Source organism: Pieris napi, chromosome 9 (assembly GCF_905475465.1).
Source record: "Pieris napi chromosome 9, ilPieNapi1.2, whole genome shotgun sequence".
In the NCBI taxonomy this organism is placed as follows: Eukaryota; Metazoa; Arthropoda; class Insecta; order Lepidoptera; family Pieridae; genus Pieris; species Pieris napi.
The window spans coordinates 5396650-5638524 of record NC_062242.1 but is presented as its reverse complement, the minus strand read 5'-3'; the positions used below and the strand labels follow the sequence as shown (position 1 = coordinate 5638524).

At 33.4% G+C, this 241875-nt stretch overlaps 17 protein-coding genes and 1 pseudogene across 28 annotated transcripts; 7 read left to right on the top strand and 11 right to left on the bottom strand.

Annotated features, from left to right (window-relative positions):
• Nucleotides 1–88356: 88356 nt before the first annotated feature.
• On the bottom strand, nt 88357–91020 carry LOC125052510 (leucine-rich repeat-containing protein 24). The gene has a single exon (XM_047653402.1). It carries the CDS (start codon nt 90806–90808, stop codon nt 88874–88876), a length of 1935 nt encoding a protein of 644 aa, XP_047509358.1. The 5' UTR covers nt 90809–91020; the 3' UTR covers nt 88357–88873.
• Nucleotides 91021–125444: 34424 nt separating this feature from the next.
• On the top strand, nt 125445–132779 carry LOC125052773 (E3 ubiquitin-protein ligase rnf8-like). Of its 2 annotated transcripts, XM_047653794.1 has the most exons (11): nt 125445–125654; nt 126110–126697; nt 127336–127587; nt 127871–128020; nt 128212–128277; nt 129304–129521; nt 129715–129833; nt 130156–130201; nt 131074–131175; nt 131247–131344; nt 132087–132779. In XM_047653794.1, exons 1-11 carry the CDS (start codon nt 125562–125564, stop codon nt 132224–132226), a joined length of 1872 nt encoding a protein of 623 aa, XP_047509750.1. In that variant the 5' UTR covers nt 125445–125561; the 3' UTR covers nt 132227–132779. The 2 variants fall into 2 exon arrangements, with proteins under 2 accessions (XP_047509750.1, XP_047509751.1); XM_047653795.1 differs by lacking the exon at nt 130156–130201 and having other exon boundaries at nt 125446–125654.
• Nucleotides 132780–133479: 700 nt separating this feature from the next.
• LOC125052772 (cleft lip and palate transmembrane protein 1 homolog) lies at nt 133480–137078 on the bottom strand. Its single transcript, XM_047653793.1, has 3 exons — nt 136801–137078; nt 135018–136638; nt 133480–134941 (listed from the first exon to the last, which is right to left on the bottom strand). Exons 1-3 carry the CDS (start codon nt 136900–136902, stop codon nt 134787–134789), a joined length of 1878 nt encoding a protein of 625 aa, XP_047509749.1. The 5' UTR covers nt 136903–137078; the 3' UTR covers nt 133480–134786.
• A 3295-nt stretch (nt 137079–140373) lies between these two features.
• LOC125052774 (uncharacterized protein KIAA1143 homolog) lies at nt 140374–141473 on the bottom strand. The gene has a single exon (XM_047653796.1). It carries the CDS (start codon nt 141213–141215, stop codon nt 140829–140831), a length of 387 nt encoding a protein of 128 aa, XP_047509752.1. The 5' UTR covers nt 141216–141473; the 3' UTR covers nt 140374–140828.
• Nucleotides 141474–143421: 1948 nt separating this feature from the next.
• On the bottom strand, nt 143422–149844 carry LOC125052540 (F-box/WD repeat-containing protein 4). Of its 6 annotated transcripts, XM_047653453.1 has the most exons (9): nt 149577–149844; nt 149141–149210; nt 148721–148950; nt 148146–148357; nt 146410–146539; nt 146157–146301; nt 145554–145861; nt 145191–145517; nt 144804–144925 (listed from the first exon to the last, which is right to left on the bottom strand). In XM_047653453.1, exons 1-7 carry the CDS (start codon nt 149756–149758, stop codon nt 145856–145858), a joined length of 975 nt encoding a protein of 324 aa, XP_047509409.1. In that variant the 5' UTR covers nt 149759–149844; the 3' UTR covers nt 144804–144925; nt 145191–145517; nt 145554–145855. The 6 variants fall into 6 exon arrangements, with proteins under 6 accessions (XP_047509405.1, XP_047509406.1, XP_047509407.1 ...); XM_047653449.1 differs by lacking the exons at nt 145191–145517; nt 145554–145861 and adding an exon at nt 143422–143615 and having other exon boundaries at nt 144791–144925; nt 149577–149843; XM_047653450.1 differs by lacking the exons at nt 145191–145517; nt 145554–145861 and adding an exon at nt 143422–143615 and having other exon boundaries at nt 144791–144925; nt 149146–149210; nt 149577–149628.
• Nucleotides 149845–151372: 1528 nt separating this feature from the next.
• Nucleotides 151373–156673, top strand: LOC125052217 (exportin-1). The gene is made up of 4 exons (XM_047652897.1): nt 151373–151495; nt 151851–154833; nt 155096–155239; nt 155663–156673. Exons 2-4 carry the CDS (start codon nt 151939–151941, stop codon nt 155807–155809), a joined length of 3186 nt encoding a protein of 1061 aa, XP_047508853.1. The 5' UTR covers nt 151373–151495; nt 151851–151938; the 3' UTR covers nt 155810–156673.
• A 3640-nt stretch (nt 156674–160313) lies between these two features.
• LOC125052215 (UDP-N-acetylglucosamine--dolichyl-phosphate N-acetylglucosaminephosphotransferase) lies at nt 160314–162610 on the top strand. The gene is made up of 5 exons (XM_047652896.1): nt 160314–160672; nt 160753–160867; nt 160983–161196; nt 161405–161636; nt 162053–162610. The coding sequence occupies exons 1-5, from the start codon at nt 160533–160535 to the stop codon at nt 162537–162539; spliced, it is 1188 nt and encodes a 395-aa protein (XP_047508852.1). The 5' UTR covers nt 160314–160532; the 3' UTR covers nt 162540–162610.
• Nucleotides 162611–162928: 318 nt separating this feature from the next.
• LOC125052214 (vacuolar protein sorting-associated protein 54) lies at nt 162929–166101 on the bottom strand. The gene is made up of 2 exons (XM_047652895.1): nt 165819–166101; nt 162929–165536 (listed from the first exon to the last, which is right to left on the bottom strand). Exons 1-2 carry the CDS (start codon nt 165914–165916, stop codon nt 162965–162967), a joined length of 2670 nt encoding a protein of 889 aa, XP_047508851.1. The 5' UTR covers nt 165917–166101; the 3' UTR covers nt 162929–162964.
• Nucleotides 166102–167169: 1068 nt separating this feature from the next.
• On the top strand, nt 167170–169412 carry LOC125052511 (annotated as a pseudogene).
• A 3918-nt stretch (nt 169413–173330) lies between these two features.
• On the bottom strand, nt 173331–175260 carry LOC125052497 (thyrostimulin alpha-2 subunit). Its single transcript, XM_047653386.1, has 3 exons — nt 175024–175260; nt 174630–174796; nt 173331–173934 (listed from the first exon to the last, which is right to left on the bottom strand). The coding sequence occupies exons 1-3, from the start codon at nt 175109–175111 to the stop codon at nt 173842–173844; spliced, it is 348 nt and encodes a 115-aa protein (XP_047509342.1). The 5' UTR covers nt 175112–175260; the 3' UTR covers nt 173331–173841.
• Nucleotides 175261–175938: 678 nt separating this feature from the next.
• On the top strand, nt 175939–180311 carry LOC125052787 (tetratricopeptide repeat protein 8). The gene is made up of 5 exons (XM_047653815.1): nt 175939–176460; nt 176856–177104; nt 177376–177800; nt 179055–179229; nt 180180–180311. Exons 1-5 carry the CDS (start codon nt 176191–176193, stop codon nt 180309–180311), a joined length of 1251 nt encoding a protein of 416 aa, XP_047509771.1. The 5' UTR covers nt 175939–176190.
• An 11-nt stretch (nt 180312–180322) lies between these two features.
• On the bottom strand, nt 180323–182494 carry LOC125052788 (cytoplasmic dynein 2 light intermediate chain 1). The gene is made up of 4 exons (XM_047653816.1): nt 182201–182494; nt 181770–182121; nt 181380–181630; nt 180323–180511 (listed from the first exon to the last, which is right to left on the bottom strand). Exons 1-4 carry the CDS (start codon nt 182303–182305, stop codon nt 180323–180325), a joined length of 897 nt encoding a protein of 298 aa, XP_047509772.1. The 5' UTR covers nt 182306–182494.
• A 2717-nt stretch (nt 182495–185211) lies between these two features.
• LOC125052604 (menin) lies at nt 185212–188240 on the bottom strand. Of its 2 annotated transcripts, none has more exons than XM_047653546.1 (5): nt 187511–188240; nt 187081–187306; nt 186613–186910; nt 186292–186441; nt 185212–185878 (listed from the first exon to the last, which is right to left on the bottom strand). In XM_047653546.1, the coding sequence occupies exons 1-5, from the start codon at nt 188063–188065 to the stop codon at nt 185407–185409; spliced, it is 1701 nt and encodes a 566-aa protein (XP_047509502.1). In that variant the 5' UTR covers nt 188066–188240; the 3' UTR covers nt 185212–185406. The 2 variants fall into 2 exon arrangements, with proteins under 2 accessions (XP_047509502.1, XP_047509503.1); XM_047653547.1 differs by having other exon boundaries at nt 185213–185878; nt 187499–187624.
• A 9492-nt stretch (nt 188241–197732) lies between these two features.
• LOC125052525 (putative ankyrin repeat protein RF_0381) lies at nt 197733–200296 on the bottom strand. The gene is made up of 2 exons (XM_047653421.1): nt 200279–200296; nt 197733–199897 (listed from the first exon to the last, which is right to left on the bottom strand). The coding sequence occupies exon 2, from the start codon at nt 199825–199827 to the stop codon at nt 198142–198144; it is 1686 nt and encodes a 561-aa protein (XP_047509377.1). The 5' UTR covers nt 199828–199897; nt 200279–200296; the 3' UTR covers nt 197733–198141.
• Nucleotides 200297–201922: 1626 nt separating this feature from the next.
• LOC125052228 (exocyst complex component 3) lies at nt 201923–210181 on the top strand. Of its 3 annotated transcripts, XM_047652913.1 has the most exons (12): nt 201923–201941; nt 202175–202282; nt 202394–202542; nt 202618–202813; nt 202926–203180; nt 204733–205014; nt 205280–205462; nt 205859–206017; nt 206824–206931; nt 207697–207876; nt 208395–208802; nt 209551–210181. In XM_047652913.1, exons 2-12 carry the CDS (start codon nt 202190–202192, stop codon nt 209797–209799), a joined length of 2262 nt encoding a protein of 753 aa, XP_047508869.1. In that variant the 5' UTR covers nt 201923–201941; nt 202175–202189; the 3' UTR covers nt 209800–210181. The 3 variants fall into 3 exon arrangements, with proteins under 3 accessions (XP_047508869.1, XP_047508870.1, XP_047508867.1); XM_047652914.1 differs by lacking the exon at nt 201923–201941 and having other exon boundaries at nt 202104–202282; nt 204736–205014; XM_047652911.1 differs by lacking the exon at nt 201923–201941 and having other exon boundaries at nt 202104–202282.
• A 385-nt stretch (nt 210182–210566) lies between these two features.
• Nucleotides 210567–221493, top strand: LOC125052231. Of its 2 annotated transcripts, XM_047652917.1 has the most exons (7): nt 210567–210815; nt 215324–215545; nt 215832–215954; nt 217309–217444; nt 218237–218415; nt 220556–220621; nt 221346–221493. In XM_047652917.1, exons 1-7 carry the CDS (start codon nt 210779–210781, stop codon nt 221420–221422), a joined length of 840 nt encoding a protein of 279 aa, XP_047508873.1. In that variant the 5' UTR covers nt 210567–210778; the 3' UTR covers nt 221423–221493. The 2 variants fall into 2 exon arrangements, with proteins under 2 accessions (XP_047508873.1, XP_047508874.1); XM_047652918.1 differs by lacking the exon at nt 220556–220621.
• Nucleotides 221494–224082: 2589 nt separating this feature from the next.
• LOC125052230 (fibroblast growth factor receptor substrate 2) lies at nt 224083–227172 on the bottom strand. The gene is made up of 2 exons (XM_047652916.1): nt 226697–227172; nt 224083–226601 (listed from the first exon to the last, which is right to left on the bottom strand). The coding sequence occupies exons 1-2, from the start codon at nt 226914–226916 to the stop codon at nt 225307–225309; spliced, it is 1515 nt and encodes a 504-aa protein (XP_047508872.1). The 5' UTR covers nt 226917–227172; the 3' UTR covers nt 224083–225306.
• A 2059-nt stretch (nt 227173–229231) lies between these two features.
• LOC125052227 (rab3 GTPase-activating protein regulatory subunit) lies at nt 229232–237496 on the bottom strand. Of its 2 annotated transcripts, none has more exons than XM_047652909.1 (9): nt 237285–237496; nt 236821–237032; nt 236484–236733; nt 236000–236171; nt 235596–235745; nt 233886–234135; nt 231096–233597; nt 229722–229919; nt 229232–229426 (listed from the first exon to the last, which is right to left on the bottom strand). In XM_047652909.1, the coding sequence occupies exons 1-9, from the start codon at nt 237361–237363 to the stop codon at nt 229253–229255; spliced, it is 3987 nt and encodes a 1328-aa protein (XP_047508865.1). In that variant the 5' UTR covers nt 237364–237496; the 3' UTR covers nt 229232–229252. The 2 variants fall into 2 exon arrangements, with proteins under 2 accessions (XP_047508865.1, XP_047508866.1); XM_047652910.1 differs by having other exon boundaries at nt 236000–236162.
• Between the last annotated feature and the right edge of the window lie 4379 nt (nt 237497–241875).

Sequence of the window (241875 nt, the reverse complement as noted above, 5' to 3'; positions counted from 1 at the left end):
TTTCATGGGATACTGAACCACTTGGTGTCGCAGGCTGCAAAACTATTTCATTTTTATTTCTAACTTGAGGTTTCTGAACTATCCGTTCGCATAGATTCTTCAGGTACATTCTGTGTTCGGGGTGTGTCATTAACTGGAGAAATGCAGCTTTTGTCTGACGGTTGTTTCCTGCTATAGTTCGTACTTGGACATTGCAGCAGCATGTGCAGCGATGCTTGTTCAGTGTTGTTATAGCAGCAGCACTACATACCTACTAGTTTTTTCTACAAAATTGTGATTAGTCATTATTTAGCCTTTTAAGTTATGTAAGAGTAATGTTAACAAAGTGTTTCCATCTGTGATCCTCAACCGTTTGAATTCCGATTGTTCGAATAGATTTATCAACAATTAATAAAATGAAAACGTCCTCGTACGGTAAAGGAAAACATCGCGAGCAACACATATAGGCTGATCACCTACTTGCCCTAAACAAAATTAATGAAATAGAGGCATAAAATATGTCACTGCTTCATGATCTATTGGGTAGCTACCAGTATTTTTACGGCATTTGATTGTACTTTTTTGTGTATCATATCTGCCAGTATATTGGGAGGCTGTCTAAATACAGGATATAACTTTTTGTGCAATTGTGTTGGTATTGTAGGTGAGTTTTATGTTTCACTGCATATACTCCAGCTATAGTTTTGATCGCTAAAAAACGCCTGGAGTCTAAAACAACGACTGAGGTCAGGTATTGAAAAAACAGTGTCGATATCACAACAAACCCCGGGGCTTTAGCGTCGTTCCGTTGTTACCCGCACGTGACCCGAATATCCACAACCCAATGTTCGTGGATACTTCAAAATGTTTCCGTTCCGCGATCTTTTCCTAACCGAATCAGATCTGCGCAAGTAAATAGCTATACGATCACCTTTATTATCCTTTCCATATACTTAGGATTCGGATAAGGGTACCTTTATCGTTTATAGTTTGATTTAAGAATTTGAACTTATCGTAATTCTGAACGATAATGATCTAGAACGTCCTACGGCCTGATTAGTTAATACGCAGTAGCCCTAAGCTGAAAATAGTTAAGTCGTATATATTTTAGAGTATTATTAGGAATACCCATAATTCCAAACCTAATAAGAGGTAGCAAATGTACCGTACCAGGTTGATATTTCTCTACTACAGTATTAGAGAAATATCATACATTATTGTGCTATTTTTCATATTTTCTTACTTGAGGGTAAATACACTTCATGGCACAGAACACGAAACCAGTCATGATTACTTGAGTGATATGGGATGGCCGCAAAATCTGGTATTATGAAGAGCTTGTTTACTTACTTTAAATGTGATTAAGAATATAAAAAAATAAGTATCTTCATTCTTCGTATATTATTTTCTTTTGAATAACCTACATTTAAGTAAATACATTTAAGTACAAGACTGAATAATAAATATCTAAGCAGAACAACAAAATAATTTCAAAGGTAGTATTTAACTTTGCAATACCTTAATTCTTTGTTACAAGGGAATTGTAAATTAGCGAACGATGACAAAAGCGTAGCTGAATTTGAAAGTCAATTTCAAGTTCAAGTTCAATTAGAATATACATTTTTAATATTACTTGTTTGTTTTCATCGGTGTCTGTACGAGGTAAATAAAGAAATAGTTAATAAGTTAAAAGTAAATTTACGAGTATAGCGCGTGGATAAGAAAAATTTATATTGAAGATTTTTAAACAATATTTGTGTTAATTTTATAAGATGTCGCATAGTTTGTTTTATGCCTTGGTGTTAACCGTCTAATATTTTGCATATTGCGATATGTTTTTCGTGTTTATGTGATCACGGTCCAGTACATTCTTTTTATTATTCAATATTGATACAATATGTGTGCAATGTTGTTAATTACAACATTAATACAATTTATTTACTACAGGGTGAAATGCCTAATGTTGATACATAAAATCTGTTTGGCCATTATTATTTGAATGGTTTAGGCTATTAAATCTGGAGCGTCAAGTCATAACTTTCGGGTTTTAAAGAGCAGAAAAATGCAATATATAAAAGCAACAATCTACAAACTGGGGTCTTTATTGCCAGTCACCGGAGTCGTGCGGCGCGTGACGTCAATATTGACCACCCTTTCACTGAAAATGTAATGGGTCGAAAGCGGTCGCTTCTGTTTTGAAAACACTCTAATACTTCTATGCTAAAATAAATTAATAGCCATTACACATTTCGTATTCTTTGTATTGACGTCAATATGCATTTCTCTTATGCCGTAATTACAATGACTCCGACAAAAGGTAGCGGTGATGATCCTTACCTCGCAAATACGCAATACGCACCTTTACATTAAGTAATTTTGAATTAGAATATTTTAATTAAAACACTAACTTACCTAACCTGCAATCGTGTAATCAATTCACAATGAAAAGTTTTTTTGTATATTTGCTAAGTAAGTTATTTAAACGTAAATTATTGAACAAAATACAACACCAAAAATATGTCGCCGTAACTTTAAAATTAGTATTTAAGTACGAAAAATGAAATTACAAAATGCATCATGGTAGTTTCATCTCGCTTATTATAAAAGACGTTTCATAGCAGCATAAAATATAGTAATAAAATGCGGGCTTGGAGAAAGTTTAATAAAAAATATTCACAATAAAGTCTCCGTCGAATGACACAAGTGAATAATAAAAGTAGTGGTCCCATTACTGTATTTTTCGCTGGTTGCGTTATTTTTAAAGGCCAACAGAGATATTGGTCGGGCGGAACCGAGATATTGCATGTAGCTGTCAACGACAGAGGTTTCAACTCGCTTATGTAACCTGTTTTATCTCGCTCAAGTACTAACAATACCTTATCTTTGTATTGTGGTTTTCTTATGCCACGGACAAGCGAAGAATACTGCTAGTATCAGGTATATCGCATCTGAGGAATATTGTTATTCCAATTTACTATGCTGTACTTATTCTTACGACCATGACATAATCAGATGATTACTTACTTAAATTATTTTTATTATTGATTTTAAGAGCCTCTCTTTGAACGACTTAAAAAGACAACGTGTCATACAAATAAATGGACGTAAGTATTTGTAGTCTAACAATAATTATTTGTGCACTATTATTTTTGGTTATCTATATATAAAAAAATGAAACCCCTTTTTTTATCTTACTAGTTAGACCAGTGTCCCGAATAGCAGAATAAGAATTTAAAAAAAAAGAATCGACTGTTAGGCGGTACGATGTTCGCCAGGCCAGCTAGTTTATTATATAAGTCTTTGTCTTAGCTATTTTCATCGTAATGCCATTATTGTGTTTATAATTTATGTACAAACTGGTTACTTTTTCATAAATTTACTAGGAGTATATGAAAAAAAATTATGCAGGCGTCACGCGTCTTTATACGGACATTAAAACTACCTTTTAAAAACCAAATAATGGTATTGTAAGCAGAACATGCTTGATATGATTTTGATGGATCCCATTAAAAACAAAATGGCACCCAGGTGCGAGGCTATAAAAGAGTTATTTTCACAAATTTACCCAACTAGTGATAGCCCGCCGCGCTACGTGTCCGGTGAATCAACGACCGCTTCGCTCGGTCGGACAAAAACGGAAAACCATTTTACGGTCCATTGTGAAAGAGGATTGGCAATTTCGTGCTGAGCTTACTCGACCGTCGGCTAAAGTTTTACAATGTCTCTGATGTATCGAGAACTTTCTGATGAACTTTAATAAATCGTATAGCATTATCTTATAAACGTATTGAACGTTCAAGAAAACTCAAGATCCATTATAATGAAAACAAAAATTTCTAGCACATACATGTGTGTATAACTCGCACAATCCATTAAAACTGAATGACCAAAGTTGATGCTTATCAAATTCGATAGCGGGTTAATTGCACGAGGCTCTAGGGCTCGTATCCACGATGACCACTCGACGTCAGTACAGTGGTGTACGCTATTGTGGTAATTACTGCGTCGCGTATGACACATCATGTCGACCCAACTCGGATTGCGTCGGTTTCAATTAAATCCTGACATGCGGCCTCCGTTTACAACAGCTTTTATTCATTGAACGCTCGGGTATAACAAAGCAATCCGATTCCTATTTTAATTTATATTTTATTGAAAGGACACGTTATCAAATAAATGTTGTCAAGTTGGTTATTTTCGGTACATTCAACAATTTTAACAGACTCGATATTGTTTGCTGTTTATATGATAGTACCTTTATGCGAGAAGCACCTTTAAATCAAAGAGTTTATATGTAAAATTTGGTAACAAGTCGTGAAATCAGAATTACTATTAATAGTAAAAAGTGTTAAATTTGTTTAACAAAGAACAAAAGTTACATCTTATCTACATATAGATTTCAATATCAACATTTATCAATATATGAAACACAAACAAAAAGTCGATAAGCTTTGTTTAAATAGTGTAATTTGAATACTAATTAACTAACTAGCTAGACTGCCTTTAGCGATGTTAATTAATATTGTAAAGAGAATTTGAATGTAATGAATGAATTGTAATTATTATTGATATATCACTGTATCTATAATAATTACAATTCATTTGGATTATATAGATATAGTGAGCTCTCATATCTCGTGGAGTTAGGTAATTGAAAGTGGATTTGAAAGTTTACAGGCGTCGTTGAAAACAAATGAGTGTTATTTTACAATTACCACTTGCGAATATCGCGAAGAGGATTCCATTTGTCTTGAGCTCTCCAAGTGTTTCCCAGTGGGGTTCTCAAAGTGAGTCAACTGGCGCTGAGATAAGATACAGTAATCCTTTCGCTTTCGTATTTCTCGCCTTCTTCCGGATATCAAAGCTTATGCACTTGTTTGTGATTATTTTGAGAACGCTATAAGTTTATTTGTACGAATATATTACTTGTAAGGGCGTTAATTAATCTTTATTGATCATTGGAGTTTTACACCCAATTTTTTTTATTTCTTTATATTTGGTATATTTAATATGCTCGAGGTCCTGGGTCCTTTAAAACAAGAATATACGTCATTCAGATTAGAAGGTACAAGAGGCTGATTATAAGGTAAAAGGACCAGTAGAGCAGACACAGATACAAAACCCACCATGCCCCATTAAGGCTTTATGGAATTATGACCTTATTATTAAATATATTTCCATTATTTTTTTAATAATCATATTGACTATAAACGTTGAATTTTAACTAAAGCTTTTAAGCTTATAAGATTTTTGGCATTAGCGATGGCTTCAGCAAAACTTCCAAAGTATATCAAGGATATTCAGACAATAAATCAAGCCGCTAGGGGATTTTATATCGTGGTAATATTAGCCCCGTCATCGTATACTAAAACCTGTTGAACAAGTGCCCTACTTTGTCAGAGGTATCACCTGAATTCATAATATATGCTCTCTAACATATTTTGCAAAACGTGTTGATAATACGATTAAATTTGGTGTATATTTTGTCTTTGGTCATCTTTTGCCGGGTAAGAAATGTAAGAATAATTATTTCGGTAATTAATAAATTTGAAGAACGTGCCGTGATATAACACCGCTTATGACACACATCTTGAAGAGCGAACACACGGCACAACGGCACAACGTAATTTTATACCACCTTCCTATTGAGAGTAGAATATACGTATTAGTATAATACGATTCCATCTTTTAGTATGCACACAATGAACTATATATTGCATCGCATTATCGGATAAGTCAGCTGGGGTCTCATACGCTTTAAGTTTCGTAAGTATAAAAACATCAAAGACGTAATATATGATTGGAACTTGTTAGAGAAAAATGATTCTTTTAAAATAATCTGACGTTCACACCTGCTGTCGCCAGTTTCAGAAAATTTGGAAAAATGGGGGTAATTTTTCAAATGTAAGTGCCTGAAATGATGGGTTTTCGTAATTTATTAATGTTCCCACTTGTTAGACGCGTCTTTTCAGGTATACTTTCAAGAAAATTTAACCAGCAAGTACGTTTGAATAAAGGTATAATATAGATGTTAGTACTAAAGTGCGATTAAGCCATACATAACCACTCTTTAGATTGAATGCTATTATATGTTCAAAACCCCAGACTAATCGAGCAATAAATTTCGTAGCTGTGGTGTTACATTATTTAGATGTTAACACAATCAGAATTATTATATACCATTAGCGATCATTTAATTGACGAATCTGTCTACTAAGTTAGGTATTCCAAAGACTCATCCACCAGTACGTGCGGCATTAATTTTTGTACGTAAGTTAAAATGTAATATGTCCGACATACATACTTAACGTCCATCGAATAAATCTTAAAAGTTACACTTCGTCAAACAATTTATAAATTTGATCGCGTACCAAGCCCACAATTTTCAAGCTTTTCGATCGCTAGAGTGTACATAAAATAAAATTTATGGCCCGTAACGGCCCTACGAAAAGCCGCCACAAACGTGCTCAACCGTCATTCCGTATACCGCAAATTCGACGAAACATCTTCAAAGTTAGGATTTGTGTGAGACAAAAGAAAATTAAGATAATTTAATCTGGCGGAATTCCCTCGTATTGTTACTAAATCTGTTTAGTTATTAAAGATTTCCCTTTTTCTTTTATTATTGTACTCGTAGTAATGAGTTCGATGTATGCGAAACGTGTCTTCAAATACTATAATACTATTGTACATCTCTTTTATTACGGGGTCGTAATAATGACCTATATATTTCAGGGTTTAGCAGTTGGATCAAAAGCTCTTACCTCGGAACTTTTAAATGTTTCTTCTAGTATTTTCAAACTAATACTGAACGTATAAAATATAAAATTGCTATAGATTTCCATAAATAACTCATTGGTTTTTAATCGATTAAATTCGCTTGATCCATTTAATATCAATCTACATTACAGAGCAAACAAACCGAGCGCAAGCAAAATAGACTAGACGAGATCTATAACAATTATGTAATGTTGATTCAACCAAATATTGTTTGACGAAATTCGTTCCACGTTCTATTCCAAATCTCAGCAAGTTTAACAGTAAGTTAAATTGAATGTCAGAGAGCTCAGTGTAGTGGATTCAGTAAATGTCTTTCGTACAGGAACTGAGTAAAGTCTAAGACAATCCACTGGTTTCTGTCGGCTGTAATTTTAGTTTAGCTCGTTCTAGAATGAAGCCATTCCGCCGTAATCGATTTATTTGTGTAATACGAGTAGATTGTGTGAAACAATAGAAAAATATTTTTGCTACTTTCAATTATAATTTATCCGCTCGTTCTGCTTTTGTTAAAATTCAGGTCGTACTTTCTAGTCATTATTCCGGGTCTCGTTTGCTGCTTTGTCAACAATCAGTTCCGGTCTCTACCTTCCTGTCCTTAGACGACAATATTCATATTGTTATTCGTTAGTTATTCACATTTGACTTTCTACCTTCCTTTCTCCAGTGTAATCCTTGACCTTCCTGCGCCATTATTCAGGTGCTGCTATGTCCTCGTCTCTAATCTATTGTACTTCTCCGTCATATATATTATTTGTAATATTACTATAGTAGTAAAGATAGTACTCTATACACGAAAAATATGGCACAGAGCGCCCCACGCTTTTTCACAATAATACCAGTATTTTTTGTTTATTACCATTTTCCGCCTAAATTGGGAATTATTTTTCACTTTTTAGTTTGATGTGCTTTAAAAGCGTGTCATTTAGTTTTTTTAAACTATTATTTATTTTTTAGTTAAATTTTTTTTATATTTTTTTTCGTATTATTGCATTGTCATCGATCTTTGACAGGTGCGCAAAATTTGAATAAAATCTGTCCGTTTAAAGTGGGTCAAAATCGAGTCCGAAGGAGTCGGTTATATACATACATACATACATGCATACATACATACAGGTGAAGCTAATATAAAGCGTATAAAATACATGAATTGCATATTTCTTTGATTACATCATGTTTAAGAGGGGCTATATTACTAATTTGTAACGTTTGTAGCAACGTAAACATCATTTATCTTCTAGTGTACATGAACTTCTATGAGCGGATGTTTAGAAATCTCGTCTCACGCAAATTTTCTGAAAGCGAGTTCGATTAAAAATCTCTGGTTTTCATGACGATAAACTAAGAAAACGATGTCCCTTTTGAATCATGATAATATAAAAGTAAAAAAACCTAGGCAAATTTTGTACAAGATACTATTTTTTAGGTTTCTGACGCAAAATGTCTAATTTCCGATATCATCTAAATTTAGTCTCCTCAATCTGTATTAATTGGTATTGAAATAGTTTTTTTTTTGGAAAAACTAGACGAAGGACAAAAAATCATAACATTTACTATACTATACAAAATAAATGTCACTTTACCATAAATTAAGTGAATTAGTTGCCTATTGTTTTTGTTTCATAATTTAACATATGACGTTGTAAATATCTTTAATACACTAAACTTGTGAAATGAGTTGAAAGTAAATTCCTTTAAAACCCAGCTACAAAAGCTTATTAAAAATTCATTATTTTGCCTCAGACCATCTACCATTATATTACTTAATTGAACTCTATACATGCAGTGTGTATTTGTGTTTTAATATGTTCTATTTTAACTTAATTAAGAGCTTACCTTAAACCACATTTCATTGAGTGGACCCTCCGTGACCCCACATACTTCTGACGGGTAGCGTGAAAGTAAAATGGCACGGGTTAACCAATTACTTACAAAATTCCGAAGTTTACTGATTTTATTTTCAGGAATGTATGTTTGATTTGGTCATTATTGAATGTAGTTCAATTCAAAATCATTTATTCATATAGGTAACACAAAGTACAGTTATGAACGTCAAAAAAGAAATATACTTATATTAAATGCTTCTGATTTTACATTACCAGTTCTCAAATCAAGGGCGTAGAACGGAAGAGAAGAACTGGCAATAAACACTCCGCCACTCATTTTTATCTCCAAGTTTTGATTTATTTTGATTATTATATAGTTATGTATAATATTCGTAATTTATTTGTTAGTGTCAATATTCTACAAAATTATCTTATGTTGTTTTTTTACAAATGCCGCCGACCGTAGACATTGCTAAAAGTCTCTGCACTCAGTGGCGGATTTACCAGCAGGATGAGTAGGCTGGAGCCTAGGGCGGCAGATTTTAAGGGGCGGCAAATTTAGTTCATAATTTTTTTATTTCGGTTTACAAATTAAAAAAAAATATATTATACACACACATAATACGAATTTCGAAAATTGGAGAGAAATTAAAATATTTAACAAAAATCGAAATATTCTCATATACAGTGCTAATTAATAAATATTTCAACATCTCTGCATGAACAATTCCTAAACGCTTTACTAATTATACATTAATGATTATGAACTTTTAGAATATCGCGATTCGATATTATAATCGAAATTTAGTAATTTTTACATATATTCTTCACTGATAACTGCTATAATTTTTTCTCCGTGTACCTAATCATTATGAGATCTGCTTAATCAATTCAATCGATATAATATCGATGGTCTAATAAAAATACTGACCAAAATTGACTAATTTTTATTAAATAAAAAACTGAATCCTAATGATTTAGAAACAGACTTAGTTCAGGAATTACTACACTTTCAAAGCTACCTTTCGTCTGAAAGAATTTCAATAAAACCAATTTCTGGATCATTAATAAGTCTGTCTTCATTCCTGCAAGTACATAATCTAGGAAACATTTATCCAAACTTGGATATAGCACTTCGTATGGCTCTTTGTACACCAGCGGCAAATTGTTCAGGTGAAAGAAGCTTCTCTTGCTTGAAGAGAGTAAAGAACTACCTACGATCGACTAAGTCAAGAAAAGCTAAACGCTTTAGCTCTCTTGTGCATAGAGTCAGAGCTAATGAACAAGATTTCGTACGACGATATTATAATAAATGATTTTGCGAATTCAAAGTCTCGCAAAAAAGTATTGTAATGCATTTATAATTTAACTTAAATCATAATGCTAACAAATAATAAAGAAAAGATATATTTATTGTATTGTTTTTAAACTGCGAGAGTAATAATAAATGTTAATCAACGTTCGCCAAATGTATGTTTTTTACGTAAGCTTAATTCATATTTTGTAAGTATTGTATAGTTTTAAGACATACCTTACCTTACTTTAAAAGTGGTATACGATTGAGAAATTTTTTCTTAAAATAATGTTTTTTGATAATTCTTTGCTGTAAAAATAATCAAGGATCTAACACGGTACCATAGTTCTCAATAATGATGATGTAATATCAATAGGATGATGGAGCACAAATTATAAAGTTGGAATTTTATTGATAGAGAATTGATATGATTGTGGACTAAGATATGAAAATTTAGAGGCGGCAAAAATTGAATAGCCTACGGGCGGCCAATCTATAAATCCGCCACTGTCTGCACTGCCAGGTGGTTAAGAACTTGTGTACTGTTTTATTAAAAAAATATCAGTGGCGCTACAACCTAAAGAGGTCTTGGCCTCAGATTTCTCAAACTGTTTCATGATCAATATTCAATCTAATGATAGGCAAGAAGGTAGTGCCTGATACACGCCTAATTAAAACCACAATTTAACATCAATCGCATCAAATTTGGTTCAATGTTTCATACAAGTACAAACAAATTTCGTAAGATATACTGGTTTCATTACTTCAAAGGCAAAATTGTGAAATGTGTAAATACATTTGCTACAATAAAATTTATATGAAATCGTGCTTTTTGGTTGTTTGCCTTTTTTTTCAATTTTTTTTTTCTGGCGACTGTTTGACTTAGGTGGATTTAAAAACACAGGAAACAAATTGATGAACACCAACAGCAACTTGCCTAAAAACGAAAATTATTAGCGAAACAAAAATAATCTCTGGATTTTGTACAATATGGATAACAGTTTTTCACTTAATTATATTATATTTATAATTAAGAGGCAGTCTAATGTCATAAATCTACCTCATTAGTTAAATTTAGCGCTATAATATATAGCTAGGATAGCGTATAACTCACACATTGACAGAAACGCGCTTTACTAAAAATATCTATTAAGTAATATTATTAAAATATTTATATAAGTTATGTTTCAATCTAAATAAATAATTTAAATATTTAATTGAGTGTCATACTTGTGATTTATATAACAAAATATCTACATTTTCATAAGAAAATTATCCAAAGAAAACTCAAGATATCCCAAGGAGTTTATTAATGTGATAGAGCAAAGCGCCTTGGCTCGCTGTGACTGTTGACTAGACCATAACGAGCAATATTCTGACCGATATTGTCGACCTCGTTTGAACAGCGGCTACGGTACCAGCTTGATTACTTTCAGTCTCTCTGTCAAGACAAAAGTTACACCCACAGTTAACATCCGTTATTCTGAAATATTCTCTTCGCTTCCGTAATTTTTATTCCGACCGCTCTCTATTGAGACATAATCGGATACAACGTTTTTGTAAGAATGATTTTGAATTTCCCAACATAAGCGAACGATAGATTTTCTAGTTATTTTTAAAATTATATAGGTACTAACTACTACTACTTATAGGATTTTATTACTTCTAAATTAGGATTATTTTACTACAACTGTTTTTACTATAAGAAAAAATTATTAAGCATAATAATTAGCTGAACATTTATAGGAGTAAATTGGTAATTTGGGACTAATACCATCCTGCTGTTCACTTGATGAAAATATCTAGATCACAGCAGTACTTAAGTCTATTATTTATTTATACGCAGCCTAAAATGGTCAAATGAAGAGGAAAATCATAAAACACTAAAGACAAGTGTTACATCAAGGTATAAGTATATAATATACAGCGGGAAAACAGTTTTGGCAAATAACAAATTCCTCGTCGTATCCTCGCTCGTTTGTCAAGGCAACGAAAAGATGCGAGGGAAGGGGGACTGGCAATCTATTTGTCCAGCTGCCACCTTTCTACTTTTAACAAGAGCTTTGCTTGATATTCACGAATTTATTCTTACCATAATTTCTTGTTATGACAGTACCTACGTCGTTTTTAAATTTAATTTTAACCACAAATATCTGTCTAGACTTCAGATATGGTGAAATAATTTAAGCGTTTTCAGTTAATATATTTATCATTAATGCACACGTCCACTTATAAATATTTAACAAAAACATTTCCAGACTGGACTCTGAAGCTTGCTGTATTATTTTATAAATATAATTTACTAAGAGATAAGTTTTTGTATACTCCATGTATACAAAAAATTCTCTACTGAACATTGTGCTTGACTAAGAGCCATACTCGTAATTGATAATTTATGAGTTAACGATTACATTAGCCATTAAATATTGACGTGACGTCTTTCACCTATTCTCAAAACGTTCAACTTATATGGCATTAAGGCTATGTTCAGATGGCAAAAACTTGACGCGCGTTTCCAAATCGCGCGACTAGACATTGTGGTATTTTCATACAACTGTTCACATGAGCGCGCGTTAACGCGCGTCAACGCGGCGCTCAGAGAAAAAGTCTCTAGACGCAGGTGATCGCGCGTTGACGCGCGCTTTGATATTAATGTAATGTCCGTTTGCTGTTCAGATGAGCGCGCGCTTTCATTGCGATCGCATGTAATTTTGTTAATTTTCGTAATTATATTTTGTTCTCGCATTTAAAATGAGTGAAATTGAAGATACATCGACTTACTAATCGATGAAGTAGAAAAAAGGCCAGCAAGTTGGAATATAGCAAATTTGTATAAAAAATATAATATAATTTGTATTTTTTTTCAAAATTGGATGAACCCAATGTGTACGTTTTCTTTTTCTATATTTTTCTTTATAATATAACCACAAAATAATAGCCTCTTCCACGTCCATTTTCTACGTTCTACCGAACTAGACTGATGAGTACTCTCGCAACGCGCGTTAGCGCTCATCATCTGAACGCTCTTCAAATTTGATCGCGCGTTGACGCGCGTTAACGCGCGTTACATGTGAACATAGCCTAAATCGAAGCTATACTAATAAGTTAATTAGCATTAGAGTACAGCTGTTAGACTCAAACTCTAGATAACCCTTTATAATTAATCCAATAATTCAAAATGAGTATGTAGGTTGTTTTATAATGAAGCTGCTAAAAGCGGCAAGATTATAATTTATTTTTGAACGGTTTTGTTAATGTATGAGGTACCTACAAGCTAATGACAATATCTCGAGGAAGGAATGTAAATCGCTGTTCAAAGTCAGCGTCATTAGTCACCAGTCACCTGGCACCGTAACAGGTGCAGCTGATGTCTTGCTGCAGGCATATTGAAGAATTTGACACGAAGCCTTCAGACAAGATTGTCTTGAATATTTCTTAGTTAAAATGATAGAAACTAGTTGTTGAATATATAAGTTTAGTATAAGACTTCTCGTAATAAATACTAGAAGTATTTTCTTAAACAAGATTATCAGTAGAAGAAGCCATTGATGTGCTGAGTTTATCCGTACACTAGATCAGGCTTTCAAGTTTGCTTTCTGCGTATTTGAATAATATTTAGATTATACTCTACTTAGTCTTGTCTTATAAAATTATTTTATTTTAGTTCGAATGTTGTATTAGGCCGTTGATCAGCATCTCTTTTAATAAGAAATATGAGAATAGGTTTCATTTCTTCCTTCACTTGCATCGTCTGCGAATTCGTTTTTAAAAAATATACATGAAGATATGTAGTAGAGATCTCTGCATTTTCTACCGTATTTACCACGGAGAGTGTTCAGAGGAGTTGTTCGACCTCCAGCTGAGTTTCATTATGGGACGTCGAGGCTGAATATGAAATTCCACCCATATCACCTCGACTTCCGTCGTTCCATAACTGAGCGTTTTATTAAGGAAGGTGAGGTTTTTTAAAGGAATTCTTTGCCGCGCACCGCCGCTATGTGAAACCAGCTGCCCGTCGAGGTATTTCCGAACACGGCTTACGTCTTTCGTCCATCAAGAGAGCCTACCAATTTTTAAAAAGCCGGCAACCCACTCGCGAGCTCTCTGGCATTGAGAGTGTTCATGGGCAGCGGCATCACTTACCATCAGTTAAGCCCCCTGTTGTATAAAAAAGAATATATATGCGAACTCTGTTGAAGTAAAGGCGGTCTTTATATGACGAGATGGGGTCTTTGGTGCTGCAGGAATTATGCTATTTAATTAAAAATCACCAACAACAGTATTTTCAAGGTGATTCTCTACATATACATATATAGATATAAATGATATTTGATTAATAAACATTTATTATTATTTGGTTATGGTGTAGCCAACGGGATCGGAGTAAATCATTCAGATACATACTTATATTTGCGACGAAAGAGAGCATTGTACAGAAATCAATATCTCCCAGTATACCAACAGTATATCACGCATCAATAAACTCGAATAATTTTCCTTTCATCGTATTCATCCACGCCCACATGGAAACCCTACGAATGAACCTTTTTAAATTAATTTCTCAGGAATTATAACTAATAGTCAATCTTGAAATTATATTTTGGAATAGAAGAGATATATTTACAATAGAAAGAATTATCGTATATACAGAGTCTGATATGTTGGGTTGTATTGTTATTTCTTTCTTTGTCCGAGAAAACGCCTACACAAAACCACTAGACGACGCGGATTTTTCAATTCATAACAGTAGTAAACAAATTATATAAGGTGAAGATTTTACTTCTCTTTATAATTTGAAAGACGACGTAGAAAGAACTATTAAATGTTGGTTCTTGAAATACAAAACACCGATGAACATGAATATCTTTAATAATATAGAACTCGGGGAAACTTCACGAGCGGACGAATCATTATCTTATTGTTCTAAGGAACTCGACTCACGTCGTTCACGAAGCCCCTTTGTTCGCCAAAATTATGATCGTCCCCCGGTTATCCAGAACCATTAGTAACATCATGTCCCAGTTACTGCGATTACAGCCTTGATAATTCCCTTGCTAAATTTGCTAGCTCAACTTGTGTTTTACGATATTTCTATATTACCTGAAGAAAATTATATTTGCAAGAAAAATCTGGAATTTGAATTTAAAAGGAATGAAAAAATCAAATAGGTATCAACGATGACAAAGCGTTTAAAAATTGCGATAGAATGCACACTTACGTATATATTTAACACTTTTACCCAACAAACTGAATTTTATTTTATACATTAAATTTTCATATATTTTATATCAAAGGGAAACTTGTGTAATAGACCAGTGCCGATAATTTTTGAAACCAAATAAAATTACAGTAGGATGAAACCCATTAGGAAAGGAGGGGAATATGATCAAAATGAAAGGAAAAATAAATTACGGTCGATCTGAGCTCGGGAAGGGGTGGGGGGGGGAGTTTTAAGGGTAAAGAACGGTTTATCTCGATTTCCGGCAAAACTAAAAGTCCTATCGAAGAAAGTTAAATGGCAAAGTTTGAGGTAATAAAAAGATCTAGAACTTTTGTATTCACCAGTTTTTCACATAACCTCAAAATTTATGTGAAAAATTCAAAAAACCAAGTTTTTGGTTTTTTATTTTTATCTTTAACAAAAATATTTTTTTTTTAACGAAATTTGGTAAACACTTACCTTTCTATGTCCCAAATACACTGTAATTTATTTGATTAAAAATATTTAATTGTTCACCTTATTTTGAATTAATATCGAAAAAACATCCTAATTTTCAATCGAAAATTCTGACGTCAAAATTTCAGCTTTTTTCAAAAAGTTGGTGTGCTTTCAGTTCGTTGAAATCTCTACTTTCCTATGGTAAAAAAAAATATATATATTACCATAGTAAATCTTCTCAGAAAACGCAAAAAATCGTATGCAGTAACGCCCAGACCTGTCATCCCCTTCCTTACTTCTCTATGAAATACGAAAATTTTAGCACATCTAAAGGTTAAATTTTTTTTTTAGGTCACTCAGGTATATATAAGTTATCTTAAAATAGTAATAAATAGGCATCTGATTATAATTTAAAGAAGATTCATAGAGAAGTAGGGAAGGGGATGACGGCTCTGGGCGTTACTGCATACGATTTTTTGCGTTTTATGAGAAGATTTACTATGGTAATATATATATATTTTTTTACCATAGGAAAGTAGAGATTTCAACGAACTGAAAGCACACCAACTTTTTGAAAAAAGCTGAAATTTTAACGTCAGAATTTTCGATTGAAAATTAGGATGTTTTTTCGATATTAATTCAAAATAAGGTGAACAAATAAGTATTTTTAATCAAATAAATTACAGTGTATTTGGGACATAGAAAGGTAAGTTTTCACCAAATTTTGTTAAAAAAAAAATATTTTTGTTAAAGATAAAAATAAAAAACCAAAAACTCGGTTTTTTGAATTTTTCACATAAATTTTGAGGTTATGTGAAAAATGTGTGAATACAAAAGTTTTAGATCTTTTTATTACCTCCAACTTTGCCATTTAACTTTCTTCGATAGGACTTTTAGTTTTGCCGGAAATCGAGATAAACCGTTTTTTACCCTTAAAACTCCCCCCCTACCCCTTCCCGACCTCAGATCGACCGTAATTTATTTTTCCTTTCATTTTGATCATATTCCCCTCCTTTTCTAATGGGTTTCATCCTACTGTGATTTTTTTCACTTTTTATTTATTTTAAAGGCTATCTGCACTGGTCTATAATGTGTAGTTTAGTAAATGATTCACGTCTTCCTTGGCATTAAACCACATTTATCCTTTTCATGTGTTTTTTAATAAATTATAATTCAACTATAAAGTATTTAATAGCAAATAAACATAATAATGCACTCTGCATTATTATGTTTTTATTTATAGTTTACAATCACAATAAAACTATCATTAATTTACTGTTTATTATTACCAAGTTCATATTGAAATAATACTGATTAGAAATACGTTTATAATGTTCATTAGATTATGTTTTACAACGTTTGTTTAATTTTTTTAAGGCACTTTTGCGTTTCGGTGTGTCTTGGACCTAAGAAAAATTATAATATTTGGAAGATCTACCAAGTATACATCTTATACATGATGAATGGACCCATTGGTCTACGACATCCTTTCATGTATCATTTGACATTAACGACGTCTCTCTCCAGCACCATCCCCCAGATAAAGAGGCGAAAGAAAAGTGGAATTGGTATTAAAACCAAAATCAGATTGATACGGGCTCTAGTATGGAGTAGAATCGTGGAGGATTATAGCTCGAGAAAGGTATAGGATTGATGCCTTTAAGATGGGGTGCTGGAGGCAAATTTTAAGAAAACCGTGGACGAATATTATTAATCTAGACCCAACTCCGCATACGGCCTGCCTACCATATGCCGACAACGAATTATCTCATATTTCGGCCATACAATGCGCAGAGGATCGCCTCTGTTTTCATCTGAAAACTTAGAGAAACTGATATTGGTTGGTAACACAGAAAGCAAAAGATCACGTGGCCGTTCATCATCCAGATGGACCGATTAAGTGAAATCGTCCTCAAAACTTGGACACTTTAATAAGAGAGGTGCTGGATAGAAACCGATGAAAACAGACAGTCCGCTCAATCTAGGCCGGTCCTTTTATTTTAGATTGAAAATTTTCGATATTTCTCTTTTATGAAAAAACTATGCTTTATTTGGGGATTACCCAATCCCCAAATAAAGCATAGTTTTATAAGAATAATATTTAATGCGAAATAATATAAACCTTTTATAATATATGTCATTACATGAAATGCTTGACATTATCGTTCACATGATTAACGATATTTCAATTAACATGGAATCTGAAAACCAATCCACGAATCAATAGTAATTAAACTGTAAAGTAGCAATAATGTCAGCTATATTTTATTGACTCACTTTGGTGGCACAGATTACACTGACCAGTAAAGGCTTAGGAGTTATTACTATTAATATTACAAAATCGAATCCTCAACTAATGAATTTTGACAAAAATATCTGGTTATTTCAAAATGACTAAATATCAAACGCATATCAGGTTCCATATTAACGAAGCGAAACGCTGATTGATATATCGTGTATCGTTGATGATTGAAACATTTTATGGAATGATTCATTCTACAATTGGGCCACGCCACACGTATTTAAATTAAAAATAAATTAGTGGCGCTACAACCCTTTTACGTCTGGGCCTCAGATTTCTATATCTGTGTCATGATCATGTGTCAATCTAATAGGCAAGTAGGTGATCAGCCTCCTGTGCCTGACACACGCTGACCAACGCAAGCCGGTTTCCTCACGATGTTTTCCTTCATCGTTCGAGCGAATGTTAAATGCGCACATAGAAAGAAACTCCATTGCTGCACAGCCGGGGATCGAACCTACGATCTCAAGCCACTAGGCAAACACTGCTCTACGCTATACTCTTCAGTATACCTACCGATCGAATCTATGGAGAATACCTCTGTGATATGAATAATATTGGCAATATTGCAAATAATATCATGTTAGGTTGCTATGCAGAGTTATTACAGAGAGCGGTTGTCCGACAGCACGCGGCACTGATAATCCCTCAGTGCATCCATCATGCCGGCATTACGAGCCCTAGTTCACCTCTACTCAAAATAGCTTAGTCCAGATTACAGGGATTACATACCCCGGACATATATTATTACGCTATAGATTGTTTGTTAATCCGGTAATTTAAATAAGCGGTTACGCTAGAAACTATGCTACATGATATTTTTAATATTACAAGCGTATGCCAATTTACTTACTATCAACATACATTATTATGTTTTAAATACAATATTATAGAATGATACAAATAATTTTGCTTGTATTTACGTACGTTACAAACCGGATATCATAGAGTAATATAGAAAACATTTTTTTTTACTCGTACACAGATAAAATTGTTGAGTTTATTTTTTAATACAGATTTTAAGAGGTCTTTATTTAAAATAGATATGTTTCGCAATGATACGATTTATTAAATGTTGTCTATCGAGAGCTGTTTATTCAGTTTAATGTATTCACGGCTTCCTATTTATTTTTAGTCGTTCTAAGACAAACACTGGTCTTTTTATATTCTCTCAAAATATGTATACAGGTAAGCATTTTTAATTCACGATTTTTAACAACGTTTTGTACAACCATCAGGGCCTATATTTTTATAAAAGACCGTTGTTCTTTGACACCCTCTGAGTTCTTATAGTAAAGTATTTTTTAATTGGACAAGACCGATTACTCCCGAAAGACCGAGTTTCAGAGCCGTGCAAAAATTATGTTATTAGGTCGTTACGAGTTTAGTTTTACTAATTACGATTCTGCCTGTATCTTTAAGTCAAGACTAAACTGTTTGCTATGCTGCTCACGTAGAGCTTAACCCGAGGGTATTTCCCGACGGATCTACTTGTTTTTGACGCTTTATGCTTAAGCAAACTTACTTCAATTATAAATCCAATGGTTGGTAAAGAGACTGTTTGCGCTAAATCCGTAAGCTTAGGTTTCCTAGAAAAGCGGTGCCGTTAACTAACGGCCGTCATTTTACGTTTGAAATGCTTAGGTTTCCTAGAAAAGCGGTGCCTATGACGGCCGTCATGCAAATGACAGCACCACTATTTGACGTTACGGTGGCACTCAACGTTCTGTAGGAAACCTACTCCAATGTTATTTATAGACAACATAATATGGGTGACGTCACCCAACGCTACATTACGGCCGTTAGATAACGGCACCGCTTTTCTAGGAAACCTAAGCTGTATCAGTCAAAGAAGGATGACAATTGTCGATTTTGACTTTGACACACGAACCGGAGATGGTAGGTGGCGTTCCGGCATAATGGCGCCAGGATATACTTATAAATTTTAACCGCCGTCGGGTGCGCACTTAATATAGACCGCAAACCGTACCACATTTACTTTTATTCATCATTTTAAGTATCCAGTGCTTGGAGTGGGACACACCACAGTTGATGGTAATTGATAGTCTTAGTCTGATCGATTATTGGATTCCTTTTTTTATTATACTGACACGCAACAGCTGAACCAGCGCATATTAACTATTTTACCGAGGGAAGGGATTTGATTTGATTTATCAATCTTTTTATTTTCGCTTCAAGAATGTTGGTAGCAAGTAACTATATCAAACGGCATTTGCGTATTGCGTCCTAACTTTTACAACTAGATAATATTAATTTAACTATCGGGTTACCGTAACTTAAACAACGTTGGATATTAAACCATTCCAATGAAATATTATTATACGTGGATGATGATTTTTGATTAAACGCGTGTCAATAGTTAAGGGTGCTGTTGTTAAGTGATATCACCGCCCATGGACACTTACACTGCCGGCTCTCGAGTGCACTGCCAGCCTTAAATATGTACACTGTTTTGTTGTGAACGCTAAGTCGAATTGGTAAAATAGCACCTTGGAGTTTGGAAACACCTCGCAGCCATATAATCAAAGGTTCGCGCACAAGTGCATTAAAACGCTCGATTCATAATCGAGGGATATTAAGGTTTCTATTATATAAATTCTATGATATGTACCAATAATTGTTATAGATGAAAATAAAAATAGCTCTTATTTGGGCCTCATATGAAATACTGCCTTAGAATACAAATAGTATTTCAGAAATCAAAGCATTAAGGTAAATTAATTTGTGCTGTAATTGAATTGACGGTGAAGGAAGCCCCTATCGATCGCAATTAGCTCGAAGCCAATACACTTCTATGCTCGGGCTCAGTACATTGCATATACTGAACAACAAACCGAACTTTTCAGCTGCAAGATAGACACCAGATAACAATTAAAGTACATGAATATAAAGGTTGATTGCATATATGGATAGTTTGATAAAAGTTATTAATAAAAACTAAAAAATAACTATAAGTATCTTATATGAAGTCGGATTTAGATTATTAGTCTTTTGTTGAACCTAAAACAAAAAAATACCAATTAATATTATGTATTTACTGTAAGAATATAATATATAAGAAATAGTTTACTAAGTGTATATAACATATATTTATTAATTTTGGGATCATTTACTTTTGCCCTTCAAGCTATAAAGATTAGACGTTTTATAAATTCACCTATGACCTTCACATCCAATTCTCATTAAGTTTAATATTTAATTTTGGTCGGAGGCGAAATGCCAACTATTTAATATTTTTATGGATGATACTTATTTCTATAAATCGATATGAAGAATATGTTAAGATAAGCTTTGTATGTGCATTATTTGTACTCGATGCTTTACTGCTAATCTATGTAAATCGGGACGTAATTTATTTAAGCAAAGAATAACTTTATCATCATGTGATATTTAATATCGTATTAATACTAAGGTCTTAATATTCACCTGTAAGCTCCTTCAACTATGGTACTATTTATAGGTATTAAAACCAATCTACATTATCTATATACAGATCAATAAACCATCCATTTGGCCGTTATGTGTGAGTAAAAATACGGTAACGTTTCGTTTAATTGAGTTTAGTGTGTGTAAATAACCTAAAGCAATATAAGGGCGGCAAAATTGCATTGCGACTTCTGCAAACGATTTTCATTAAAATGAACCGGCGCGTTACTTAATACAACGTAACATATTAAATGTGTACTTAAGGTAAACATAACGCATTCATTTTCGTTCTATTTCGAACAAACTCAAAGCAAAACTTGTATTTGTTTCCCTACAAATAAATGTGGCATAAGTATACGCCGAAGCGAAACGTAAAGTAAACAAGGGTATTGTGCTAACAAATTCAATTTAGTTTGAAACTACTAAATTTTTAACTACGGTTAGGTTGAGCTAGTAGTAGTCTAGTAGTAGTAGTCATATTCACTATATGACCCTCCCCACCGCAGATGTCCAGCTTGCGGGGTCCGAGCCAGGTCGTATGTGGTGTGCCCATTGAGGAAACCCCACTTTAAAGTATCTCGGGCTTGTCCTCGATTCTCGATGGACATTTAAGGATCACTTCACGGCACTTACCCCGAAGCTCGCTACCACGGCTATGACACTCTGCCGGTTAAATCTTGGTGGGCCAAGTGCGGGGTGTCACCGGTTATTTGCAGGTGTGGTCCGGGCGAAGGTCCTCTACGGATGCCCTATTTGGTCTATTCCCTCAAAACAAGGCGACTCGGAGACAGTCGCAACGGGTAATGGCTATAAAGGTGGCAAGGGCATACCGCACCGTCTCTTGCGAGGCAGCGTGTTGCAGGAACTCCCCCCCTGGCACCTCGAAGCGGCTGCCCTAGCCAGGATCTATTGGCATAGGTCAGATAGTAGAAGTAGGGGTTTTGACCCCCTTCCTGAGCACATAAACAGTTGGAGACGGGAAGCCCAAGTGACCATCCTTCAGAAATGGATGGATGGTCGTTACACTTAAAGAGAATGCTGAGAGGGTTCGGGAGTGTAACCCAGACGCCGACGCTCAACGCAAAAAAAGGCCTGTAAGAAGACGACGTGATTACGCTCGTACTCCACTGTGACCTTCTCACCGAATTGGGCAACTCAGAAGTTAGGCTCACACAGCAGAGGCTCATGACGGAGGCAAGGATTAAGGGAAACTGTTACCGCACCTTCCATCCATAGTGAACAGATGGGGCTGTTGGGTTTTAGTGGGTAGGTGTCCATTGCACCATACGGACTGACTTTCACACTCCCTGCGTCACTTTTAAATCATTGACTCGACGCGGGGGTCAGTATATTGATTTCTCAACAATAAAAAATTAAGTAAGTGAATAAGAAACTTTGCTGTTATAGAACAATATAAATTAATAACTTTTCAACAATTAAATATATACATATTCGTTCTTTTCCTACAGCAATTCTTAATCGTCGACTAGTATCGTGTGTTTACAAAATAACGAAAATTGTTCCCACTGCAAATGAGGCCATACGGAAATGTGTATTTTTTACGCTTTTTGTTTAAAAAATAGGGTATCAATTATTAGCGGTTCCAATATTAAAATAAACATTTTAGATAGTAAATATTGCTGTATTAAACGTCGCATATATAATCAATTAAATTATCAGTCTTATCTGCTGCACTGCGCTGATTTGAGAATCAGCGGCGCTTGAGTGCTTCCCTGGGTGGCAGATGGAAGTGTAAGTATGTAAGACAATGGTGTTTCGTTAAGACCAAAACTTAATTTGGGTGGAGTAAGTAATCAATATGTAAAGTTATTTATAAATGTTTAACATTTTGAAAATTCATGTTCTATCTTTAAATATTTAACTGTTTAACTTTGGAATACAAAATATCAAGTAAAAAATGTAACGTATTTCCCTGTAAAGTTTCACTATAAAGGTATCACTTAATCTTACGTTAGTTCCATATCCTTACAATATCATAACATTAAGATTTGTATGTAATTAATCAAAGCCAAGCTCAAGTAAAGATTTAATAATACCGAATAAGCTTATAAAATATTAAAGAACAGACTCAAGATCTCTAGGGCTCCTATCTTCCGTAAAAGTTGCGAATCACATTATCAATATTGATTATATTGAAAATAAGGACAAGAAGAGAAAATAAAAAACCTTAGTTCGAAAAAGATTTTATGGTGACCTTTGTCTGCGGTACATTCAATGGTAAACATAATGATAGTGGCCTATTCATAAATATGTTATCTTCTGTGCGTGTGTTTGTAATTGAACTCCTCCCAAACGAAATCGATGAATTTCTTTGTGTTCAAGTAGATTCGAGAATTTTTAGGTTTAGATATACAATTTAGATGTCTTTTTTGTATTTTGGTCGCGTGGAAAGGATAACGTCTGTCACCCGCAAGAAATATTCTATTCCATTACATACGCTATTATTAATGTCCAACTGCTGAATTACTCGTTAAAGTCACGCTTTTATACTTTATAATTACATATAAAATTGACTGAACGACGAACGATGCCGAAGGTTGGTACACGTATACCTAACGTCGATCTACACAAAGCTTTGGAATCTTCTGAAAAGGCATAACTATCTAGAAACTTCTAGTGAAGATGTCATGGTATTGATAGCGTCGTTTGAAAGTGTACATGATGTGTAAATATTAAAGAAAAAATGTAAAGAACGATGTGGCAACGACATTAATTGTTGAAATAGTATTAAAAGAAAAGAGGCAAATTGCTATATTAGATTTTATTCAGATAAATCACGCCCTATGTTATAAGCGATAGCTATAAAGGTGACCATTGACAAAATGGACATAATGAAGTAAGGATTTTTTAACTACCAACACTATAACTAGATGGCGATACTTACGCAATTCTTCTAAATAATAAGAATTGATACGATTATAAATTAAATGTCATGAAATCACATCGCGTTGCGCTTTTATAAGTTGTGTGTACTGTGTAGGTTGGTAGGCGACGCATCGGAGTGACGCGCGATGGAATTGCGGATGACGTGCAGATGATTTTGGGATTTTTGATGGTGATAAAAAAACTTGGAGAGAGATAGATAAAAGGAGATAATTGAGGAGGCGATAAGAGTGTCTTTGTATGTTACAGAGAACGAATTTGTGGTTTATTTTTAAAATACTCAATAATATATCTTATATAAATATAGCTGAAATACAATATTAATAAATGTTTAATAAAAACAAACTCATTAAATTTATTACTACCTATAAGTATAATTCTACATACTGTACAAAGTTATATATTAGTCTCTAATTCTGAAATTTTTTGTATCAATTGTTCTATTTATAATTCAGGTACCTAAGTCGTGGGTGTAGGGAGTTTCGGTTCTCCCTTCCTAATGGCCCTTTCGCAAGTCAACAAGGCGACGTGCTTCGCGTTCAAATTAACACGTCCTGAAATAAATAAACATGTTCCGATTGACTTTTTGATTTGATATATTTAACCTCCAACCTCGATTTGTTTAGATCCATTTCACCTATAAATCTTATTATAGTTTGTAGCAATCTGGTTACATGCTTCGTGACACCTTGTGAAATTGTACAAAAGTCAAATAAATATATATAATTTATTAAAATAAATACTTTATACTGAATTTTGTTGAGGTTTAGTGTGACTTCCATAAAAGTTATTTCTATTACAAAATTCGTAGATGCCTAAGTAATACATACATAAATAAATGCTTTTTAGTAGAAATGGTATTTGACTAGAATGGTATGGTATTTGACTAGAATGTCGAGCTTATAAAACCTTTGAACTCTATTGATAAAAACTCCTGTGGTTAACACGACGATAGATTCGAGAGAGCCACGCCACAGGATATCAATCAATTACGCGGCGGCAGTACAATCTGTATTTTACTTTTACCCACAGACAAAAATACCCCCGACTATGTACTGAAGGCAAACTGTCAACGCTCAAAAATTTTAACTTTTAGGTCTAAAGCAGTAGGTACTTCCCATATAAGTATGTAATTAAATTATATTATCACAACAATTAGGAAAACTACATTTTAATATTTCATGACTGTATTTGGTCAGTATTTAAAAACACATACAAAGTATTTCGGAAACACCAAATTTGTTTTTCCACAGTGTCAAAATAAGTAATTATGTAAAATTGTTCCGTTACGGCGCTACGATGTTATAAATTTTTGTTAAAACGCATGCTTCTAGGGATAAAAATTTAAATATGGACCACTTTTCACGCCACTTCTTAATAATGTAAACACAACGTTAAATAATAAATTCATTCATTTTACGTTGAATTACCGTTTTTATTAAAATTGTCGCTTAAAACATTGGTCTGTTTGGAGATATATCGAAGAACGCGCTGTTGTACGAAGAAAGAAAAATACCAATATAATTGTTTTTTTTTCCATAATTCTGAGCCTGGACTATAAAAAAATTAATAATACGTTGAAATTAAAACTTTATTATTCAAAAAAATTAAGTATTTACAACAACTTATAAAATTACTGTAACTGTATAAGTGAGAGGATTCCATAAAATTAGGAATAAAAACCTAATTGAAGGCAGTAAAATTACAATTTTCGCTCTCCAATCGTACACCTAACCTCAAGTTCTTTGAAGAGTTACGACGGAGAAAATATTAAAATTTATATTGTAGGCCCGCCTACAAAGGGGGAATTCAGTTAGCCTATTATAATACATATTTAATAATTAATATTTATTTAAATGTATCTTCAGTGATAAATATAAATTGTATGTAACAGTTATTTAATACATACCTTACCTCAAATATTTAGCTGAACATATATGGAACAGTAAGTTTTTTTAAACTGCTCTGAACTCATCTAATGTCTCTATATATCCCTTTCCATTTTGAAACATGTATGATATAAATATGTATATATATGTAAGATTTGGGTAGGACATTTTAATAAATTAAATGCCACTTAATTTTCAAATAGTAATTCTATTTTAATCACTCCTAATTTACATAGAGTAATTAGAGTAATATGAGTCAGGGATAAGCTCGCAAGATACAACTAGTGCACCGAGCCACGCCAGAGCCGAGCCTGCCTGCGTAAGGCCCGCTCCGCCATTTATAACGACAGACTCAGTAGTGGGGAGAGTGGGGAGACTTGAAGAACCGGCTGTGACGTGCGCGATGCAGGTGTTGTTTGCTATAGGCGCGTACGGCGGTACAGGCGCCGACACGGCCATACTGACATGCGTGCGTCCTCGCACGCGCCTCATCCCATATCTCTGTTACATCAGTTACATAAATTAAGGCGCATAATTTTGGTCTGGTTCAAAGCCCTGCAAAACCATAACAGTTAGTCATTTCTGCTAGTCCGGAATTTACATTCCCTGTAGCCATAGCCATTGCATAATTTTGGTCTAGCTCAAAGCTCTGCAAAAATAAAACAATTAGTCATTTCTGCTAGTCCGGAATTTACATTCCCTGTAGCCATAGCCACTGCATAATTTTGGTCTAGCTCAAAGCCCTGCAAAATTAAAACAATCCGTATTTTTTTTTTTAACATGTGCCCTGCAACATTATTGGACCGGCATTAGCCCTTCAATAATATTGGACTGGCAACCCCTTTTTTTTTATCATGTGCCCTGCAACACTATTGGACCGGCCTTAAGCCCTTCAATAACGTTGGGCTGGCAACCTCTTCTTTTCTTTTTTTTTTTACTTGTGCCCTGCAACATTATTGGACCGGCCTTAATAAGAAGCCCTTCAACAATGCTGGACTAGCAACCTATTTTTAACATGTGCCCTGCAACATCATTGGACTGGCCTAAGCCCTTCAACAATGTTGGACTGGTAACTTTTTTTTTCCATAAACATAACAAGCGCCTCTAAAAGGACGGAACTTTTTCCGTTCTACTTCAGTCATTGATTTTGCAAAGTTCGAAATTAATATTTCCCGAATGCTCTGCCAGGTCATTTGATTAGGCTGTATAATTGTGAGGCATGTCGCGGCGCGACCTTTACAACAGTGAATACCAGCAATAATCAAATCAACGTCTTCTAAATTCTTCTTGTCAATAATTATGTCATTTAAAGTGCACCAATTGGTTATGTTTGAATCGGTTTCATCCGGGTCAAATGGCACCAACTTGATAGGTATTGATGAATCCACAGTTGAGAATTTAAACTATCTGCAATTTTCTTAAAAGTGGCTTCCATGCCAGTAGAGAAAAGATACAGTTTGCGGTGGTCGGCCACCACCTCTCCACCCACTCTCGAACCGTACGCAGACCTGACTCAAACGCCATCTCTTAAAGAGACAGCTAATAACGACATCTATGATTGCATAAACGTAACCTCGCCGTCACGGTCACCCTGCCGCATCACACATCCTCGTGTGCTCTCGAAAAGAAAATCCACAGGTCATCAATTCTCAGACTCGGTCATTCTGACCAAATAAAACGAATCATTAGAAATGTTAATGACACAAATCATCAATCACTAAAGGTCAGTACTTTCACACGGTAGTTTTACTCGAAGTCGAGCAAAAAACAACGTCTGGACCGCAAAACTCACAGCTCGAAGGCTCGCACCGAGCCAGCTCGATGGAATTAATTGAAAGTAATTTCCTTCTACCCTACTCGAAGCGAGCCGTCAATCTTGACTCGAACGAGTGTACGTGACTGCGTGTGGCGCGAGACGAGCGTCAGTCTGGTATTGTTTATTGTAATTCTTCATATAGCTCTGGAGGCATCCTTAAATAATTGTTATAACCTTCAGGACATACTCGTAGCTCTTCAATCAAATTCACGTGGCTGTAATCAGAACGGCGATCTAAATAATGTAATAATTATAGAAACAAAACCACCCGATTTTTACAGATAAAGCTAATTTCTTCAATAGTAGTCTGTAACAGTTGTCAAATCTGAAATAATATCCGTATAATGGTAAAACATGTGGCCAGTATAAAATAATTTTATTGAGTAAACAAGGATACGGTTTAATATACATATATTCGGCATTCTGTATTTATTAAATACGACGTTTTCTGATTTCTATTGTAACGATAGAGAAGATTCTGTATATTTGAATATTGATATATATTTAAATTTTCAGTTTTATCTTAACGTGTCTATCGGTTTTAAAACTTTGTAATATTAATGTTTACCATCTAAAAGCCTCATATCTTTAATAGAATCATCAATATGCACAAACAACATGATATTTTGGTAAAGAAAGAGGTTTAGAAATCTAAAGCTGTACAACAAGAATATACTACTTAAATACTTACCTAAATCAGTAAGATGTTTCGTAAACGGATGTAGGTAAAGCGTTGGATGGCGGACAGAAGCTAAGTGGTCCATCCGGGCTCACTTACGAGTGATGGATAGCAAGGCAGTTTCTATAACGCCATCCCATTAACTCCACTTGTGATTGTCGACATTGCAATGCACACACAGGCTGTTAGCTCCATCAAGCCGGAACCCGCTACACTAGATGCATAGTTAAATAACATTTTACTAGTGCGCGAGAGATGATAGAAGATACATGTTACTACCCAAATGCCTCTCGCTGAGAACGATTTCTGATAAGTACTCGTATCGCCGAGTTATATTAATATATAGTTATATTAATATATTGTATGGTTATAATAACATTTTGTACTAGCAAGAATAAATGAATAATATAAATAAATGTAGCTAAACAGTTACTACACATCGTGATGAAGTAGCTATTAGAACAAGATATTTCAATATTTATAAAAGTAAAATTATACTTTACTTTTTGTCAAAGGAAATTACTTTTTTGGCAAACATCATAAATACCTACACCTGAACACAAATATCAAACATTATTTATCCTCGTAACATGTAAGGAAAAATATAGATTACAAGATTTTGTCTCAAATTCTATAAATGTAAATAGTTGAAGTCTCTTCATCTAGCGTAGCAATTGGTCGATAACGCATCTACGACCAATCGCAGGATTAACTGAAGTGAATAGGAGCCGACATACATTCTAGGTAAGTTACATAATACCAATTAGTCTAACGTCTTAATAAAAAAGAGTCCTGTTACGAGAAGAGAAGAACAAAACCTTGTAAGGTTCTCGAATCGTATATAAAAAATTCATTCAAAATGTAAATTATCCACTTGTATACTTTTTTATCCGTGATTAACTTAATAAAATAAATTATTTGTTAAATATTTTCTTCGTAACTGTATCAGTATATATTCTGCATAGTGCGTAACATTATTATAAACGATTAATAAACAAGCTCGGTGTTGCATTTTATTAAATATTTCATTCTTCATAATATCTATCCAAATATTATAAACAAGAGTTTATTTGGTTGCACGCTTCTTTTTTTTTTTTTTGTTATATAGATAGTCTATAGGCTATAACGGAAATAACGCAGGTGATACCACGAGGTACAGCTAGAAATATATAAAGACTTTACCAAACCTAAAGTGTACTACACTAATGTTTTGTATAGTCGCTATCTTAATTAGGGTCTAACGTCGCTAATTTAGAGATCTGTAGTCTATTCCCATGACACCTAAGTTCAAATTGTTTGTTGTATGAAGTTAATTGTCTGCTTTGCATTCTAACATTCCGTGTTGAATATTCTTTTGTTTTCTACATTAAAATGTTTGGACTTTCATAAATTTGACTATTAATTTATGAGAATTTATATACATTGTTTTATATTATCCTGTCCTATTTTTTTTAATTAAAAAAAATATTATTTGCTATACATGTTCATCATTTGGTTTTTTTGTAGAATTTGATCCCAATAATTATCAAAAAGTGTGCTCAAACTATTACAGAACCACTGTACATAATACTGAACTTATCCGTGAACACATTTGGCATTTATCCTGATGTATGGAAGATAGCTAAAATAATACCGATTCATAAGAGTGGCTCGCGGTTGAGTATTGAAAATTACCGCCCAATATCGATACTTAATACTTTCAGTAAAGTCTTTGAAAAGATAATTTATAAAGCCATCCACAATATAATAAGTAATTCACTTCCCGATGAACAGCATGGTTTTATCAATAAACGTTCTACGATAACCAACTTAACCGTGTTTACGAACTATGTACTGCAAAGTATGGATGGTGGTGCACAGGTTGATGTAATTTACACAGACTTTGAGAAGGCTTTCGACAGAGTGGATCACACCATCCTATTACATAAGCTCCAACTTCTAGGGATACGTGGTGATCTTCATCGCTGGTTTTGTTTATATATAACAAATCGTAGACAGGCGCTTGCGGTTGGCAGTGCTAGAAGTGACTTTGTTCGTATAAGTTCTGGAGTTCCTCAAGGATCTATATTGGGTCCCCTGTTATACAATGCATATCTTTATGACATAAATAGTAGCATTAAAGATTCAAATTACCTTATGTTCGCTGATGATAAAAAGATATATTTAAAAATAAACAAAGAAGGAGACTGTCACAAAATTCAGGCCGACTTAAATAACCTTTCCAATTATTATAGACAAAATCGAATATCGGTTAATACTTCTAAATGTGTCAAAATAACATTCACCAGAAAAAAAACAAAATTAACTTTAGCTATCATATTAATAACAAATCCGTAAAAGAAGTAGATTGTGTTCGAGACTTAGGTATATGGTTAGACTATAAAATGACGTATAATAACCATATTGACACAATAGTTGACAAGGCCTATAAGCAGCTTGGTTTTGTAAGACGTGAACATTTTCATGATGTCGACTGTATGAAAGTGCTTTACTATACATACGTAAGAAGTATTCTCGAATATGGTTGCTCGGTTTGGTCACCTAGTTACACTGTACACAAAGAAAAAATTGAAAAGATCCAAAAAGACTTCATAAAATTTATCTCCTATAAGACCTACAATAAGTTTAATACATATAATGACGTGTGTGAACATTTTAAAATTAATACTTTAGACTCTCGACGAAAACAATATGATTTATTGCTACTACATGACATCATCTCAAATAAAATTAATTGCAGCTCCCTTCTAGAAAAATTGCCCTTCCTTGTTTCTGCCTACCAGACTCGTAATCGTGCTTTGTTTCATGTTCCTCACATTAACACTAACTATGCAAAAAACTCATTTTGTATCGCGCAGCCCGGACATACAACGACCAATATTTAAGCCTTGACTTGTTTAAGCTGTCGCGGAATATGATTAAAAGGAGTATTAAGAATATCCATAGCGCAAAATCACCTGCATCATGAGCATACCCCACATACACACCTTCACGTACTTACCCTCACTTTCACACCATCACACAACACAGCCAAATTAGGTAATATTTAGTTGAATGTATTGAATAATTTTGTTTTTTGTTTGTTTGATTTTGTACATTTTTGAACCTTTTTGTAGTAAAATGTATTATGTATTCCATCTCTGGCTATATTTTCAGTGTAACTGTTTATTATTATATATAATTTATGTTAGCTGTAGGATTACGAAATAAATAATTAAATGTATAAGGCTTAATTCATGGGCATGGCCAAACTACAGTTAGGTCTTACCGTTAGGATAGATTCCGGGAAAATACCCCAGAAAGACACGCTTCAAAAAATTATCACAAAAAGGAACGCTTCATTGCAGCTGTCCTGTTCGCTACATTACTATTCTGCGGAAACAGCAAGTTTTCGTTTAGAAAAAATAAACCAATGTGTGAATTATAAATTCACATCATGAAATACAAATTAATCATATACACTGTGATAAAAAACCTTGCGTAAAATAATTAGTAATAAACGTTTTGTGACAGAGATATATTAGTCTAGTCGACAAGTTGAAAATGGAACAAAATAGTGATACTGCTCTTAAAATTATGTGCGATAGCTCATTGGATCCGGAATGACGTCTAGAAAAATGTGCTAAAAGCGTGTATTAGCACATAACAAATTGCAAAAGTTATAGACAATTAAAGATGAAAAAAAAATGGCATTTAGTTTTTTGCCAATATTTAATAAACTATTAATATTTAGAAAAAAAAAATAATTTTAAATAAAAGTAATATTCATGATAATCAAAAATTTTACAAAAAAATGTTTTCTATACTTTGTTATATATGGTTGTTTTTGTTAATTTTAGAAGTTTTAGAAAAAAAATAAAAAAAAGTTGAATATTTGTTTATAACAAATTGGTAAGTTAATAAACAATTTTGTTTTAATTGTTTTTATTGGAAATTTCCTCCACTTTCAGAATCTTTATTTGAAATTTCTTAAATATATCTTAATATACGCTTTTAGCACATTTTTCTAGACGTCATTCCGGATCCAATGAGCTATCGCACATAATTTTAAGAGTAGTATCACTATTTTGTTCCATTTTCAACTTGTCGACTAGACTATATAGGGTGGCGATGCTTGGTGGACAAGACAATTTTCGTTACCTCGAGTGGTTCTCTAATCACGGCGTCACTTAAAGCCTTTCCACGCCCAAAGTAATGCAAATGGGGAAACTTTGGGGTCGCAAACGGCTTTGACTCGATTCGTTGTCTTTGATCGATACTTCAAAGTCAGAAGTTGGTTTACTTTTCGAAGTAAACAGACGCGAGAGGTGCAAACAGCAAGCGTTCATGAAGCAATTTCTATGCAAAATATCAATGGTAGTAAAAACTTTGTATGTAACAACTTTTGACTCGTACTTTTCATATTTAATGAAATGTGATTAATCTTTAAAATTTGGAGTCTTCATAGAATTATATCAGTACCTAATATCTTTAATGTACAAATTAGTATTTTTAAATATATTATTCCGTATCCGTTTTACAACTTAAATCAAATTGCATACGTCTTGAGCCGAGAGAAGCATAACAATAAATTACTGTCAACAAATGGAAAATAAAGCAAAAGCAATTTCATTATTCTTTGTCCCAAAATTCTTCAAAGCGTTTCTTGCGAGAGCTTATTGTTATTGTGTTGAAACAGTTCTTAAAACAACGATTATTCTTCGTAAATAGCATTATTAAGTTTCAATAAAAAGCACTTTTCATTTTTGGGCAGTCAGTTTACTCAATGCTGAATAAATAATGTATAAAGTTATTATTATTTTAACTTAACTTTTCAGTAACGACGTGCCTAAATACTTTAACTTCACTTTATTGACTCACAGAATTGTAGGTAACTAGCTCATATAAACGTAAGACTTGAATTAATGAGCATCTTCGCATCCCACTCTTGTCTTGAGCGCTTTTTCTTTAGAAGTCTTTTATAATGCGCCTAGAATACGTGATGAAGCCAAGGAAAAAAATTCATTATAATGTTAATCCCCGACTGTACGAAATCTGTAATGAAATTCGCAGCAGTCGGGAACGAATTTACTTGATTAATGTCAGCTCTTCGAGTCCTAGCGGAAATTAAGCTTTCTAAGCGAAGTTTATTGCACTTTTTGTTAACTTGTTTCCTTATTAATTTACAGCAACAAGTGCTCCATAAATATTTTTGCTTTAATATGAAGGGCTGGACTCATTTTGAATATTAATTACTTCGAATTTTCTTCTTCGAGGCTTTAAATGTTTACACGTTAGGCAAAAATATGAATAAGCACACAGTTTTATCCTAGGTTCAAAATACAAATTTCATAGAAAATCGATTTGATAATAATTGATGCATAAAAACCGAACAATCTCTTAATTGTAATATAAATGTTTACCAACTGATTATGAATACTACATGGTAAACCATAACAGCAATATCATTTTTGACAGGTTATACTTAACGTAAATGTCACGATGTTTTAGAAAGCTAAATGGTTAATGGTTATATTAAAACTAGATGATCTGGCGAACTTCATACCACCTAACAGTCAATGAACGTCGGGTTACAGATTAGTTGAACTTTGTAATTTATGATTTTATTAAAGTTATATAATTATTACAAAATACATATTAAGTTCAGTTACGAAATTGCAATACTCAACATTACGAGTACAATAGATTGTAATTATTGATTTATTGTATATTTAAATAGCTAGAATTTTTTTTTTCTTAGTTCAATGTGGTTATCATAATATTAATTGGAATAGGAAAAGCTATTGTTAATATAGATAATCAGTAATTTTATACAATGTCTAATGCTTGAACGTAAGCCGAGTAACTAAATTTTGCTAATTGATTTATACAATTAGAAGCTGGCTGGATGAAGTATATACAGATATTACCTAATATCCAGGTCTCAGGAGTGCAGCCACGTATTAAGGTTAATTGTTATTCAGGACTAGTCACTGGGGTATACAAAATAATCTTGTTAACTTTATTTTAAATTTATTATTTATTTAAAGTTAATGTTGTAAAGGTGGTCGCTGTCAAAGCAGTGAGTAGGTTCTGGATGACGGTTACTACTGACGGTAATATTGGCTGTTCGGTTTACTGATTTTTTTAATTGTAAATATTTCATTTATCGAGTGTGTGTAACGATTGGTATAAAAGTAAAAATATATTTGCGGATTATCACGACTTAGTATATTGAATTCAATAATATAGTAATTTTTACTATTAGATCATAAAACTGGACTTTAATAAACAACACTTTATTTAACAAAATGTTAACTGAACGATAACTACGTACAAACTAAAAAAACATAAAACTAACTTCCAACTCTGTGTTAACTTTTAGTTATTAATCGTCTTCTCGTAGAAAAATGAAACATCAGTGTAAAATACGGCGTGTTTAACACATTTAGTTGCATATATATAAGAGGATAAATACTATAATAAAACTTGTCGTATCGTAAAAGTAAAAAAAAACAAATATTTCAAATCTGAAAAAAAAATTTATACACGGTAAGAAATAAAAGAGATCTTATTATCCAAACAGAGTCATAACTGATTTCTTTATACAAAAGTAAGACGCCTTCAAGAATTAGTAGGATATTATACTATCACTAAATTAATTGTGACATCAATACAACACGTATTTAAATGAGTCCATAGACCTTTCGTAAACTTCCTTTCAGCTAGATTGAGCCACCAATCATTTCTACCCTATGATGCCTTCCTTAAATCCTGCTATTATTCTATATGCCATATACATATATATAGCTTAAGTGATATTCGCATCAAAGAAATGGATTGTGGCGAAGATTCAGTATCAAATAAAAGCCATACAATATTTTGCGCCTGGGTCATTAATCACCTTTTACACGGTAACGATATTGCCTTTTCACGACAGCGTTTCACTTGAAAACCCAATAACGACTAACAATACTTAAATTAAAATCTGGTAAACACCCTAGTAATAAACCATTTAATTGGTTTGTTTGTTCAATAAATTACTGTCTAATTGTGTTAATGTAATACAACCGTTGTATTGTGAGCCACTAGTTAACTAATAATATAATTTGTAATTACGGGTAAACAGCACAAGCTCTCGCACAAGTTTCAATAGTTAGAAATATATTTTAATAGAATATTTTTTTTCATAGTTACACTATACATACACACATAGTTATACTAACATGATCATGGGTTGACCGAGTCGTTTTGTTTCTGTGTTATTGTGGTATTCGCATAAATAAAATTACATATAACAATCATATTATAAAACCAAATTATTTGTAATACAAAATTGAATTTGAAAGCCAGATATAAAGTATTATGGAGTTCTTCTTTAAAATAGTATTCAATTTTGGAAGTTTCCACAAGAAGGTATCTAGAGAAAATCGTCGGGTAACTAATCGTTCGTGTGACTCGTACATTGAAAAGCGAGCTCCAAGAGCCAGGCAGACCCTTCAAACGGTCTTTATCGAGCCATAAAACTTTTTTATGTGTCAGAAGTTTTTGTACGAAGCCTGTACGATGGTCACTTTTGAAAATAATTTTCCTAGTCCACTTCAAACTTTCTCGAACCCGTAGGCGCCAACGATAAAATATACTCTTTATGTATTGAATAAATTCTGTTATGATCCCTTTTTTCTTTTGCCGAGAGTTTTCAGAGTAATAATAGGATAATCCACGGATGAATGCCTTCAATAAGTCGACCCTTTTCAATTTTTTTCCAATTCTGCAGCATTTGGTGCTTAATTCCCAATTTGACTTTGGTTAATGTAAACAATTTTATTTTTTTATCCAACTTGTGTTGCCGTTCACATAGTAGATTCTAAACTTTATAGTTTTGAAAACTTATTACCACCACAAATTTTTAAAAAGAAAATATCGTAACTTTAGTCTAAGAGTATTTAAAAATAGTATTAAATGTATAATGTTTAATTTAAAGAGAAACATTGTGTTTGACAGTAGTACCTACCATTTGTAAATATATTGAAATAATTATCGAATCAAAGTATTTCTCAAGGACAAAGTTATAACAAAGTGAATTTGTCGAGTTTACGAAGTCGAGATTAGCTTGGAAAATGGCACACAAGTAAACTTAACCGCCCTATTTTCAGTTTAATAACTACCGACGACATTTCACATTTAATAGCTCTCAGCTGACTTATTTTACGATAATGACTTCAATTATACAGAATTTCGACTATTAATTTAACAAAATAAGGCACTACAATCGAAAAAAATTGCACATTGTATAAAACTTACTTATACGTGCCTTGGTAATTTCTGAATAATTTTTATTTTTACCCGCGAAAATGTCAGGGCCTAAAAAATACATGTGTCAATAAAAACTTAATTATTAATTAGTCAAATTTAAGTGATTTTTTAGGAAAACATGGTTTTGTTTCAAATTATATTCCAGGAAATCGATTCATATGAAATCCACTAGGTGTACGTAAATAAAACAGAACACACTAAACAGTTATGGATTGAAATTCAACATCATTCGGGCGAAATAACAAAGTATTAGTTCTAACGATGATACTCAATGTGTACTTTCATCATAAATGAATTAAGAATAGCATAAATATTTAAGCCGTACCGTAGCATCGAGATAAATGTAATTTTTATCTACATAACAAAAATTCCAAACGTTAAATAGTGTTTTATCCAAAAAAGCACACGATGTAATTTCTAGTTATAGATTTGAAATTTGATTTATAGCTTTAGATTAATTGGGAAAATTCCTCAATGTTTGTATCTACGCTACAAAGCAAAGGTTAGATAAAAGTCAAAATATTTAAAACTATATTATAGTATAAGTTGTCAATAATATACAAAATAAATGTTAAGAAAGAAATATCTGCCGTCCAATTTATGCCTGTAATTGATCAGCTCTCTGTATAAACAAATATTGTTTCCTCGAAAATTGATTACTAGCTAAATGAAGACAAGAATAAGGTTATATAAGCTATGAAATTTCTTTGTTTTTGCTTACATATAGCTGTGGTTGAGGTGAGGATATACTTACATAATACGTATAATCCTCGGTCTATCGCCAATATTACACATGTAATACTGTTTTCATCATATGTTTTCCATGCTAATATTATTGGGCCGTATTTTAATGTAGTTTAATCAATATCTGACGTAGTTTCAGAACGAGCACAAAATTGTGGATGACTGAATGTAAATAATAAGTGCATATAGTCATATAAATAAAAATAGGAGTAGTTTAGAGTTTATTGCCCATGGAAAGGTATTGAAGAACGAGAAGGTCTCTTCGTATGATTTACATTTTAAGCATTATAATTTAATAAAGCTAAGTATTTTATTAAATTAGGGGAAGGGAAAATATGTAATTACCTCTTGAAAAATTTAATATAAGGCAATATGATTTACTTTACCCAATTATGAGGTAAATTAATTTTAATATGTTATAAAGTTAACATAAAATAAAATTGAATTAACTATAGCAAATGCTCCAAAGACGGCAGCTAAGCTATGTTATAGCAACGATATGGGCTCAAGGCAAAAGTGACAGCATTCGTGACAGCAGAGAATGTAAGAAGTGCCATGCTGAGCCACCTGCCAATCCTCAAAATTTTACATATTTTAGATAGACTAATATCTAGGGTGAACTGTATCATAAGATTTTAACGTCATGAAATTAAGAGTTTTATTTAACGATTTCGTACACAATTTTTATATTTAGTAAATATGCAAAGTTTCCTTTAACATCCAGAAAATGTACTCGAAGTTCCTCTATCCAACACTACTTACAACTTGCTACGTTCCCATTCAAAATAAGTTCGAGCAACTATATCAAAGTAGAACTGAAATCTCATTTTCAAACCAAAGCAGGTATATCTGCGGCGAGCCGAATCACTGTGGTAAACTATGTTATGATAACAGACTGAATTTAGTACTGGCATAAAAAGTATAATTATGAAGAATGTTATTTCATATCATTTTCAGATCTAATGTTTTAGTAATTTTATAGTGACATAAATTTCTGATCGTCATACATTAATTATTATATTTTAATAGTGTTATAGTACATTGTTTAAGAGTGTTTTTGTACTATCTACCGGCTTTGCGATTTAGCTTAGCTCAGCTTTGGACAAATTGAATAATACTTTCTTACAGCTAATGAGTTATTGCAGACTCACGTCTTCAGGAAACCGTTACGAATTTTACGTCAAACTTTGTAACATACACGACATAACTCATAATCTTAAGCTACGATTGAAGCCAAAATAATAATGGACTTATGGAACGTGAACTAAAGCTAATAGCGTGTTTGTTACAATGGTTACGATGGCTTTCCGTGAATAAGGGTCGATTCGACCAAACTTCAATTTATACACGAGTAACTATACCAAGAATAATCTATTCCATGATTTTAATCTCGAGTAAATCCATAGTCGTTTGTCCACGTAATCGATAGTATAATTGTGCTAGGAATAACAATACGCGAATAGCAAGAGAATGGTGAACGAAAATAAAACTCGGCAAATAAATGTTGTTCTACAACGGGACAGTGTAAGTAAGAGCATACATCATGTCAACTCGATTTTGCCGTATTATAGTGTGAAAAAGTAGCTTTTAACAGGTGTCAAACGACAACAAAAAGTTTTTATTTCTTGTTTGTTTGAGGCTTTCGTCTAAAAAGGAACTTCTGTTGAGCCCAGTTGAATTTCATTCTAATATTATAGAAAATAAAAAATCTAAAAACAAATAAATAAATAATAAATTGTTTAAACGTTTCATTATAAAATGCTAGACTATTAATTTAGTGCGTTGCGTTGACTTGAAATTAAAATACAGAATACATATTTGTGAAATGACAGAAATCAGCTGATTGGACTGACTGACGCCATTAAATTATTCTAGGAATAGCTGTTATTCCGTGCGAAACGGCGGTATAGTAGCAATTCACGAATAAGCCCACTATTCTTAGAATTTGTAGTTGGTAAAACGTAAAATTGATTTACTCTCGATTAACTGACGATTTATTCTAAGATTAAGATTTACTCTTGTTTGGTCGAATCGACTCTAAGGATGGTTACCATGGTGGAGTTATTGTCTCGCGTTAAAATGAGCCTGCCCTTGTTCAATTGGGGCGCAACGGACCTTTATAGACACGACTTTACGCGTCTTATTTGATCCCAAACAATTACTATTTATTTAAGTAAAATAGCCTTATGGATGTTTTGTGGGATATTAAAACCTTTATTATACCTTTACAATAATTTGATCTCTTTAAAGTTTGAATATGTCTTGCGACGTGTGCAGTTGTTAATGAGAGCCATTTTGTTGAACCCTGGCTGTGAACCAATAACACTTGCTTATACGGTGAAGGAAAAACCTACCTACGTAACCGGTATTTCTTGGACCAAAAAATGGCGACGTACGGGTCGTGTGCGGAAAAACCAGTGACACAGATATTACCAATTCTATAGATGCAGAAATGCTATTGTCTTATATCGTTTTGTTCTCACTGTAATATGGATAGGGGCGTTTTTATATTATTTAATTAAAAGAAATCTAAAACAGTGCCTGCGAATTTCTAGCCAGATCTCGTCTCGATCTCGCTTTGAGAACTGGCAGTTAGAGCAGATTACATTTATGTAAATTCTAAAGAATGAGTCACTAGATTTAATGATTTTTTGACATTTATAAGTGCAAAACAAGTCACCTAGATAAATAAATGTATCTCAACTTTGACATTAGGTTAAGTTAGCACCACGAATCATTTAAATTTATTATGGAGTATACGTTAAGTCGGCATTGTTTTTCATAAGCATGTCAAGCTGGAGCTTAGGATATCTACGATTTGTTGTTAACAACGTGCCCGTGACTTCTTTTACGGGAAATACTTTATACAATTTAGATTTGCCAAATCTCTGAGCCTTCTAATAATGTTTACCACACTTTTTAAACGTTAATTATATTGAATTGCCGGTAACATTTTCCCTAAATATTGCTCCGAGTTAAGTATAAAGTATTTGTAATAACAGAGAAAGATATTTATCTGTTTTAGAGATGGACAATGAACGTGACTTACGTATGAATTGATATTAAATATATATTCATTGTTGTATGTAAAGAATGAAGGAATATTTTAAATATCGTCATTTAATAGTAATCAGAAGAAAAGTAGTCGGTTGACTTAATTGCATGTCATTAATATGTTTTTGGAATCTAAGCATGAACACTGTCTGTATATATTACCACAATTCATGTAGGGCCTATCCTAAATCAAATTTATGTTTTCGGTATTTTATACTCATGTTCCGGATTGAATTTAAGATCAGATTAAAATCATCTTATGCCAACAGCAATAATAAAAACAAACTAAAAAATTTACATATAATCCTAACAACTAAAAACTTATATTTAACAATAGAAAGTCCCCTAGAGTTTGACAGCACTAATACTCATCCAGTCTAAAAGTGTATAGTGTCTAGAAATGTTAAACGTATTGGGTCATTTTTAAAAAATGTTGATTGTGACCGCATTTCAAGATACCGAATTAGTTGCACTATACAGTTTCAAGTACATTCTGTTTAAGTTTTGTAATAGGTAGGTATTATTTGATGGAAATCGATATTGTTGAAAACATGCTGGATCATTTTTCATTGGAGACAAAAACTGTGTTCCGATCTGATTACCGGTTAGTTGCGTTGTTTTTGGTCGGTTAATGATCTTTTTCGAGAAAAATCTTTTAATAAATTATCTTTTCCCATAGTTAAGGAATGTAGTTCTTTATGAGAATATAATGTTGTGTAAGTGAAAACATTTCAGAGCAGGTCCTTCCATAAGTATATGTAATAATAAAAAAGGTTTTTTGCGACAGACGTGACATAGTATCGTCAGAAGCGTGATATTATGTGATATATTAGACTATAACTAGTTATGACAGATTACAGCACAAGATGATAAATATCGACATTACAGGAGACCGAAGAGCTGGCAACCTCGGACAAAGAATTAGTCTAGCTATTCAAAGGGGGAACGGTGCCAGTATCTTCGGAACCTTGTCTAAAGGGACTCCTTTTAATAATATATTTTAGTTTTTACAAACACAACAAACCCTTTTGTTTGCTTGTATGCCAATTTTCATAATAACAGTGGTAAACGTGAACAAGCATACGTATCTTAATCTTATGGTTTTTAATTTTTACGTTGACTAAGAACAAATTAAATCAAAGTTTCAATTGATTTGATCCTATGCAGAATTTACAGGTTTAAAAAAATAATTGAAAAATCGGTAATGTCTTAGTATTTGTATTAATTTGTTTTTCTCCTAACTAGTTTTAATTGATCAAAAAGGCGACTTGTTTCAACATTCTCGATGATGTAATTATACTATATATCGAATTAAATTCTCTCCTTCCTAAAATTTGACTTACTGTTTCGAGTTAATCAATGAAACAGGTTTCAATCATATTGTTAAACACATTATCTGTTTTATTCATAAAAAGCTGCAACACTCAAAATAACGACTATCTATTAATGATATTATCAAAGTATAAAAACCAGCAAAAGGAGTTGAAATAATTCTTAGAATAGTTCATATAGACGAGAAGATAAAATAATATCGGCGCATGTTGGCCGCCCTTTTCCCTGCCTTTATTACTCTTATGGAATACAAATTCATACATTTAATAATCTCATGAATATTCATTAGTGTTCTATTTCACTTTTCTCAATCTCCCTCGAGCGTATCTTTTACTCGCAACTTATTACTAATTGCATTAATCCTAATCTTTCTTTATTTTATCTGTTGTTTTGATTTTATGGCACACATAAGCTCCATCAAGCCGGAACCCGCTTTAGAAATAACTTGATTTTTCTAAATTGACTTTTATCTACAAACGATGCTAGTAAATGTAGTAAACTTTATTTTTTTGTAGTATCATTAATTGCGCCGAAAAAATAATTAATACCGCGCAAAGCACGAAATATTACTAATAATTCAATAAAAAACTTTGAAACGGGTGCTAAATTGTTTGTAGTTTATTGTAGTGACAAAAAAAATTTTTTTTACCCCACTTTATTAAAAACTACGGAATAAATGCTAAAATAACGGAACTATGCAAAAAAAAAGACACCGACTCAAAAACTATAAACTATGCTCATAAATGTAGTATACTTTATTTTTTTGTAGTATCATTAATTGCGCCGAAAAAATAATTAATACCGCGCAAAGCAGGAAATATTACAAATAATTCGATAAAAAACTTCGAAACAGGTGCTAAATTGATTGTAGTTTATTGTAGTGACAAAAAAAATTTTTTTTACCCCACTTTATTTAAGGACTACGGGATAAATTCTAAAATAACAGAGTTGGAGGATGGAGCTACACATATCTTATCAAAAGGCTAGTACGTATGTATGTCGGAGAGTGATTCAAAAACTAGCAAATATACTACTGCGTTTGCAGTTAGTGTTTATGGACTATGGTAATCCGTAGACTTAAAATAACATTTAAAACAACTAAACAAACTAACATTAAACATAATAATTAAAAAATCGATTGATAGCCACTTATCATATTTTGTTACCAAATCTTATTAAAATAAAATTGACTCAATTAAACAACAAATTATAAAAAACTAAAGCAACTCGCCAAAGTCCTATTTTATATAACGGTATTTTTAAAATCCAAGTAATGAGATTTAAAATATCCCCTGAGGCTGTGCATCTGGTCAGACCAAAGCGGTGTCCTGAAAGTTTACGTAGCTATTTGTAAATGTATGTGGCGATCTCAAACGAAGATATTAGGCTATTTTACAAAATAACCTGTTTTATTGTTGATTTGAACAGGAACAAAATCTTTTCGATTACCAAAATTTCATTGTTATCATCTAGATTTCAATCGCTTGTAACAGCTTCACGTTTTCATTAATTACAGAAGATTACTTCAAATGATTAGTACATGTGTAGGCCAAAGACAATATTGGATAATATGTATGTTTTGGAACTTATTCGAGACTCTAGATATAACTTTAATTGTTTTTGGTATCAGCATATTATAACCATACCAGCGTTAGCATATTGCTCTCAAAATAAATCTGAAATGCAAGTAGTAGTGCGCTGTTGGGAGCGATTTCGTGGTTGGATGGCCGACACACACCGCTGACCACCGACAATGACGCCGGAGCACTGCCCTCGAAATGCGTCTCCAAACGCCAGCTCCACGACTTTTTTACTCACTGATGGGCACGATTCGTTCATTGACGGCAATGATATGAAACAACAATAAATATGACAGTAGCCTCTGTAGCGTAGTTCTGATTATTTGTTTATACCATTAGTCAACGCTTTTCTTTACCTTTGGATAAATTAAAAACATTTAAAAAAAATTACGAAGAAGTAATGAAATAACACAATTGGTTTTAAATGAAAAGACTCACACCAATCCTTAAAAAATTAAGCATATACTTTCTAACTTTAAATGCGTGGTGCAGAAAGTTATCAACATAATTTGTACGGGTCCGAACGCCTATTAAAAATTGCATAGCAAATATTTGTAAGATGCCTACTAATATCTACTTACACATGGTATTACTATTTTGCACCAAGTCATAGACATTTTTGACTGGCATAGAAATAATTAAATTATTATACTACGAGTCAGCAAAATATTTACTATTAATATTCCTAAATTGTAACACGAAATTTCAGCGCTTCAACATTGGAAATAATATAAACATGTACGAATATGTTATACTTTTTGTAATTATAAAACACGTACTATGAGAACAGATGTTCTTTGTGGTTGAAATAGAGATGTTAAAAAAACAAACCGCTTTTCTTTTGCAATGTTGCTCTTTGATCGCTCTGTACGCCGCAACTACGAGCGGGTCACGAATGTACATTATACATATCTAAAAGTATAAAGCTTAGGTTTAAAAGTGTTGAAAAATATTCCTTAAGAATAATCTCAACGACCTTTATTACTTACTTTTAATTATGCATCAGGTAACGTTTATTTATCATTAGAAAGCCACCTCGAGTGGCCTATTAACTTCTATTAAGTGATTTATGTTGGAGTAGACTGTGCCATATCCTTTAAACTCTATACCTTTTAAGTTATGGGAGAAATTCGTTCATTCATTATTTCAGTATTAAAAGTGATACTGTGGAAAAGGAAAGGACTAGTTAGTTTAATAATGTTTTCATGGTTGATTGACAGTAAAATATATGTAACAAAGTGATTTTTTTATGCCAGTTGAACCAGCTTACAGTGGATAGCGTCAATCATCATCTAAACTTCAGTTGAGTAAAATACTTGTTTACTCAACTGAAGTTTACTACTATAAATTCGAATGAGTATTTTTAACAATTCTTATTGATTAAATTTTCAACAATTATCTTGGAACTTCGAAATTCCTAACTTAATGATGTCAATCAGAATTGATTGTCATCTATGCATTTTGTTTCCTATGCATATTATATAATGCATAAGTACGTTTAGTAAGCTCATATGTAAGGTAATAAGTTCCTTATTTGAAAAATCTAAACTGCACAGCTGGTAAACTTTCCGTAACACAGCCCGATTATGACTCGACGAAGCATAGAGAGGAGCGCCTTTAATAAGAGCTCTTCGCAAAGTTCTGCTCTGTTTCCTAGCACTGTGACTTTAAACTTAAATGCGCAATTACAGCTTACAAATAATTATATTCAATACGACTGGCTAGAATTGTAAACGAAATATTACCTAGTTAATTCGCGGAAAATTTAAAAGTTTTAGGATGTTATACTAAAACTGTTTTATTTGTCTGTGTCTAATCAATCATCTCTGCGACGTGAAAAATAACACATACCTAGGTAACACTGACAATTTTTAGAAAATGAAAAACGGCTTAATGTAGAAACTTGCAATACTTTTATTTTTTTTTCGAAGTAATCTCCGTTCCTCTCTACACATCGTCGCATTCGATGAAACCACTGAGAAAAGCAGTGGGCCCATTCTTCCTCTCTTGTATGGCATTTTCGTACGCTTTCACCGCATCTTCAAGGCTCGTAAAGCGAATACCTCCAATTTCATCTTTAGTTTTGGGTTCGTAGCGTAGTTTGGCGTCGCACAGCACTGATGTTATCTTCAGTAGTCGCTGTTATAGGACGTCCCACAAGCGGATCATCATTGAGATTGCTACGTCCACGCTTAAACTGTCATAAACTGTCATAGCTTTGTTGTTGAGTAAGGCCACAACGGAAGTCATAATAAATCATTGACCGAAAATTTTCGCGCATTAGGTTCATTTTTACATGTAACAAGAGTTTTAAATTTGCCGCCAATTCACAAAAACAAATGACAAATGAATGCAATATACTTCATTAGGTTACCAAAGAGTTCTAAAATTGATATTCAAAAAAGTTTTCATTAGCTATGTTTCTAACTGGCCAGTTCTAAACATTTTCAGTGTTACCCACGTACTAGATGCCAGACTAGATTTTATTAACGTTTCAGTTCTAAAACACGATTATATAGGAACTAGCAAAGTTTGATTTGATATTTGATTTGAGATTTGATATCATGAAGCAAATATTCGATGCCTGGGAAAATAAACAGGATGCTTTAGCTGTCTTCTGTGACCTGTCCAAGGCTTTTGACTGTGTAGAGCATAAAACATTATTGGGGAAATTACAGTATTATGGCGTCTCAGCAAACTCAATAAAAATAATAAATTCATACTTGAGTGACCGATTACAAAAAGTGGTTATAAATAAAGCAGAGTCTTTAGGAGCTCCTATTCTCATGGGTGTGCCTCAGGGGTCGATATTGGGGCCGTTGCTCTTTCTTATCTACATAAATGACCTGCCATTTTATATAAATAACTTATGTGAAACGGTATTATTTGCAGATGATACATCTCTTATTTTTAAAATCAGTAGGAACGCAATAAATTTTGACGAGGTAAATGATGCCCTTTCCCGAGTTATGTGTTGGTTTGCTTATAATAACTTGTTACTAAATTCTAATAAAACAAAATGTATTAGATTTTCTTTGCCTAACGTAAAACAGGTCAGTACAAACATTAATATTAATGAGGAAATAATTCAATGTGTTGATTCAACTGTATTTTTAGGGATCACTCTAGATTCTCGTTTGCAATGGAAGCCCCATATTACAAATCTATCGGCAAGACTTAGTTCGGCTGCTTTTGCGATAAGAAAGATTAGATGGATGTCTGATGTCGAAACGGCGAGGCTTGTATACTTCCGTTACTTCCATAGTGTTATGACATATGGTATATTGTTGTGGGGCTCAGCGGCCGATATTCAAGATATTTTTGTTTTACAAAAAAGAGCAATACGCGCTATATACAAATTAAAACCGCGTGACTCGCTAAGAGAATTATTTAAAGAGATTGGTATTTTAACAGTTGCCTCCCAATATGTGTATGAAAATATTAGGTACGTTTATAAAAACATTAATAAATTTATAAAGCGCAGTGACTGTCACAATTTAAACACAAGAAGTAGGAATAGACTTGATTTTCCAGCTTTCAGACTTCATAAAACTGCTCACTCATTTATGGGGAAATGTATACAGATATTTAACAAGATTCCGGACCGTGTAACCAAACTTCCGATACATGAGTTTAAGCTTTGCATCAAGAAAACCCTAACAAAGGGAGGATATTACACTGTTCGGGAATTTATAGACGATGACAATGTGTGGGCACTAGTGCCGCTGTAAGATTAGACCAGTCATTATAGACATTCGAAATCGAAAATTTGATAATAATTCCAAAAGTTTTCAAACTTCGGTCAAGTGAATGGTACATTGGGACGACAATAAATCTCATTTTGCAACCTTGTCCGCAGTCCGGAACATTGTTAAAATTGCAATTAAATTAATTTTTGCTGTATGGTCGTGAAAAAAATTCCAAAAGTTCTGCAAACTTGGGGAAGTTTTCGATATAATATTTCATATCACGTATAAAATTTGCAACCAACCTAAGTGTACGGAATTTTTTTTGTTATTTATTTTATTTTCGATATATCTGTCAAATTTGCAGAACTTTTGGAACGTTTTCCTTCAGTTTAATAAAGAAAAACATTAATTTTTAATAACAAAAAATGTTCCGTACACTTAAATTGGTTGCAAATTTGACACGTGATGTAAAATAATATATTTAACACCACTCCAACTTTGCAGAACTTTTGGAATTTTGGTCTCAAGAACTGAGCAAATTATCATTTATTGCATTTTTAACAATGTTCCGGACCGCAGAGCAGGTTGCAAAATTTTATAGTTTGTTTTAATACCACTCCCGACCTTACATCAAGATTTGAAAACTTTTGGAATTATAATGAATTAATTGTCTTGACTGACTGGACTAGATGGGGAGTTGACATGCATAAGAGTACAAATTGTACCTAAATGATTAAATGACTTATTATTATTATTATTAACAATTACAACAACTTAATTTTCTTTCTACGTAACTCATATGAAAATTTATTCGAATACCATTAATACTACCATGTTTTTTTTGTTTTCATGTACAAACAATATACGCTAAGGCATCGGCTGGCTGATTCTTAAATTTGTATGTATTTTCAACGAAGGCAGTGACTAAGTCACAAACGAAACTGGTAATATAAATCACCATGGGTGTCGGCCGTGAATCACGAATCGTCATGGAGTGGATTGTAATGGCATCACGACTCACTGCAGCCGTAACCGATCCCGATAATGAGCATCAATACACCGGAATTGAACTCACAATACCACAGAATACAAAATATAGTTGCTCGAACCTATCTACTACAGACTAACGACCGGTCTCAATATCCAAAAAACAAGTAGTTTTTGTAACGAATCGTAGATTTATCTAAAGACCTCTCTATTCGACAACTGTTCTTAATTTTTTCTTACCCTTAGCAGCTACTGGTCTTTTGGATATTGAAACACGGATATGCCTCGCAGATTAAATAGCATTTACGATTGTATCACAATTGAGTATAATATTTAGAGAACGACATAATTATTGAAATCGGAATTTCGTTGGCGAGGGTCGATGATTAACTTAATCACTGGAAAGCGGTATTGTTTACCGGTATAACGCATAACGTTAGATTAATGCTGAAATATTTGACTTATATTTTATTCATAAAAATCATAAAAATATAGAGCTGCGTTATTAACATAACAAAGTATTAACTCAAAATCCGTTGTTATGCTTGACAGTTTTCAGTTTTTAGAACGATGTTAAGATATCCTTTTGAAGATAGAGTATTGGTTACTCGCTTATATATATGAACGCATACAATATATGATTGACATTAATCTGACCCACATATCAACGTAAAACGATCTCAAGGACAACGTACTTGCAAACCAACAGACCGGTAAACACTAAGTGAACCGCCTGCTCGTTTGTCTCCAATAAATATGTAATCAACTCCAAAATCCAGCAGTAGCTGTCTTATAATTGTTGTTTCTGCATCTATACTTTCATGCTTTTTTGTAAGAACTGTCTTATATACACTGTAGCTCTGTTCTACTGTCGTTAATGCACGGCGACGACGCCTGAGATCATTCAACTGAAAAAATTGAGTGCACGTTTTATAGCACAGAGCTATACGGTTCTATATAATGTCTATTAAAAATACTTTAATATTGATTATGATTATTAATATTCTGAATAATAAAAATAAATAAATCAGTGGCTCTACAACCTCTTTAGGTCTTGGCCTCAGATTTCTGAATCTGTTTCATGATCATTTTTAAATCTAATAGGCAAGTAGGTGATCAGCTACCCTGATACACGCCGTCAACTTTTTGGGTCTAAGACATGTCGGTTTCCTCACGATGTTTTCCTTCACCGTTCGAGCATATGTTAAATGCGCACATAGACAGAAATTCCATTGGTGCACAGCCGGGGATCGAACCTACGACCTCAGGTATGAGAGTCGCACGCTGAAGCCAACACTGCTCTATTCTGAATAATACGCATTAAATAATTTGCGTTATCAATAAATGTTAACGAACTATGGCTTATGTACTCGTATCTTTACCGACACATATTTTGCGGGCGGATGTTGCTTAGTACGTAATAATTTTTGGCCAAATTTCGATAAAACTTTACAGTTAATCTTTTCTAAGTAAAACAACTATAGTACAGATTTAAATCGTATTTATCAAAAGTATAAAAACGATAAAAGCCCACGCGGAAACTATTATGCAAAGTAAAATATTGTGCATCGATTTTATTAAAAACATAATAAAACTTACATTTTTAAATTCGAATGCTATGTCGAAGGTATTTCTTAGTGGAAACTCAAGGGAAATTGTCTCTGTGAAAATTACAACGTAGTCTTTTTCTTATTATCTAATTTATGCAGCTATTTAATTAAATATTCAATAAGTAGTAAGGCGATGTTAAATCTTGTATTTATAAAATATACTTACTGTATTGGACTAAACGAGTGCGTGAATAGATTGTATAAACATTTATGAGATCAATTTCAAAAGCACGTTTTAAATTCAGACGTTAATTTGTTGTACAAAAATCTCTTTGTTCGTAGTTATTTGTTTTGCGTATATGCGAAATAATAGGATAGAAAGTGTGTAATAATGATTTAGGAGAAGGGTAGCAAATAAGGAATATAATTGTTTTGTCTAGAATTTATCTTTTTTTCAAGACGCCTCGCTGGTATAGCATTCTAAAAAGTAATAATAAATTACTGTTAATTTCTGAAGGCAATTGGGGTAGTCTGATTGATTGTCCTTGTTTTAGGACAACGTCATCCATCAGCTGGACCTAATCGTCCAATCGATCTCTCTACGGCTCTTAAATTGATTGCACACTCTGAGCAAATAGATCGCTTAATTTAGTTTACAGATTGTATTTAATATAAGGAATTATTAAAGACAATAAAACAATCTTGAATCAATTAAAAACGTAATTAATTGTCATGATGGTTTGGTTTGGATGAAAGATTAATGACATTAAAGTAGTTAAAAATGTAGTCATGTATTTACACGAGCCCGTAATGTAGCAAAAATAACTGAACCATTAAATACAAATTGTACATTAACCACAAAACCAATACACACAAATGTGATTTTAATAGCTCTCCAAAAAATTTAAATTTTCACTATATTTTTCAATGAAAACTTAATTGTCGTAATGGCATTGCCCGACACATTTACCATACTTTATTGATTTTGGTTTCTAATGAAAGTAAATAGTATTCAAATGTATCTTACAAGCAATGTAATACAAATCTTTGCTGGTTTTATAGCACAATAATTGGCGTTTAGAATTGAATAAAAAAGTAGAATACTCTTTGATTAAAATCACTTTGAAACTGGGTTTTTTTTCTTTTTTAGATATACTCGTAATATAACAAATCAAATTTGTTTTAGTTTTCTATTTATCAATTTTTATTTATACTATGTAGTTTAAAAACATTGTAAATACTCTATATACTACATTATATTTCATTCGTCAATACGTAGAAAAAAATATAGCGCTGCTTGAATCGACTGTATTTCTGAATATGATTTGTTAGTATAAAAACTAATACATAAAACAACTTAAAATTATTATATTATATATTTACGTTATTACAGAATGTTTTATATTAAACATAAAATTCAAGTTGATAATTTAAGCTGCTACCGCGGGCGCTCTTGAGTCGGATGTTAGCAAATGAAGATCCTATTCCTCCCGCCGTAACGGTGGCCAAAGCTTCGGAGTGGTCCAGGTCTCTTGCTATTATTCCCTAACAATAAACATTGCTTGATTTAGTAAATATTCCTACAGCTATTTATAATAGTAATATTCCTACAGCTAGTGATAATACACACTGATATAAAACAAGTTCACAGTTATTATGAAAAATTATAATAAATATTTAAAGGCCTATCATATTAAAAATTCAATATTAAAAGCAAGAATAGCTTCATGTTTATGTAATTTTCAAATAAATTTAAGTAGGGTTCTACAATAACAGTGAGGATCTTTCGTTTTAATCTAATATGTACATTTAAATAATAACTGAATTTAATTAAAAAAAACTAATTTCTAGTTTCATTTTATCTATTAAAAAACGGATTTTCTGACCTTCATGCTTATTAAAATATTGTATTAGTAAATTTTTGCTTTAAAATTATTAAATCTAGAACTCACTTTTATTATTTGTTGTCCCGGATCGGAATAGAAGATTTCTTTTACCCTCTTCTTAAACGGTATAGCCATATATTCAGCTTTCTGTTGCCACACCAGCCTTCCATTGTAGCTTGTTCCGAGTATCAAATCACCGGCAAAACATGACGATAAAGTCACTAATAGAACAAAACTTAGAAGCAATAAAAATCTCATCGTACCAATCTTGTGTCACGTACGAGATGCAAACTACTGAAGAACGTTTTGAAGACTCATATGTTTAAATAGTGATTCAGCGGTTTTCTCCCGGTTAATAACAAGAATAGATAACGTCAAGTAAAACAAGTCACACTGATAAGAGAATGATGATAAGGTATTGTCATTTTAATACTGTCGTGTTCAACGTTTTACTCGCTTGAATCGTTTTGTTTTCGTGTTACAGATCTTTTTAATTTAATCATCATTCAATCTATCATTTGTAACCAATAAATTCGTTTCCTTTATACAGATTACGTCTCTCTATAGAAATTCCTTCCCACAACTCAACTATTTCGGAAAACCTTTTAGAATCTCTATAAAGTGGAATACGCGTCCTATTTCTATTCAACTAGCTCTATGAGGTCTCTTAACTAAGCATCTATACGCTGTCCCTTTAGCTGACCCTGTAATAGCCGGATTATAATTGTGATTCTTGAGAATTCCTAGAAGTTGTGTATGACCAATTGAGCAATGGTTGTATATATTCCTACATACAAATAAAATAGAACTTGTATTTAATTGCCCGCTCGAAATATTAGAAAAACCCATATAATATAAAATATTCTGATGCTTCAATTAATGTGAATCTCCAATCATTTGCCTGCGTTAGGAAACCTGATAATGCCTGGCACTACCATCCAAGTAGGGTATATTTTGTAGTTATTTGAGCAGAGCCTATCCATTAGGTGTATAAGCAGTAACCACGCAATATTAAGATCTAATCAGACGTAACAACTGACACGCAATGCTGAAATTTGGGACGCAGAATTTTTTGGATTCCTTAAGTTTCATATAATTATGTGAATGTTAGGATTAGGATACATAATCATTGATGCGTCAATCTTAATATGAAAAACAAACAAAGGAACATCAATATACGTTAGGTATGTGTTTATTAGATTAGGTTTGATTTTCTCTGACGATTCTGTGTGTGATGTACGTACATCTTCAACGGGACAGTCAATGAAAAGTACCCTACTGTAGTATAACGTATATCACATATCTTATTTCGTATACAAGAAGATTTTAGTTATTTTCCGAACCGTAAAATAAAAAATCCTGTACCTTTTTTAATAAAAGTAAAGTAGACGTATGCCCCCGTTTTTCAAAGAACCGCATTCGTATCTTATTAAATAAAATAAAATACCAGGTCACATGCGTGAAATGAAAGCAATACGTCTCAATAAATTTAATACGAATCTTGATTCAGAGACTCAAAATCCAAAGCAATAAAGTAACACATAATAAGTATAACATATTATAAAGGAAATTACAGAACATCCAGCTGATGCGATGGCGTTTCCGGCTAATTAATATATCTACCGATGGTAATATAAGCTAGGATTAATTGTGATTCATGATTCTTAAGATTAGCTTTTATACTTGTAATTTTATTTTCGTTACTTTAGTGAAGCACTTTTTGCACTTTACCCTTAGCATTTCTTTTTTTCTTTCTCGTTACTAGGGTTGCCTGAAAGAGATGATAGCTTGTTAGCGATTAAGCCTGATTCACGCTACACCGTGTCTCGACCGGGCCGTGCCCCGGCCGGGGCACGGTCTAACATTATTGATATACTTTTGTATGAAGTAATTCATGCCTGACCGTGGCTCGGCCGGGGCACGGCCGGGGCACGGCGTTGTAATGTCGGTGGGTATTGTTTCCCGGCTCCGGCACGGTCCGGCCCCGGCACGTCGTAACATGAACGTAGGCGCCCGGGCACCCGCAGAGCAGTCAACGTCAAATCTTAGTGAGGTTGAATTTTTTCTATGTACGATAAATATGGCTTTTGAAATCTTGTAATTTTTTTGGTTAGATCTGGTTTTAATTTTTCAAGTAAATGAGTAAAGCATTCTTTAGATATTCTAAAATAACCATAAAACTTGCTCTCGTCGTATATTAATTCTTTGTAAAGTAAAGAAAATTCCCCTTCTGCTTCTCGCTTTCTCCAGGTTGGCTGTACACCCGATCTTCTTTTAGTACTTTCGCTTCGTTTTTCTAATACTTCGTCATTGATGGCAATTGCAATAGCTGCCAATTCAAATTGTGAAAATTGCATAATTACTTAAGCGTCAAGTCTATCGACAGATGAAATCACTAGCTGACAAAAACAGATATAGTGGTGCAAGCACGTACGTGCGTACACCCAAACAGCCCGGTGTAACATGAATCAATGTCCAGGACGGCGCACGGTGGCCGTGTCCCGGCCGAGGCCCGGCCCGGTCGCGACACGGTGTAGCGTGAATCAGCCTTAAAGCCGACCGTTGCTTCCTTAATAATTTATGTTACCAGCTTCTATTCGTACTATTAAGCAAAGTGTTAATAAATAAATATATAATACACATTATTACAAACGCAATAAATTTTAGTTTAGTTTACCCATTATTGTACGTAGGGCTTTTGCTTAACATAACAAATAAATCTTAACCAATCTTGTAGTATGGAATATACTTAATACTTCCGACTCTCATCCCAAAGATCGTAGGTTCAAACCAGGGCTGTGTACCAATGGACTCGAAAGGACGGAAAACGAGTCGGTATTGCAATTCTAATATACAATAATAGAATTGCCTATAAAATTGTAATATAACTAAGCATAAAAGCAATATAAAAGTAACATTTAAAGCTGCTTTCATGTTCTAAATTCAAAAGTGCTTCCTACAACTAGCGATCTAAATGTACTAGTAACGTCATATACACGAAAGCATAAGTGCACGGTCTTGTCGATATCTGGAACTTTGGCTCGTGAGCAATCTGTTTACGTAACAGCCGTTATACCGAAGAGGGTTTCCGTAGTAGACGTTAAACATATTGCCTCATAAATCGTAAGAATCCCAGCCAGCTATACATCTGTAACGGTGTCGATTTGACTACGTTTTCTTTACGATTCCACGATTGCGCTGTTTAGATTCAATATAGATGGTAATGTGTACTTGTTGATTTTATTGCGAATACCCTGATTTTGTAATTAGATAATACAAATCAAATAAGTGTTTTCCACTTACGAATAGTTTGTTATATTTCACTATGTTTAACTACTTATTACACAACACCTTCGTTTATTACAAAACAACGTTATTTTTATTTAATAAACATAAATATAAATAACCTTGTTTTTCAATACGTTCTTTGAAGAAGTTCCCGATGTCCCGGTTTCTTTAACAATCTTAAGAATATCCCATCTGCAAACGATGTTGGAAATATAAGAACTCTATATAGTTTTTGTATTGCTTCTAAAGTACCTAAACAATCATTTAATTGACGGTTATATTAAGCTAGAATAAGAAAAAGAGAGAGAGAGAGAAAAACCAACTCAAGTTTTTTCAAATGACACTACATTGCATAATACGGGTTTCCTTGTATTTAATTAAATTAATAGTATATTAAAGAAAAATCTTTCAATTGATTTGGGGAAATAACACCTACTCGCACGATAAAGGAAAACTTTTTGAGGAAATTGACATATGTGATCCAAAACCTACGACGGACACAGGGCAACCAAACGGCAATGTATCAATGAAGAACATAGAGAGATAGAGATTTATTTACTTACAGCCCATGCATGGCCAAACTTAGACTAAAAATAACATACAACTACAATAAAATACAATTAAGTTATTTACAAAATTGACAGTAAATGCTATCCTCTTATCCCCTCTAAGTATACTCTCAAATCACAGTATACTACCCCCATACGCTTCCCAAATAGGTCGCTCTCTGGAAGAGTCGAGAAACCCATTAAGCAGCGAGAGTAACCGAGGAATGGGCGCTTGTTGTCGCTGGACAATGCTAGCAAAACGCACAACAAAAAGGTTATGATTCCGGCAGCGGTAATAGTTGTCCGGAACGTACAGTCTCATGGTTTCTCCCAGCAAGTATACGCTTGCCGTTTCGTTTTTAATTACGCTTAAACCAAACCTGACCACAGAAAAATCACTACCAAGCTCTAATGAATGAATAATGAATGAATGAATGAATGAAGAGATATCATATACATGAATTAACAAGAAGAACCAAAATATAAATGGTCTAATGCCGTAAAAGTAGGTTAAATACAGTTTCATAACTTTATTGAAGATTAGATACGAATATAACGGGTGCTCATCGCACGCGTTACAAATGTTGCAAAATTGCTTTTGTTGCTCGATAAATTAGAAATACTTGAGGGGCAGCGGAGAAGTTTTCTTTTGTTCAAATTCTGGGAGATGTCTTGTTTTCACAACGTAACTTTATTTCCCATATTAAACAAAATAAATAATAGTTTAAAAAAACTAAAAAACACCCTTTTAAAGCACATCAAACTAAAAAATGGCACAGAGCGCCCCACGCTTTTTTACAATAATACCAGTATTTTTTGTTCATTACCATTTTCAGCCTAAATAAGGAATTATTTTTCACTTTTTAGTTTGATGTGCTTTAAAAGCGTGTTTTTTAGTTTTTTAAAACTATTATTTATTTTTTAGTTAAATTTTTTTTTTTTCGGATTATTGCATTATCATCGATCTTTGACAGGTGCGCAAAATTTGAATTTTGACAATTTGAATAAAATCTGTCCGTTTAAAGTGGGTCAAAATCGAGTCCGAAGGAGTCGGTTACATACATACATACATACATACATACAGGTGAAGCTAATATAAAGCGTGTAAAAATCGTATCAATTCTACAATAATCTTTGTAGATAAAAAGTGAAATGGTTCGCTTCGTTAATTCATTAAAATAATTTTCTTTATTAGTTCTGGCCCAGAGACTAGCCACCATAATGAACAAACCTGTTTTCACAAATTGTGTTACCTTAAATACTGTTTCATAACTTAATTGATGATTAGATACAAATATAACGTCCCCAAACATAACAATCCTTTCATTCTCCTTTAGACACTCCCAATATTTCTCTGACACTTTCCCAAGACCCTTCTGTCTCTTATTTATAAAGGTATAAAATGTATTTCAAGACCTACGCCGTGGAATTAGGTCCCAAGTGAAAAATAGAGGTATATTGCTTACTTGTTTACTTATATGGAATTTTAGGTTCATCCCTGAAACTTCGCTGACTGGGCTAGTTGTGACCAGAGAAAAAAAATCTCATTAAAAATTTTAATTCCTAATATTTTGATTTATACTTTTTACTAACTTTTCTCGTTTTGCTAGTATTTGCGTAGAAACACTTTTTTCCAACCATTGCTGGGGGATGCTGGCACTGAAACCTTTAAGCCGGAATTACATTACGAAATTAGTGGCATGCATGGGAAATCAGTTTCACGAAACTAGTTTCGATATATATATAACTTGTAAAAATATTAGTTTCGTGAAACCATGACCCCATTAGCATCAAAGCTATTTTTCTATATTCAATGTAGCTAAAGATGCTACTCTATAAACTTAAAATGCTGCGTTTTTTAGCAAGTGGAAATAATTTTAAGTCTTTATCATAGAAATTCAGGTATTAGCACTTTCACGACACTAGTTTCACGTCGCGTCTCTATCATGAAATTAATTGTGTGAAACTTATTTCACCAAAAAATCGCGCAGGGCACGAAACTCATTTGCATGGTGAAAATATTGAATTACACGTGAAACTGTTGGTAAAAATATTGTCACGAAATTATAATTTAAAAACGTACGTTTAATTAATTTATTTATTAATAAATTATATTAATAGACTTGACGGGACTATTTAATATATTTTTAGGTTTTTAAGTCCCAACATCATGTCCGCTATAGACACAAACTAGTCTGGCCATAAATATTATTACATAAAAACTTTTCTTTTTTTTCAACTTTTTAATTGCATATGTATTTTGAATTTGGAACACGTATATAATATCTTAGAACTTCTTTCAATCGTGCCAGAGCCATTTAAAAAAAAAATCTATCGGTTTTGGCCATTTCACATATTTTATCGTGTGCATTGTCAAATTACAATATTGGGTGGTAAATAAAATAGGATTGCAGTGATCGCCTTGCACAAAGTGTGTATGGAGCCGTCGGTCATATTCCAGACATTTCAAAAGCTTGGTATCAGCCTTACATTCGTATATCGTACTATCAACAGATACAACAACACTTCGTCTGTCGAAGACCAGAAAAGATCGGGGCTGCCGTGTGCTGTTAGAACTACAAAGGCTGTTAATGCTGTTAAAGCCAGAATTCGTCGAACCCCCATTAGGAAGCAAAAACTCTTTTCGTGAGAAATGAAGATTCCCGCTAGGACTCTGTCGTGTATTATAAAACGAGACCTGAAGCTCGGTGCTTATCGTCGACAGTCGTATAGTCGTACAAATCAATCGTTACAATTAAAGAGTGGATCCCAAGCCGCCAAAACAGCCCGAGCTGAGCTGTAAAGGCCCTTAAGGCCAACAACGAGATTCCTTACAAAAAAAAAACAAACTCGACGGCGTGTGTTAGTTAGAAAAATTAGAGTTGCCCATTAAATAAAACAAATAATCACGAAACAGATACACAAATCTCAGGCCCAGACCTAAAACGCCACTCGTAATATACAAGAAAAATAATTGTTTTGTTTTTTTTTCACAGTTTTTTCCTGTGATTCCTTCTCTTGTAGCGTTCATTATAGGAATTGCATAATATAAAAGCTATTTACAAAAGCGGTACTTAAATAACTGTAAAAAATTCGCCTATTAATGCAGTCTCAACAACTTTTCTTATTACTGCGACGGGAACGAGGCACTGAAAAACTTATTTACTGGAGACGATAAAACAATGAAACATCAATTCATTTAAGGATTTCGAGGGCTTTTATTTTCTTTGAAAAATGTTATGTGATTATTAATGTAGATATACAAACGGTTATTATACTATTTAGGGTCGATTCGACCAAACTTCAATTTATACACGAGTAACTATACCAAGAATAATCTATTCCATGATTTTAATCTCGAGTAAATCCATAGTCGTTTGTCCACGTAATCGATAGTATAATTGTGCTAGGAATAACAATACGCGAATAGCAAGAGAATGGTGAACGAAAATAAAACTCGGCAAATAAATGTTGTTCTACAACAGGACAGTGTAAGAGCATAATTCATGTCAACTTGATTTTGCCGTATTATAGTGTGTAAAAGTAGCTTTTAACAGGTGTCAAACGACAACAAAAAGTTTTTATTTCTTGTTTGTTTGAGGTTTTCGTCTAAAAAGGAACTTCTGTTGAGCCCAGTTGAATTTCATTCTAATATTATAGAAAATAAAAAATCTAAAAACAAATAAATAAATAATAAATTGTTTAAACGTTTCATTATACAATGCTAGACTATTAATTTAGTGCGTTGCGTTGACTTGAAATTAAAACACAGAATACATATTTGTGAAATGACAGAAATCAGCTGATTGGACTGACTGACGCCATTAAATTATTCTAGGAATAGCTGGTATTCCGTGCGAAACGGTGGTATAGTAGCAATTCCCGAATAAGCCCACTATTCTTAGAATTTGTAGTTGGTAAAACGTAAAATTGATTTACTCTCGATTAACTGACGATTTATTCTAAGATCAAGATTTACTCTTGTTTGGTCGAATCGACCCTGAGGCTTCTGAGTAAATAGAGTTATAAAAGCCGGATATACTAAAACTTCTATTCCTTTGACAGCACATTTCACACATGCCAACTGAATGATTTTTCAATCACGCGGCACGCTTATAAGTGCGGCACATATGTTTTTCCGTTATTACCTACGTTACCTTTCAACCTTAAAATATATGAGAATGTTAATCCTGTACTAGCTTAGAATCAAACTGTATTCGGTATTACAATTGTAATAGTAACAATCCAGTGAAGCTTCAATCGTAAATGGGTATTACTCTCACATTTGATCAATTCATTTTATATATAAATATATGAATAGCCTGGGCGTGGGCACAAGTTATCGGTTTTCATATATAAGATATACCGGTTTTTTCTCAATGGAAACCTTGGTGCTGCTTCTTCGTACCAGTATTAATTGCGTATATAGAAAAATGCATTAGGTCACAAGCGGGTATAGAACTCGCAACTTGGGTAGTAGCACGCAAGCCTATACTAATCAACTCGATAATTAAATCCTTAAAATAATACACAATGGAAAACTTTGGAAGTAATATGAATTATGAAGTGGTACTGACAGAACAAAAATAATATGTCTTTTTAATTTACAAATAATAATATTGAACATATTCTAAAATAGGAAGTGCATTTGCAGTTCTAGGATTTCTGTTGGAAACTTTCTTTAGCGTTGTTGAGTGTTTTAGTATTTACTAATTAATAGTTATGATTTTGATAATTGGAAAACAGTATTATTTTCTTTTTTTATATGCACTTGCCAATCGTGACCAACAAGTCTTATTTATACAAAGTCAGTGGCATAACTCAGACACAGAAGGATGATTACCTCTTAACAATATTATAATGTAAAAATTAAATTATACAGGATTAATTGGTCATAATTATTGTAATTCTATAAAGAAATGGGCTGTAAGCTTGTGTATCATCCCCGAGTGTTGTGTGTAACTAACATATCCTTATATTTTAGAATGCATACATATTTTATGATTTTAAGCTGTACGTAAAAATAATAATAAAAATCAATTTAACTATAAAATTTATTTACATTTTTACATCATTGTTCAAAATACGTTTTATACGTAGAAGAACCTACTCAGAGTAAAGTGTCTCATAAAAAGTATGCATTTCGTAATGATGAAAGAAACTTATTTTCATTACTAGCCCGTTTCAAAACATAGTTGAAATTTGTGATAACTGAAACGGAAAAAGAGCACCAGTGCATATAATTTTGGTACTTGTACAACTTTCCTGGAAGTTGAATACGAAATTTTCAATTTATCGCACACTATAAAATGCAGCAAGTGTCGAGGTGTAGGTTAATATTATCTCGCTTACAAACTCACAATAATGGTCACGTAGAGCGTATTCACTTTGAGTTAAGATATGTATAATATAAAGGTGGGAACTGACCAACGTTACGAGGTGTAATGTAACATGTAATGTAATGTTACACAGCGAGCATTCGTGCAGTCAGTACGTCGTGTTACGGGGAAACCAGCGAGTAACGAGCCGCTCGTTGCTCGCTTTGAGTGCTCCACCCGGCTGTCGGTTTTTTGGCGAATCCTTTGACTGTTACGCGGTTCAGTAATTACGCGACGCACGTCGCGAGTGATCATGATTATGATTTTCTATAAATTGTGTCTTTTTTAAGTACTTTTGGTCCAATTAAATTCAACAGTTCTTTAAAATCGAGACCTGCGTACAAAGTTTTTATACTGTTCAGTAATCATTTGGTTTTTAACATTGCAATCAATAACAAACCACCTCATATTTCTGTGTTTTTAAATAAGTTTTATGTCCAGTAAAATTTTTTCTTCTTCTTAATTTGGATGAAACAATAATTAAATAGTATGAAAAATATCAACATTATCAATATCACATCTCGTGAACACTGGCGGCGAAAGTGGAGCACAGAGTTTTGACAAGCATGTTACGCCGATTTTAGAACACAGCGTAACATGCTCGATGCGTAATACGCTCGATGCGAATGCTACATTACACCTCGTAACTTTGGTCAGTTCCCACCTTAACATTATTATCTTTGTTACTAGAGTAAAACAAAATTGTTAATGTTTATCACACAATCACTCTTTAATCGGCAGCTCATCTCTGAGCATCGTTGTCAGCAAGACAGCGTCTGGAGCGGACTATCTGTTTCCACCGGTTTCGGTCCAGCGCGTCTCTTAAGGTGGGAACTGACCAACGTTACGAGGTGTAATGTAACATGTAATGTAATGTTACACAGCGAGCATTCGTGCAGTCAGTACGTCGTGTTACGGGGAAACCAGCGAGCAACGAGCCGCTCGTTGCTCGCTTTGATTGCTCCACCCGGCTGTCGGTTTTTTGGCGAATCCTTTGACTGTTACGCGGTTCAGTAATTACGCGTCGCACGTCGCGAGTGATCATGATTATGATTTTCTATAAATTGTGTCTTTTTAAGTACTTTTGGTCCAATTAAATTCAACAGTTCTTCAAAATCGAGACCTGCGTACAAAGTTTTTATACTGTCCAGTAATCATTTGGTTTTTAATATTGCAATCAATAACAAACCACCTCATACGCCTGTGTTTTTAAATAAGTTTTATGTCCAGTAACATTTTTTCTTCTTCTTAATTTGGATGAAGTAATAATTAAATAGAATGAAAGATATCAACATTATCACTATCACATCTCGTGAACACTGGCGGCGAAAGTGGAGCACAGAGTTTTGACGGGCATGTTACGCCGATTTTAGAACACAGCGTAACATGCTCTATGCGTAACACGCTCGATGCGAATGCTACATTACACCTCGTAACTTTGGTCAGTTCCCACCTTTATGACACTGTTCACTGTAGGCATATGCTAGACAGGCGAGTCCGTATGCGGAGTTGAGTCAGGATCGAATATTATACCCGCGTTCCACTGCGAGCGGAACGGACCCATTAAGGTGGGAACTGACCAACGTTACGAGGTGTAATGTAACATGTAATGTAATGTTCCACAGCGAGCATTCGTGCAGTCAGTACGTCGTGTTACGGGGAAACCAGCGAGCAACGAGCCGCTCGTTGCTCGCTTTGAGTGCTCCACCTGGCTGTCGGTTTTTTGGCGAATCCTTTGACTGTTACGCGGTTCAGTAATTACGCGTCGCACGTCGCGAGTTATCATGATTATGATTTTCTATAAATTGTGTCTTTTTTAAGTACTTTTGGTCCAATAAAATTCAACAGTTCTTCAAAATCGAGACCTGCGTACAAAGTTTTTATACTGTCCAGTAATCATTTGGTTTTTAATATTGCAATCAATAACAAACCACCTCATACGCCTGTGTTTTTAAATAAATTTTATATCCAGTAACATTTTTACTTCTTAATTTGTATGAAACAATAATTAAATAGAATGAAAGATATCAACATTATCACTATCACATCTCGTGAACACTGGCGGCGAAAGTGGAGCACAGAGTTTTGACGAGCATGTTACGCCGATTTTAGAACACAGCGTAACATGCTCGATGCGTAACACGCTCGATGCGAATGCTACATTACACCTCGTAACTTTGGTCAGTTCCCACCTTTACGGACTCCGCTATACTCGTAACGATGATTTTCATACATTTTATTTTTCATTTCCGTGGGAAACTCGGTCAACTCGCTAACCTCATATGTGACTGTTTCAACTCGCTCTCTCCGCTGCGCTCGTCTCCGCTTTGGTGGAAGCACATGTATGAAAATCTTTGTTACGAGTATAGCGGAGTCCGTAATGGGTCCGCTACGCTCGCAGTGGAAGGCGGGCATTTGTGCTTGGCATTTTTCACATATAATAAAACGTCGACAATTTACCCATTTCCACAATGAAATGTAAGTCATATAACTATTCCACCAAGAAAATAGATAACAGAAAAAGAAAACATCTTTCGTCTTGGATAGTATAAATTATTAATCTTATAAAATTACGGCACATTTTTTAAATCTACCTAATATAGAAATATGTACTTGGAATACTCAATCATTATGCATACATTTCAGCTCGTTCTTAGTAGAAAATTATAATTCCAAAGCAATATCATCATAACGTTTAAGCTTCTAAATGTAAAGTAAAATCGATACAGCCACAAAGACCCCAGAGAAACTCATGCAAAGTCGGCGTCCAGACATTTAAGTAAACGGATACCGAATTGTATAAATGGGCTATTTATTGGAAATCGGTTTACGCCTGACTCGTCTGCGCGACCATTACCGGAGCTGTATGTATAAAATTGTCATGTCTCCGTCATTTTGTGGGAAAATGGCGCCACTCATATGTAAAACAATCTAGGATGGCACATAATACTTTACAGGTAAATAATTAATCGCTATAAATCATATAAACGCATCATTTGATACGTGTCTAAAATATCAGGTGCAACAAATAACATAAAGGTGGGAACTGACCAACGTTACGAGGTGTAATGTAACATGTAATGTAATGTTACACAGCGAGCATTCGTGCAGTCAGTACGTCGTGTTGCGGAGAAACACGACGTAACACGACGTACTGACTGCACGAATGCTCGCTGTGTAACATTACATTACATGTTACATTACACCTCGTAACGTTGGTCAGTTCCCACCTTAATGTTAAAATTGTATTCAGAAAATTAGCCAATGCTTTGAAGTGAAAACTTCTTTAGTGGCGTTGTACACTTTTTTGGAATGGGTAAAAATGTTAAACTCGCGTCAGGACAAATTCGTAAGACGGATGTTTTTTAAAGGATTATGAACCTACGTGCTAAATATATACGGTTTTAATTCATTTGTCTCTTCTCTCAGATACATTGATGAATGTGGAATTGGACCTTAAGTCAATATATCAAGGTATAATTTTGCGAAACGTCTAAAGCTTTATTATTAACGATTTGGTCAGACTGACGCGAATAAAAAATTACAACTTAAAAATAGTGAATTTTCCTAATTGAATTATTTAATACTAATTTTAATTATTTTGTTTAGGTTTCGTTAGACGGATGGAGAGTAGACAGCTGGCGCGGCGTATTTAATGTAATATAAATTGTCATGTTTGTGTACGATAGCGCAATAAATAAATATTGTATTCTACCACATAAATTATAGTAATTTTATACTGATAATTAAAGCAATTCGTGCAAAACTATTAACCCTAACCATTCCAAAATATCAAAAACGTTAAAACGTTAAAATTCAAGTTTTCACTTCTGCCGGCACTCCCAGAGTGCAACCCGTCGTTTTTGTTTTTTTTTCTTTCTATTCGTTGAGTGACATGGAGATTGAAATAAAATTAAATCATTATAAAGGTTAAGGAAATATGTACAAAATGCCAACCCCGAAGTGTTGAATGTTTTAAGTGTGACTCATATTAACTATGCAGTTCAATATCATTGAAGATTGCGTCAAATGCGGTTTGTGAGGACCCGAAGAAAGTAATGACTCATGTTGAGTCAACGTTGCGTTCGTCATATTGCGTAGGTTTGGAAGGATGCAAATTGCTACCATCACTGAATCATCTGTATAAATTTTTAATCTGTGTCAAATTATCTAATTAGTATAAGGTAATCGACACGAGCCTTTGTAATATTAAAAAGAAATGTATTTTCTATGTATTTGTTGATGCCTCGCAAAACTCAACTTATTTCAAGAACTACAGGCAGGTCAAATACACTTTTTATAAAATATAATAGATTTATCAGCAGTGGAAAGGCAGAGAGAACGTTATTTCCACAACGTTTTAATTTTTCATCGTTCACATTTTCACTTGATAAGAAAAAAAATCTTGTTTAAATGCAAGCGCAAACAGAAAATCTAATCACAATTAAAGTAATTGCGGACAAAATATATCCACGCGACGTTACAGCCATGCTCATCAAAACATCGTTAACCAAAAAGCAGTCACTTTACGACGCAACATAAAATCTTCTTGTTAGAATTTTTACTGGTGCCTCTGATATATTTTTAATATACACATTTTGCTTTACTTTGCTTCTATTCGTTATTTGTTATGTCGTAGTGCGTTTTGATACTCAAAAGTAGCCTGTGCCGGATCGAATGTGCACGATTACATAAAGTAATTTAGAAAAAAAACTGCACAAAGTTTAATAACATATAAATTAGATTTATGGCCATGCTTTTCATCATATATTATCACTAGAAACCCAGTGCCTGTGCCTACTATCAATAAATGTAACTTAAAATGATAATATAAGGGTTATGTAAAATTATAGTGTTTTATCTTTATCGCCAGTAATATTTTGGCAATGTTTCATAGGAATATAATGTCATATTTTTTTTAATATATTAACTATCGATCGTTTGAAAACAATGCATAGAAAATGTTATTAGTAGGCCGGTTCTAAATTAACCGGCAGAACATGAAAAAGTACTACTACTCGTATACAGGCAAATCAGGATGTAAATATCAAACATATTATATAAACCTTTATAATAAACGGAAAAAACACCAAACCAGGCTAAAAAAGCTTAACTTTTTACCCTAAAACCTTAAAACCGATTTTGATTAAATTCGGACCTCGGGGATTTTGTTTTTTACTAACAGGACTACATTATTACAAGATTTTCTGGCCATATGATATTTTTAAATAGATGCAGTTCTTTTCAAATCAGTTATTTTTAAAATGTAAAATAATTTTGATTAATTTTTATTTGCAATTTAACAAGCAAAGGTGTGAAGTTAGAGCAACTAAGTTTAAACATTATTATATTTTCGAATATATTCTAAAATATAATAATTTTGTTATCTGATTATTGCTGGCATATTTTAAATCTAAAAATTCTAGCAAGTAAATGAAGGAATGAAAAATTTTACATAATAAAAATGATGTACAGTAAAATGAGAAAGTGCACTAGCCCCCACACTAGGATTCCGTGTCGTTTACAGCTAGTCTCTTACATTTGATATACTTATGATTCGGTACCTACTTGAAGTAATAAACGAAAATATTTTGAATTCCAACACACAAATATACGCTATATTTTGCATTCTGAAAAGGTGGGAGCTAGTAGTTTATTGTTTATCAGAATGCCAAATCATAAAATGACTGCTTCACGACTGATTTGAGAGCGACCGCCGATGCGAAAACCGCTGTGTGAGTTCGAAAAGTGAGTTACAGAATCGCAGGGCTGGTAGGTAAAATCCTTAGATCTTATTCTACAAACTACGAGATTGTGGATTTAACAGACGCCAGAAATGCGTGGTTAGCATCCGACCCATTCTTTAGTTTGCCTCAACTTTCAAAGGAGCTGGAATGATCGGCTTTGTAAATTTGAATTCCAAAACTTATTAGGTCACACTTCAATTACAGACCGCGCAAGGTTGGTGACCATTGCCCAAAGGACTGAGTGCAGGTCAGTTTTCTCACCATGCCGCGCTCGATGACATCATTTGCCGCTCTTTTGCCACCGTCAACGTTCCAGCCATTTTAGATCCAACAGGCATCGCTAGAGACGATGGTGGGTAGCAGCCGGATGGGATGACGTTGATCCCTTGAATGGGACGGGTCATATGGAAAGCTTGCATAGCTAGCCATACTTATGTGGATACATTAGCAAAGCAAAAAAGCAGGCGCAGCCGCAGTGCAGGCGGAAAATAATAAACGGCTCAAATATAAGAGTCTGTCCTCCAACCTTGATTTTGTTGTGGGGTTTAAGTGCACAGGCGCTAATTAAAGATTTAAGTCGGCGCCTGTAACCCCAGAGCTGGTCCTCGCTCAAAGAATAAATATTGCAATACAGCGAGGAAATGCTGCCGGCGTTAAAGGTACAGGCCACAGGGACCAAACTTTTTCAATTTGTTTTACTTTTTTATTTTTTATTTTTAAATTTTATTATGTATCAATATTACAAGGTAGGTTAAGAAACTAAAATACACTATGTGGAACCAGCTTCCCACTTGGTATTTTTCTGGGTTACTGTATCGTAATTTCATACAGAACCCTAACGTTTTTTAAAATATTCTATAGCTCATGTTCATGACGTAGGGTTCTAATGGTGAAATATTTTTACCAATTTAAAATGATACTAATAATGATAGGGTACAGGAAGGATCTTAGAAGTTATAATCGCTCTATACGAATTTTAAGAAAGGTGCGATTTTTTTGACGCCGAGTGTATATAATTTTCTCTTAATGCTTATACATACTTATTGAATTTTTACTTTAAAACCAGTAGCGTCAGAATCTTTTAGGTCTGGGTCTCTAGATTTCTGTTCATGATCATTTGTTACTTCCTAATAGACAAGTAGGTAATCAGCCTTCTGTTTCATACACACGCCGGTAACTTTTTACAATGGCATGCCGGTTTCTTCACGATATTTTCCTGCACCGTGAGCGAGTGTTAAATGCCATTAAGTCATGATTTTTGCAAAGCTGGAAATCTACGACTTAAGGGATGAGAATCACACGCTGATGCCACTACGCCGGCACTGCTCATTGTTACGTTTACCATTCTAATTAACATTAACATATAAACATTGTTCAAACACTAAACCTGTTAAGTAGTGTAATTAACAAGAAAATCACTGATCCCGATTAACTGACACACCCAAGCAAGTTGTACATTATCTTACCTCGGATGAAATTACTATTAGATGTAGCACTTGATATACGTTACACGAGCCGGCAGAGAATAGAATAAACATGCCTGTGTTTAGCCAGTATTATTTCTTGTGTCTCAGCGAATATCATTAAAAGCGACATTCTAATACGATAATGCCTGATTAAGCTATCCATAATGTCAGTGAACTTGTTTTCGAGATTTACGAGAAAAATCCTATTTTCATAATTAATTAAAAGATACATAGTTTAGTATCTTATTATTTTCATTGTGAGCAGGTGTTGTTTTATCAGCGAGCGGAACATTGGCCTCACTTCCGCCCTTATCTTAGTTTAGTTGCGTTGCCTGGGAATCGTAGTTAGTCAGCTGTGCAACCTTTTAAACAGACGTATGCCTGCGTTTTCGTACTCGATTGCGAATTAGTATCGATTTTAAAAACAATTTTTAAATTACGATACACCAATTCTATTCATACGATGTCGTAATTAATACATAGAAATATATTAATTATTCGATTTAAATGATTAATTAGTTCTTAGTATACCTAAAATGTACTCTACTGGTTCGTCTGTTATTTTTTTTCATTTATTGTATAAAATAAGGTACAGGATAAAAAACCTAACCTAACTACACATTTTATTAACTATGAAATAATGAGGCTTTTTAGTATACAGTATACAATAATCACAGCTTAATACAGTATGCATAGTTAAAATACTATGTTTTATTGTACCTATTTCGTCTCTAATAAGCAAATAAAAACCCAATGGCATCGTTCCATAATCAATATACTCGTATAATCAAAACATTTATTCTTTCATGTTTGTGTATTTTGTATAAATGATATTTGTGGTTAATTAAAAAGTATGTAATATATATTTGCTTGGCTCAATTCCAATAAAGGCAAACAAACAGTGAAAATTGCAGTTTATCATTGCAATATTATATATACTTTTTATTAAAACGAACTGTTTATGAAAGATTGTTTATCAGAGCAAATTCAATTTTCAATTGAATTTTATTTATGCTACAGAAGAAATGCAGCGTAGCAGCTGTAGAGCGATATTATCGGATTAACAAAATTATTTTCCAAACTTTCAATACTAAATTGCAATTTGGTTTATCTCCATGCTACGGTATGTAAATATAATATAAGAACGTGGAAGTATCTTATCTTTTCTAGTTTCCTTTCTATAAGTAAGTATTTAAAATAATAAATGAATAGATATATTCATTATTGATTTTGCAATATACGGTACAATTATATTGTGTATGAATGGTATGTCAAATGTCAAATGAATTTACTATATATTTCAACTTATATAGTAAAATAATTTAATTAAAAGTCAAAATAAATAAGTAGTAGCTAACGAGTGTGTTTGGTATTTTCAATGGTATAACAAATAGAAAGCTCGAAATATATCGATTTTGAAACAAAAACGAGGGTTGCACCCCGGGTGAACGCCCCTGTCACTGCAGATTCACCCCGCCACATCGGTTGGGGTTGCTACGTCACTAATGGAGTAGTGACGGGTAAAATATGGACCCATTCTCCTTTTCATACATTGAAAAACAACCGGAACTCCAGAAATCATTCCCAAAGTTAAATCTAGCGTATGTTCTCTCATACAATAAATATGTCCCGAAATGTAGCTCGTAATGGCAGAGACACAAAGCTGAACGTTGTTTAAGAAGAATTGAATGTGTGTTGTCAGTATAAAGCTACGTAATTGAAACATGTACCGCTGCTGTAGTTAAATTGCCTAATCTACATAAAATATATCACATTGGATTTTACGCCAAGCGGCTCATGTTCATGAAACAAATAAGAACGTAGGATGCAAAGCTTAAGGAAAGTTTAAATAATGTAGAAGTTTTAATAGACAAACTTACAGAGATCGTTCTGAAAATTACATTTTGCGTAACTTTAAATCTCTGTTCCGTGACAATTAAAAGATTAGTCGTCATCACTTTCAATACTTTACCTATGTATTAAGCATTAATTAAGGATATTTTTTATAACCTTTACTTTGCCCAAATGTTATATAGAATTTTATATGTAAAAGTGGGCATTATTTGCCATAACTCTACTATAATATCGAAGGATATTTACTACTTCAGTTACATATAAACCTACAATATCCAAAAGAGATTAGAATTACAATAGCATAGTTGGACATAAAAAAACGTCAACAATCATAATATGCTTCTCTTAGAGTCGTCTAAATAATCTACATTTTATATTCTACGACCCTTTCCCATAAAATCTGAAGTAAAACCTACACTTATGAGATAAATTGTAAGATCGACAGATTTTTGAAGTACCCAGTTTCGATGTCACTCCCTCATAACTATTCGCCATTCGCATCTGATGCTTGATTCGATAAAGTTCAAACCAATTCAAGCGTTCACATTTGAAGCAATGAGACAATTTGAATACCTCGCTGAATTTATTGCAAGCTGGAGATATTTAGTGCCAAGCTTTAGAGAGAATTGTGCAAGTCAAAATATAGTTATTTCAAAACGTGACAGAAGTAGCGTTATCTAACGGTTGATTGAAGGACAAATACTGTTATGTAAGGACAAGATCTTCTTTAAAGTACAACTTTAATAATGCATTTTCCCTACATAGTCACAGGTTAAATTAAAGAAGATTTTGCTTTAAAGATTAGATTGTATGTACACTGTACAGTATATTCAAGAGAGCACTTTTCGTCTTCCATTTTATGTATACAAATACTAGTGCATGTAGTCTTTAAAACAAAAAATCCCAAGCGCACTGATTGTGCACGATCCCGATTCAAACACAAAGGTTTGAAACAAAAGAAAATTTCACATTTTCGAAGCATCCATTACATATGAATATACGAGGATTTGTTTTACATAAGAAGGATTTACTAGAATAAGTATGTTATGTTGGATAAAAGTACAAGGCTGAAGGCGTTCAGTAAAACGTTTCATATGTAAATGGTTCAGTAATCTGCAGGAGCTCTTCGACGACCAGACATCGATCGCCAATGAATCGTGGGCTCAACTCTCAAACTTTCCCTAATACCTACGAATCCTGTTAAGGGTGAGCAACAAACTGGAAACTTGCTTTCGACGATTTTTGTCCGCAACAAAATTTTTTGATTGAAAATTCAAATTTAGAAGACATTGAAAAATAAATGGATTATTTAAGTTCCATTTTTAAACAGATGTAAAGTGTTTGAATTCACTCATTTGGTCATACATATAATTTTAAAAAAATGTAAAGGGGAAAATTTAAGGAAAAAGCCCCTCTCCCTTTTTCGGGACTTTTGAGTAATTAACAGTATCAAGTAATATTTAGTTATTAGTTAGATTCACAGTTCAACAAGCATTTCGTTTTGCACCGGAAACACCAATAAAATAAGTTGATTGTACTGTAAATATATGTAATATGTATGCTTTAAAAGTTGCGCTCAATTACGATGCTTCTATTTTTACTATCTTCAAAAACAACAATTGTATTAATTACTTTGTAACCTAATTAAAAATGTTTAATACCTAAGCGTTTGGCTTATAATGTTGGGAATGAATTTTTCGTGTTCGTTCGTGAATGAAAATGTAATATTTTTGTAGCGATCCTTCGTATTTTATATAATTATTACTGACAATTATGTCTTATCAAAACAAACGCTTCCAAGAAATCAAGTTGCCCTCCTATAAAAAATTCTACTTGTTACCAGTTGAGTTTTGAATGCTCAATCTGAAAGATCTTACTAATAAAACATTATATTATTTAAGATAACTTGAACGTTTACCAATAGTTGAATTTCGAAATAAATACATAGGACACTTGATAGAAATATTTGTCCATACTAGACTAGATAGTTTCGAGAGGTCGTACGAAGACTTTGTACAGAAAATGTTGAAGGCTCTTCAGAAATACAACTATCTAGTTTTGCAATCTCTGTGACATTTAGCTTTTCAGTATGAAATAAGAAGACATTTATAGACCCTTTACTTTGCTAATAACGGTTAAGTTGTCTATGAATTAAATCACAAAATTTTTACTTAATTCAATACAAGATTTTATCCTATATTAATTAATTCGTGTTTATTTTAGTTTCTTTGTAAACATATTTGACTGCATCCATATATCGATATGATAGAACAAAGCTTTATAACAATAATTCCTTTCAAAGAATTTCATACAATGCCTCCTGTATTGTTTAACAAAATACGAACAACAAAATTAAAATTGCGAACTCCAAGCGTTTAATAAATAATATTAAATCATATCATAAACAAGCTACTCAATAAGGCCATGCACCAGTTCCAACATGTAAAATGATACTATTTCCTGCGTTTTTCTAAATCTCAAATCGAAGAAAAATTATAAATTGTTCTAACAAAAGCTTTTAGTACATTGAACAACTAAAAGTTTAAAGTAATATTTACAGAAATGTGATAATAATATATATCTTATAAAATTTATCAAAAAATATGTTTTGATAAATTTTTTATGCGTATGCGTTCTTAAACGTCGCTTTGGATCGTACCTAGCCTATAGGCATACTGCAACGAAAGATCAAGACTTTATTTAAGGCTTATATTTCGTTTATAAATAAAGAGGATATTAATACCTAGGGTAAGAATCAGAACCGAGAACTGTCAAATTGACGAGTGTGAACTATGTCACGCGTGTACAAAACTTGATGGCTTAAGGCTTTAACCCTTTAAGTTGACCTGTTTCAAAGGGTCAGTATTAATATAAAAACAACTATTGCATGTGTTGTTTAACATGAGTTAACATTTGTTTCATAAAATCAATTTGAATAAAATAATCGTGTAACTCAACTAAACACCATACGTGTAAAATGTGTGATAGATCATTTCTGATTTAATTGTTAATTTTTACGACAATATTCTTTAGATGATTCTCAAGATTGTGTTACCCTTCCATATTTTTCTTAAAACTATAAGTAAATGCGCAGACACTGTATCTGCGCAGGCCCCAACCTGTTATTTAATATCGAATTAATAAATGATTCGTAATTATAAAGAGTTACTCCTGATATTCTTTCTCAACATTACATACTTAATTGTTACAAGACTAAATAATGAATGCTACCATTCTTCCGTTATTTATTAAGCTTATTTTAAACATAGCTTATTCCTTAGATTTCTCATAAAGAGATTTACATCTTTGCCCTGCAAACATGAAAATTTTACTTATTAATACTTTGTTGTTAGTCATACCTAAACAGTAGCCTAGTATTTCAATTGGTTTATTACGTTGTTCGTGCAATTTTGATGGTTTAATGGTAAAAATGTTATATTGTATAGTATGTCACTGGCCTAAGTATGTAATAAGTTAATTATTTAAATATGTTCGACGACCTGGTGGACAGAAAAACTGTGTCCAGTTTGTGTTTCCACCACACCAACTTCTTTCTATTTAAGATCATGTATATAATAAATAAATAAATAAAATAAATAATGTGTTAATTTTACCTATTTGTATGCACTGTTAATCCAATATTTATATCCGGAGTATGATAATTTCAAAATTAGCCAACTATGCCTTTAAGTATTTGCAGTGATATAACTTACTAGGCTATCTATTAAAATGTATGTAGCATTTATATAAAGAAAATTAATTGCATTGAATGTGTCCACAGGGTTTTTTTTAATTACTAAACTTGATCAACACAAAATAAAGTGAAATTCACTATCGGTTTCACGTTGGGTCCTCAAAATTAGAATCAGATGGCTAATTACAATTTTAATTATAGTTTACGCTTCGAAAATCGAACCGAAACGGTCCTGAAACCGAAGTGAAATGCCTCCACATTGCAAATACAATTATCAAAATCAAGCTGTTATAACTTGATTTGTATTATACACGACGAGGTTGTCAAAACAATAATGAAAAATCGTATAATAATGAAACAATTATTATTAAAGTACGGATTTATGTTTTCTTCGTTCGAAATGCTACCTAAGCATCAAAAGAAAAGCAAAGCAAAGAACTGAAAGTAAAACGGTACAAGATAGAAATAGCTATAGTCTCGATCATTGTCTGGATTTTTCTCTACGGTTCTGAAACAGCGTGGGCAATGAAGAATGCGTCTTTGAGTCAATACAACGAGTTTGTCTTCCATATAAACGGCAGGATTGCTTTAATATCTCGCTTGAGTAACTGGTAACTAATTATTTCATATTGTTTAAGTAAAACGGTTTCACGATATCTACTTTCAATAAACTTAGAATACAAATATTTTTGAAATATAATTTTAATTACTTTCTTTGTTGTTAGAGCAGTTTAAGCGTAGTAGTTAAGACAAACGTGCGATTCAAAAGACTGAGACAGTGCGGTCGAAATCTGGCTTTACAATAACAGATTTTTCCTTCTAAAGGGTCGCCATAGTCTATAAAGAAAAACGTTCAACATATAATCGTTGCGAATATATTGTAATTTAATTTTCCTGCAAATTCCAGACAGCGGTGTAACGCCAATTAATTGTTATAATATGCACAGTAAACCAGAGTTATAAATAAACAATTAGATTTATATTAGCCAGAATAAGTCAAGATTTATTACATTTCTTATAAAGAAATGTATAAGATTGAACTAGCACTTCTGTTTATTTAATTTATATTTCTGTTGTGTTTCAGGTGTCATATGATATCTTGGAATTCTCAGTCGCGTCGGATCTTGTAACAGAATTAAGAGACAATAAATGAACAAACCATTTACCAAAATAATGATAGATATTGCTACTTAAGCGGTTTCTAGGAGAATGACAGTTAGGGCACTTCCGAATATCTAACATTGCGATGTAACATTGCTATGCGCTGCAGCATAACCGGCTTCAGTAATTCCCACTTCGAAAGGACCAAGCTGACGATATTTGTAATTCCATAAGCTACGGCCAGCGACAACGCTTGTTTTATAAATAAAATTATGCTATAAGGTATTTATATCTCATAATGTAATAATAATAATTCCATTTATAAATGTAAATTTAAAGTTTATGATGTTGAAATGTTGTCTTGGGTTACCTAATATACTTGTATTTTAATAACACAATTTTTTTTTTATTTTACATAATAATTCATATTAAACATAACTATATTGCCCCTCTTTAAGCTAAAATTACGTATAATAATAATTATTGTAATAGTAATTAGTTATTTACAGACACACAGAGTTCATTGTTAATAATATAAATATAAGGCTACACGATAGATTCAAAATTATCACCTTAAAGAATAAAAGTTATATAATGATTGTTAGTTATAAATGTATTATTACCTGCACTTTATCGCCATTTAAGAGCTTCTCAGTGAATGAAATTTTCAGTGGCTTCGTGGAAACTTGATACCCCGTCGTTTGTGTTCATGTTTTATAGTGAGAATTAAATTAAAATATTCACCGACTGTCACAAATGGGAAACACTTAATTTTTAGTTTATTTAAGTACTATTATTCCCTAGAATAAAAACCAATTTTAGTTGATTCTACTCTAAAACTAATTCGAAACAAACACTTTTTATGTATATACCTAGTTCAGCCATAAGTTATGTTACAAATGAAAATGCATTTTCTTTAATGAAGTAATGTAATATTATTAAAATTAACACCTACATATTTATTAAAGTCTAAGCAAAAAAATTCAAAAAAAAATTATATTCGAAATGGCCACCTTTGGCTTTTACGGGGCTTTAATTTGTTTGGCCACGAATCTATGGATTTACGCACTGTTGCCAAGGGAAATTTCGCCACTGCTTGCTCCATAGATTTTTAAGAGACTCAATATCGCCGTGTCGTTTGGAGTAGGTCAAACTCAAACTTAAACTACTACTCTATACTAGGTATTCTACTGTGGGGTGCTGCTGCAGAAGTTCAATCCATATTTGTGCTGCAGAAGCGGGCTGTTCGGGGTATTTGTTGTGTTTCTCCAAGGGAGTCGGTATGGAATAAGTTTAAGGAATTAAGTATTATGACACACACACAAAAAAATATAAACGATTTTAAAACAAATGTTGACTTTCACCAGTAATTCACTCGAAACAGAACTAATTTAAGCGTACGACCAACCAGGCTCCAGAAGATAAACCACTCCTTATATGGAAATTGTATTCGTTTTTACAACATATTCCCAAGCGAAATTAGAGAATTATCACTAAATAAATTCAAGGCTCTCGTTAAACGTGAATTAATCAATAAAGCTTTTTATGAATTTGACAAATATTTAAATGATCCTAGTCCTTGGGATTGATTTGCCCCAGTTCAAACAATTTGTATGACTCAAAACTTAGCGATTAAAAAGAGGGGCGGAAAGTTTCTTACCAGTTCTTAATGCCCGCTTTACACCCTTGACATGCGAACTGGTAGTAAATGTCAATTTAGAATTAATTTAAGTTCTTTGCTGACGTTCATAAGTGTACTTGTTTACCTATACGAATAAAGTTATTTTGACTTTGACATTAAGATTTTTTGCTTCCTAATGGGGTTTCGACGAATTCTGGCTTTAACAGCATTAACAGCCTTTGTAGTTCCAACAGCACGCGGCCGCCCAGATCTTTTCTGGTCTTCGACAGACGAAGTGTTGTTGTATCTGTTGATAGTACGATATACGAACATACGGCTGATACCAATTACCAAGCTTTTGAAAAGTCTGTAATATGACCGTCGGCTCCATACGCACTTTGTGCAAGGCGATCACTGCAATCCTATTTTCTTTAACACCCCATTCTATATCGTAATTTGATAATAAATACGAAAAAATATGTGCAGTGGCGCACAATTGAATTTTTTTTTAAATAATATACGTGTTCCAAATACAAAATAATTTAAAAGTTGAAAATGAAAAAGTTTTTATGTAACAGTATTTATGGCCAGACTAGTTAATAATCATAAGGGAATCGAAATAAAATTATGTTTTGTTTGTCCGAGAATCAGACCTATTTATTTGTACAACACTATTTTACAATTAAGTAAGACCATTGTTACCTGTTAAAAACTTCATTATTAATATAATAATTAATACATAAATCCCTTATTAATTATTTAAATCACCTCGATTATATAAAATCTATAACTTGATACAACTATTCTAACAAACTTTGAAAACCTTTAATTTCAGTTTTAAATTGTAAATATTGCGATCGTTAGATAACAAAACAAAAAACACCCTATACCTTTGAGGATTCTACAAAAAATGGGAGATGATATTTGGCAGAGTCATTGTAATAGTGCACAGTGATTTTGAAAGAGGCGCAACCATATAATATAGGCCGATTATATAGAGACTTTATTAAAATTTTAAAATGGGACTTTAAAATTTATAATTTGCCTGTTTGTCGCAAACGAAAACTTGAATACAGTTGTTCTGCTTCTATACCTCCTATACCTACACAAACATATAATAGCTACAAATAAAAAGCTGGGAAGAATCAATCACTATCAAAAATGCAAAAGTAGTTTGCTTCCCACGCTTTTTATAACCCGTTCTATGGGTTTTAAATATTGATTGGTATAGATTGGCTTGGAAAAAACAATGTCATTTTATAATATCAATTCGTGGCAAACGAAATTGGTAAAATCCTTATCGTCCGTTAGTAGTTGTGTTTTGAAACACCCCAATGGAACGTGCTAAAGCCTATTAAAACTTCAAAGTGATTTCCCAATTTTCTTTTCAATTTATACTGAAGCTTAGGTTGGAAACTTCCCTTTCGTAACCGAGTTAACAGCTCCTAGGCATTATTCTGATTAACTTTGTCGATTAAGCACCGCAAAGTTTTGTTACTGTACGTCTACAGTAAAGCAGAGTGCTTTATATAGACGTAGCTTATAATAACCAAGTAACTTAATGAATATGCAATAAGTATTTTCTTTTAAAAATTCCGCTAGAGATATTAATAATTTAACCGTGGAAGATTCTGAGGGAACAAAAAGAAAGCCAAGGTGAAAGCCAAAATAATGAAAAGGGAGCAAAAATAGCACATATATCGCTTTTGTAAGTATTTCAGTTAATTTTGTTTTGGTGTAATAAGAATACAAAGGATATATTATATAGTCTATAACTCTGCCTATATCTGTATTGATGATTTTCTTTTTTAGCTCTCTCTTCGCTAGTAAATATGACATTGCTTTTTTCACCCTAGACGGCTACGTATGGTTCAAAATTTTCATATCAAATTAAAATTATCGAAGTCTAAAGTAAAGACGAATGTTTTTAAGGTCCATACTTCGCATGTTACTGGCATGTAACATAAATCTGTAACATTATTCCTTATTCATATAAGAGTTAACGCCCGAGAGATAACAGGGGTGTTAGCAATCAATAAAAGGGGAATTTGGCAGGTACACAACGAGTCCTCATTAATCTCGCTCTGCCAGTCATCTATAAATATGGTCTTCATATTTCACAATTTAAATTTGTAATTAAATCTCCTATGCATAATTCATCAAAATTTAATAAGTATAATATCTTAATGAATGATTCTATGAATCTTTGAACTCGTAAAGAAAATATTATAATAAATACTTAATCAAAATGTTTGCTTTATATGTTTCTGACACGGCAAGTACGAGTATTTATGTAGTTATAAATGGAGTCCATAATAAATAGTTGAATACAGCGGTGTTGGCCAACTGGCTTCAGCGTAGGTCGTAGGTTCGAATCCCGGCTGACAGATGAAGTTTCTGTGTATGTGCGCATTTAAAACTTTCTCGTACGGTGAAGGAAATCATCATGACTAAACCGTTGTCAAACATAGCTGCTCACCTACTTGTCGATGATATAAATAATGAACATAGAAACCAATGCAATCCGGGGCTAAGACCCATGTAGCGCCACTAGATATTAATAAATCGTTGGGTACCTAAAATTCCAAGTGAGGAAATAATTTTATTCAACAATTATTGATATACTGTAACAGCCAAGACTATACATTTCTTCATGCAAGTTTTGCTTAGCTTGAAGCGCCACAACTAAACAAAATAGTTGAAATTATCACTCTGTCAGTCTCAGTGCACTATATTAACTACAATAGTCTTTGGTCCCTTTCCGTCAAATAGTATTTACGCTGAAACAAAAGGTGATAGATGTATTTAATTAAACGATGCAGTTAGAATGATTTTTTATGAATAACAACGTAAGTCTATAAACATGCGTGTTACTATTGTTATTTGTTACCATTCTAACAGATAAACTATATTAATAAAATAATTAACTATAAATGTTTCTTTTATTACTCTTTGTATTGTACTTAATTAAATTTATTATATAATTTAAAAAAAACCCAAATTCAATAAAAATAAAAATTGTTGCAATTGTTATACTTATTTAAAATTATATACTTAGCCTCCTATAAGGAGGCTGGCAACTGGCAAACGAGTAATTATCATGTAGCGTTGCAGATGTTCAAGAGCCCTTTGAGTGGCGGTTAGCACTTCATCAGACACGCCTCTCCTCTATTCATTTGCTATATAGCATTCATGTGATAACTACCATTTCTATCACTTTGTCACCATTTATATACATTTATATACGTTTTATATACAAACAAAAATAGCGAATTACACTAACGTCTAATTCTTATTTTTGCATGATCCTTCAAACTATTTCAGAAATTATCTGCGCCCTATATGATAAATGCAAATTATTATCACTGTACCTGCCTTCGTCAATTCATATTCCGAGGATGGTTCAGCTATGGGAATTATGTAATGTGATGACAATTGACAGAACTATAAAATGCCGAAAATGGAAGTGGGTGGACCACACGATGGGATCCAAGCCACTTTACAAAGCAAGCTCTCGACTGAAATCCGAACGACGCATCATTGCAGAGGCGAAAGAAGCTGTAATGACCTGTAGTATAGTCAAAATAGATGCCCAAGACCGATCAGACAAGTGACGCTGACTCTCCTCTTCCCCACGTGGGGGATTTTACTTTAAGTCAAGTAAGTCATACACTCGGAAAAACTAATTATATTATTTATACACAGCGAAGTGCCGTGTAATTCTTTAAATATAAAGATTCAACGTTATAGTTCTTGCAATCGTTTTGTTTTATTACGGTCTCGTAAACGTCCAAACAACAGTAGATAAAGTGACGGGGTTGCCTAATTTAACATAACCTTCATCGTATATTTTACCCTTATTTTATTTATTTTTGGTTAATATTCGTCAGTTATACATATCAATGTCGACATGAAACATGAAGGACCGTTAGCAAAACGATTGTTGTAAACGCATAATTAATAATAATTATTTATAGAAAGTAATACATAAAAAATTGGGTGATTTAATAACTCTTGCACTACCCATTATTTCTCTTGCATATGTTTAAAAATTTTTTTTAATATTTACAATGCTGATATTCCAAACAAAAACAAATCTACATGTTCGAATGTCTCGATGTTCAACTTTTAGCAGCCATAAAGAGTTAATGGAATTGTATACCATACATGGTGCTAATTGATGTTAAGGCAACTGACCGCACCGGAAGCTGGATACAGATATCCCTGGTATTAGCCCCAAGGTGCTAAGGCTTAGAGGCTCACAAAACACTACCCAAGGAAGAATTTACCCGACTTATCGGCTAAGCGAAGTAAAAGAGAACGTTATCTACCCAAACCAGATTTTATGTAGTCTTAACTTTATTCCCTGTAAGTGAATGCCAAGATTTTGATCATGATTTACGCTATATTATCTTTTAGTTTTGAACCAAACCAACCAATTATATTACTTTCAAGTACTTTTACAAAATATTTCAAATAATATTATTTATGTTTAATTCAAATAAATGTAATTCATTATTTATAATTAGTTATAAAATGGTTTAGGTTTTTAAGTTTTTACTTGTTATGGTTATATTATTTACGTTAGTTTTCTATTGTATTAGTATTAAGTTACTGTAAAAATAGGAAATAAGTAATTCGTTAACTATAAAATGTAAGCTGTTAACCTTAAATAAGTATAAGGTGTAAGTTTAAGAGCTAAAAAATTAAACCAAATCAAAACTAACTTTTAAAATATATAACCAAAAAAACTCGGCGATTAATCAACTATTCATCAAACTTAATATCCTTGACAAACGAATATTGAATTAATCGAATTACAAAGGAAATTAAAAACCAGTTTGAATACAGATTGCTCCCGAATTGTTAAAAATACAATACAGACCGAACCCAAACCGAACATACGCCCTGATTTGATCGTATTTGGCAATTACTGTGAGGCATTTCGATCCAGACAATTATCAATAAGCCACTTGAATCTTAATGCCTATATTGATATGCTGATTATAAAGGTAAATAAAAAATACATTACACACAAAATTCGCCTCAATCGTAAGGCACATATTTTGATGGTAATAAATCAGTTACTTAGCCAAAAGTTACATAAGTCTAACTAAACGAGAAATACGTAACCTAAAGCTTCTTTGCGGAAACTTTTGCAACAAACTTAGTAACATAAATATCTTTTACACCTCGATACATTTCCTTTATGGCAATTCACGTTAAAACATGCGATATAACTCGATTACAATTTATTGCAATCAACGTATATGAATTCATTCGTGAGAACATGGCTCCAATTCCGTGTTAAATCGTGCGACACACTGTGTCAATACAATTAAAACAAAAATTGACTGGTTTATTTATGTATGTTGGGTGTAACTGTAATGAATTACGTACCATTATTTCGTATTACTACCGTGTATTGCCATGATTATTTTCCAATTTAATGAGGCTAATTAGTGTTTTATAATTTAATTTGTTATTTTTTAAATGGTAACATTACTGCAGTGTTTAAATGCGTTATACAGCCTTGGCGACATAATAATAATCCGCTAGCGCTACAACTTGGCCTTCAACTTCTCTTATTGCCTATCTCACCTCAGATTAGCCTTTTGGCCCAATATGTGTCCTAAACATGCTGGTTTCCAAGCGACGTTTCTCCAAACAAAAAAGTGCGCACATAGAAATAAAATCTCTTAGTGCATAGGCGGGATGGAACGTATGATGTCAGAATTGTGAGTCGCACGCTTTTTCACCATGATAAAATTGCTCGCAGTCACGAGTAATAAGGGCAGTAAAAGTATTTGAGAACATAATGTTTACCTATACGCGTGTAATGAAATATTATCGAGACAATGGCTTCTACACACCTGTGTGATTAAACTAGTAAATTGGCCTGAAATAATATTAAAATAAAACAATTTTGCCTGGTATTTAGAGGGCTGCCTACTTAATAAGAGAATAAAAAATGACAGATGGCTCATGTGTTGGCCATAACCAAGGCATCACGGACAGCTGTCATCGCAAAAATGGCTTCGCGTTTTTATATTTACACATTTTTACACGATATGTAATATTTTTTTATTTACTATGAATGCTTTACTTGATTATATAGTAAAAATAATATCTTTATAGAGTCATCCCAATTTTATAGCTGTCTTACGTTCAAGTTCAGAATCGCTACATGTTGTAAACATATCTATAGACGAGAGCGGATGTCAAATACACTCTACTTGGATCAGACAAATTATTATTACATAATAAAAACATTAATATTTTTTTTTTTTTTTTGGAAAAATAAAGAAAAGAAGCTACTATTGAAATATTATCAGTATAGTTAACAATATTAAGGTGCGATGCCAAGTTTGTATTACCCTATCAATGACCAATCTAATAAGATTAAGCATAAAGGTTCTAAAATATGTATATTTATTCTTAAGTCCGGCAATTAAGAGGATACCTGCTGATTCTACAATTGGATAATGGAACCGGTTATAATTTTGCATACTTAATTGCTGTTAAGTAGGCATGCAAGGAATAAGAATAATTTACTTAAATACTTAGAAAGCGTCGAATAAACTTTTTAATTTACTTGGCACAAAATTGTGTCTATTGTGCCAACTATTCCAAAGGTACAATTAAAGTGAACGCTTTAAAATTGGAATAACTGTCAATGTTCTATATAATTGAGCCAACTTGTAATTAACGAAGACAAAGGCAAAAACGAGGCAACACTTTAATGATGTGAGCGATGTTTTAATGAATGTGAACCTGTGTTGCCAACTATCAACTTAATCGGTCGTTTAGTTCTTTTTAACTAAGAGACGAGTCTTGATTATACGCGGCGTGTCTAATTGAGTACCGACACTTAGTGTGGCTGATAGCATTAGTTACAGTCGGGGAAATCGTTGATCTATAGATTTTTAGACATCGCTCGGATTAAGTAAAAAGTATGTTTTTTTATGATAATAGGAATTGTATTCATACCGAAATCGTCAATAACCAAATTATTGATTCAATAAATATTTCTCATCACCTCGGTTACATTACGTAATTATATTTAATTCCTCATTATTTCTCAGACTGAAGCTAAAAGTATTCAAGCACTACAAAAGTATTAAGTGCACTGTCTTGACTGTCACTAATGACCCTGCGAGGACAGGGTTTATCAATAACAAAATTTATGAAGTCAAAAAATAAATGCGAATTAAACAATATATAAAATATATTTTAATTATAAAGCGACCGTGCCAACGCTTTGCTTTCAACCAGGTAAAACCTCAAGCTGAATACTATTAACTTTCTATGAATTTAATCGATAGAAAGCTAGAAACAACGAAAGCGTAAAATATATTGTACATATACGCTTAAACTTTTAGTATACCATTGTATTTTTATTGTGTAAAAGTAAATAAACAGCTTATGCGCAAAACGTGAAGTGAGATACCTATTTAGTTTATTTTCATAGTAATTATTGTTTATTAATTACTGTCATATTAAACCCAGGTTTATGTGATACTAAATAACATATAACGTATAAGTGTCTAAAACAATACCTTTTAGAAATTGTTCTTATGTAAAATTTTTTGTTTAGACCTCGAAGAGGTCATGGAAAATCAATGATTTTTAACGTTTTCACTTTGGGCCTTTATTATGTTAAATAGGTATGCCCAAGTGGTCGATTGGCACGAAACCAAGCTCTTGACGGGTAATAATTTAATGAATTAAATACGTTCATTCATATTCCTTAACCATTGTCCTAATAGTGCACTGCGGTAATTCTTAAATTATAATCGCACTATATTACTCAATTTGAATGCTTAGAAATAACTACGCACGCAAACAAGTATTGAAGTTAATAATTGAGAATTCTGATTACGAGAACAATGTGAACCACAACCCGTAGCAGCTTTTAATCTATTGACTCTATTTTGCCTACATGTAAATTGGAAGATTTTATCAAATTTTTAATTTACATTCTATATCATTAGTTTACTCTGATAAGGAGGTATGGTTGGTGGACTCAGTATCGGCGTTGTGCGAAGGAGGTATTAGTCTAGACACGTAACTTGGTCAGATTTTGCGTGGTGGCCGGTGGGTGAATCGGACGTTTAATGTAGTTTATGTAAAGTGTAATGTGTAAGATGCTTTTAAATCCATCGTGTAGTTTTAAAAATAACAAACTTTTCCTCAATGTAATATTATTATAAAAAGAAGTTTTGATACATAAAGAAACTTCAACGCTTTTGTTTTAGAACGAAGGGAGTTAACGGGCAGCAGACTCATTTGATTAAGTTTAGTGAAAGCGCCGCTCATGGATCACAAAGCGAGAGGGCTCGTGAGGCTCGTGAGTGCGTTGCCGATCCTTTAAGAATAGATACGCTCTTTCCTTCAAGAACCCTAAGTCATATTGGTTCGGAAATACCTCGACGGCTAGCTGATTCCACATAGCAGAGGTGTGTGGCAAAATATTCCATAAAAACGCTCAGTTGTGGAACGACGTCACAAAACCAATTCGACTGTCAACAATAGTTTGTATACAAAAGCTCAAAATCAAATTGGTAATTTGAGCCCATGTTGAGGAAGATTTATCAAAATAGATTGGATACCACTGGCTTCACTGATTAATTAATGCGGTCTAGCGCGGAAATGTCTTGATGCTTACCTATAGAATGTTGGGACCAAAACCGCAAAACCAAACAAAGTTATTGTCGAAATACACAAAAGCCGACCAAAAACTGAGCTAAAATTATATTTGTAAAGCATAATAAATATTATAAGTATTGCTAAGTACATTTCATACTTGTTTTATTTATTAACTATATAACGACGAGCGTTTGCTCCCGCGCAATGGTGGGTGATTTTTAGTAGCTGGTTTCCCTTTTTTGATTTACGGAAATATAAATTGAAAAGTTTTGTTTAAAGGTTTGGTTATTACTTTTAGTAACTCAACAACCATTGCCATTGTTTTTCTGTTTCTATGTTATATTCTTGATAATCCTAATTAAAATAGAGGATCGAAGATTTACATAGCTATCGGAGTTTCATTTGCACGCAATCACAAACCTAAGTCTGGTTCATAAATACTTTATGAAATGTTACTTTCAAGACAAGAGTCGAAGTTGCTATCATAGAGAATTAATCTTTGCTGACCCTTAAAGAGATTGTTTCTTTATATAATCCGTACATACATTTTTGTAGGCAATGATATTACTAAATTACTAATGTAGGTAATAATAAAAAATATACATTTCTATTATATTATTATAATACCACTATTATATTGCGTAAGATTTCACGTAATTGTGTAACGAATAAGATCTATACTTTTTAAATATCATCATTCATGTTTGATCGTAGATGTAATGTACTTTCATGAAAATGATGGCCTGGCATACCTTGAAAGAACAAGATGACTTGATAGAAATAGCAGAAAATGACCGGCATACTATTGGCAAAGATAGAGATATGTGGAAAGGGTTGGAGGAGGTCTTCACCCAAGCGGGGTTCATATCCACACATAGCAATAAGTATACTGGTGAAACAACTGGAACTAGAAAAATGTTCATCGGAGATGCTAGAGCTACATATAAGTTAATAAAAGAGAAGGGCTTACAGGGCACGGAGCCTTTGTAAACTTGCATAGGTTTAAAATTAAGACAAGCCCAACATGTGTACCTGCAATAATGGGCAATGTATAAGCACATGTTCGACAGAAACATGTGCTTATACATTTCCCTATATTAGCACCGTCCAGGCACGACCTGGACTAACAAACACAGATGACAGTAGACCGTAACGGCCACCAGGACATGTTAACAAAGCACAGACCGTGCCTGGAACGGTTCTGCGAAAAAAATATTAAATGGAGGAGGCAAACAAAATGAAAGAACGGGTCTCGCAAGCAATTGCGCCCCGGCTCGCCCATGATATCATATAATATTACCGATGCAGCCGGGTCGTATCTCGCGAAAAGCGTAACGCGAATGAGTATGATTTTAATTTATTATCTTTTTAGTAAAAATATAAGAGATGGAAAAAGTCCCTAGACACAATGTCCCAGACACTCTGCCATTTGCCTTTAGATCAAGAAAATACTAACAACTTTTGAAATGGAACTTAAGGATATGGAAATAAAGAAGCCTTTATTATTATTTTGATTTGAACGTGCGACTATCATAACTGGGGTCGTAGGTACGATCCCCGTCTGTGCACCAATGGACTTTCTATTTATGTGCGCACTTAACACTCGCTCATACGGTAACGTGAGGAAATCGGCACGCCTTAGACCCAAATAGCCATCGGTGTGTGTCAGGCACAGAAGGTTGATCACTTACTTGCCTATTAGAAATGATCCCGGAACAGACCTGAGGCCCAGATATAAAAGGTTGCAGCGCCATTGGTATATATATCTTGAAAAGTACTAGATTAATGAACAATAAGTTATTAACCTTAAACTACTATTGCAGCCGTAGTGATTATCTATTTTAGTTACGTTTACTGTATAGATGTCAATAAAGCTACACTTATGCCCTTAATATATGACATAAATAACCTCTTTATACATAACTAAATAAATTGTAATGTTGTGAGAGCCCATTGTGTATGTCAAAACATTTCTGGCGAAAGTTGCAGAATACAATAAGAAAGCGGAAAGCTACTGGACAATAACGGTGTAAAGTAAATTTACTCTGCAACAACAATAACACTGTAAAATATTAAATCTAATAAAGTGGCCGCAAATTCAACTGTGTAAAATGAATAAATTAATTCACTACTTCAATCTCAAAGAAAAATACTAAGATACTTTCAACTACAAAAGTTTAGCCTAAAGCCTTTTTCTCAAGCTCTGTCAAAAACATTTTTGCGTTCCTAATATTATTTTAATTTAATTTATTAACTTAGCGTTAATTATTATTACTGGTGTCCTTACGATACTTTTAACAGTAAAACTCAGCCACTCAAAAAAAAAAAGACTGATTTTTATTCAGATTCCTCGTTATTTGACCACTAACTTCAAGCTTCAAAGCCGACGCCAATGAACCCGTTTAGGGTTCGGTTCTAATAAAAAACTAAATTGAGCGGAAATGAAATAACGCTAACCGGTTTTTCTCCGGCACCGTGACCCTACTTTTTGTAAAAGAAAAAGGTAGCCAACAAAAGGTAAAATAAATTTATATTTAGAGTACAGTGCTTTATATCCTAAATTAAGAGCAATAAAGTCCAATTTTATATACTTATCTTACATTTTCGATACTTACCGTTTGATTGTCATAGTGCAGGAATGCCGGGCTGGTACTGCACACAATAGCTGTCCTCCCACTTCTTTCCCATTCAATAAATGTTGCTTATATATTATTACTAAATGTTTTGAATCATTTTTTTTTTCCTTTATTTCTAATTTGAGTTGTAGTTTTAATCAGTTAACTAAAGCCTTGAATTTAACATTGAGTCATCAGAGTTCTTTTCTTACCTATATTATTGAAACCTTTTTGTTATCTGTCTTATAAACATATTTTAATAATAATTTTGTTTCTGATCAACTAAGGCGTCCAAATAAAAATATAAACCTTACTTCTTGTACCTCAAATATGAAAAACAGACACTAGACAGAATCATTTGAGTATGTTTTAAATTAAGTTTAAATTGCTTAAAACATACTACATAACAACTTAGAAAGGAAAGGTTCTCACGATCTTCATTGACTTCCTGAACAAATAAACGATATTACTTGACTGTTAATTTAAGATTAAAACATTGACAACCAGTTTCTATGTGTACAATGTACATACACCGGACGTCTTATCTAAAGCGCTTCCGGTGTCAATGTCTTTTAAGCTATGCCTCGATTCTCCATGGAACAAGAAATAGAACCTATTTTTTAAGTTAAATCTACAGGTTTTATATTCAAGTAATTCCTATGGAAAGGAATTGCTATGAATAGGAAATGAAAATATACCACAGCAGTTAAAATTTTACAATCGCCTTTTTATTATTTCTCATAACCTATATTTTTTATAACATAAAAATATTCACATAGATTAATTACATCGATAAACATTCATCGTGCGTACATTTATAGATTATTCGTATCTTTTTACCTTTTTGTTATATTAGAGGGAATCTTTGGATACTTTTGTTTTGTGAACACCTTACCACAACATTAATTACGCATTTATGCAACATCTATTTTAATATCAACATTCAGGTTACATTTATAATACTCATTATGTATATTAGTTATTTGGCGATCATAATATTAAATACCTTCCCGTATCACATAATAATATACACTTACATCCTTCATCTAATCAGTCGTGGACCCAACACATCCGGATCCAAGTTAACTTTCCACTACCTAAATACTAAATAAATTATTATATAATACAAAATCTATGTTTATAATAACATTTACAAGTATTTACAATTTGACTCATAGTTACAAATATAAGTACCTAATATATGTTATGTAATGGTATTTTTTCTAAACATCTGTGGCACAGCCATCGTGACAACTATCCTCTGAAGGCCTAGTTATAGTTAACACTCTCTTTAAGGCCGATACGGGTGGAAGTACAGGCGGGGCACGTTGCCAAACACGTAATGTTCGCGCTGATCCAACTGGCAAGCCATAGTCAGGCGGATAAGGACCATCGCCCGGTGCTGTAGGGACAGTTGTTAAGGCATGCGAACGTGGAAACGTTCTACTTGTATAGCCTAATTCTTCTTGAGAACCATTTACGCTACTATTTTCTATTATGGGAGTCCGATCATTGTAATATGCTGGGATCGCCGAACTAACAGCGCGTGCCAAGTTATTAGCTTGGTTCATTTTAATCTGATCCCAGAGGCCCGATGGATATAAGGAGTCAGATGTCTCACGGGCATATTCGCCACTCTCAGGTCTAGTTACGCTATCTGGCCGGGTGTCGTTTATAAGATCTGGATCGATTCCCCCCGACATAGTAGGAGAGACTGCCACGGTCCCTCCGGTGGTAACTATACTGCCACGACCTTCATAATGGTTTGTTGTATATGGAATATCATTCGTTCGTGGAGGTTTTGTTATAGAATTGCATTTTCTCTCATCATAATTCGTAGATTCTTGTCGATTAGCTAAAACTGCAACATGTGGTCTATCATTAACAGTTGGATGCACTTCATTCCCAGAGACCACTCTGTCTAAAGTATTCGGTGTTTTGCTTTCCGATGCGGTCACAGGACGAAATCGTACAAATGTAATAAGAAGTCCCAAAGAAATTACAATAATAACTAAGAATAATGCCGCTCCCAAACTAGCTATTTGAGCGCTGCCTAAAGATGCCATTGGCATTTGTGTGACGTGAACTGTAAAGTTTGCTTCTGCATTTCCACCCTTATTGTCTGCGACACAGTAAAACTCCGTAGAATCTGTCTCCTGTGTATTCGTTAAAACTAACGAAGATCTCTTTTTTGCTTCGCCTGCTTCGAAAATGTATATACTTTGATGTGAATTAAAATTACTGCCGTTTTGTAAAAGCCGGCCATTCCAATACCAATGTATGTTAGCGCTTGGTACAGCTTCCGTTTTACATATTACAGTGGTATTTTCTCCAACTGAAGCTTCAACATGTCTACTCACAGGCAAGATTTCCGGCTTGCATGCAAATTCGTCAAGAGATAGTTCGGAGAAAGCTTTATCCACCAATCTAGGTGGTGCTGAGCAAGAAGGACTAGAAAATAGTTTATGATTCGCGAGCCACATCTTAAGATCTCTTAAACGACAGTCACATATCCAAGGGTTTTCTGATAGGTCAATTACTCTTAATTTCTCGAGCTTTTCTAATGAACTCAATGGTAACTCTCGGAGATTGTTACCATTAAGTTTTAAAGATTCCAAGGAATGTAGATTCCTAAATACGTCAGCAGCTATATCTCTTATCTCACACCGCGATAGGTCAAGTTTCACTAAGCTACCAAGGTTGTTAAGGGCATCAGAATGTATTTTTAAAATAGGATTATGTGCCAAAGCAAGGTCTCTAAGAAATGGAGCATCCTTAAAGCTATACGATGGTATTTGCGTAAGCAAGTTGTTCGAAAGATCTAACTCCACTAAATTCGTGAGACCTTTAAACGCACGGTCGTTAATTTGCCCGATATTGCAACTTCTTAAATACACTCTTTGTAAATTAACGAGTCCCGTCCTGGCGAAAGCCTCCTGTGGCAGTATTTGTAAATTGTTTCCTGAAAGGTCCAACACTTGAGTCGCGGGGTCCACAGGCTCGGGCACCGTGATTAAAGCCCGATCCACACACTCCACCGTCTGTTTACCACCCTTCCATTTACACACACATACGGCCGGACACGACCCAGGAGGCGCAAATGCGGCCGAAATTGCTTCGCATGTAATCACAAGAATAGCCACAATTAGCCACTTCATTTTGAATTTAAACAAATCTCACTATAGGTCATTATCCGTCTATATTCACTTCACTTTATACGCTTTTATTTGAAATCCAAAGTATCCGAATAAAAATAACTAATGTACCGATATCGAATAAAACCGTATCACATCACTACTCGAGAAAGTTGGTGAGCGCTGCATGTCGGCACGCCGCGCAGCCACGGAGGTTGTGAATCAACTGAGAGGGAGGTATCGTCGAAGTGAAAACCGCTCTACGCATGCGCGCCTAAAGCACCCCACGCCCCGCTCTGCGGCTTATCCACGGCCACCGAGTTAAGTAGCCATACTCAGCATGTTGAAAGAATTCCTAAAGGGCCTGATCGACGGACGAGTAAGACCGCGGTTTTATGGCTCGTCGGTAAAGCTCGCCGGTGTATCATTGCAAAACCACGGTTTTAAATACCGCCGAGCCTGGCTCGCGGCTCGTCGTCGTGTTATATTTTTTACTCGGCTCGCCATGCAAAACCGCGTGTCGATCACGGCCAGCGAGCCGAGCCGTCACTTTTCGGCGACAGCGCTAGAGGACGGATGTGCGCCAGAAGAGCTGTGTATATCATTTATAATAAACAATAGGGGTTGATCATAGAGGGGTGAAAATTAGGGGTTGTATGTATTTTTTAATGTTGTATCATAAAAAAATAGAAATTTAAAATTTTGTCTAAAAACTAAAAAAAAAATTTTAGGGGTGGACTACCCCTAACATTTAGGGGGATGGAAAATAAATGTTGGCCGATTCTCATAGATACCGGATAAGCACAAAAAATTTCATCAAAATCGGTCAAGCCGTTTCGGAGGAGTATGGCAACGAAAACTGTGACACGAGAATTTTATATATTAGATTTATAAATGCCTTTCGAGACTGTCCCTGTTTATGGCAAACTAAATCAAGCGAGTATAAAAACAAAGCAAATAGGCTTGCAGCATATAATAAACTCGTGGATATTGCAAAAAAATATGAAACAAACTCGGATATAACCGATATTAAGAAAAAAATTCATTAAAAATTAAAATAATAAAAATAAAAATAAAAACATAAAATTTATTTATCCTATGACGAGATAACACAAGGCTTCAGACTCGGAACAAGACATGTTTGCGACTGTTTTGCTTGCTAATCGATCAGCACCAACGAGCCGCGAGCCAGGTTCGTCGGTATTTAAAACCGCGGTCTTACTCGTCCGTCGATCAGGCCCTTAAAGTGTAATTTTCTACCTGGCTGTTACCGCGGCCGACAATCCCGCTCGCCAGACCGTCACGTTCATTCATAAATACCTGAGCTTGTGTGTTCGGCGGTGGGAGCGATAGTTTCAATAAAGAGCGAGAATGTTCCAATACCACGCTAGCCCCGTTCAGACACAAACCGATTGTTATGCTGCACACATTTTTTGTTAAGATCACGTTGAGGTAGATGTTCAGGTACAAAAGTAATTATTAATAATGGATAAGGGACAGCAGGTAACGACAAACGGCAGGATGTGACACAATGGTCACGTTAAAGCCGTTTCATTCACAATTTACTTGCAAGAAATTTATTTCGTTACCTTTAACAAGGACATGTTTAGATTTCCGAGTAAATAATTGATTCGACTTTTTGGAATTCCTTTTCGAATGTGGAAAAGCGTCATACTCGACATTTCATATGTTGCCTATTTGTATAATAATAATTTTAGTAATTATTTAACAACGAAATGACATTTCAACCACGAAAGAACTATTATAAATATCACGGCGCTTATATAAAAACTACGTCTTTATCTATGACAGGCAATTAGAACATCTGCTCCTATTTATATTATGAGTAATAATGGTATATTAGCGACTGTGTTAGAAAAAACACAGTGCCTCTTGATATGGCACGCGGCTGGCACGCTCCGCCATATGTCCTTATATTGACTGTCAGCTGTCTACGCACCTGGAATAAACTCGTGGCGAACTGCCATTCCGCAGATGCTTCTTCAGTTAGACGGCTTCCTCACCATTACTTAAAATGCACATAAGAAAATCTTAATAGATTTCGAATCTGAACAAAGACCTATGCAAGTATTTTCACATTGTATTGTTGTCAAACTGACCACATCTGAACCAAAATACATCAAATTTAATTAAGTTCTTTATGTCCTTCCTCTACGCTTTGGTGCATGCGAAGGATAAAATTACATTAACAATTTATTCATCATACACCGAACCTAAAATAGTAATTGTACTGAGATTTGTGTAAAGAAAAATTAAAACTTATTTTTAAGATGTTATAAATTAATATTAATAATGAAAACAATAAATAAAACCCTAAATATTTATTTTTATTTCACAAATAAACATAATTACACATTATCATTAATATATATCTATAGCGCGGCGGCTGCAACAAATAAGGCTGCTGCCTCGAATTTCGCGGGCAGCGGGGCGGCGGCGGCCGCGGCGCGGGAGCGGCAGGATATTATGCGTAAAATCAAATGGACCGGTTCTCGAAAACAGCGGCGTGGCAGCGGCGCGGTGGCGGGTAACGAGCGGTGCAATCCAGTCAAGCGGTGACCGCCCGCGTTACGCGTATGCATTGTAGTATAGTGCTGTACATATTTTTTGTGACGTATCAAAATGACCTCGGACGTGCAAGAGCAAATTATTTCAGCAATCTTTGAAAGGAGACCCATATGGAACTATATTTTTGCATATAACATATTTTTGCCCACAATAAATCGAGCGTTAGGAATAAATTTGAATCAAAAAGATGTTGTCGCCGTTTTTTAGACATTTCGTTCGCGAATAAAAACAAATATCTCGACTACACAACCACGAACACAACACTACACCGCTATAGTGCCGCGCGATCTGCCCGCTGGTTTGGAGAACAGGTATGCGTTGGCCGCCTCGCTCCCGCGCCGCAGCCGCTGCCGCCCCGCTGCCCGCGAAATTCGAGGCAGCAGCCTAATAGATTTTATGTATAAAAACAAACTTCATACAGTTGTTCAATCTCATAACTGTTTAGATTACCGTTATAACAACAACCATTGAAGAAACGGAAAAATAATAAACTGAGTCATTCAGTATGGTGCATAATTCTCAAACAATTGAGATAATATTGTACACGTATTAAATTTAAAATTGGAAAATTTATATTTATAATTTACGTCATGAGGTTCTCCAGACTCCACCTCATACCTGTATAAAAAAACTTTAAAGGTGACCGAGACCTTGCTATAGTACTTAAATGTGTTATAATTACTAAAATCTACCATCTGTATTGTCTTAGACTTAAACGGGTAGAGTCAACAATATAATTAACAGAGAGACGCAGGCGTCCCAATTTAATGCTTATGAGCTAGTTCCGGCGGTCACCACTACGGACAATGGCCATTATCCGAGAAACCTAATTAATTTAAAGAATTTATAATTGGGTGAGTACTACGCGTAATAAATAAAAACAAAAGGGTTTTTATTTGGCTACATTAGAAGTTAAAATGGCACACACAATGAAATAAAAAATATCGTCCCTTTAGGTATGTCCATATTGTCTGTTTAATTAATATCGATCGACAATATATATAAAATGTATCACAATTTCTATGTATAACATATAATGTTCAAAATATTATCACAAACGAAAGATTTAAAAATCGTTTAACAAACCCTTTTATTGCCACCCCTCCAGTCAATTAACTTAGAATGATTTCTAAATCAAACAAGTTCACAAGTTATATAAATTAACATACGTGATTGGAATACGAGTCGAAATCGACGCTGAAGAACGAAAATTGAATGTTATCGGTGGCCATAAATTAAGTTTAATCCCGGCCCAAATTAATTTCTTTGTTTTTAACAATGGCCGACCGATACCGATCTCGATTCTCGATGGACGAAATTGAAGCCCCATTAGTTTATTCCGCCCAAAGGTTTACCCAAAGAGAAACGTGCTATGTATAATCTGAATAGGGTCATTTAAGCTTAGATACCAAGAAGTATTTCGAAGGCGACAATTTGATAAGATCACTCACGGCGCCTCCAAGTGACGGAAATAAACCGGTCAAGTGAGTGAGATCGTCAGACGTCTTGACCCTATGTTGAGTAAAGGTATCAATAGATTGAAGTACTGTTGGCATGTCCTAATTCTTTCACAAAAAAAAACACATATTTTAAAGCTTTTTCTAATATTCTCGAATCTATAGTATTTGCACCTTACACTAAGATTGTAAACCAATTATCATGCCTTGTTTAAATTTTCTATTTTTGCTCCCTTTTTATTTAAATTATATTAGTTTTTTTAAGTGTCATAATATTATTTAAACACTTAAATTCCTGATTTTTTGAAATAAATAAAATATTACTAAATTGAAACTACGTACTTAGTTTTGAGAAAAAAATAAATAGTAGATTTGAAATGTTATTAAAGTCAGATTCCACTAAAATTTTAATACGCATTAGGATTTTATGTTTTGGGTGCATACCTACATACAATTAACAAATATGTATTTTTTATTTGAGCAATAGTTTATTATCCTAAATCGCAGTGGCTCTGTTTTATTTAAGTATATCACCTTTGCTAGTACATTTTCTTTTTTAAAATGAAATTTCCTATGAAACGGAACTGATCCATCATGCTTTTTGCTGAATATTTAAAATATCGTGATTGATAGCGGCTTCAATCTACCCTAAGACTTAAAACGTGTATTACGTTATAGTACGAGATCCCGCTGCAGGATTGGTGCGCTCATCGACTATTTGTTTAAAACCAAATTTTTATGTTTATTTATAATTAAGAGAATACATATGTACTAGGGTGCCTATCAAAATTTGGCCGCAATTATTTTTAATTAAATTATTTTTAATTGATTTTTGGTAAAAAATTTCGTTCATTTATTATTTAAATAAAATAACGTCTACATCACGGTAATTAATATGAAGATTCTAAAAAATCACGGGTGCCGTTGCGCATCTGGCCGCACCTCTTTGCAGCCAGGTGTAAACAGGTATGATTTCGATAAATTTATACGTTTATAACCTATTTTTATGAATTATATGTCAAATTGAAGCTAATTTTTTTCTATTAATTATCATATAAAGTTGCTTAATTAAATCTGGCCGCAAATAAGGGCTACTGGCTGTTAAAGATAATAAATATTTAAGGTAGAGTGAAAGAGAGTTAGCGCGTAACATCATTTGTCAGATGAGGACAGCGATTGTCGGCTAAGCGACGCGCTTTTAAGCCATTGCGCATGCGTCGAATGTCAGTGTTCTCAAACTGAATACAGTAGAAGCTCGTTAAGTCGAACCTCGATAAGTCAAAAACCCCCAAATCTCGAAAAAATGTTTTGTTCCCTTCCCTTAAAACACCAAAACCTCCATTACTTGAAATCTTGACCCTCTGTTAATCGAAATAATCACAGAGTCCCTACAAGCCATTTTGGTACATATTTTTTGGCGTCTCCCTTGATGTTCGACTTATAGAGGTTCTACTGATGATAGATGCCACATTTTTATTCTAACATAAAAAACCACGCTGTTTTGGAGTTCGTAATAAACAACGTTTTATATTTACATTGTTATTTTATTTGTGCATCTAAAAATTATTATATTAATTAATGTAAAATAAAATTGATAAAGATGAAGTCGTGTTTTTTGTGTAACGAAAAAAGCAATGTACTCGACTTTAATAATGTATCATTCCAAAAGTGCTCGCTAATGTTATTGTTTCGTCGTAAAAAAAATATAAACTTCAAAATTTATTATCATTTTAAAAAACCATTTAATATCATTAATATCTAATAGAGATATAATATTTAAGTTTGAATCATTCAAATAATTTGTAATTGGATTATTGCTTCATCAAAATGTTCAACAAATTGCTAACTAGACCGTCGATATTATATCAAATCAATATTAATTTTTTGTTGCAATTTTTAAATTTGTCATTTTGAAAAAAATTACATATTTTTTATAAGTCGTCTCTATTACTCCCCGGTGGTTGAGAACACTAACGTTCGACGCATGCGCAATGGCTTAAAAGCGTCGCTTAGCCGACAATCGCTGTCCTCGTCTGACAAATGATGTTACGCGCTAACTCTCTTTCACTCTACCTTAAATATTTATTATCTTTAACAGCCAGTAGCCCTTATTTGCGGCCAGATTTAATTAAGCAACTTTATATGATAATTAATAGAAAAAAATTAGCTTCAATTTGACATATAATTCATAAAAATAGGTTATAAACGTATAAATTTATCGAAATCATACCTGTTTACACCTGGCTGCAAAGAGGTGCGGCCAGATGCGCAACGGCACCCGTGATTTTTTAGAATCTTCATATTAATTACCGTGATGTAGACGTTATTTTATTTAAATAATAAATGAACGAAATTTTTTACCAAAAATCAATTAAAAATAATTTAATTAAAAATAATTGCGGCCAAATTTTGATAGGCACCCTAGTACATATGTATTCTCTTAATTATAAATAAACATAAAAATTTGGTTTTAAACAAATAGTCGATGAGCGCACCAATCCTGCAGCGGGATCTTAGACCATAACGTTCGACGCATGCGCAATGGCTTAAAAGCGTCGCTTAGCCGACAATCGCTGTCCTCGTCTGACAAATGATGTTACGCGCTAACTCTCTTTCACTCTACCTTAAATATTTATTATCTTTAACAGCCAGTAGCCCTTATTTGCGGCCAGATTTAATTAAGCAACTTTATATGATAATTAATAGAAAAAAATTAGCTTCAATTTGACATATAATTCATAAAAATAGGTTATAAACGTATAAATTTATCGAAATCATACCTGTTTACACCTGGCTGCAAAGAGGTGCGGCCAGATGCGCAACGGCACCCGTGATTTTTTAGAATCTTCATATTAATTACCGTGATGTAGACGTTATTTTATTTAAATAATAAATGAACGAAATTTTTTACCAAAAATCAATTAAAAATAATTTAATTAAAAATAATTGCGGCCAAATTTTGATAGGCACCCTAGTACATATGTATTCTCTTAATTATAAATAAACATAAAAATTTGGTTTTAAACAAATAGTCGATGAGCGCACCAATCCTGCAGCGGGATCTTAGACCATAACGTTCGACGCATGCGCAATGGCTTAAAAGCGTCGCTTAGCCGACAATCGCTGTCCTCGTCTGACAAATGATGTTACGCGCTAACTCTCTTTCACTCTACCTTAAATATTTATTATCTTTAACAGCCAGTAGCCCTTATTTGCGGCCAGATTTAATTAAGCAACTTTATATGATAATTAATAGAAAAAAATTAGCTTCAATTTGACATATAATTCATAAAAATAGGTTATAAACGTATAAATTTATCGAAATCATACCTGTTTACACCTGGCTGCAAAGAGGTGCGGCCAGATGCGCAACGGCACCCGTGATTTTTTAGAATCTTCATATTAATTACCGTGATGTAGACGTTATTTTATTTAAATAATAAATGAACGAAATTTTTTACCAAAAATCAATTAAAAATAATTTAATTAAAAATAATTGCGGCCAAATTTTGATAGGCACCCTAGTACATATGTATTCTCTTAATTATAAATAAACATAAAAATTTGGTTTTAAACAAATAGTCGATGAGCGCACCAATCCTGCAGCGGGATCTTAGACCATTAGCCATCGAAAAAGCCTGACGTTAAGAATATATAAGGCTAAGTGCAGCCTTTAAATCAATGAATTTAATGTTTTGGTTTATTATTTTCTATTCCATATATATGAATTCCTATAAATAATATTTACACTTTCTTTTTCTTACGTCAACTGTTTCTATCATCCATTGCTATTGTAGCCTGCGTAAACAAAAGCGCCGGTATTAGTAACGTATGTATTATTTTTACGTTTTATTATTGAAACAACGGCTACGTGGCTCGGCCAGTATTTTGGGTATTCTGTGCAATCCATCAAATACAACTACGAATTACGATGAGACTTCGATACATTTATAATCATTTTATAGTTGTTTACAGTTTAAAAACTTACAAAAAAAATCTTTACGTAATATTTTAATAAAGCTTAAATAAAGAGTTGTGCTTAGTTTATTCCTATTGATTGTATTAAATAAGTACTTCTTAATTTACTACTTCGGACTTCCTCATTCACACGAGGATAAGTTCCTTTCGGTACAATTCAGTTCAATTGTCTAAATTTTCGAATTCGAATAGCACCCATTAATTGCGTTAATGGATGAGTAACGTTTTGTAAAAATATTATTGAGTAAACCGGATGTCATCTATTAGGACTGAATGACGCTATCTGATGAGATGCTCTTAGATTATCCGTAAATGAGATGTGTATTAATTTTTTTTATTAAAAAGTCGTTACAATACGATACTGATTAAATATTAAAGTAAGTAAGTAGACATTGGTGTCTCTTAGGATTATATTCCTTATAATAACTTCATTTTCATAACGCCATAGTCATATCCCAAAAGCATATTGTAATGTATCTAAGCGATAATATTAAAAAAACAGTAAAACGTATTCTTTCTTATGTCTATGTTAACGATCAGTTTTGGTTGTCATAAAATATTTAGAAATTGTTTCTTTATATATTAAACGCAAAATCTCAAAACGTATTGAAAAAAGCTATTACACGATGAAGTGAGTTACGGCTATATGCTATGAAATATATCGTTTTAGCGTCACTTAAGAAAACATAAAGCTAATAAAGCACGTAGTACCTACCACAGACATTGAAACGAAATTTGGCAAAAGGCAATATCTTAGGTAGAGGGTGGGGAGAGAAATGTTTGCAATTCCTTGTACAAAAGGTATACAAGGTACAACAAAATCAACATCCTTCGTCCCACGTCACGTATTTATAATCCCCAACCCGCTTCCTGCTTTTTGTACGTTTCGGTTGCGGCAGTTAATAAAAGAAATTAAGCAATCCACTGTACGGTCGGCTCTATTATTTGCATCATACCAAAGCAAAAATACTATATAGGTTAATCCTGTTTTACATAAACAGTTTATAAAATTACCTAGACACAGCGATAAAACGTGTGCTAGTTCTCAGCTTGCACATTAAGCGGAAAATGAGTCGCATTTTTGGTGAACAAACGTCACTAGAGCCCATTTCGTGAATTCGCATTTCTCCCTAACCGCCTGTAAACTTTAAGCCATGCTAACAGAGAAAATGTTAGCACCGTGTTTCATGCAAATCACGCCACGTTCCATTCCCACGCGTAATTTCAGCCAACAATATGTAACCGTCATAGATTTAACCTTTATTATAATCCTATTTCTGATGATCTACTTCCCAAAAGTTGCTAATCCTAGAAAGCCAATGAAAATGAATTTATAATTCGACGGATTCTGCAGGTTCGAAGCTCAGGCTTTACATCGGCTGTTTGTGCAAATTGAAATGTAAATAAAGTCCCAATGCGGATTACTTGTTGTTATTAGATCTCGGTGCTACGTGGAAAATTATTTATTATTGATCATCCATTTTATTCCTCGTTGGCTAGTAGTTTTTACTAAATGGTAAAAGCATCTTTATTGTTTTGTATTTATATTTAATGTACACAAAGAATAAAAAAATCAATATTGCTATTACTTTGACTGATTTGATCTTGATGTCCTTCCAGGTCCAAGTCCGGACGGCTCAGAATTCGATCACAAATTTTTTTAAAGCACAACAAATCATAGAATTAACTCAAAAAACCTTAGCAGCAGCTGTGACATCACAACACCAATCAAATTTGTATTGTCATCACGTGACTAAGTGTCAGACTAGAAGTGACCCGCGGTTGCATGTGTATGCGTTGTATGGTCTTTATTGTTACATTATTTACTTTTGAAGACGACGAAGACCTAAATAAAAATAGGTAGTTCGTGGAAGAAAAACATAATATGTATTACTTTAGTGGAACAGTTAAATTTTGTATGAAGTGCCGAAATCGTGGTGTAGATTGGTGCTCCCTAGAGACACATGATACTCATGCGAACATGAAAATTGGTACAAAATAAAAATACAGAGAATATCTTTTTTTATTCATATCTAGTTAGATGTGAAAGTCCCAAACAGTTGTTCTGGACGAAATGTTATCAATATAAAAGTAAATATTTATTTTGCAATCAATTAAAAAGTTAATAAATTAACTATTCCTTCGTTCGTTTAAGAATAATTAGTCTTGGGTAATCTATGAAATAAGTATAAGCGGTATTTTTAAATAAATATATGCAAAAATCTGTGATGACTAACAATATTATTATTATTGCTAGACGTAGTATAAAATCGTATATTATACGCAAAACAAGTTTTGTTTATATAGCGCCTTTGTTGATGAGTCAACTTTATTTTTATTATCAAAAGCCCACATACTAGCGATAAACCAGAAAGCTTGAATCGACAGGTCGACACAAGTCTCAACGTGTCTTGATAATAATGTATTATTGACTACATGTTGACTCACGAATCACGATATCTTACATTTATTTGAAGTTTGCGACAGGATGTCTCGTACTTACATAGGTGTTCGTTAGTTTTCATCATGCGGTTTTTTCCTTATGTTACCTGGTATTAATATATTTAATTGGTTCCAATAACTTCTTAAAAACCTATTTGTGAATGATATAGGTTTCTTATGGTTGGAAATAAAACAAAGTTTGAATCCAAGGAGAATCTTACCATTTAAAATTAACAGTAATACATAGAGTAATATATCAACCTCACTTGAATTCAGAGAATTACAGATAAAATTCTTAAAAATAAGCATTACATCTATTATTCTCTATCTTACGTTATTTTAGGTACTGAACAGTTTAAATTATATCAAGTGTCAAGCTCTAGCAGGACGAAAACTTTAAATTAAAATTCTTTATAAAAACTCTTGGGACTATACGTATATATTATCTATTCATGAAGTAAGACCATTGAAATAAAGTTAAAAGGGAAGTTGTGTTGGAATGTCAAGTCCTTTTCAAAGCTTCGGCGTTGGCTCGCAGGAAACCGGTGCTTCCTAACTACAAAACCAGCCTTTCGTTGTAGACGTGGGAAGAAGTACCTAGCTGACTATTTGAGACTTTTGTACTTGTTGTATATAGACATTCCAGCTTTATTATATGATTTTATAATAAATACGTACATTTTCGTTTATAACTTTAATATCAATCAATATTAAATTGTAATACATAATTAAACTTTTGATTAGATGAGTAGTTAACCTTAGCTGCCATCATTGAATTTTCTGCAATCATTAAATTAATTAATGGCGTATATTTGAAAACCTTTATGCTAAAGTTTTGTGAATGGGTGTTCGTCAATAGAAACCGAAGTCTGAAGTCCGTAGTTTGATAAAAAACTTAAACAAAAGAACTTAAAAGCAGGTCCTACGTAACATCAAAGAAACGGAAACAACGTATCGGTCACGCTACAACCTTCCTTGTGTATCGAATGCCTGTGAGACGGTTACTCTCAAAGTAATAGTTATATCTTGATCTTAGATAAGATATATTTCTATGTCTTAAGTCTTTCCTGTCCTCTCAAGTATACACAATATATCCCATATGTTTTAGATAGTTTAAATATTGCCTCACATCATGAGCATTCTTAAAGATATGTACATTGTACAACGTGTTTTAAACGTAATCACGTTTCTATTTTAAGGATAGCAGTGCCAATATGCATATTAACGAAAAAGTAAGGAAAACGTTAATAATTAAGAAACCCATTTTTCCGACCATGCCTCCCTACCCATCAGAAGGATGTGGTAGGGTAGGACTGCGAACTCCCCCCCCCCCCCTACCAATTAATTTTTACTACATACAATATGTTTTTTTTTGTAAAAATGAAAAACATTATTATTCAGAACGGCTTAACAGATTTAATTCAAATTTTTAAAATCATTTAATATCGTTGAGCTTTTGTGCGTTATCTTGAAAGGTATCAGAGAAAAGCCATGAAAATGGTCAGAGCACTTTAATGTTCCAGGAATTGAGCGGCTCTATATTTTAAGTGAGAACACACATTTTAGGGGTAGTTGTTTAAAACTGAAGACACACAATATAAAAATATAAAAAAATAAATAATATAAATATAATACAAATTCCCTAAAGAACTTTCTCCCAAACCGAGTAGTGGCTGACTGGAATAGGCTTCCGGAAGGTGTAATTAATATTTAAACTCTTTTAAAAATAGGTTGTATAATTACCTACCCCAAATCCACAAATACGCGCGCATCAGCTTCTTAAGCTGTTAGTGTGTTTATCTGCATATTAACAATAATAATACGTCTGGAAACAGTTCGACTGAACTCCTGTGTAACGCTAATTGCGATGAATGAAAGATAATTGTTTCGTAAACGAAAAGATTTATAGCGATGACAACATGCCAGTAAGTTGCACGTACTCTTAATTAACTTACAGCTACCCAACGTTTCGTATTCACTTTCGAGAAATAAGCATTCCAACTGTATTTCTATTTGGATTTGGACACTCGAGTAAGTAGGTAGTGCCATTCATGCACACGGATTATTCGTTCTGAAACAGGTAATACTGCGAAGGACGCGCCCACGCACATTCCGTACGTATCGCTGCTCGACAAACTGTTACTAATGATCTGGAAATATTTTATTCATCTTCACTCGTAAATGGACTGAACGAAAATATATAATTGGGTTAACATTTTCTTTTGCTTATAAATTACTATTCTGTCGCCACTTAAATATCTGGAATTGTAATACAGGTTTAACATTATCTAAAGAAAATCTCGTAAAGATGTAAAATATACTAACTCAGGATGTTTTCTTTATATCGTGCTTTCACTTTGTACACACCTCTGACATAGAAAAGAGTAGGGCTCCAATAGGGCTTTTGGAGCTCCTCTAGTATATTCTTGCACCACATAGTAAAAAGTATTATTATATTGTTATTTTAATGAAACTAGTGACTCTAGAGTGAGTCTAGAGTCAAGACTATATATTTAATATATTATAATGTAGTATGACTATATATATACATATTATAATATAACTTTTTACTGACTTGTTTAGGCTAGCAAACAGTATTTTAAACGGTTGTTAAAAGAAAAAAACAACTTGCATATTCAGTAGTCATATGCTTTCTATATGTTTTGCAAAGAATTTAAAAGAGCCTCTTATTCAGCATCGATAAAAATAATAGAAATCTCTAAGTGAGCAATATAGTGGAGGTATGTGAATGGCGCATGGCTGGAGCGGTTGCATAATGAACCGAAGACGGTTCAGGGAAAGGGAAGGGTGACGGAGGGGAGGCAGAGGAATGAGGATGACGCGTAGTGAGCGACTCCCCCAGACTACAGAGTACTGCGTTATCGAGGCAAAGATTACAAAACGTCTATAGACATGTACAACAATTACCCCCGACAGATTTGAATTAATTGTCAAACCTATAATTTTTTATTTTATTTTAATTTATTAATGGATTCTGTGCGGAAACCATCGTGAGACTTGAGGTCGCACTACTACATACTAATATGGAACGACAGCTTCACTCGATATACAATTTAATTATATTGACAACTTAATTTTTTTCAAATGATTACGCGTCATGCGTAGCAAAAAATAATAATACTGTCACGACGCTAGTTCGCATAACCGCCACGCCGGTTCTCTTTCCGCATTGGCAATTATTTTTTTAGTTAAATATATTATTTATTAATGACATACATTTTTAAAGATGTATTCATAGTAAAAAATATACAATTAAAATATGTTTAATGACACGGATCGGTCGTGTCATGGCCTTATGGTTTTATTTACAACATAACATAAACATATATATTAGATGCGTGTAATATATATGTTTATCAGAATAAACCTTGTCAGAATATTCTGTGGAACTAAATTGGAATTCAGCAGCAACTTCGTGCCTTAAAACCCGTCAACATCTCCGCTACAGGATATTGTTTGTCGTCAAACATATTACCTACGCTTTATGAAGCCGAAATTAATTTCTTTTGGGATTCTTTTCACAAAACTGTCATATTACCGTATTTGAAGTTATTAATAAATAAGTAAATATTTAAGTGATAAAAATTAAACTATTAGGTATTCTTAAAAAATGTGTGACTTCCTAATTAAGACTTTTTATTTATCGCTTTAACAAAAATTCATACTTAATCAGTCAAAACATTAAAATACTTATTATTTTACCTATATAAAAATATGAAATGCCAATGAGAAATACTTCATATTATCTTGGAAACGAGTTTTAAACCCCATAAAATAGTTTATATTTTAACAAACAAGTTAATAATAATAGAAAATGGTTTTTATATTTAATTACGATTAATAATTACAATCTCATACACATTGCATAAACATAGCATATGATCGCAACGCAATGATCATATATGCGTTAGGGTGAACCGCATAGAAATCAATGACAATACATTCCAGTTAACGTTATAGTCTGTGGTATAGTATATGATTGCATAGTGTCACTGGCTATGATTACATTTGAATTTACACTGACAAATTCAACTGAGCTTGCTCTATTATCGGGCAGAATGAACCTAGCATATATCATGAGCCATTCATGTATATAGTCTCACTGTTAGAGTACTACTGCAGCTGTGTATGTGATTGACGAAGTTTTTTTCTTAAAACTAGATTCATTCAACGTTGTTATTATAGGCTGTCAATTACTTGGCGAACTTGTCGCGTTACCTCCAATGCATGCGTTCCGAATTATAATTATTTTTTGGCAATGCTCCCTTGAAACTATTATAATTTTTATGTTGTAAAAAAGTTATCTATTGAACATAATACTGAGCTACGCGTCCAAGATCACGAAATATTGACAATTGACATTTTCTGTCAAAATTTATTACTTTTTTACCACCATAAGTCAAGTGTGTAGTATTGAACATCTACAATATACGGGTACAATCCTAACGTTCATACGATAAAACCCGCTAACAAACTTGTATCCTAGTATAGAGGTCAAGGAGGTATTTCGTGGTTTGTTTGGCAGAGATGTAGCATCTATCGCCTACCTTAGGAGCTTCTGGTCGGCCAGTCAGTTGTAAGACTTTAGAATCCTGTGTAAATGTGATTTATAACTTATTTGTTATCATACTTACCTTAACAGATAAAGCCACTATGGCAGCAAACGCAGATAATATCTGAAACCCACGTTTTAGAATATTTTATAGATAACATCAAGTAAAATTTTAAATCACTTTAATTAGGAATAATGTTAAACATTGAATCTATTTTGAGCGTTAATATGAATAAGGCGTACGGAAATAAAATCTGCAACAATCATAATAATCTACGTTTTAGGTTGTTCTTATAATCCTTTACGACTTCTGGCGAACCAAGTTTGCAAACGACTTCATAAGTTGCACTTAAATCAAGATTAACTTCTTTTGAGACCATTATAAGTCCAACTGCAATTTCTTTGGTACTTTGTAGCTCACACAACCTCTTTGTAAAAGCAGCTGGCATCCGTGATATTTTCAAATTGATACCAATAGAAGTACATTGCACTGAAACCGTGGCAACGCACTTAAAAGCCATCTCGCATTGCAGATGTCTTTTCATTAAAGCTTTTAAGCTATTGCATAGATTTTATCGCGGGCTTTGAGCGCGGCGACCGAATCAAGAAATTCCGTAACGAAATATAACCTAACACACGATGACGTAATAACAGTAGGACAGAACGCATACTGCGCATTCCCATCTCTCTGGCGAGATCGGTGACGTAGCGTGAGCGCGGCCGGTGCAGCCGGTTCGCGTTAGAGTGAGGCAGACTTTATAGGCGTTTTAGTCTGAGTCTGGTAGAGTGGTAGATTAAAATAATATCAAAGAAAAACAAATACTGCATATATAAATAATTATAACTGCATAAGCTGATAAAAATGCTATGCAATAGCTTTACCGCGGCAGTCCCCGAGTGCCACACGTTTTTATTAAATATTACCCCAAGGTAAATATAAATAAAAAAATAAATATAATATGTAAATATTTAGGAATACTCCGCAATTAATCCTACATTATACCATTACATAATTAGCATTGAACGTTCTTTCTTGGACTGAGGACAACCTATTCCCTATTCATTATGAATTTTCAAAATGTTTACTTAAATTCTGTAATTTATCTGTCAATTACAACGAGTTCCCACTAAAAAAATTAGCTTCTCTATGAATTTTTATTTAATTTCATGATGCAGAATCTATCCGCGTGTGGATAATTTCATATTTTTAAAGAATTTAAATTAATTAGTAAAAGTTTTATTATCCGTCCAGAAACTTTGTATTATATACTGTCAAACATTTTCACAGACACGTCAACTGTTTTTATTTATTTCATAGTGTAGTAATAACATCATAGATGATACAAAAATCTCACCTCCCAATAACTATGTATAAGGACATTACATCTAGCTGACATTTCAAAGAGAACATTTGAAAGGAATCTAGCCTACACGCAAGTCCTCAAGGGACTTATTTGCAGCATCTTCAAACACGATTTAAGGCAGTATCGCGGAAAAATACGTATAAAATTATGAACATTAATATAACGATAAATCTACTCAATACATAGGAATACATTTTTAGTTTGTAACGATCGCCACGTTTTCTGTAGTTGTAATTGAAAGATTGCTGAGAATTAAGAACCCAATTTATATATACTACATTGACAAAAATAAACTTTTAGAAAAGCTTACGAATGTACTTGCTTCTAATACACATTAAACTCAGATTACCAATCTTGATAAAAGCAATTGCATACTCGCGTTATATAAAAAAACTACTAATTAAATTTCCTTATAACCTACGAAATAAGCTTTAAAGGATTTCTCTTATAATCACAAAGCGTTAAGATACTCTTGGGTATCACTTTCATTTTCACTTAGGAACTCCAACAGCTCCATAACCATTAAATCCTCTTATTTACAGCACCCGTTCAAAGAGAACCTACATTTTGCTAACCTCGTTACTAACTTATTCACAGAATTACCTTAATATCTAATAGGGTTCTGGAAATGAAACGTGAAAACAATAAATAGCTAACTGAGGTATTTAATATAATCATAGCAGTACATGAAATGGCTATGTGCCCATTATGTGCCAAACGTTATTAATCCTTTAATATGTTTAAGCTTTATGTTATATAAAAGCTTATTATTATATTACATTATGTATTACAATGATGCTTCTTTTCATTAATTAATCAATTTTAAACCCGTCATAAGTTAATGTAAAGGTGAACGAAGCGTTTGCTTAATATAGATAATGATGCTTAAAATAGGACATTAAGCCAAGGGTAAACATGAATCGCAGATTTTATGTTCGCGGAAAATTCAAAGGAAACTTTGAAAAGACTGAAAACAGCTCGTACGATCCTCATTAAATTTTGCCGCCGACAGCGCTAAATAACCCCTCATACGCCATAATCCGCAGTAGGTCACACTGAATAGGTACCCGAAAGGACGGCTTCAAAAATTCGTCTCAAATTACACGAATATTCTGTGATTTTGCCCTTTGTAAGTGGAATCAACACAATACTTCCTTCCTATCCTTTCCTTATCTTATTGCAAACATCGGACACGTTCCAAACCCGTAATTTTACAATGAATTAGTACTCGGGCAGAAACGCACCCTTGCAATCTATTTCTACAAGATTTGGAGTTTAAATAACAATAAAGAAGCTATATATCTAATATTAAATATTGAAACGCAAACTTAGCAAAAAAATATAATATTAATGAAGCTTAATTAATTATTAAAAATCGCCCAGAAATATAAAGGTTTTCATTTAACGAAAATTAAGGTTAATTTACGTAATTTTAAATAAGTTCTTAATTAAACTTGAGATAAAGTGTAGTCAGGACGGACAAAAAGGAAATTTCAGAGACCGGCACGTGTTCTTTGCGCTCCTCGATTACACTAAGCCTTTACTAATATTCAAATTAATTTTTAAAGTTATACTTCAGTGTGAATAATCCATTCTTCGAACAAGAAAATCCCTTTTTAAACAAGTGTCCACAAATTAAAACGTTCTCAAGGGTACAGTTTCAGTAAGCCGTCACGCAGTAAATAATTAACAAGATTTTAATTTAAAACAAGATTACATAAAACAAACTCTCCCGCAGGAATAAAATATAAGCTTGCCTTTTTTTAGTCCTTTTAGCTGTTATCTAGTTTTAAAGCAATGCATATATGTATTGTTTTAAACAAATTAACATTTATTTATTTTAGCAGACATTCATAAGTCAATATGGTTATTATTGTGTTACTTACAATATTGTCTTAAATATTATATTAGTATTATTAGGTTAGCATACAACTTAAAATTAATCCACACACAGTATTTATTTTATTTTTAATGGTGTACCGTTAACTCTAATAAAATTTTCACAACGCTATACTATATACTTACGTAGAACAGAACGGCGATCATATGCGCTTCTTACAGAGAAATGTATGTTTTATCATTTCGATGTGATAAACCAGAATAACCGTTAAAAAAGACCTACAGTTTCATGTGGTAAATCGATTATGTATTTGCTGAAAGGAGACTTCGTGAAAGAGAATAATGAGGACAAAATGAGTAGCGCCCTCTCAGGTACTCGCTCCCGATTGAAGCTTTTATCGCGGGACTGATTAACTGTCGAGCTCAAGATGGATTTATTGTAAAAGTTGGCCGTTCACTGAGGTTAGTGATTCAAGCCCGCACACTTTACTCGAATAATTGTCTACGTGATCGGAATAGAGGCTTCTCGCCGCTTTTAATAAGAGCAGATAAAGAGCTCAGACTCGCGTTGCGAGTTTGAAATAGTTGGGAATAGCAAATGATTTGATATTTTGCACTTTCTTCCTTCTTAGAGGGTGCCCCAAAAAAAGGTGGATAGATGAAATAGAAGCGGTAGCAGGATGCGAATGTAGAAAGGAAGCCATGGACAGAGTCAAAAAGCTGGAGGAGGCCTTTACCCGTGAAGGGGTTCCGAACGACGCGACGGTACTATTAGTACCTAGGATATAGGAATAACAAGAAAAAAATATATAAAATGTATATATCACATCTAAGCTGTATTTTATTTTTTTGTAATGATTGGAAATTAAACGGTCTTTTTTATTATTATTATATTTTAAAACTTACAAGAAAAGTACCTGTATAAATGTCAGATATGCCTTTTTAAAATCCTTTATAAAGAAACCCACGGAAATGTAAAACAAGCTTATAAAAAAATGTTTCTATGTTTTTTTATCTATAAAAGTTACCGTATATATTACACAAAATGTATACAAGATTTATATTTATATGTTAACTTAACTTAGTATAAAACCAGAAGTTATATCGAGAATAATGAATGCTTACTTACTGCTAACATACATACTTAATGGCGCACAAGCAAAACTTTTTCAGTAATTAATTTTTTTACTTATTATTTACCCACTGCTCACGACGGTTTCAAAATGCACATTTAATCGATATTTTACTAGTAAGTATTAGGTCACAGATTGATGGCCTCCAAAAATTGATGTAGCAGCAGATATATGACTTTATTATTTATAAAAACGCGATATACTGTATTATGTATACATTCCTAATGACAGAACTCCCAGCTATTACCGGGGTAATCTTACTTGGTTACAACGGATGAGACGTGATTTCGATTTCCGGCGTGTATAATATTATGTTTAAGTTATCGCTGAAGAATAACATGTAATTCTCAACATCCGGTAAGGAGATTGAAATGCTGGAAGAAAAAGGGTAATAACCTGCCAACGGTTATGATTGGATTTTTCTATTAATTTATACTCAATTATTTCCTAGTTCCACAAAGGTATTCAAAAACTGTTTTGTATAAAAAGTATACTATGCACGAGATTATAATATAGTATTAGGTGTAGCGAGCATATAAATGATTAAAAGGGTAAATAGCATAGACGCGCTAATTCGTTCGTTCGTTTTATTAATTTACACTTCGTTATCGTAAACATACATATAAAAACAATTTTCATAAATTATTAGGAAACAAGCGATTTCTCCTAGGCAACCCTAGTATGGAAAAAATAATTAAAAAGAAAATACCTACTGAAGGTATAAGAAGTGCGTAGATAAATTCACAAAAATTGTGACAGTAGAATACAAATATCTAAAAAAATATAAAAAGTAAAAGCTAATCTTAGGTTTAATGAATCATACTTAATATATGTATGTAAGTAGCTAATCACAAGGTAGAAGAGAAATGCTCAAGAAGATTTTTAAATGAATTTAAAAACTGTTTCATCTGATTTCAAGAGCTCAGGAGTTCCAAAGCAGGATACTTAGCACCGTAAAGGACAATAGAATTTTCCAATAAAAACTGCTTCTAGCTAAGAAATATTTATTTTTAGTTAGAAAAGAAGTCTTGAGTCTTTTTAAAAATAACAAATTGTCACTTGGTTGTCATATATCTTTAGTTGTTTAATAGCTGTAGTAAGAGGTTCGAGCTCTTTGATCTGTTTAAAAAAATTATTTAATTTTTCATACAAATAAATGTAGGTGATACGAAGATCACCAGGTCATCTAGTAATAATAGTAATATTTTATAACTAATAATACTTTGATAATTGATAATTCAGAACTATGACCAGTATAATATTATCCATGCTTATAATGATGTAACTTTGAGAGATCATTACACAACAACAACGTAAATCTGAAACTCATCTGGAGTATTTATTTTCCAAAGTTGGCGTATTATTTAAAAAGTTCAACGCCTACTTGGGATAAAATTACGACACCGCTTTGAAAAATTATTTTTCTTATTAAATTGCGATGACGCTTTTTTAGATGGATGTGTAGTATTTTTACAATATCTATAATATAAATGAAATCTCTGGATAATTATGCTTAGAATTTCCATACATCGTATATTTATTTACAAAACTCATAATCTTATCCCGACAGGTGACCCTAAATCAACGAGAGTGCATAATAATAAAATAAAAATTCACGCATGAAATAAAAATAATATAACAAATTAATTAGGAAAAAACAAGGTTAAGAATATTTACAGAATAAATAAAAAATTATTACAACAAATAGTAGAACTATTGTCAGTTCACTCAACGGACTATAAAAAGGTCCGTTAACCTATTTTCGTTGACTAATGTAATACAGCGAATAGTATATGCCCTTTTTAGGTTAGTTCTAATTGTGGGCACATGTTGTAACGGCGGACGATGTCACCTGACGTACCGATCAGAAAACATCATAAAACTGCCGAATTGCTGTCCTTGCCATCTTACAATTTTATTAAGTAGGTACATCGCAAGCGCGAATTCTTGGCGCACTCTGATTTCGTTGTAGCCCAAACAAATAAATACCGTACATCCGAAGATAGATGTGCCTCAAAAAATAGTGTTGTAAATGAAACAGTCTGTGGAACTAAATGTTGCCTCTCATCTATATAATTTCTTACTGCAACAGCCTCAAAACTGTTTTTTAAAATAATAAAACAGAATATGTACAAGCTTGTATATAACGACTATGACGAACCAGGACCTGCAAAAAGTGTGACGTCATACTTTTTGGTTTATGAACGATTTAAAGTTTTTCGTTTACTGGTAAGGCAATCCGCTTATATAGAATAATAACTTTTTCTATGTAAACACACATTTCGAATATATAAATGGAGTATGGTTTATGGCGAGTGTGAACATGTATCGTCCGGCTACTGAAACCCTGAAGTGACACACCCTTTATGCGCCGGAACTCGTGTGAAATACGCAAGTGTTGCATTCGGACTATTTTATCCGGAATGCCCTTAGCTTTTACTTTGACCAGAGCGTTGTATGCCCCTTTCAAGCGTTATTAATTACTAACTCTCCTCTATGCCTCGCCTCATATCTCCTATGCCTCGCTTTCGCACAATTTTATCATAAAGATTACTCGATGTAACAAGTACCACTTTGCCAAAATACGATATTTAGAGGAAGGAACTTATTTAGAAGTGAAAAAAGTACGTTTTGCATAAGTCTCATTAGCTTCTTTACGCTTTGCGTAGCAAATCGCGAAACTACAATTCATGATATTTTTGAGAAGAATAAAAACAGAATAATATTTGTCTTGTCTTCACAGATATATACAAGGAAAAAAGACGAAGGGTGCAAGTGTTTCTTTAAGAAGCGACAATAGAGAAAAAAAAGTAAGTAGTAGGGCGATCTGCATTTTTTTTTGTTTAGCGTAACAAAGGATAAATCTAAAATATAATTTATGCTACTTGTCACAAGAAACTCAACAAATGTGCTCATATGCTAAAGTGGTCCAAAGTACCTCATACGCTTAGTTTACAGAGTGCTTTTATTACTTTTATTGCCGGCCATTTGTATAAATACATATCTGTGGTGGAAAAAGTCGCCGGGATTAAGTTGCGCGTCGTATATTATGAGAACATCCGCATTATATCTCGCCGAGTACAATGAATTATGCGCTGGTCGCCGTTAGTGTAAAGTTACGCTGAATCCAGCAATGTATAATGTTTTAAAATATACTGTTTTAAGTCTTACATTGTCACAACTAATATTGTTGAACTTATTTCGTTAATTACTCGAATTAGCACTATGTTCACAATAAGTGGACTCATATTCACTTTTGTTACAAATGCGTTTTCTCGCACTGGCAACCAGCCAATTTGTCCTATTTTGCTTCGGCCTCGCTTATAAATTTGCATTTCTCCAACGATTTTCTAGGTTCAAGTACCTATTGCTAGAAAGTCTATTTCGAAAAATTTTGATTTTTTTAACTCTATATTTTCATAATGATCTATATAAGTCCATTCTAGATACACATTTTTCAAAGAATTTATTTATAAAAATTAAGTATAATTAATATATCAAGAGAGCCTGCGATTGCGACAATAAAATCAAGCTACTAATAATACGACTAATTGACGACTCATTGGTCTAGTGGTTAGTACCCCTGACTGCGAATCCATGGGTCCCGGGTTCGATCCCCGGCTGAGGCGAACATCGATGTGATGAGCATTTGGTGTTGTTCTTAGGTCTTGGGTGTTTAAATATGTATTTATATGTATATCTATTTATAATATGTATGTATATCCGTTGCCTAGTACCCATAACACAAGCTTCACCAGCTTAGCATGGGACTAGGTCAATTGGTGTGAATTGTCTTTAAAAAAAAAAAAATTATGTAGTATGTTTAATTTTGAGTTTATTCTTCGTTACAATTTATGCTAAATAATATGTAAACAATAATTTACGATAGATACTGTAAAGTTTCAGTTATTTAAATAAGTCAGTGTTAAATAAATGGTACATCGGGGTCGAGTCGTTGTTGGTTTCCGGTTTAATAAATCGTTGTAATGTGTTGAGACTGTCGCCGCCGCAGTGGGCGCCTGGCCAGCGGTTTTGTCTTACCACCCAATTGAAGCAGAAAATATTAATCAAGCTTATTGCAGACAACAATGTCTGTTAGTATATAAAGAAATGTTTTAAAACAACACCGAAATCATCATGACTATCATCATGACAATTATTATTAATCAAAATGTAATAAATGTTTGCTAATGGATTCTAATGCGATGACGAATCATTCATTTCTTTATATATTATTTATTATTCAGAAGAATATTTTCCTCTTCGAAAGATTACGGGAAAGTTGTTCGCACTTATGTATCCTCTTCATGAAGAAACTTCAATTATGCTTTGTTTAGACTTTTTATCGCGAAGAACTTTCTAACAAATGCAATTATCTATAAAGCGTTCAAGCTAAACTTTTTGTTATTCTCTTCAACATTTTTTTAAAGCATTATTAAAACTCCATCATCTAAATTATATACTATCATAAAGTATGAGATTCTATCAAAAAACCGCCATCAAATCCCCATAGTGGATGAAAGTACAACATATATTTGACTTTAGAAAATCCGTATGTTCTCGTTTTATACTAAATAAATATCCTTACATTTGTTTATTAAGCAACGCCGACGACCAAAACAAAACAAGTCCTACTGAAATTCTGAAAAACAGTTCATTATGACACGTTCGAGCGAAGATACGCTTTCTAGAAGCAGCCCTCATGTGAACAGATGAGAGACGTGATTCAATTTACATGGCGTGATGGACGGATTATCCGATCCGCGCTCCGGCCTTTTCAATCGCAAATACATTAATCTCAGCATGAGCAATACGATCTTAATGCAATTTTAACATATATAAATTGCATTAAAACCTAATTGTAACCAAAGAATATTTAAAGCACAATCTAAGAGCAGCTTCACTTAGCTATGCACACACACATACCACATCCTTGCCAACTTAGTGGCACAATAGTGGTAAAAGGAGTGGTACTACAACCTTTTAGGTCTGGACCTGGATTTCTATATCTGTTTCGTGATCATTTGTGTTTTTTTATAGGCTAGTAAGTGATCAGTGTTTTGTGACACACACCGTCGACTATTTGGGTCTAAGTTTCCTCACATAACAAACGAGTGTTTGTTATAGACAAAAAGTCCATTGGTCGTCATTGACCGGTTATCAAACCTACGACCTTAGAATGCTATCTCTCGGCATGTTAAAAGCACATTTTTTTAATTTTCATAATACATAGTTTGTTTGTGTCTTTCTCAAAATTCGATGTAAACTTTTTTATATTTATTATACTACTAAAAATAATTACAACGCTACCTGTGTGTAGGTACAACAAAACGGTTTTTTTTATTATAATAAAAAAAAAATATTCACACAAATTTATTTCATAAATACTATACTAATGGTTCCAATTATCTTTGAAGTTCATCAAATTCAAGCTGATTTAGACCATGATATTCAACTATTTGTAACAAGTGACAAAGATGGCTATGAAACTGTAGTATCGGCGTCTGATCACCTACAGTTAACTACAGTTACAATAAAAGTTTACGTAAAACCATTGACTTTGTTACTGAACCAAAAATGTTCTATAGTTAAGACTACAGCTTTACGTTGCTTCTAATGAACGGGCTACTCGATTTTAACACTTGGCTTATATGTCGCAAAGCTAACGTCTATTAATGTAAAGACCTTTATTCTCATGAACATCAATATTATTTTTTATATGAGAACTGACTTAGCTATAAGACGTCGCCATTTGACAGATATTTTAAGTTTTAAAAGTAATTTAAGAAAATTAAATCTACTTTTAATCAACTAAGAAAAATTTAACTTGGCCTGATATCTATGTTAAGTTGGAATATTTCGTATTGAAGTAAAAAAAGGACGTTTCGATGTGACTTTTGATTTCTATAAAAGATGTGGATAAACATAACAAAAGTTTAGTTTACTAAAAATATTATCCTTTTGCTCTTATCCAATACTCCAACACTCTTATTTATCAATAAATGATATTGTCGTATTGTATCTGTATTTCAAATATAATGTCATATATTTAAATGTCGAAGCACAAATTCTAGGCCATCAAAAACATAACTTGTAAAAAAAAGATGTCTCGCAACTAAGTTCTTTTACCGTAAAAAGTTTGTAAAATCCATATAATACCATGTCGGTTTTATTTTTCAGTTCCAACTTAAGCGACCTTCTGTCTTAAATTACCCAACAACTTATACACCATATCATTATTTTAAAAAAATCGCTTGTGTTTTTTTCCTTTCTGATACCGTATAAATAACAGGTGCACTGTTTCTTTCACTGCAAACGTAACTGCATTTTTTTATAATTAATCAATCTGAGGTAGGTACCACTTTATTTGAATATAAACGATTTTTTTTATTTATTTAATCTTATATATTTACACGGGATAACAAAGTTAGTTGGTGTATCTATAAAACTGAACCGAAATTGCAAAATACTTTAGTTTTTCCTTCAACTAAATGAAGCCTAAAACTAATTCTAAATTAAAAGCTATGTTTGCCAGTAAATAACAAAATTAATAAATTTTAATTTGTTATAATTATTAAACTACTGACTCAAATTTAATGAAATGTTTATATAACGCCTGCTTGGTTATACGGCTTTTTCTATCGACAACGAAGTTATAGGGGGTCCGAAAATGGCCTGAACTGTATCGAGAAAACGGATGGTACGGCCGTACCGCTTTTTTGCTTGACTTGGTGAGGTCACTGATGTGCCCCCAGATCTACATTATAGTTTTTACATCCGATTCCGAAATTTAAAATAGGAAGAGGATTTTTCATTAATAATTTTTATTTTTCATAAACTTCTACTACGACCTCATTTATCCAATCTAGGTTACGTAATATGATTACTATTCCTGTTCCTAAATATGAGTTGTAGCAACTACAAAATATGATTTCTTAAGAGCAACATGTAAGCCTTCCCGTGTTTCGGGCGCTAATGAAGCGCGCGATGAACATCGCAGTAAAGACTTTGAAGTGATCTTGGGGTGGATTTTTTTGAACGCACCTTCTTCGCTTGTTCATTAGTGTAATTAACTTATGCTATTCTCTTCCACAATTCGTTACCGCTGCCCGGCTTTATTAAATTATTCCCCGCCGTCAAACATAATATTTCAACGATTTCGGAAAACCGAATATATTTTTGATTAGAATTACCAAGTTTGTGAATACTTTTTTATTATTAAGCACGCCATGCATTGACTCTATAACAATCATTAGATAATAATTAGGGCAACTTTAAAATTTTATATGTAATATCCTATAAATTAAACCACAATGTATAATATTCTTTATGATGTTTAATATGTTAGGTACGGTAAATTCACGTACTTTATGTAAAAAGGCTGATATAAAATACATATTTCATACTTTTTAAAGGTATAAACAGATTTCAAATACATTCAGCGATGGGTCTACTGACTCCACGTTAGTATTTCATCATTAGATTTGTGCCTAGAAATAAACTCAAATAAATAAATAACAAATAACAATAATAAATAACCTCCTAGGAACTTCAAATCTCTTGATTTAAAATATAGAGCGATCTGTGACATCCTTTTTATTTAAATTTCTTACGAAATAGCTTTAAAGAAATGCGATGTCACGCATAAGAAAATAAATTATGCACTTCCGTGCACAAGAAGTCACTCAGCCTAGATTGCGAGCAAAGACAAAAGCTCGTGCTTTCCATCGACTATTTTATCATAATCATATACATAACTTACTTTAAGATAATTAGATTATAAAATTTATTTTTACGTTTTACTTTGTAAAACCTCATTATTTTTTTTAATTATTTCACTAACTCGCCATTTCAAGAGCTACAAAGAGTATAGTTGAATTTATTTTCTAATATTTATCTAGTATAACTAGCCGATTACTTTTTACAAATTTGTTGATTATAATATCAAACGAAGACAGTAAAATTACAAGAGTCTATACGTATATAATATAATACTAATGTCGTAAAATTTCACATTTTAAATGTTTTGTAAACAAACACTATTTTAATAAAATATATTTAAACATTTATCTATATAAAAAATCATTTGTTCGCACCTTTTCAAATAGATACGTATCAATAGGCCTTAAATAAATAATCACAAACAAGGGTGGGGCCTAAGTGCGGGACATTAACAAGGGTCCAGTCCAATTTTCGTCCTGTCTACGTTGATATATTGAGGGCCAAAGTGAAGGTGTTACGCACTGCGCTTGCCGGAAAGCGCCAATAGGTACAACTCTCCTCCCTTTTTTCGTACTAAATGTATAACTTTCAAAAACTTACATTAAGTTATTCTTAGGGACCTGCTGACTGTACCTAGTTAGGATACGTAGATATTCAGGCAACTGCAGCTGTTTATGTGCAAGGATATAATTTATCAGTTACTACAAAACCTGTACAAGAGTCATAGACATGTCGTGAGCAAATACGTTAAAGTGAAGGTCATGACGCAAACTTGACATTCGTAGACGGCAAGTAAGTATATGACTCGTAATGCTAGTAAAAAAAGGTATACCCAAAGAAAGTCTTACAACGGCATATATATATATATTCAATTAAAAAAAACCAGTGGTGCTACAAGTTTTAAGGTCTGGGCCTGAGATTTCAGTATATGTTTCGTGATAATTTCTCATTTCTAATAGTCAAGTAGGTGATCAGTAGGTTCTGTGCCTGACTCACACTGACTTTTTGGGTCAAAGACATCCCGGGTTCTTCACAATGTTTTCCTTCACCGTACGAGACAGAGTCAAATGCGTAGGTACATTAAGTAACAAAAAATCCCAGCCTGGGATGAAACCTACAACTCAGTTTCATGCTAAAGCCACTAGGTCAACACTACTCTATAAATTCAGTTAGGCTTGGATAAATATGTTGCAAAATGTTTAAGGGACAAAAACGTTTAACTTAGTTAATAACAATATATGTTTATATTATTAGTCTAAATAGACTTTCATCGTCAGTAATACAGTATTCTAAATACTTTAGGAAACTAGTCAAAGGGTAACGGCAAAGAGAAATAGCATAAAGTAACAAATAACTACAAAGTTTAAAACTACACACGCCGGAAAGCCGCAAACCTTGCCGTTTAAAAATTCAGCGTGTAACCAACCGCCATGCTTGCATTTTTCGAGAGTACTAAAGTCTGCTTCGTTTATATTAAAGACCTCTATCTATTCGTTTTATCCGACAAGAAGTACTTGCAGTTCCAGTGCTTTCACTCTCGCCAGCTTTTTAAAGCGTTCCTCTTAAACTAAAGAACATAAAGGTGAAACTTTATATATAACATGTCTACGCTTAATCACGTAAATATTCGAACACGAGATAAGTGACAAATAAGTTTCATCTGTATGTATGTTAATTTCTATTTCGCTGGTAACTAGTCAGATTTAGTATTTTTCGTAGTAATAACTTTAAAAAATGTAATTACAAATAATAGTATCTATAAAAATACCCAAAAAAATAATGGCAATATTTTTAATGTCTTGTCTTGGCTATGTTTTAACTTTCAAATTATGATTATTTATATGTTATTTATTCACGATACATTAGTAATTCACTAATGCAGATTTAAAATAATATAATATCAATTAATTATTACTGTGTAGGTTAAGAAAATAATTGTAATTACTGTATAATTGTTAAGTCAAAAATATATTGATTGTAAAACTGATATAATTAAAATTAAAATGTGTTTTCGTATTTATATATGTGGGAAAAAATTCAGAACATAACATTTTAAATTATTGTTGCTGTTGATGTTATAAGAGATATATGTATCTGAAACATCCAATAAATATAAATATTTTTTTTGTAATCGCGATTATATTTACCAAATAAAAATTACATTTAAAATAGAGGCTGTTAAAAACATCCCCTTATCTCCTTCATCTCGGAATAAAAGGCGATGAATTAATCAAACATAGTAAATCTCTATTGAGCTTTATATAGTTTAATTTAAAAAAAAATTCGTTTATAAATTTATCAGGAAAAAGTGCGTACGTACAAAGTACACAATATGTTAGAAGTGATACTTCTTTGGCAAACTAATGTTTAAGTCTGGTACATAGGGTAAGATCGTTACCCTTCGTACGCGGGGCACATTCATACAGTCAAAATAAAACTTGAACGAAACAAAGTACAGTCTTGCTTTTGTATGTGTGCATGAGTTGAGGTACCAACTATACATCAACGAAGTTTCGTGTAATTCGCACCGATGAGAGTGAAGTTACAGGCATGGACGTGTTTTCGCGCTCGGTAAGTAATTTTTTGATCTATGTTTTTATCTCTTGTTACCGTAGATAAACTAAGTTTTCGTGTAGAGTATTCTATCAGTAACTAGCAAAATATACTTAAGATACGTCTCCAATACTTAATTTATGACATTTTCCTATTAATATTAAAATAAGTTATATTTTGTTGTTATTCAGTTAGTGGGGTACATTCGGACAGCACTAGATGGGGCACATTTGAACGAATTTTAGAATTTGTATAAAAATTTGTCGACGCGAACTGTCTTTTTCATACAAATTAAGTTTTTTTTACATATTACACTACTGTTAAGGCATCTTGACTAAGGTTGATTTTGATGTTTGTGAACCAGATGCTGTGAATAATTTACCAATCCATCAAATAGTAGTTCCTTCGAAGTCAGTTTTGACACCAGAGGCATTTCGACCCTATCCGCATTTTGTAAGAAGTAATAAAACAAACAAAATGACGATGACGGCCAGGAAAACCACGAATTTATACTGCCAAACCCGAAAATAATAACTGCTAATCCACACCAAAGAGTAAAAAATGTGATTCTAAATTTAAGATACCTAACTAATTAAATTTTGTTTTACATAAGAAAAGTATTTTATTTTTATTTCATAGAAGTTAAATCTTTATTTTTGTGTTTAATTTCATTGCTAATAAATGAATTTTGAACTACCCCACAGCGTAAGAAGGTACCCCCAACACTGTACGAAGGTGCCCCGTTGATGGGGCAGATTCGTACGTATTCCAGATTTAGTTTAAATCAAAATTATGGTTGAAACATCGGATGAAATCATTTGTAATTTTTTTATTTGAATCTCAGATAGTTAGACTATAAATTTAAGCTATCAGGTGATTGATTCATGGAAAAAGAAAAAATTAAAAAAATAAAATGTGAAAACCGTACGAAGGGTCCCCACCTTCCCCTACATATTTATACAAATCTAAAACTTTAAATTTCCGAGAGGGAAGGAAAAAGGAAGATATGTTAGGAATTTAATGATTTGAATTGTCATTAAAATATTCAGTGTTGGAAATTAATACAAATAAAAAAATATATTTATTTCTTCGATAATAAAACACGTTGCATTTTAATTTACAATTCGTCATTTGTGATGTTAATAAATTATTTTGCATAAAATATAAAATACTAATATTTCATAAATTCTCTTTACGAAATTTTAATCTTTTAAATAGAATTTCTATAAGGTAATTCGCCCTTCTCACTCTCTCTCTCAATCGGTCTCAATCGCTCTCTCCCTTTTCTTCGACAAAAACGCTGCACATCTTCGTGACGCTAATATAATTATTATTGCGTTTCATGCGTAAAAATTGGTCCCTCATGCGCCTAAAGAAGTTTCTCTTTAAAATTGTTAAAGGCTGTCTGCGAAGAAATTACTAAAATAAAGCCTCGAATTTAGTATTTTATGTGGAAAGAAAACCATTGTGTGATTCAACATCGCAAATTATCGCCCTCTCTCCAGAAGTGCACCTTACAAATATCCGAGGTATATATAGTTTTATCTGTACTCTGGACAGCTATTGACACGGGAATTGACAAACTTATCTATGAATGTGTATACTGACCGGCCGCGGCGCGGCGATCGCACACAGTTGAACGTGAGACTAGACTTTTTGCTTATCTTAGTGATGCGGCGATATCCAACCGCTCAGTTTGTTCCTATGGGGGATTTAAATGCACACCATTCGGCGAGCCATAGCAAAGCAAGCGACTTGTGACTTCTTTTTATATCTCCCAATTGGTCAATGAAGCTACTTGATTGCCAGATATCGAAGACCATACTGGCAATTGCCTTGACCGTTTGCTGACTTCGGATTCGGTCCAGTACGTGGTGTCTGTTTCTTCCCCACTTGGAACATATGATCACTGTCTGGTGAAATTTGTGTCTTCATATTCTCCCCCTGAACATCTAACACCTAAGGGTCGGAGGAAAGTGTGGAGATACAAGTGGGCGGACTGGGATGAGATACGAAATTTCTTAGCGTCTTATCCTTGGCAGCAGGTGTGATTCTGTACCACTGACCCGTCAGCCTGCACGGACAATATCACTGATTTGATTTATCAAGGAATGGAAAATTATTTTCCTTTTTTAGTTGTGTGTGTGGATACGTAAGCCTTTAGGCTAGTCGAAAAGAGACTTTATAATGAAGCAGCTACGTCGTGCAAGAAAATCATCAGGGCAGCCCGACTTGATCAAATCAAGCGTGTCGGGGACAAACTTGCTTGCCAAAGCGATCGAATCGAACTTCTGCCGATCAAGTATGGAGCCAACTGAACTATTACCATCCATATTTTAACATTGTGTGTTCCTGTGTGTCGTCTGATTTTTATTTCTGACATGCGCATACATGTCAGAAGTAAAAATCTGACAAACTTAATACGCAATTTGGACGTGAACAAAGCTAGTGGACCTGATGGAATACTGGCTTTAGTACTTAAATGATGTGCATCTGAACTGTCTCCTATACTGACACACTTGTATCACTTATCCTTAAGTACTGTAATGGTGCCCTTGCTAACGTGCAGCCTGTGCCCGAGAACCCTGCTGACCCTGCTGACCCTTCTAACTATCGACCAATTTCAGAGACCTCTGTTCTCTGTAAGATTATGGAGCGTTTGTTGAATAGTTGCCTTCTTGCATATTTGGAAGAATGTGATCTGTTGAGCGATCGCCAAAATGAATTTCGTCGTACTCGTTCTACAGGTGACCTTCTAATACACGCATCTTACCTAATGGGGGGAGCCATGGTAAAGATACTGGAAGTATCGCTTGACACTTCTAATATCTTCGATAAAGTTTGGCACGCAAGCTTCTTAGGCAAGCTCTCGTCATTTGGGTTACCCGATAATCTCTGAAAATGGTTAGGGGATTACTTGAAGGAGCACTCCCTTAAGGTAGTTGTCGATGACGACGCCGTAGTACCACAAGGTCTGTTCTTACTGATACATATGAACGCTAAAATCAAACATTTTCGGCTATACCGATGACGGAACTATCGTTGAATGATTTTGGCCGAAGCTAGCACGTCATGAAGTGTTAATCAATCTCAAAAGGAGGCCCCGGTTGAAAGTTTAAATTCTAATTAAAAAAATTTTGCCCCAATCCAAAACCCACTTTAGAGCAAAAATTGCAAAAAGAGGGGGGCTAAGCGAATTATAGACGACGCTTTAGATCAGTTGCCTGCCTTTCTGTCTTCTAGAGATTGCACTTCGGAGAACGCTCCATCGAACTACACAATCTGATTCCGTCATCCCCTTTCAAACAACGCTCATCTAGAAGCACGCTAGAGTTTTACCTTTTCGTTGTTGATATCCCCAGAGGTGGCACCGCACGATTTGGATCGGCGTTTCTTGTAAAAAAGGAATGGAACTCCATTCTTGTTCTCTAGACAGTTTAATATGGGTTAATTTAAGCGGCGGTTAAATAGGCATGGCCACATCTCACTTAACATCAGGTGGAATTGTGGCGAAACGTCTGTCCGGTTCTGTAAAAAATAAAGACTATGTGCTCGAAAATTATTACGAATTCGGGAGACAGAGGAGGAGGAGGATACCCTCCTCCTCCTCTGTCCTCCACTAGCGGTCATCAATTCCGCTTATGGTTCCGCTACTTAAAACCGTTTCCTTAGTTCTGCAATGGAGCAAGATATATTTTTTGGATTAGGAAGATTGACAGATGAATGAAAGTTGCTTCTATTTTTGAACAAGAAATAAAATTTGTAAGATTAAGGTAAGGTAAGGACAGGAAATAGTAAAAATATCTCTAATAGTATGTCTATTCGGCACAATGGCTGTGACTTTTGCAGCAACAATCTTACTACAATATGCTTACACACCGCTAGACAAACGGAATTAGTGTTTTGTAGAATAGAATGGGTGGTCTAGGTATAATAATAATAAAGCCCGTTTTATTTCCAATCATGACAAAAACAAATTATAATACACAGCTTAGATTATTTTAATTTTTTATACATATTTTTTTCTTTTGCTTGTTATTCTATATTCTAGCTTCCTTCAGTACCATCGATCGGAACCCCTTCACGGATAAAGGCCTCCTCCAGCTTTTTCCAACTGACTCTGTCTATGGCTCTCTTTCTCCATTCGTTTCCTGCTATCGCTTCTATTTCTTCTATCCAACTTTTTTTTTGGGCGACCTCTTCTTCTTCCTCTTGGCCCTTTCCATACAGTTGTCTTTAAGGTCCACCTATTATCGGTGTAACTTGCTATATGCCCCGCCCATTGGTCTAGGTATGGATGGTGGAAAAGGTGGTAAATATTTCTAACATTTTTGTATTTTCTTTTGAACTTATGATAGTCACGTAGATAAACAACAATACTACTATTTGTGTACGTTTTTATTTTAACTAATAAATAAAATATGACGAAAAAGTCATTGTCACCGACTGGTGTCTTATCTTTTAGGTAAATAAAAAGACTGGTGTCATAGACGGTAGACCATAGTACGACTTTATAGGCATCAGGCATTCTTCAATTGATGAGTACGTGCAGATGGTTATTGTCTCTAAAATTATTTCAGAGACGGCACTTGTTCAGTAAGGGTGAGATTCACGAGAACGAAATTTTGCGCGACTAATAGCTGCTGTAGGACGTATGTCAAAATCCATCACTTAGGTCCATATTCTAATCTGTATCTCAATTCTCAATCTTGTCTTGAGTGCTGTCAAAATACATTCAGATTGTTTTTATCTCAATAGGCAAGACCCAGAAACGCAGTAAAATTAAGTATAGATAAAGTGATGACAGTCTTCATACATAAATTCATCTTCAAAAATTTAATTTAGAAATTATGTTAATAGTTATTAAGAGATAATATGTAACTATTAGTGTCACGATTATTATTAAAACGTTTTATTTAATGATTCTAGTTTGTTATCTTAAGTTGAATTTGTAGTCTATTATTCCGACTGAAAGGCTTGCATCCATAGTCGTGTAATAAATTTAAAAAAATACTGATTTGTCATTTTCAAATTCTTGAATCTTAGAAAGCCAACGATTTCATTAAAATTTATATCAGATTACTGTTTTCGATATTTATACTTTTATACGTCACCAATTAAAGAAAAATGCAAAAGAATCGTCCAGTATTGGTTTCCTGTAAACCTCTTAGAACAGAATTGAACCGATTTAAAAAAATACATATTACTTGTGATGACAGTGTAAGTACCTTATAATAATTTCAAACTTTATTGGATAACAAAATGTTTTACTGTTTGAGAGAAATACTTTCATGTTCTTATATGCTTACTGTGGAAAGTACTCTTATATAGATCGCCTACTAACAATTCTACCGGTCAAGATTGAGACAAGGAAAAATTAAACCAGAGCTTTCTTACTCCCTTAACTGTGGTTAAGATTTTCTGTCTTGATCTCTGTGAGAGATTTAGTTTTTAAGAATTTGAATAATAAATGGTCAACAAACTGTATATATAATTTAATTGGCAATATCATGAGACATGTGGTCGACAAGTTTGTGGGGAAGCAAAGAACTTTTCTTTTCCTAGCTCACTTATGAATAATTATACATATTTTAAAATTCTACACCACATGTCACCACCTCATAGTAAAGTAAACCATTTTTTTTCTCTTAAGAATAACTCAGTTTTGTTTTCAGTTTACACTTGGTAGAGGCTTACACAATACACTAGTTATACCTTCTTTAGTTATATCTAGAAGTCATTGTAAATTCAGAAAAGAAAATTGTGGTTGGTTAATAGAAGATAACAGTGCCTGTGGAATTGAAGTGAATGGTGTTAAAGTGGGAAAAGGAAATTCTAAAAACCTTTTAAATGATGATATTATTAGGTTGGATGCACTTCAGGAGTTTGTGTATAAATTTATCTGGCCTCAAAACCACATTGCATTAAAGCGGATCAAATTGGAGATAGATGAAAATTCAAGTATTCTTGATGATGTTAAAATAAAATTTGAAGAATCTCAAAACATTGAAATGCAGCATATAGAAGATAAAATACAAAAGCAAAAACAACTACAAGTTGCAAACAAATTGTTACAAGATCAACTATATGCAAAAAGGAATATAAAGGTTGAAGAACTTGAAAGAAGCTTTGGGTTGCAAATAGAAAATTTAAAAGGTGAGAAAAAGGAAGTAGAGATGCAGAAAATATTGTTGACTAAAGAACGAGATGCTCAGATATCATCTCTAAAAAAAGAAATGGATACTAAGATTAATGAATTAATGGTGAGTGTTTATAATTTGATCTAAATGCTAAGTATGTAATGTTTTATGATTGATGGACTCAGTTTCCGCAGTTAGACTCGTATTCGGTCAGTTGTGTGTAAAGTCCTGGGTAACTGAGCCAGTCTAGCTCCTTCTAGAAGCCCAGAAGTCTCCTGGACACTTCACAGGCTTCACAAAGGGACCTCACTTCTCGAAGGATTTCTGTATGTTGGTTAGCCACAGCCACGCATTCCAGGAGTATGTGGGTGACTGATTCCCCTGTCCGTTAGTGCATAGCCGGGGATCAGAGTTGTATGCTGAAATCCCTAGCCAAAATGTTGTTCAAATATGAAAAAAAAATTTGTTTTTTAATACCTTTTGGTTACCCAAATAAAAGTTATCTATTTAAAAATTCAATTTGTATTATCTTTGAATCATTTTATTCAAATACTTAGGTATTCAATTATTATTTGTGGAATATTCAAGCTTTGTGCCAAAACTTTTAATTTTTGATTCATCTATCAATCTATATTCTAATATAAACAAAACATGAACATTACTGAAAACGTTTGTAAATAATCTTAGCTTATTTTTCAATAAGATTTTTCTTAATTTAAGTATTATTTAACATTTTAAAAAATTTACTGATTTATTATTAGGATCAAATTAAGAAGCACAATAAAACAGAGACAGAGCTTGCTATTGAAAATAATTCTCTTAAAACAAAATTACTAAAAGAAAGAGAAGAATTCCTGGCAGAACTTAATAAAGAAAATACTTCTAAGCACGAACTACTTGATAGACTACATCAAAAAATAAAGGAGCAAGAAGAACAGCGTCTAAAGGAGAAACGGGAATTAGAGAAGGAGTTTAAAATTGAAACAGAGAAATTAAGATTCGCCAAGGACCAAGTAAGATTTCTTCTTAAATGTTTATTTTATTAAAAATGGATTTTGCTAATGTCCAATAAGCTTGGCTCAGTGTCAGAGTGCTTCGATTCCTTCTATTTATATATTTAAACATGTGCTTCAGTTTTTTTTATAAAACTGTTTCACCAAAATCATAAATATATTTGTATTAAGCATAGCATAGAGCACACATTTTTTACAATATCTTTTTTTTAAATTGCCTGTTTTGTTTAGATAATAAAAAGTTAACTATTTATTAAATGTTACAATTGGGTTGCCTTTAAAGGAAATGCTTGCATTGGTAGAACTAAACAAACAAAGAGAATTGGAGTTACTAGAAGAGCATAACAAGATCAAGCAGAGTCTTGAAAAGGAAATAAGTGATATGAAAAAGAAATCAAAAAAAGCAGAAATACAATTGTTACATAATGAAGAGGTAATGATTTCAAAAATTTTATACTTTTATATTGCATGCATATTAAATGCAAATGCACACACATACTTTCATGCTTATAATACAAATAGATACATTTAGTACTTAGAAGTGTATCAAAGTTAATTTTAGATTTTCTTATTAAGCATTTCAAAATGTTATTGTCTATAGAAAACTAATAATGTAAATTACAGAATGTGTCTCAGGCCCCATCAGCACAAATGAAAGTTGTTGGAATGGAAATAGAACATCAAGAAATGGTATGTACTATGCTGTTATATATATTTATGTTTCTGTATGTGTGTTTTATCATTATTAATCATAATTCTTATAAAAAAAGAAATTCTGTGTGTCACAGAAAATCGGTATCTATTAGAGCAATAATATTATCATTGTCATTTATGACATTGAGAATTCTCTTATTTCTGAAAGATAAATGAATTATTTGAAAATTCATTGAATTTCTTAGGTTAGTATGATATCTTGTCTTGATACTTCATGCAATTATTCATTTTTATTTCTATTATATATTTTTTCCGAATAGTTAACAGGTAAAATAATAACTTTGATTTATTTGATAGAATATTTCGTTTCTTTCGCAGGATTTGATTATTCCGAATAAAGTTGTGTTTTATAATAAAAATAGTTTTAGTTGTCCATGCAATGCTAGTCATTTTAAGTATCAATAGTAAAAGACTAAATACGTATGTTATTCAATTTCATAGAAATACAGTTACTATTAATTTAAAAAATAATAAAATCAAGTATCAAGCAAGTTTAATGCACAAAATATATCAACTATTAGGGATACCATACTAAAAACAATTGAATTTGCCGCGCTTTTTCGTTATCTTCTTTCATTAGCCAGGCTGTATAATGTTTTTACCTTAATAGATATTATTTTATATTACAAACAAACGTCTATTCAACCAATAAACTCATTCTAATTTCATTAAATATTCCAACAACTGCTAATAGTGATGAATTTCAATTTTATTTTCACATTTAGTAAATCATGAGATAATTATGAATTACTTTAAATTTTATCACATTATGTAGTATACGTACGATCTGTAAGTTTTAACAGAACTAACAACTACTTTCTTGATTAATTACACAAATATATAATCAACAGGATAAAATGTATTAAAGACACAAATTAAGAATCTTCTCTGATCTTTATCTGATTTGACAGACAAATAGATTTGTAATATTGAATGTATGTTGTAATGGCAAGATATAAAAACGTTTTAGAATTTCGTTACACGTTAACGTTATAATTTCAGAAGAATAGAGTGAGTGTCGAAAACCAACCTATGGCTGGTCCATCGCATGAATCGTCAAAGCCTTTAGCGCAAATCGGAAAAATGATGGAAACCGAGCTGCAGTGCAGTATCTGTGCCGAAATATTTATTTGTCCCATGATGCTTAGCTGCGGCCATACATTTTGCAAATATTGTATTAACTTATGGAAGAAAAATAAGAAAGACTGTCCAATCTGCAGGTATTTAATACATATATATACAAAAAAATATTTCGAGCAGCCAACTTGTTAGATTTTCGTTTGGTTTTCTTGACCTGCACGCACATATACTGTCCACTATAAAATCTCTGTGTAATCAAGTTTCAATTAAGATGTGTCGCCGTTGATTAGCGTAGCTGTATGTAAATTTTATACCAACGTGACATATTTTCAGGACACCAATAAAATATGAATCTAGATCTATCGTAGTGGACTCATTTCTAGAAAAAATTCTTCCTAATCTTTCTCAAGAAATGAAAAAGAAACGCGAAGAATCATTAAAAATCAGAGAAGGTAAGACAATATCCATTTGTATAGTTTATATAGTTTTCATAGTTCTTTTCACTCATTCATTCTTTTGTGGAAAAGACGGCTTCATACGGCCTTTTATCCTCATGATTATAAGAGCTGTTTTAAATTTATATATTTAATCAGTGGTATTCGCAAAAGATAGCTTTACTTACATTTAAATATCTCATATCACTTTCATACATAAACAACGTTGTTAGATATTTGTTCTACTTCTAAGTAACAGTAACTCATTTTGCTAGAAACCACTTTAAAATATTATGTGTATTTCCGATAAACGATAGTTATGAAGCTGTCTTATTCACAGAAGAGGAGACTTTACGTTCGCCGGGAGCCGGTGGGCAAAATATCCGGTACGCATTTCCCCTATTCTCTTAGCAACCTTTTTTTGAGTGGAAAGTTTGAAATTAATTTAACTTCGGATGAATATTCATGGCTTTTGCATTTCTTTACACTCTCTGGCCATTTAAGGTCATAATAATATATGTGTAAGTAATTATATCCTAGAGAAGTTATTGTTATAGTCCCACCAACTTATCTGTGTGAGTGGTAGCGCCACCGTCGCTTTAGTGTTGCAAATTAATAAAAGTTACCCATGATTGGGTATGTCAGATAAGAAACTAGGTAAACATATAAACATAATTGTGTATAGTGTAATTTTTTGAATATTGTATAGTACTTGTAAGTAGCTGTAGGAATACCATTAAGCAAATAAACAAATAAACAAACAAATAATTTTATTATTTTAAACAATACCTAACATTGTTTTATAATAATAAAATGTGACAAGAACTATAGGTAGTTGAATCACTCAGCTTTATATTTTTTAAGTTAGTTAAAAAGTAATCAATGAAAAAAATATCGGGTAATTTACAAAAAGAAAGTAGACAACACTAACCTGTAGCTGCCGAAATTCAACATGGCGGCCGTAGTTCCCATTTTCTCCATTTCACAGATAAGTTGGTGGGTCTGTATTTTTCCCCATTAACTTCTAAAGTCGTTCGCTGTTTGCTGTCCGACTGCCCACGCTTATAAATTCGCTCAGTCGGTTGATCGGTAGTTCCATCACCTACTCAACTGCCCATAGTTATGTTATTTACTTGCCATGTTACTACGTATCTTTGAAAACCCTCGTCGCAGGTAATGTCTTTTTACGGTAATTCACTGTTACTCGTTAGTCCGTGTTTTTTATTTGGCGATACATAATTACGATGTTCATCTTCAGAGGAGGAACGTCCGAAAGCGAAAGTGAATCGCAATGGGACGAAAGCGAAGGGCAAATCTCGAGTAGCGAGGGGGACGCGACGGATGTCTTCGAGGATTACTGGTAAGTGTTAATGATTTGCGATGAAGAAGATGAAAGAAATAATTAATTTAAAAAATTAACTTTTTTTTTAGTGTCTTCGGGTCTTCCATACTCGATCAGTATTACTCATCCGCAAGCGATTCCGACGGTGGATCTGACTTCAATTCCGATCCCGACACCGATGATGATGGTAAGCTTTGTTCAAATTCCTTTAAAAGATTATACTACTCAAAAGTCACTAAACATATATACTAGCTATAACGATTTAAAATAAATTACATTTTAATTATAAAAGATACTAAAATTGATCTATCTATCTATTATTAGTCTTAAATCTTACCTTACTCTTAACTTAATCAAAGTATTGTGACGAGTGCGCGTTGAAGTCTGAGATATTGGCTCTAAACTGAACTGAATCATTTTGATAATTTATTTTTCTTAAATTCCGGTGCTTAAAATTTAATAAGCCTAAATTTTGTATAATCACAGTTAATTCTTATAATTAATTTAACAGCTAATTCCTATGCGGTTTACTTAGTGAAACTTAGCTGTGATTTGATGTGCAAATCATTCCAGGGTGTCGACATTTTACATTCTGTAAAATCATTATCTCATCGACAACTCTTGCCCTAGACCCAAAAAGTCGACGGCGTTGTGTCAGGCACAGGAGGCTGATCACCTACTTGCCGATTTGATTAACAAATGATCATGAAACAGATACATAAATGTGAGGCCCAGACTTAAAAAGATTGTAGCGCCACTGATTATTATTTAACTAGCGCGTTTACCTCGTGAGAGAAGATAAAACCAATGCGTCGTCTACATATGAAAAATTGTGTATAACATATTTCATAAAAACCGTATTTATTTAATAACCGTAATGACCTTAAAATTATATTACCACGTTAACAACAGCTTGTATGTTATCGCAGTTACCGCAGGAAGTAATAGTTGTGGAAGACGAAGGCAACACGTCCCGGGCACCCCGGGCTCATACTATGGCGGCTACGGACGGTGCTACCGATGCGGCGCCACGGGTCACTGGGCACCTGGATGTCCCGACCGGCTCTAATATTCAATTTTAAAATCTGAAAGATTTTATCTTGCAGATTAAGCTATAAACTTTCCTTTACGGCCTAGCAAGGTAAAATTGAAAGTCAAGATCGATGTTACAATATACCGGGGAAGGTAGAGCCAAGAACGTATATCAGACTGATATCGCCGCTTTTTCAATCTTAATCTACAATGCTCTACATTACATTTAAGTATTACTATAATATATAAATTAATGTTTACCAATACCCTCGGTCTTGAAATGTATAGAGTTATAAAGCATTACACCAATAAGTTCCTTACACGAAATAAATAACTAGGATACTATCTATTTAACCTTACAAAATGAGCAGTTTTTGCCTTATCGCGATTATATAGATACACCGGGGACTTCATTAGAGATTTAGACTAAAACCACTGTCGGCGACGCTTTTACGCCCGGCTGTTCATTTTGTCAGGTACAAATTATGTAAATGTATAAAATACATACTCGTCATATTGTTTTGATATCGCATTATCTTAATTTAAAGTTCATCTTTATGTAAAATTGTATTAAAATTGTTTAGTTTTAATATGTGTTTGTATTACTGTGGTGAGTAACCTTTATTAAACTAAGTTCTGATTAAAAAAAGCCTGAGGTGATTTACAATTCGGCGTGATTTTGTATGTTTAGAAAGCTCCTGGATCTGGATGCTTAAGGTGCAATAGATTCCGCCGCAACGACATAATTCTATAGAAACGATTTTGTAACGTAAAAACTGATGTCTAATAAAAAATCTTAACCATTAAAATAAATCATCAATCAAGAATATAAATGTATGTATTAAATCATAACCCTTATAAGTTATACCATTAGTACCTTATATATGAGGGCCTTAACAAAACTTCTGTTCCTTTAAATATTTGTTGCAACCTTTTTCTCTTACAAAGACATCCCAGTGCAGAATAAAATAGTAATTTGCATATAAAAGTATCATTTGTGAACCTATATCATAGGATATAAGTATTATTTATAGAGATAGTACTAAATTTCAGTAGTTGTTTATATATATTAGATTGTCTGGTAAATATAAATCTTTAAAATAAGTTTTAACCAAGTATAAAAAAAAAAAACAGTTGTTAAACCTTTTTTTAAACCAACCAAGTCAGATGACTATAAAACATTAGAACAGTTATATGAGCATTCTTTGATTGGCATACAAACTTATAGTCCTAAATTCCTTAGCTGCTATAACTAAGTCATTAAGAGTATCATTAACAAAAACAAAAGAGTACATTTAATACTTTTAATTTAAGATTGGAGGCATAAGTGAATTAAACTATGTTATAATTTAAAATATATCCATAAATTCGAAATGCATAATATTTACTTGTGGGTGGCATAAATATTTCTTTAAAAACTTATTCTCATGTCATTTTATCACAACAATAATAGTTATTAGTTTACAGTTGTACTAATTTAAATCACAATTATTATTTCAGAATTTAATGGAAGTGCTTATATAAAGTACCTACAAATCAATTTATTTAAATAATTAATCTAAACACAGCTTACAATATTAATTACAAAAACCATTACAATTCCTATAACAACAATTTTACTAAATCATTAAAACATTTCTACTGGACAATACTCAAGTCATACTGCATACATTGTTCCAAAGGTACCAAGACCAAGTAATGGTAAGGTCATATAGCAAGCTATTGTCGGTTTTGGCTATTTATTTCAATTACATTGTGACATAGAGCATTCCCACAGGCATTACAAGTGCAGTACATACATTAATATTATTGTATCCATCATATTATTGTATATTATTGTAATATTATTGTATTCATGCAATGCAATAGGAAATAGCAATGGATATAACAAAAAAAATATCATATATTTATAAGATACATTTATATCCTTGAAAAACTTATCTCATAATGAGGAACACTGCTTTAACGATGAACAATCTAACATGAACAACATTGTTTATATTACTACATACAGCCATCACAAAGACGATTATATATTTATTTTGAGCTATAATTTAAATTAAGTTAATCCTTTTCAAAAATTTAGGTAAATAAATGCTGAAATTTAAACTATCAGTCAACTATGTAAAGTTAATTTTTGACATAGAGTATGCTTGAAATATTCTATTTAAATAAGAGCAATTATTTAGTTATGACAGAAGTATCAAGTAAATATTTTTTTTGTAAAAAAAATTGAAACTAATAATGTATAAAATAATATAAATATTGTATGCTATAGTTAAAAAGGGTTTTAGTTAAAGACCATAATCATTATTTACTACATTTTAAGAAACTCATGAAATGTTGTCCATAATTGTAGTTAAAAACATAATTCAGATAATTATCCTAGCAACATTAGCTATCATTAAATAATGCATGATAAGGTTGTTAAAAAACCTAAGCAGAAGACAATTTTGACATTAAGGGGTGTAAATGTCATTGTATCACTTATCAATTATGAGGAGTTACTGATCATAGAAGATTTTTGAGAAACAGGCTATAAATAAATTTATCTAATGTACCACCTCTATTTATGTATTTACACCCATCTTAGAGAATTAATCATTCTTCTTATCAGTAACTTCAGGTTGTGTTAGGGATAGATTTTGGTTTTGTTGCTGCTCCATTTCGCCAGAAAAACCAAATTCATTAACTCGCTTATGATCAACCTTGTAGATCCAGCGCTGGTACAGGAAAATGAAGAAAACAATATCTGAAAAGATATACAACAAATTATTTTATCTTATCTTCTATGACATTGAGAGGAATCAAGATTAGTTTATACATACCATCTCTAAAACATCCCAGACGGTACATTGTTGGCATTTTAATCACAAATGCAAATATATCATCAATAAAAGTATTGAGAAATTTGTATGTCATCATGCGCCATGGTAAATGAGCTACAGAATTTAGCTTGTAATTGATAAACAACTGAGGAGTCATCATAATAAAACCAAAAGTCAACAGATATCCATACATCATGTTTAGAATGAATGAGTACCATCCTTTATGCTCCAGATATAAAAGTGAGTAAATACCATATCCAATCAGCAGAGGAAAACAAGCCCAGCTTAAATATCTGAAGGCTAACATATCATATTGTTTTGTGCTTGATTCTACATAAGAACCCTTATCTGTGAAAGATATTTTGGGGAATCCAAATATCCTATCTTCCCTATTCAATTTCACATCCATAACTTTATTAATTTTCCAGATTTCAATCATTAAGCCAATAAAGCAAGAAATTCTAACCATAACATTAGTTTCATTATCTAGTACATAGAGCAATACAACTGTTGACTGAAAAACATTGAAGAAAACTGATCGCACAGAGAGTCCTTCCAAGGACTGTCTGTTGTTCCAAAACTGAATGTCATTCTTAAATGCTAAAAGTTCAAAAATTGAATGGAGGATAGAGACAGATATAGTTAAACCCAATAAATAAGGAGATGTTTCCAAAAGCAATTCTTTCACAGTATCCTGTTCTTCATCTTGCTCTTCTGCACCAAGAGCTGAAAACATGCTCAGTTTGTCTCTCATAACTTGTGCTGTGTATAACTGCCATTTGAAAAGACTCAATGGTTGAAATGTTAGTTGTAGATCAAGGCTAGTAACACTATTGTTGAGAGGTACATAGTCACGCATCATATTCCAGTAATCATTTAAGAACACAGCAGGTTTATACTCCTTACCATCAGGCAAAAAATATATAAATTCATCAAGTGGTGGCGGAACACTGCCTTGCATCCAATTTGTTTGATCTGTTACTAAATTAATAGTCAAATTAGGATGCCAATGTGACACTATCTCTTCTTTCATTGTTTCAGCTTTTTTTAATTCCTCCTCAGACTTTTCACTTTGTCCGGTCAAAAGGTTATGTGTTTTTAGATATTTTAACTTTTTGTATTTATTAACCATTTTTTTACCATATGTAACATATGGTCCTGCATAATTATTTTTATCTTTAGGATTTGGTGACTTTCCATTTGGGACTACATAAACATGAATATAAATGGAACCATTATTCTTTAAAGACTCTGAAGGCACAATACTAGTGGAATGGGTATAAGTTCCATCATTATTGGGTCCACCAAACCAGTCACCATATACAAGATTTGTTTCTTTCCAGATCAATTGACCATGTTCAAGATTATCTAGAAATTCATGCTCTGATATATATGCAAACATATCCACAACTGTTCCATTTTGAAACATGTTAACGGCTGGTACTCGAGGTACACCAGATGAGCTATTAACGTCAGTTTTTGGTGCAGAAGGTTGCCGAAACATTGATGTAATAAAATAAACTACTAACGCTCTTATGATAAGTGATTTCGTTATAGCAAAAAATGATTCCATTTTAGACGGCTGCATCCTTTGACGTTGTTCATCAATTTGAGCATTGATCTGAAAATTTAGGTTAAGGTTGTAGATTTGCATATAATGAGAATGTGTACTGGAAAAATATATTAAGGTATACGAAAGTATATCACACACACATTTCGTCTACATGAAGATTAGAATGAAATAGGTCTACAAATTATGGTACTTATGCATTATATTACTTACATCCACATTTTGGTTTTCTACAACAGAAGTTTCTTCATTGGATTCACTTGGCACTAACTTATCAGTTTCACCAGAAGAATCATCTTCTGTTAAATTTGCCATGGTTTCACAAGACAAATTTATTATTATTGATTGGAAAATATCAAATGTTAAAATGGTCCTCTACTGACGAGACTCGGATCTCAGATTACAGATATCACTTGACTTGAGTCCTTCTCTACTAAGTATGTAGTACGAAAAAGCATATTATATTAGTCTTTGGAATCTCTCTCCATGAGTCATTCCCTATATCAATATATAATGCACTCTATGGTGATGACCCTATGGTCATGTAATTAAATAGTAAACGAAAAATATTAAAATATGCTATATTTAGATGATAACTTAGGGTAAGATTTAGAAACGAAACTTAGCGCTAAGTCGGAAAATGCATTGGGAAAACGGGTCTAGTTTCTGAATTTCACCCTAAAGGAAAGTCCAGTCGCGATATACAGTATATTGAAAGCTAGATTTGACATAAAATCAGGCATCTAAAAGACATACTTGTTGTATGCTACAAGTCACAAGTACTAACTACTAGAAAAAGATACTGGGGGTCTAGCCGTAATACCTATATAAGGTTTGTAAATGTAACATTAGGTAGACATTTAATCCAGAGACAATATGACGGAATAAGGCTACGAACAGCAGCTCGATTTTACGGTCGTGTCTCGAGTAACATGTCTCTTGGCTGCGAACCAAGCGTTTTCGACAATTCGATTACGCAGAAGCGGTAGCGTATCATTCTCATTATCATTATCAAATTCATTTTCAGGTACATAATATAACACTTAAATTAATTAAAAGCTAAGACTTATTAATACTTTAGGTTGTCTTATTATCTTCTTTATCTGAAAAGAAAATATTTATTATGTTAGTTCTTTTATCTAATAGAAAACTGATGTAATAACGCTCCAAGGTTTATTTAGTAGGTAAATTTAATATTAAAACTCTTTACTTTATTCTAAACTTAAAAATAAAAAGGTCCAAAATATGACATGTTTTTAAAAGGGTAGCCATTAAAGATGGCGATAGTGTGTACTGAATTATTTGCAAACACCAGCCATTTGAGATCACGCAAAAACATGGCGGATAAACGCCGTTTTTTCTACACTGCGGAAACATTAATTGGCCGTTGACTACCGAAAAGCGTAAGCGTTAATGTGTGTCTTTTCGTAATACTGTCTTGGTGTCGCTTATTGTATCCCGACTCACGCCTTTTGGGCTTAGGCCTTAGGCCACCGACTGTAGACACGAGCTGTCATTTTCATTATTATTATTTTTTTAATATGGCTCTGGCACGATTTGTGCATAAAGGCGGAAACATACTACTAAAACGCGACACGCTTGCTAATTCAGAAGTCATTTAGCTGACAATAGTGAAGGTCAAATTAGCTTACTGTCCTATAGATTTTATGAATAACGAGTCAGATGAATATTATGAGTATTATTAATATAAGAGTATGGTTCTTGTATTGAGGTAATCTCATGTCATATAAAACAGAATATTGTTTCACCAACTCAATTATTTATTTGTCGTTCATTTGCCAAATAAATCCAAAAATATCTAAGTATATAAATTGACATTCGTGTCAAAAACTCGAAAGAATGACGCATGGCGTCATCATCACAACATCCACAACACGCCGATCCAAATCGATTGGATGTTACCGCGTGTGATCACATGGCGTGTTGTCTATGTGCATCTGACCATATTAAATATATGGGATTGATAAATACTGACATGCGTCGGATGGCGTGGTGTAGCGTCGCGTTATGGTAGTATGTTTCCACCTTTAGCCAGCGTCAAGTATAGGATTTTTTTATAATTCGTGCTTGTCTTTAGAAATTCGACCGTGTCCTCCATGTACGGATTTAAATTAAAACTTGCCCTCGAACCCGGTACCCCTCATCTAGCTGCCACTAAATAAGACCGCTATACTATGAGGCCCCCATCATTTTCATATAAATTTAGTTTTCAACTTTCTACTGTATACTCTACTGTTAAGTCGTCTAACGTCTTGCCTATTAGCCCCCTATAATATTGTTATGTATCATGGTTGTCTTCTGTCAACTAATTTACAAATTGTCAATTCCATACAAGTTTTAAGCTACATTAATACATTTGTATTTTGTATGATTCATATAAAATATTATAGATTGAAATGCGATTTATTGCGATATTTGGCAAAATTTTCATAGCAAATTAGCTAATTTTGTATTAGTCCTGTTGGCAATACTAAGAGGGGTCTAGTTGCTCGTTCGTAATTATTATCATTTTGCTATAATATTTTTCAGCCGAAAAAACGAGTAATAATTTATAAGATAAAGAGTAAAATAAAGTTGAGTTTAACCTGGCCGCAAAACAAATATTTAGTCCAAAACAGTTTTAATACATAATAAAAAAGTTTACCTAGATATTCCTTGGAAATTTGAATATTATGTTATAAGTGGTTTAAACCTACGTTACATAGATGACCATGAGTATAATAAAAACAGGAAATAATAACACACGTTATAGGAAAAAGTATAAACACATGAAAATGAAAGTTAAAAGCTTAATCATTGTAAGTATTAATTATAGCACAATATGTAATCCCTATTTTTACGTCTTTAATTGAATTATATATGACCTAATTCACATGTACATACTTATGACTACTGCAATAGTAATCTAACAATTAATTTGAATTGTTTCCTGATTGCAACAGGTCTAACTAGATGTTTTACTGTTTATCTAGGAAAATGCAGCATTATGTGATGAAGTTGCTAGAGTACAAGAAAATATTCAAATAGTTAAAGATGAAAGAAAATTCTTATTATGCAAATTGCTTGAACATGAAAATGACACTGATAGTGCACAGGTATATTATAGAACTGATGTCACATCAATTTCTAATGGAGCTAAAACAAAACCTAAAAAGAGAAAAAGTCAGGAAGACTCTGGAAAAACATAAATTATTTGATCAAATTAGTTGTCAATAAAGCATGAATTTTAGAGACAAATATGCCTTAGTTTTATTTATAGAAAATTTATTTTAAATTTAAAAATAGTTAATACTATCTTCTTAACTAATATAGACCATGTCCAGGGAAATTTTGAGGTGTGATATTAAATATTAGTATTAGTAGAAACATACTTGCTACTCAGAATAACACTTAGTAACCGAACCATAAATTTAAATATACCCTACCTTACCTATTTAGCCAACATTTATAAACAAAAGATAAAGGCCTCCAGATTTGTTGACCATTATGTGTTTGTATACAACAGATAAGATAAGAAAGAATTCTGTCTTTGTTGCCAGTTGCAATATCTGCATAAGACTTATGGGAATTTGTTATAAATTAAAAACAGTATACTCAAACATTACATCCGAGGTTGTTATAGTCTTATACATGTTGTACCATTTTTGTACAACATCCCCTTGGTTCCAACAACCATTAAACTATAGCGATGGTAAGTCCGTTGAATTTAAAACATACATAAGTACAAAATTCATGACCTTTGGTAATAATAAAAATCAACAGTAATATTTTTAAAACATTTTTTTTACATGGCCGAAACAAAGTCATAACCCATAATATAAAGGCACCTTGCCTTAAAAATTTAATCACCTTCCTATTGAAAGCATTACACGGCAGATCTGTAACTTCTGGGAAGGTGATTTAACTGTTTGATAGACATAGCATAGCAATTTTAAAATACATTGTGTTGCAACATGCAAGCACCCACAGCCATGGATCCCTCTGCACATACAGGCAAGTTTCTTTAAATGTTTTGAATAACTTCAGTTACTTTTTTACAGTCATTACTGCTTCTAGGATATATTATATAAACTTGGTACAGTCAAAATGCTGTATAATTGTGTGGAAATTTTGAACACCATATCAGTAAGTGCTGCTATAATGTCAAGCTATAATACAATAAGATTCTATATTCTAATTTAATTAAACCAGTAAAAACACACATCACAAGCTTTTTTTATTTAGTCATCATCCTCTTCATTAGCAAATGATAATAATTGTATTTTACTTTTGTGCTTTTTTATTTCTAATGACTTTTTTTTCATTTTTTCGTCTTTCTTTTTTTTAGTTTTAAATATAACCCTTTCATTTAAATCAGCTTTTGTTTCACTTTCAATTTTTTGTAACTTTTCTTTTTCCAACTCTGCTTCTTCAGCTGTCAGGTCTCCTTGTTTCAAAACAACAACTTGGGGTAATTCACTATCCTCATCACTTACAAAGTCCTCTTCATTTCTTTCAAGTTGATCAAACTTATGGTTAGTGTCGTCATAACCAGCTTGTTTTTTTAATACTTTTAAGAAAGGTGGATCTTCGGGTTTAATAAAATTAACATTTCGTTTCCTGTTCATGTTTAATTAATTACTTGTACATATTATAATGGTTTTGTAAATATAGTACGTTATTTTATTTGTGGCACAAATGGAAAATAAACCGTTATGAATCAGAAAAAATATATTAACACTCAACAAAAAGTTGTGGTCTTTTTCGATAAACAATAACTTTAGACTACGAAGTATGAATCATGTAATTAAATTATTAAAATCATTTACAAGAACAACTCCAAGTCCAAAATCACACATTTAACATTACATGATTATAATGCATTGACATATGACAATTGACATACAGCTGTCAATGTTAAGGAAAAGTTTTAGTTTTATCCAGGGGACGATGGCGTTCCATATTCCTTTCTGGCTAAACAAAATGACAAAGCTAAACTTTACTACCTAAAAATAATCAACAAATGTTTTGAAACTGGTATTATACTGACATGTTGGACATCTCAAATAGTCATTCCCATTCTCAAACCTGGAAAAAACCCTTCAGATTCAAATTCATATCGATAATCGACCCATAGCATTGTCATCTACTTTAGCTAAAGTAACAGAACACCTTCTTAAAAACCGACTGGAATGGTTAATGAGAAGTAAAATATTCTCCCCTCCTCCCAATTTGTGTTCCGGAAGGGTATGAGGACCACAGACAGCCTCAGTATACTAACAACAGACATTCGCCTAGCCTTTACAAAAGGAGAGTACCTTGTGGGTGTGTATCTTAATATTGCTTCTGCATACAATAATGTCTTACTTCCGGCGCAGGCAGAAACTGCGTAAGCTGAATGTACCTTCGAGGATGGTACATCTCATATGTTATCTGCTACTTTGCAGATCTATTCTGATAAAGCATCAGAATACCTCACTTCCCCCAGACTAGTCTGGAAAGGTCTACCTCAAGGTTCAGTTCTCAGCCCTCTGCTCTATACCATTTATACCCCTGACCTCGAACTGTCTGTTACCAGTTTTTGTAACATATTACAATATGCTCGGGCAGTATAGGGGAAATATCCTGTCGTATCAATTCTGCTTTGTATTATTTAGGCCAGTGGATGTCTGAACACGGCTTGTCCCTGTCAGTGGGCAAATCTCAGGCAGTGGTGTTTACAAGGAAGAGATACATTCCCACTCCCACATTCCAGTCATTTCATTTGAAAATCAAACAAACCTGATAGATTAAAAGTAAAATTTTTAGGTATTTATTTAGACAACCGGCTGAACGGAATTGCCCATTCTGAACACATTATCAAAAAATGTGAAAAAGGTATTAACGTACTGAGAGCTCTTCTCTTCCTCCAGCTAGTTTTCACGATTTTTTTTTGCGCACTTTAAATAAATGATCATATGAGCTGAGTTAAAATAATTCCGAAGCCGCGATCACCTCGGTATCCATTTTTGATAGACATCACAACGGTAGACAGTCAGTAAATTAATGGTTTTCAAAAAACAAATATACGAGTAAATATGTAGCTGTAAAAAAAATTGGATGTGGAATTCCTAACCAAGGAGGAGATATTTAAGGTCAAGGTGGCCAGTACGACAAAACGTCAATTTCATATCACTCAATTCTCGCGCGCCGCCCGCGTGCTGATCGCGTACGGCGCTTAGGTTGCGTGCGAACTGTGCGCGAGCGGCGTAGGAGCGGCGCGCTGCACATTCGCCAGATGTGGAAGCACCTTTAGGACCTAATATTTATATTATAAAGTAACGAGCTGACCCGGCAAATGTTGTTTTGCCATTTATATAAAATAGGGGTTGATCGTAGACTCGTAGAGGTGGGACCACCCTCAACATTTAGGGGGATGAAAAATACACGTTGTCCGATTCTCAGACTTACTGAATATGCATAAATTTTTTTATAAAAATCAGTCAGGCCGTTTCGGAGGAGTATGGGAACGAACATTGAGATACGAGAATTTTATATATTAGACTAGCTGCCCCCGCGAACGTTCGTTTCTCCTTAATGTGATTGTACTTAGCCTACCATTTTAGTACATACCAACATGGATCATTTTGCTTTGCTACCCCAGAGACTGTTTAGTTTTCTGAAATAAAAACTTTTAGGTTTTTCTGTGAATTTTTCTCTATACAAACCTCAGAGTTCAATTCATAAGATTTTAATTAACAAATAAAAAATAGAGGTGTGAAATTAAGGGTGGTATGTATTTTTGTATGTTGTATAATAAAAAAATAAAAATTTTCACTAAAAAATATAACAACATTAGCTTTAAAGTATTTTAATTACCTACGTGAAGATACAAATTGAAAAATGTAAGAATAATTTTTCGCTTTGGTAGTACTTGAATTAACATTAAAATTGATGACTGCTACTCGTTGATCTCCCGCAGCTATTAATTTTTTTGCATCAAACTCTAAACTGTAAATTGGTGTGGACCTCTTTTGTGTGAAATACATCTGAAACAAAAAGAAACTGTTAATCATAAGCTTAAGCTCTGTTAAATATAAGCTTGATGAGTGATCATTCCATTCACATGCTCATCATAATATCAATAATTTTGTTTAGTGTTCTATTACTTAATATATTTTGTATTTGTATATTATATAAAAAACGCGAATACAAATATTTTTAAGTGAGTTACGTACCCTAACATTACTTAATTTACATGTCTATATATATAAAACTCTCATCTAATATATAAAATTCTCGTGTCACAATGTTCGTTCCTATACTCCTCCGAAACGACTCGACCGATTCTTATGCTTTTTTATGCATATTCAGTAAGACTGAGTGTCGGCTACTATCTATCTTTTAAACTCCTAAGTGATAAGGGGCATCCAGCACAAAATTTTATTTTTATTTTTTAGCCAACATTTTTTATGATACAGCTTAGAAAAATACATACAACCCTTAAGGTTTATATAGAGCAAAATCACAGAAAACCTAAAGTTTCCATTCCAGAGACTTGGTATGTACTAAAAAGGTAGGCTAAGTAAAATCACATAAAAGAGAAACGAAGTTCGCGGGGGCAGCTAGAAATATAAATATAATTATATATTTATATTTATATATATATATATATATATAAGTTAATAATTAGAAGCGCAAACAAAATGTTTGTTTGCAATCATCGCTCACTTGAAGCCTTAACTAAACCCTTAAATAAGTGAAGTTAGTTTTTTGTTGATCCAGATTCGCAACCCCTAATCTTATGTTAGTTATCAGCTCATGTTTTAAAGGCAGGTGACACTCAGCTTCAAACAAAGAGTTTCATTTAACATGTATTTGAACATCCCTATAACAACCGCCACCGAACTTAACATGCAACTGTATATTTTTTTTGAGAGAATATGAGATTTATATTGTGTTGTATCATATGCACTTGTTATTAATGCATATACCTTGGAATCTTCAGCCTAGTAGCGTAGGGTAGAAGGACTCCTTTCTCCGCAATTAGACTCGTGGTTGGTCCGTTGTGCGTAAATAGTAGCGTATGTTAATCCTATCTTTTCATGCCTCAATTATTAATTCATTAATTAATAATTTTACTGATTTTTTGCTTGTTGTGATTTTATGCACATTCACTCTCATTCTTTGGTCTATATCATATGATCATTAATAACAACAATACCTGTACATGATGAGTTGAACGCATATCATAAAGCACACAACGGGAATATTCTGAAGAGCCGGTGACAACAGCTTTATCACCGTCTGATTTTAGGCAATAAAGAGATGAATCAAATGGATCTCTAGTTTCATAAGTCTGAAATCAATATACATGTAAAATATATAAGTATTTTTTTATAAGAAGCAGAACGATAGATAAATATATGAAAAAATAATAAAAGCCGTGTGTTGCCGGCTTTTAGAATAGAGCCTCCCCATCTCTAGCCGTGGATGTCGTGAAAGGCGACTAAGACTATTAAGGCGTAGGGAAGTGAGTGGTCGGGATTCGTCACAACGTCTACACGAATACCAGATCCATCTTAGCGTAACCTTCGCTATTAGATCTCATGTTGACTTCTCACCCAGACTTCTACGAGTTCACTGCGCATGCTCCACTTGCGTACTTCAACCATTGCCTGGTCTGGCATGCCGTCGAGTCTGCCAATACAAATCGGCTAATTGGGATGACTTGCATAATTTCTTTGCAGCATACCCATGGTCACAAGTATGCTTCAAGGACAGTAATCTTAGCCTATGCTAAGTCTATCGGTGATGCGGTGCTGCAATGGAACTCTTTATCTCATACTATGTGGTTCCTTGGTCATTCTTGCAAAGATGCTTCCCGTTTTATGCAAGAGCTATATAAGACCTGAGCTCACGTAACGGCTATATAAGATCCCGATATAGGTCTTCATAAAATAAAACTTTACGCGGCGTCCCGAAACCTTAAAGCGAGAAATTGTGAGAACAAAATCGGAACATATCGTCAGAATTAGTGAGAATCTCGCGAATATGCCTTCTAAAGGTCTATTGGTCATTAGCAAAAGCAAAATGGTGTGCGGAAGGTTTTCCTTGATACCCACAATACATGTGCTTATGAGTTGACTCCGGTGCTTACGCGGCCTATCGACTATCGTTTTCCTCGACAATAGTTCCAAAAAAGACGACCGTCTCCAGCCATAGACCTATCGCAATCACTTCTTTATTTTCTAGGCTGATGGAATCTATCATAAATATTCAGCTTCTGCTATGTCTGGAGAGGAATCCAGCTAATTAGTGAAGGTCAGTATGGCTTACGCTGAGATCGTCTGTTGACCGAACTAGCTTTTGATAGAGTTTGGCATGAGGCACTTCTCACACATATACGTATATGTGTTAAGCATTTAAATTTTATCATTTGAATATCAGAAGGTACCTAAAGTATTTTGGACACATTATAAATAACCCTATACAATCTTATCCAATTAAAATTATTAGTAATAAAAAAATAACGAGCAAAGAAATATATTATCTTTTACCACTCAAAAGTAAATACATATTATTCTTACCAAGCCCCCTGTCCTTACGTCAATGTATTGCAACTTTCCAGAATGTGTCACATATACAACACCAGATTCATTATGCCACTTTATGTCTCTGACAACATGATTCAAAGTCCTTGTTCCTGACTTTGGGGCTATTAAATACTGACCACTAAAAATATTTATATATAAATAAATTACTATATTTGAAATCATGTTTAATAAACAAAAAAAGGCTATTTATATGAAGGGATTAATGCAAAGCTTTTTAGTTACCTACGTATTGAGATCTATGAATACAGGCATAATATTTCCATTCAGACCAACGGCCATTTTTGTTTCTGTTGAATCGGTTGTTAATGATCGACATCCAATACATTCAGGAATCTTAAGCTTTTTAAAAATCACATCTGAAAAATATGATAGTTTAGAATTATACCTCTATGTTTTCTGAATTATATTAATAGTAGAAACACCTTTTATTAATTGTTGAGTAAACAACATTTACTGTTATGCACAGTGGTTTAACAATTTTATGAAATTTTTGTGATAAATTACAAAAGTCATTCTTAATGTACCACTCTACCTTTAAGTCTCAAAAACACACAGAAAAAGTTGTACTGAAAAAATGATCACCCTCAGAAAGAGAATCCTTTATAGCAAATGTGTTGGTTACACTTATTGGCAAGAAAAGCTAATCAAAACATGTCTTTTGTTTTTTAGAACTTGAAACAAAAACATTCATGTGAACCCCTGCTGAGAATACCTATATTTGCACATACTGAATGTTTTAAATTCATTAATTATATACCATACTAGCCGTTTCGCGCCCGCTTTGCTGGACGAATTAAAATAAATTTTATGTTTAATTATTTTATTTTTTTTCATATTTTTATTATTCTTCTTTTTAACTTCCCGCTAAGAAAATTGAAATATGTCGAAAATCGAGTTTTTAACAGATGTTGACGTTTTGCGGTTCTAGGAAGCCTCTTTTGTTTTTATTAGCGGGAAAAATTTTCATAAAAGTAAAACAGAAATAAAAAAATGAAGGAACGTTGGAATTAAAATAAATAGCCATAAACCATCTAGGAAAAATTTCGCATCGAATGGTGGTAGTTTCATGTCGATACGATCAGTGGTTTAAGCGTGAAAGAGCCTCAAACGAACACCATTTTCTTTTTATATACATATATAGATTAGTAATTAATATGTGGTCATAGTTTGCAAAATCTTTTTACTAATTTATTTACCTGAATATTATTTAATTATACTAGCGGTCCCGACAGACGTTGTCCTGCATGATATATCAAGTAATTAGGATATTAAACAAAGTATGCCAGTACCGACTTCAGAGCTATCTGCCGCGCGTATTTGTGAATCTAAACCATCCAGGGCTCCACAATAACGCAACGTTTAAAGAGAGTTCAGTGACATACATACTTACAGTGGAATAATATATATATGTAAGCTATCCTATCTTTTAAGTTAGATCAAACTGCAAACAGTGTGCAAATTTGATTGAAATTGGTTTAGTAGTTTAGGAGTCCATAGCGGATAAACAACGTGACGCGTAATTTATACATATTAAGACTAGCCGTTTCCCGCCCGCTTCGCTGGGCGAATTTAAATAGGAAAGAAATAAAATTTTATGTTTTATTATTATTATTTTTTTCATATTTTTAATATTATTTTTTCGGTTTATCGGTTTTTAACTTCCCGCTAAAATTGAAAATTATCGAAAATCGAGTTTTTAACAGATGTTGACGTTTTGAAGTTCTAGGAAGTCTCCCCGAATGTTTCCGCGGTGATGTCAGTATGTATATATTTTCATAAAAGTAAAACAGCAATAAAAAAATGAAGGAACATTGGAATTTAAAAAATAAACCTAGGAAAAATTTCGCATCGAATGGCAGTAAGCCGTGGCGTGAAGGAGCCTATCAAACGAAGACCATTTTTCTTATATATATATATATATAGGATTTATCCCTTACATCAATGAATAAATCAAGTTCTTACTTTCATTTGGAGAGGTGTCACTACAACCAATGTTACTCATCCTCCAGAAATGTAAATCAGGACTGATATATGAAGCTGTGACAATGCAGTTTTTCCATTTTTCAACTGCTGTTACCTCTTCTAGCCCAAAGTTATGACAATTTTGTATGTAATTTAGTAAAACAGGTTTTATTTTTATATCATGGAATTCATACATAGCACAACTGCCATCTCTGGAAATATAAAAATCTGTTGTTGACAAAATATACATATGTATGTCAAATTGTAAACATTCTTCTCAAATTTTAGGTTTCTTTTCCATTAATAAAGTAGGAGCCAATTTTGAACTTAAATACAGTTATTAATAAACTGATATAAATTGAGTAACTTTTATTTACACACTGCAATACTATAGCAACAAAATAAGCATTTTTATTCAAACACAAAATGTGTCAATATTAATTATTAAGTTTACACTAACCTGACTTTTAAGAGTTTTGCTCTCTATTAATAATTTTCATCATTTTGAAACCTTAATTAAACAATTGAGTAATAGTGTAAGTTACAGTAGTATATTTATGCTATAAATATCATACCTATTTCCACATACAATCATATTGTCCTTCACTATGAACCTTGAAATATCATTTGTACGAACATCAAACCTTTCCATAGTTGGTACAGTTAATTTCCATAATAATTTTCTGTTGAAACCACTGTGCTCAAGTAAAAAGCATACAAGATCAGAACCAAAAGATACCAAAAGAATATTTGGAGATAACAGTTGCATCCAAGGCATATAATTAATTTTATGTTGAATAATAACCTAAAATAATTTAGTTATTTTAACTTCTAGCCATATTTTGAAGTTTGGATCATATGTAAAAAAAAAAAATAGTTACTTTAAGGTGAATTTAATTTTACTAAAAAGAAAAGGAAAATATTTTTTTTACCACTAAAATGGAGTTTCAATTATAAAAACAATAAGTTTATTCTATAGGATGAAAAACATTTACTTTACTCTTGAATATTCCTTTGCACCAATTATATGATATTCTACAGCTATGGTACCAGCTTAAGGTGGGTCTGGAAAAAGAATTTCATAAGTTGTAAGGGTATCATGGAATTGAAATCATAATATGGCTATTTAAATGCACACACTTCTTTAAAACTAACATGCAAATTTAGTAATTTTTGAAAACAAAATTTCAATAACCAACCAACCAACTGGTTTCAATTGAATCCTCTTTTTACAATTATTGATAAGATATTTTATGCGAAGTATGCTATTTTTTTCTGATCAAGCTGAAGCATGCAGAAGTAATTACTTTCATAAGGGAAAAATGCAATAGATGCAAAAATTATAAGTAAGTTCTACAATGAATGTGAATGTACTTATAAATAAAATAGAATGTACTTAGAATGATATTAAAGCGTTTATATAACACTTACATGTTTCTACTTATTATGAGTCTATCTTGGCTTATTAATTTCCATAAATAAGATTCATTAATTATAAATGCTTTTATGTATTTTGAAGTTAATATTAAATTTCCTATGTCCGATAGGTTAAGGCGTTTCACAATATTTAACAATATTTCTGGAGGAAGCTTTTCTAAACTTAATTCACTCATTTTGCTAAAATATATTTATTATGTATTATTTATCTTAATCAAGGTTTTCGGTGATAAGTTATATGGAAAAAATATATGATTTATTACAATTTACACACCAAACATCAAAATATATGTGCGTTTTCCAATTACAGCACTAGAGCGCATTATGCGGCATAATGCTCAACGTTGAATGTTCCAACTACAGCAACGCTTCGCACAATTGAGCACTCTCATTTCTCAAAACTTATGCTCTCGCGTGCTTCTCGCAATTAATACCAACACAGTGACAGAAAATTTACCAGTGTTTTTCTTTAAGTTGGCATTTATCGAAATTTTCGTTAGTAAATATTATTTATTGTTGAAAAATTTGTAAGGCTTTCGTTTCCTCGTAGATTTTGAAAATAATTAAAGTTATTTCAAACTGCTAAAAAATAAATATAAGTAAGTATGGATGAAGGTATAAATAGTTACTTTTTTATATTCCACATTTAAAATATGAATACAATTTTATTTTAAAATTCGGATCTGTAAACAAATTTAATTTACAGGATTATACTTTTGTAAACATTGCAATGGTTTTGAAAAAGTATATAATTTTTTTTGAAATTATTTAAAAAAAAATACTCAAAACGTAAATGATGTAAACTTCTTACATGAATCTAAATATTTTACTGTTAATTTAGCTTACCTTATATTCTTTAAAGGTTTTCTCTTATTTCAGTTAAAAAAATGTTAATGAAATAATTTGATTATTAAAATAAGCGTAAAATTTTTTCAACCAATTATTATTGTTAACAACATTATTAATACATTAATGAGGTTGCTAACTCTATTCAGACCATTTTTAATGTATAAATATTGTGGTAAACAATAATAATTGGTTGAAAACTTTTTACGCTTAATTTAATAATCAAATTATTTCATTAAAATTTTTTTACTGAAATAAGAGAAAACCTTTAAAGAATATAAGGTTTTAACAAGCTAAATTAACAGTAAAATATTAAGTTTCATGTAAGAAGTTTACATCATTTACGTTTTGAGTAATATTTTTTAATGATTTCTAAAAAAATTATATACTTTTTCAAAACCATTGCAATTTTTTATAAAGTATAATCCTGTAAAGTAAATTTGTTTACAGATCCGAATTTTAAAATAAAATTATTTTCATATTTTGAATGTGGAATATAAAAAAAGTAACTATTTATACCTTCATCCATACTAATAAGTATTTATTTTTTTAGCAGTTTGAAATAACTTTAATTATTTTCAAAATCTACGACGAAACGAAAGCCTTACAAATTTTTCAACAATAAATAATATTTACTAACGAAAATTTCGATAAATGCCAACTTAAAGAAAAATACTGGTCAATTTTCTGTCACTGTGTTGGTATTGTTTGCGAGAGCATTCGTTTTGAGAGTGCTCAATTGTGCGAAGCGTTGCTGTAGTTGGAAGTTGGACACTCGACGTTGAGCATTATGCCGCAAAATGCGCTCTAGTGCTGTAATTGGAAAACGCACTTTATAACCAAGTATTTAATCTGTAATTTTCGCTAGAAGTAATAACTAATAGTGTTCTGTGGTAATTTTAGATAATGTGTCTAGCAACTGAGCTACAGATTAAAGAAAAACTTTTGATCGATTTCATGAAAAAAAAACAGTCTGTAGGCTTCGTCGTCGCCGAAAACGACGAAAACAACGGGCTTGTGTATGGAAGTGCTTTTGACCGATTGCGCCGCATTTAATAAAATCCTTGGTAAGCTAAGATTAAAGTTAATAGGCATGCTTTGAATTTAAGTTGTCTATTTTTCTGATTAACCAAGTTAAAGTTTTACAAAATGTTTCCGTATAGTTTATGTATGAAGAGTGGATACCTATTGTAATTTTATGAGAAATGTCATTTTGATACTACGGGTTACGGGTGTGTTCTGTAAAATTCTATCCTCACAAAATGAAACGATGTCTTGCGTAAAATAACTCTGTAACCTTTATGTAGAATGTGTGTTTTACAAAAAGCATCCAAAATGCAATGAAGTTCTATTTGTTATTTACATGGGCAATATAGGTTATGATATGTTCAAGCTTTCTAATTGTTCATTTATTTCTTTCAGTGGGGAATGAATGTGAACGAAACATTTATGCCTAATTAATTAAAGCGCCAAAAAGTTTATAATTTTGAGTTACATATATATTGGCAGAATGGCTACTTTAGAACAACAAGCTTCCAAGCTCTTGGATTTTAATCAAAAGTTAGATATAAACCTACTTGATAACATAGTCGGATGCTTATATTCTACAGTCGGTGATCAGCAGCGTGTTGCTCAAGATATTTTGACAGCATTAAAAGAACATCCTGATGCTTGGACTCGTGTAGACACCATATTAGAGTTCTCTCAAAATCAGGAAACTAAATACTATGCCTTACAAATATTGGAAAAAGTTATACAAACAAAATGGAAGATATTACCCAGAAACCAATGTGAAGGTATTAAAAAGTATATTGTGGGCCTTATTATAAAGAATTCATCTGATCCAGCCATTATGGAAAATAATAAAGTATACTTAAAAAAACTAAATATGATTTTAATTCAAGTATTAAAAAGAGAGTGGCCACACAACTGGGAAACTTTTATTAGTGACATAGTTGGAGCATCAAAAACCAATGAGAGTCTCTGTCAAAACAACATGGTCATTCTAAAATTGCTAAGTGAAGAAGTGTTTGTTTTTAGTACCGGGCAACTGACACAAACTAAAGCTAAACATTTAAAGGATACCATGTGTTCCGAATTCAGTCAAATTTTTCAGTTATGCCAGTTTGTTCTTGAGAACTCACAAAATGCTCCATTGGTTGATGCAACATTACACACACTTTTAAGATTTTTGAACTGGATTCCATTGGGATACATTTTTGAAATGAAACTTATTAGTACACTCATTTTTAAATTTTTAAATGTCCCTATGTTCCGTAATGTAACATTAAGTTGTTTAACTGAAATTGCTGGAGTTACTGTAAGTAATTATGAAGAACAATTTGTTGCATTGCTTGTGCAAACTATGGAGCAGTTAGAGATTATGCTCCCTCTTACTACAAATATAAGAGAAGCCTATGCTGCAGGTCGAGATCAGGAACAAGTGTTCATTCAGAATCTGGCTTTATTTCTTTGTACTTATTTAAAAGAACATGGCCAGTTAATTGAGAGACGTGGTCTAACCAATACCTTAATGAATGCATTGCGTTATTTAGTTTTGATATCAGAAGTTGAAGAAGTTGAAATATTTAAGATCTGTTTAGAATTTTGGAATGCCTTGGCTGCTGATTTATATAAAATTGCTCCTTGTTCTCACTCTGCTGGCCTTAGCTACATTCAAGGCAAGAGTTTGGGAAGAAAAGTATTGTATGCAGATGTACTAAGCAATGTACGTTACATTATGATTTCTAGAATGGCAAAACCTGAAGAGGTACTAGTGGTGGAAAATGAAAATGGAGAAGTTGTGAGAGAGTTTATGAAAGATACTGATTCAATTAGTCTATATAAAAATATGAGAGAAACTTTAGTATATTTAACACACTTGGACTATGCAGATACAGAACGTATAATGACAGATAAGCTGCAAAATCAAGTCAATGGAACTGAGTGGTCCTGGAAAAATTTAAACACATTGTGTTGGGCTATAGGCTCTATATCTGGAGCTATGATGGAAGAAGATGAGAAAAGATTTCTTGTTATTGTGATTAAAGATTTATTGGGATTGTGTGAACAAAAAAAAGGCAAGGACAACAAAGCAATTATTGCAAGCAACATTATGTATGTTGTGGGACAGTACCCTCGCTTCCTACGAGCCCACTGGAAATTTTTGAAAACCGTTGTCAATAAATTGTTTGAGTTCATGCATGAAACTCATGATGGTGTCCAAGATATGGCATGTGATACTTTTATTAAAATAGCATTAAAATGTCGACGCCATTTTGTTACCATTCAGGTAGGTGAGGCATGTCCGTTTATTGAAGAAATATTAAGTACAATCAGTTCAATTATTTGTGATTTGCAAACACTTCAAGTTCACACATTTTATGAAGCTGTTGGCTATATGATAAGTGCACAAGTAGACCAAGTTGCCCAAGAACAACTGATTGAAAAGTACATGTTGCTGCCAAATCAGGTGTGGGATGACATTATATCACAGGCTTCCCATAATGTGGACATTCTTAAGGATCCTGAAGCTGTGAAACAGCTTGTGAGCATTCTAAAAACGAATGTAAGTGCCTGTCGTGCATTAGGACACCCCTATGTGGTGCAACTTGGAAGAATATATCTGGACATGTTGAATGTGTATAAAGTCATGTCTGAAAATATCAGCCAGGCTATTGCTCTCAATAGTGTTGCTGTCACCAAACAACCATTAATCAAGAACATGAGGATAATCAAAAAAGAAACTTTGAAGCTGATATCAAGTTGGGTGACACGATCAACTGATAACAGTATGGTTTTGGAAAACTTCATACCTCCACTCTTAGACGCTGTCTTGCTTGATTATCAAAGAACAGCAGTCCCTGATGCTCGAGAGACTGAAGTGTTGTCCTGCATGGCGGCTATAGTGAACAAGCTTGGTGGTCATATAACATCTGAAGTACCCAAAATTTTTGATGCAGTTTTTGAATGCACTCTCGACATGATAAATAAAGACTTTGAAGAATATCCTGAGCACAGAACTGAATTTTTCCTGTTATTGCAGGCTGTTAACACTTACTGTTTTAAAGCATTCCTTAGTATACCACCAGCACAGTTCAAATTGGTGTTGGATTCCATAATCTGGGCATTTAAACATACTATGAGGAATGTAGCAGATACAGGTCTGCAGATTATGTACCGATTATTACAAAATGTTGAGCAGCATCCCCAGGCAGCACAGAGTTTCTACCAGACCTATTTGTGTGACATTTTAGAGCATGTTTTCAGTGTTGTTACTGATTCGTCTCATGGAGCGGGACTTACCATGCATGCCACTATATTAGCCCACATATTTTCACTAGTAGAAACGGGACGTGTCACAACTGCTCTTGGAAATGCAGATAATAATGTAACTTATATTCAGGTATGGTTTATTTTTCAATTTATTTTTTAGGGACTGCAAACTATTATTTCATTTAGGAAACACCAATATAATTATTACACTGTTTAAGTATTTAAACATGATAATGAAAATAACTTAATCCATTTTCTAAGTGTTCTATGTGTAACTGTTAATTTATATAAAGATGATCTTTTGATATCATTCATTCTGACTCATTCTATGTAGTCCTAGTGAAGTTTTTTATTGAGGTACAACTTTAAAAAAAATAAGTTAATTGTTTCAGGAATATGTGGCAAACCTTTTGAACGTAGCATTCCCCCATTTGACTGGAAATCAAGTGAAAATAACAGTACAGGGACTATTTAACCTAGATCAAGATATACCTGCCTTTAAGGACCATCTAAGAGACTTTTTAGTTCAAATAAGAGTAAGTGCTTTAATAATTATTATGTGATGATATTTTTGATAAACTTTTTTTATCTGTTAAAAGTAAGATTGATTTTTATGGATAGATTTTTTACATAACTCTTCTTCCTCACTCGTCTCATGCACTTTTGTGACATTCACGATGTATTCTCGTCGGTTATGAGTACTTTTCCCTTCTCTAGCTTAAGTAGGTTAACATTGCTAAATTACGCAGTTTTGAGATACATGTTGTGGTGACTAATAACGAATAGCGAGTAGCCACTTGTCGTTTTGTTCAAGTATTCAAGAGCATACGTTTGAGCTTTTATGCATATTATTCCTTTATTTCTGTAACAATGACTTTCAATGTCAATTATTATGAATTTCCTATTTTAAAGGTCGGGTAATATATTATATTGTAATATAATATTTTTTGTATTGATAGGAAGTCACCGGTGAAGATGACAGTGATCTCTATTTGGAGGAACGAATGTTTGCACTCCGCCAGGCCCAAGAGGAAAAGCGAAGAGTTCAGCTTTCTGTGCCAGGCATAATAAACCCGCACGAGCTGCCCGAGGAGATGCAGGATTAATCAATACAATCAGTAGTATTGTGATAGATGATAACAGTTCACGGTCAACTCCAGTTAGAGTTCTCGTCGGTCTTATGGTCTTTGTATATAAGCCATTATCAAAATGTTGCGATCCATTATGATATTAAGGTAACATATGAGTTTAATTTTATAATAGTGAACTGTTATCGTTTTTTACTGTAACACTTGTGCTTAGTTTAATAACCTTGTTTTGTTAGTTTGTACAAAGGGTCGCCTGGTAAAATGTTAGATGATGTATGCAAGTGTAAAGGTTAAATATTATGCAAACCTATCCAGATAAGGTGTATTTTGCAAGCACAAGACATAATTAGAGTATGGCCTTTTTTAAGTGTAAGAATGAAACCATGCAACTTTACATTGCTAGCCAATAAATAATTGCAATAGACATACTTTATCCACTAATGGGCCTGATTATTATATTACAGAATTTTTTAATGATAATCTTAAAGGGCACTCTGTTATTTTGGCCTTTCCATAATTTTCCTTAATATTTTTTTTCTTCTAAGCTTTTATGTAAATGACAATGCCTATAGATGGCACGATAGAAATTGAGGTAAAATGCTGTTTTCTTTATTCAATTTAATTATTATGAAATCTCTGTGATCAGGAGTCAACCGTTAGATATTTTATGTGCGTTCGGAATCTAAGTATTATGAGTAGATTCTAGGGAAACTTCGAAATAAATTGCTGTAAGTAAGTTTGTTTTGTTTAATGTTGTTGCCTGTCAGAACTAACTTCTCAATGGTTTGGGAATCTTCATCTCTGTTGGTTTCCAACTTTATTTGGGCCTGAATAAATGTGGAGTCTTTCAGTTTTGTGTTTGAAATAAACAAATAAATATTATATGCTTTTTATTTCTTATAATTACATTTTATTTTTAAATTATAATCCTTAAATAATATATCGCAATTTTAATACTATGTAAAAATATAATGTATAGAATAGAAATTAGAAATGCATAATATCATTTAATCTAAAGAAAAATTCAATGATTGCGAAGTTTTTTTCGCGCTAACGACATTTCGTTGAAGGTTTGGTCTCGAGGAAAACTTATTCTTAAATCTTAATGCGATCTAGCGCTGTAATACTATAGTTAGACAATCTATAATAAGCCAGCGCAATCTATAATATTCATAGATTTTTCATGCTAAAAAACAATCGATTAATTAAAAAAACGATTTTTTTATGCAAAATGTCACATCTCTAATAACCAATAGAAAAGTAGAAAATGTACGGTTTGTTTACAAATTTCATTACATTACACAAAATATTAAATAATTTTTTTTATACTTAAACCGGAGACGCAACTCCGGCAGCAAAAATCACTTGGAGGTGTTTCAATCAAGGTCCCCCAAGACACCTACATAGAGCGCAGCCACACGATGGGGCGCCGCACCGCACCGTTAACGCATCGTGTGGCCGCGCTCATAATCAGTATCATCAAATTCGGGCGACGTAATTCTAAATTCAACCCAAAATTCAAACGAGAAGTCCTTTTTTTGACATCGAAAAACGCAGTAATAGCATGAAAATTCTACTCTTACTTATGATAAGTGTAGTATTGAGCATATTATGCTAGTAAGAAACGCGATACTTGCTAATGTGTAAGGTAATAGAAAGAAATTCAGTACTTACTTATATCGTTAGAAAGAAATGCAGCACTTGCAAAATATTGAATCACTAGAAACTTGTCAACACCGGATGGAAAGAAGTATGCTTAACATAAAACTATAAGACAAAGTTCGATTAACAACAATAAGAAAACAAACTAAAATTATAGACATAAAATACCGAATCAAACAACTAAAATGGAAATGGGTTGGGCATTTGATAAGAAGTAATACTGAAAAATGGACCAAAGAAGTTATGGAATGGTGCCCTAGACATAAAACGAGAAGTAAAGAAAGGTAGACAATATCGTAGATGGGAAGATGTTATTAAAAAGGTGGCAGGAGCGACATGGATGAGGAAGACAAGAGATAGATCTTTGTGGAGAACACTTGGTGAGGCTTATGTTGAAAAGCAAGTCGATCAAGAAACCGGTGTCTAATAGAAAATAATATTACATTATTACATTTACTTTAACTAAAATTCGTTAATAACTTTAGTAGATAAAATGTAACTTACAAGATTGTCAATAAAGTCTATATTTATTTATTTATTTAATGATAAAAAGACGATACTAACGACAAACGTTGTTTTATTTCCTTCTATAGGTCTACCGGAATTTCATGGCATAATACAAAAAAAAACGACGGGTTGCACTCCGGGAGTGCCGGCAGAAGTGAAAACTTGAATATTAACGTTGTGAATTTTTGATATTTTGGAATGGTTAGGGAATAATTTTGTACAAATTGCTTTAATTATCAGTATAAAAGTACTATCATTTATGTGGTAGAATACAATATTAATTTATTGCGCTATAGTATACAAACATGACAATTTATATTACATTAAATACGCCGTGCCAGCTGTCTACTCTCCATCAGTCTTACGAATTTTAGATCAGGTCACGTGTCCTGACGCGAGTTAAACATTTTTTACCCATTCCAAAAAAAAGTGTACAACGCTGCTAAAGAAGTTTTCACTTCAAAAATATTTTACTTATTTATATAAAACCTAAACAAAACAATCAAATATACAATAGATATTTCCAATAAAATTACCTAATTTAAAAATTAATAAAAAGTAAATAAAAACAAATTTAAAAAGTTTGGTCGCTGTGGCAGTGTAGTACTTTTAACGCTGGCAGTATTTCCTCGATGTATTGCGATACTTATTCGTTAAGCGAAATAAACACCAGCTCTTGGGTAACCGGTACTATCTACCAGGCTCCAACTTAAATTTTTAATTAGCGTCTGAGCATTTGAACCTCACGGCCCAAGAGTATCCAAAGGAAACAAAATCAAAGTTGGAGAAATGACTCTTATATTTGTAGCCTTTCATATTCATAATAACTATAAGTTGAATAATTCATATTATATTAATTGTTCATTATTTTCCGCCTGCTCTGCGGCCGCCCCAACTTTTTTGCTTATCCAAGGGAGGTGAGACGGGATAAATGTGTCCACACAAGTAGCATCCCATATCAAAGCCCGTCCCATCGTCCAAGGGATCAACGACATCTCATCCTACCGCTTGCCCTCTCTAGCGATGCCTGTTGGCACCAAAATTGCTGGAACATTGACGGAGGCAAAAGAACGGTGTATGATGTTGCTTCCCTATACCCCACACCTACCAACATTGCGCGGTCTGTTATTGATATGTATATTGACCTAATAAATTTTGGAATTCAGGTTTACAAAGAGGATCATCCCAGCTCCTTTAAAAGTTGACGCTAGAAGGTAAACTCAAGCTTGGGTTGATGCAGGGCTGCCAGATGAAAAAAGCGCATGATCGTACACCAACTACAAAAAAATCGTATTCCAAGAAATTTTGAAATGAAAAGATCGTACCACATATCAGTGGAAAGTTTTCTTTAAAATTACTGGCTGCGTTTGCCTTGAAGAGTGTAACTTTAGAACTCCATATTCTGAAACAATTTCGACGTCACAAACACGCAGGTTTGAACTGCGCAGGTTCAAAAACCTGCACAGGTCTATTTCCACACACATTCCGGTCTACCGTAGACCGTAGTATGTATGGCCGGCATTACGTAATCGTCACTCATACTTATGTGCGTTTTCCAATTACAGAGCATAATGCGACTCAGTGCCGCATAATGCTGAAGCTTAATTGGAACGTGAATTAGTTTTCAAATGCATCAGCAGAGTGCGCTAAGTCAGTGTTAAAAAAAAATGTTCTGAATAGAGTTAGCAACCTCATTAATGTATAAATAATGTTAACGTTAAATAAATGGTAAACAATAATAATTGGTTGAAAACTTTTTACGCTTATTTTAATAATCAAATTATTTCATTAACATTTTTTTTACTGAAATAAGAGAAAACCTTTATAGAATATAAGGTTTTGACAAGCTAAATTAACAGTAAAGTATATAGTTCCATGTAAGAAGTTTACATCATTTACGTTTTGAGAATTTTTTTTAAAATGATTTCTAAAAAAATTATATACTTTTTCAAAACCATTGCAATGTTTACAAGAGTATAATCCTGTAAAATAAATTTGTTTACAGATCCGAATATTAAAATAAATTGTAATCATATTTTAAATGTGACATATAAAAAAAGTAACTATTTATACCTTCATCCATACTTATATTTATATTTTAACAGTAGGATGAAATAACTTTAATTAATTTCAAAATTTACGACGAAACAAATTTTTCAACAATAAATAATATTATTTACTAACGAAAATTTCGATAAATTCCAACTTAAAGAAAAACAGTGGTCAATTTTCTGTCACTGTGTTGGTATTTATTACGAGAAGCACGCGAGAGCATTCGTTTTGGGAGTGCTCAATTGTGCGAAGCGTTGCTGTAGTTGGAACATTCAACGTAGAGCATTATGCCGCAAAATGCGCTCTAGTGCTGTAATTGGAAAACGCACACTTATACCCGCAACGACGGAATCTGTAGAAAGTCGAAAACTAAATTTGTATGAAAATGACAGTTCGTGTCGACACTCGACAGTCGGGAATTGGGATACAAATTAGAACACTTTATCAATTAATTACAATACAGTGCATAACAGATTAAATTATTAAAATTAAAGCAAGCAAGATAAATGTTAAGATTAGAATGTGGACCATAATCGTTATACTAATATTTTCCGTTATAGCCTATTTTATAACTGATAATTTAATACCTAAATTAAAGGATTTATTTATAAATGCCGGCCTCTACGGTGTAGATTTGTGTAAGATCTCAAAAGAGAAAATGTAAGTGTGAGAATGTAATATATATATAATAAACTTACTGAATTTTACTACTTCTATATTTAAATATACAATGTTTTCAGTCCAGAAGCAATAGGAGTTGTCTCAGGATGTGTATTTTTAGTGACAAGTTTTCTATTCATACCTATAGTTTTTGGAAATAACCTTATCGATACGAGACTTTTCCCCCACAATGAGGTATGTCAATTGAAATATAGTATATGTATACATGTATATTAAAAGTTTGCCACAGCAAAATTAATCAGAATAATTATATTTAAAAGATAATATTATACCTATTTTTAATGGTAAGTTTGCAGAGTTATTGGCAGGTTTGTTGTCAATTTGTTGTATGTTGCTCTTGGGGTTTGCTGATGATGTACTCGACCTACGGTGGAGATATAAACTTCTCCTGCCAACAGTAGCGTCACTTCCATTGCTGGTAGTTTACTATGTGAACTTTAATTCAACAACAATAATTGTACCAGTACCATTAAGACAGTTTTTAGGAAGTTCTGTAAATATTGGTAGGTAATTAATAATTTATGTTTAGTGATATTTTTTATTATCATTCTGTACAATTGATGTTAATGTTTTGAGAATTATTATATTTCCTACCTAATATTACTGACTAATAACAATTTTTGTCATAATAGTGTAAATGATACAATTTTTTAATATGGTATTATCTCTCCATAAAATAAATTTACACTAATTTGCTAAACAAATTTTCAGGATTTCTCTACTATGTATATATGGGAATGTTGGCAGTTTTCTGTACCAATGCTATAAATATTTTAGCTGGTATAAATGGTCTTGAAGTAGGACAATCTGTAATAATTGCCATGTCAATAATAATATTTGACATTTTGGAACTTGGTGGAGAGCAGCACAAAGCACATACTTTTTCTTTGTATATAATGATTCCATATCTTGCAACGACGCTAGCATTATTAAAACACAATTGGTAATTTTATTTTTCTATTTATATGACTTTAATATTTAAGTGTAATACATAAATATAGTGTTATTTAAGCTATTAACTATATTTTATGAAAGGCTAATTATCTTCTGCAATAGTATGAGATTAATATATAGTAGATGTTTGTGCCAAGTTTTCAGGGCTCTTTTTTAAATATTATTAATTACAGAAATATGAGTTAGTCAGCGTTAATTTAGCATTATAATCGTGAAATAATGTTTTAAACCAGTCTAGTATAATAAAAATCTACAATAGATTATATAAATATTTAAGTATAGATTAAAAAATAAGATTAAAGTATAGAGGGTGCTATTTGGTTTTGACTGTGAAGCTTATTTTCGAGTTTGAATGATTTATTATATTTAGAATCTGTATTTTATACATATTCATCTTATTTTCAGGTATCCATCTAAAGTATTTATTGGTGATACATTTTGTTATGTGTCTGGGATGACATTTGCTGTGGTTGCTATTTTAGGTCATTTTAGTAAAACTGTTCTACTTTTTTTCATTCCACAAATATTTAATTTTATTTATTCTACACCGCAGTTATTTCATATCATTCCATGTCCAAGACATCGTCTTCCCAAATATTGTGCAGAGACTGATGTCGTTGAAGCGAGTCGAACAGTCATAAAAAAAGATGACATTAATGCCATAAGTGGAGTTATATTAAGAATTTTGTCATTATTACATCTAGTTAATAAGGTAGAGGATAAGCAATGTATATACACCAACAATTTAACTTTAATTAATTTATTTTTGATTAAACTTGGACCAATGTCAGAAGCAAAACTTACAATGTGTCTTTTATTATTTCAGAGTTTATGTTCATGTTTAGCATTTTTAATAAGATATCCAATAGCTTCATATTTTTATGATCTATAGCCATTTTACTATTAAGAAATATAAAACTTTGTAAACCAATGTCTTATTTAAAATCATGAAATAAAGTTTGTTTTAAAAACTAAAAGTATTTAAAAGAACCTGTGATTAGTTTTCTATTTCCTGGATATATAGCTATGCAATTACTGTTACCTCCACTTTATAAAAGCGGTATATCAGGATACAAACCAGATAACCAAGATAAATGAGTATGGCTTAATAACATAAATTGTCAATAATATCTCCATTAGTCTCTCCTTTTTTCTTAATCTTTTCCCAAAAATATTTTGGAAGAATAAGATTTAAAAAGAAATTGTGTAAAAATATGATGAATATGCATCTTATTACTTTAGAACATTTTATTAAACACCACTTTAAAAAAAATGCAAGTATTTTGTAAAGGATTATTATAATTTAATATTACAGCTTTACATTTCTTTTCCATAGCTTAACCAAATTTCATACAATATATTATCTTCTGAATCATTTTCATTTATTACTCTCAGTGTTTTAAGTGTTTGTAGATAAAATGTCAACTCTGAAGTTACAATACCATGTTGAGGACTTCCATTTGCAACAATGTTCAATTTTGCTAAATGCTCTCGTAGTTTATCCTTAAAGTTTTCATGGACAGTCATATATATTTTCTGAATCTGATTTAAAGGCAAAATATCTATTAAAGCTTCATGTAGCTTAACTAAATGTTTTGATATATTTCGAAATGTTTGTGATGGTACTGGAGGTTTTGCATCCCAACCAACAAGCTGTGAGCATAACATATTGCTCACTATAAGTGATATTTTATTTTCTATTTCTTTTTTATGCCCTTCAATGTCATGCTCTATACTACTGAATCCATTAAGAGCCAGGTCTTTTGAATGTAATTTTTCAAGCAAATTTACTATCATGGGCAAAAGCCATAGTATTACTTGCAAAGATCTGGATACAAGTGCTAAATTTGAAGTTGAAATGGTTTTTAATCCTGCACTTTGTATTGCTCCCGCACCTAATACCAACTGACAGCACCGTGAATTAAAAAGTCTAATTAATTCTAACATACAGTGAATTAGATATTGAACTATATCTGGTGACTGTTTTGTTGCATCACAGTATTCAAGTAAAATTTTAATCAATAATTGGACTATTGCAGGTACAGCATAATTTTCCTTGTTAATTATTAAATATTTTCCATCTGGTTTTCCATTTTCATAGTGTAAAACAGATGGTATTTCACCCATTTCACACATGGTGTTAATAACACTTTGCAATTCATAAGGAACTTCAGCTATTTTCCATTTTTCATTATTAAGTGCAGTAGTTAGTTGAGATCTTCTTTCTAAATGTAAATTTTGAATAAATTTCATTGCAAAGCTTCTAAGTGCTAGTTTTAATGCATTGCTGGAATGACCTGTTATTTCCTCACACTTCAATGAAAAATTATCTATCAACTCAGACAATTTGGATAACTGAGACAGATCAGTAAAAACATAATCTTTATCAGTCCTAGCTACAATAAGATTGGCACACCTTTCATTGCAATAGTCTGAAAGGGATGCAATCAATTTACTAACTCGTTCTTCCAGAGCACTCTGTTCTTCTGGGTTCCAACTATCATCAAAATCGTTTCCAGTAACATCACTCATTTGACTAACATCTTGAATCACATTACAAAGTGATAGAATCTTTATAAATAATTTTATTATTTTTGGAGTAACCTTCTGCAGGAATATGATTCCCTCATTACATAAAAGCCACATATCTGTACTAGATCCTCTCAAAACAATTTCAGAATGTCCATCTCTCTCTGAAATGATTTCTACGACACATTGTTTAATTGTTGTTTGGATTGAAGTCATTGCTTCCATTTTAAAAGTATCTAAAAACTCAAATTCCTTTAATCTCAGTATGCCGGATACTATAGAGACTATTTTATCTTTGTCTGGAATGTTATTATAATCTTTATCTGAACAATTTAAGTCAGCAATTATATACCTTGAAAATTCATCATTAAGCATTTTTTGTATTAACCTCTTCATCTCTGTTAACTGAGAGGAAAGATAACGAAAAGCCTGTAAACCTGAAAGTCTTGTTGACAATACTTTTTGAGTAGAACTAATTAGATCTAGGGCAGCTACATAGTCTGAAGTACTTAATAGAAGTTGTATCATGGGTTGAGTTTGTTGAACTGTACTCATTAATTTAAGTAATTCATGTACATTATTTAAGTTGTATTTTATCTTTGTAAGGCTTATTAATTCAAGAGGACTGGAAGTTAAATTATGTTTAACATCAATTATTTCTTTTCTGGTACATTGAACTGTTTTTATAGCTCGAGCCATTTGTTCCATTATAGTATCATGAGATAGCATAGCATGAAAGAAAGCATCTGATTTTTGGGCAACTTGCTTTGATATTTTCACTTCAACCACATCAAGGTATGTACTTAATGTTTCTTGAAGTATTCTTATAGCTGAATTTATATCTTGTGAATGGGAAAGTCCAGGAAATATTTGCCCAAAATTTTTTGGATCATTAAGTGCTAATGGTTGTTCATAAAATATACTAGGTACTTCACACTCATGTTCAATAATTGGGGCCTTGGACTTTATAGGTATGTTCTCCTTCAACTGACAATGTCTTCTAAATCTTTTTGATATCCTTTTACAGTAAGTCTCAAAGTGCAATAAGGTAATTTCTGGCAAATATGGACTAGGGTATATTTCTACTTTATCTATAAAACTGTCCCCCCATGTTTTAGTAAAAAAGTTACTTTGTTTACCTCTATTAGGATCATTTAAGACTGCTGGCAAATTTAATGAAGATGAGTAAAAGTTCCAATTTTCAGAATCATTTCTGTTGTGTAAATGATGTTGCCTAATATGGTATTTAAAACCTGCTTTTCTCAGATCACCAAACTGCAATGCAGAACAAATTCCATTTGGCCCATATTGGCATAGTATCATAGATCCATCTTTAATACTGTGCTTTTCTTGAATATGTCTGAAAAAATATTAATATTATTAATTTAAACTTGGTATTGGTATGACCTAAACTCAAAAATTAATTTTAAACTATAACAAAATGATTATAGAGCTCCATTACATTAATGACTGGCTGTGCATAGCGGTTTCTTCCGTGGTAGCCTGATAATAAATAGCCTTCCACCAGATAAATGGACTAACCACCACGAAAAGATTTTTTAAGTAATGCTTGACGTCAGCTCTGTCAAACAAACAAATACAGTTTTCAGCTTTATAATATTATAAATGTAAAGATACCAACTTTTCGAATTCCGAGGTCGTAGTGAAGAGTAATTTTGGGCAATGGACACAATTTTGCCATATTGGCGTTTTAGAACAGGCATTCGAATTATTCTCCATAACATGATTATCTTCACCAAAAGACGTTTAACTCGGTTATCTTGTTTGAGTCATTGAAAGTTGAATTAACTATTCATGATTTAAAAATAATATTAATTGTTACACCAGCTTAATAAGACACAAATTTTTACAAAACATGACGAAGGCCCCAAGGCCATAATTTTTTAACTTATTACTTTAAGATAATGTCAAATAACATTTTCATATAATATGACTGTCGAGTGTCAGACGTCAGTAGTCACAGTTGAAGTTTAAATCGCAGACCACAGACACCTATATACTAGACATTAGAGTCCCCATAGAAACAATCAATTATTGCGATCAGAGTAACCCGAAAATTAAAATTTATCGTTTTCATTACGCAAATGAGAAAAAATTTGATTGATGGCAATCGACACATCGTGTTTTGAGGCTCCATGGTGACAAATAACAATGGTTTTATTAATCTCGTGTCTGTGATCTCGTCCGCAGAATCAAACAGAAGCTTGAATGGACTCTCAACTCGAATGTCAAAGGAAATGCAAAAAAATCGACTTAACGAGTTTTCGACTTAAAAAGAACTTCGAGACACATATGATTAATTAATTGTTGAAATTTTGACTTACAGAGGCACGATTTCTTACGACTTACGACTTAAGTTTTGTAGTATATATTTTTAGATATTAAAACGAATTACTTACGTATTTCTTGATTAAACTGTACTCTAAGAAATAGTATGAATGTACGAGGGCGGCACTGAAAATTTCGGGAATCAAGGAATTGACATAACATTACTTTTAAAAAATTTATTTAATGCTTTTCGAAATATTCTCCGCGAAATTTGACACATTTTTCCATACGATGGAACCAATCATTGAAGCAACCATTCCATTCGGTAGTTGGGTGCTCTAAAAATGGCCGTTTTTTAGGCGTCCACAGCTTCTTCAGGTGATGAAAATCTCTGACTGATGTAAACTTCTTTGTTGTAAACTTCTTACATGATATTATTATAAACTGATGACATTTTCAATCTGTTTAGACACTAACTTTTGTCAATGTATTAAAATGTAACCAAAATATTTATTGTTAATTTAGCGTATTATAACCTTCTTAACCATTCTTTAGGTTTTGTCTTATTTCAATTTAATAAGCTAAATAAAAAGCAACATGGATAAATATCTTCGCCCTGAAAGATTTGATATCGACCCGTCAAATAGCTCTGGTACGAAAGCTTGGATACACTGGCATAAGACTTTCAAAAGCTTCATTTTCGTGCAGAAACCGACCGCTCCAGAAACAGATGGACAGTCGGTTCCTCCGCCAGAAAAATGGGACAGCATAAAGTTTCAGCTTTTGATAAATCATATATCACCAAATATCTACACATATATAAGCGAAGCCACGAACTACGAAGAAGCGATCACAATACTGCAAAAACTGTACGTAAAACCAAAAAAATCTGATTTTTGCTAGACACATGTTAGCAACAAGGAAACAACGACCAGAAGAAAGTATCGACATATATTTACAAGCTTTGAAACTACTTTCTAAAGATTGTGACTTTGCGGCTGTTGATGCAGAATCAAACAAAAACGATAGCGTGCGTGATGCTTTCATATCCAGTATATCATCGCATAAAATCAGACAAAGGCTTTTAGAAAACATAAATCTGACACTTGATCAAGCTTACAACCAAGCACTCTCTCTAGAAACTGCAGAGATCAACTCTCAAAGCTTCCGTACTGTGTCTTTAAATGCCGTTGAAGAAGAACCTAAATTAGTCTGTCCCAAATTACAAACTGTGCACGACGAGACCTGCTCTTCTGTTAATAATCCTCGACGACGTAAATGTTTCTTTTGTGGGGCGACAAATACATCCTCGTAAGAACTGCCCTGCATTTGAAAAGTCTTGTCAGCTCTGCAACAAGAAGGGGCACTTTGCCACTGTTTGCAGAAGCTCTTCTAAACCTATAAATTGTATGGTAGTAGGTACTGAAAATCTTTCTTGTATCACAGCTGCGTCACCTTATTCATTACACAAAGCAACTGTACCCGCGTATATTCGAGAAATAAGAGCAGAGGCACTTCTCGTCACCGGCAGCTCCATCAGTTTCATAAATGACAGTTTTGCAAGACTATGCGGGTTAAAAAGAAAATCCTGCAATCAGATTATTTCTATGGCCTCTCTTAATCATACTTCACAAGTAGAAGGTCAAACTTTGCAAAGCCTGAAAATTGGAAATCATAAATATGATAATGTGAATCTTCTTATCGTGAAAAATCTTTGTGCTTATATAATTATCGGCCATGACGTCCTCAAAGAACATTCATCGCTAGAGTTCTCTTTCGGTGGGCCAAAACATCCACTTCAAGTATGTAACGTAGCCGAAGCATCAGTACCAGCTGTACCGCTTTTTGCAAATGTATCTTCCAACTGCAAACCTATTGCTATTAAGTCTCGAAGGCACAGCAAAGAGGATAGTGAATTTATTAAAGAGGAAATCAGAAACCTTACAGAAGAAGGCGTGATTGAAGAAAGTAAATCACCGTGGAGGGCCCAAGTACTAATAACAAAAACCGAAACTCATAGAAAACGTCTTGTGATTGATTACTCTCAGACAATTAATCGTTACACAGAACTCGACGCGTACCCTTTACCAAACATTGAGGACTTAGTTTCGAAAGTGGCAAAGAATATATTTTTCAGCCTAATAGACTTGAAAAGCGCGTACCATCAAGTACCTATACTACCCGAAGAAAGAAAATTTACCGCTTTTGAAACACTTGGAAATTTGTACCAGTTCAGGCGTATTCCTTTTGGAGTAACAAATGGTGTTTCGAGTTTCCAACGAACAATCGATTGGATTATAAGGAAAGAAAAGCTTCAAAACACATATGCGTATCTTGATGATATAACGATTTGTGGCCGTACTCTTCAAGAACACGATCATAACTTAGAAAGTTTTATGAATGCCGCAAAGAAATACGGTTTAACACTAAGTATGCTAAAATGCTAATTTTCTCAAGAGTCAATTAATATTCTAGGCTATAATATTCAAAAGCACATAATTAAACCTGACAGTGAGCGACTCAAGCCACTGATTAGGGGGCGTCCATAAATTACGTGAGGTGTTTTTTAAAATTTTCTATATCTCCCTCCCCCCTGGTGAGATGTCGTGAGATTTTATTCAACCCCCTCCCCCATCCCCTGCTGCTTTTGAACGCCTTAGCTTAGATTTTAAAGGACCAGTTCCAACAAACAATAATAACAAATTCATACTTACCGTGATTGACGAATTTTCACGTTTCCCGTTTGCTTTCCCATGCTCGGATATGAGCTCGAAAACAGTGATTAAACACCTCAACAACTTGTTTATGATATTCGGCATGCCTTCTTACGTTCATTCAGATCGCGGAACAGCATTTCTCTCTGCCGAAGTACAGGGATTTTTACATGTTCGAGGTATTGCCACTAGTAGAACTACAGCTTATAACCCTCAAGGTAATGGTCAAATAGAAAGAAAAATTGAATTCTACTCTTTGGAGAACGATTCTTTTGGCGCTGAAGACGAAGAATCTTTCGGTAGAAAATTGGGAGCAAGTATTAACACAAGCCTTACATTCAATTCGATCTTTACTTTGTACAGCCATAAATTGCACTCCACATGAAAGAATTTTTAGACACCCAAGACGATCTACTAACGGCACTTCTGTTCCATCGTGGCTTACAAATTCTGGACAAGTCTTGATGAAGAAATTTAATCGTACAAATAAATATCAGCCATTAGTAGAAGAGGTTGAATTGATACACAGCAATCCTGATTATTCATACATTCGGTTCCCAGATGGCCGAGAAACAACGGTGTCAAATCGTCATTTAGCACCATTGGGTTCAGAAGGGGTAGATCTGCGAATAAATAATGACTATCATAAAGTCACAGAACCACATACGGAAACAGAAGACCAAAACTTGGAAATTCCTTCATCTAATGAGACGGGACCTGTGGTAATTGATAATAGCAGAGAGGTAAAGACTGATCTACCATCATCACCAACGCCGGAGTCAACACTTCGTAGATCTTGCACTGAGTTACCATCATCATCACCGCCGGAGCCAACACTTCGTCGATCTGGCCGCATCCGTAAAATACCAGAATTATTAAAAGATTATATTTTAAAATAGTGCGGGAAAATGATGTAAACTTCTTTGTTGTAAACTTCTTACATGATACTATTATAAACTGATGACATTGTCAATCTGTTTAGACACTAACTTTTGTCAATGTATCAAAATGTAACCAAAATATTTTACTGTTAATTTAGCTTATTATAACCTTATATTCTTTAGGTTTTGTCTTATTTCACTGACCACGCAATTTATTCTTTATTTTAGGGAAAGTATAGAAATCATTAGGGCTTAGGTCGGGCTGTACGGCGGATGGTCTAATAATTCTTTGTTTTCTTTCTCTAAAAATTCTTTTGTTCTGTGCGCGGTGTGAGAACTCGCATTGTCGTGATGGAGGATGATGCGGCGGTTGCAGTTCTCTTTACGGAGTTCTGAAACGACCTTTGGCAAACAAATGCTAGCATACCATTCTTCATTAACCGTTCTTTGTCCCTCAAGAGGAATAGTCGTACCATGGCCGGTTTTGGAGACAAACGTGGCCACCATTTTTTTTGCAACACTCCGTGAACGAACAATTTTCGTTGGCTTTAACTCATTTTCGATAACCAAAACTCTTAATTGGTTTTTGTTTCGGGTTCGTACGCGTATATCCAGGATTCGTCTCCTGATACGATGTTGTATACAGCATTTGAGGATCCTGCGTGGAATCTTTCGAGAGTTCTGACGCACCAAGTAACGCGAGCCGCTTTTTGCTGTTCACAGAGCGAATGGGGTATCCATCGGGAAAACAACTTTTTTACACCTAATTGTTCTTGCAAGATTATTTGTATTTGACTCATGCCAATGTTTCAAGTTGCCTGAATTTCGCGGTATGTCACATGTCGATCTTCCTCAATCAGCTTACGCACAGCATCAACGTTTTCTTTGGTGACTGCAGTTTTTGGACGACCTTGACGGGGATCATCACTGAGCTTGACACGTCCACGTTGAAATTCAGCAAACCAGCGATTAATTGAGGTTTTGGATGGGGCTTCATCACCAAATGCAGAAATCATCCGGTCAACACACTGTTTTTGTGATAAACCACTTCGAAAGTCATCATCGCTCTTGAATTTTCTCGAGTCAATTCCATTTTCTCAACGACAACAAGTTTGACAAAACTTTGTGACAAGACCGAGATTCTTTTTTAAAAGAAATAAATGGTATTCGATTTTTAAAACCAAGGAGTTGTCAATTAAAAATATTTAAATATGACCGGAACAGTGGTATTATTCCATTCCCGATACTTTTAGTGCAGCCCTCGTATTCATTCATTGCACGTGCAAATCAAAAACCCGCCCCGCTCCGAACTCGAACATTCACTTTAGATTTTATTGCTATTATTTAGGGGCGATGCGGATGAAATATGAAAATAATACGGCTCGTCCGGTGATGAAACGAGAGCATCATCATCCCAAACAAGTCTTCAGAACACTCTCCTTAGTACACTTTGACCTTTGTACAAAACGAATAGAGACGCAATGTCTCTGCGTGGCGAGAGAGAATCAAGCCGATCAGAATATTGGAGGTTCACAATTCGAAAAGATATATATATAGATCACTACGGAATTGAACTTCTTAAAATATCCAACTCCAAGTATACCTACTGAAGCTGAGTGAAGTACTAAGGAGAGCGTCTTCAAATTGAGGAGACACGTCAAAAGGATCTTTCTTGGCTGAAAGCAACAAGACTTTGTAGGGTTAAACTTAACAAGGTTGCTTCTACCCCACACAGAAACTCTCTTCTCGATAGTGCGTTTAAATTTTAGAAATAAGTTTGTTATCGAGACCTTGAATAATAAAGCAGCGATTGCGATAAATCTATAGCTGGATGGCGTCCGAGCGGTCGCTTTTTTGGGATTGGGGTGAACGTGGGCAGATTTCCATGAGCTTGGAAATGTGGCCGATGAAAGAGGTCAGAGGCTTATTTTAAGGAGATCAGGCGTGACTCACAGTTATTTGGCACCGTTGTAATTTCTTGCAATTTACTTACTTAAATTATGCTGAATGACCGGTGGGTCGCGAAGTCGTCAAGAACACAAAGTGCTTGCTCTATATTACAGATGATAGTGTACGGCTGCAGCAAAACATTGATCAAGTGGTTAATTGGAAAATGAGAAATAGATTGGAGTTTAATTTTTCAAAATGCAAACTTATGTCTTTCTCGCTAGCAGGTTTGCTGACTCGTAATAATTATACCATTAATGGTGTAACGTTGGGAAGAGTTTTAGACGTAAAAGATCTCGGAGTATATTTAATTGTGGACCCATCAATTCAGTTTCGAGTGCGATTCCGAGAGATTAACATCGAAGATATTAAGTGCGAATAGTGAAGACAAGTGATAAAGAACTGTGTGATGTGCGCGTAATTGAATTAACAAGTGACCGTATTTTATGTGTGGTAATAAGTGTATTTCTGCGCGTAATGATTATTATATATTAAGTGATTTATTTAAAAATAAACCCTGAAGAGATCTATGGCGTTTTCTATCCGATCCCCTAGATCGTAACAATATAAATAAGATATGCAAAATAGGTCACTGAAACCTGGGGTTCATACTGCGAATTGCTTTATAAAATACTTGTACTACAATACTCTTCTAAACACTAAAATAATGTAAAGCGGCCCTTAGACAATGGTTGATCAGAAGTCACTTGAAAGCAACGCAATAGTGTGTATAAAAATAAAATAAATTCACCCGTTACCTCTAGAAGAGACTGCATGGATGTATGTATCCGCTTATGTACTCGGAAATTATGCGCCTACACTCCAACTTGGTTAGCGAGGTCACTCGAGCGATACGCCTAATTAATAAGATTTCTATCGAATAAACGTACTTTGGCTAAGTTCACATAATCTGCTTGTTATATTAGGTATTAGTTATAAAATGTAGATTAATATTTTTTACTAGTTGTATTTTTATTGTATTTAGTATTACTCGTATTGTGTAGTTCTATCGAATTAGTTATAGCTATAAAGATTGAATAATTATGTGGGAAATAAGTAAATAAATATTTAAGTTTTTTTATTTTTTCAACTTTCTCCCAGATTAATTCTAATAATAGTTAAAATTAATACTAGACATTCGATTTTATTTTAAATATCCGGCTCTATCTCTATCTTGACACGAGTATCCCGTTTTTTCTATTTCTTTGACCAGCGTCTGGTTCTCATTTTGACGATATGAGCTATGCATTTTCTGTGTATGATTTTTTTCTATAATCAATAAAACTTTATTACGAAATATGTCTTAATTTGTATTATTGTAATGATAATATAGCACCATAAATTGCTAAAAGAGACTATGACTTTGGAGGTGACTATTTTTGCTATTATAAGTTATAATTAGGTCGAACGTTCACTGATCTAAATCTTCTGCCAAAGTTTATTTCATAAATGCACGATAAATGATTATGGTAGTGTACCTGTTAAATTATAAAAGCAATAAATTTTATTAAACATTTATTCCTCTCAATTTATGCCAAATGCTCCGATATGTATTTATTTAAAGGGCGTAATCATTAATCCATTATGCATACAATCATCATCCAATATTAATACAGAAAAGATGTAAGCGAATAAGTTTCAGCTTGCGTACCTAACTACGTTTAAACATTACACTAGGTATATTATACTTATGAAATATTGTTTAAGTACTGGTGGAAAGTTACACTTTAACTTAATAAATTAAACGTTATTTTAAACTACATATATTGTAGATAGTAGTGTTCCTATTTGGTCTCGCTTTGAAAGTGCAAACTGTATAAGGTAATCGACGCGACTATTCCTTTTGACAATGATAGCAAGCACACGAAAGAGCAGATTTAAAAATTAAATTCCTTTCTCCGTCCAAACAAAGCACCTTCGCCGGTATCTGTAACCAAGTCCCAATGTTAGATCAATTACTTCAAATACAGAAACATGAAAAAGGTAGGTAATATTGGTTGTTAAATTATTTAAACAATTATTTACCGAAGATTTTTTAACTGGAGATAGAAAAGATTGTAATTAAAACTTAATAGCAGCCACCGGTTATCGAACAGATAACCGGTGGCTGCTTTTCAGCTTTTTCTACAACGTTACGAATTCCTACATCAGCGTTAAGAGTTGTTAAAGCGTATTAGATTGTAGACAATTTTTAAGAGGCACTTAAGTGTATTTCAAACAATCACTATCACCACTGCTTTCATAAGTTTATAAATCTACTAGCTGACCCGGCAAAGTCTGTTTTGCCATGTACCTATATTATTTCTAGGAAACACTTTTTAGTTCAATAAAAATAACTATCTATTATAATGAAAAATAGGTGTTAATTGTAGAGGGGTGAAAATTTAGGGTTGTATGTATTTTTTACTGGGACATTATTAAAAAAAAAAAATTGTACAAATCAAATCACTTAGGGGTATGAAAAATAGATAGTAGCTAATTCTCAGATCTATTGAATATGCATATAAAATTTGATACAATTCGGTCGAGCCGTTTCGGAGGAGTATGGTAACTAACATTGTGACACGAGAATTTTATATATAAGAAGATGACATTTAAAAGCTGTTAAAGATGTAAACTTACATCCTCGGCCTCCATTATATTACAGCATTGTCCCAGTGAAGTGACAGGGTGTCGTTTGAATCCCAGCATGATACTTGGCAAAGACCACGACTCACAAAATCCACGGCATGCATTCGTTGTGATTTTAAACTCTAAGCAATCCGGAATACTGATTGTTCTTGTATGGCCTATAAAATAGTCTTGAATGAAATCTGATCTCGTGTTGGAACCCTAAACTGTTGTTAATTTTATTTTAAGCACAGTTTAGGGTTCAACTTGTATGAAAATACATACACACAGGTTGCACAAAGTTCACCAAAATCTTCCAAGTAGCTTAGGAAGTGTTCAGTGAACACGGAAACCGTACAGACATAATTCTGTACGGTTTCCGTCCGGTATATACGTCATAGTTTACCGATTCGATGGCAGCCTGGTTTTTTCCATGATTCAGTAGCAAGCAAGTTACTAAACAGAAATGTAAATAAACAACTTTGTAAGAGCATTTTGCTGTTGCTTCTGCGTTAACAGTATTCAACACTTAACAATCTGTCTTTTATATCAAACTTCTCAATATAAGAGCAGGTGTTGTCAACGATGGGTATTTTATTATAGTGTAGCTCACCGTTTTCGATGCATAGGTACATACTTTAATATTAGTTGACAAAAACTATAAAAAGAGATTTAGAAGTGAGTAGACGTAGGTACTTACCTACAAATTTATTCAGTATGGAACTAGTGAATATAAAATATTATAATTATTCCTATTATAAGAATTCTTATGAATGTACCTTATAAATCTTAAATTATTTAAAAATATGATTTAATCTTATGGTTTAAATATTTTTATTTTTACCAAAGTTGATCATCTCTGGCTGAGACAGTAATTATTTTTCAACTCATAAATTTGTGTAACTAAATGTCGGGTAAATGTAGCGGAAGATGGGAAAGATAATGAGTTGTTTTTAAAAAAACCTTTGACGCATATAGTATTTAACAATAGATAGATACTATAAAATATACAGGATTATTGGTAGTTATTATTATTGACTTATTTCTGAAGAGTTTCTTCGAAATAAGTTGTTACACATTGTTGGAGAGCTAAAAATATATGGTTACGCTTATATTATTAAAATAATCTGCAAGCCAAGTTTCATAATGTTTTTTCGTGTTTTAAGCATTTTATTGAAAAAAAATTGAAATATCGTTTTTCGTCTCGCATTTTAAAATTTGAACTAGTAATTATTGTTTTAATATTGATAAATAAAAAGTGCTTAATCATTTTTTCTTCTCTTACATCAATTTTTGATTTTGCCGTTTTGACTTATTTTGAAAAAAGCTAAAAAACATATTAACTCTTAAATGATTCACTTTTACATAATCCATTAAAACTATCACAAATAGTCACCCACTTACTAACGGGAATACGTCGAATTACCAATAAATACCTATAGTATATGTATCTTAAGTAAGAATCAAATCTATACTTAAAAAGAAATGCCTTGATTATGATTAAGTATATTGTCTACTAATTACCATGGCAACGCATTCAAACATACTAATAAGTATTCCAATTTGAAACACCATGGATATTGAATACAGAATTCTAAATCTTTATAAAACAAAACAATACCACAAGTGTATTAAACTTTCACAAGATGTGACCAAAAACGTTAATAATAAATTTGTGGAATTTATTCGAATGCGAGCTATGACAGTGCAGGCTAAAATAGCAGGAAATGGATACGAGGAGGTTGAATTCTATGCACATAACGATGATTTGATAAATACGGGTATAGCTAAAACTTCGAGACCAGGGACATCATTTCAAAGAGAAATAAAAACTGCTAATAACGTATGTATAATTTCTACATATTTGTAGGATTTACCAAAAATTTAGGGGTGTATCCTATATCTATAAGTATAAGTGATCGATCGTGGAGCTTAAAACATTGATTGTAATCTGCTCTATGTGTAGCACCTTTTTTATCCTACCTTTTACATATAAATCAAAATAATAATCAGTAATAAGAATATCAGTGAACTCAAAAGTTGCTTCTCTGCGATTACACTGTATGTTTAAGATGTTGAAATTAAAATTCAAAATCATTTATTCATTTAGGTAACACAATGTAGGTTATGAACGTCAATAAAGAAATACGTATATATTAAATGTTTAATGCTTCTAATTTTACATTTACTGCCAGTTCTCAAATCAATCTCCCAAAAAGTGACTTGTCATTGTTTCAGCAAGAGCGAAGATTAGCAACAACTACACTTGGGTCTAGGACAGGAACAGCTGTTCGAGCTCGAACTGCCCATTCCGCTCTGCTGACAGCTTCTCGTTTCTCTAGAGCTGCAACTGCTGCAGCGGCAGGTTCAACCTATTCCGACGCCCCTGTAATACTGAGATTTATTTCTGAAGATGATAAATATTTCTTGCCTGCAGCGAAAACTTTGTTTGAATATATATTTTATTGTGAAAGTAATGTTCGCAAGGTAAGATTGAACATCATAAACGACCTCTCAATATTGACTAGGAACTGGCGTTTAACCAACACCTATAGATTTATTTACATAAAGAGGGTATCGATAGTAAGAAAAAAGTATGATCCAAACATATGACATCGTGTGTGGAAAAATGATAATTCCCAGGTCACTGAATGTCTTTGAGATTCATAGTCATGTTTCTGGTTTAACATGAAACACAAGAATGTCCATGTCAAAGTCTAAGCCACTTAAGAGTTTAATACATTATCAATTTTTTCAGGCAATAGAAGTAATATTTCAAGTCAAAAAACTCGACGAAAAACACGATTGGTGGTGGAGTTACTCATTAGCGCGATGTTATTACGCTCTTGGAATGCATAGAAATACTGAAGACTGTTTAAGACGATCATTAAAGCAACAGAAACACATTTCGGTTTATTTACGTTTGGTAGCTATGTACGTTAATCTTAACCAGCCTCTTTCAGCACTAGATGTTTGTAAACAAGGATTGTCCGTTTTCCACGAATATACTCCGCTTTTACTGGAGCAGGCAAGAATTCATGAAATGATGGGTAACTCAGCGGTAGCAGTTAAATATTATAGAGTGGTTGCACTTCAAAATCCATCGAACATGGAAGCCGTAGCTAATATAGCTATGTATAATTTCTATAATGATCAACCAGAAATTGCTCTAAGATATTACAGGTAAGTAAATAAGATATCGTTTTCGTAAATTATAAGTAGGTAGGGTAGACTGGGTACGGTTGAAACAATTTTGCTAATAACGTCTGTTGCATCGGAACTTTGTACAAGCAATAACAGAAATGTATTAAATTAAAGATCATTTATCTGTCTACCAATGGGCAACGTTATTTGAGATCAGTATATTGTATTTTGTGTGAAGCCTGATAAAAAAAAAAAATTTGTTTCAACCGTCCCTACACGGGTCGGTTGAAACATTGCCTGGTGTAAATTGATACGCATGCAAATAAAACAAAATTTATTAAATTAATTTAATTTTCACGGTCGTGAAATTCAAAAATATTAATGCAATTCAGCTATAACTTAATAAGTAAAACTAAACTTATTATTTCTATATAAAAACAATATTTTTATATGGATGTTTAGTAAAAATACTTAAATTAATAAAATATCACTCGCAATCACAATTGTGGCAAACAGAATTAAGAATACCTTCTTTACACTCTTCATGCGCCCACATTTTACGTTCTGTGCATTGTATCCATTTTTCCCTAGGTCTGTTTTCCGAATGTGGTGACATACATGATACATACAAGACAGTAGCACTCCTATTTTGATGATAACGATGCATTTTGCGTGTTCTCTTTTTTCCTGATCCCAGCAATTGCTTTAATCTCCCCTCCATATAACCTTTTATTTACTTGTTTAGCTTTGATTTGTTTCAATATAATTTCATGTTCTTTCCTTATATTTTCAGGTGTACCTGTGTAGATTGTAGATTTTCTAGGTTTTCTCCTTTTTCGCCCTTCCGCTTCGCTTCGCTTCCGTTTTCGCTTTTTGTTAATTTCCTTGGAGGAGCTTTTGGTAGAGATCGTACTGCTTCCGGCGAAAACATAACTTCTTGTTCTCCATGATCAAGAAACTAAATCAACAACACAAACAACAAAAGCAACACTACAATTAGTGTGCCAACTTGCCGGCTGCTTGGTTCTCCCCTTGCACCCATCAACGCATCACGCACGGTTCTTGAGATATTCGCTCTGTTTCAACCGTACCCAGTCTACCCATTAAAACTGTTGATGATATTTTCACATATAATATTATTCGACACGGTTTCAGCAGACTGCCTAGGTTTGATTCGCGGCGAAACATTAATAGCTGAAGGCACAAAAGGCTAATCACCTATTTTCCAACGAATCAGACGTATTAATGTCACTTGGGTTAGGGCTACACTATATCACAGAAATTTGGTTTCAGACGAATCTTGGCTACTCACATTCCCGGACCAGAAATTTACAACAATTTGGGGTTGTGTTGTTTGTACTGCAATCAATGGGACCTTATTATTCCATGTTTTAGACAAGCCCTCTATTTTTCAACAAGTTTAGAAGCGCGATCAAATATTTGGTTCAATCTTGCGCATGTTTCTTTTGTAAGTTGATTCTAACATTTTTATTAGTTTTTTTTTTATATAATAGGTTATACCGTCTATGGACACTCAAATTGCCCATGGACACTCACATTGCCAGAAGGCTCGCAAGTGCGTTGCCGGCTTTTTAAGGATTGGTACACCATATTCTTATGGTGGATCAAGTGGAAGGAGCTGGTACTGGAGCTCCCGGACGGGACGATAACAATACTCTATGTATGGCCGAATTTGCGTTTTATAGCGTTGCAAGCGGTGGCCCGGAGTGAACCTACCATCTCACCTTGCTGAGCACATCAAGCTTCTGGAGAGGCCAATTAAGCCTTCCCTTCCATTTGACCGCGAAACTGAACGTCATTCGACATGTCAATGCCTAGTAAACCGATGATAGCTGAGGCTTTAAGGAGAGTGTCTTCGAAGAAAGCAGTAGTGACAAAGAGGATTTTTTTGCGGAAAACACGCAAACTTGTGTCTAGATTCCGAGACACCACGTAGCATTGTTTCGACTTCAGACACAAGTTTGTTTGCAAGAACGTTTAAACCAAACATGGGACTTATATTATGGTGGAAAAGGTTCACCGACTCTTAGCACCAGTCTATGGTATAATATTTAATGTTAAGATGTCCTAGTTCAGTTGCTGTTATTGAAGTAATGTTAGTTCTTTCGGTTTGTAAGACACAGAATACTGATGATTTCGGTTCCACAAATTCCAACTGGAGAACTTATAATTGTCACTAAAAGCTTCTCACTATTAAATATAATTTTTCTTATACTAAAACAGCAAAGGAGTGGAAGTTCTCACCCGTAACTTGTCCAGGTTTAATATAGGTCTTTAGTAAGCGGGAGCACACTCAGACATTCTCACCATTAGACCGCATTGCCTGTAGATATAGCTAGGCCAAACGCCTGTCTACAGTACAGTACATAAAAAAAAAACAATTTTTTATTTCAACAGGCCTCTGGTGATTTAATTCTAGCTCGTCGCTGTTTACAAAACAGTTTAGCGATCACTGAGCATCCCCTCGCGCAGAAAGCTCTCCTATCGCTGAATTCTAGGGTGAAAGCACAAAACAAGGAGGGTCTTTAAAAAAACATATTTTATGTCAAACAAGATAAATGCTCTTTAATAGAAGAATCGAAATATTGTAAATTAAGTAATTCTTCACACTTTAAAGCTGCCAACGAATCCAATATGGGTTCAGGATGGGTACGCTGTACCTCTGAGTAATTACTTTTGATTGTTATTGTTGGTTCCAACGATATTTTTGAAATATAACGCGCTTTTATCTGTAAAAAAAATACTAACTAATAAATAAAGAAATGATTGCTAAGACTTTTATTCCGTACCTATTAACAGTGACTTTGGAAAGCAGTAACAAAACACAGCTCGAATTGTTTTCGCATCGCGTCGGCGCTGTGTCTGCGTTACCCGGGCGCTGCAGCGCCGAATTTTTGTTTGTTCGATGGTATGGGATGTATGCAGATTTGTGATATGATGGTAAAAATATACACATAATTACAAGAACATAACGGTTTTCTCTATTATAGCTTGTTTTAAGAGAGTATACATTTTTTTATATAACAGGGGCTAAGCGGACTGGAGGGTTCTCTGATGTTAAGTGATACCACCGCTTATGGACATTATTGCTAAGTCTAAGTTTTAATATGAAAAGATATAATAAAGCGGTCCCTCCTAAATATCAATGAAAGGATAAATAATACATGTACTCCAATGTTATATACTTATATGGATGTTATTTTTCATAGTTTAAGAAATAGTATCAGATTATTCCTATTAATTCTACATATCATATTTGTCGTTTAGATTTTGTACTGTAAATTCTCCGTTACTAGTTTTAAGACTCGATAAAGCTCTGATGTTTCTGTTATTTGCCAATTCGGCATCACTAACCCACTACCCTATTTTTTATTAGGTTCCATAAAAGTCGATAAAGCGCGTTACAGTCGAAGTCGCTTTAAAGAAACTGGTTTCAGTAATATAAATATACGGCATACCTTTTACAACCGGCGTCAAAGGAAAATCTAGTAAATTTTCCCCTCTCGACAGACGGAACGGATGATATAGTATATATATATATATATATATATATACTCTATTACAAAAATTATAAGTAAATTTTATATAATAAAATACCTGATCCAGATTTGCCGGGGACACACCAATATTTTCCCAGCTGTCAGTACCCTTGGGTATTATAAGAGGCTTTAAATAATTTGTATTTTTATCCTTCAGAGATATACCTTTACCAAACCCCATTCCATAAAACATATCCTTTGCTTTCTTCACTAAAGGTGCCTCATTTTGGGAATAAAATATAAGATGTGCCTTATATAAAAATGCAACACTTCTTAAGGTAGTGCAAATGAGTTTTTTCAGTTCAGATTCTGAAAAAAAATTGTTTGGTATTACTTATCTACTACTTATGTATTACGAAGCACCGTCTCAGATCGTCAGACCTACCTCTCTTTTTTATTGTATTGCTTGAAAAAAGGTTAACTTGTTAATATTTTAACTTGTACGTACCTATGTTTTTAAAAAGATCATAGTTTCCTCCTATAATTACTATTTCCGGTGACGTATCTGGATTCTTGTAATTGTTTGCAATGGTTTCCAAGCTAATTTCTAAGACGTTCCATAAACTCCTGCTTTTATTTAAGTCAACCATAATACAAAAATAGAAATTATGCTCTACCGGAACGGCAGTAAGCGCTTCTTTCATCATTTCTAATTTACCTCCGTACTCCCATACATGACATATAGTTTTGTCGATTCCATGTTTTTGAATTGACTTTCTTCCAAAAGAATATTCCAGTACCAACGTCTCTCGTGGGGCTTCATTTTTTTCAAGAAAATTATTTATTAAAGACGATTTTCCCTGCAAAAAGCGAATAAGTAGTAGGAGCAAGTAACTTCACCAACGTACGTAATACCTACACTTAAAAATAGGTACTTACCACATTTTTACTTCCAACTATTATAATAGTACTAGAGGAACTATTTTTCTTCAATTCAGTAAATGAATTTTTCACTAATTTTGAAGCAATTTCTGGAATTGACATAATTTATAATTGCTTAATACAATAATCGTACCTTGTTGTTATATTTAGTAGCACAATTATTGTTCAACTAAATGGTTGTTTGAACGGTTACCAAGCAACGAAATCAGTAAATAGTCACTATTATCTGACTTGTCCAATTAATGGGTACATATCATACAATTCTTTTGTTAGTTCTTTTTATATTTAATTCCCTACTCGAATTAGGCTATTTATAAAAAGTGCATACTAATAAAGTAATCGTTTTGGTAGTAATAAATGAGCCCTTTAGTTTTTCTTGCATTATAAATTATAATATATCTATCATTATCGTTTCCGAGAATGTACAATAGGTCGACATTTATATTCATTATAGCATACATATGTGTCACTTAGTTTAGAAACCATTAACAACGGTTACGGTCGCAACCCCACTGGCCACTACCCCTAATTTTACCTTAGTTGTAAGCTCAAGTTTTAAACAAGACAGTTGACACTTCGAACAGTGTTTAATTTATTTGAACAACAACAACCGCCACCGAACTTAACTCATGGTCTAAGATCCGGCTGCAGGATTAGTGCACACATCGGTTATTTGCCAAAAACCAAAAATACTACATACATAAAAAAAAACATTTTTATGTATGTAGTATGGCCGCTAGTATGTTTAATGAAATAAATTATATTGAATTGATTTTTGAGAAAACATTTCGTTCATTGTTATTTAAATAAAATATCGTCTTCATTATTATTATTATAGGACTTATTTATCTTATTAATAAATAAGGCCGTTTTACCATCCAAAACTATGGACAAAAACACAATAACATTTTAACAAACATTGACGAAATGAAACATTTTTATCGTTTCCTTTAATGTTTGGTTCTCTGGACCCTTGTATGTTATCATTCTACAGCGACGATATAATCGTTTTTGTAGATCAACGATAGTACCTAATCGATCGATAATTTCAATCATTTCATTAATTCAGACCGTTAATATAGGCGAGAATAAAACAAACATTATTATTTTATTACACTTTTATTACTTCGAATTGCTATACACTCTATTAATTTACAAAGTTGTTATTATTTGACCTTACTTCCATATTTTTCCTGATATAATCAGTGTTGATGGTTTATGTATGAAACTTTTGGGATTAAAAATAAACGGCATTATATACGTGAGACATCAGTATCATGTTAGTTACCATGGTTGCAATGTTATTTACATAAATATAAATATGTTTTCAAACACCGTACTAACTTTAATCCATATTTAATAATAAGGCCGAAAGTGTTTACTAAATCTCTTTAATTTTAGAGGTTTTGTTTTATCTATATTGATCAACTGGTAATATTATACAACTGGAGCTATCACCTAGGTACTATTTCCTACACTGTAGTAACAAATATCTGTAAACTATAAAAATTTGATAAAATATGAAAACAATGATGCAATAACTTATCAAGGTTTGGACTAATAAAATCAAAAAGCCTGAAACTGAATAATTCGAGAATAGTCTCATACATAAAAATGTTTTAAATCAACAAGACAACCACAAAATAACATATTCAAGTGCAACAGCATGTGTACTTATTAAAAAATTACAAAGCGTTGATTCTAATCTTTGTGTCAATATAACGCAGAGTAACTTTCTAAGTAATGTTAATGCAAATCAAAATGAGTGAATACTATGAGCGTGCATATTAACGAGCACGTTTATATATTTCACGACATTTTTACTTGTATAAGTTACGCATTAAAAATCATAAGTATCGAATATAGTTATCAACTTTTCATAGTTATTTGAGGTCGTAACGAAATAGGGACGGAGCTAGGTAACAACTTAAAACAGAGATTATTTATTAAGTAATCTAGGAAGCACTTGTTTTAGAGTATAATGGGCCAGCCTTTAAGCCCCTCAAAACAAAACCTGGAGTAGAAGTGCCATAATTAAATACTAATATTTCGCCATTAGTGACATGAAAAAAGTCGCTGGGTAAGCAGAAAATCATTATCAAACTCCTAATAATTTGACGTAAATCACATCAAATTTTATCGTCAACATTGAACAAAAATAAACATGGTTTCATATAAATAACGTTATATTTACAACAATTAAAATATAAGAACAATTTCTCTTAAGCCTCTTTTTTAAACTTCGTTAAATTTACAATTCCAACATAAGAAATTACTCAAAGCTTCTTAAAAGACTTCTTTAAATATTATGTAAACAGACATCCACTACGTAGAGTTAAATTTGCACATCAATTTAAATAAGTAATAGTCTAATAAGGAAATTTAAATTGATAAGAGTTTGACTCTATACCAGAAACCTAAATAACATCTACAATTTAACAAAACCCTCACTACACTTAAATTTTAGTTAAATGCAGGCTATTTTGTACTTAGTATTGTAGCTTATAATTACATAGTATCTAATAAAAAATAAAAATACATCTCTTTAAAAATACAATTGATTCATGAATTTTATATTTGCAAACCTTCGCATAGGGGGAACCAAAAACTTATTTTACTTTTCAAACAAATAGTTTCACTAAACTGCTAGTTGTAGGTAAATCTAAACAAGAATACGATTTTATTTTATTTAATTACAAGACATACTTATGTATGTATTTATTGTTTGTATTATGCATGTCACAGGTTGATCATAGAATTGATCTTTACATGAAATATAGCCAGCCGTATGGAATGGTATAGGGAGCGTTCAAGTATTAGGTCACGCAATTTATGGAGATTATTGACACAAAACCCTCCCCCCTCCCCCATGTTACGCGCCGTAACGTTTTTCTGTACCCAATAATAAAACGTTTCGTGACCACCCAGTGTCTCTTTATATACATAAAAGTTACCATTATGTGGTGTAAAGTACTGGAAAGTCGAAAATAATATTAACAATAACGCGTAATTCAATCCCCACCCCCATCGTAACGTTTTACAAAAGGACCCTCCCCCCTTCCCCAAATTCGTTACGTAATACTTGAACGCTCCCATAGCCAGATCTATGAATAATCAAACATTTAATGAATTGATCAATTCTAGGATCAGGACACGACATAAAGAAATTTTATTGCCGCTCCCTAGGCCATCAAACGAATAATTTAACGCTCCCGGCGAGCTCGTTTAGCGCGTCCCGCTGAACCACTATTCTGTTCGTCATCATCACGCCGTTGTGTTTGGGGCCGTTGAAGTTGGCTTTGAGCAGTCAATTGCAATTGCAAGGCGTGAGTGTTTAATCGTTCTGCAAGCAACAAGGGCTTTAGAGCAGCCATTTTATGACTGTAAAGTGTAACCCGAGGCCTGCTGTTAACTGCTGCCGTTAATTGTTCTCGAACCGTCATTTCTACGTTTGAAGCATCATTCCAGCTATCATTGCTTCCTGTTGAATTATTTTCACTTTGTGTTGGTACATCCTCACCAATATGGTTGTTATCAGTATTGCAGACAATGTTGACTTGAGCCCTCACCTCAGAATCAAATTTTGATATGGTGCTTACGAGAGGTTTAGCCCAACCAATATGAAGAATTGGTGTCTGGCTGCCTTCCTCCCATTTACAGATGCCATCATAAAATCTGTGTGTTTATTAAAATCTATTACAACCTTACAGTAAAGAAGTTACAGAGACAAATTTAAAGGAAATAATGTTCAATATTAGGTTAAGAGGCATCTTTTCAGGATTTGCTATAAGGTCAAAAAGTTGTCAAAAGAAATAGGTAGTACTGTTTAATTATTCGGGTTACCAATACCATTTACGTAAGCTATTTAATACCTCCGACGACTACATAGTCAGGGGATTATCTAGAAAACATTTAAAAAAAAACATTACAGTAAAAAATATATTTAAATATATAATGAATTTCACGTTAGAGAAACTTTAACTATAGTAAAAGTTATAAAATTCTGTTGTTAATTACTAATCGATAAAACAAACAGGGTTGTAAAATAACTTTATTCAAGAACATAGTTGAGCAGTATTTAACTTTACCTCAATAAAGATGCAAAACACTCCGGATCCTTCAAGATTGACCTTGCAGAATGCCCGGAACTTTCAGCCTTCATTAACTGTGGTATTAACTCATTCGCTATTTCTGCAAATTCTTTATAAATTTCTTCATCATCCCGGGAATAATTGTAACTGAAAGATAAATTTCATTCTGATTATTTAATTTCCTTACTTGATTATATGCCAACACATACTAGGAAGGAATAATTTTAAAGTATAATATTGAGCTAGTTGAAACTTATATAAATTACTACAATTTTAAGTGGGATGGAATAATAAAAAGCAACAAATAATAATACAAACTGTCTGATAACATCTCCTGCACAGGCCCAAGCATGAAAAGCTTCCTTGTACATCTTATGGCGGTGGTAGTAACCACCTTGAAATGTATATGGATAAACATGGCGATCATCATAGTGACTTCTAGATGAACGGATTGCTTGTAGATAGAGTGCTGTGGAGTCTGGTTTTGGAGTATTTGGTTTTGTGTCTATAGTTTCTTTGAATAAGCATTGCTTAGATTCATCAGGATAATTTGATAACATATGCTCCTCCAAGTCGGCAAGATTCCCCAAGGCCATAGGGTATGTGTCCAGATGACCTGAAATTTTTAGAAAACCATTAATATCTTTGGGGCCAGCTGCCAATATTTAGGTAACATTTAGTTACATCTAGGTCCTAGAGTGAATTTCACTCTACCATAACATGACATAGTAATATTCAGTAAAGCTTTTCTATCATTCATTTTTTCATAGCCTAATAATAATTTACCTTTGTCATACAGTAGCCATAGAAGTTTATACTGCATTAGAGAAACTTCATGGACATCAATTGTCGGAGTTAAAGTGGGGTTGACAGATGAGACTAAAGCTGCAAGTTCCATAACTCTAGTACATATTACTGGTTTTCCAGCCACATATAGCCAAGAATGTGCAAGAACACCATCTCCTACAGATCTTCCTCTTTTATCTTCATTACCTTTACCGTGCCAAGTTACCTATAAACAAATAATAGTATATTATATAAATATAATACTTTATTGCCTGAACATTTAACTTAAAACTTTATATCACATTTCCATATTTTTTCCAATAATATTTTAACATTATTTTTTTTGGCACTACAGCTAGTTAATTCACAAACATAAATTTATTTTATATAAATATAAAAGGATCTAGAAAGATTGTACCATTATTTATACCTCAGCTGTTTCTTTTCCACCTTTTCCAAAGACCACCCATGCATGATCTTCAGAGAGAGCAAGATGTACATCATTTTTACCCAATACTTGACAAGCAGCTGTAACTGCAAATGCAACACCAAAACAATCCAACTTATTTCCTGTCAAAAAACTATATATTGACTGAAGGTGTGCTCTATCTTTATAGTAACTACGTGTTAACGAGTTCCAAACGACATCTGCAACTCGTTTTACTAATTCTCGTGTTGAATATTCGCCGCCGAGCAATTTAGCATCCACGCCACATTTCATCAAAGAAGTGAATCGTTCGTATAGAGACTTTACTTCATCCCAGGTTAATGAGGGAAACTTCATTTTGAATTTATTGCTACCTAGATTTACATCTTTATCGCTTGCTTTGATATTAGTAAGATTATTTTCTACTGCTCCAACAATAATTGAGAAAAAGGACAAATCTGGTTCTTTCTCCGAACGCAGTTGTTCTTCAAATAGTTCACACACCTTTTGAATGCTATCAATAGGAAATAAATGTTTGTATTCTAAAAGCAAGCTCATTGTTAGATTTTTACATTATTTAATGCTTTTTTTAACAATTTAACTAGCATCTAAGATGAGGTGTGCAAATGTTTACTTAGTTTGTAATCCAGATTTGTAATACTATGTGAAAATTGAAATGTGAATAAACAAGCCGGCTTAAAATTTGACACGATAGGCATCAGTCAACACTATCGTATTTTTTTTTTTATGGCTCTGGCACGATTTGTACATTAGCCAGCGTCAAGTATAGGATTTTTTTTATAATTCATGCTTGTCTTTAGTAATTCGACCGTGTCCTCCATGTACGGTTTAGGCACTCGTCCGGTACCGCACAACCCTCCCAAAGGCCGAGAACAAATTTAAATTAATTTAAAACTTGCCCTCGAACCGGGAATCGAACCCGGTACCCCTCACCTAGCTGCCACTTAATAAGACCGCTAAGCTATGAGGCCTATCGTATCTAGTAGTATCGTATTTAGTAGTTACTAGTGTGCGTTTTCAAATTACAGAGCATAATGCGACTCAGTGCCGCATAATGCTGAAGCTTAATTGGAACGTGAATTAGTTTTCAAATGCATCAGCAGAGTGCGCTAAGTCAGTGTTGAAAAAAATTTTCTGAATGGAGTTAGCAACCTCATTAATGTATAAATAATGTGGTTAACAATAATAATTGGTTGAAAACTTTTTACGCTTATTTTAATAATCAAATTATTTCATTAACATTTTTTTACTGAAATAAGAGAAAACCTTTAAAGAATATAAGGTTTTAACAAGCTAAATTAACAGTAAAATATATAGTTTCATGTAAGAAGTTTACATCATTTACGTTTTGAGTAATTTTTTTTAAATGATTTCTAAAAAATTATATACTTTTTCAAAACCATTGCAATGTTTACAAGAGTATAATCCTGTAAAATAAATTTGTTTACAGATCTGAATTTTAAAATAAAATTGTATTCATATTTTAAATGTGGAATATAAAAAAAGTAACTATTTATACCTTCATCCATACTTATATTTTTTTTTAGCAGTTTGAAATAACTTTAATTATTTTCAAAATCTACGACGAAACAAATTTTTCAACAATAAATAATATTTACTAACGAAAAAATCGATAAATGCCAACTTAAAGAAATACACTGGTCAATTTTCTTTCACTGTGTTGGTATTTATTGCGAGAAGCACGCGAGAGCATTAGTTTTGAGAGTGCTCAATTGTGCGAAGCGTTGCTGTAGTTGGAACATTCAACGTTGAGCATTATGACTTAGCGCACTCTGCTGATGCATTTGAAAACTAATTCACGTTCCAATTAAGCTTCAGCTTTATGCGGCATTATGCGGCACTGAGTTGCATTATGCTCTGTAATTGGAAAACGCACAGTGTAATGTGTATTATTTTTTTTCTTTTCGCCTATGGCACAGGCTTATAGTCTTTCAACCATACCGTATATGTGTATATTAATTAAAGTATAATAGAAAGAATGGAAGCCACTCTCGACTAAAATTTAAAGTTACACCCTCTTGAGTTGAGCCCCTTAACTAAAACAACAATATATATTATATAAATAGTTGATGACAACTTAAGATTTTAGGTTTGACTCCCGTACGTCAAAAATGAATTGAATTTTGACATACTGAAGTCATACTTGAGTTGAGTAGCGTCTTAGTACGCTTACTTTAGGTTGGACTCAAATCTCAATAACTCCGTATTCAACTATTCAAAAAAGAAGATATGTGATTTTTGCCTTACAAAATACGTTCATATAGTGATCTATAGCTACAACCTAAAGAGTCAATTATTTTGCCCATTTATAATGATTTCTAATACTAAAGTCAAGTACTAACAGATTAAATCACCGATCACGTTAGAGACCCAAAAGGTCGAGATGATGCTGAAGTCATTTATTTTATGATAATATAGTACTACTACTACCTGTGAGTTGTTTGATCGTAGCGTGGGTTAAGTTATAAACATGCATGGATGGGACAAAAATAATTTCTTTATACAAACACGTAATTCCTGACATTTTAATACATAGCGCGTTCAACCAAGCCTCAAACAGAACTCTCGTATTTAACATGTTTTATATTGATTACAAAAAAAAAAGGGTGCGTGTACTTATGTACGCGCGTAAGAAGTTATACTTCTTTGGCATTATTAAAAATAGTTTTTGATTGCATGCAAATAATTAATTACAATTAAATAATCAAAGACTGGAAAAGGAGTCATTAAAGTCAATAAAGTTCAGTTTACATTTGAAAAATTAATTAAATAAATATTTATTATTATTCTCTTACATTAAACAAATAAAACACTATTTATCTTTAAAACATTTTTATTTCATTATACTATTTATTTTTAAGTGACTGTCTTCATCAGAATTTCGGTTTGTAATTTTAAATTAATCATTACTTGGTTGTGCATCTACGAGGCTTCTCCAAAACTAAAACTACTACATACTTGCTTTCTGCAACAAATAAGAGAATATTAATTTAAGCTCTGTCCATGCAAAACTTAAATTTTTTTATAATTCATATTATAAATTTTTTAACACATTTATATTAATATAATTATATAAATGTGTTAATAATATAATTTGTAGCACATGCTACAGACCTGGATAGCAACTTTCTTTTATTCTATTTAGAGATAGAGATAATTTAAATATAATACCGGTGTCTTCCTTGTAGGTTTCTTTGGAGTTGTTTGGGGATTCTTGTTGTTCAGTTCGACATGATTTTCTTTAACCTTTCTTTAATCCTACAAAATAATGAAATTGTTAAGTTATGTTGTCACTGTTGTGCACAACTTTGTTTGGCTTTTTTAGTATTCAAGTTATGTCAAAACTGATTTATTACCTTGTCATTGTTGGCTTTTGGGATATCAATTGTTTCCAAAATGATTTTATTTGTAATATCCTGAAATATATAAATAACATCTATTAATTTAAGTATCATGGTGAGTGGTTCGCACTCAGGTATTAAGGTGTATTATACCCACTGTCCATTATAAGTGGGAATGGGCTCACTTCTGGCTGGACAGAGTTTCGGTACTACAAGTGCAACATGGATGTTTTGAGGTATTACAATATCTCTAACTACCTGTAGGGGAATAAAGTACTGTTGTGAGCATATGCCTATGCTTGAAAGGTTGAACCTTGAACATCACCATACATCATATTTATAATTAACATTCCTACCTCGACACCATCACAATCAAATTCATTGAAATCTACTTCAAACCGTTGCGGTATCATCTCTGCCATATCCATTGTGTCTCGAGAAGGTGATGGTGGCTTTGTTCCACCTCCAGTTTTAGATGTTTCACGGCGATAAGATGACAACTCTTTTTTTGTATTCAATTTAGTGCACTTCCACTGATTCATCAATTGTTTTTTGTCTCTTGTCTTTATATTTGCTAGATTAAATCTGAAAAATTACATGTTTTGATTAAATAATGTGGTCATTTTTTTGAGATGCAGGTACTTATTAAAATGTTTACTTCTCTGTTATATCGCTCCAAGCCTTCATTTTCTCCTTATTAGTATTCGTGCTTAAATCTTTGTTCTCAATTATTGATATATAGAATATTTCTAAAACGTTGCTGTAACAAACGCAATAAACATAAGCAATGAATAATGGTTCATGTTTCAGTTTTAATCAACAATAATACTCGATAATACCTACGGATAGTTAACCTCAATTGTATTGAAGCACTCAGGAAGGTTGGCACAGTTTTTTCACAAATATTTTATCATATTAATTAGTTTTGATTTAGATATTAAATTTAAATCACTTCTGATTATAATTCAGACGCACATATAAAATTCGCACTTGTATAATGAAAATAACTAGATACATAGATAATCTTTTATTTTATTTTAAACAATAATTCAAACTCCTATATTTGTTTAAAAGGTAAATGTCAATGTCAGATGTCAATTGTCATGGATATTCAAAATTCTTGTTAAGCTGCTAAGCGGTCGGCTCGCGTTAGCTTTGGTTGACGCACGTGTTAGTGAGATTTCCGTGTTTTTCTCGGAGTTTCTGTGATTTTCCTAAGCTGAAATAGTTGTTATTGTGCTATTTAGATAAAACTAACCCTATTGGTGCTGGTAAAGTATAAAATTTAAATTAATATAGTTGCTGCAGTTTTAGTAATATGGATCTAGATCCTGACCCCGAGCCTCCTGACCCGGGAACCTCTTCTACGTCTCGCAAACGACAAGGAGAGGAGAGAAATGAACCATCCTTTAAAAAAACTATTACGGATCCCGCTCAGGCGAACCCGTCTATACAACACCTTTATGTCCACCCCTCCTTCTCCGATGGACCTAGGTCTTACTCTAATGAAGATAAAGGTCCGTTCATTGTCCAAGTCTCCCGTGAAGTAGAAGACCCATCTTCTGGAGCCTCTTTACGTGCCATAACATTCGGCCAGTTTATGCATAAGCACAAAATTAATTCTATCATACACGATGGTGTAAAAAATATAGGCCGTAATAAAATCACCGTTGAGTTCTCTTCTGCTGAAGCTGCCAACAACTTTCTGGTCAACCCGGTTCTTAGTATGTGCAAGTTTAAAGCTATTATCCCCACTTACAACATTACCAGAATGGGGTTGGTCAGAGGTGTACCGGTGGACTGGTCAATGGACGAACTCGTGATTTCATTAGAGCTTCCTCCTGGATGTGGTGAAGTATTAAAATCAAGGCGACTGAACCGAAAAACAGTCACTGAGGGTGTCACCACCTGGGTGCCTACCCAATCTGTCGTCCTTACCTTCAGGGGGCAAATGCTCCCTGCCAAGGTTTACTCCTACCACACTTCCCTCCCTGTCGAAACCTACCAACTCCCAACCATACAGTGCCTGAACTGCTGCCGTTTTGGACATATCAAATCGATTTGCCGATCTAAGCCAAGATGTTACAGGTGTGCTCAGCCCCATACAGGTGATACGTGTGAAGTCACTTTAGAAAAATCCACATGTTTACATTGCTCAGGCAAACATTTTGCTTCTGACAAGGGCTGTCCAGAATTTACTCGACAGCAATCCATAAAAATGGTGATGTCCCAGGACAACATCTCATACGTTGAAGCAGCAATTAAGTTTCCTCCTGTCCGACGTTCATATGCTGAGATGACAAAAGAAATGTTTACCCCTCCTGCCTATTCTCTAAAATCTACTCAAAAAGCCCAAACTCCTACCAATGCCTCCTATCGCCAAACATTTTATCGCTCCCCTCGTCCCCAAGCTCCTCTAGCAAAGGGGTACGATAGAACAGCTCACCAGACTATTGTTGGTGAGTGCTCCTCATCCCTCCCAAATGGTTGTGCTCTCAACAATAATGTTGACACCCTTCCCTCTCAGGGAAAAATGTTAGAATTTATTTCTGAATTTCTTCTAAGTATTGTCGCTCCATGTAGCGAAATCCCCCTACCGCCCAACGTTGCCAAAAACCTATCCCAACTTTTTAAATTACTACAAAACGGACCCAATAACCCTAATTCAATGGAATAGTAAAAGCTTACGTTCAAAAAAACATGAATTAATTTCCCTCATAAACCTCCATAAACCCACGATTGTTGCCATCTCGGAGACATGGCTGAGACCTGGTTCCCGATTTCGGGTGCCTGGCTTTTCCTGTCTGCGGGATGACAGGAATGATGGGTATGCGGGCAGTGCTGTCTTTGTACGGCATTCCCTCCCATTCTCCCAAATTCCTCTCCCTACCCACAGCGATCAGATTAATGCTGTTGCTGTTCGTACCTTAGACATTTCTTTTGTATCTTTGTATATTCCTCACCCTTCTCCTTCTCTTCTTCCTGAGATACAATCAATTTTATCATCCCTTCCCAGCCCTATCATAGCCATGGGTGACTTTAACACCCATCACACTATGTGGGGGTGCCATGCTAGTGATAGGTTTGCTCCACTGCTGATTGACTTACTCGACGATGTCAATCTCTGCATCCTCAATGATGGCTCTCCAACTCGCAGGGTATACCCTAATCAGAATCCCAAATCTGCAGTGGATCTCACCCTCTGTTCCCCTAACCTAGCCTCGCAACTAACTTGGAACGCCCTTGAGTTCACCTATGGCAGTGATCATTTTCCTGTAATTATTTCATTAAATAACAAATCCTTACCCCCCTCTTACCACAACCCCCTTTTAAAATATAAACTCAAAAAAGCAAACTGGAAAGATTATGCTCAATCCGTTGATTGCATGGTAGACACTCTGCCTGATTTGGAATGCGAAGAAAATGTCTTGTCTTGCTATGATCTTTTTTTAAATTCTCTCATATCTTCGGCCGATTCCCAGATCCCCAAAAAGCACTCTCCTAAAAATCAGCTGCTTTCCTCTCCCTGGTGGGATGATGAATGCAGCGATTTGTTTGATAAGAGAATGGCTGCAGAGAAATCCTACTCAGCCAGTATGACACAGGAGAACTTTATTAATTACCAGAAGCTTGATGCTAAAATTAAAAGGTTGGTATCCAGGAAGAAAAGATGTAGTTGGATACAATTTTGCGAATCCCTTAGCCCTCGTTCTCCATCCTCTATTGTGTGGTCTAATGTGAGGAGATTCCGTCGTTCCCTGAACCATGTTAATCCTTCTTCAAATAACCCTTCTGACTGGCTTAACAACTTTGCAGATAAACTGGCTCCACCTTTCGCTCCCTATGTGGACTCATTTCTAAGTTCTACGCCAGCTCCGGCTAACAATGAAATGGATGCTCCCTTTTCTTTCTCTGAGCTTCAAATCGCTCTTAATGGTCTCAAAGATTCAACTCCAGGGGAAGATGGCGTTCCATATTCCTTCCTGACTAGACTAAATGACAAAGCTAAACTTTACTATCTAAAAATAATCAACAAAAGTTTTGAAACTGGTATTATACCGACATCTTGGACATCTCAAATAGTCATTCCCATTCTCAAACCTGGAAAAAACCCTTCAGATTCAAATTCTTATCGTCCCATAGCCTTGTCATCTACTTTAGCTAAAGTAACGGAACACCTTCTTAAAAACCGACTGGAATGGTTAATGGAAAGTAGAAATATTCTCCCCTCATCCCAATTTGGGTTCCGGAAGGGTATGAGTACCACAGACAGCCTCAGTATACTGACAACAGACATTCGCCTAGCCTTTACAAAAGGAGAGTACCTTGTGGGTGTGTTTCTTGATATTGCTTCTGCATATGACAGTGTCCTACTTCCAGCGCTCAGGCAGAAACTGCTTAAGCTGAGTGTTTCTTCGAGGATGGTACATCTCATATGTAATCTGCTATTTAGCAGATCTATTTTGATAAAGCATCAGAATACCTCTCTTCCCCCTAGACTAGTCTGGAAAGGTCTCCCTCAAGGCTCAGTTCTCAGCCCTCTGCTCTATAGCATTTATACCCATGACCTCGAACTGTCTGTTACCAGTTTTTGCAATATTTTACAATATGCTGATGATATTGTCCTCTATCACAGCTCAGGCAGTATAGGGGAAGTATCCTGTCGTATCAATTCTGCTTTGTATTATCTAGGCCAGTGGTTGTCTGACCACGGCTTGTCCCTGTCAGTGGGCAAATCTCAGGCAGTGGTGTTTACAAGGAAGAGATACATTCCCACTCTACTCATTTCATTTGAAAATCAAGCAATCAACCTGACAGATAAAGCAAAATTTTTAGGTATTTATTTAGACAACCGGCTGAACGGAATTGCCCATTCTGATCACATTATCAAAAAATGCGAAAAAGGTATTAACGTACTAAGAGCAGTAGCGGGAGTTTGGTGGGGCGCTCACCCCTATTCTTTAAAGTTATTGTATAATGCCTTAGTACGTAGTCATATGGATTACTGTATGTTTGTTCTGGATCCCTTTAACAAATCAGCTGCTGAGAAACTAAACAAAATTCAATATAGGTGCCTTAGAATCATTCTAGGTGCAATGAAATCCTCCCCCACTAATGCTTTGCAGGTTGAGTGTGTTGATCCTCCTCTACACATCCGCCGGCAGTATTTATGTGACCGCTTTGTTAGCAAGATGTTACAGCTATCATCCCACCCTCTTTGGCATCGATTATCCCAACTATCACATTCTCCTTGTACCCGCAACTCCTCTTCCTATCTGCTAGATAGTTATCTAAAGTTCACCAGCCTCCCTAACCCCCTGATATCTTTTCCAATAAATCCCCTGTATTCTACTTCTTATAAAGCCCTGGTATACAAACCTCCCATCATCACAGACCTTGGTCTGATCAAAGGAGCCCCAGATACCAACATCAAATTACAAAGCTATATTAATCAAAATTGGCCAAATCATCTTCTTATTTACACTGACGCATCAAAGCTGTCTCCAGACGGCTGTGTTGGTGCTGCCTGTTGGGTTCCTCGGTATAGAATTATCCTGAAATTTAAATGTCCTCCCGAATCTTCAGTGTTCACAGGAGAGGCTACTGCTCTATTGGAGGCAATCCTGTTTGCACACTCCCATAACATACAACAGACAGCTATTTTGACAGATTCTTTTAGTTGTTTAATGTCCATTAAAGAAAACCCATTTCGCAGCAAATCACGTTTTCCCATTATTCTAAAAATCAGGGAGACTCTGCTCTCTTGTAATCAAAAAGGATTGTCTATCATACTAGTTTGGATTCCTAGCCACTCAGGTATCCCTGGAAACGAGACTGCTGATTCATGTGCCAAATCAGCTGTTGAGTCAGGTTCTCTAGATCATTTTGAAAATTCAGCACAGGATCTTTGTACTCTTGCAAAGACATATCTGGACAGAACCTGGAAGACATTTTGGAATGACTCCAAATCGGTTAAGGGTAAGTTTTATGCTTCCATCCAACCAAACATACCAAGACAACCCTGGTTTTGTCATTATCGGAATGCAAATCGCTGGATTACATCCACAATCTCACGTCTTCGTCTTGGTCATGCTTGCACCCCTGTTCATCTAGCCAAGCTCCGGATAAGGGATCACTCTATCTGTGAGTGTGGCTTGGATGAAGGCACTGTATCTCACATTCTATTTAATTGTCCCAAACTAACCTATCCTCTCTATGACGTTCTTCCCCGTAAAGTCCCCCGTCCTTTAAGTGTTAAATGTTTGTTAATGTTTGTGTTTAGTCCATATTGTAGATTTTTATGTAAATATATAGAAAGCAATAAAATTAAAGTGTAATATATATATAAAAATTATTATAAAGAGGAAACAGTATTTAATAATGGTATTATTACTCACTCATATTTGTGTTGTCTGTGCAGTCTTAAAACTAACAATCGAATTGCAACTATTTTGTTTTTGTTTAGGTGCATATTCAAAATTAACTTAATTATTATTTTCACCGATCAATCTCCATCGTGCCTTCTCCATCTACACGACACTGGCGAAGTACCTTGTGCCCAGTTGGCACATATAAAAGCCATTAAAAAAAAAAAAAAAAAAAAAAAAAGCTGCTAAGCTAAGAAATAGAATATGCGTGAAGTTAGCTTATATTCTATTTCTTTTGTAGATTGCGCACGCTATAATCACACTCCGAATTTTGTGTCATAGGTGCGCGCGCATCGTAAAATTTCACTCTCATCAAATTTTCATAACGCGCCTAAAGAAGTATAACTTCAAAAAAAACAATTCTTTTTTAATATCAGCTTAGAGTACAAAAATGCCAGTTATAATAAAAAGCGATTTTGATCAAGGTATATTGTATTTATTTAGGTACTTATATCGCGCACCATGATTTTTTGCAATGTATTCTTGTATAGTTTATTCAATGCATTCATAAAAACTTATTAATAAATGTACTATAGGCCCCAACTAGTAATTGTGTTGTCCATGCCATTCCTGTCATAAAAATAAATATAAATAAACATAATAACACATTCTTTACCTCAAAAAATAAAGCCTAATATACTGTCTATGTCAATAATTATTATACAACAACAAATTATATTTGGATTTGTAATATATTTATACTAGGTAATAATGCTTTAAATATTTAAAAGTATAACATCATAAATACTGGACAGATAAGATTACTGGTGGTTTTGTTACAATAAGCCTAGCCTATTATAAATTACAAAAGTAAAATGATTCATTAAATTTCATCTTCAAACATTAAGAATCTTTGTAGGCTTATCGGTATTGGTAATGAAGGTATACATTGATGTAGTGGTTTTTGTCTACAAAGTAATCTAATTTGAATCCTACAAATATCTAATAGACTAAAAGGTTCTTTACATATCTGATGCAACCAATATGCAGTTGTATCTTTTTTTGGTAAAACACAACACTGATCAAGTTCCGGCCTGTAATGACCTGCTTTAAGTAATAGTCTTGCTAAATGATTTGTTGCTCTTTGTTTAACCATTGTTAGGTTGTCTAACCCACATGATTGAAAATCAATTGTATTAACATCTGCTCCATGGCGGATAAGTAATATTGCTGCATGATCCTTTTGTAATAAGAGTGCTCTATTTAGAGCTGTGTCGCCAGTTAAAGCTGTTGCATTCATGTCTATTTTTCTCTCCAGTAATAGTAAAAGTAATTGTTCAAACTGGTTTAGGTCTTTAAAACTTTCAACTGCTATATGTAAAGCATTAGAACCTGTTATATTATTACAAATATTTATATTGGCTTTCTTATTTAATAGTTCTTTGAGTATTTCAATGTGTGATAATCTAACAGCTAATAATAAAGCAGTGTCCCCTGCATCATCACACAAATTTATACCTCCTGTTTGATTAATAAGCATTCTGACTATATCTTTTTGACCTTGCATTACAGCATTGTGTAAAAGTTTATGAGAATGAGTAACTCGAGCACCAGAACTTAACAAAACTTCTACAACTTGAGCATACTTTTGCCATACAGCTTCACATAGTGGAGTATACCCATGGATTTCTTCACCATTAACATTGGCACCAGAAGATATTAAATATTTTATCACATCAATGTGGCCTCTTCCAGTTGCCAAGTATAAAGCAGTTCTTTCATTGGTATCTCTAGCTTCTAAATTTGCTCCATTAGAGACTAAAATTTTTACTAATTCTAAAAATCCCCTAGAAGCTGCAAAATGCAATGCGGTCATTTTTTCATGTGTTTTATAGTTTATGTGACTTCCAGCTGACAACAGCATATTAACGATTTCAACATTGTTTCTTATAACAGCTATATGCAATGCAGTAAGACCATCTCCCGCGGTCACATCTAATTTACTACCAGAATCTAGTAATAATTTTACTATTTCAGTATGTCCTTGCTCTGTTGCATAATGCAAGGCTGTTCTCATATACGCATCTTGTTGATTGATTCCATTAGTAACCTTTGATGCTGAAGCTAATGCAGCACCTGTTTTTTCTAATATAGCAGCATACCACCTGTAAATTGATGACCAAGTTTCATCTTCATGTGTTATAGGTGCAGCTGTACCTATATCCTCATCCCATTCCAGATCAACATGAAGAGATGTAGCAACACAGGTTGCCTGAGGTTTTGTGTTACCTGCTTTACTGTCATCACTACTAGAACCATCACTATTCAAAGATACCAAGATATCCTGATTTTTTTTTTCATTATTTTTAATTTCCTTGCCATTAATATCTTGCTTATGACTTTGATAAATTTCTTCACTTCTATTTTTACATTTACTAACACTTCCATCATGAGGTCCAACACTTTTCAATTTCCTCTTATGTGACCTATTACACTTCTTATAAATGATTCCTTGGTTTGACGCTTCATTTTCACTATTTGAATTAAGTAACATTTGTACAATGACCATGTTACCCAATTTAGATGCTTCTCCCAAACACGTTTTTCCATGGCTAGTTATTTTATTTGGATTTGCCCCCCTAGAAATATGTTGTAAAATAGCATTATTATCACTTTTTATTATGTCTTGAAGCAATTTGTCTTCTAAAGACGTTTCCATGACATAGGTATTCTGACTACAAATTATACTTTTGACCAGCTTAAAACAGTATGTATTTACTTAGAGGGGAATTAGTTTAAACAATAGCATGAACAGCTAATCCTGTGCAAATACAACTAATTATTCTATTTTGTATATTATGTATTTGGTTAATTTAATATTTATCAAGAATGTACAGTTTACATTTATACACATTACGCCATACACAAATGTACATAATATTATTATGTTTTTTTATTATTTTATGTCTGGTAACGAGACCTTTAAACCAAAATATTAATCAATTTAAGTAAACAATAACCATAGACAAATAAACAATAACCAAAATTAAGTACAGAACACTGGCTACTGCAGTTACTGGGCAGTGTGACCGTTTTACGAAATGGTGATCTACTAAAACTACAAGGTGCCAATCCTAATTAATACCAAAACACATGCTGAATAATTATTATAAAAATAAAAAAGTAAAAGAGGAAATTTTTATTAAAACACTTATTATCAGTTACTTTTACATTTTACGAGGTGTGTAAATTACCTCATATATGAAAATTTTAAAATTCAACTTGAAATCGCTTGAGAATCGATTATACATGTGTGTACAACTGTGTATGAATTAAATGCATTGTTTATTGTTTAATTTGTGTTTGAACTGTGTATGAATGGCTCCAGTATGAATAGGTGCGTTTTCCAATTACAGCACTAGAGCGCATTATGCGGCATAATGCTCAACGTTGAATGTTCCAACTACAGCAACGCTTCGCACAATTGAGCATTCTCAAAACTAATGCTCTCGCGTGCTTCTCGCAATCAATACCAACATAGTGACGGAAAATAGACCAGTGTTTTTCTTTAAGTTGGCATTTATCGAAATTTTCGTAAATTTTCGTATAAATAGTTACTTTTTTTATATTCCACATTTAAAATATGAATACAATTTTATTTTAAAATTCGGATCTGTAAACAAATTTATTTTACAGGATTATACTCTTGTAAACATTGCAATGGTTTTAAAAAAGTATATAATTTTTTAGAAATCATTTAAAAAAAATTACTCAAAACGTAAATGATGTAAACTTCTTACATGAAACTATATATTTTACTGTTAATTTACCTTGTTAAAACCTTATATTCTTTAAAGGTTTTCTATTATTTGAGTAAAAAAATGTTAATGAAATAATTTGATTATTAAAATAAGCGTAAAAAGTTTTCAACCAATTATTATTGTTAACCACATTATTTATACATTAATGAGGTTGCTAACTCCATTCAGAACATTTTTTTTCCAACACTGACTTAGCGCACTCTGCTGATGCATTTGAAAACTAATTCACGTTCCAATTAAGCTTCAGCATTACGCGGCATTGTGCGGCACTGAGTCGCATTATGCTCTGTAATTGGAAAACGCACTAGGTAACGCGACTGAATCTCTCGGCTGCATTTCCAGACTCTGGGGCGATCGTCAACATCCTCGACTGTTATGTAAAGTGAGAACTGTAAAGTGAGAACAAACCGTGATCCATGTGTCAAATTATTTCAGTATAAGTAGTATTATTATTATTTTGTATGCTGCTCGCTTAAATGTCATTGCTTGTGGCGGCGTCCATGCGTCGGGTTGTCTCTCTCCCTAAAATATGGCGAGGGGGCCGATGGCTGGCCATGCGTCATACTCGTGAACGGGTGCTACTTGTGGTGACTGGTCGTACTTCAAATGTAAACTGAACTTTTTTGACTCTGACTCCTTTTCCAGTCTTTGATTATTTAATTGTAAAAAATTATTTGCATGCAATCAAAAACTATTTTTAATAATGCCAAAGAAGTATAACTTCTTACGCGCGTACATAATTATGGTCTACGTATTAATTATTATAATTTGTCTTTATTTAAAATATATATTAACTGTTTTCTCGTAATGCTAATAACCACAAAGTGGTTAGCTAGTCTGTGGTGACATAAGAACTAAGTTCTATAGTCGAATTTTTAATTAGACGATATCAACTGACGTTTACGGTGTTGTCAGTTTTTAATGAAATAAAAATAGTGTTGTGACAAAGTAAAAACCCCTGACACTTTAAAAACTTAATGATCGGTGATGGCACTAGTCGCCGCGCCGCGCTTTGTACTATTTACTATTTACATTTTACTATTTACACTTCAAATATAATTAAGTTCTAGTTGTTTAAAAGTACCTCATTGATTTTAGGAACGTTTAATTATGAGCACAATGGAAGAAATTGAAGAAGAAGCTAAAGCAGCAGCAGAGAAAATGGTGACGAATATGATGCAACGACCGGGACAGTTAGAGAAAGTACGTCAAAGTAAAAGAAAATATGAACATTTTCGTGTGTGACACAAAATACTGATTAATCCACTGTTAATATTATTTTTATGTAAAGATATAAGATCACCTATGTTTAAGGTGGAGCAATATAAAAGAAGAATCACACACAAAAAAGCTTCAATTGAAGCTCAACTAAAATCAGCAGTTCAAGGCAAATTAGATGGAGTAAGTGTTGGTTTACGACAGCTGCAAGAATGTCTGGATGATGTGCAACAGATTAGTTCAAAGTAATGAGTTGTATAGAAACTTAATGACTAATATATAAATATGTAATAAATCAATCTGAATATATATTATTGTAGAATGGATGAATTGGAAGAACTGTTGAAAGGCGTACCACCATTAGTAGCATCACTACAAGCAGTACGAGAAGAAGACTGTCGCCACTCTCAGTATGTGACTGCAATGGACAGCTTAAAACATATTTTCACTGTCCCTGAAAGTGTTGCAAAAGCTAAACAATGGATTGGAGAAGGAAAATTACTTCATGCGCATCAGGTAAATGATTGTTTATTTTTGGTTAAAATACAAGAGTTGTTAAGTACAACTAGCCTAATTTTAATTTATCAAGATTTATAGTAAGATTTATACTATTGCTTATTATTTCCAGTGCCTTAGTGATTTGGAAAATTCTAGAGATGATTTACTGTATGAATTACATCGTTTACCAAACCAGTCCTCTCATGACAAAATTATGTTGAAAGCATATTTTGATGATGTACAGGCAGTGTCAGAATTACTGGAAAAACAAATTAAACTTATATTAGCTAGGACATTAAATACTGTTAGAAAAGAACCAACGGTTATTGTTACTGCTTTAAGAATTATTGAAAGAGAAGAAAAAAGGGACCAAATGGCATTACAGGTTGGTGCTATGGCATTTTAAGTTTTTTTACTTTTGGGTCTATATGAATTAAAGGAGAAATATTTTAAACAATAGCATTAAATAAATATAGCTAACACTGTAAAAATACAAATAATGGCATTAAAAGTGGGGTCTATAGCAGATTTACATAAATTAAAAAATTGTTAATCAATTTTAGTTTCATATATTTTTTTGCCAATTTTAGTTTCACAGATTTTTAATTATAATTTCATAGCATAAGCTGGTCATGCGCTTGCCAAGTCGAAAAGGTCTCCTCACTCTTTTCCATTTGCTTTCATTGAGCGTGATGTACCGCGCCGCCATAAATTTCCTATCATGTTTGTGGATATCTCATCCCATTGCTTATGTGGTTGCCCTCTACCACTTTCCATAACATGTTTCCGTTCTGTCAGCTTACTGGACCACATCCTATTTCTTATGAATTGCCCAGTCCACTTTGACTTCATCCTCTTAATAGTCATTCTCATCCCTTTCTCTTGTACAGTCCTGGTTAGGACAAGAAGAAAAAGAAACCTCTCCATCTATCAACTTTTCTTATATCGACCATGCTCTGTTCCATTGCATATTGGCATGTTATAAGTTTGTTGATCTTGGATACTGTTAGTGCCCACATTTGACATCACACATGACTTTGAATAATGTGGTTTTTATTGAAATGCTTATTTTGAGTTGTATGTATATAGTGTGGACTCAGTTTCCGCACTTAGACGCCCATTTGGTCCGTTGTGCGTAAAGTCCCGGCTAATTAAGCCAGCCTTGGTCCTTCCAGAAACTCAGAAGTTTCCTACGCACTTCGCAGCCTTCACGGAGCGCCCTCACTGCTCCCAAGATTTTTTGTTAGTTGGGAAACCATAATCACCCATTCCAGGACTGCGTGATAGCCTCTGGAGTCTGGACTGACTGAATCGCGCCAAGGACAAAAATATGTTTATTAAGGAGGCAGTGGCCCGTGATTGCCCTATCACTATTTTGAGATTAATTCTGTTGAGACCTAGAAGTCGCTTTGTCGCTAGCGGGTTAAGGGTTTACCCCGTTTGGTTTTATTTGAATTTAAGGTTTAAGTTGAATTCTGTGGATTTTTGGTGAATTCAGATCGAGAATCCCTATTCGCATTGCGAGAAGGGCAAGGAAAGGAGCGGGTAAGAGCTAGCCGGCTTTTTTCCGGATCCTCCCTTTGCAAGCTCGTCGGCAGCTTCATTGCCGTGAGATCCACTTTGTCCTTTTATCTACTGTAGGGTAACCCTGTTGGTCCGCGTTATTGCCTACAGGGCATGTTGACACTCCAGTATTATTATAATTTTGTGTTTCATAACTTCCTTTGTTAATAAGATTTCCATCCGTTAGATATTCTTCTCGAAATCTCTTTACCTATGTTGTTTGTTGGTGAAATTATATGACCACTCTTCTACTTATTAATTTAAATTATTTTCAATATTGACAGAATCCTTAGGACCGATTTTCATCACCTTTATCCTTAATTACTAACTACTAATAAAACTTTTTCTTTTTAATCATATAAAACCTTTTCCAGCAGCAAGATCAATCCGGGTTCATGCCACCAGGCCGACCAAAAAACTGGCGAAGTATGGCTTTTAAAGTATTAGAATCTGCGGTTACTGAGCGTATTGAAGGCACACGTGTGGACGAAAGAGAAGATAATAAATTATGGCTTATTCGGTACTTAGAACTGACCCGGCAATTGATATTAGAAGATTTACGGGTCGTCAAAACTCTATGTGTGCCTTGCTTCCCTCCACACTATGATATAGTTAACAAATATGTTGATATGTATCATAATTGTCTGTCGTCGAGTGTATGTAGATTCTTTATTTTATTTGCCAATTTATATGTGTGTATTGACAAAGATATCTGTATCAATAACATTAATTTTATATGTAAGGTTGTCAGGCATCTGTGCTTTCTAACTTTATTGCCTTACCAATTGAAATTCAAGTTGCCCCGACACAATTATTAGTGTCTGTAGGCATTTACAATAACAATGGGAAAGGTCTTGATTAGATGAGCTAACAATATTATTTATAATTGTCTAAAATAAAAGACTTAATATTTGTTTGTAGATGCAAGATGTTGTACAGAATGGTTTGGAAGGTAATGAAAATGTCACACTTTTGTCGTGGATTTTAAACACATACCCAGGCTCAGAGTTAATGGGAAGTACTGAGTTAAATATTGATGTATTAACATTAAAGCCATTACTGTCGAAGGAGATAATGCAGAAATTAGAAGATGATTATCTTCAGGTATTTTAATGTTTTTTAAATATTAAATTTTATTATAAGCTTATATTTTTATAGCGATTGTCCTTTACTTGTCTTAATACTATCAAAGGAATGTTAAAAGGTTGTTTATATATATTATTATTGGATGGATGAAAATAGCATAACACATTGATAAAAATCAACTAAAATCTACACGAAATCGCAAAAATCATAGTCGATCTAGAGATAATAAGATTAAGAGAAAAATAAGATTACTAAGTATACATTTATTCAAGACACACGTAACAATGTCGTATTGTTGGTTGTCCAAAATGTCAAAGGTCCCTCAGATTTTATTTTGACAGATAAGTTTGATACGATTTAGAATACTACTGTCTACATTTTTTATTGAAACGGTTTTTTTAATCTAATAAATAGAGAATGGAGTTGAACTACCGAGAGTGGATGGACAAGACTTTTGAAGCAGAACGCGCGGAGTGGGGCGGCGAGCGATCCCCGGAAGTGGAACCCCATACATCTGCCTTCCATACACACGCGCCGGTCATCATATTCCAAATGATTGATCAAAACTTGCAGGTACAGCCGAGTTCCCCCATTTTCATATTAAATTTGGTTCTCAGGCGCAGAAGGCGTCTACTTACCTATAGAGATAAAAATATCACGAAACAAATACAAGTCGTAAAGGCTTTTGGCGTCATTGTTTTTTTTTTTCCTCTAGGTCGGAGATCCCGTATACGAAATTCAAAATAAAAATATTTGCGAAGGCAAAGTACACTTACGAATATATCACAAATCGTAAACACAAAGAAATAATTGCTCATAAGCATATTTAGCCATTAAGACGGACGCGACGGTTTAAGTAAAATACATTCAAATTGCAAATAGGATAAAGCTAGTTTTGTAAGCGAGCATGGGATGGAATACCCAAACGAAAATTATTTTTAAATGGAAGAGAACCGCTTAAAATCCGGAAAAGTAACCAGTATTTCTATGCGTCAATCATTTGCATGTACGAATATCTACTAATTAATATTAAATTTAAGTTTCATTTCTATAAATAATTTATTTGCTTGTTATGCTTTTTGCTCCTCAGTATAATGCTGAGCCAGGGCCAATTACAACCACAGTACACACACATTGCACACTGGAAGCGAACCGAATGGCAAAAGGGATTTTTTATTTTTATTGTTTTTGATGTCTTATTTTATTTTTTTCTTTCAGAATTGTTATTTTGTGTGTTTATGTCTATGTATGTTAGAATATTGTTCTTCGCATTCTGCCAGTCACAATGGCGAGCGTCAATAAATAAAGAATATACAGTATTATTAGTAAATATATCTCTTGTTGGGCGATTTGGATGTAATTTTTTGAGTTTTTTTTAGGTTACAGAGACAATCACTAAAGAGATAACTTTCAAGGCTCTCCTACTGAGTATTGATCAAGTGACTCGCTTCGGTAACATGTACAGGGAAGGTGTTATACAATTTAAGGTGAGATGAAAAAAAAAAGGTATTATAAAAAAATGCTTTAATTAGTTAAATATTTGTCTTGTTTATTTACCTGCATTAGAATAATGAATACAAATCAGTTAATTTCTATGTAAGTTTATAAAATTTCTAGCTTTAAATATTGATCGGCGTTGACTTTAAATTTGCTATGGAATGTATCAACATTCCATAATCATATGAAGAAAGCAGTGTTGGCTTAGCGGCTTGAGTGTGCGATTTTTATTCCTGAGGTCCTTGGCCGTGCACGAATTGACTTTTCTGTCTATGTAACAGTTTAATACTCGCTCGTACGGTGAAGGAAAACATCGCGAGGAAACCGTCATCGACGGCGAGTGTGGGGTGTATATGGGATGTATATATATTTTTATATAAGCAAAGAATCACGCAACAGAAATCCTAACCCCAAGGATTGTAGCGTCACTGGTTTTGTTTATCATGAAGAAAAAAATATTAAATCATTTCATGGCTAAAGCGTTGCGTATGGTGATCAAATAAACGTATCCTTACAGGCTATAATAAATAAACATGATTGATATAGCCTGATTATTTTTCTTAATGTATTTTTCATAGATTAAACAGTTAAATATAATCAAGGTTCTTCGATTTGATATGTTTCTTTTCAACCGGTATTTAAAAATAATAACATAAGAATTAGAAAATAGAAAAGTTTTAAACAGATGTTTGAGTTATAGTAGTAAAATACAGTTAAAAGTAAACAGTGTGGGTTAAATTTATAACTTATTACAGAATACCCATTTCGCGGATCGTTCCCGCGTTGTGTACTTCACGCATCACATGATAACTATCGTCAACAATAGCGAGCAAATGGTTCGACTCGCCCAACAGACGCAAGCCCGCCATTGGCCACCCGGAAGACATGATCCCGCCGCGGAAGATAAGTTTAATAAGATGCTGGCCACCTTTCAGGTAACAATCGAACATTTCACTCATTAACCGAGTCCCTGATGGATTTTAATCTTGTGTACAGTAGCATTTTTGTTTAATGGTATATAATGAAGCATATTTTGACGTGGGATAAAAATTAAATCTTTTACGTAAACGTTATGTAAGTTTATACCGAGTCGAGTGCCATTATCTTATGATTTTAGAAGTCACATGATAAAAATATGAAAATAAATTATAACCAAAAAAATAAAAACACTTAAATCTATCTTATATTATACTTAAGTTCGTTATGGAAGAGCTGGGAACCCTGAAACAGGTATTTCTTACTAAAAGGGTTCCCAAATCTTACTCATTGTATATGTACTTAAAAGGAATAAACATATTTCTATTGATTATTATTATGTAATAAGTAATAAATTCGGTCACTCTAAGTATCTCTTTGTTGTATATTGGTTTTTTATTATAAACTTAAGATCACATAACATACAATTACTACATTATCTAAATAGTGAACTATGTAAAGATTACATTTGTTGCAGAATTTGCGGGATGAAGCAGCAAAATTCTTGCTCGAAGAAGCGTTTTTAGATTTAGAAGAACACTTTAATGACCTCTTTACCGCTAAGTGGCTATCTACAACAATTCCCGTAGACACTATTTGCGTAACATTGCAAGATTATTTTCTAGATTACAACCATTTGAGGGAGAAAAACTTTGATTACGTAATAAATGAAGCTCAGAACTTGGTTTATCGAAAGTATATAACGGCCATGTTGTCTAAGAAGGTGACTTTTAAGGGCGTGGAAGAGGCTCAACAGGCTGCGACGAAAATTGTGAAAGAGGCGAACCAAATACGCGCGTTCTTTAAGAAGATCAAAGCTCAGGCCATCGCGGCGGAAGGGATCAATGTGGACTGGCCCTTTGAGGTTATCTCCACATTGGCTGAGGTAAGGCTTTTTTAACTTTAAAATTTATAGATCTACTTACAAATTGAAGCGAATTTCTTCACATTATTCTAACTTACTTTTACATTATTATAAGTGTTTTTTATGGGCAGGGACGATTTTTTTAAATTTGGTGATATTATTGTTTTTATTCAATAAGTTTATTCATTGTGACCCTGGTGAATAACGTGATTTAATATAATTAATATGGCATCAAAATACTACCTAGTTTTACTTGCTGAAATAACATAAAAAAATCTCTTATCCTATCTTATGTAATTTGTCAAAATACACTTTTATATGATTAGAACGCGTTAAAGGCTCTTAACTTTAATCTAATATATAAAATTCTCGTGTCACAATGTTCGTTCCCATACTCATCCGAAACGGCTCGACCGATTAATATGAAATTTTTTATGCATATTCAGTAAGTCTGAGAATTGGACAACATGTATTTTTCATCCCCCTAAATGTTAACGGTGGTCCCACCCCTAAGTGTTTTTTTTTAGACAAAAATTTTATTTTTTATGATACCGCATACAAAAATACATACAACCCTTAATTGTCACCTCTCTACGACCAAGCCCTATTTTTAGTAGATATGTAGTTATTTTTATTGAACTAAAAAAATGTTTCCTAGAAGTAATATACATGGCAAATCGACGTTTGCCGGGTCAGCTAGTATTATATAGTTGTGTTTCGCCTCATACACAATTCTTTACTTGAAAAGTTATGACATCCCATATTTTAGGTACTACGGTGTCAAGACATCGAAATGCTGTCGCTAGACTTACACGGTGTAGTTGACAAATGTCCAGAAGTTACTGAAGAACAATTGGCCCGACTTGTGTCCCTCCGAGGGGATGTTCCGCGTGCCCACATTAGGGACACAGTAGCTCATGTGTGTGCTACTAAGAGACCCACGCGCCCTTCCACTAACCCACCACTTTTTAAAAATATAACCTTCAATGATAGGCTTCTTTCACACTTTACGCTGTAGTATAGCAATTTTAAATGTATAAATTGAGTTTATAAGTTTCTGAAGGCTCCGAAGGGCACACGATTTCTATATTCTAAATATTAGTTGTAATTATGTTCTACGAATCGTAATTTTGCTCTTGTATAGAACTTGCTATGTTGTCTTTGTAGTAAAATCTATGCAGCCTTCATCTCGGAAACTCAGTAATCCAGGTATAAATATATCAATGTATATATATATATGTCTTAAAATTACTATGTATATAAAAGTGATAACTTTAATTTACTTTTTTGAACCAAAAAACATAACATAATAATTTGATAATCTTAATATTTAATTATTTTATAATGAAAAGGATACATTTTACTCAGCTTAGATATATTTAGCAAAAAGTTAATATATGTAGTATTGTCTTTGATTTACATAACCTTTACACATTTAAAGAAAAACGCTTTTTACCGGATTAAAGTTATGTATTATTTAAAATTATGTCAAATAGTTGTAAATTTATAATAATAATACATAACTTTAATCCGGTAAAAAGCGTTTTTCTTTAAAAGTTAATATATGAATAAAATACCGCATAAAATGTCAAATGTAATATAGCATGTTAGTGTTATTAAGATTAATGACATATTAAGAAAAATAAATATTTATTTACTAAAACCTTTTTCATTTGATCCCCATAACATATATATGTGTATGTCTTGTAGTAGCAATATTTACATGTTCTCGAGGACCAACAGCATACTATACTAAAAGAAAATTCTCTCCTACGCAATAACAGTTTATTTCGCCATTATGTACCTATATCGCGTCCAAGGCGGCAGCGGTCGCGCAAATTATTTCGAGAATAAGAAATACAAAGCCACGACTAGAGCCAAAGTGTGCTAGAGGAATATAGTGTATTTAGTGATAGATTTAACTGGTTTTCTTGACCTCACTGAAGGTTGCTTAACGAGTAGGGCGGGCGGTCTCACGCAGCCGTAAGTCAGGGAAAATGTGGCGATTCGGATTGATCCTTCTCCTTGTCACAGGTGAGTTGTTTTCATATTAAACATATTTTCATTCAATTTGCCGGCAAAATTAAAAAAAAACTATTTATTAAAGTTTAACGAGTAAAGAAAGAGTTTTCTTTTATGTCGTATTAATTTTCAAATGAATTATTGATTGAAAACTATAAAATTGAATTGAAATATTAATTATGATAAAATATCGCTTTCATATTTTGTGGTGCTATAGCATTTTTTGTTTTAACTATTACTTATAATATTTTTGAACCTAAATATTATTAAGTTGCCATAATTGACGGCTATAGTAATCATACCCAGATGCAAGATACACTTCATAGTGAAATGAGGTATCGAAGACCGCGCATTGCGCATCCTTTTATACAAGATTGGATAATAATGCTAACTCTATCAAATAATTCGAATAAACGGCGCGTGCGATCAACACTGAGGTCGCTGCCGACCGCGGTGGTATTTTTAACATTCCCGGACCAACTCAAGGTTGGCCAAGATAGCCGCTTATTCATTTGTATATAATATGACCTAATTTTGTGTGATCCGAAAATTATATTAATACAAATACCAAATTGACAGCAGAGGTGAAATGCTAACGACATATACGTAAATGCTGAAACATTATGTAAACGTTATATTCCTATTAATATAGATGGTGTAATCGGAAGACCCCCTATATTGTGTACTTCCCTGAAGATAATTTTAAAAAATTAATGTAGGCGGACAGAGATGTTGTAAATCATAAAGATGAATGGATGTTTAAAACAATAACGTTCATATTGTTACGAAGACGGGTCGACTGAAATGTTTTTAGATTTTTCCACTAGTTAGAGAAGTTTTCAGCAGGCTGAAATGTGATTTCTGACCGTTTCAGGAGAGGGTCAATCACATATTAGAAAATCGTAATTTACATAATGTTACCCTAGTTTTCAGGAGGCTGAAACATTTTTTCAGGCCGTTTCAGAACACGTGTAGTCGATTGGTAAACTTTTCAGGAAACCCGTTTTCAGGCGTTTTCAGGCGTTTTCAGGCCTGGTTATACCCCTTTGATGAAGGAATGTTCTAGAACGAATTTTCTAGGTGTGGGACAAGGACGGAATGATACGTGAGAGAGAGGGAAGATCGGAACCTTCTCGAAGCTAGACCAAGCACTCTAGAACGCCGTACGACAAGGACGGAGCATTGTGAGAAAGAGATAGCTGCTAGTACGCACGTTCTAGAATTGTGCGATCGCTACTCAGTTGCGCTGCCGGTCAGTTCAGTTTTAAATGCGATACCAAGCGATAAACACCGGAGTGACAAAGTGCGAATATCGTGAAGACAAGTGAATATAAGTACTGTGTGAAGTGCGTGTATTAAAGTAATTAGTGACAGTATTTTGTGTGTGTATTTAGTGAATTTTTGTGCGTAATTTCCAGTTTTTAGTGTTAACAAATTCCTCGTTAATTTAATTAGAAAATAAACCCTTGAAGAAATCTACGGCGTTTCTATCCGATCCCCTAGCTCGTAACATTTTGGTGTCAGAAGTGGGATAGAAAAATGCCAATTACTCCAAGGGACAATTGTGAGGAGTTTGTGGCAGAGTCTGCAGCAGACGCGGGGATGCAGACAAAGAAGACTGAGACATTAACATCTGAGTTTGAAAACCTGGCAAGTAGGTTATCTAAACAGGAGAAACGCTTGCTTGAGTTAGAAAACGAGATTCAACGCCTTAAGATGTCTGGATTTGTGGAATCATCTGGAGCGGTGGAGGCACCTACCTTTGATGGTTCTTCTTCTTGGGGCGCCTACAAGGTACAGTTTGAGGCTCTGTGCAAGATAAACGGTTGGAAAAATGATCAGGCTGTGGCTGCCCTTATGTTGGGACTGCGAGGCGAAGCCCTGGACGTGTTAGAAGTCATGACAGGTAAAGTGACACTGACGCGCCTGCTGGATGCTCTGGAGTCACGTTATGGGGACTCACATTTGGAGCCAGTCTATAGGGCTCAATTACGGGAGAGAGCGCAGCGACCGAGTGAGAGCTTGCAAGAATGGGGTCTGGAAATAGAGAAGCTGGTAAGGAAAGCCTACGCATCCTTACCAGACGTAGCAGACAAGATATTAGTGCAAACCTTCATTGATGGAATAAGAGATCGTGAAGTCAGGTTGAGTGTAAACCTTGGTCACCACAAGAACCTGAAGGATGCTCTAGCTCATGCGTTGGAGGTGGAGGCGATTCAGAAATATCCTCGACCTTACCGCATTAGGGCTATCACGGAAAAAGCTAATGTTCAACGTGGGCCAACCTGTTACATCTGTGGGGAAGTAGGGCACATGAGGTTTTCGTGCCCTAAGAAAGACTTCCGAGGTGATGTGAAGGTTAAACGTGGGAATACATTAGTCATCGACGGTGAAGTCAATGGAACTAAGTGTGACCTAACACTAGATACTGGAGCTTCACGAACCGTAATTAAATACCATCTTCTGAAGTCATTTTATGGAAGCCCTTCTCGAGGAATTGTACAGCTTGTTACCGCTACAGGTCAGCGTATAACCGATCGGGGAGAAGGTATCGCAACCTTCAAGATTGGTGGAAGATTTTACAGACACAAGGTTGTTCTTGCCGACATAGTAGATGACTGCATAATCGGGTTAGACTTTATGAAGCTGTACAATTGTAAAATAGATCTGGAAAAAGGAATCTTTAAGTGTGGAGAACAGGAAGTTTGCTTAAAAGGACACTCTACAAATAGTGGTTTTGACGTCTGTAGGGTTATCAATGTGGACGGACAGGACAGTAATCAACAAGAGTGGAACGCAGTTCTTAAAGTTACTGAGACCTATGAGAAAGCCTTGTCAAGACACTTATCAAAGGCAGAGGAACTATTTAAGAAATTTTCGGACATGTTATCTGCCCATGAAAGAGAGGTTACAAGAAGTGCAGATGTGTCTCAACGACTATGTGAAAAGGTCAACAAACAGGACAGAAGGGAGATTGGCCATGTGAGAACTTTTAGAACAGACACCATTCGTTCAGATTGGGGTGGAAAATTTATGCAGATAGCACAGCAAGAAGATTGTGACATTAAACCAATTTTGGGTTGGATGAAATCTTCAGCTATCAAGCCGCGGTGGAATGATGTTGCATCTACTAGCACCACGACCAAGAGTTATTGGGCTCAATGGGATAGCTTATATCTTCATAATGGAGTGTTATGTCGCAAACTGAAAAATGCTCAAGGCGATCATTTGCAGTTAGTTGTGCCAAGATCCAAGGTTCGCGACATATTGGAAATGTTTCATACTGACTTGTCTAGTGGACATTTAGGAGTAAAGAGGACTCTTATGAAGATTAAAGAAATATTTTATTGGATACACTATCGTGAAGATGTTGAAGACTGGATCAAGAAATGTAAAACTTGTGCAGCTATTAAGGATTCGCAGACTCGGTCTCCATGGGAAAGGATAACGGTGAAAGAAAGTGATGATGCTCGGGACGAGCATGTCTAAGGAGGGGGTAGTGTTACGAAGACGGGTCGACTGAAATGTTTTTAGATTTTTCCACTAGTTAGAGAAGTTTTCAGCAGGCTGAAATGTGATTTCTGACCGTTTCAGGAGAGGGTCAATCACATATTAGAAAATCGTAATTTACATAATGTTACCCTAGTTTTCAGGAGGCTGAAACATTTTTTCAGGCCGTTTCAGAACACGTGTAGTCGATTGGTAAACTTTTCAGGAAACCCGTTTTCAGGCGTTTTCAGGCGTTTTCAGGCCTGGTTATACCCCTTTGATGAAGGAATGTTCTAGAACGAATTTTCTAGGTGTGGGACAAGGACGGAATGATACGTGAGAGAGAGGGAAGATCGGAACCTTCTCGAAGCTAGACCAAGCACTCTAGAACGCCGTACGACAAGGACGGAGCATTGTGAGAAAGAGATAGCTGCTAGTACGCACGTTCTAGAATTGTGCGATCGCTACTCAGTTGCGCTGCCGGTCAGTTCAGTTTTAAATGCGATACCAAGCGATAAACACCGGAGTGACAAAGTGCGAATATCGTGAAGACAAGTGAATATAAGTACTGTGTGAAGTGCGTGTATTAAAGTAATTAGTGACAGTATTTTGTGTGTGTATTTAGTGAATTTTTGTGCGTAATTTCCAGTTTTTAGTGTTAACAAATTCCTCGTTAATTTAATTAGAAAATAAACCCTTGAAGAAATCTACGGCGTTTCTATCCGATCCCCTAGCTCGTAACAATATAATAACGATGATCTATTGGCGAGAAACATAGTGTTGTATTTTGAGAAGTTTGTGTTTATAATTTTTTGCTCAAGGTGCATTGTAATTATATGTTTACAGATTAACTAAATAGACAAAATATTTTGGTGTGATCTGAATGGTTTTAACGCATTCCAGATTTCTTTATTATTACTTTGCACTGTAATGTGTTTTTTATTTAGGGAGGTGCGAACCTAAAACAAGCTAAAAACATACCTAAAGGCTAAATTTAATAAATATTGTGTTTTCTATTATTTTATTTTCAGCCAGCAAGCAATTCTCATTATCAGAGTTTGAGGTACCAGATTATATAAAAGCGGGCGGTGACGTGCCACTAAAATGTGGATATGAACTAAAATCAAACGAATCTGATAAAGGTTTATTTGTAAAATGGTGGTGGAGCCCAATGAATGGCTCCAGCGAAGAAAGGAGCCTCATTTACCAAAGGATAGTTGGGCATCCTCCGGATGCATTACGTCATAATATTGGTAAGATTTTGTGTATAAAGTTTGCTTTATAACGGAAATACAGACGACTGATACTTTAGGACAATTAATACACTAATAAAAATCTAATCGTATTCTTAACTCTTGATGCGAAATAACTCTACAAGTGTTACACACGTGTTTGCATAAAACAGTAGATGGTTTATCCTGGCTGAAAAGTAATAAATTTAACTACCAGGTAATGTTTAGTTACTTATCACGATTTCTAGGAGTTTCTAGCTCTATTTAACGATGAAATCATTGAGTAATTATTGATCTTGTGTTTCAGAAATAGTACAAGATGACGACATTTTATTGCGGAACGTGACGGTGAAGGACTCCGGAGTATACGAATGCGAAGTTTCAAATATAGTTGACGAAGTACGGCAATTTGAACCGTTAATAGTTTTTAGTAAGTGCTAACAAAAATATTAGTTGCACCAGTTTAGTTCTTACTGTTGTTGTTAGTTGTAACGGACCTAGTAATACGATATTATCAAAAAAATATGCAATATTTATACTTAAATAATTTCAAATGGTTCTCTAATGAAAGTTTACAGAGTGAGCAAAAAACTATATATAGAAATTTTTGGCACGTTCTACCACTAAGAGACAAAAATATACAAAATACACTGTTTCTTTAATTCACTTTTATTGCAACACTATCATTGCACTGCGGTCACAGCAAACGAGTTTTCACGTTTGCTGTTTTAATGTGTAAAATCGTAGCATTCGAGGTGGTAAAGATTTCGATAATTTACATAGTAAAATATGTATTGTAATGTACATAATAAAGTTGCCTCTTCGTTTGATTGAAAATTAATCAATCCTATGAGATATATTCAAATAATTTGGGATTACCGTCATAGCAGTTGGGTTAAAAGAGGACGTAATGTCAAAGTTACGAAAGGGAATGCTAAACCACCTATAGCCATGTAGAACGGTTAACAGGTAGGATATACAAGGAAACCGCTAGGATAAAGTATCCCCGAGTCACATTAATAGTAATTGGTGTAGTGAGGTTTCAATTGTTTAAACAAATTAAAAATTTTGTAATAAAGATTGCTGATAGCTTTCTAAAATTAAGAATCCATTTTTATTGTTTGAAAAATTGATGAGAGTGAAATTTTACGATGCGTGCGCACCGTTACACAAAATTATCAGTATGAAGTTAGTGGCGCATGTTGGCACGCACGCCGCCTTTGTTCACTGTGTATTTATATTTATAATATTTATCCACATGCTTTGAGTTTCTACATTTAAAACACGTGTTTTCATTTTGTTTTCATTATACAAGTGCGAATTTTATATGTGCGTTTGAATTATAATCAGAAGTGATTTAAATTGAATATTTATATCAATACTAATTAATATTAGAAAATAATAATAAATATTTATTTATTTAATTTGTAAACTGAACTTTATTGACTATAATGACTCCTTTTCCAGTCTTTGATTATTTAATTGTAATTAATTGTTTGCATGCAATCAAAAACTATTTTTAATAATGCCAAAGAAGTATAATTTCTTACGCGCGTACATAAGTACACGCAACCTTTTTTTTTTCAAAAAATTTAAAATTTCAGTTGGGTGGTTTCTAATAAATAGTGACTGTAATATAAGGTTCGACAGCTCGTGCAACTGGATTAAGGTGCTAAAAGACGAGCCTAAGTGCCTAGACAAAGTGAATATTGTAAAACTATAATGAAAAAAAAACCCTAAACGTTATGAGTTTTATTACTGACATAACCTAAACATTATTTCAGGTGAAGGAACCGGTGTTCAATTGGAATTCAGTACTGTTGAGGATGGCCCTGATACTGATGACGATGAAGACGTGTTTGTTACGTGTGAGGCACTGGGTGTGGCACCTTATCCAGATCTGACTTTCACTGTTGATGGGTACGTATAACTTAGCTAGTAACCGCAATTATTCATAAAAATTATCTATTATCATGACAGAGTAAAGAATGGCGAAAGAGACGAATGAGTACTTTAGTTAACATTTTAACTGGACTGAACTGTTTTTTTTATACTAGGTATGTTAAAAAGATAACCGATAAGTGAGATAACTACCGATACCGATAAATTTTACATATCGCTTGCCCCGGGGAACAAAGTCGTAAAGCACTAATACGACTTTTTTATTGTTTTCTCATATTTAACTTCTGTGGGAAATTATTGGAATTAAAGGACAGAAAATTAGTTTTTGCAAAACATTTTATTATAAAAAAAACACGATGAAGTCTTAATTTTACTATTCTAAATATTTTGTGCACAACGTTAGTACCTATTCCTGAATCGACTCCGGTCCCAACGCACCTTTTCCAGTACCTGTACTGCTCTGCACTGTCCCGAAGTCCAACTATCGCCGAATAGCTATAACCTCCTTGTTCTCCAAAATTATGGAATCCATTATTAATGGCCAGCTTCTGAGGTATCTAGAGGGCCACTAGCTGATTAGGGATTACAATTACGGCTTCCCTCGTGGCCGTTTGGCTGGTGGCTTATTTGTATACCTTACACATAGATGGGCAGAGGCAATTGAGTCCAATAGCGGTTAGTTTGGACATAGCGAAAGCCTTTGAACGGGTGTGGCACAAAGCACTGCTCTCGAAGCTTCAAGCCAGAGTTTCAAGCAAGAAATACCACGAGATTGTACTGTATTAACATCTTAGCTTATTTTCATTTCAGGGAGGCAGTGAACGCCACTGATCTAGTGATTGCATCGGAAGATTCGTACGATATTTACAGCAACGTGACATTAAGTAGCGATTTGGCATCAGGTCATGAAATTTCTTGCCTCCTGACATTCTCAACTCTCAATGTTTCTGACGTGGCGTTCCTCGTTACTCAAGTATACAATGAAGCAGGTGTGTTTTTATCTCCATACAAATGCTGAGTGAACATTTTATATGGAGTTGATTTATAAGTTTAGAAACAAAAAGGAAATGTGATTTCCGTCTCAGATGCAGTATTATACATTAATTATTAACATTTAATTTTGTTTAAGACGACTAATATACGACAAAAATAAAGTAAATATTTAAAACATCTACAAATTTTTGTAATGTTTATGGTGCTTATAGATTGCATGTTTTTTTTTTAAATATTCGACATTAATAACTAAATAATTGTGCTCCTGAGTTGGCTCCGGTCCTAATGCGCCTTTTCCGGTAGGTACCGGTACTCCCTCCTGTCCTGAAGTGCTGGAAGACCGCTTCGATACATCCGATCTCTATAAAAGACGATCGCTCTGATCCAACTATCGCCCAATAGCTATAACCTCCTTGCTCTCCAAAATAATGGAATCCATTATTAATTGCCTGCTCTTAAGGTATCTAGGGGGCCACCAGCTGATTAGCGATTATCAGTACGGCTTTCGTCGTGATCGTTCAGCTGGTGAGCTTCTTGTGTATCTTACACATAGATGGGCAGAGGCAATTGAGTCCAAGGGGGAGGCGCTAGCGGTTAGTTTGGCCATAGCAAAAGCCTTCGATCGGGTGTGGCACAGAGCACTGCTCTCGAAGCTTCAAGCCTACGGACTTCCCGAGAAATTATGCGACTGGGTCTCCAGCTTTCTGTCCGATCGGAGCATTAAGGTCGTCATCGACGGAGCATGTTCCGACCTTAAACCCGTGAACGCTGCGGTCCCACAAGGCTGTGTTCTATACCCGACCATGTTTCTACTGCATATCAATGATATGCTGCAACTTAGCAACATTCATTGCTATGCGGACGAGAGCACTGGGGATACTCTTTACACTGGCCGCGCAGGTATCGGGCAGTAGTCGATGTGTACTGGAACAAACTTGTGTCTTAAGTCGAAACTCAACTACGTGGAGTCTCAGATTGGGGTAGACTAAACGTAGTCCCATTTAACCCTAAGAACACACAAGTTTGCGCGTTTTCCGCTAAAAAAACACCCTTTGTCGCTACTCCTCTTTTCGAAGACACTCTTCTTAAAAGCCACAGCCAGCATGCTAATACTTAGCGTTAACATGTCGGACGATGTTCAGTTTCGCGATCTTTTGGAGGAAAGGCTAAATTAGCCTCCAAAACGCTTGGTGTGCTCTGCAATGCAAGACGGTACGTCACTCCGGGCCACTGCTTGCAGTATAAAGCGCAAATTCGGCCCCACATGGAGTACTGTTCTCACCTTTGGTCGGGGGCTTCCCAGTACCAGCTTCTTCCACTTGACCGTATTCACCGAAGAGCGGTTCCAATAGTCAACGTCCAATCCCTCTCCGAGCGGCTTGATCCTTTGGCGTTGCGTAGAGATGTGGGGTCACTGCATCTTCTAGCGCATTTACCATGGAGAGTGTTCAGAGGAGTTGTTCGGATTAATACCTGCAGCTGAGTTTCATACCATTTTGTTACCCTGTGGGATATCAAAATTGTTTGATGAAAATCTCTCATGACTGAAAAATTAAGGAAAAATAGCATCAATATCGTTTCGTAGCTATTTGTTATTTTATATATTTTTCGTTAATACTAATCGATAGGTGCCTCTTCAAATGCATAACACGCGCATGCTATGTCAATTGGACATTCTTTACGGGTTACGACTGCATACAATTTCACAGAAAACAAACAAACATCGAATATGAGTACATACTCTTCCCAATTTACAATATTATATAAATACAAAAATGTACTGTAATCCAACTGTTACTGGGAAATATTTCAATACAAAGGGAACAATAAAAACATATAGGTAATATGTAGAAAATATACAAACACGTTACTGGATACCCACTAAACCAGAAACATGAGAAGATTTTGCCAACATACATGGTTGATAGTTTGATTTTGGAAAGATTTCTAAACTATTAAACTATGTAACTGTATTTAATGTTGTTATATTAAATGTCTCCATCATAAGTGGTAATATTGTATGCAGTCAATTTGATTTCTCTCACTCCGTATTAATTATGTCATGTGTATGTGATATGGTTTAATTTAATAGCTTGTTAGTTACGCGCACTAACGCTTTGGTTGTAAAAACGACAGGATTCACAACGGAGAGTCCCACTGAGATGGCTTCTACCGAGGCCCCTGAAAACGTTGAAAACAACTGTAAGTGTTATACCACACTCACTGATCCCTCTATCCGTCTTTTCTGATGAAATATACCTGCATACTAAAACATGCTATTTACTGTCTTTCAACAAGAAAATATAAACAATAATATAGCTATTAGTTATTTTACATGTACCTCAGTTATTATTAAATTATAATCAATATTTAAAAAAAACATGTGACGCTACAACCCTTGATTTTGGCCTCTCTTTTTGATGTAATAATGTTATGCTTTATATTTATTTAGGTAATGATCTTTTGCATGAGTGATACGTAGAATTGAGTTTGGTAAAGTCGCCTAGTATTCTGCCCACTAATCCAAATAGCTTAAGCAATAATTACTAATTAAACAAATCACTAAAATTTAAACTATATGCTTATCTTATAAAATTATAAACAATTGAATAATAACAATTCATTTTATAGGTATAAATTACTACATTATTATTCAATTAATTATATGCACGGCCCACCCGGCTCCATTCTATAAACACCTGTCATCATCTCATATATAAGAACATAGCCACTATATATATATATCTCTCTATATAGATAGGTCTCCGGTCGCCAGTAATTCTAATCTCTAATCTGTAATTTATAATATAATTCTCATTCTCCATTATATCAAATAACCCCCCCAGGGGCCGGCAATGTTCTTCCTTGTCCCCTATAAATTATTAAGTATAGCTAATGTTGCATTAAGTTAAACTATATTTTTCAGCGAAAGGTGACATCTGCTGCTCTTGGGTACTCGTCGTCCTGCCGCTTATTTCTAGTTACTTCATGTACTTTATATAATGTCTACATAATTAAACATAAGTTAAGGTGATTTTTCTTTAGTTGCCTAAAATTGAACAACACAAAGTAAATATGTAAATTTTATTTACATTTCCAATACATTTCATACATTAAAAAAAAAATTAACGAGAAATATTTTACTATAATTGTTTACTACCAATAATTAAACAATTTAAAGTTTTCGCGGTTTTCATTTCCACCAACATGTGGATGTCATTATAAAATCATTTACATTTAAATCAATCAAAAAAACGTTTTTCTGAATGTGTTAAACTGAATATAACATTAAACCTTCTAATAGAGTATTTGCAAACTAACGTTTTAGAGCAAGATCCCAGGGCCGCCAGACGTCACGTATTTTCTGACGGATGAAATGTGGACGATTGGGTAGTGTTAGTATGTACTATGATCGTATGCCTACCTGCTAGCTTGGTCAAACGGCCAATTTCCAGGTATCAGGTAATAAAGGTACACAAAAACATTACTTACTTCACGTAAATTCTCATGGCTGATTTTTATATATGTTTTCGAGTGTATAGTTAAAAATAAATTGTCAATACTCCCAGACACTTTCCGTCGGCCATATTGCTTAACAGACGCTTTAAGGGTCTCAAAATAATTAGTCAACTTCACGTAAATTCTGACGCTCCATTTTTATATATGTTCATCCCACAACTATTTTAAAAGCTTTGACAAGAAGACAGACCGATCCAAGGGGCCAATCATCCCCTAAACTAAATTTTAATATCTCTATGAGTGGGAGAGCATTATCTACGCGCATGAGACTGAGTGAGACCGACTGCGCTGTTAAAGCTATGAAAATTACTTGAAAATTTATTATTATTCAAAAAGGGCAAGCAAAAGCCGTTTAATATTTTGAAGAAAAATGAAGAGTACCAACAAGCATTTCACCGTTTTGGTACATTGGATTTTGTTGGTGATGTAGATGAAGAAGAACGTTTATTCAACATAATACAAAAATTTATCTGTGATGTTTACAACGTTCCTGGAATAATTGATGTAGATGCTGCCAGACTACAGTTGTTTATCATTTACATACATGGTATCTGATATAAATGAAGAATTCAATCGAAAGAATTTAAGAAACTTCGATGCCAGTAACTTACCACCTTGTAAAAGTGAGCTTTGGCAACAGTTTCGACGGGCTAGCTTTGGAACAATGCAAGTATGATGATGATAAATATTTTCAACCCCGAAAACAATGGCTGGACATTACAAGATGGTAAATATGATTTTCATTGGTTCGATGGAGATCAATTACCGGGTTTTGTCAGTGAGTCGCTGGAAGAACAATCAGGTAAATTATTTTCGTTTCTCATATTATTTGTATCTTTTTAGTTTTTTCAGACCTTCATTGTTAAACTTGTTTTTTACAGAGGAAGAAAATAAGGATAATGCTGATGATGACGATCACGATTTAGATATTCAATTTCAAGATTGATATTTGATGATGATGATAATGAAGATTAAAAGCCACTGTTAAGAAATATTGAAGAATTAATATTTTTCCACTTTGTTTCCAAATTTCCAATAAATAATTAGTTAAAAAAATTGCTGCTATTTAAATATAAGTGGTATTTTTAAAAAATATTTTTTAGTTCTAATTAATAAATTGAAAAAAAAAAAATGTCGGCGAACTTTAGTATTATTTATTATGTATCAATTTTTTTCTTATTTTTGTTGCTATAATTTACTTGTCAACAAAAGTTCTAAAAATTATAAAATATCTGTTCAAGTAATTTTCATGGCTTTAACAGCGCAGTCGGTCTCACTCAGTCTCATGCGCGTAGATAATGCTCTCCCACTCATAGAGATATTAAAATTTAGTTTAGGGGATGATTGGCCCCTTGGATCGGTCTGTCTTCTTGTCAAAGCTTTTAAAATAGTTGTGGGATGAACATATATAAAAATGGAGCGTCAGAATTTACGTGAAGTTGACTAATTATTTTGAGACCCTTAAAGCGTCTGTTAAGCAATATGGCCGACGGAAAGTGTCTGGGAGTATTGACAATTTATTTTTAACTATACACTCGAAAACATATATAAAAATCAGCCATGAGAATTTACGTGAAGTAAGTAATGTTTTTGTGTACCTTGATTACCTGATACCTGGAAATTGGCCGTTTGACCAAGCTAGCAGGTAGGCATACGATCATAGTACATACTAACACTACCCAATCGTCCACATTTCATCCGTCAGAAAATACGTGACGTCTGGCGGCCCTGGGATCTTGGACCATTTATCAATAAATAAATTACACTATATTTAACTTTCATTTTTGGCACTTAATTTAAATATCAGTCAAACAAGAATCAGTAAACAGTACCTATAACATTGTGGCTCATTTTAGAAATAAAAAACCTCATATATTAAGATTAAAGGAACTAGGATGTGGCAAATTTTAAAAAAGGACTACTTGATATACCTTAGTAAATTTTTTGACTTAACTTTTTGTGCTGTGAGTAGGCTCTTCGGAATAAGTATCCATGGACGCGGGGAGGGGCACTTTCCTTGGTCTTTAAGTATTTGAAATTAAAAGAAAGTGAACTCAGACTCGGGTTATCGCCGTCAACTGAGCACACAAAATGCTACTTTCCAAATGGAAAACTGGAAACTAGACGCTACTCGATATTTTGTTTCGATACTGTCGATGGCGTCTTTGTATTTATAGTTACAAGGGGAGTCTTTCAAGATGGTGGATGAGGCTAAACAAATCCAATTCGATATACTGTGTAAGGTTACTGATGGTGGATGACAATATTGAAACAACACAGTGTCAGAGAAGTTATTGCCTAATCTCCAGTATTAAAAGGTAAACGAACATATAACATCAGTGACAAATTCAATGATTCGCTTGACCATAAAACTGGAGATTGATTCAACGTTTGCAAGATTACTGGGAGCCTATAGGCTAAATGCTTTGATAGTAAATATACTAAATAATAGCCTTTTTAAAATCAAGCTATTTTTGTACAAATTCTAGAAAAATTAAATTAATATCTAGGTTTATGAAACATACTTTTTTTTATCAAGTTTTCTATAGTACAAATGAAAACAAAAAAATATTTCATTCAACTCCTGAGGCAATGGTCTTAACTTGACACAACAATAATAATAGCCGTCTATAATGATGTTTCTTTGAAGTACTTATAGCAACATTATGATTATAAAGATTTGTTTTCATTTTGGTGGTCTTACTTGCTTAAATACAGTGAGAAAAGCTAACTATATCAATTGTACTTATATATACATTGAATACATACATTTCTTTGGCATTTTTAAACAACTTATGTAAACAGTAACCTTAATTTTAGGAAAATTATTTACTTACCTAATAATTGTGCCTTCTAAGAAGACTACATATATTTAAACCTCTACAATATCATGTAAAAAAACTTCACACATTTCCTCAATTTAGGCCTGTCACAAATCGCTGTATTACTTAGTTTAATCTTACTTTCATAGTACCTAAATTGATATCATGCTAAACAGCCAGCTTGATAACATCGCTACACAGACAGTTTAAAGTAATTTATATCTGAATTATATATCTACATTAGACAACATTACAACAAAATGGTTAGCTTTGGTCATGAATACGCTTTGGACATAGTGATATAATTAAGTTGCATGAGTATTTTGCTAACTTAGAACTTATGATCTCCTTTTTTACGGATTTCTCATTTTATAAAAATACTTTGTAACTTAAATTCTTGGTCAAAATTATTTTTGGCATTTGTGCAAGTCATGGTAAAACAAATTATTCTTATACTCTTATATAGTATATTGTATTATACTCAGTAACTCCTCAGTTGTATAATAAATAATTATGATATTATACTCAACTAGAATATAATTTTCTTTACTTCCTTTCACAAGCATTTGAAATAATAACACATGAGTTATGTCTGCTTTTACGACCATCAAGATTTGCATCAGCTGCTGCCGCAACTGAAGTTAATGCCACTGTTTTGTCAAAATCTATAGTAGTATAGCCTATGTTAGCCGTGGCTAACGATGGTACAGCATTTGTACTTGAACCTTTATCTAAACTATTTTGTGATACTATTCGGCTCCTTGCATGTGACGAATAAGATGCAAAACTATTATTCTTAGAACTATTATTTGATTGACTCTCAGGGCTTGCTGCTTGCATACCTGTTCGTAAAGTCTCTTTATTTGTATCAATATCTAAAACAGCATAGTTAACTTCTAATTCCTCTACTGGTGACATAGACATAAAATTATCAGATTCAGAAAATTTGTGATTATGATCATGTTTTTTGATATTGTCAGCCATTTCACCTATCATAAGATTAGCATATGTGTTGACCTCTGGGTTAGAACCAATAGTTAGATTGCAATACTCTACTGGTTTGGATGAAACTGGTGTGATAGGTATGTCATTTTTAACAGGTTCTATGGCAAGATGTTCATTTGCTGTTATATTAACATATAGCCTGGTAGGATCTCTGACAGAATCTTTTTGATCAACATTCAGCTCAGAATTTATGGTTGTCTTTATGGCAGGATCAGCATGCAATTTATCACCTTCTAGTGACTTTTGGGCTGTATCATTTGTCATTTCATTTGATGGCCCTCCTTCATTTTCCATAGGTAGGTAACCTTTAAGAAACTGTGTCTCATCCTCAATGTCTCTGATGGCAATTAAAGCCATTTCACGTCGTAAGGTTTTTCTAAGCATTGCCAAGTCCCTATTAAGTTCATTAGAATACATATGTCGCCCATCTCTAAGTTCAGACTGATTGTTATTGTGTTCCCTTTTAAAATTTCTTACTTGGTAAATATTAGTAGCATGAGTACTTGTTTGGGTACGTCCATTCAATGGTTGAATTACCTCTAATATATCAGCACTAGATGGAGACCTGGGCGTTGGATTACGTGGCAATGCAGGCAAAATAGGATTATTGTTCAAAACTGTATCTGGTTGCCCATTATCCACTGAAGATCTGTGTACCACACTAGCTTGAAGTGTTTGTCTGCTTTGAGGAGTTGGATTGATTCTTGATACTGGATATGACACTGAATCATGGACAACATTCAGTAATTGGATTTGTTGTTGCAGTGTTCTAAAGAGCACAGATGCTCTTCGACATCTAAATGCATATATTCCTTCACCTGTTTCACACCTCCGTCCTGTAATTAATTGTCAACAAATCACAATAAAACCCTATTATGCATGGTAACTTAGATTGTTATGAAATATATTTGTTTAAGTTTATCACACTTACCTGACTCAAAACTAAATAAATCTCCTTCAAAGCCATATCTTCGTAAAGAATGTAGTGGCCATACTGTTGAGTCTCTGCCTTCTCTATAAAGAATGATATCTGAATCTGTTATTTCTAACTGACCGGAACACAGGTCTGTGCCATCTTCATCAATATTAACAACCCGAAATATGTTTGGATGCAAATCAGAAATTTCCTTTTTGCTATAAAAACATCCCATCGCGATAACAGTAATAACAATAAAATTAATCAAATTCGAATCTTGTACCTAAATCATTCAAAACATTATTCATCGACCTCTACGAAACAGCTGGACTTAACGTCTTCTTTCTATACGTTACATTATCATTTTCAACAAATAATAAACACAGTTATCACTTTAATAATTATTATGTAAATTGTTTGGGTTTATATTTCAATAATCACATAATAACATTTAATGATTTTATTTTCTTAAACCACAGGTTACTAGATTAGTAGAGAGTAGAGACTAGAGACAGACGAGACTGTAGAAAACTCATCTGTCAGACGTCAGTACAGATTTAGTATTAGTAGGTATATACCTAATACCAGTCGTCGGAAATATCTGCGAACCTGGCTTAATGACGTCATACAAACTGGAGAGATAGCAAAAAAATTGAAGATGTAAAAATAAAAAATATTTTATTTGTGTACTTATTTTTATTGATACTCGTACCTACTTGAAATTTACAAATACTTATTATTTACATTATTTAAAATTCAAATTATTTACAAATTTACAAATAATACAAAGAAAAAGTAGAGAGGAAGAGAAAGTGGCGAAACTATTCTAGAAAAGCCTCGACACCAGACATGGTAGCGCTGTCGTTTTCGTCATCTTCTATATTATCACTCAAAATGTTGTCTTCGGTTTCGCTGTCACTGTCTTCTCCTCCTAATGAAATAAATTGAAAATAAATTATTAAACGGCGATTGCGTTGGCAACGGTACTGGATAGGCGAAAACGGGGCGGGGTGCGGGGAAGCGCCAGGGGAAGCGCATTCCAGCGAGGTTCGCAGATATTTCCGTAGAATTATATATTATGTCTATACACCTCAGAGAACGTACTTGGTACTTGGGCTTGTGACAAAATTACTTTTCGACAGGAGTAACCCAGTACCCACTAGGCACTAACGCTTAACGAATTTGTATGAAAATTGGCACAAGATATAGCGTGATCTATATATATATATAGTTACTTTAATATTTTAAGTGTGCCTCTAAAGAAACTTTCAGTTGCTGCCTGCTGGCATTCAGCTGAAGAAGATGCACCTGCATTCTGTTGATCCAGCGCTACTTGGATCGGCCAAGTGGCCTGTGTTCTTCCTTAGCCAACAAAGTCCATGGGACCTTGCGAGCGCAATTTTAGTAATTGCCCTGAGGTTGAGAAAAAATGCAAGAATAAAAAATGAACAAACGACGTATTTGGGTTAGACCATGAATTGCAAGGCGATCAGAAAGAGGAGTTAAAGAGGACCTTAAGTTTCCCTGCGTGATACTGGGATCTGAGACTGTTTATTTTATTTCAGACATCTGCAACAAGGCAAATGCCTAACCCGTCCTTTTGTATTGCTAATATGGTTAGCAATGTTAGTCATTTTAGATAAACGTTTGTCCCGATTCTTGTACTCGGAATTAAGATATTATAAAGGCACTCATTTTCCTCGTATAGATTTATTAGAAGTTTCGTAGGCTACTTCGAGGTCGGAACTAATTACTTTGCCGTTTATGTTCACCTTATATTCACTATCCTTTCTGGCGGTTCTTCCAGTCTCCTCGTTTATAATTTTCCAAGTAGCCTTTTTAGAGCTGTTGTTTATTTTAAGAATTTCATATTTTATGCATTTAATGAGTGTTTTTATTTGAATGGTTATATTATTGCATGCTTATTAATTATTGAATGTGTATATTTTTTACGAACATTTGTACGTTGAGTTATAACTTCTTTATTCATAAGTGTTTCTTATTATATTACCACCACTGTATATTCTATAATGTAATTTCAATGTATAAACTGATGAATATTACGTTTCATAGAAATATAATAAGTACTATAATTGTAATAGGAAATATTGGCTTAATCAAGGACTTCTGATTTCCCAGTAGAGTTAGAATTCTCATGTATTTGTTTCAATATCAATAGTACTGGTTTATTAGGTACTTTAATTTTGTATTTGGTACGACGTAATGGAATAGAGCCTGAGCAGTGCCTCTGTAACTAGATTTGCCACTAAAGCCTCGTATCCACTTGAGCATGCTCGGGCGAAAGAGCGGCTCATTCGCCCGAGCATGCTCAAGTGGATACGAGGCTTTAAGGGAAGCACGAACATAGTACGTTCTAATAAAACTCCAAGAAATATTCCAAATGGTCAATATGTCAAGTTTCTGCAGATGACATCATCGTTATAACGTATTGAACTAAATAAAGTAAAAAAATATGTTATGTTCGAACGAAATATTTGTACTAGGCTAAGGCTACTTAATATAATTATTCATAGTTTAATTAAATACAAATAAGTTAAGTATATATATTTTTTAAAGATTTCTTCGTAACAAAACTTCACAACTTTCAATTAAGAGCTTCGCCGTTTTAAAATCACTCTCATCAAGTGTTTCTGAAGCCTTTTTATCAATTTGTATCAATAACTTTTGAAGAAGCAAAACAGTTGATGACAAAGATGGACACGGCGGAATCGAAGAATCGGGTAGCTGAAATATACATACAAAACATAGTTATTTAGTCGACTACCCAAATTGACAGACATATTTTTGCATATTCTAAACTACTGCGATTTTGAGCATTTTAATTAACGATGTTTGATGAACAACGCTGATTTCTATAAATAGCAAGTATTCTTCAGTTGTTACTAAAAGCCTGCTACTAAAAGATTATATTATTAGATTTAGGCTTCTTTACTTTATAAGTTTTGATTCGTGCTATTTCAACAACAGATGAGAACCGCAACAAATGTTTAAAATGTGTAATTTACTCGAAAATACAAACCGTGTTTTGAATCCTTTTATATACTTGTGGAGGAATTGAGACTATCCATTCTGGCTGATTTTTCGAATTCTCTAAGCTTTTTTTTAGTCTTTGTATGGTTATAGCAAGAAGCGGAGGTAACAGCGACCTCGGTTCATTGAGTAAAACTAACATATTTTCAGCTAAGCTATCATAGCCCATATGGTACAAACCAATAACCTGTAACAATTAAAATAAAATAGAAATTGTATTCAGTTGATCCTATATTTTACGTGACCTTGTTAAAGGTTGGATATTAAAATTTCTACGAGTAATAATAATACATGATACTTTTTTACTTCAAACGAGCAAACTGAAAGGTCAACATAGAATGAAGTGTCGACAACCGCCCATGGACACCTACAATTCCGGAGCCGGGGGGAATTCAAAAGTATAATCGTATACCATAAAAAGCTATCTGTTATATCGGAACCACTTTTTAACAGGCCGACAAATATATGCGCTCGCTTGTTACTTTCTATTGGGGCCTGTATTACCAAGATGTTCATAGACAATACTACGAAATATTATATTTGTATTAAAGTTGAAACAACATTAAAATTTTACTTTACTTCATCCAAAGGTTACTTTATATCCTAAGAGCCCAGGGCTCTTTGCTTAGGCCAGACCTTCGTCATTTTATAAAAGCTGAAAGTTCTTCTGTGCGTGTCCCCTATACAGGTAAGAACGACCAGAGACTATAGAGTTTGGGTAGTGGTTACTTTGGCAGATAACAGGTAGTAAAGGTTTATAAAATAGTACCTTAAATCCCTTAAAGTATAAAGCTCAATTTTTTTATATTTTATTAGGGATAACTTTATAAATATCGTCATTGCCGGACACTTATGACAGTTGCTTCCCCCTGCCAGACACCCCTAAACATTAATAAATTATAATTAAACTTTCGTTAGAGTATAAAAGCTAAATTTTATATATGTTACTTGGGGACCTATGAAAATATGATACCTCAATAGCCGGAAGGTTTCAATGGTTTTTACACCCTGCCAGACACATTGAAAGTCCGCTGTAGGTCCGAGCGCGAGCGTTTAGTCTTTACTACCTGTTATCTGCCAAAGTAACCACTACCCAAACTCTATAGTCTCTGGTCGTTCTTACCTGTATAGGGGACACGCACAGAAGAACTTTCAGCTTTTATAAAATGACGAAGGTCTGGCAGTCCTGGGCTCTTGATCTATTATAAAAGTAAGAAAGTGAAGAGCGAAGGCGTGGAACTCTTTTCCCCGTTCAATCTTTCCTAAAGATTATAACATTATTTTAAACGAAATTCTTCTTTCGTACAAGACTGTCCGTTTTCTTTTCTATGTATAGTAAGTTTTATTACTTTAAATTACTTACGTATTGACGTTGCACAAAGTCACTATTTATATCCCATAAATCGGCGAGATTTGTAATATTTTCTATCCACTTCAAACAATCACCATCATTATAAACTTTGCTTTGTTCGCTATTATCCACGCAGCTAATCGTCTCAATTGCTACACGAATAAGTTTTGTCAAGTATTTCATTCTTGGGTTCAACAACTTCTCCGATGGTTTAAAATTAAATTCTCTTTGCGTATGTCCAGCAAGCGCCTCTAATACAATCTGATAATCGATATCAAATAAGGTATCTAAAGGCTTTGAAAATTTCACATTAAAATAACACTGATAGTAAATCGTACAAGACATCTGATAAATTAATTCCAATATATCAGAGTTTATGTTCGTTGTATCCTGTGCCACCTCAACCAGACAGGGCAGACTCTCATCCCATATTCTCTCAAACTGAATTGTATCCTTTTCGCGATCGGGTAACGCTACAGAACACTGATAAAAGTCGTTCAAAAATTTTGTAATAATTTCCAAAATTCTTTTTAAGCTTTCGCTGTCGAAGTTCAAGTCCTGCAAACACAGTTGGTCCTTGGGTAACTTTCCCACTTTGTTCACTAAACGGCAACTCAAGTCGAAAACTTGTTTTATGTAGGTGCACCATGTGATTGAGAAAAGGCCTAGACGAAGATGAGAATTAGTTATGTGACTTAAACAATGTATTACAGCAGCCAATTCATCGTATTTTTTCATGTCTTTTTGCCACTCAACAGCATATTCCCAACACATGTTTGCAATAATATAATCGGATTTCGTACTTAACGGAAATTGTCGTCGTAAAAGCGAAAGCCATTTAAATATTTTAGGATTATCATCTACACACTGTCTGTTATTTACCATAAAAATGTAAGACGCTTGGTCTTTATCCACATCTTCGAAACTTGTAGCACCATATGATTCCATTAATTCATTAACGACTACTGCCTCTGGCGGTACTCCCATACTACAGAGCCATTTTGCAATGAGTTCGGTAACTGATCCCTTTCCTCGAGTATAGATATATTTGAAGTTGACATTGATATCACCAAGCTGCAGTTTCGTCATTGCATTTCCTATGTACGAATCTTTAAATATTAAAATAATACTAAGAATAGATATATCTTCTAATTTACCAATGAGGATACCCCACTTAGCGTTTTCAGCAGTGACAGACTCCCAGGCATCATCCTTATCATTCTCTGCTTCGAATATTTTGACCACCGCTTTACAAGCCATTGCTATAATCATACTGCGCAAAGGGCACGTCATATTTATCAACATGGTTCGAATGCTTTCCCACCACTCCGATATCTCATTGTAAACTATATTTGTAGCCTCTTCGGAAGCACAGCAGGTATAGCATATAATTTGAATTAATTTCTCAATTAATTCTATATTAAAGTCTTTCAAAGGCATATACATCAAATGTGTTATTACAAGTTTGACAACATCCTTTGGATCAATAGCACTATATTTGATAAATTTGGTTAAATTGTCAAGATTTTTTAGTTTAAATATCGATTTTGTAAAATCTGACGCCAGAAGACTAAGTTTCTCCTCACTTATATCGTGTTTTAAAGATATAGTGTTAGTTTTTTCATCAAAATAAAAGTTTGTAATAAATTCTTTATAATAATTAAATTGCGTCTCAGCAAAAGTAACTTTAGCGTGTTGATAATCTTTATACTCTTTTTCCTGTGCCAGAATAAGCAAGCGTTCTAGAACACAATTGTCGTCTTCTAAAAGATGAAATCCTTGCATTTCTTTTCTGATGGAAAAATCAGCTTCATGATTATAACTAGTTATATCAATATTGCATGATTGATATATTTTAAACGCAACATTTTGTATATCATCAGTATTATAGTCGTGGATATGGTTGTAAAATAAAGTGACTAGTATTATGTTACTAAAATATTTTTTAATTTTCTCGTCTATAGCACTTTGTTGATCACCAAAACTATCCCAAAAAAAATTCAAACAGTGCGGCAACAACTCCTTACATGTTTCATAATTCTTTATTAAAATATCAATCCAGAGTTTTTTACATTCAAACGTCTTTAGGCTCGATGCATTTTTTAGTAATTCATTTATTGTGTCTTCATCTAGATTATTACCTTTCTTTATCACATCTCGTAGCGCACGAAAGGTGTGTAAATCCTTGGACCTTTCCAAATGTTCCCCTTCCAGAGAATAATAAAATGGAATGTTAAATTTCTTAAGCTTACCATCGGGATCAATTAGAACACATTGGAATTGGGGGAGATTAAGCTTCTTATGGGCAAACGTTTTATCGGCTCCTACCAATCCGCATGTATTGTACAAAAGTTTTCCGTTTTTGGTTGCAGTGAAGACTGCTACTCTGCTTCCTCTTTGCATCAATCTAATGTCTATGAGACCCTTTTTGGGATTGTAAATTATCAAAAACATTGTTCTTTTTATATCCTTCACCATTGAGAGTTGAGGCTTTTTAGTGTCTGAATCAAACAGCTGAAATGAAACAAAAATATACATACTTTTTTTTAAATAGATATTACATCTAAAATTAATTTAAAGCTTCTAAATGAGCCGAGGACATCTATAGGTTTCCTTTTTAGTTTTTATTACCGTTAAAATTTGTAGGTCTTTTATTGAATAAAGTGTGTGAGCCCTAGCACCGTAGGCCCAGATTGGACGGACAAGACTGTACAAAAAAAAAAACTATAGAGACTATTAGGAGGACTACGGGAGCCTAAAAATTGGATAGATCATAAAAACACCACAACACAACATATTTACCTGAATAAAAGCGCATTGCGCGTCCCTATAACCTTTGAATAACCTTATCAAATATCCCTTATTAATATCTAGTATTGAAACTCTTCCAATATTGTCTGTGATTGCTGCTAGCCTTTTGTCAGGTGACACCACTACGGAGGTACCATATCTTTGAGGGTCGTATAATCCATTCCGCATTGCCAGTGATTCAGCTCGGATGAGAGGCTCATTGTTGGGAATTGCAGTTTCAGTGGAACCGCCAAGCCAACCTCTAAAGATGTTAGTAAAGATGTGGCATTTAAAATGTGTGATGTATAGTCGCATACTTAATACTAATAGTCTTGGGACGCCCATATAGGGTACGTTATGGCATTTTATGTGTCAAGTTTTGTAGAATAGAAATATTTAGTCTTTATATGTAATGAAAGATATTAATATTATTGGTAAAAAAATATAGAAACAACAAGACATGTAAATATATCATATATCTATACATTTTAAGAACTTTCTATGGATAACGATAAAGTAAAGTAAAAAATCATTTAATCATATAGGTAACATAATTTACACTTATGACTCGTCAGTAGGTACATATTAATGCTTATAATTTTACATTTACTGCCAGTTCTCAAATCAAGGACGTAGAACGGGAGAGAAGAACTAGCAATAAACTCTCCGCCACTCTTTTTAATCGCCATTTTTTTTGTTTTACAAAATGTTTCTAAGGAGCTACAACCATTACACCATGTCCCATGTGACATTTTAAGTAATTAATAATAATAACATAAATTAAAAACAAAGATTTGTCCTCTATTAGCAGGAGGCATGGTGAAATAGGAGCACGCACTTACATTCTCGTGGGAACAACACGCAAACACATAGTCGAAATAACCAACATAGATAGAGGGCATACCAAGCCATTTTAAGAAATGGTTCTAATTCATAATTGGCCACTTTCATGAAATGAAATGACCTGTTCCTTGGTCTGGCCACAACACTTGTACATGGAATAATCAAGATTAATTGTGGTTTTTGTATTTCAAAGGTGGCAACTGACATTGAATTTTTGCTCGATGTGAATATTTTTTCGTTGTGAGCATGCTCACAACATCTGAATATCCACAGTTGCAGTCAAAATGGCGGACGTAGAGGTGGTGAGTGCTGCGTTTCTTTAAATCCCTTACTGTTATTTAAAGAAGAAAGAAACGCGTGTTTGGACAACAAATTTATTCAGAATGAGACATGAAAGTGACGGATTGAACATATTAAATATTTAAAAAAAAATAAGAAATCGGGTTTTAACATAAAAACTTAATGAATGAGAATGTCTTCGACTGAATTTCAACGACTAATAAATCTAGTTGGACCTTTAGTGTGCAAAAAAGATACTGCTTGGAGAAAATCATGGAAAAGCAAGGAAACAATGAACTCAGCAAGACAACGAGTGCCGCGTGCGGTGCTCACGACTTGTAAATTGTAATGTAACATTCTAAGGGATTCGCCGACAGTCGCGTGTAGCGCGCTCGGCGGTCGTATCGAGGTGCACGGCTCGCTGTACTGCTGCTACGTACTAACGTGCTTACATCGAGCGAAAATTCAATGTCAGTCGCCACCTTAATAACTAAGTTTGGCATTTAATGTAACAGATTAATATTTAATAGAAATGGAGGGTACTTTACTAACTCTAAGTTTAATGCAATTTAAATAATCAAATTGTTAGCAAGTACTTACGGTAGTGCTGATTTAATTTTATGAGCCACAGCTCTGGCAACATCTTGTAAGGGTGGTGTGATACCTCCTTCAATAGCATAATGAAATCCTAGGTATGGGCTCTGCCCAGCAGCAGTAACTAAAGTATTAACAGGAGGTACAGAACGATACCTGTTAAAACAAACAACATGTCATCTGATAATAAGGTTTGGAAGTTGATTATTATTATTTGTTACATTTAAAATAGTTCTAGTAGTTCAAATAATTAAAATAGTTAAAATAGTTTAAAAAATAACAAATAATTAAAATAGTTCTTTACAATAAAAGCAGTACAGAAGCAGAAGAAATATTATAACATTATTAATCAATTTAACTTTTATTTTAACTATCATACATACATATTTCAAAATAAGAAACTATCTCACCATATATCATATCCTCCATATGTTGAAGCAGCTAATAAATGGTCATAAGTATTTTTAAGCTCCAGTCCCACTACTGCAGCATCCGAAATGACTTCTTGTTCAGAAAACATCAATTTTCTTATATTTATATTTTTACTGTCTACCATGTAATTGTCTTGGACACCTGCGTGAACTATTGAGATTCGAAATATACAAATACAGAATGTTTAAAAGATAGAGAAAATAATGACAACACTTTTATAGATAAGTTAATTTTATAAATTATATTTGATTACCTTTCTTCGGACATATAGTAAAAGTAACAAACTTGCCTTAACTTTTGTGAAAAGCTTCATATATAAAACTAAATTTATAATATAATTGTTTAGTATAGAAACTACAACTACAGAATGAATTTTCTGTAGACACATAACCGTTGGATGTATAATTAAGCCCTTTATAACCCAACAAAGCTTCAAAATTAACTCATGTTAAAAATATTAACCTTTAGCCAGCTGAGCCTTTGCACTTCTGAGTGTTGGAAATAAACTTGAACCAGTGATAACATAAACACAATTTTGAAATAAAACATGAATGTCATCTGGCAAAGTACCATAGGTACCAGTATGACAAGAAAGTTTCAACACAGCTTTTTCATCTAACTTTTCCAGTAAGAGGAGATGGCCAGTATTTGTATAGAATCCAACACTTCCATTATTAAATCCAATTATAACACAGAACCAATCGGGACCATTCTATAACAGATGATATAATATAATACATAACAAATTTTTACAAAAAGACATTATGATGTTGTCTTTTATTAGTGGTTGAAACTTCACCTGAGAGGACTGTTGTGTTGAACAAAGAGTCACTGCTAAAATTGAAGTGATTTCAGATGAGAGGGTACCACTCCATGATATAAGGTAACTGTTGCTCTCTATAGAGCTTATCCATTGAGTTGTTAAAAAACAAACACGATTTTTATATCCAACAGCTAAAAAGTTACCACAAGAAGACAGGGATACTATACACTGTGATAACCAAGCTGAATCTGAAACAATATTTGACTAACAATAACAATAAAAAATCGTTTCAGACATCATATTTGTTTTGTAATGTCAGAAATAAAAAAAATATATTGATATATATTTTACAAAAATTAAGTTATTGAAAAAATTAAATTGGTTCAACATGTAAGCATATTTTAGTAGGCCAATTTTATCCATCAACATAAAATCAAAACTCAACACAAACGGTTTACTTCTGATAATAATTATGATTCATATAATAATAAAAAAAATACCTTCTTTTTCAGGAATAAACAATGCTCTTCCCACACTTAATATGTCACCACAATCTGCTATTTGTTCTACATTACACATTTTATGATTGCTTTATTTGCAGTTCAACAAAAATTTAATAATGTATAAATTCGACCATATCTACAAATTAGAGTTTCTACTTTTTTCATTGTTATTGTTACTGACGAAATCGGAAATCGGAATATAAATGACAATTGACACAATTGATAACAGAATAAATTTTTTTTTTTTTTTAATAATTTATTTCATAACCATGGATACAGAGTCCTTCAGTCGGAATCATAGAATTACATAAGGTCCTTAAAAGTATGTAATGGTAACGTGCAAATGTTACATTTATAACATAAATAATAAATATAATATTAGCATAAACATTCTTAAGCAATTACGTTAATACAAATTGTAATTATATCCAAATTAAGTATAATATATTAAAACTAAATAACTTAACACAAAACTATTCTATACAATTGGAAATATTTCAACTAACTCTATGTAATTAAATTTGTTCAACTGTGTTTGAAATAAATTTAAACACAGGTAAGAAAAAAGCACGATAAGATAGTAAATCTTGAGGGCGGCGGGGAACACTTAATGAATTTTCTTCTGCGACATCACTAATGACACTTGCAAGTAATAAACGTTGGATGTTAAACGTTTCGCATTCAAACAAGACATGCTTTATATCGGCATTTTCCTTTGAACAATATGTACAATTATCACCAAGAATGATTTTCTTCCTCTTGAGATGTGCTGGAACACAGCAGTGTCCTACACGTAAGCGATTAATGCACGTTATGAACTTCCTATTAATGTATTTGAAGCTGTTATACCACGGGATCATTGGTAAATCTCTCTGTATTTCTGAGTACCATTGTCCTTTATTTAATACCTCTGTATTGTAGTTCCAATATTCTTTCCATCTTCTCTTGAGATGAATCTTTATCTGCGTATAATAGTCTGTGAAAGGCACTTTGAAAGAGTCTGTTAAATCATCGTCATGGTCCCGACGAGTCGCCTCGTCCACAACCTCATTGCCAGTTATACCACTGTGGGAGGGTACCCATACAAATTCTACATGCTTTTCTAAATTGTACAGTAAATCCTTAATTTTATATACAATATAATTCTGTTTATATCCTAAGCTACAATTACCCAATGCTGTTAAAACACTCTTAGAATCACTTACAACCAAAATATTTACATTATTTACATTACTATTTACATATGTTAAAGCAGCTAATATTGCCCAAGCCTCAGCAGTGAATATACTACAAGTTATAGGTAATCTCAAGCATTTAGTTAATTTCATTTGTGGGTCATAGAATGCTGCCTTAACAGTCTCACATTTGGAACCATCAGTATATATAATATAAAACTCTGATTTATCACTTAGAAATTGTAAAAAGTCAAACTTATTTTTAACAGAGTCTAAATTACATTGAATATTTAAGTAGTTCAGTAAAGAGTTATAAGGGCTATTGTAAATTGGCCATTTATTACTTGTGAGCATATTATTTGTCAAGTTTTTAATATATGACATTATGGTTGGAATTTCAGGTAACAAGCCTGAAATCAGTGTATTTATTGAGATGCTGCTTGCTTCAATTGACTGAGTTATTTCTACAGGATAAGAGACTCTACCAAGGATAACACTATTCTCATTTGCCAGCTCCTTCAAACAAAATCGCTCAGCCAACTGTAAGCGTCGCAAGCACAGTGGAGGTATACAGTTTTCTACTTCCATACTGTTTATAGGAGTGGTGCGCATAGCTCCACTTATTACTCTCAGTCCACTATTTTGTATTACATCCAGTTTTCTTAGTAATGTACTATTTGCATTCATATAAGCTAACGAACTGTAGTCAAAATGACTTCTGACTATGCTTTTGTACAGCATGTTCAAAGTTTTTGGATCTGAACCCCAAAAAGTACCTGCCAAACTTCTCATTACATTAATGCTTTTCATGGCATTTTGGCATATGTACTGAATGTGTTTATCAAATTTTAATTTGTCATCCACTACAACACCAAGAAATTTATGGTGATTAACTATAGGGATTTTATCATTGTTATAGGAAATATTTACAGTGTGTGCAAATGGATCTTTACTGAATACTAAAACTGAGCTTTTCTCTGAACTTATTTCTAATTTCAAAAAAATTCTGTAATAAGTCTGAAGTTTATTTAATGCAGTGTTTATGCTATTAACCGCTATGTTTAAACTTTGATTTTCACTGTACAAAAGTAAGTCATCTGCAAATTGCAATATTTTAACCTGGGGTATATTTACATAATCCAGTATTTGTGATGTATACAAGTTATACAACAATGGTGACAAAGTTGCACCTTGCATTGTTCCTTTATTGGCCTGTTTAGGTCCATGTAACTTATTATTAAATTTAACATATATAGTCCTGTTGTGCAGGAAATTGAAAATCCAATTTAGAGTTTTTCCTGGTATACTCAATTTATGTAAAATTTTGATTAGGCTCTCAATATCAACATTATCAAATGCCCCCTTAACATCTAAGAAGACACAAACAACATTAGAGTGACTAATCTTAGCTTTTTTGAGATCAGCAATGAAAGATACAAAGCTTTCAGAGCAACTTCTACCTTTCCTGAATCCAAACTGAATATCTGGTAACTTTCCTTCCGATTCAGCAAAATAATCTAATCTTATCTTCAGCATGTTCTCAAAGAGTTTACCTAAACACGATGATAATGAAATGGGTCTGTATGATGATGGATTATTTGCAGTTTTATTTGGCTTTAAGATGGGAATGATGCACTGAGTTTTCCATGAATCTGGTATTAACAAGTTTTCCCATAGTATATTATAAATATTTAATAAGATTTCTATAGCATTAGGATGTAGTTTTTTAATTAAAATGTATGGTATATTATCCAACCCTGGTGTTGTATCTTTTCTGCTTTTGAGGGATATGTACAATTCATTTAATGTAAATGGTTTATTCAGAAAGGAATTACTGTTATTATCAGATGAATCATTTAAAATACCACTTACATTGTTTAAATTTATTTGATTTGAATCAGAGATGTTATCTAGGAATGAAGGCACCCATTCATCATTGAAAAATCTATCATGACATGAACCTATTCTCTTGAACCTTTTCATGTAACCCCATATTCTAGAAACAGGTGTCATTCTATTGAAACTACTACATAAGTTGTGCCACGAATTAATACTTTCTTCTTTAAGTATTCTTTTCTTTTGAGCATCTGCTTTTTTGTACTCTATAAAATTAGAAATGCTAGGTGAAGCTCTATACTGTATCAGGGCTTTTTTGGACTTTCGAACTGCATCATCACATGTTTGGTTCCACCAGGGAACAGGTTTCCTCATGACTTTCACAGTTTGTCTAGACTTTTGTTTAGGTATAGTAATTGATCTGATGTCACACAAAATATTTATAAAATTATTGTATAAAGCAATTGGTTCTGTATTTTCAGTGTCTAACTGACGAAAAGATGTTTCAGATAAATTATAATATTCAGTCCAATCAGCCTTACAATATATGTATTTTTCTTCCACAGGCCGGACTTCATATGTGGATGGTTTTACATTGACAACAACCTGAGTTGGATAGTGGTAGCTGCCCATTGAATCATCATGAATTCGCCATTCACAAAGAGGAGCTATTGCTGGGTTAACCAAAGTAACATCAATAGCAGATGCATTTCTGTTTGGAATTTGAACAGTTGTAGCACTCCCATCATTCAAAATACACAAGTCTAGTTCATCAATGAGATTGTATAAACTATTGCCTCTACTATTATTTGATTGACATCCAAAAACGATATGGTGTGCATTTAGATCTCCCATTATTATACATGGCTTAGGTACTTCAAGTAAAACCTTTTTCATTGTGCGAATATTAAACCTGTTAACATCACTATTGTGAGGGCAATATACACAAAGAATGTGCAATTTGCCCATAGATGTTTCTACAGCTACACAGATATTTTGAACGGATTCATGAAAAGTAGTGTTAACTATATCATACTGTAAATTTTGTTTGATTAGTATACCCACACCATTATGGGTATTAACTGAATTTTTATATATAAAATTATATGGTGCAAAGTTTGGAATTATACTAGTGCTTTTAAGCCAAGTTTCATTTAATAAACAGATATCAATATTATGTTTCGATAAAAAATTATTCAATAAGGCTTTCTTACTCTGTAATGGGGCGTTCCCACGGAGCGTTAATCACGACAGTCAACTACGCTAGTCAACTGTCGTTCGTGACACTCACGAAAGTGTGAATTGATGAAACGTTCACATGGTTGGGGGATTTCGTGCCGTTCACGCTTCGTGTTTCGACTTAGTCATTATCGAAACATCGATATATAAATCTCTATCACGGTATTCCTCCAAACTTGGATCATATAATACCTTTTCCATAGAATATAACTCCAAAAAACGCGTAGTTTCACTGTCGTTAAACTTAATTCCACGTTGTTGTGACGACATCTTGGCTTCACGAACGGTATATCACGACTGAAAATCAAACACGTTTGATCTATCCACGCTTGTGTCGT

Coding starts and splice junctions, on each gene's coding strand:
- LOC125052787 (XM_047653815.1), top strand. CDS start 176,191: ATGGATATTGAATACAGAATTCTAAATCTTTATAAAACAAAACAATAC. Junction 176,461..176,855: donor AAATAAAAACTGCTAATAAC/GTATGTATAATT, acceptor TCATTGTTTCAG/CAAGAGCGAAGATTAGCAAC. Junction 179,230..180,179: donor ATCTTGCGCATGTTTCTTTT/GTAAGTTGATTC, acceptor TTATTTCAACAG/GCCTCTGGTGATTTAATTCT.
- LOC125052773 (XM_047653794.1), top strand. CDS start 125,562: ATGCAAAAGAATCGTCCAGTATTGGTTTCCTGTAAACCTCTTAGAACA. Junction 127,588..127,870: donor TAAGATTCGCCAAGGACCAA/GTAAGATTTCTT, acceptor TTGCCTTTAAAG/GAAATGCTTGCATTGGTAGA. Junction 128,278..129,303: donor AAATAGAACATCAAGAAATG/GTATGTACTATG, acceptor TTATAATTTCAG/AAGAATAGAGTGAGTGTCGA.
- LOC125052604 (XM_047653546.1), bottom strand. CDS start 188,065: ATGAGCTTGCTTTTAGAATACAAACATTTATTTCCTATTGATAGCATT. Junction 187,307..187,510: donor GTGGAAAAGAAACAGCTGAG/GTATAAATAATG, acceptor ATTTGTTTATAG/GTAACTTGGCACGGTAAAGG. Junction 186,911..187,080: donor ATGGCTACTGTATGACAAAG/GTAAATTATTAT, acceptor TAAAAATTTCAG/GTCATCTGGACACATACCCT.
- LOC125052217 (XM_047652897.1), top strand. CDS start 151,939: ATGGCTACTTTAGAACAACAAGCTTCCAAGCTCTTGGATTTTAATCAA. Junction 154,834..155,095: donor ATAATGTAACTTATATTCAG/GTATGGTTTATT, acceptor TAATTGTTTCAG/GAATATGTGGCAAACCTTTT. Junction 155,240..155,662: donor ACTTTTTAGTTCAAATAAGA/GTAAGTGCTTTA, acceptor TTGTATTGATAG/GAAGTCACCGGTGAAGATGA.
- LOC125052788 (XM_047653816.1), bottom strand. CDS start 182,305: ATGTCAATTCCAGAAATTGCTTCAAAATTAGTGAAAAATTCATTTACT. Junction 181,631..181,769: donor TGATCTTTTTAAAAACATAG/GTACGTACAAGT, acceptor ATTTTTTTTCAG/AATCTGAACTGAAAAAACTC. Junction 180,512..181,379: donor CCCCGGCAAATCTGGATCAG/GTATTTTATTAT, acceptor TTTTTTTTACAG/ATAAAAGCGCGTTATATTTC.
- LOC125052228 (XM_047652913.1), top strand. CDS start 202,190: ATGAGCACAATGGAAGAAATTGAAGAAGAAGCTAAAGCAGCAGCAGAG. Junction 202,543..202,617: donor GTGCAACAGATTAGTTCAAA/GTAATGAGTTGT, acceptor ATATTATTGTAG/AATGGATGAATTGGAAGAAC. Junction 202,814..202,925: donor AATTACTTCATGCGCATCAG/GTAAATGATTGT, acceptor TATTATTTCCAG/TGCCTTAGTGATTTGGAAAA.
- LOC125052497 (XM_047653386.1), bottom strand. CDS start 175,111: ATGCTCTTACAAAGTTGTTTATTTACATTTCTGTTTAGTAACTTGCTT. Junction 174,797..175,023: donor ACCAGGCTGCCATCGAATCG/GTAAACTATGAC, acceptor ACTATTTTATAG/GCCATACAAGAACAATCAGT. Junction 173,935..174,629: donor ATATAATGGAGGCCGAGGAT/GTAAGTTTACAT, acceptor ACTTGGTTACAG/ATACCGGCGAAGGTGCTTTG.
- LOC125052525 (XM_047653421.1), bottom strand. CDS start 199,827: ATGGTCATTGTACAAATGTTACTTAATTCAAATAGTGAAAATGAAGCG.
- LOC125052230 (XM_047652916.1), bottom strand. CDS start 226,916: ATGGGATGTTTTTATAGCAAAAAGGAAATTTCTGATTTGCATCCAAAC. Junction 226,602..226,696: donor TTTATTTAGTTTTGAGTCAG/GTAAGTGTGATA, acceptor AATTAATTACAG/GACGGAGGTGTGAAACAGGT.
- LOC125052772 (XM_047653793.1), bottom strand. CDS start 136,902: ATGGCAAATTTAACAGAAGATGATTCTTCTGGTGAAACTGATAAGTTA. Junction 136,639..136,800: donor TAGAAAACCAAAATGTGGAT/GTAAGTAATATA, acceptor CTAAATTTTCAG/ATCAATGCTCAAATTGATGA. Junction 134,942..135,017: donor TCTGGGATGTTTTAGAGATG/GTATGTATAAAC, acceptor ATATCTTTTCAG/ATATTGTTTTCTTCATTTTC.
- LOC125052215 (XM_047652896.1), top strand. CDS start 160,533: ATGTGGACCATAATCGTTATACTAATATTTTCCGTTATAGCCTATTTT. Junction 160,868..160,982: donor GACTTTTCCCCCACAATGAG/GTATGTCAATTG, acceptor TTTAATGGTAAG/TTTGCAGAGTTATTGGCAGG. Junction 161,637..162,052: donor GCATTATTAAAACACAATTG/GTAATTTTATTT, acceptor TCTTATTTTCAG/GTATCCATCTAAAGTATTTA.
- LOC125052214 (XM_047652895.1), bottom strand. CDS start 165,916: ATGGAGAATAATTCGAATGCCTGTTCTAAAACGCCAATATGGCAAAAT. Junction 165,537..165,818: donor ACGACCTCGGAATTCGAAAA/GTTGGTATCTTT, acceptor ATATTTTTTCAG/ACATATTCAAGAAAAGCACA.
- LOC125052510 (XM_047653402.1), bottom strand. CDS start 90,808: ATGAAGTGGCTAATTGTGGCTATTCTTGTGATTACATGCGAAGCAATT.
- LOC125052774 (XM_047653796.1), bottom strand. CDS start 141,215: ATGAACAGGAAACGAAATGTTAATTTTATTAAACCCGAAGATCCACCT.
- LOC125052227 (XM_047652909.1), bottom strand. CDS start 237,363: ATGTGTAATGTAGAACAAATAGCAGATTGTGGTGACATATTAAGTGTG. Junction 236,734..236,820: donor CAACACAACAGTCCTCTCAG/GTGAAGTTTCAA, acceptor CATCTGTTATAG/AATGGTCCCGATTGGTTCTG. Junction 233,598..233,885: donor CGCAATGCGCTTTTATTCAG/GTAAATATGTTG, acceptor GTTTCATTTCAG/CTGTTTGATTCAGACACTAA.
- LOC125052231 (XM_047652917.1), top strand. CDS start 210,779: ATGTGGCGATTCGGATTGATCCTTCTCCTTGTCACAG. Junction 210,816..215,323: donor GATCCTTCTCCTTGTCACAG/GTGAGTTGTTTT, acceptor TTTTATTTTCAG/CCAGCAAGCAATTCTCATTA. Junction 217,445..218,236: donor CTGACTTTCACTGTTGATGG/GTACGTATAACT, acceptor TTTTCATTTCAG/GGAGGCAGTGAACGCCACTG.
- LOC125052540 (XM_047653449.1), bottom strand. CDS start 149,758: ATGAGTGAATTAAGTTTAGAAAAGCTTCCTCCAGAAATATTGTTAAAT. Junction 148,358..148,720: donor ATGATTGTATGTGGAAATAG/GTATGATATTTA, acceptor TTATATTTCCAG/AGATGGCAGTTGTGCTATGT. Junction 144,926..146,156: donor ACGTAAGGACAGGGGGCTTG/GTAAGAATAATA, acceptor TATTGATTTCAG/ACTTATGAAACTAGAGATCC.